Source organism: Myiozetetes cayanensis, unplaced genomic scaffold (genome assembly GCF_022539395.1).
Source record: "Myiozetetes cayanensis isolate MyiCay16 unplaced genomic scaffold, myiCay2020 scf5-8, whole genome shotgun sequence".
NCBI classification, from domain to species: domain Eukaryota; kingdom Metazoa; phylum Chordata; class Aves; order Passeriformes; family Tyrannidae; genus Myiozetetes; species Myiozetetes cayanensis.
The window spans coordinates 21,496,007-21,727,645 of record NW_026087742.1 but is presented as its reverse complement, the minus strand read 5'-3'; the positions used below and the strand labels follow the sequence as shown (position 1 = coordinate 21,727,645).

General features: G+C 43.6%; 8 protein-coding genes across 22 annotated transcripts; 3 read left to right on the top strand and 5 right to left on the bottom strand.

The window, feature by feature from the left end:
- The first annotated feature begins 31,083 nt into the window (after positions 1 to 31,083).
- Positions 31,084 to 50,236, top strand: DRD3 (dopamine receptor D3). Of its 4 annotated transcripts, XM_050333716.1 has the most exons (8): positions 31,084 to 31,155; positions 31,708 to 31,927; positions 38,183 to 38,471; positions 43,496 to 43,608; positions 44,822 to 44,964; positions 46,055 to 46,251; positions 47,108 to 47,453; positions 48,292 to 50,236. In XM_050333716.1, exons 3-8 carry the CDS (start codon positions 38,193 to 38,195, stop codon positions 48,486 to 48,488), a joined length of 1,275 nt encoding a protein of 424 aa, XP_050189673.1. In that variant the 5' UTR covers positions 31,084 to 31,155; positions 31,708 to 31,927; positions 38,183 to 38,192; the 3' UTR covers positions 48,489 to 50,236. The 4 variants fall into 4 exon arrangements, with proteins under 4 accessions (XP_050189673.1, XP_050189675.1, XP_050189671.1 ...); XM_050333718.1 differs by lacking the exons at positions 31,084 to 31,155; positions 31,708 to 31,927 and adding an exon at positions 36,063 to 36,346; XM_050333714.1 differs by lacking the exons at positions 31,084 to 31,155; positions 31,708 to 31,927 and adding an exon at positions 36,063 to 36,354.
- Positions 50,237 to 58,431: 8,195 nt separating this feature from the next.
- Positions 58,432 to 72,278, bottom strand: QTRT2 (queuine tRNA-ribosyltransferase accessory subunit 2). 3 transcript variants are annotated; one of them, XM_050332433.1, is made up of 9 exons: positions 70,911 to 71,917; positions 68,521 to 68,597; positions 67,739 to 67,816; positions 67,306 to 67,405; positions 66,377 to 66,586; positions 65,214 to 65,413; positions 62,457 to 62,608; positions 60,874 to 60,994; positions 58,432 to 59,812 (listed from the first exon to the last, which is right to left on the bottom strand). In XM_050332433.1, the coding sequence occupies exons 5-9, from the start codon at positions 66,554 to 66,556 to the stop codon at positions 59,551 to 59,553; spliced, it is 915 nt and encodes a 304-aa protein (XP_050188390.1). In that variant the 5' UTR covers positions 66,557 to 66,586; positions 67,306 to 67,405; positions 67,739 to 67,816; positions 68,521 to 68,597; positions 70,911 to 71,917; the 3' UTR covers positions 58,432 to 59,550. The 3 variants fall into 3 exon arrangements, with proteins under 3 accessions (XP_050188390.1, XP_050188388.1, XP_050188389.1); XM_050332431.1 differs by lacking the exons at positions 67,306 to 67,405; positions 67,739 to 67,816 and adding an exon at positions 72,035 to 72,278 and having other exon boundaries at positions 70,911 to 70,966; XM_050332432.1 differs by lacking the exon at positions 67,306 to 67,405.
- A 64-nt stretch (positions 72,279 to 72,342) lies between these two features.
- Positions 72,343 to 93,184, top strand: CCDC191 (coiled-coil domain containing 191). Its single transcript, XM_050332430.1, has 16 exons — positions 72,343 to 72,390; positions 74,487 to 74,616; positions 75,714 to 75,842; positions 76,377 to 76,555; positions 77,041 to 77,264; positions 78,054 to 78,210; positions 79,761 to 79,951; positions 80,683 to 80,932; positions 82,242 to 82,696; positions 83,205 to 83,299; positions 84,768 to 84,850; positions 87,120 to 87,221; positions 88,374 to 88,517; positions 89,705 to 89,857; positions 90,257 to 90,411; positions 91,899 to 93,184. Exons 1-16 carry the CDS (start codon positions 72,343 to 72,345, stop codon positions 92,029 to 92,031), a joined length of 2,628 nt encoding a protein of 875 aa, XP_050188387.1. The 3' UTR covers positions 92,032 to 93,184.
- A 3,059-nt stretch (positions 93,185 to 96,243) lies between these two features.
- On the bottom strand, positions 96,244 to 103,308 carry ZDHHC23 (zinc finger DHHC-type palmitoyltransferase 23). Its single transcript, XM_050333515.1, has 4 exons — positions 103,169 to 103,308; positions 102,294 to 102,980; positions 101,461 to 101,628; positions 96,244 to 100,800 (listed from the first exon to the last, which is right to left on the bottom strand). The coding sequence occupies exons 1-4, from the start codon at positions 103,273 to 103,275 to the stop codon at positions 100,533 to 100,535; spliced, it is 1,230 nt and encodes a 409-aa protein (XP_050189472.1). The 5' UTR covers positions 103,276 to 103,308; the 3' UTR covers positions 96,244 to 100,532.
- Positions 103,309 to 104,415: 1,107 nt separating this feature from the next.
- On the bottom strand, positions 104,416 to 157,620 carry GRAMD1C (GRAM domain containing 1C). Of its 8 annotated transcripts, none has more exons than XR_007630848.1 (19): positions 157,524 to 157,620; positions 155,996 to 156,124; positions 150,898 to 150,954; positions 139,054 to 139,138; positions 135,701 to 135,804; positions 133,812 to 133,907; positions 132,540 to 132,620; positions 126,350 to 126,468; positions 125,053 to 125,173; positions 120,988 to 121,147; positions 114,125 to 114,271; positions 113,216 to 113,334; positions 111,983 to 112,125; positions 110,138 to 110,241; positions 109,249 to 109,428; positions 107,734 to 107,750; positions 107,080 to 107,190; positions 106,151 to 106,256; positions 104,416 to 104,633 (listed from the first exon to the last, which is right to left on the bottom strand). XR_007630848.1 is itself a non-coding variant. In XM_050331868.1 (19 exons), exons 1-19 carry the CDS (start codon positions 157,599 to 157,601, stop codon positions 104,556 to 104,558), a joined length of 2,076 nt encoding a protein of 691 aa, XP_050187825.1. In that variant the 5' UTR covers positions 157,602 to 157,620; the 3' UTR covers positions 104,416 to 104,555. The 8 variants fall into 8 exon arrangements, 7 of the variants coding, with proteins under 7 accessions (XP_050187825.1, XP_050187826.1, XP_050187828.1 ...); XM_050331868.1 differs by having other exon boundaries at positions 107,693 to 107,750; XM_050331869.1 differs by having other exon boundaries at positions 107,693 to 107,750; positions 114,125 to 114,268.
- Positions 157,621 to 169,471: 11,851 nt separating this feature from the next.
- LOC126649154 (phospholipase A2-like) lies at positions 169,472 to 182,023 on the bottom strand. The gene is made up of 4 exons (XM_050333029.1): positions 181,796 to 182,023; positions 178,420 to 178,585; positions 172,786 to 172,892; positions 169,472 to 169,709 (listed from the first exon to the last, which is right to left on the bottom strand). Exons 1-4 carry the CDS (start codon positions 181,836 to 181,838, stop codon positions 169,546 to 169,548), a joined length of 480 nt encoding a protein of 159 aa, XP_050188986.1. The 5' UTR covers positions 181,839 to 182,023; the 3' UTR covers positions 169,472 to 169,545.
- A 20,665-nt stretch (positions 182,024 to 202,688) lies between these two features.
- CLDND1 (claudin domain containing 1) lies at positions 202,689 to 210,714 on the bottom strand. 3 transcript variants are annotated; one of them, XM_050332675.1, is made up of 6 exons: positions 210,672 to 210,714; positions 210,133 to 210,311; positions 205,823 to 206,121; positions 204,550 to 204,657; positions 204,043 to 204,180; positions 202,689 to 203,949 (listed from the first exon to the last, which is right to left on the bottom strand). In XM_050332675.1, exons 3-6 carry the CDS (start codon positions 206,109 to 206,111, stop codon positions 203,729 to 203,731), a joined length of 756 nt encoding a protein of 251 aa, XP_050188632.1. In that variant the 5' UTR covers positions 206,112 to 206,121; positions 210,133 to 210,311; positions 210,672 to 210,714; the 3' UTR covers positions 202,689 to 203,728. The 3 variants fall into 3 exon arrangements, with proteins under 3 accessions (XP_050188632.1, XP_050188633.1, XP_050188631.1); XM_050332676.1 differs by lacking the exon at positions 210,672 to 210,714 and adding an exon at positions 210,640 to 210,660; XM_050332674.1 differs by lacking the exon at positions 210,672 to 210,714 and adding an exon at positions 210,453 to 210,585.
- Positions 210,715 to 218,081: 7,367 nt separating this feature from the next.
- On the top strand, positions 218,082 to 219,188 carry GPR15 (G protein-coupled receptor 15). The gene has a single exon (XM_050332673.1). It carries the CDS (start codon positions 218,082 to 218,084, stop codon positions 219,186 to 219,188), a length of 1,107 nt encoding a protein of 368 aa, XP_050188630.1.
- The last annotated feature ends 12,451 nt before the right edge of the window (positions 219,189 to 231,639 follow it).

The window sequence follows — 231,639 nt, the reverse complement described above, 5'->3', positions numbered from 1 at the left end:
TCATAGGACATTCCTACTGGGTCTGAATTTTGTGTCAGTCCCACTGGATTTTAATTGTCACCACAGAGCTGTTGAAAATAATGTCACTAGAGAGGGATATGTCAACATCTAGATCCAGATAGCCCAGGGAAAGCTGATTGACACCCAAGCCTCATGGTTTTTTGTGTCCTTTCTGTATTCTCATCTTGCAAAACAGATATCCCAGGCAAGAAGTCTTGATTCAAAATTAGTGAGAAGGCAAACTTATGAGAACATGGGAATTTATGTTTGCTTTTCTAATTCAGGTACATCTCAGCTGACCTTCACTCCTCTGGTTGATATCACTTCTAAATGAAAATGTGCAAAGCCAAGTGGATGAGGGTTGTGGAGGAGGTATTCATTAGATCTCATTTCTCCTAACCGTGAAGACAGGAAGAAATGAGAGATGGTCACATCAATTACAAACTCTGCTTTCACCAAAAATGAGCAAATCCGTGTCTCTGCAAATAAATAGTTATTCTGGAGTGAGAAGAGAGGGAAGGAGTTACCTATGCCACATCTCGGGGTATTACAATCAGAACTTCAAGCATGGGAATCATCAAGTGCCAGCATTCCTTACAGACTCCTGCCATTTGCACTTATGTGGAGGCCACATTCTTATTCTTTCTACTTGCAGTTTAAAAGTTACGGTCTTCCAGCAGTGATTTCTAAGTCTGGCTTTTCTTTACTCTGTGTATACCCATTTGTAAGGGAAGGAGGAAACTATCTTCTCAATATTAATTATGCAGGTAACAAAACTAGATTACCCTACTGCATGAAGGATGGGCGTTGTCCCATTAAGCCAAACAGGTGCCATTTTCCAAATTAATTCCATTTAGCTGCTGCAACAGAGTGCTGATTCAGTGGTCCACATTTTCTGACCGTGCTCTTTGCCTTTTCCTTTGACTGAATGCTGAATCATACATGTTTTTTTAGAAAGTGTTCTCACTTGACTGAGAATGCCAGATCATTTAAATGGCTGCGTACCCATTCCACACTTGCCCTGCTAATCCTTTGTAAGGTTCAGTAATTCATTTAGCATAATTACTAGTTTAATGTGTTTCTTGATTTAACTTCTTTGTTGCCTTTTATTTTTCCTAATGCTTTTTTTAAACACCTCAATTCATTTTGCATGTTATACAGTTTACAGTTTATATTTTTAGGCTAAGAAGTGGTTTTACAAACAGGATGGTACCAAACAGGTAGATTATCCACACTAGAGATTGTACTTTTAGAACGCAGTGTGTACAGATACAATTGCCTAAAGGAAAGTGAAACTAACAAAATAATGAGCTGGTGAACACTATTTTAACATATCTTTTACATAAAAGACAGTCAGTCATTTGTGAATCCAGAAATCTTGCTTTTTATGAACATATATCCTTTCTTTTTCATTCTCTGAAGAAATACTAATCTTAAGAATTGTGATTTTCTAAGAAACTCGTTTCATATGTGCATATTTTCTGCTTTTTAAGGAGAGAGGAAACAGAAGGCGATATCAACTTTACAGTTTATAGATTCTTGTGGTGGCTGCTTTTCTTGAATGATATAAACATCAAGGAAAGACTGTCCAAATATTAGCTTTATTCTGGTGTATGGTTTTCATTATTACTTTCATTTTCCATCTCCTCCTTGGTTGACCAAGTAGACCTCCAGGGCTAATGCAGGCAATGGTCTCACGTTTCTGTGGTCAACAGCATTTATACTCAGCTCCTTTTTGCACTTCTCTTCTGCTTTATATAGCTTTTGAGGAACACAGCGGTTGAAGTAGGTAACACTGTCACCACAAGAGGGAGAACCTTGTACTAAGAGAATGTTGCTCTGTTCTACTGTGCCGGGACAGAAAGGGATTTTAAAGCTTTTCACTGCAAGGTTGAATGAGAGGAGAGTCCCCCACTTTGGGGATGCTTGCACCAAAGATAGGGGGCCTTCCAAGAGAAAGGAATGCTTGAACTCCATACAAGGGACTTGCTCTTCACCTGTGCCACTTAGAGGAAAAGACTGAATCCCCAGCATCTGCTGCTTTCTTTTTTTTTTTTTTTAAATGTATGAATAATTTGTAAAAAAAAATACAATTCCTATTTATTGGTGGAAGAAGTGTCTTTCTTTCCTTTATTAGAACCAGAACTACTTTTTCACAAGTATCTTCAGTGAGTTTGTCTTTCGGGGTGCCCTGTTTTCCTTTGTCCTAATGCCAGGATGTAGCTTGGTCTGCTGTCAGACTGATAGAGGTCCTTTAAGTCTGGAATTTATTCCCAGTTTCATATGTTCTGAACAATCAGTTCCCTAGATTCTTGCTCCACCGTTCAGGTTCAAAGAAATTCTTATAACGAAATGAAGCAGAAAATTGGTGATTTCCTATACACTCCACCCATAATGAGCTTTTGTTTGTCAAACATAATATAAATAGGCTGCTCAGTTCAGGCAGGATGACCTTTCTTGTCAGCATCAGTGAGATCTAGACTTTATCCTGAAAATTGATTGGACCAATACTCTGTGGGCCAAATTCTGCAGGCAGGACTCACATGCTCCTTTGTTGACTTCAGTCCATTTTCTCTGACAGGGAAAGCATATATAGTCCTAGTTTCATATACACCCTTTAAGATGCCACAGGATTGTTCCCCATAATTTAGAATGTTTCTACCCAAAGTTTGTACTCTTCATAAAACTGACTCAAGGTTTGATTTCACTCCACCAGGCAGATTTTGCCTGTGTTAAGGGCTCTGTGATAATATAGTCTCTTCTTGCTGGGAGACTTACTTAATTCACAAGAACTGTATAGAGCAGGAAGGTTGCTTCCATTTGAACAAAGCATGGAATTTTCTGCTTTATTTTGTTTTGTTCAGAGAATCCTAAATAACCTTGAGTCTTTCTTTGGGTTTGATTGATTGGTGATAGCATGTTTATCTTAAATAATTAAATAGTGAGCCACAACAGCTAGTGTAGATATATGGTTCACTGCAATACCTTTTCCCTAATTTACACTCTTGCTGTGTCCCTTTTCTATTGCCAGAACAATGTAAAATCATTTGGGTATTTGGCTATTTGGAGTTACTTGATTCCAGGTTTCTAACTGCTTTACTCAGAAGCCCTCTGGCCATACCTTTTCTGTTATGATGGTCACATATTCATGTGGGTAAAATAAAATTGTTTCTTTGTAAGATCTGATTATATAACCCCAAATTCAATTCAATACATGAAGCTGTTTGGTGAACCTTTTTTTTAATAAATGCTACTTCATTGGGTATGCAGGAGAATTTGTAGTGTGAACAGCATTTCAACAAACAGGTAGGACCTCCTCAAAGTACACACAGCTGAATAGCATGAAAATTCATTACTGCTGATTATCCTGGCTAAATTGGTGTTTAAAGACTTTACAAAAAAGCTGGCAAGTGTTATTCATTTTGTCTCATGTATGCTCAGGCATGGGATGCACCACTGTAGCTCTGCACCCTGAGAGAGTGGGTTTAGGTCCTTTCCCTTTGCCATGGCTAGGGATTCCATTGTGCTGTCTTTGTTTTTCATTAAAGCTTACTGGTAAAGATAAACTGCAAAAGTCTTTAAAGCCTGGCATTTTTCTGTTTTTGAGGTGGGTATTCAGGATCCCTGCACCTCTACTTAGTTTCCTTCTCTTAGGTTCTTTCCTTATGTCTGTGCATGTGAAACGCTTTTCTCCACTGGGATTAAACAGAGTGTATCTGCCTGCAGGCAAGGCTTGTATCTTTGCAAGAGAAAGAAAAAGGAGAAACCTGCTTCCTGGTTATAATTTGGTTTATCTTTTGGTATTTGCTTTTGTTTACATGCTGGGATGGGCTAACATCTTCAGTAAGGGACTGGGAGTGAGAGAAGTGGCAGAAGAAAAGAGGAAGCATGTGCTTAAGCCTAAATGAACCAGCATGCAGTATTCCTCTGTACACTGAGTAAGTACATTGAGATTAGTCTAACAGCAGCAGTATTGTCCTAGTGTGTTCCATTTTTCGTTCATTTTCCATTCTTGCTCTTCCCTGTGGCCTCTTACACTGTTTTAGTGGTTCCCCACACTCCTTTCTAGTACTTATGAGGGTTTGATGGAGGCTCTTGTGACTGTCCAAACTGAAATTATAACCTCCAAACCAGAGAATACCCCAAAGTCTTTGTTTTGTTTTCCCAAGTGTTACTTTAACAGGTGGCAAGCCCTTGGCAGATGTTTTATTTTGTTAAAAGACATAGATGGGCTAGGGGAGGTATGGGCTGATTGGGACTCAGTAACCTGCTTGCCTTTGTAATTAGTGAGCTTCATTTTGTTTTTCTTATGTGTCTTCATTTTAAGGTACTTAAGAGCTTAAATGCCTGTCATCAAAATTCCTGCTTTTCCCACCATAGCCCTAGGTGGGCCATGAAAGAAATACTTCACATATATCCTCAAGTATTTGCAGGGTGGAGGAGGGAGTTGTTCATGCACAGGTGTGCCTGCATGAGCAGGAGAGAACTGAAGTTAATGTTGATCAGTCCATTTGTTTTAGGGTGGCCACAGAAAGCTTCAAAAGTTGATTGCACTACAGAACCTTAGCTTGGGCACTGTTAAAATAGGGACTGTATATTTGGAACAGGGAAGCTTCTTAGTTTTTTTATCCACACTTACACATGCCCTTTGCAAGGTGTGCCCTTGCAAAGTTTGCATCCAACAACTTTGTGTAAAACCACTACTGACCTTTTTGCTGTATTCATTTAGTTTTCTCTTCTTTCTGCAGCCCTCCAACAATGGCTTGTCTCCTTTCTGATTTCTGTCATTTGACTTATTGTGTTTTCAATAAATGTCCTATCTGCTAATGAGATCTCCACATCTCATGTGAAGGAGAGAAAATGAGGCATGTGAAAGTGTGGCTGGGAGACTGCAAATCCCCCTTTATTTGGGGGCATTCGTATACTTTTACTGAGTGCTGATTTCTTGGGGGCTGGGTGGGGTGGGAGTCTGTGCTTTTTTGGTCTGGATAAGGCTTTTTATTTTTGCACTAAGTATGACTGCACTGCACTGCATTGCACTACTGAAATGTATTTACATGTGATGGGATTGGAAGGGGCCAATTAAGCAGGAAGGGAGAAGAGAAAGGGATAGGCACAGAAAACAGGATGTATCATAAACCTGACCAGGTTGAAAGAGAACTAGGGTAACCTTTATTTAAGCAACTAGTCAGACACTGAGACAGCTGTATTAGATACCTTCTCTTAAAATAAAAGTAAAGCACTATAATAGAAACTGAAGAGGCATCACAGGTTTCAGGGTGCTACAGATCTTTTCCCCCCTTTCTCTAGAGACTGTTCTTTGGGGCTGTGAGAAAGTTCAGAGAACTGCTCATTTGGTAAGGCTTCAACATAAAGATACCGATTCCTAGTTCAGATGTCAAAACTTGCATTGTCGGATAGAATCTCTTCAAGAGGTTTGACTGTGATTAGCATCCCTTCAGTATAAATATGATCTCTCAGCTCAAGAAGTGAAACCACAAAGCAGACTTACCAAAGGGGAAGGTCACTGGAAAAAAAAGCACGTCTTTCTGAGGCTGTTATGGGAACAGTGCAATAAACAGTCATCCTGAACACACAATTACAGGTGTTCCAGTCAAACCTTTGGGGTAAGAGGAAGCAGGAGGGATATTTGGGCAAGAAAGGGTGGTGTGGAATTCAGTACATAAATATTCCTGCTTAGGCAAAGATGCTGTCTAGCATTTTAAGATCTTCTCTCTGATTTGTCTTCTTAAATGGATAGTCTAGCATTGTGAAGGCTTTCAGCTGGAACCAAATGGAATCCTAAGTTTAAAAATACTGTTGCAGTCAAGATGCATGTTGGCCTATGCCTTGGTCATTAATTTTGTAACAAGCATAATATGAGAAAAACAGTAGTAATGTGCAGCAAGATTCATCTCTGCTGTAGCTCTTTGTGATCTATAAACTCTCAAAAGTTTGTGTTGAATCTCTTCAGTAAGACTGTAATAGCAACTTCAGCCAGATGGTAAAACAGGATCATGAAAAATGCTCTGTATAGCAACTGGGACAAGAATATAAAACATGAGCGCATCTGCTTTGGTCCTGTAGTGGAGGGGCCATCTGTCTAATGTACACAGAGGTTTCATGGACAAAAAAGGGGAGGTAGTCATCCAGTTGCTGAGGGAAGTCTAGAATAATTGGGGGACTAGAAATGTATTTATGGCCTGAATTTATCCTTAGATTTGAAGCTAAGATATTTTGGCTTCATTAGCACCGAGAAATGGGTAGTTCAGACCTTTCACAGAGCTGCACAATGCAAAGCAGATTGTTGATGATCAGTCTGTTGAGCTGCCTCATTTGAGAAAAGTATCAAGAACTAGAAGAGGAGTGGTACACAAGAGGCAGTGCTTGGTGGGAAGGAACAAGTCTTTCTGAAGCCAGGAGACACTTTGGAGTTAAGGATGTGTTTTTCTGGTGAGCTCTGAGATTTTCACTCTTAGATTTCAGCCATTCTGGTTTGAAAGGAATGGAAGAGAACAACTGGAGATATCCCCTGATATCTGTTAGATGAACTACTGAATGACTCTTCCCTTGAAAGCAAGCAGGACAGTGGAACATGCACTCTCTCTCTTTGCCATCTACAGGAACCCTTTAAGATGAAAACCACTGGAAGATCAACTTCCAGTAATGAGTCAGTAGATGTCCAACAAAAGCACAGTTCATTTGAGAGCCAGCATAATAGAGTGGCAGGAGAGCACCTTTGTTTTGTAAAGTGGCATTTGCTTCCATAAGAGTAGTGACAGCTACAGAGTCGTGATATGGGAGGAAATGAAATCAGTCTGCTGAAGTTAATTCACGTTATGAGCCAATACACCTGTTTGTTGTTTAGGTGAGTTTTATTTCCTTGTTTAAGGCAGCTGCATATATTGCTACTGTCAGAGTGGATTTGAATTGTCAAAGAGGAGTAGTGGACTGCTCCAGAAAAAAAGTGAAGCTGAGGGTTTACTGAGCCTGCTGTGTCCAGAGTGCCTTTCCTGCTGTGGTAAAATGAAGAACTTCTGTAGTTTGAGCTGTTCTGGCTGACTGATTGCTGCATATTCCTCCCTTGTGGTGTGACCTGATGGCAACCATATTTGGACAAGGAGAGGAACACTGCATGTTTGCAATGCTGTGATAAGATGTCATTTGCACTAGTTTTTTAAAAGTACTGCAACCTGAAGAAGTGTGCTTTAAGCCGTGCTCTGAATCCTGGTTTGAATTCAACCTGTTTAAACCTGATTCCAGCTGACTCAGTTTCAAAAAAACTAGTCTAGTCCATGTAAACAGGAATTAAAACCTTTTTTAAAAGCCAGATTCCAGTTTATGTTTCCACTCAGTTCAGTGTTCAAACTGACCAGTTCTTGGGCCTAAGTGTGACTGTATAGTTTTTAACGGCTTTTAAATCAGCTGTTCCTTTTTTCATGGTCAGTTTGAAACTAGTTTAACTGGAACTGCATTTAAATATAGCACAAACTCTTTTCTTTTTTTTTCAGCATGGTACTAAAGCCCCATGTAGACAGTGCTTGACTGAGAAACCAAGGATAACTTGAGGTTTATTTTAAGAAGCCAAAACATATGTTGCTGACTAGAGATGCCGCATAACCTAATGTCCTATTTTTTCTCCAGATGGAGAAACACTAACTTCCATAATTCCCCTCCATTTGTCATCCTGCTTCATTGTAGCACCTTTTCTCTTGAATGAAAAGCCCTTTGGCCAGTAGGCTAGATCCAAAACAGAAATTTCCTGTACTATTTGATCATCTTGTTTCTGTACTTTCCTTTCCTTGACAATGGCAAGCACTACTGAGGATCAGCTTGAGATTTTGCTGGGACTGTGGCGTAGTTATGGTTCAAGAAGATGCTAATGATATTTTCAACATTATGGTAATTTCAGAGCTTAGCCTTGAGGAAAAAGTTATGTTTCAGAAGTTCCACAGAAAAAAGAAAATACCAAGAATCAGGATGGAGCTTCAGTCACAGTGCTGTAGCCAAGTTTGTAGGGAATGCATTTCTGGTGGCTGGTGATGCTGACATTTACAAAGGCAATTCGAAAGCCATAGAGAATGCATGCTTTCTCATCCCTGCTGAACTAAGAGAATTTATACTAACAGAATGATCCCAGAGCAACCTGTCGGTGTTCACACTTCTTCCCTAATGGAGGAGACTAAGCAATCTGTCACATCACCTTAAACAGTCTGAATTTACTTCAAGACTGCTCCCAAATGGCCTGCCAGCCAGGTGCCCTCTCTCATTGATCCTAGTATCACACCTGGCTGGGAATTTGTCACATCAGCCAAGGTGACCAAGAGATAGCCTTGGCCCCAGCTAGGAGCCTTTTACCTTTTCTTTTCCTTTTGGTTTTCCATTGAACCAGGTGTGCATTTAGTGGTGAAGTAGATAACAGGTCAGCTGTTGCTCCAGATGACAAGAATGGCAAAGCCACATGGCAACTGAGCTACTGTTGTCCTCAAGGACGTTGGTAAAGGCAAAAGACCAGGCTCTGGTTGATAGTGTAGTTATAAACCTACAGCTTCTGCTGCTTGCCCCTCCAAACTTGTTTTGGTCAACTATGTTGTTGCCCTCAAATATGCTTTGTGTGTGAAAAGCTGAATGCAGTTGTTCTGTTGTCTGTCTTCTTTCTTCTGCATCATGGATGTGGCACCAACTTACTCTCACAACAAGCTTGAGTTTTGTTTTGCTGTTGTTATTAACATGTAATTCTACTGTAGACCAAAAAATACGAAAAGGAAAAAAATCAGTTTCAAGACATAAAAGACCAGTGAGTGAAAGGTGAAAAATTTAGGAAGTGAAGGTGTGAGAGGAGAAGCAGTGGTTAACTATGTTAAGTTAGAAATCTCAGAATAGCCTTATGTATTTCTTAACCAATGCTTACCAATCATCCAGTAGTGGGGTTAGATAGCTTTCTTGGTTCATTTGTACTTGTATCCTAATATATATATATTTTATTTTTGTTTCTTTGGTATTGCTGTTGCACATCATGTTGTCTTTTATAATGCCTGATTTTTATTGTATTGTACTTTATCAGTCTGTTTTGGTTTTGTTTCCTTTTGAAGGATGGGAAAAGTAATGTTTCCTTTTTGTTTTGAATTTTTGAGAAAAAATGCACTGGAAGTAAACACAAACACATTTTACCATTTGAAAAAAAAGGAAAACACACAGCCACGCAGTGGAAAAGGCTAAGAAAAAGCTCCCCTCTTCTTTCTTGTTATGGAAGCATCCTTTAAAAGATATGCTAGAAAGAAAACAAATATTCTCAGACAGAAGAAGAGAGAAGCGTCTTTGATCCTAGCTCTGCAATCTGGAGTATTTTAGCACAGTATTCTGCAGGGTTGGGCTCCTAAATGGCCGACAGTCATAAAATCCAGAACCACATGGGGCAAATTCATCCCTGGTGCAAGCAGATGTAATTGCATTGAAGTCAAAGGAGGTACCCAAAGGATGGATTTAGCCACATGCGTGCAAGATACAGCTGCCTTCCATATAGTACCTAAGTCCCCACTGCTAGATTTTATTGCTGTCAGAACAGTTGGTCTTTCGGCTGTGTTAATCGCATAAAATCCCTTGAACGTTTTTCAAGGTAGGCAAAACACTTTCCCACTGAAAAAAAATCAGTTCTGGATGCACCTTGGTGTGACACTTCTTGCCTACCAGCTTTCAGCTGTTACCCACTCCCAGACGTGAACTGATGTGATCTATCTCTGGCTTGTCTTTGCCAGAAAAATGGACTTGACTATTAAGCGTAGTAAAACTTTTGCATATTTAACTACTATGATCCAGAAATGGCCCTTGCACTTTTAAGGCATATGGAAACATCCTCTCTGTCTTTCAAAATGGCAGCAGTTCTTTTGTGAGTAAAACATCACGTGCGCAAATGCGTACGCACACCCACACACCCTGGGCTCCTCACCCCAAATTCTTCCCGGATCTTGCTGGCCTAGCAGTGTCCTGTCTCCATAGTGCCTGGTCATTTGAGTACAGCGGGGCAGAGACTCATGTTGAGATAAATGCAAAAAGCATACATTTTAAAAGACAGATGATTTTCCTGTTATGCCATTGTCTTTGAATCCCCATATCAGCTGATGGGTTTTCCTAGAAGCCTGACAGCTTTCAATCAGTTGTTGAAACATTGGCTTTCTCTGTTTTGTTTTCTAAGGAGGGAATGTGGGGTGGGGAGAATAATGAGGTGTTGTTTGTAACTTCACAGTCCTGATAGTTGGTTTTTATCTTCCATATTTTATGCAAAAACAGACATTATAAGTCAATAAATAATTGTGCCCTAGGTTGAAAGTTAAGTGTTCAGGAAAGGAAAAAAATGGTTGGCATTTTTCTACATTTTTGTGAAGACTCTTTTGGAAAGGAAGGGTACATATTTTTGTTGTGTAGTATTTTCTATTTTTGAATGCATTTTCTTGGTACAAGACTGTTTTGTGGAATTTTTTTTTCTTTTTGGTGAACACATTATTTAAAAAAAAAAGAAAAGAAAGAAAAAACTAATTGAAAAGTTTGCCCTTAAGGATATGCTGCAGTTTTGAGGTTTAACATTAAAAAAAAAAAAAAAACATTCAAGGCGTGTGTTAAAAGTTGGGGGATTGTATTGTTGGGAGTTTTTTTGTAATTGTTACAAGAAGAAGTTTGTAGCCACTGCTGTTTATTTTGTTTCAGATGAGTAAGTAAAGGGATTGTTCTTGTGTTATTCTTTTTTTTTTAAGAAAAAGTTATTTATGAAATGTCACAAACACTGGACTGTGAGTTTGTAGGGAAGTATTTTACCACCCTGTGTCTTCATAGAGCTGTTGATGATCCTCCTTCTCATTACTCTGCCTTATGATTTCCTGAGCAAATTTGGAGGGGGTGGTGGGAGGAGGAAAGAGAAACTAAATGCCTTTTTGAGTCAGAGACTCGGGGGAAAAACAGTGTTTTGGAATCCCAAAGCTGGACCATCAGCCCTGCTTCTTCTCCCATCTACCACAGAAATGAAAAAGACTTACAGTCACTGGAGGAGAAAGAAAAATTGTGGTACTGAGATGTGGCAGTGCACAAGGGGTTAAGTGACTGAGAGACATGATGATCATAATGACCTCTGTAAATGACATCTTGGTTTCTCAGTCAACAGCTCCCTTGGTTGCCCTCATCCTGCCAGTGGCTTTTGTGACCAACACAACCAACCCAACTGAAACCATGAGGATGACTTACACTTTCAGTCGCTGATCAAAGCCTTTTTTTGGCACCCCAACAGTGGGAGTGACCAGCGGGGAGCACTACTCAGTTTGATCACTGGACTGGATTTGAGGAGAAGTAGAGTCTGAGGGTGACCAAAGAGGTGTGCCGTGTTCTCCATGTTTGAAGAACAGGCTTAAAAGACTTAAAAGCAGTGCTCTGGGTACTTCTGGGACTGGAGAAAAGGGAAGGAGGAAGACACCAACAGCCATAACAAAAACTGGAGATATGTAACTGGGCTACATTCAAAACCAACCAGACTCTTTTCCTTCCTGGACAATAATGCAGCCAAATCTTGAGACTGTCAAGCAGACAGAAAGCTGAATGTGGCCTTCATTTCTCCTGCCTTTCCTTTTTATTCTCCCTCTTCCTTTACCCTGAGGTTTCTTCTCAGTGAGCACCTGCTCCACTGAGCACTTTTTTGCCCTCCACCTAAACTGCCCTTGCTTTCAAAATGTGGGTTCAGTCAGGACTGAGTAAAATCATGTGCCTTCTTTTCCCCTTTTGTAATTATACCAGCCTCCTTTCCTTCCCCAACTTACACATATGAGAGACACAGGAGGGGGCTCTTCAGAAGTGCTACTTGTCTATAGGTGTCCAGCAAAACAGTTAGGTGGTGGTGAAAGGAAGAGGAGCAAGGGAGATGCTATTAGCTCCTTTCCCTTTCCACACGTAGCAGGTCTTCCCAAGGAGACACCCTTCACCACCACCTCCTCAGACACTCCTCTCTCCTACAGTGCAGCTGTGGTGAGTATGGTGGGGTGGTTCTTCTCTCCCATTTCTATCCTGCCTTTGTGAAGCACTCAATTTCAATTCATGCCATTTGCAAGCAGTCACATTGACAAGACAAATGCAGTTTGTGGCCTTATTGAGATAACTTTTAAACCACTAAAAGAAAAAAAGGCAATTCATTTCCTGCCCAAGGTTTGTGTCACTTCTAAAAACCTAGTCCATAGCAGTTTAGACTCCTTTAATCTCAGTCCATTTTAATGATGGTGGCTAAACTGACTAGCCTAGAGCTTAAATGCTAGACCGTCTGGTCTCATGTTTTGTTTGCTATTCCCCTACTGTCTGCTTGCTTTTCTCATTTTCTACTATAGTCTCTGCTTTACAAGGCAGCCCTTGCCTTTGGTGGAAGGTGAGAGGAGCCAGTGAGATCCTGGCTCAGGGAAGGTAGTTCATGGATCGTTTTCAGCCTTGTAGCAGGAGAAGGATATACCAGCTACCACAGCAAATACATATTATGGTAGGCTGACTGCAGTGTTTTTAGGGCAAATAAACCCTACCCAGTTGCTGGAACGTGGCTTGTTCCCAGATCAAAACCATGGAGCAAAAAGAGTGCACTGGGACAGTGGAAAAGCAGCTTACAATCCACAGCTGCTTTTGGGCAAAGACAGGGACCCAACTGCTTCCCATCTTCTCTGCAGGCTTGCCCACTGCACAGTCAGTGTCCCTGACTCCATGGAGGAGCCAGATGTGCTGTAGAAGCTTTTCTGATTTTAAGAATCAGCGCAAAGCAGCCCCTGAGAGGTTTCTGTGTGTCAGGCAAGCACAAGGGTGGACACCTGCCCCTACTGTTTTTCTGCAGATCAGGAAGCTCCATGCAGACTTTCCTGGAGCTTGGCCTTTCAGAAATCCACCTGCAAAACCTGTAGCACCTGAGTGGTGGGAATGAAAAATCCCTCAATTTCTTCCATAAATGATCCAGTAAATGAAAATGTTGCAGATGGAGGATTGGAAATTTTTTCTTTAGGCTGGGCTCTAAAGCCAGGGAGGAGCAACAGGGGAACAGTGTATTTATTTCCCCCCTCCCAGTTAACAAGTCTGCATGTGTTCACATACATACAAGAGAAAGGGTGTAGTCCTACCCATCTTTGGTGCTGATGGACTTAAAGCATTTGTCCAAGGCCTACTTTTGACACAGAGAACATAGAAATAAACTCCTGTCACATGCAATATTTCCCCCCCTAAAAAAAGGGAGGGAGGAGGAGGAGAGCAGTGTGGGCAACCAGGATTGTTAGGGTTGGATTATTTTGCATCTTTTGTAAAACTGTAACTTCAACAGTGCCTTATTCCTAATAGATGCTGGCACTTGGGACACACACACACAGTGAAAGACAGAACTAGGGAGAGTCAGATGTATACATCCATAAGACAGAGGTCATTAATCACTGTAAAGAAAGCTGTATTGGGAATGACACAGCTGTGTCAGAATTGAAAACAGTTCAAGTATTCAACCTGCAAAGCAATTTTCCTTCCACCACCTCCTGCCTTCCCTCTCTGCCAGTGGTGCTGCCCAATAATAGCTGCCTACACTGAGGCCTGTCACTGCCCCATTTGCTTTTAGTGTTGTCAAGTCCAAGGAGTTTAGCATAGTCAAGCTTTCCACTGCAATCATGTTTTCCATGGGGTATGTGAATGCCAGTTATTTTGCTTTAAATGCACTTTAAATAAAAAAAATCAAATCAAAGCTCCAGACTGTTTCAAATACATAGGAGAAGATAGTGCATATGTATTTGAACCCAGTTGACTTTATCTCCAGTTAAAATGTACTCCATGCAGTGTGTATGTATAGAACAATGTGTATGCATACAAACACACACACGTCAACCTTAAATATCAACAGACTAACCTTTCTCCTTAAAAGCTCATGAAACCAGATGATACACAAACACAGCAGCAGCAGAGGAATTACGGTTGGGCTCTTGAAACAGATCACAAAAAACAAACACAACTACTTGGTCCTTTCTGTACATTCAATAATTACAGAAGGAATTGGGTTGTAACCAGAATAAAAAGGAACGGTGCTAAATGAATGAATGGGCAAAAAAAAAAAAAAAAAAAAAAAAGACAAAAAAAAAAACTCAGCCCAATAACACAGTTTGACTTTTATGCTAATTCTCACATTGGGTTGATTTGTTACCCTTTTTTTTTTTTTTTTTTTTTTGGTTTATATGAAAAAATTCCATCTAAACTAATCCACCACAATGATAACAAAAACAAAGTAAGCAAACAAAAATGCATCCTGGCCTGAGGAAGCTCTTGTTTATGGAGGATGTCAGAAGTCTCAAAACTCTCGGCCTTGCTCTCACGTACCACATGCTCAATCAGTCCTTTTTTTAAAATGTCTGAAACTGAAAGAAAAATTAAAAAAAAAAAAAAAAAAAAAAAAAAAAAAAACTTTTTTGAAGCACCTTATGTGGCTGCCCATTCCAGGAGTGGGAGCCGCCTTTTTTTCTTTGAGCACCTTACTGATGTGTTAATGCTATCTGCTGTCTTTTTGTTCCCGTGGGCCGAGTGGCTGGCTGTTGGCATGGGCACGGAGCGTGCAGGGATGGCTGGGTGGGGGCTGCAGTGCTGCACACGCATGTGGGCACCAGCCTTGCACATGGAGGGGGCATCCAGATGCATTCCCATTCCTCGCGGCGCTGCCTTGGACCCAGGTGGAAATTCGTTGCTAAATGGCGGAGGGGAGAGCACACGCTTCTTGTGTGCGGATCTGCAAGATAAAAATTGGACATTTTCTTCTTGGGGGACAGAAGAAATTCACAGCAGTCAACAGATGCTGAGTGAATGGGAAACTGCACCCAGGCCTAAATCCTGAGGTCTTTATGCAGGCAGCCGATGATGATGACCTCGGGCGCCGGCTTGCCGACATTGAGACTTGAGGATTTGGCACGGGAGTGGCATGGATGGGTCTCTGCAGGAGATGGGTCTCTGCAGGTGCTGAGACACGTTGCCGTGGTCATAACATGTCTGTTGGATGCCCACCCATCCACACCCCCCCCACCCCGAGCACGCACTGCTGCCTGCACACACACACACATACACACACACACCCCCGCTGTACAGGCATCTCTCGAGAAACATGGTTTGTGACGATGTGAAGAGCAGGTCAAAAGTTTTGAGGGGTTAAGTTCCTTTTTTTTCTCTCATTATACTCTGTAAATGGTATGTCAGTTATCAAAAACAAGCAAATAGAAAATTGTTAAAAAAAAAAAAAACCTTGCATACGCCTTTTCTATCAAGTGCTTTAAAATATAGAATAAATACACACATCCTGCCAGTTTTTTCTTACAGTGAGAGTATCCTTACCTGCCATTTAATATTAGCCTCGTATTTTTCTCACGTATATTTACCTGTGACTTGTATTTGTTATTTAAAACAGGAAAAAAAATAAAAAAAAGAAAATTAACTGTAGCGCTTCATTATACTATATTATTATTATTATTATTGTGACATTTTGGAATACTGTGAAGTTTTATCTCTTGCATATACTTTATACGGAAGTATTACGCCTTAAAAAAATACGGAAATAAATTTTACAAGGTTTCTGTTTTGTGTGGAAGAGTAATTGATGTTGCTAAGAATGATGTTTGTTTTTTGTTTTTTTTTTTTTAATGTTACCAGCACTTTTTTTGTAAGTTTCACTTTCTGAGGTATTGTACAAGTTCACACTGTTTGTGAAGTTTGAATATGAAGGAATAATTAAAAAAAAAAAGACAAAAGAATGTGGCAGGTGTCTTTGTGTGTTTCTTTTTCTATGGAGGACACGGAAAGTCGATGGCAAGTGTCCTGCGAATCCCTCTTAGCTCTGATGCAGCGTGGCATGAGTCACACCAGTGGCTGTGTGCAAGATCAGCCACAAACTTTCCCATGTCAGGATTACTGTCAAGTCTGAACATCAGTAGTATTTGATGTTAGGGCCAGATACCTGGAAGTCTGGGTTACTGGTGTCTGAGATACTGTTCAGAGATAAAATTAGTGAGTTCCCATTCTTCCAGTTTTAAGAACTCTGCACCAACTCTATCAAAGCAAGGCATTTCACTTGCTCAGCCCTTGTCAGCCCTCTCCAAATATCAGAAACATATTCTGCTAGTCAGTTCAGGCTCTGAAACAGCAAGGTGCTCCTTGGGAGCAGCAGGATCCACACTCACTCTAAAGTGTCTCATTTCTCCTAGATTTCCCCTTCTTGACAACAACTGGTCCTCAATCTTATAGTTTCCATATCTTTCTTTCCTCTCTTATTGCAACAAGTGCATTAGAAAAAACAAACAAAAAAACACACAAAAAAACCCCAAACTAAAAGCTACTAATTACTCTGTTGAACAGTGGCAAAGAACAACAGCTAATAGTTTGTGTGAGTTCGTGCTATTCACTAACAATCTGTCCTACAGATCCAAAGTTGGAATGGTCAAAATTCCCCAGTGGCTGTGTGCCACTGAGACATTGCTGAATGAAACAGGCACAGTGCTACACTTAAGCAGCTTTTTAAAGCAAACTTTTAAAATGGAGCCCATTTTGTTAACTATGATACCTTAAAAGTGACTGAAGATGTAAGTAGTTCTATCCTTTGGCTTTGTCCTCTCAGCCCTGCCATTTTCATAGTGGATGTCATTCATAACTTTCTATATCTTCACTGCAGTTTCCCCTCCATCCACCACTGAGTTGCAATATCTTAAGTTTCATTTAAAACATTTGGTTGCCAAGCCCCACCAAACTCATTCCTGGGTCACACTTGAGGCAGCAGTGCCATAGAAATGCAGAAAATGTTGCTGCAAGTTACAGCAGAAGTGATGTGTGATATGAAAAACAGGGCACAGACATTGCCAAGCTTGGGCTGCTGAGGCTGAGAATTAGTACTATTGTGCAAACCAGAACTGGAAATGCAGACCTAAACTGAGCTCCTGCTCACTGCCCATCAATGCTCCCACTTAACCAAAACCATATTGGATACAGAAAAGCCCCTATTTTCATTTCCAGGTCACATATTAGAGTTAGGTTTACTTTAGGATAACCAGCTTTGTGCTTGGAGCAGAGTGAGACCTGAAGGTGAGACTGTGGTACTGACTTTCAACTTTCTCCTTGTGAAAATTAGGACCATTTTGGCCTATTGTTTGCTGCTGCATGCACTGCGTGTGAAACAGTTACCTTCTTCATTTTCCACAATGGGATGAAGGGCAACTGTCCCCATGGAATCCTCTGACCCAAAAGTGGTAGAAAGGAAAGGATTCCCTCCAGGAGAAACCATGTTGGATAAACCACTCCATAAACAGCTATAAGAGGAGTTTTAGCATGGAACTGAAATGCCAGCCACCATTAGCAGAAAAGCCAAGCTATCTCATGCTTAACTCCTCACATCTCCCTCTGAGTCAGGAGGACAAATTCACAGGGATCAACTCTGGATACTGAGGTTTGCTGGGCCATGGGTGGCCCAAGCCACAGCCTTCTGTGGCACGTCCCCTGTGTGTGTCCCCAGCAAAGGCCATCCTAGGGAGGCTGAGACAGCAAGAACCCAGGCTCAGTCCTACCTCACCTCTTGGCTGTGAGGCTTTGCTGCCACTGTTTGTGACATGTGGTGGTCACTCGCCTTCTCTTCCACCCTGCATAGAGGAGCAAGCAGCCCTCTAACCCTTCAGGAGGGGCCTCCACCGCTCAACCTTTCAGTCATTCACACAACTCGCACTTCACTCATCTCCACCAAACCACTCCTTTTCCTTCATCTGCAACCCTATTCCGACCTCTGGTTCCGCTTTTACAGACCTCGGAGGAGCCAGAGAGGCCTAGATACAACTTATGCCAGGAAAAGTAATTGATCTCATGTCCACATGCTCTCCCCTCTCAGCCTCACCCTACTTCCTCTTCACCAAATCAGCCCATTTTTATTGCAGTGTTCCTGCTACTGATTAGTACCAGCATTTCAGGGAGTTTGGGAGATGCATTGGTGTGACCCATCTGAGAGCCTTACTGTCTCCTGAGGAGGTTTTGGGTGGGAACTCAGTGGGGGAGTAAGGAGGAGATGAGGAATAGAGGTGATGTGGGATGTGTGTCTATACCAACCCCATAGGCTGGAGTGCTCCTTAGAGGTGTCACACACTCAGTTGATGAGGTAGAAGCTCCTGTAGGAAACCTGTCAGCAGTCAAGGAAGAAATAAAGTCTCCCAAGCTGTACCCTCACCTGTGGTCTGTGAGGGAGAGGGTGGTCCCCTACGCTTCCTGTGGGACAGAGTGGATGCAGCTGTAAGGTATTCCAGCACACACACACAGACACACAAGATAAGCCTAAAATCAGATTCCTGACATGAGCCCCTCCTCAGAACTGCACCTGTAGTAGCTGGGAGTGGGGAAAATGAAATTGCCTAGAAATACACTTCTGGAAATATACTGCATGTCCTCAGTAAACATTTAAAAGAACATAGGGACATCTCACATGGACACACATGGCATGCACATGCAGATGTTCATTCCTACCATCACAGAGAGGTTTTCTTACCTTGAGCTCCCAGGGGACCCTGAGTCTTGGCCCCAGCTCAACCCTCTAGGAGGTTTGGACCTCAGGCCCCAAAATGAATTAGAAGATTCAGTTGAACACAAAAGAACAAAAACGGGGTGGGTTCGACATCCTCCTTCAGAGCTGCTAAGTCAGAAACTTCTGGCCAGAAGACATTTGTTTTAGTTTGAAACGCTCAACTGAGACCCTGCTGGCTAGGGAGGTTCTCCAGCTGCTTGCCAAGAGCTGGGACAGCAGATGCCACCCCAGGGAGAGCAGCCATGAGTCGTATTCAGACAGGGTCTGGTCGGGTTCCTTGGCCCATCGTAGGGTGCTGGAGGTGCACCAGTTGTCCCCCAGTACAGTAAGAACCACGTGGCTTCGTGGTCCCCTCACCTCACCTTGCATGGGTCCAACCTCAGTTAGAGGCAAGTGGCAAATATTAATAAGCCCTGCCTTGTTGAGTTATTTCATGCATAAAATAATCACAGATGGGCTGGGCCATGGCCACAGCTGTCCCTTACCTGCTGGGATGAAGTAGCAGCCTAAATCTACCAGCAGTGCACGTCCTCTCTCTCCAGACTGCAAGACTGGCAAAGGGAGTGCAGCATTATGTTCTTGAGCTAAACATGGTCCCAAGAGTGCTCCTTTCAGGGCTTTCCCCCAGTGTCCTCAGGGTCCTTGAAGCCATGAAACTGGGCAGTGGATCTTATTTGGAGCAGTAGCCTTCATTCTTAACACCTCCATTCCCCTCCTCTGCCTGGGACCAGACATTGCTGGACTGCACAAGACACTTGCAAATTTTGTGCCCAGACACACAACAAAATAGATGTATGGCTGAGTGTATTGGTCATGCAGGGCGTGTACATCAAGCCATATGACAAGGTAGGAGCCAAAACAGCAAACAACCCCCTCCAGAGTCACCATAACCAGTCAACAGCCTTTTCTAGACCACCAGCAGGGAGGTGAAGCTTCATTGTCAGCTGACATACATGGCTACAGTTCTGTCAAGATCAGTCTTAAGTTGTTGTTTTTTTCTGAATTTGTTTAATTCTGCAGACCTTTCACTTCACGAGTCAATGGCTAAATTGCCCACATAGGAAAAGAAATTATCCTCTTGATGTGCAATTGCTTATAACATTGAGAAAGAAATGCAAGACCCATATTTGGAGATTTGCGGCCTAAAGCTCAGACTACGGCACCACTCCAAAATCGAGATTTTCAGAAAGGTATATTTAAGGCTTCACATTCACATCTCTCAGAGTATGGAAAATGGAACATAATTTAAAAAAAAAAAAAAAAGAACAGGAACCTCAAGTTTTTTCAAGTCACTTTCTCACAGAACTAGAAATGCCTCCTGGTGCCAAAACAGGGATGAATAATCCCCATTTCCCATGAAAATGTGGGAGGTTCAAGTAATTTTTAACAAAACTGCAACTTTTGGTAAGTGCTGATAAAAAAAAAATAAATTACAGTCAAAATCCATTAAAAATAGCTTTGTTTCTTCAGAAGGGTTGCAGTCCTAATGTTTCAAGCGGATACCCATGGGATGCAGAACAGTTGCAAACAGTAGCTCTGATTTCCGAGGCCCACACAGATTTATGAAATGCTGTGAGGTCAGGTCTGTGGGGGCAGTTCTGTGTCTCTCACATGGCTCTGTTTCAAAGGGGGTGAAACATCTACACAGCTCCTCAGAGCTGAGTCCCTGACCCTTCTGAAAGCAGGATATAGCTGCTTTTGAAATATTGCCTTGCTTTGAAAGTATTTGCTTTCCTGCAGTTTTCCTTGGCTGACCCGTTCACTGGTGGGTCTGTGCACTGAAACCCAAGTCTGAAGCACAACGGGAGAATGAAATATTATTTCACATTTGAGAGACACAGGAAAGTGCCCTTATACAATTGTATGGAGAGAGACCAGAGGAATAGTGCCATCGTGGCCCCCATTGTACACATCTTGAGCATCAGAGATGCTCTTCATGGCCCTGGTGAAATGGGGTTGACTGTGCTTCAAGGCCTTGGCATAGGAGTTTCTTTTAGTAATCATCATTATCTCCCTCATCATCATCATCAATGACAGCTCTGCAACACTTACACAGACACTGTGCAATACACCTTGCAGACCAAGTCATTGTATCAGGAGGGAGGGAAGGCATAAATGTCATTAATCCAAGGAATTAGAAGTGTCTGTGGAAACTCAGCTGAACCAACAAAGCTCTCTGTTCCTACAAACCAGCAGACAAGGATCTCCCTACGCACATCAGTCCCAGTATGGGACTCAAACTCAAACATGGGTGGAGAAAAGTACTGGGCTCTCATGTCCCCTTCAGTGGCAGCCCTTGTGCCATTAGAAGGTCGTAGGCTACAATGATTTAGCACCCCTTTCACCCAGGGACTGTCCTTGTAGCACAGCACTGATGAACATCTCACCGATAGCGTGGCTGAGCCTTTCCCCACTGTTAAATTTTCTGGCTGTGTTACAGGGATTTCATGCCAGGCTTTTCTGCCCAAGCCAGAAGAAGTGCATGATAACAGCAGTGGCAGTATTACTGACCACAGTCCCATCTCTCTCATCTTGTCATATTAAAATAAGTAAGTGAAGAAGAATCCCACTACTTAGACAAATCCTATTTTCCATATAGCCACACTGTCCTTCATCAATCAGCCTGCTGAATGAGGCAGAGTCAGCTGTCTGGGAGAGACTAAAAACAAAGCAATCAAATGAAAGAAAGAAAACAAACAAGCAAACAACAGGAGCCCAATTTCCCTGGACAACAGCACAATCCTCTTTTTTCTTTTCTTGCATGATTTTGGAGGCCTGAAGCATTAAGGGAAGCACTGAGTGAGTGATAAAAGCAACTTGCCCCCACTGCAGATGAACGGTAGCATTGCAGACAAACACAAGAGTTCTCATTCCCTGTCTGAACCCCAGGAAAGCCATCATAACCCAGCAGCTTCCTAGGACCGTACTTGGACCATCATGAAGATGCTGATCACACACCAGCACAGACCCCTTGGCAAGAGCAACCAGGCCACACTGCCACAAAGCCACAAAAGTCAACAAGCAATAGCTCTCACAGTTCCCACTCCAGCAGGCATTGCTATTACAGAGAGAATTTAAGAGATTATTTTAAAGTTATTCACTAAAATAAGCATAAACGCTCACGCCACCAACCTACAGTCAGCTACATGTGTCTGCAAATGCATTTCTAGTTCCCAGTGTGGCAGCTGTAGGGTGGGAGACAACCCCTCCTGCATCCCCTCTGCTGGAAATAACCTGTAAGGACACCGCCCTGATGTTTTGTGGGGGAAGGAAGAGGGGAGAAGCATCTGCAAGCTCGTGGCTTTAGTGATGAGCGGAGAAGGAAAGTTTCTCAGCCCAACTGATCCTCATCCTCTGAAATTTAAGACGTGTACATCCCGTCTCACAAAGTGCTGGGTTTGTGGCACCTCTACAACCACCCCATCTCCCAACAGAGTGCAGGGCTGCAGCCCCATTAGTCCACTAGCACAGCTGTACCCACAGGAGCTAAACCTGCCCCAGGGATTTGAACAGCAGTGTCCTTGCCTTTACCTAAGTCCTAGCCTTAAGATAGATACAGAGCAAGCTGGCAAGACACCTCTAAAATTTTCAGCTACAACTTGTGCTTTCTTGAGTCTTAAAAGTCCCTCAAAGCCTCACAGACGAAAAGCTGTTAACACATCTCTGCTAAGTCAATCATACAGATGAGCCCTGAACACTTGAGGCACCACGTGCCCAAGACCTGTCTTTTGAGTCCTGCCTGGAGAGGCTTGCTAAGCCCACACCCACCCAGCACTGATCAACAGCAGCTTTACCCAAACTTTCAGGAAGTGAGCACTGCCTTAGAGGATGGGTTTGCCAATTGCCAGCTCTCCAGCATCAGTCAAATTATATTTTTTCTTCACTTCAGCTTTCAATGTACATCTCCTCTGATGAATCCACATCTGCCCCCCACCCCCATGCCAAACAGGCTGCAGGACAGATAGGGTAAAGCCTGGGTTTGTTTGGGGTGCCCAGGCACAGCCATGACAGGCGATCCTTTGGCCCTGCCAGCAAACACAGTTCTTGGTGCTCACGTCGCTCGCCGCCTCCATCCCCTGCTTTAACAGTGCACCAGAACTTCAGCTGCTCTTAATTTTCCTGCTCTTAACATTTTATCTCTTGCCTACCCAAACTCCTTTTAAAGCCAGGCAGGTTTGGCTCCAATGGGATTTACAATCCAGCATATTGAGGTCAATAGCTTGACTTCACAGCTGCTCACGGCTTTTGGGATGCAAAAACCTTCATGGCCTTCACCAGCACGGTGGCGTGACGGCTCAGGGCTGCAGGTCTCCCAAGTGCCCCTTGGCTCAGAAGTGCATTAGTGACCTAAGCTAACCATAAATACGAGCTGCAGAGTTTAAGATCTCATGCGCAAAAGGAACCTCAAGGCATTTAAATCCTGTTTCCTTCCTCCCATTACCCCAGGTTTTAGGTGACAACTATCTGAAACTATATATCTACCCACCCAGCTCTTTTCTTCAGACCTTTCTTTGGTCCATTTGCATCTGCTTACATGGGTTTTGGGAAGATATTTTAGTGCCTGTGATCCAAGCTTATTTGGGTTTATGTCTTTGGACAGTCTCCAAAGGACTTCATCCAAGGGACTTAATTAGTAACCATTAATAAAGCATGTAAACAGCTGCTTAGGAGAAAAACAGATCATAAACTCAAGTGTTTTAACAAGGCCATTAGTCTGCAATTATATGTGAGACAGACAAATGTTACCAAATCATCCTGCACCAGCCTTGGGTGATGTTTCAAAAAATACCAAAGAAATTTAGGTGCTGGTATCCTTCCAGGTTCCTGGCAGTGAGGCTGGTACTGCAGAGCTGCTGCTCTTGGTGCCTTCTGCACCTTCTCTCCCTTGGATGTCTGGGAGTTAGGATGCCTGCAGGGACCCAAGGGTGGCAAGCACACATATGTCGACTACATGCATGGTTCATAAGCTATGGGCCCTATGAGGCCTGATCTTGAAAGCATTTGTCTAAAATATATTACTACCTGAAAATGCTCTAGAGTGGACTTTTTGGGAAAGGCCACCAGGAAACACCTCTCCTTTCACATCTACTCTTGAACTATCCTCCAGCCAAAACACCTGAAGACCTGTACGGCCAACCTGTGGAAGTGATCTTAACGTTGCACACTGAATCCAGAGCTTTAATTCCACAGTTGCCCACTTGATGTATGTGCTGGTTGGAGGCCCGGTGAGAGCCAGCAGGTTTCTCTTCTAGCAAAAAAACAACAGGGCAGCAGCAAAGCCCTGTGAACTCCAGCCTGAGCAGCAAGCTCCACCTTGACTCTACTGGTGTGGCAAAGTCCAGCCCCACCCCAGATAGGACCAAAGCACCAGCACCTCTCCCTGACTGCACCAAGCACAGCTCAGCAGCTGTTGCATGGCAGCTTAATCCCATTTTCTCCCTTTGGATGAGCTTCTCCTGAACCTAATATGCATTTCATATCTTTCTCAAGTACATCTCCTGTGGTTTCTAAAAGTTCATGATAAAATGACCAGAGTAATTTCTCCCCTTTTCTGTCATTACAAATCCATGTCAGCAAATGACAGGAGACCATCCCTCACTCCTATGCATCAAAGCATATATTTCCTTTAGTGCAGATGTCCTTAGTGTTGTAAGTGCTTAGAATAATTTAAAGTTCTACTCTAATATGTTGAAATACTTTAGAATCTGTAGGGAAGCATACGGACAGCAAGAACTTTTATGGAAACATTTAGCACCCCAAGGAAGGCTTAGGCAAGGAGTTAATTACTATGGTTGGCCCGTACTGACAAGCACTGACCCAGTGAGGCAGGAACAGCTGGCAAGCAAGACAAGGAACGGCAGTTTAGTTTTCTCCAGTCCCTCTTAGAATGATGACCAGTCCTGCGCAGTGCTGCACTAAACTCTGGGCATGTAAAAGTTTGTTTGACTGGAAGAACATCTCATGTGAAGTTTCCATTGTGGAAAATAAGAAAAAAAAAAAAAAAAGAAAAAAAAAAAAAAAAAGAAAAAAAATAAACAACCCAAATGAAAAAAAACCCTCCAAACACCCAAGAAATAAAGCACTCAGGGTACATCCAGCAGCCTATTCTGGCCCACTGTAGGGACCCTTGCTTTAGCCCTGATGTGACAATCACAGTTTGGGCTGCAGGATGGCCTCCAAGTCCAGCTGTGCCCTGGGTCTCCTGCCTTGGTAGCACAGCCACAAGCGATGGTGCAAGAACTGCCTCACTAGTGCATGCCAGCACACACCACACCCCATGGAGTAGCTCTGACTCCCTTCCCAGCAGGTAAGACAAAATAAGACACAGTCATCTCTAATGAGGGACTGAAAAGATTAATGTTCTGCATTGAAAGAGAAAAGGTTGGAAAAATAACTAGTTCTCTTCTCTCACCGCATTTGGTATCTTGCCTGACTTTTTGGGCTATATTTATAATTAATGAATGCTGATGCTTTTTTCTGCATATCAGGAAGTTTCCTTCCTTTGACTAACATATTTGTCTTGTAAATGTGTAGCTCCTCAATGCAGATACACTATAGCTTAGTCCACATCTCACTCGGCACAGTAGCATAAACACAAGGCAAAGGGGTAAGAACTGATTCCTGTAAGCAGCAGGAGGAATCTGCTGAACCGAATTGTTGATGGTGCAGAGTTTGCCTCAGGAACATTAATACCAGCAGTGTGATTGTTTTCTGTGTTTCGATATCAGCACTGTTACATCCACATATTAAACCAGAGAAAGAATGGACTCTCAATTTTTCCTACAGTTGCAGACCGATTGCAATTACTGTGAGGATTACCTCTCCAAAGCAAAAACACACTGCTTTTAGCATTGGCAGAAGAAGCCCAGAGACCAGGCTCTGCTAATCAGAGGTAGCCCCTGCAGGAGGATCCCCTGGGACCCTATTGCCTGCAAGGTGGCTGCCCACACTCCATTACAGAGAGCTGTGAATCCATGGAGTGCACCGTGGCTTGGGGGGCTGGACCAGGAGGAGTCTGAGTCCTGACTGGAGATGGCCCAGAGTTACAGTGCAGAGGCTTCATCTGTTCTCCTGAGCATCTCTGTACAACCAAAAGCTTTCCGGGGGTGAACTCAAGGATAAAGTTTCAGTAGTTTAAAGTGAACCAGGAGGTAAGTAACAGATGGCAAAACACAGTTTATTTGTGGAGTTCTTCCTAGGACCAAAGAGGGACAATTAGCAATCTCCTTTGGGTGTTCATGTTTGAATCTTTCTGGACATTGATGGGAGATGGGCCTCATAACAGCAGGCCTTTGCTCTGGGCAGTGCAAACTTATGAGCCAGGAATGGAATAAACAGAGCAAATAACAGAGCCATAAAAGTATGAATAACTTCTCTGCTGCTCTCCTATGCCAGTCAGAGCATCAAGACAGACAAATGGCTTTTCATTGATCAGTGTAACAAAAGGCACTTGACTTCATATCATTTTGTGTTTCTCCTACGCCTAAGGTGTAAACACACAGAACTAGCATTTTTATTTCCTTATTTCTGCCTTTTGGAGTGAAAACATCATCACTCCACTCCAGAGGAGGAACTGAAATTTGACATGGGACTTGGGGTTGGAACTAGAGGATCCTTAATGTCCCTTCCAAGCATTCTATGATTTTATGACTGCCTGGGAGGGCTGGCTGATCTGCAGACTGCTAGGGAATGTCAAGTGGACAAGGCTGTGGGATGAGCAGAACCTAAAATACCCTTGAGGCACCTCATGTTACAGAGTGGGCCTGTTCAGCGAGCACCGAAAAAGCTGAAGTTATGTACACCGGAGACCAAACCACAGTGAAAGTCAGTAAGTAGCCAAACCAAAGCAGGAACATGCATCATGGCCTATGCTGGTTTTGGGTGGGGTAGAGTTAATTTTCTTCACAGTAGCTGTGAAGAGTGCGCTTTGGATTTGTGCTGGAGACAGCATTACTAATACAGAGATGTTTAGATTATTGCTGAGTAGCTCTTACACCGAGTCAAGGCCTTTTCTGCCTCTCACACCAAGGACTGGGCTGGGGGTGCAAAGAGGTTGGGAAGGGACACAGCCAGAACAGCTGACCCCAACTGACCACATGGATATTCCAGACCATACGTCATCACGTTTAACATATAAAGATGGGGGAAGAAGAAGAAGAAAAGGGGTCTGTTAGAAGTGACGGCATTCATCCTCCCAAGTCACAGTTACGTGTGATGGAACCCTGCTTTCCTGGGAATGGCTGAACACTTGCCTTCCCATGGGAAGTGGGGAATTAATGCCTTCTTTTTGCTTTTCTTGCATGGGCAGCTTTTGCTTTACCTATTAAACTGTCTTTATCTCAATGCATGAATTTTCTTGCTTTTGTTCTTCTGATTCTCTCCTCCATCCCACTGGGGAGAAGTGAGTGAATGGCTGTGTGGGATTTAGTTGCTGGCTAGGGTTAAACCACAACATGGCAGTGTAAAAAGACCCCTCATACTGTAATCCAGTGATGACCTCTTCAGAGCTGTGCATACAGAGGCCATTCCTGAGCATTAATGACATTCAGTGTCATTAATCTTCACTCATAAGAAGGTAGTTAGTGAAACTAGAAGAGAAAACCCTCAGTACTGACAAAAATTGTTTTTTAAACACCATAATTATCCTGTGTGACTCACTGCCACACCATTATCACTGCTACCAAGAAGTTAGATATAGATTTTTTGGAAAAAAAACACATGGTGTTTTTATGAGTCAGAAGACTGTACACAGCTGTGTTAGACAGGGAAGCCAGCGCAGGATACCTCTTTCTTTCCTTGGAACATCGGTCATGAGCAGGATTATGAAGCTCTTCTGCAGTTCTACATTTTCTTTGAGTCGTCCCCTCTGACTGAGCCACCAGGGTGCTCCACCCAAAAGGGCTGGAGTTTGTCTTAGTGCTGATGCCAGGATGCTGCAGTACCTCCAGCAGAGGCTGTTCCTGGGAGCGCAGCCCCACGTGGGGCCGTGGGTGCTCGGACACTCCCAGCATCCCAGCTTACAGCCACAGGCTGCAGCTTTGCTCACCACCAGCAGGACTGGGCTCCAAGAGGGAATGGGGAGATGCTGCTCCAGTGCCACCCACTGCTGTGGGGCACATCCAGCCTTGCCACTGGCAGGAGTGATGAAGACAGGGGATGTATCAAACTCAACTGAGCACTAACTACATGAAAAACCTCTTTTCAAGTACATTTGCAGAGCCAGTTGTGCATCCGTTCTCACTCTGGGCAGCAACACCTTGTCCCCTCACATCCCACAGACAGGCCTGTGGGCTGGCATCACTGCTCTGTCACTGGCACCCCATGTGCCCTGTGGCAGCCTCCTGTGCTCCCTACCTCCCTCAACAGCCCTTGCACTGGCAGGAGTCAAGTCTGCGACTCCAGCTGCAGTCATCCTGTGATGTAGGTCTTGCCTGTGTACAGGGAAATAGGTTCATCTTACTAGAGGTATGCCCAGCACTCAGCTTAGAAGGGTGTTCACCTCAGCCAGGTCTCCTAGATGCTGAAGTAATAAAAATATGCAGTCCAAGTAATAAAAAAATAATAAAAATCAGTACAAGTGATACAAGTAAGCAGAGCTCATGCACCCTCAGAGCACTCAGAGCACTCAGACCAAACCTGTTCATGAGATATTACCTGTATGAGCAACCTCAGGTCTGGGTTGGGGCACATTAGACCAATCCCTGTATGAGCAGAAAAGCTCCTGCAGCAATTCCCTGTCAAATTTTGAGCCTGTGCTCAAAACCACAGGAGATTACAATTTTAAGAGGTAGGGTTTCAACAAAGGCAAAACAGCATTGTATTCCCCTGTGTTCTACTTCTAATTTAACACTTTTGAAAACGTTCAGCAGGAATCAGGCCACTGGCATGGAAAATTGCTATGTGTAGCACAATTAAAAGGAGTGAAGCAGAAGGTCATTGAGCTGCCTTCTGAAGTAGTGTTGAGCAAGCGATCCTTAAGCATTGCTGCAGGAGTAGGACTGAAAGTATTACAGGCTTTCAGATGTTAAACAGAACATCTGTTCGTCAGATCTAGCAAGCCAAATGCTATGGGGTTTTGGCTTTGGGGCATTTTCCGTGGTGAGACATCACCCCACAAAACCACTTTGGTCCCTGTCACCAGCCACAATGAACCACTCTGTGGCTTCAAGGAGCCGTGGTGGCCCAGCTCCCACGGCACTCACAGTCCCGGGCCCACAGCACTTGCTCCACAATTCAGTCTGGGAGAAAAGGGTCCCAAAGTTTAAAACAGGTGCATGCAGGAACTCCTGATTTCTGCCTCTCAGAGGCTTGGCTTAATAGAAAAAAGTACATTAGCCTGCAGCTCCATAACACTTGTGCAACTGCAAGTGCCCTGCAGATGACTCTGATGGAGCTGTTGTTTGCATCTTCAGGAAAAAGCACTTAGAGCCAGGTTTTGAAACCTGAGCAGCATGCAAATAGCAGTGAGATAAGAAGATGCTGTTTAGAATTACACTTTAAACCTCGGCTCACCTTCTAATGCGCTTCAGGGATGCAGAGTAGAAAACCAGTGTAGCGGTTCTCACCATTTTCTGTCCCAGCAGACAGCCCAGAATAGAGGTTTGCATTGAAAAGTTCACAAGAAACCATAGGTAAATCAGAGTTCACTGAGGCAAGTAGATGAGTAAGACTCAGGGCAGGTATTTGAGGGGATGCAGAAGAGAAAGGGGAGGTCTGTGAGGCAGTATGACTTCAAGGCAGACAGAAAGCAGAGAGAGATTTCAGTTCACAGCCAGGGAAATGCATAAATGCTGCATCCACCCCAGCAATTTTCACTTGATATCATTTCATGGTGTGTCTGTATATAGCATTTGAAGTACCTCTGAAAGCTATAATGGAGAGTACCAGAATGCAGCCTAATTTCTTGGCTCACCGTTCAGGCTATAATTTTGTGGGCCTTGCCTCAGCACAGTGTTCCAGTGCTTTTAAATAAAAATGGTTCAGATAGTTTTAGCTTCACAGCTCTTTGAAGAAAACATGACTCGTGCAATCACACAATCATACAGTAGCAAAAATTTTGAGCCCAATGACCAAGTCTGACAAGGGGAGTAGGAGCAAGCCTAAAGAGGATGACACTATTCCAAGCCCCATGCAAACTAGCAGCATGAGGAGGAAAAAGGCAGCAGCCCAGGCTCCACTGCTGCCTACTCTCCCTGGTGTGCTGCTGTGCTTGCTTGGACAACTCTCCCACTCAGCCAGGGAGTAAAAGAGGAACAGACAGGATTACAGTGGTGGAAGGAAAGCAGGGGTCTCAAACTCATGGAAGGGCAGACCCTACTCCTCCCATTGCTCCTCTAACAACTAATTTCTGAAAAGAAGTAGAAATGGGATCTTCTGTGGCCTTTCTTAAAGTAGAAACTAAGTGTCCTGAAACATTCTTGCTCTACTCATGGGTCATGCCTCAGGGCTAGAAAGTCAAAATTTAGCAGAGGTAACACTCCTGTATGACAATTAAGTGTTTGGTATGTGTTGTGGGATACATGAGCATCTTAGTCAGTGGCAATTAGGATTGTCCAAGTCTATTTAGGAATCATGATGATCTCCCCAGTGAGCATCCTCCCTAGTGATATGGATTTTTGCCGCTCAGTCACACCATAGTCTGGAAAGGAGAGGCATCCAAAGCCACTGCCTCGTGAAAACATTGTGTGTGCATGCAGTCTCCTACCTCAAACAGGAAAAGAGGATTAAAAATGCCTGATGACTGTGAGACGAGCTTATGGCTGTGACCAGCAGTGAGAACACCTCAGACCTGTGGGCGCCAGACAGTCAGATTGGAGCAAGAGTCCCAGGTATAGGATAGAATGCCTCAATACTATTACTGATGATGCCAAGACCCAAAAGCCTTTCAGGACGGAGGAGGTGTGAGGGAAGAAGAGAGTTACAGGCACCACAGAAAGAGCTGATTCCACAGCAGACCTTTTCTAAGAAGGAATCCTGTTTGCTGAGGTTCCTCAGGCTGAGATGATGGGGAGAAATGGAAGAAGGAAGTGTATTGTCTTGAGAAGAGAAAGCAGCTTTAGCATTTGGCTTTGGCACATAGAACCCCTCCACCAGTTCAAACTGAACAACTGTCCACGCAACCAGTCTTGCCTCCAGCAGTGCTTGTTCCCTTCCAGCAATGCAGAGCTGTCCCATGCAGAAGAAACCCCCCCCCTTCCTGCCCCCAGACGTATCTCTGGCACATGCTAAACCATAACCAGTCTTTCTGAGATTTAGGGCCACTACAATAAATGACTTGACTGCCCCAGCTCCTGAAAGGCTGTGCCTCATGCGAGAGCCCCAGCAGCAGAGTTTGTCACAGACCAAACAGGTTCGTTTTCCAAGTAACAAAAGAGGGACAGAGTAAAGAGAGTCCTGCTGCTCCATGGCTTCTTTGCATGAAAATGTGAACAGGTTTCCCTAAAGAGTATAATGATATTTTTGAACACTGATGCCCTTTTTCTCACACAGGTATTTTTCCTCTTATCTCCTGCAACTGCTCCACTCCGATGAGCCCCTTGGGCTCCCTGTGCATATAGCATGAAGCTTGTGGGGAGACACCACAAGGTGAGGTATGTGTGATACCCTGACCCTCTCCACAACCCTTCCTCTGTCAGGCATCCCTTCAGAAGTCACCCTCTTCATTTTTAAAAGCTCCATCTGCTCTCCTCACAAGCAGCACCGATTGCCCAGTACTGGATGCAGAAGAAAACTAACTGTGGCAGGATCCATCCTTTCACTTACACACTGCAAAACATGTGTTCTAACATGACCAAATTATAATGAAAGGAAAACAGGATCAAAACAGTAATTTTAGAGAGGAGTTTGGCAGGATGCTGGCTTTATCCAATCATCCTGCTTTATGGGATGCAGTGCCTGAAGCCCCAGTTCTGCCTAATTAGAGAGAGCTCCTCTACACCAGATTATGCCTGAGGTGAAGCAGAAGAAGGACTTGGACCTGAAAGTCCCAGCTTAATACCTAAGCAGCGGATGAGAAAGACATTTGTTTTGCTACCACCTACCCTTGAAGTAATATTGTTTAGCTGTATAAAATCCATTGCAGATGTGATTTCCATGACGAACATTCCCCACAGGCTAAGCTCATATCTCTGTGTGCTGTGCAGGTTTGTGCCACCTCTTTCCAGACTGTCAGAAGAGGAAACAGGAAAGGTAAATGTTGAGCAGAAGGAAATCAATATCGGCAGGATCTGAATCTCCTGTGAATCTTATTTGACATGAGCTGTGGTAGCTTCTTCAAGGAATCTGTCCTGCTTCTGCAAGCTGTTATGCATCCATTATCCTGAAGCTAATTGAGTTCTTTTTTGGTCACCACCGTGAAAACAGGTGAGTTTTGTAAAAAATTTAAAGCTATCGAGGCCAAATAGGCATATCCTGCTTAGATGGTATGGGTATGAACTAGAGTTTTATCTGAAGTTTGCAGGTTGTGCCAGCCAGGAAAGTTCTGTTTACATTACAGCCATCAGGCAAGGTTGTTTTCATGGCAGCACAGGAAAACTCAGGTTGAGAAGGGTCCCCTAGAGCTGTCTAGTTCAGTATCCTGCTCCAAACAGGGACAACCATGAGGTCAGATTACGGTTGAAAAAGGTATTAAAAGCCCCCCTGGATGCAGACTATTTTAGCAATACTCACTGTCAGGAAGGCATCCTTACTCGCAAAATGAATGATGGAAGATTTATTCCACCTGAGTGGCACATTTTAGACACTGCACATCAAACACTGGCTGTAGTGACAGCAACTGAGGTGTGAAAGCACAGCAAATACCATTTGCAAACAATTCTTTAAGCTGCAGGAGCGGAGGGGACTAGCAACCCAGCCAGAGAGGGCGAGGTGAAGAGGAGCTTGGGAAGCAGAAGTAGTAGGGAAGGACAAATAGGCTAGGTGAAGCTACCAGAGGTTTAGGAACTGGATAGGATGCTGAGACTGTGAATACAAACCATAGGAAGAAACATGAGCGCAGACTAGGGAGAGACATAAGGGAACAGGAGTGCAGCAACACTCACTGGATTAACTTAGTACAGAGGAATGATGAGACTGATGGGCAAAGAAGTGGGGAAAATTAAGAGACAACACTGACAAGTTATTTGAAATCTTTACCGAAGAGTTTGTAGACATACAGGACTGAAAAGAAGAAGTAAAGAAGTTGGTGTTGGAGATGAAGGCAAAGAAACAGGTTGGAGGGGACTCAGAGGAAATGGACCAGGTTTAAGAACTATGGCCTCCCTCAGCTTTCTGCACATGCTGGAGCTGCAGAACCAGGAGTTTGAGCAGTGAAACATGCTGGCCCATTCTCTCATTTTGAGGTTCTCACAACTCACAACTGACCTGCTTCTCTGCCATGCTCCGGTGATACCATGTTGTCACACACAAGGTCTGCAACCTGTCCAGTGTTTAACTGGGGCAAATATATACCACATGCTTGATTTTGGGGACGGAGGAAGGAGAAGAGTTTATGAGAGAGACGTTGCACTACGCACTGTATTGAAGAAGTTGCACTATTAGAAAAAAAATCACGGCAAATTGCACCACAAGATTGCTTATGCGATTTTAATCCAACCCTACCTCTGTGTGTGGTACAATCTATTCTAGATTAAATGATCCCACAAATTATTATCTTGCTCCACAAGACCTCTTCTGCAGAGTAAACACAAGAAAGTCATTAAGTCCTTACCCCAAAAAGATTCCAATCTCAGGAAAACTATACAAGGGGGCATGAAGGGAGCCACGCCAGGAAGAAGACAGGGAGGGAGCACTGAGGAGAATGTGCTTCAATAGAGCAGCAACATTTCCAACTAGATTATCTTTGGACAAGAGAAGGTTCCAGGAACACCTTAGAGAAGCCTTCCTGTGCCTAAAGGGGCCTACAAGGAAAACAGAGAGAGACTTTTTGCAAGGGCACATAGCGACAGGACAAGGGGGAATGGCTTTAAACTGAAAGAGGGGAGGTTTAGAATAGATATTATGATATTAGGAAGAAATTCTTTACAGTGAGTGTGGTGAAGCACTGGAACAGGTTGCCCAGAAAAGCTGTGGATGTCTTGCCTCTTGAAGTACTCAAGGCCAGGTTGGAACTAGATGATCTTTAAGGTCCTTTCCAACCCAAACCAGTTTATGATTCTATGAGTCTCTGATTATTTCTTTTTATGGAGTCAGAGTAATATCAAGAAATTAGGTAAAAATAATTAAAGCAAGAAACAAGTTTCATGAGAGGGGATCCACTGACGCACAAGGCAAAGCAAAAAGGAAGGTTTCAGCACTGGAAGATAAAGATGTGAATCAGAACAGTAGTGCTTTTGTGGTTAAAGGAGTGAATTCCCCCTGCTGCACCCTGCTTATATTAGAGGAGGGCAAGGAAACATCTCTGAATTGATCAGTGGCTAGCTGCTACACTGAACAGATAACAGCAGTAAAGGCTGTTGCTGAGGTGCCTTGTGGTCCCATCATCCTGGAGCCGATGTGAGTACACTGATGGCCACAATCCTCTGGGAACTGCTATCAACCAAACCACATTTAAAAACTGCTGAAGTGAAGTTAAAATGCCTCCATCTCTTTGCTAGCCCCAGTGCGAGGAGTTGTGCTTACCGGCCATTCACACCCAGCCTGTGACTTGCACAGCCCTCACCACTAAGAACAAGCATTACAGTGTGTGCTTTCCCCTGTGGCTTTAACCGCACAAGTGTGGGTGTGTTGGACTCTTTTCAAGCTCACAGCTAAAAAACCTCCACTGAGCATAGGCAGGAGGGCTTCCCCCCTTCCTTGACTGCTCCAGGCACAGTTAGCAAATGCATTTCCCCAGAGGTGAGCAGTACAGTACAGATGACAGCAGTTCAACTGTGTGCATATAACATAAGCATGGTAAATGTAGTCCATGGCACACCATTTTGGAGCTCTCAAGGGAACAAAGGGGCTGTAGAGCCCTTCATGGGTCATTTGGTCTAATAGCCTAGCAGCTATATCCTCCAGCGAGGACACGTGTGAATGTGTTGCCCATAGGGACTAGGCAATGACTCATCACACTCATCCAGCGCCATTCACCAGACCTACCTTAGGGTCACAGCCTTAGTTAAAGGCATTGGTGCTGATTAGTCCCCATCAAATCCTATATGGGCTCTTCCACCATTCCCAACCAGGCTAAAGATAGCACACTCACACCCCTCACACCTGTTGGGTATGAGTGTTCTCTGCAGCACTCCTCTATCCTGCCACCCTTGCCCACAGAAAGATTAGCTTGGCTAGCTGCAATCAGGGGAGATAATCCAGGCAGCTGGAGTCCCAAGGCACACTTTCTTAAAATAAGTAAATTCTTAAAGATAAACTCTACTCTCCACAGTACCTTCTCTTTTACTTGCCCACCTACAAGTTAACCTGTAGCCACCCTAACCAGTGGGTACATAAAGGGAACAGCACTTTTCCTTCTCCCTCCTGGGACCACAACTCCTGCATGCACAGCCCTGCAGCCGAGCATCCTGCACCTTCATGACAACCTGCTGCATGCCCCACTTGCTGTGCCAGAGTGGGTGGTGGGCACAACTCAACCTCAGGAGACAAAAGGCCCACAGGGATCACTTGTACCCCACAGAGCTCTCCCAGTGCCCACAGTCGGAGGAGAACTGTGCCTCAGAGACTTGATCTCAGACCTCAGGGGAAGCCACATCTCAAAAACATGGGTTGCAGCCATGCTCTGGCCATGGTAGAGGTGGCGTGCTGTCCCTACTGGCAGTGGTCCCTGGACAAGGATACTTCCCAACATCACTCTCCTTTCCGATTACCTGCACTTTTTCATCTCAGTGTTTAAGGCAGTTTATTTAAAGATAGACAGACAGATAGACGGATGGATGGATGGATAGATAGATAGATAGATAGATAGATAGATAGATAGATAGATAATCTCCCCATTCTCAAAACCATCTCTGCTTTGATAATTTTTTTCAACTGTTTTTTAACTGACAACTTTCTATCCGCTGGGCGAGACATCTCCCCCCGCTCCGCCGCAGCACCGGCGTCTCGGCTTCCCAGCTCCCGCTTCGCCTCCGGCCCCTCAGCAAAGCACGCCGCTGGCTCCAAAATTCGCCCGGACCCGTTTCGCCAGGTCCCTCTGGGAGAAGGGCAGTCTCTGGGGGCAGCGCGGGGTCCCGGGGCAGGGGGCGGGCGGGAAGGAGGTGGCCAGCCCAGTCCCGCCCCGCAGCTCCGCAACGGGAAGGCGGCGGGAGGGAACGGGTCGGGCCGGGAGTCAACGGGACCGGGACCGGGACCGAGCCCTGCTGGGCGGCGGCGGTGCCACGGCCCGACGGGCCGGGGGTAAGTCCTGATTGCGGCCCCCCCGCTCCCCTCCCGCCCGGTGCCGGAGGTCCCCTTTCCTGCAGCCCCCTCCGCCTCCCTCTCGCCCCTCACTCCCCCCACCTCGGCTTTCCCCAGCCTCCCTCGCCCCCGCCGGACTCACGCAGCCCGGGGCCGGGGGCAGGACGGGGAGCGGCGCCGCTGCTGCGGAGCAGCACCCGCAGCTGGAGACGGACCCAAAAACGTCTGGACCCTACGCTCGGACACCGGACCCTTCCCTGCACCCTGTATCCCGCGCTTGGACCTGACATCCCGGCCAGGACCTACACCTGGACCCGTCCGAGGCAGAGACCCACGGAAGGAGCATCCCTCTTCCTCCCTTTCCTCTCCGTCTGCGTGTCCCCAAGGCTGCGACTCTTGTCCCCTGTTGCCCAGCGGTGGTGGGTGTCCTGCTACCCCCGTATGCAGGTATCCAGGTACGCTCGTACTTGCCTGGTTTGGCAGCACCCTGGCCCGGTGCAGACTGAGCAGGGCTGTAGGGCTGGGGGGCAGTTCAGGGATAGGCAAGGCTGGGGAGCTTGGTAGGGAAGACTGACCTCCAGGTGAGAGTTGGAAATAATGCTCAAGGATGTAAGGGGAAGACAGGGCAGATATCCCACAGATTAACTATGTAATGTGGTGCGTTAAGCCTTCTGGTTATATTATGCGTAATGTCTTATTTATTCCCTCTTGTGGCTTTGCTTATCAGTCAGCTGCTTAATGTTGGTTTTTTCCAGCACTACAGAACCAGCCTTTCCTGGCCCCTGACAATACAGAATTCCCAGAGCGGGAGCTGTGTCAGTGCAAGGGACACAACAAAATGAGTCCTATTTGGGGTGGCTGCAGCTCACCTGTTTTATGAACAAACAGTCCTGGACTCAGCTCATGCTACAAGAGATCCTTGTGATCCAGTGGAAGGCTTAACCTCTTTGTCAGGGGCAGGTGGAAGAAAGCAAAGGAGGGACAAGAGCACAAGCACTTTCAAACAAAACACAAGCCATAAGAGGTATCCTGAGGATACCACCGGACAGAGGGAAGTTCAGTTTCTATCTCTTTCAACCCTTGTCCTCTCCCAGCTAAAAAGCAGCAGGAGAGAGTGGCACCAGTTTCAAGGATGAGTATATCCCAAGGGACTGGAGCAATTTATACCTATTGCACAGCTACTCTTCCAGGAGTGTAGCTGTGTAGCAGCTATGCATCACAGATGCTGCTGTTCAAGGGGTGAGGAGAAACAGAGTCATATTTATACCACTGATATCGCAGTGTTTTGCCCTTGCCTTTCATACCTGTCACAATGATGATGAGTTCACCAACGGGAGCAGTAGCAAAGAAGAAAAAAATCAGATGCAAGCAATTAAATGTCACAGAACAACCTTGGGACAGCAGCCTTCACATTTCTGGAAAAATTCATTCTCCTAAATCAAGAAAGGGTAGGTTCCTAAGCACAGTCTTGAATCTATTGTAAGAAAAAGAAATGCAGAGTACCCTGCAAGCATCTTTCCATTATTTCATCCCAGACTTGAAGTTGGTTTGCTTTTTAGCACAGGAAGCACATCTCCCGGCCAGGCATGGAAAACACACAGCACAGTATGCATGAAATAGGAACAGCACTGACAGTCAAGCTTTGGCAAGGCAGGCAGGGTCTGGGACAGAAACAAGCTGCAGGAAAAGAGAAATTCTGGAGACTGTGCTGCTGGAGAGCTAGGGATCAAAAGGCTATGTGAGCATTGCAGGTGCAGCCTCTCTGCCAGGATGCCGAGCACTCAAGTGCATGAAGATATTGAAGATGTTTTTTTTATGAGGGAATGCAGAGGATACTTCCCAGAAAAAAAGATACAAGGTCCAAGCTTCTGCCTAAAGCCCTAGTTTGGGTAACTGCATTGGGTCTTCCTCAGCATTTCAAACCGTTGCCTTTCAGACTGCACTCTTGCCCAGCTGACTTGTACTGTGACTTTGGTGAATCTTAAAACAGTTGCCACATACCATACAGCTGCATTGGTTGGTAAGAAGCAGCTTTCTGGTGCACCCAGGAGGAGAAATCTTGCATTCTTCTCTTGGCTTAGATTCAGTGAAAAACAAAAGAGACCAAGCAAGTCTTTAAGCAAAGCTCTGCCTATATATGAGCATAAAAAATCCTCTATGGTTGGCTTGAAGTAGCATTCATAAAGGAAGTATGAAATTCATACACCACCCATAGAGGGTACTATTCTCCACAATTATTGTAGAGCTCTGATTTTCGGTCATCTCTCTCTTTTCTCTTTGCAGTGGCACCCCCATGGCCCTCTTCACAAGAACCAGTCATCCTAACACCACTGACCCCATTCCCTGTGGGACAAACAACACTACAGAGCCTGACCTGCCACACTCACATGCCTACTATGCCCTCTGCTACTGCATCTTGATTTTGGCCATCATCTTTGGGAATGTGCTGGTCTGCTTAGCTGTGCTGAGGGAACGCACCTTGCAAACCACAACAAACTACCTTGTGGTGAGCCTGGCAGTGGCAGATTTGCTGGTGGCTACTTTGGTGATGCCATGGATGGTGTACCTAGAGGTGAGTGCATCTTGGGAAAGATTAGCAGAATTTAACCACACCACTGCATGCATGATCACGTTCCTGACAAATTCAGTAGCAAAATTTAGACTAGCCTCTGTGGAGCAGTTCTGGAGCTGGCCTGCAGGATGTGTACAGCTTGAGTGTGTTACATCAAATGATGAAAAAGAAAGGAATAAGTGCATGTGTGTGTGTGTGGGAAGCCATCCCATTAGACTCTGCAATTTGATTGCAACTAAAAAATATTATTAAAAGTCGAATTTTATTAAAAGTCTAATTTTATTTCAGACTGGAATAGTCTATCAGCTCTAGGGCATTAAAATCTTTAATGAAATCACATTATGCTTTGCATTAGAAAAGGTTTGGCAATCACTCTTGCTGTGGACAGGGTGGGACTGAGGCACATCTGCAGAGCAGCCTCTGCCCCATGCAGTGCTGTGGTCACAATTTGTGAGCACAGCAGTAGGTCTGTTCCCTAGCTGTGTTTGTAGACCCATTCAAGACTAATTTTCATCTGTGGAGCTTGGATAATTGAAGTAGCTGATGTAAGAGTCATCCAAACAACAGGAAAAGAACCCATACCCATCCCAAACTACCACTCCTGGCACTGCGCAGTGCCTCCTAGAGAGCTGGGCTGCAGGACTCCAGCAAGACTAAGATTTTAAAAAACTGTCCAAAAAGCATCAAAGTTGTTTCGATATTTGCTGCTGTTTGTGGATCAGCGATGCTACTGATGAAGCAGAAATGGCATCATGCTTCAATACACTCTGATCCTGGAAATTGCCCAAAAATCAAAAAAAAATCATTGAGTCCCCAAAGCCATGTACAACATCTATTAATCTACCGAACATTTGCCAAACCAGGCGTTTGAGAAACTGGCCATTATTTATGGAGAAGCTAAAGGTGGATGAATGCCTCTTGTGAACACTGTGCTTTACACTCCATTGTTAGGGTTGTCTCTGGCCATGAAATATGTTATTTCACCAGTCATGCAGACCAGAACTGCCTCTTTCTGAGAAGTCTTTCAAGAAGGCTGTGACAAAGCAGCAATAGAAACATTTTATAGCCTCAAAATGCTCATCACCACCTAACGAAGTTTCTAGCACAAAAATGCTGTTCAGCAATGTGTCTACCAATGTTCTGGGGTCAATAGGTAGGTCTAATATACCAGTAGTCCTGCCCTGGTTCTTTACTGATCTCTGATGCTGCGGCAGCCACGACTGCTGAAGCTCACCAAGGTTTCTCAGACAGTGGCATTAAGGTATCCTGCCCACCAAAGTTTGATGGCATTAGACACCATCGTGCCTTCCAATCTTTGTATAAATGGAGGAGGACCTGTGCAGCATGGCTGGGAACATCCTTCCTAGTCTTCTCGCAACATCCAGTTCTACCTCGAAAGGGAAAGAAAGTTTCAGAAGGTGGCTGTCACAAGATCCAGTCTGTTCAGAATATGAGAGTAACACTGTCTCCTCCTTGCCTGTGTCTCTCACATCTGAGCAGCAAGACCTACAACCGCTCTTTGAGCTCAAGGACTGGACTGCTGTCAACAGGGGGGACAGACAGCTGAGTTACTGCAGCTCAGCAGTTTACCACCTGTCAGCAGTCCTGACCTCGTGCATGCTCTTCATTTCTCCCACTGTGCAAAACCATGAGCAGCCATTTCACAGCTGCTGGAGCTAACATCACCCCCAAGAAGCAGCTCTCCTAAACACAAAACCCTTCAGTGAGCATGCTTAGAGACACTGCTCCTTACATGCCAGTCATCGCCTGATGCAACTTGGTTGTCTACTTTCCCATCTGAATTGTAGAGATTCTTTTGTTTATTTTAAGAATTCAGGAAAGTGATGGACTGGCTTAAGTTTAAGAAAAATATCGTTGTTCATTCATAAACTGGAAAACTTCCTATAGAGTTGGGAAGGTAAAAATAATAACACCACAATTTTGTAGATAAAGCAGACTGGTTATCAAGAAAGATGAGGTGAGAACCTGACATGAATAGTCGGTAGGAGCTTTAGCATTTGGCAGAGCCAGGATTTCATCTGGACACTGTTCCCACTTCTGCTGCACAGTCACTGAGTGGTAATGAGAGATTGTATCAGCTCATCTCTCTGTGGTTTGTTCTCATCAGCTGTAAGAGAATAATATTTGACCATCCACCTCACCCAGGCAGATGTGAGGATTCATTCAATTAATACCTGGGGATGTCCTTTGAGACTCCTGGACAAAAGGCACTAGAGGGATAAAGAACAGGTACCCTGCCAGCACATGAAAACCAGAAATGCACACTAGCAAGTTCTGGCTGCTGTAGCAAAGATGAGTGGAACAGAGCAATAAAAGGAAGAGCAGAAATAGAATTTTAAAAATTATGAGCTGGGCCTGTAATACAAAGGCTTTTCTTCATTGTTAAATTCTGGAATAAATTCTGGGTTCACATGCCCCGTGGGTAAATATTAACTACTTCACTGACTTCAGCAAAGCTACTCCCCATTTTAGAAGCTGTGGCTGGTGGAAGTCAGAATGGGGTTTAAGACCAAACGTTTTTATCTGTTGAGTGTCCTCTTAACATAAGCAAGTGTGTTATGCAGATGGTGTGATCTGAATGCATTATCCTGAGAGGGCTCACTTCAGAGCCATTCCCACCAGCACCTTCTTCAGTTTTAATGGTTCACATTCTTGGGTTTAGCCCTTTTAATGTGCTCAAGACCTTGGAAACTCCCTCAGTTAAGTGTTTGCACATCTGCTGGTCTAGTAGCAGCTGGCTTTCGTGCAAACACCTGTCACTGACTCTTGGTGAAATATTCTTCAGACTCCACAGATCCCATAGAAACTGCATTGCTTTTTGCCTCAGACTGCAGAAACATCCTTTACTGGGTTCCACTGCAAAGGCTTCCTGAATTTATTTTTTTAATATATATATTTTGAAAGAATCTGAAACTAAAGTAAAACCAGTGGGGGGTTCTTTGGAAGCTAAACCTACCTATTAAAATCCCTAATTTCAGAGGGACAGTCTTCAGTTTGCATGTCTTGTAGCTCAACTAACTGCAGAAAAGCTCAGTGGGTTTGGTTTGGCTTTTTTTCCTTTGCTTACTTTTTTTTTTTTTAGAAGTAAACAAAGGAGCCCCACCAGTATCAGTGAACTGGAGAGGAAAGCACAGTTCCTTTCTGCATTCTGCAAGCCAATTCCCATTTCTCTCCCTGCCTTCATTCAGGGTCAGAGGGTCTAATGGAGGACTGCCTGGTTCAATACCTGACTTCTGAAATGTAGCAGCTGAATCCAGCAGAGAACACCCTAAAGACACAGCTCACCTCAGCAAGTTTCTGTGCCCATGTGTGGAAATGCTGCTACTATCAAAGCCATTTAAATTTCTCAGGATTATTTCTTAAACAATTCTCACTGAGTGAATTCTGTATTTATAGAAGTGCTTCTCTCTGCAGGGACATGCATCCTTCCTAGGCATCGACACTTGCTGCAGGGTTGATTCGCTGCCTTAGAAGCCAAGTCTACTTGTGGCACCCTCTGCAGCCTGATCTGGGGTGGGTGTTTTTGAGTGGGTCTTTAAAAACCTCCAAGGATGGATCCTGCACAGACTTACTAAGCAACCGCCTCCACTGTCTCACTGTCCTTGTGGTCAGAAAAGTTACCTTCATGACCAGTTTGCACCTTTCCTCCAGCTTATTCCTGTTTCCTCGTGTCCTCCCACCACACACTGCTGTGAAAAACCTGGCTACATCTTTTTAGTAACCTGCCTCCAACTTTCTCAATAACCTCCCACTAGGCACTAGAAGGCTGTTAGCCTCCCACCCCTCCAAGCCATCTCTTTTCCAGGCTGAACAAGTCCTGTTCCCTTAGCTAGTCCTCACAGGACAAGTGCTGCTCCAGCCCCTAAGGACTGTATGGGTTGACTTCACTGGATTCACTCCTGTTTATAAATATTTTTCCTCTACTGGGGCCTCAAAACCAGATGCAGTATTCCAGATGTTGTCTAAATGTAAGCAGAGAGACCAGGAACTAGTGCAAGTTTCTAATAGCTTCCCAGGATCCAGCTGAAATAGCAGAATCTATGGGGTTGCCGACTAAAATCCAGGCTCTCTACTGAGCATGGACTTTTCTCCCTGTTTCTCTCCTACCACCTTCCCCACTCAGAACAGCACTGGGTGTGTTTGCAGTTGGAGGCTAGGCTGCCTCCTTGTTCATATCCTACAAGGAGTGGGTGCTGAGACAGACCACCTTGCTCAGTCAGGCTGTCATCCCAGCCCCAAGGAGAGCAGGGCCACATGGTGCTTGGAGGATATAATTTTCAACCAAAAAGGTAACTGTCAAGAATTTGATGGCTGGTCCAAGAAAAAAAAAAAAAAACCAACAAAACCCATACTTTCCTCCATCACAAAGATTGGCTGCAGCTGAGCTTTCACAAATACACACTTCAGATTAAAAATTCAAAACAACCAGAACAACAGCTCAACATGGTAGCAACCCAAGACCCTTTTTCTGAATAGCCTATGAGGTTCTCACTCAGATCTAATAATCAAAATTTAACTGAGATAAGAATCCAAATAAGGTTTTAGAGAAGCCTAGGTCTCAGGTCTCTGTTTCATACATAAATGCATAAAATTTGCAGCACTTTTCCAGCTCGCTGCCTACAAAAGCACTCCGTCAGCTGAGAAACACTTTCAGCCCTTAGATTTTCTCAAATAATCCTCAATCAAGGGATATATACAGTGATACCAAATTTAAATCAATTTATCATGCTAGGCCTTGAGGGAAGGAATAGCTCCTGTTTTTTCACCCTGCCTCCCTCTGCAAGAGCAAATAAAGGAATTAAATTAAGGTGAGGATCATTTTCCATGACCTACTGCTGGGTGTTATATTGAACACAACATGGGTGCCTCAGTTTCCCTGTGCACATGACTGTGGACATGAATTTATCCAGCTATTGAGATACCTGAAGGAGAGCACCTCCTTACATGTAACTATCAGGGCTTGCTGCAGAACAAGGCTGACAGTTTTGTGGTTGCTGGTGCAGGTGACCGGAGGAGTCTGGACATTCAGCCGCATCTGTTGCGATATCTTCGTCACCATGGATGTGATGATGTGCACAGCCAGCATTTTAAACCTCTGTGCTATCAGCATCGACAGGTGAGAGACAACAACATCCAGGGATAGTCTGGGTAGGGGGGTCGACCCTGTACCCCAGTGTGGCAGGGACAAGGAAGTGGGGTGTGCATAGACAGCAGTTGTGTCTTCAGGACCACAAACCTCCCTGCAAGTCTGACCCTGCCGCTAGTGCTGATAATGTGGGTCTGCCCACTGTGAGCTAGAACAGGTCTGCACTGGAGGGCAGAGAGACACAGGCAATGAGACATCCCTGGTAGGCAGTCAACCACGTCCTTGTGCTTTTTGAAGGCAGGAACATCCAATTCCTATTGAGTCTCAAAGAGGGTTTCTCCTTCTGGAGATCTCACTTATGAAGTTTTAATAAAGAAAATCCTGCCATACACATAGGGAGAGGTGAAGATTATTGCTCTGTAATCTTCAACTTTGCTCTTGGTTTATGCATATTAAGACTGAGCCTATTTTAAGCAATGCTGAGGGTTGGGAGCCAAGATCTTGGTACATGTTGTGCTGTTAGGACCAAGGAGCGGGAGAAGGAAAAATACTGCATGCTGTACCTTTGTAATATGTGCTTCAAGGGTAATAATGCAAGACAGCTCTCAATGCTGGGTTGATCCAGTGTTCTTTCATGGGCGTCTTTATCCGCATTTCATTTTGGCTCTGTCTGCAAGCAACAGCCTTGCTATGCCAGGCTATCCTAAAGGTGAGACTCCTGGGCCTTCTAAATCCTAGGCTTGCTGAGCTGCATCCTCTGGGGCACCCCAGCAGCTGAAGGTCCTGGACACCTGTCCATGGGCAATCCCCTGTCAGTCAGGCTGACACCAGACAAGGCAGCTGAGACAAAGAGTTTAGTAGGTCATGGTTGTTCCAGAGCGTGTTCTTTCACAGCAGTGCACATATAAGTTTAGGGCTTTGAGGGATGTGGCTTTCCTGGGGTTTCTAGATCCATCTGGTATCCCAAACCTTGTAGCTTCAAATGCTGTCAGTTCTGCAGAGAGTTTCTTGCAGTGCTGCCAACTAACTCTTAATTTCTTCTATTCCTCCCCTCAATGCCCCACTTACCATTTCTGCAAACTGCTGATCCCATCATCTGATCTTCTCTTCTTTCCTCTTCCTTTTCTTCACCACATTCACCATCATGTTCCCTATGTTGCTTTCATTTCTTCTCCTAAAAACTTGGTCCTTTTCCACCCTCCATTCTTACCTCTCCTCTTCCTGGACCTGGTTCGGTCTGCAGATACACCGCAGTGGTGAAACCAGTTCAATACCAGTACAGCACTGGGCAGAGCTCCTGCAGGAGGGTCTCTCTCATGATCGTGATAGTCTGGATTCTGGCATTTGCAGTGTCATGCCCTCTCCTCTTTGGCTTCAATACTACAGGTAGGTGATGTCCTGGACAACAGCATGCAGGGAGGGGTTGGAAATGGAGCTGCCCTGTGTATCACCAGGTCATTTAATGTGGGCCCTGCAGACTTGCCAAGTTATAGGAAATTTTAGGGAACTGGAAAGCACACTATGAAGGGTGAGAAAAAAAATCTCCATGTGCTCTTGTCCACAAACTTGCCATTTGCTCAGAAAGACACTGACTATTGCTCTGAGGGCAGACTTACGTGCTCTACTACCAAATCAATGCCCATTAAGGTGTCCAGGTCTACAGATTCCCATCAAACAACCACTTGGAGCACACAGAGCAAATTTCCAAGCGTGTAGCACATACAACACACGCACACACACATCAGATTTAATTGCACCTTGCCCATATCTACAGGTCCAGACACACACTTTTAAGTCTGTTACAGGACCCATCTCTAAACAGCAAGGGTTGCATATTAGCACTGCTTGTGAGAAACCTCCTTCCCATCCAACTGGCTGTCTGCTTCCTCAACTAATCCCTTGAGGAGAGCAAACAATTTAACCTCCACCTTGGAAACAGGTTGGTCTTTTTCTTTTCCCTCAGATAGGGCTAGAACCTGTTCTCCCTGGAGGCAGAGGAGCAGCAGAACCTTCCTTCCCACTGAGCCATGAGCAGAAGTCCTCTGCTCCCCATCCATCCTCTCTGTAGTGCTTGAGGCAAGAAGGGGATGGGAGTGGGAAAAGCTGCTACTCCAGACAGACGGGAGGGAAGGCACATCTCTGCATCTAAACAGCTGAGAGGCTGTCAAGGAAATAGGAGAAAGGATAAAAGGAGATAGGATCCTATGAGAAAGGATGGGAATAGACATGAGAGAGGAGAACAGAGCTGTTGGCCAGAAAAGCAGGCAGATGCATGCTGGCTAATAATGCTAGATGGCCCTATATAGAGTTAATTTTAAGTATCAGTTAGGTGAATGGATAAGCCACAGCATAATCTGCACTCCTTGGACTACCTTTGTCCCACCTTTTGACTGTCTTTGCCAACACATCAGACCTTCCTTGTACTAAACTGAATCAGCTTAGCCACTCCTCTCTCTCTCTCTCTTCTCCTCCCCAGGGGATCCCAGTGTCTGTTCCATATCCAACCCTAGTTTCGTCATCTACTCCTCTTTGGTGTCCTTCTACCTCCCCTTCATGGTGACCCTGCTGCTCTATGTCCGGATTTACCTCGTGCTAAGACAAAGGCAAAAGAAGAGAACCCTCACCCGGCAGGGCAGCCACAGCGCCAGCACCAAATCGTGCTACGCACACAAAGTAAGATCCACATGAATGCAGTAGGAACTGCCAAAAAAGACAGGGAATGCATCATCTCTTCTCCTCAAAGGGTCAAAACACAGAACAGAAAGCATAAGGACATGACATGTTTTCATCCCATCCCTTGCTCATACACCATGATATTTGAGATGCAGAAGCTGCAGTTAAATCCATTTCAGCCCTCTAGAAAGAGGATACTCCCTTGTGTATTTCTGCCCTCTAGAACTGGCAACTAGAAAAGAGCACAGCCTACTTCAGTATTTCTTCAGAGCAGGGCTTTTGCAGCCGTGCATAAGTCTGGCTAATTTCTTCATTTATTGATTTTAATGTCTTCATTTATTGATTTTTGTTCTATGAAGCTTCATTTTCAGGGCTTCACAGGCTTTAATCCACATTATTAAAACAGAAAACCCTCTTCATCTGACAGACTTAAGAGGTCAAGATGCTCACAGTGCATGGAGCATTTGTTCCACTGACCTTTCTAGATGAAATATCTGCAACCATGGGAACCAGCACAACGGTTTGAAAGGAATTGCCTGGTCACGCATATTCACTCCTTTTACCCATTTTTGCACAGTGGAGCTACATTAAAAGGGTGGGGATATTGAGGGGAGCAGGGCCAACACAAAAATACAGATGAAAGGTTAGCAAGCCTTTCTGATCTTACTGTTTTTATATTTCTCCTTGGTGGGAGTTCTCAAGTGCTGGCTCACCCCTCAGGGCAGTCCAGAGGATGTGGTACAAACCTAAGAGACAAGTGGGGCTAAGGATGACTCCTACAGCTTTCTTCATCATCCTTTGACCCACTGAACAGTTTGGAGGGTTTCCAGTTCCTCTATGGCATCCTCTTTTGCAGGAACACATGGAGAGAAAAGCTTTGCCAAATGGATGCCAAGGCACCTTTCCCCCCTGTCTCCCACTGAAATGCACAGGCCAGGAGATGTCTACCAAAAGGAAGTTACTGACTGTCTTCAGCCTGCAGCGGTACCAGAGCTTCTGCCGTGAGGCATCCCTCACCAAGACACCAGGGACTACACAAAACAGCAGGCAGGAAGAGAGGAGAAAGTGTATGAAACCAGGAGTGGAGGTACAGAGGCTCAGCAATGGCAAAACCATCAGCTCTGTGAAGCTGGCACAGCAGCAGCCCCGACTGATCCAGCTCCGAGAGAGGAAGGCTACACAGATGCTAGCAATTGTCCTGGGTGAGTGAGAGCCACTCTGTCAGGTAGCATGCAAGGGGTGATGGTTTGGGACTTCCAGGAGCACAGAATCTCCTAATACAGTACTGAGATTAAAAAAAATGCAAGCCAGGCCTTGGCTTCAGCTGTCAGTGCTCTACAAACTCAGGAGAGACAGTGGTGGGACATCTAGGGATCTAGAGTACTGCTCCCAGATGTTGAAAGCCAAGTCTGTTAGTGTATTATTTGCTATGTTTTGTTACCCTTGTGTTTTAAATCCGTGGCCAACAAGCTCTGCTTGCAACAGCCAACACCTTTGCTTTCCCTTTTCCTTTATTTTACTATTATGAAGCTGGAACAATCCCAAGCTTCCATACATGCAGAAGCTATTAGGCTCAATTCCAGAAACGGAAACTGAAGCAAGAAGCTTCAGAGGAACCAGTTCATACAGCTGGAGAGAGAAGCCAGGTGACTGGTGCCCTAGTCACCTGCTATGGTCACCAGACTCACTGTTTCCCCTCATTAACTCAGTAGTAGCAGGGAAATAACTCAGCCCTAATTGTAACTGATTAAAGCAGCTGAGGCATCAGTCTTTCCCTGGAAGTGGTGGCCATCTGCTTTTGCCTGTCATCAGGTCAATTCTTAAACTCTATCCATCCATTCACAAAGCTGGTCCCAAGGAGCCCAAGCTTTTGCCAAGTCCCTCTGTGTCAGGAATAAATGTTGCCTTCAGTGTTTGTGAAATACAGACACATGCATGGAAATAGTAAGGGGATGGAGGGAGAGGGCACAAGTGCAGGCCCTTTTCCAAGTAGTTGCTCCTCTGAACTCATGATTGTTTTCTTCCTCTCTCTAAACCCAGGCACATTCATAGTTTGCTGGCTGCCCTTCTTCCTGATTCACATCCTCAATGCCCACTGCCCATCCTGCCATGTGCCTCCAAGGCTTTACAGTGCCAGCACTTGGCTTGGCTACGTCAACAGCGCCCTCAACCCCATCATCTACACAACCTTCAACACTGACTTCCGCAAAGCCTTCCTCAAGATCCTGTGCTGCTGACTGCGGGGCCGGCACCAGGCTGCACGGGTTTGCAGTAGACTCCTGGGCACAGGGCCCTTCCCTCCCTCTGCTTTACACACACACTGGAGAGGGATGTGCTCCCCTCGGCTGTGAGCAGTGGCGGTCAGCGTGACATGGCCATTTTTGACATCCAGGCACTTTCTGCACCAGAGTGAAGAGCAGGAATACGCCCCACACCTGCATGGCTGGCTTCCCACACCAAGCCTTGGCGCTGCTGCTTAAGGGAGTACAAGTTCTTCTTATTTCTGGGGAGGGAGGAAAGGGAAGAAGAAAAAGTGGTAAGCCAGTGAGTCCCTCAGCAGGGACAGTGGTGCTGAAAGGCAGACCTGGCTGGGCAGCAGTAGATCAGCCCCCACAGATCGGCTCCTGGGACCTGCCAGGCTCACAGAGCACACAGGACCCAAACGCAGATGGCATCTCTCATCTCTGTTGCCTACATGCTGAAAACACATTTGCCCTCCCACAGCTGTAGCCTCAGCCTCCAGAAGGCACCCAGCTCATGCATAGCAGTCCTAGTAAGAGGGCAGAACATGACCTCTTTGATAAGGATCCTGATCCCTTTGATCAGGAACCAAGAGCAAAAACTGGACAAGGAAATTTGGAAAAGGAGCACTGATGGAGAATTGACAACTTTCCTGTTGTTTCAGTCAAAAGGTTTGCCTATAAAACTGGGTCAGCCTAAGTGCTTGAGAAAATTGCTCTAGTTGCAAATGAAATCTTCCCTTGTGCTGCCAAGTTGTATTTTCTTTCTCCTTGCAAGGTAGAGAGGTGGCTGCCATCCCACTGGTAGGTCAGGTCGCCTGAGAAGGGCAGCATTATCCCACTCTCCCCTCTCTTCCTGACCCAAGGACCAGATAGATTGGCTGCTACTTAACTACCACACACCCCAGTGATCTACCAGGGCCACTAATTGAACAAGGCCTATCACAGCTCCAGTCATGCCCGCAGTAGATTCAAACCTGTTTTTTCAGCTGGGGGAGGTTGCATGCACCTCACCTCAAAACTTGTTCATGGTCTCTTTGGAACCAATCTTCACTTGTGCTCCTCTCCCTAACAGGAGCATTGCTAGATTAAGGGTTTGTACCACCTGGCTGCTGAAATAAATCCTGTTACAGCCCACACCTAGAAGAGAGCTGTTTCATAACATCCCTCCCAGTAAGAACAGGCAGGTGCCTCAGGATCAGCCCCAGGACTCTCCCTGCCTCCCCTTGCTAATGGTCTTGTCATCACATATGGCATCTGTATATCCCAGCACCCAGGAGCTGGACAAATACAGACCTGCCATGGTCTCCTTTCCCAGCAGCCATCTCCAGCAGTTACTGGATGAATGCTCTCCCTGTACAGACAAACCTGATGTGGGACAGACAGCCTCAACACACTTCTCTCATTTTCCCCCCCTTGCTCTACTGGATCAAGGCTTCAGCTCTCACTCCCAAGACTAGGCTTAGCTGTGCTGTTAGCCATACTCCTTTGACAGTTTTGGGCACAACTCTGTGCTGACCCTGCCTGTGTCAATGCCCTAGCTTCTCCATCTGGGAAGGGCTTCCTCTATTTCCTAATATAAAGGCAAAGCCATTGTCCTCTGCCTCTGAAGCACATAGCAGAGCTCTAGCTGCTGCTGTGTTTTATCTGGGTTTTGGGAGGAGGATCTTGTGGGCAAGCATGAGTCATTTACATGGGGAGATGCCCTCCATACTGCATTGTAACTGCGTAAATCCAATAAAACACAAGTGTAATTGCAAGTGTTGGTTCCTCTGTGGTGAACATACCCCCTTCCGTAAGCCTTTTCTCACCTGTAGGCCTCATAACACTTTCCTTGTAAAAAATTATCATCCACCTGGACACCCACAAGAGGTCTTTATTATTACTTGCACAGTGCTTGTGACTAGGCAAGAAATCAAGAGCCGCTGTAAGCACTCCCAACACGTGAATTCTGAAAATAAGTTCACTTAGTTTGCCAGCTAAGCCAGGCAGACATGCAGCAGTGCTGCTCCATCTGCTCAAAGACGCCGGACAGCACGGGAGGCACTTGGCACACAGGATGTTGGAGGTATCAGCTGAGTGAATCAACCTGTGGACAGATGGCCGCTCAAGTAACTCCCATTTGGAAGCTTCATAACAGAGATCACCAGAGACCAGTTTCAGGTGCTCTATACACACAGTTGTCAAAAGGAAGGAAACAAAAAGAAAGATCTTTTAAAGGATGAGTAGGTCCATTTCAAGCCCTGGCCTGGCATCTCTCAGGGGTCATATTTAGTTTGATTTTACTTGAATTTGAACCTATCCTTCAAGCAGTGATCCCCAAGGTGATTCCAAATAGAGGTAAGAACAGGAGGCGTGGCAGAAAACTAAGCAGTATTTTTTTATCCACACAGCTATAAAGGAAGAGGAAAAGTTCTATATCTAAACGTATGGTCCTTCCTTTAATAATTAAGATTTGAACTTTCAGATCACAAAACTGACTGCAACCTCTCAAACTATAACCTGCCATGGACCAAAAAAAAAAAAAAAAGAAGAAAAAAAGGCACCACAAACCCTTTACACAATTAAAAAAACTCAACTCCAAAACAAAACAATCTCTCTCTTGCTCCCTAAAGTGCTGCTATAAGTGATCCCCCAGAAAACTCCAAGGAACTGAAGCATTCAAAGGTGCAACAAGTTGATGCCCCTCTGTCCTCTCCAGCAAGCCAAAGGGACTGCTGAGGGCCCCCCCAGGACCTATGTTTCACACATCCCAATTCATTATTTACAGTAGAATAATCTGCATTTTCCTCTTTCAGCTCCTCAGTGCCTCCTCCTAACCTTTAATTTTCTACAATATTTTCCTCTTTTCTGTTTTGTTTCCCCTGGCTCCACGACTGGCTGAAAGAGGAGAGGTGAGCCATGACTCTTTGCTCTGCTGGAGAACCACAGGCGTTCTCCAGGGTTTCATTTACATACTGATATTCACATTAGAAGAGCCTTTGGGGAATGCAGAAACCTGCTCCCCTGCAAAGAGAGAGCTCAGAGACAGTCACAGGCTGTAAATAATTCCCAGTGTCAGGAGACCTGCTCTGACAGCACAGCTGGGCAGATGTGCAGGTGCAGCAAGGGGTCCTGCAGTGTCTGCTCACCTTCACTCTGCTTCACCAGGCAGCTGGCACAGGATACCTCAGGTCCCCTGTGCTGGCTGCTATTTGTAAACGAGCCAGCAGACAGAATAGCCAGGAAGCATTTCTACTGTAGCTAAGGAGAGTTAAGACCCTTTGGAGATGAAGGAGAGCTGGCAAAATCCACTGGGAAGAGCAGCCCCCTCTACAAGGTACAAGGCAACCATCCAAGTACTGCCTGTCTAGACGCATTTACAGCACGCCTGAGAAATGGACTGAAAAACACCATTTATCCCCTGCATCCACCTTCTCCAAGCTGAGTGTCCCAGTCCACAGAGCTATAGGCTCTGACTGAGCTGCAGGAGCACAGACAAATGAGCTACTGAGCCCATATATCCCCACAGGTTGCTTCTGCACACATACCTGGGGCTCCCCAGGGGTACACCTGTGATAGCTGTGCCACACCTTGCACGTGTTAGACTTCAGGTCTAGCAGCAAAACCACTGGTTACACAAGTTACTAAAACCTCAAATGGTACCAGGCACTGAACTGAAGCCATTCAGAGCCAGAAACAACAGCTCTTATGTTGAGTTTTATATTGTAAAAATGTAAACAGAAAGGAAACCATAAAACACTCTACCTTGTCAGAGGCAGCAGCAAGCATGGGGTCACGCAGGAGTCTTTAAGCAGGAAAGCACAAAGGCTTGTGGGGCAGAAGGTAAAACGATCTTCCACAAGAAAAGCTAGCTACTGGGAAGGCAAGGAAATTATAGAGGAGATGGGTTTCACCTGCTAGCACAGCCCAATGCTCTGCAGGTGACACTGCTCAACCAATATGCTCCAGTGTACCTTCCAGCAGCTGTTGAACATGTTGTTTCAGTAACCCCAGCTGCAGCCAGACATTAAAATCCACATCTGTCAGCATACAACAAAAGCAAAGCAAAGCAAAGCCTTGTGGAAAATCTCCTCCCCCAGGTGATCCTCCCTAGACTCCTTGGGAGATGGGCAGGCCAGATACTCAGCTGGACCCTGCTGTGGGGCTAAGCACAAGCAGCTTTCCCCTTGGGGAGAGAGTGGGGGGTACACCTGGAGTCTGCTTCTCTGAGGGGGATTGGAGTGACCTGGAATCCTCTGTCCACAGCTGGGCAGTTCCTCTGGAAGGGGCAGCCTTATGGAAGACAGAGCTTGGCTGAAGCTTATTGCTGTTACTGATGTGATGTTTTCTGAAGACTGTCTAATCAATGACAACATTTCAAGGAAGGCTCAAGAGGCTGCAGGCTGCTGATACAGTGACACTTAAAAAACTGCAAATGGGAATTGCGGACAACCCAGACGACATGGGTAGCATTCTGATTAGTTTCAGCCAAGCGTGTGATGGTTTGTTCATGAAGTGATGACACACTCTGGCAGCCTTCAGCTTGCAAACACTCCTGGCTGTGAGATGTCTCATATCCCCAAAAAGAATGGGCACATCAGTTCTTTCTCTGATCAGTGCAAGTACCCCAAATCTGCATTAGCTTTTGAGAGAACCACTGAAGTGAATGTTTCCTGTCTAACGGTAATAGTGAATTAACATGGTTGTCATCTCCTGGCAGTATTTTACCACCTGACCTGCTGCCTTAGGAGCAAAGGAAGGCTCACTCATTCAAGGTGTGAGGGATTCAAAACTGTATTTCTTCAAAGTCAGTGTCAGCTGCTCCATACCTCTTGCTGAATGACACTGAGCAGGATGTAGAAGAGAGATCCCAGACCAATACTGCTTTTCAGTCTCAAAAGCCACTGAACCAGATATGCTCTGTTACTCTCCAGTCAGTCAGTCTCAATACAAAGCAGTGACCTTTCTTGTTCTGCTTTCCCGGCATCACTCATGCCACTCTTCCTTGGCTTCATACTGCCTCAAGTGTCAGATCAGGAGCCCATCAGCTCTGATGCCAACCACACCTTTCTCCAACAGGGATATGCTTTCCCACAGGCACAGGCAGGGACCTCTCCTGAGCCTCCTTCATAATTCTGGCTACACATCAGTAAACCTCTTCCTGCCAGACACTGGTCTCATCTCATCCCTGAATGCCTCTGGAAATGTGAGGTAAAGAAAACCCCTAGAGCCAAAGAAGAAAACGAACATAATTAAAAATTAATTTCAGTGTAATAATTTAAGCATCTCAGTGAGACAAGCACTAGGCTGTTGCCTGTTTGGTGATGTGGGGAAGACCTTTCTGGTTCCCTGCCCTAGGGACTCTTGTCAGTTTTAATAAGTTTTACCCTGCAGTTGTGAACATGGCAAACTGAATAGCCCAAATAAAGACTACTTCTCACTGGGCACAAGCACATTTACTTAACATTTCTTTCTGCCACGCTATGCCATGGGAGAAGGGCTGTGGTGCAGGTGGACTGCTCACCTTGCTATGCCTCAGCTGACAGGCAGCAGTACTGCTGTCTCTCTGTGAGGGACTGGTCAAAGGAGATGAGCAGATGGTTAAGGCGACAGGATTTCCTCGAATATTTTTGATGGTACTGGCTGTGGGGAAGAAGGGAGCTACATACCAGTGTTGAGTCCAGCACTTAGTCCCCCTGTCAGCCTCAGGCCTGAAGGCCACAAGCATTACTCTGTAGCCTTTTGCCTTTGTGAGCAGTAGAGCAACCGTTGCTAAACTTCCTGAACAGCAACAGAATGCTTCTTCCTCCTCAAGACATGCACGAAACAAGGGATGTAAAAAGGCACATTCCAGTAGCTTCTGCAACTTGATGTTGGCAGTGCTACACATGGACATACTGCATAACTCCCACTCCTTTCCTTGCTGGCCTTGCCAAATCGTAATCATCCTGTTTGCCTATGCTCCTTCCTCCCAGATGCTCTATCTCCTGTTCCTTCCTTGAAGATCCTGCATCTCTTTGAAGGCTTCGGCTGCCTGCCAGTCTCTGTGTTCTCTCCCATCCCAGTTCACTCAGCTTTGTCTGAGGAAAGCATCTGGCTTTCCTAAGGGCTGGTTTCTTCAGCTGTTTTTCAGCACATGGTACCATTAAAGTTGTCATTACATTGTAGACAGTTCCATTCTGGTCTGGGAAGGGCAGTATAAAAAAGCTCAAGACAGATTTGCAGCCTCTGCTGACTTCCTGCAAGATGCTGGCTAATCACTACCTCCCCTGATTACCTCATCAAAAGGCAAACCAGATGTTCTCCTGTGGAAGGAAGAAGCAATGATCATAAAGCATTGCTACAAAGCCACCTTTGTGTCACGTGTTGCAACGCACGTCCAACAGCCTAGAAAGGCAGTCAGCTCAAGAGCCCAAAGTGTCACACACAGAGCACAGGAATGGGTCCAGGAACTCTAGCCAAGGATCTTGAAACCACTACTTTCTTTTGTGAAAATCTATGCTGGGCCATTACATGTAAGAGCTGTAGTTTTTAGATCTTTCTGTGATCACCAACCTGCAAATCAATCTGCTCTGCAAGGGCAGGCAGGTGAAATACACCTTGTCCTGTGGATCTGCGGGCATGAACCACAGCCATTGTCCTTCACAGCGCTATGGTCATCCCCTTGGACCACAAAATGCTTTACACTGTAGCAGAGGGAGAGGGAAGACAGAAAGCTGATTAATCCTGAACTGCCTAGCAGATCCAGATGCCTTTAGGTATAATTTCTTTACTGTTGGCACTGTCCCCACTACACAGCTTCCTAAATTTTCAGGCCGAACTTTGAAGTAATCAGATAACCCTTTTTCATTCAAACCTCCTTCTTAAAGAGTTCTACAAGATACTCAGACACACAAAGAGCTGCCAAACAGAGCAGGTTTTCTCCAAAGTTTTTGTAAGGATGGGGAGTAAGCAAAGCTAGGAGCTGGAGGAGCTATGTCAGACACATAGAGCATCCCACTTTGTTGCACATTCACCTGAGCAGTGTAATTAAATCATACAGTTGACAGATGTAGACATAACCAGGCAGTTCATCATCACCTCCCTGTGAGGCAGGGAAGGTATTGCCTTTCCAAGCCAATATGCCACTGGAGAGTGTCTGACAGACACCATCACACTGGCAACATCAACACAGAAGCACAAACATTTTGCTGCACCACTTTTGTGCCAGCACCAACTCTGACAGTCTAGATCCAATTTCTCAAAGGAATTTAAATTAATTCTCTTTTTCTTTGAAAAGTCCTGTCATGCCTCTGGAAAGTGCATATGAAAGGATGGTAACATGTGCTTGAACATCTTTAATAGTCTGAAGAAGTGAGTGCTGCATTACCAGAAAAGAGATGAGTCCCTATTGAATTATGTAGTACAAATAAAACCATTAAACTGGCCTGCACCATCATCTATTTTGTGTATGCCTTCCACATCACAGAGGAAACATCTCTGAAATTACTGAGAGGAAGGTTTAAACATTTTATTGGGGGCCTTTGTCTGCCAACTCAGGTTATGAATCAAAACCCAACAGGGTTCAGGATGAAAAAAAAATAACTACCCAATGCTTAAAAGCACCTCTGAAACACACCGGGAACTGATTTTTCTATGCATAAAAATACCATGATCTGAAAGTCCTCTGAACCTTAGAGATGTAGAAATAAATTGAACACCCTGCTGGAACACTTCCAGTCTTGGGCAGCTCCTGCAATCCTTCAGAACCACAGCAGAGCAAACCTAGGAACTGTCACACAAGGCTTGATATGTCTCTTGGACACCATGTCCTAATAATTTAGACGATAGACGGGGTGGGTGAATGTGTGTGTGGGAGAAATTACATACCTCAAGGAAAAAAGAAAACATTTTTGTGATAAACCAATTTGATGTTTTTTCCCTTAATATATTTTAAAGCATACCTTTGAAATTGCTAAAGAGTCTGCAATATTAAAATAGCTCTGAAAGGAGAAAGTCACCTGGCAGAATACTGATGAAATGGTCAAAAAAGCACAGCACTTGGCCTTTAACATGAGGCCCTGCCAGTTATTGTCATCAGCGTGAAAGATTTTTCTTTATCAAGGGGAAGGTTACACTAAAAGTTGCTAAGGGAAAGATTCTCAAGGGTCTAATCTTTTTGTAACGCACCATCTCTTTTGTATTCTGCTCTTCTTTTTTATATTCTGCCCTTTAGAGATGGATGGCACTCAAGGATGTTTTTGCAGCCTTCTGTGCTTAGTGAAGTTAATTTAGCAAAGACATTTTCCACTCCTTACTAATTTCAATTTTCACTTCCTCATGAAAAGTTTAGTTTTGTCATGCAGTTTTCTTCCCCACATTAGGGCAAGAATTCTGGTTTTGAAAGAAAATAGATCTCTGCTTGGAAATGAATAAAAAACTTTCTAAGTTGGCATGAAAAATGTTGCTGAATTTTTACAACATGAATGAAGAGGACTGACATTTTGAGAAGCTGTCTACATACAACACATTAAGGTTGCTCCAGACTTAGTGCAGTTTGTTACTGTGTTTGTTAGATAGTGAGTAGATGTAGTTGGCCAATTCTTGCACAAGAGAAAATGTGAAGCCAGGGCACACACAGGTACACACATAAAAGCTAAGCAGAGAACCATAACAGGAAAGCCTGATGGGTATGACTGGAAAAGGAACACAGCAGTAGAGAAAGACCAGAAGGCCAAGAGGAAGAACAGAAGGGTTATTGAGAATGTCACGTTACTGGCACTCAGCTTAGTGGGTCACTAAGATCGCAGTACAGCTACAGGTAGCTCCTGTGGATACCCAGGTTGGGAGACAAAGGGACATTAATGATTCACAGAGGTGGGGCAGGACAGGGAGAATGATCAATCACAAGTATCTCCCAGAAGATACAAAATGGCACTTCCCCGACTAGCAGTACCAACCTCAGAAGCATGCAGGAGTATGTGCGAGGAGGACACGACAGCTGGTATTCCTTATCTTCCCTGTCTTCACAGAGCATCCCTGACTGACCTTTTGGACACAAACATCTTGGTGCCTAAGTGCTGGCCTGACTGGGGCATTCTGGTGATTGAGTGTGCAGATAGAGCAGTATCAGTGAGTGAGAAAAAACCCTGGCCCCTCCCAAAAGGTTTAGCACTGACACTCGCAACTAGAAATAGACACTGCAGAGACCAGGTCCAAACACTACCATCATATCCTGCATTCCTCTTGAAAACAGCATGAACAATTTTTGTTTCATTAGAATTCCCTGCCCTTCAAGTTAAGCAGACCTTCTATCTCACGCTGTATATCCAGGATGCCATCTCCAAGTTTCCCAGAGCTGCATAAACTTTAACAACCAAAAGGTACTACTTGGAGTGAGGATGATGATACCTGCATTTTATGTCGTTTCTGTGGCTGAATCATTCTCTGTAATTCCTGTCTGAAGACAACATTTGCACCATTTGTTTAGGATCCTGTGGAACTGAAGTGTAGTTAGTGCAACACGGTGAATAAGACCAGAATGGTAGAAAGGACTCTGACAACCTTATGTAGCTGCCCAAAGAGACAGGGGAGCTAAAAACTCCTTACACTCTATGGTAAAGTCATTCTGATGGGAGATATTAAAATCTTAAAACATTAAAGAAATTGTGAAGAGTAAACTACAGATTAATCCTTAATTGCTTTAAGGCCAGCAATTTTAACAGTAATATTTTTTCAACCTTAATTAAGGTAGTAGAATTCTTATGGAGAGAGGGAATGGACAGGTGTCTTTAACACTTCTAGGTCTATTATGACACTCTTTTGAAGCAAATTATTTGGAACCCTGTTACATGACAGGATCCTACTCCTAGATACGTCTCTGTCCTCCATCAGACTGCTAGGTCAAGTTTCCAGGAGACAGCTTCTTGAGTTCAAGCTCTCTGGTACATCACCTCTGTCACACACCGAGGAGCCAGTGTAACAAATAATAGGTTTCTTTTATTGTTGCTTTGTAACATAAAATAATTAAATTCATGATTCCAAAATAAGGGGCATTTAAAAAAACTGAGTGAGAGGAATGTGACATAACTGTCATATTTTAAAACACAGAGCCACAAGAATGTTTTCTAAATGCCTTTTCCTGTGATACATTTCTTCCACAGCTTCATCTCACATAACACAGTTTTTGCTATGCGACCAGTGCTAGGGAAGTCGGAAAGAATGATAAATTCATTATCATCCGTGTGCTAACAAGGCAGAGAAATCTGGAATAACAGTACAAAATTTTAAACAAACAAACAAACAAAACAAAACAAAAACCAAAACCAAACCAAACAAACCAAAAAAAACCAACACCCCCCCCCAAATCTCTACAGCAGGACATGGATTAAACACTTCCTCTTCTTTCTGGCTTTAAGGTCACTGACTGGGACTCCTGAGACAGGGGTTTTCAAGGCCAGGCCGAGGTGCAGGGCTTCCTCCAGGCCCAGAGAACACTCTGCACTGAAGGCAGCCTGAGGGAGAAACACACAGCAGCACCTCCAGACAGCAGCACCTCTAGTCAGTTCTTTTCAAGGACATAGATGCTGGCAACGGCCACAAGGACAGTGTGTTAAACTGAGGTGGGACTTCTCATCAAGGAGCTACATGATAACCACACACTAGGTTTTTCCAGAAAGATAATTACTGTTGGGTATGGAGCAAGAGTCCCAAAACACTGCTGAGCCTCCAGGCAGCTTGATTAATTTTACGTATATGCCCTGCTTTATCTTCAGTCACAAGTTCAACTTTGTCCTTGCACATGGAAAACCAAAGGTGAGTATCTGAAAACAAAGCTATGCATACTGGTCTTGTGAGCTGTCCAAAGTTTTCCATACACCAAGAACATACCAAGCCAATTAACCAAAAGTGACATTTGGACAAGATCATCCTTCCCCACCAGGAAGTGAGATCTTCTTGAAATGTCTCCTTCAGTTCCCTCCAGGAAGAAAAAAGGCATTTTACTACGGACAGATCCAGGTGACCCTGCTGGAAGTCCGGCTTACACAGTTCCACTGGATAAGGGTGTAGCCTGCAATCTCCTATATCCTCTCTGAACTCACTGGCTCAGCTTCACATTTACTGGGCCTTGAAGTGCCTGCCTGAAGACAAGGTTTTTCAGTTGATCCAGTTTATTGTCTCTTAAGGCATCCCGTATGGCACTGAAGAAACCGAAGTAGTGCTGGAAGTTGTGCATCATGAGCAGGACACCAGCCAGCAGCTCATTGGTCACGAGGAGGTGATGGATGTAGGCACAAGTGTGCCTCTGACAACAGTAACAGGTGCATCCTTCCAGCAAAGGACCAAAGTCATCTTGGTATCTAAGGAAGAAGCGATGTTGGATAACATCAAAGGTTAGAAGACCCATTCAAGTTACAAAGAGTACCCAATTACTACCTGGCCTTTTGCAGGGACCTGAGCCCAGCTGCTCTAAGATTTGTTGACAACTAAGACCAGCACCACTGGCACAAAGGACTTCAAATATCATACATGGTTTGGGTTGGAAGGGACCTCACCTAGCAGGCCATCTAGCTCCAACACTGTGCCATTGGCAGGGACATCTTCCACTACACCAGGTTGCCCTAAGCCTCATCTTGCCAGAACTCACTTCGGAGCCAAAAGGCCACACATCTAAGTCAGGATAACTCTGACTACATCACAGCTAACAGCAGAGAGAGGCCCTATCTGTGCCTTTGCTGACAGAAAAGCTGCAGTGCAAGACACCTCTCACTAGCCATCACATCATTTATGAAGGAGAAAGCTATCAAAACTATGGATTTACTGATTTCTCTATTCAAAAAACAATACTCCCCTCTATGTGAGATGCTGGAGAGCAAAGCAACACAATTGTCTACTCAGACAGCCCAGAAGTACCTGTGGCAAACAGAAGGAAGGACCAGTGGCAACAGTGGTCAAAGTATTTGTGAAGTATCTAGAAATGTCAGAATTGCTCAGCAGCTGCCTAAATGGAGTCACAAAGTAGAGGGTCTCCACAGTTTAAATAAAATCTAGTATCTCGAGATACTAGAGACCCAAGTTAGATGTGGAAGACAAAAATGATCCCCAGACAAGCTTTGTAACATATGGTCTCTCAGCTGGGGCATAGTTATGACCACAGTATGTCTGCTGGATAAATGACCAGAAAGTCCCTGGCTTTAGGTCAGACAAGAGACAATGCTTTCTGACATACACTGTTGCCTGATAACAAGCTAGAATGCTCATCCAGCACTCTCCACTAAATGTCCAGAAGTACTGTCTTCAACAGCTTTATGTTTTATGAAGTCTCCCATCCAGCTGCTGACCACATGCAACCAAATACAGAAGTCAAAACTATCACGTTCAGTGATACAGCTGCAGGTACCCTCCTCACAAACTCACATACCTTTTGTCCTTCAGACATATCTCAAACGGTGTCATTTCTGGGTGAGCTTTGGAGATTTCTTCCTGGTTTTCTTCAGCACCATTCTTCTCCATGTCCTGGGCCCCATTTTGTGTTAAAACTCCTTGAAATAAAAATGCAACAGCCTTTCACAAACAGAGCAGGGGAAAAGGAAGGATAGCAACTTTAGACTAGGTATTTCTGCTACTCTCCTGCCACAAGTTTACACCTCTTTCCTATAGTAAGCAGCTATTTTCCTTAATTTGCCCTAGGTTAGTTAACTCAAATACACTTTTAGATGAGTAAGAGACAACTGAAAACTAATCTACTAAAACTAATCAAAAGTTAAAGCTGAAAACAACAGTATAACTTTGCTGCTCTACTGAGCTAAATTCTTAATAAAAAATAAGAACTTTTCATCTGAACTGCATGCTGAATAGAGTGCAATCATCTGAACAAATTGATTTTATTGAGATTTTATTAGAGTAGACAGGCAACTCATCTGCATTCGATCATTCTACTTTCCATGCTGTGATCGAGACTCAGGGATTTAGAGGCCTCTTTTTTTTTCTTTCTTTTTTTAATCAACTGGAATCAAAAGAGGCTGGTAGCACTAATTCAGGAGATGTAGATTCCACATCTGCCTTTTCTGCACCTATCTGAAAAATAAAGAATTATCCCATAACTTTGTAGGTTTGCAATTTTAAGTTTGTTCTTAAGGAGATGTATCTGAAAATACCAGTATTACTGTTTGCAAAATCTGTGTCTACCGACTTTAAAACAGACACAGAACAAAACCACTCTCCTTACCCAGAATCTTATGATTTAAGAATATGGCAAAATAAGACACCTTAACAAGATGAGGGTTAAAGAAATAGCAGCACCATAAGAAACAAAATGTTCTATTCTATTCAGATGGTTTTGAATTATCGAGGCATGAAAAGCCACTAGGTTTTACCCAAGAGAAAAAAACTTAAAATGTTTTCCTGCATTAAAAACATCTAATAGGCCAAAACAAAACAGCTGCTTGAAACACATTTGATAGATGCTTTAATGGGTGACATGCATGTTCCCATCTCACAGCATAATGAGGTAATGAGTTATGAACATCTCATTTTTGTTTTGAAATGTACTGATGAATGCAAGGGCAAAGAAAAAATGGGAAACTTCTGACAGCTAGAAAGAAAGAACTTCAAAAATATATTATTATTACAGATACATATTCAGTTAATTCTAGAATTTAAACATAATACATCTCCACTTAATAAGTCCAGCCTTCATTGCTAAAGGTAACAGAAAATTTCCCAAGGGTATCAAATTAAAACCTCTCTATTCAGTAGGTATTTAAGAAATATTTAATCATGTTTTGGCTAATCACACTTAGAGTCCTCAAGTTTTACTCAACAGGTTTCACACCAAAGTACCCCACCTTCAAAAGCAACACTTGACAGTGGAATACCGGTTTTTCCAGTGGTTACTGCACTTATTTCAGGAACAAAACACTCAAATAGAGATTCCTCCAAAATAAGAATTCTCATTGCCACAATGTGAACTGTAAAAATTATAATGACCATCAAGAAGCTTACCTGCTGCTTCAGGATCTGGAGGGCAGTCATAACTGAAAACCAAGGCACAGCCTCGCTCTGTCACTTGGAAAGGAAAGAAGCTCTCAAAAATGTCCACTCCCCTTTCAATGCACTCAAGCACCTCATCTGGTTTGCCCACACCATGAATGACTCTGTAAGAGACCCACAGGAAGACAAATCTACAATATTCTGAGTAGAAGCAAGAAGGTACCTGAAGACCTTCAGGTCACGTGCAGCCCATGTAGCTTATCTCTGCGACTGCTAACCAGAAGGCAAGTGGGGACAACAGTCACTGCTCAGAATCCTGTGTGTTTCCAGTTCTCCACCTCCAACCTAACCAGTACACAGCAGGCTTTTCATTATCTGCCATTTGGAAGACATAATAATCCCTCACTTATTGCGGAACAAACTCATTCTGTTCATTATGTTTGAAGTGATTTGGTTTCTTTCACATACACATAAATACACTTAGATTCAAAACATCTGTGCCATAGAAGAGATATTTTCCTTAGTCATGTTTGTGCCCCAGGGAACTACCAGTTTCCAGACACATGGACCCTTTTGTTTGTTAACTGTTTAAAAGACAGTCTGAAAAGGCTTGATCAAGAGCAGCAGAGACAGCAGTAGATGGCTGGTCAAAGATACAACTCCTTCAGGTGACAGACACATCATATTGCATTTGGAAAACGTGCCTGGAGGAGAATGCACTATTGAGAAATGTCATTAGAAAGAGAGCTTCCTTGCTTTAGTCTTCCCTCCTCTTTACACTCTACCTGCTCAAATGATTTCCCCAAAAACCTGGCTGTAACATCTCCTGAGACACAGCATTAAGAGCCAGGAAGAGCCGGGCTGGATTGCCATCAATGGTAATAGAGATCCTGCTGTTAGCCAAATTTAGTTGGCAGCTTTGCTGATGGTGGGTGAAGCTTAAGAGAGTAGAGCAGTGCCTGCTCTTCTGCAGGTGCATGGGCTGGGCTGACAGCAGTAGAAGTTAATGTAGGACAATGATCTAAACAGATAATTAGGAAAATACGCAGGGGCTGATAAATGAAGTCACAAGGTGCCATTTTTAGTCACTTTTCTAAGTACTCCAATTAAATTGATGAGCACAGAATAAGGATGGGAGAAGTTTACAGCATGAGTGTTTTATGTTTCAGGTTTCCATGGCAGGGAGAAAATGATGCGCAGGAGTCAGAACAGTAGGTCTGCACACATGATCAAAGCCCTTGCTGAAACTTCTCTCTGCTCAGTTAAGGACAAACATTTCTTCTTGCAAGGGTTCCATTGCTACTGGAAAGGAAAACAAATTTTACCAAGAGACTTCAGCATCTTTAGATACATAAAAGGACTCTTAAAAAGGACATTGATATGGTCACACAAAAAGCAGTCACTTCTTGAGTGGGGCACAGAAAGTGTTTGTCTTCTAGAGAATTTCATATTGAATTTCATATTGGGGTAGAACACAGCTGCGTAACTACTTCTCCAGCCAGAATGGCAAGGGTGATTCAGGAACAAGGACTGTCTGAAATTCACTTGAGGTACTTACAAGACCCCCTGGGGCTACCCAGCTTTCTTCCTACAGAGAGGTCAGAAACACTTGTCTTAACCAGACAAGCAAACTATTTGATAGATGAGGCAGATGCACTGGTAGCCAGTAAGGTTAGCTGAGCAGATTGGACTCTAATGCTCCCAGGGGATCTTTTAAGTGGCTCAACCAGACAGGATGGCAACAACACAGCAAGCTTTCTAATTGTCGGGAAAATTCAAACCCCAGGCACCATTAAGCAAGAACAAGCTGCAACACCAGACACGTGCTTTTGCATTTAATTTCCTTTTGAACACCATTAGGCCAGAGCAATGCTCAGCTAGCAGAGGGAAGCAGGAAAACAATGGGGCCTCAGTCACTCTCTTTAGGAAATCATTAAAAAAGCACTCATATTATTTCTGTTGCAGCTGCTCTTATAAGAGCAATGCAGCAAGCTCGACCCAATGCTAAGAAACCCCTCCACTTCTGAACCACTAGCAAGTATTAACATACATTTTTGGGAAGTCTTTAGTTACTATTACTCATTGGTACCAATGAAAAAAGCTGCCACCCCTGTCCTCTCTCTGCCATGAATGTGATGGGCAAAAATAACTACTCCAATACAAAATAAGCCCCACACTGTCCGAGAACAGAACACTGTTGTTTTAGGTGAGGCTGTATCACCTCTGGTAGTTCACAGGCTCAGTGTCTCAGGTATTAGGTCAGAGCTGGCTGCCAAAAGATCATGTAAACACTGGCTGGTTCTTTCAGCACCCCGCTCTGGAGCCATCCTCCAGCTGAGACCACAGAGGACTGGAAACATGACAGATTTTGATCTCATGAGATGAGGTCCCCTCATAAGATGAGGTCCCTGCATAATATCTTGATAATAACATTCTTGTTTGAGCTGAACTTCAAGTCAACCATGGCCTCAGATGATGAACGCAAGCACCCCGACATACCCTACCTGTAATTCTTCTAAAAACGTAAATATGACTAATGTGGAGAATATGCATATTCAGAGTGTGAGTACAGCTTGGTGCCAATTGCAGCTAAAAACTGAAACAAGGGTTGAAGCCTGCAGCCTGACAGTGGTAAAATTTATGCAGCCTGGCATGTGCAGAGCTGTGCAATACAGTGATTATTTCCTACAGGGATGCTGCACAGCAGCCTGTAGATGCTCCTCATAATAGAACAGATGGATTTCTTGGGATGTTGCCCACATGACTTACCTTGGTTTATCCTCTGGCAGCTCTGCTGTGACAGAAGCTATCAGTTTCAACTTGGTCTCCATGGCCATGGAACATCCCTGGAAGCCATCTAGCAGGAAGCCACCCACAGGCCGCTTGGCAGTCTCCCTGGCTGATCTGAGCCTCTCTTCCAAGATATCTCCACCTTCAATGGCCCCAAACATTACACTTCCTTGTAGCTCCTGTCCCAGGAAAAAGCTACAAATCTTAAGAGCATGCTCTACCAAAGACATGCAAGACATCTCACAGCCCAGACTTCAGATGCCAGCTACTTAAGTCCCACATTTCCAGGAACTTGCCAGAACCACAGTGTTTTATCCCATGTAATACTATTCCCCATGCAACACTGTGAAGTCCATGTGTGAGTGTAAGAAATGGGATTAGGGGAGACAAGATTCTGCTCCTTACTTTGACTCTAACTCACTAAGAATTCTGATGCCATTCTTCCCACCTCCCTATTACTGAAGGCAATAACCACACATCACCTTTGGACACAGCTTTTTATGGATGGCCCTTCAGCAATACATGTGTCAGTGCAGAATACAAAGCAGGTGCCATTATCTTGGCTGTCAGAACTCATCTCATAATGATCACACCAGATCTCACAATATTCCTTTTCAGGAGATACTGATATCAGCTCCTGTCACCCGTTTTCTTTCCCTTGTAGTGCACACTCAAATATATATCTCCTTTCACCAAAAGGGAGGAAAGTTCCAAAGCTGCTGGAAGACATGAAGCCCTGACTAATTCTATCAAGTCATTCCTCACTTGGAACTGAGGGGACTTCAGATCAAAAAGATAGGTTTTCTCAACCTGAATGAGAAGATCCCACTATTTGCCCATGCATATAGAAATAAGGTAAGTGAAAGAAATGCACTACAGTTCAAAACCAAGGGAGGAAAAAATTAGAAGTAGTTCTCCTCAACTAGTAGGGATGAGTATTTTAGTGCAGGAGACAATTTACTAAAAGCAGAAAGGAAAAATCACTATTGGTTATACCTTATCTAGGACTGTTACCTGGGCATTCTCTGACACATACATGTGACACGATTTCCTATTAAATCACATCCTGGTACTGGTCCAGGATGCAGCACAGACCAAAAAGCAGATGCAGTGCTACTGCCTCAGTATTTTAGGGACCTTACCGGTGATTTCTCTTGCAGCTCAAGACATACATCCAGGAAGGAAAGTGACCTATCCACAGACTTCTTTGCTCTTTTTCTACCAACTTCCCCAGAAATGGTGTCTCCATCAGAGAGGCACTGGAACCAGTCCGGCTGGATGGCCCGCTGTATGTCCATGAATTTGGAAGCTGTCATTTCCATGCGCCCTGAGCTTCCCCACAGGGAGACTGTCTGTCAAGGAAAAATAGGGAAGAATGTTAGTTGCGAAAAATAAGCAGATCCTAAGGGTGAAAGGAGGGGAGGAATTGGTCTGGTGAAATACCAGATACTGGAATGATAACTCATACCACATTTCAGCCTATTTTACAGAATCTGTAATTAACCTGTGAGTGCAGCTTGGCTGTATTTTGTTGTATTATTGTTAGACTTGCGACACTGCTGCTCCAAAATTTTAAAGGAGTTTTCAAGTAGTTAATTGGTCTCAAGCCCTTTAAAAGTCATCTCTTTTCATCTACAATTCTGTCAGTGCTTTTTTAAAAGAGGAAGTGTGTTCAGCTATCAGAAATAGCATATAGCATGAAGTGTTATGGGGACTTTTTGGGGCCTGAGGGTTTAAACACATTCTGCTAGCTTATGCCAGCCAGCCAGATTAAGCAGTGCAGTTCTCATGCATACTAATTTGCAAATTGAATTTGATCAGCTGACGCAAAAAATATGAGAAGAACAATTTTTTTGTTTGGTCTCCACAAAGACCCAAAAGGATTGTGGGGTAGTACACCACATGCCTGCTGCCTGTCCATCCATCCATCTCTCCTGATTACTTCTGGCCTTGTCAGCCAATTTCACTAAATTTGAGTAACAAAGACAGAAGTCTCCAAAGTAATAATATTTCTGTAAATTTCCCACTTGAAAAAAGGCAACTCCAAAGGAAGGAGATCCAGAATTAGTACCTGTAAAATAACGGGAAGACAGCAGCTGTATGTTGTTCTGAAACAGCATGTTGATCAGACAGTACCTGCTGCCTCTTATTGCGAGAGCATCGAGGAACAGCTGGTGAAGGCAGGCAGAGGAAAGTCAGAACTGTCTGAGCCAAAGGGCAGTGTGTAATCACATCTAGTTACCTTCATTCTGCTCTCGAGAGGAAAAAAGCAGCTTTAATAAATAAAATAGCCATGCAGCTTAGAGGACTGAGCATTATCCTGTGATTATTTAAATCCAGCCCATGCTAGACTTTCTGGCACAGTATCCAGAGCTTTCTGTCCCACTGCTTTCAAAAAGCTTTCATAAGCATTTGTCAGTACAGATTCAGCTGCAGAAGGCCTTGTAACAAGGTGACAAATATCTTCACCAGCTTATTGAAAAAAAAAAAAAGCTGAATCAAACCTGCAACATCCAGGTTCAGATTGCTGCTATCACCTCATAGCTGCACAGTGGTAGGACAACCTTCAGATAATTCCTTCCCTGAAAAAAGGCAGAACTCAGCCTGGTTCCCAGCAGCAAAGAATATACACTGATAGCTGAATGGTAGTAGTTATCCTCTATCATTCAGTCACCTTTCACCAAATGTGACCATACCCAAACAAGCCTTGAGACTGACTGGATCTGAGCAGGTGCCAGGAGTGGCCCCTCCAGGACAAAGCTGTGGCAGGTAGCGTGTGGATTGCATAGGGAATGTGTGTGTCTGTGGGATGGAACAGGAAAATGCCTGCAACACTATGTGCTCCTGGACTGCTGAGCAACTCTCCTGCAAAAATTCTAAGTTCTTCTCCTTTGTGGGTCTGTAGCAGACTAAATATACACACAGGGGTTCAGATTTATTGCTTATCAGCGGCATCACTGTAAGCTGGTACAGCAAATACACTAAAACAAAGGTATTTTCTTTTACTACCATATTAACCACAACAATATGGGAGGCCAGAGCTCTCCTTTCTATCTGAATTGCAACTTAACTGCTCAGGAATTGTTCAGGGAACATGTTGACAAGTAAGAACATATACAGCTTTATTTAGTTGGAGGTATGAGCATGTAAATGACATTCCTCTTTGTGCAAAGATTAGAAAAATAAATCTTGTGGCTGTCTGAGCACACCCACAGAGATGAAGGGACTGGTAGCTTTCTCTTGGGAATTTTAGGTGGACCCTTTCAAATCTTTACAGCTACTGTACCTTGTTGGTGTTGTAGCCAGATGGACAGGGACTGACTGGGTCATGAAGGGAGCAGTACAGCACAGCATCTGGCATACCTGGGAGCACAGAGACAGACATGGGGTAGAGTTTTCATGAACTAAAGCAAAGTTAATGCAAAGATGTGGTTTGTCAATTTGCAAAAGGGAACAGGGCATTCTCCCACACACAGATACATCCATTCTCACAAAGAAAATATCAATCACTTGATATCTCAGCATCAAAGAAGGCTGACTTCTTCCTCAGTTTTACTATCTGCAGGGACAAGAGTGCAGCATCAGTATAAACCATGAAATAATACCTTTTGGTTCTGCAACCTACATAGCTCTTTTGAGATTTATTTCTGTTTCTTCTTGATTAATACTTTACCTACTAAAATTGTCTAGACCAAACAGCTGACTCACTTGACCACTCAATTGATACACTGGGGACATCTGACATTTGACACAATCTAAACTGATCAACAACCTCAAGCCTAGAACTTTTAAGGAAGGAAATATAGAATCATAGAATGGTCTAGGTTGGAAGGGACCTTAAAGATCCTGTCCCATGGGCAGGTACACTTTCCACTAGACCAGGTTGCTTAAAGCCCCATCCAACCTGGCCTTGAATACTTCCAGGGATGGGGCAGCCACAGTTTCTTTGGGCAACCTCTTCCAGTGCCTCACCAACCTCATAGTAAAGAATAGAATACTGAGAGAACATATCAGCTACACAAATGAGAAATGTATCATCCCTGCCAGACTGGAGGCTTCAAATGTCAGAAAGCAGACAGTAGGTCTCAATGACAGTCTCCTCTTCACAGACAGTCACTGAAATTGGTAAAGCCTCTAAAAAGTGTCAGATAAAGAGATTCTTCAGTTTTCTGTGAAGGAGTAAGTTGCCCCAAAGCAGTCGAAGTTTACTGAGAGTTGGGTGCAAACTTCCTTTGCAAAGGCAAACCATAACTTTGTTTATATAATGAAATTTATGTCCCAAATTTTTATGCACTTAAGAAAAAAAAGCGCACGCTATCAACACAGAATTCTTTTTCTTGCAAAGTCTGCTATATTCCATACACAAAGAATTGTCTGTAAATTACACAAATTACAGACACATCATCACTTTCATAGGACCTAACCCCATACCCAGTGTAACTTGGGATACCCAGAAAAAGCATCCCAGAGAAACTTGTTGACTTGGCAGATCATCCTCCAGTCCTTTGAGCTGCCTCCCCAGACATAAATACAGGCTATAATACACATATTCACACAAGAGGCCAACCCTGCATTCACTGAGCATTCAGGGTCCCTTGCCACATGAGCCTGACACCAGTGATCTGAGCTGCACAATGCACGTGGTCAGGCCTTTACTGATCTGTTGTGACAACCAGAGGGAAAAAACAGGAGAGTCACAAACATAGGAACTGCTGCTTTACTCATTCTTATCACCAAGGTGTTAAGACAAAGATTCCATTCAGGAGCTGCTCCAAGGATGGAGTACAGGGACTGATGAACATCACAAAGGCCTATTGCAGTAGCCAAAGGATGTGGCAACATCTGGCTGTTTTCTGTATGACTATCCATAAGTAAAATTCAGTTAATTCTTAAAACTGACTCTTTAAGATGGAAAAGTGGAAGAGGAAGACAGGGAGAAAGTACAGTCCAAATGCTAAACAGACAGGAACAAAGAACAGGGGAAAATGAGCTTCTCCATCTGCTTCTTTAGTTCCTCAAAGCTCCCACAAATCCAACGTGGGTCCTTCCCCTAACATATTCTCAGAACAGAAACAGCTCAGAGATACAAGTGCCCACCAGCTGAGACTGATTTGATGTAGGTGCTTTACCTGTTCATTCTTCATACTTGTTGGAAATCTTGAGCTGAAATTAACTATTTTAAGGGAACCAAAAAAGCCAGGAAATGTATTTGAGCAGCTGTGTGGGGAAGGCCCTTTTCATGAAAATTTCTCATTCTCCTCATAAAAGAAGTCATACTCTGCACCTGGCAAGATTCATTTGCAGCAGTGACTAGGGGGCTACAGTGAAACCTCTCTCAGTTCTAGTCTCAACTTTTGGGCTAAGCCCACCCCAGTCAGTGCTGCAGCCTGCAAGGAGAAGGCTGGGTGCAGAAAAAGAGGGAGAAAAAGCAAAACTACTTATTTTTGTAGGCTGATTGAAGGATTTTTGGCCATACAATTGGCCAAAAGAATTTCTGGCCATACTAATGTCCACAGGCTATTTCAAGCCTTCCTTAGTGGCACTCTGAGTGAGAAAATGCCTAAATGTGGAAAGTCTGTACCTCCATCTTTCTGCCTACAGTACTGCCTGAATATGCTCTAGTGGGATCCACCTGCATTATCTCTCCAGACATACAAGCAAACACACACACTTTACCTATAAATTTTGCAGCTCCTTCTTTATACTCTTCCAGGACATCATGAATTTCTGCCCTGCAATCCAGATACAGAAACACATTAACTTAGCAGACAACTATCAAAAAAATCAGTGGTTTCATAACTAAGGCTTCTGTTTCCATACTTATGCATTATCTGAAACTGGATTGGTTAAGCGTTGATTTCTGCCATCCAGCTATCAGGCAGTAAGGCAGGGGGAGATGGAACTAAATTCCAGAGACACAGAGCTCAAGAATCATAGCCCACAACCCAGGGCACTCATAATTCTGTGTCAAACAGGCAGAGCTTTTACTTGCACTGCCCAGTGCCCACTGACTTGCTGGAGAACATGCAGCCCCAGTGTGACTTCTTGAGTAGCATCACTAATGTGCATCATTCAGCAAAGGCAGTACCAGGGAGGGGAGAGCTTCTAACAACCTTTATGATGATTATCTTCCCTTTCAGTTGCCACTTACCTAACTAGTTTTGAGAGTCAACTGCTGGTCCAATCTTACCTCAAATGTTTCCAGGATGGGGCATCTACTACCTCTTCTGGGCAACCTGTTCCAGTGTTTCATTGTTCTTATTGTAAAAAATTCCTCCTTTATATCTAGTCTACCCTCTTACAGTTTAAACTCATTACGGGGCAAGCCCTGCTAAAAAGTTTGTTCCTTATTTTCTTATAAGCTCCCTTTAGGTACTGGGAAGCTGATACTAAGGTCTCTCTGGAGTTTTCTCCTGGCTGAACAGCCCCAGCTTTTCTCAGCCTGTCGTCACAGGAGAGGTGCTCCAGCCCTCTGATCATCTTCGTGGCTTTCCTCTGGACTCAGTCCAACAGGTCCATGTCCTCCCAGTGTTGGGGACCCCACAGCTGGATGCAGTACTCCAGGTGGGGTCTCACCAGAGCAGAGCAGAGGGGAGAATCACCTCCCTCGACCTGCTGGCCGAGATGGGAAGACAGCTCTGAAGTTACTCCCGCGGGTTCGGCCTAAACACGCTAAAAGCCACGCGGCCCTCCAGCTCCCTCACCTTCGCCTTTCCCACCGCGTCCCTGCACCTCCCTTCCACGGGGAAGCAGCGGAGGGACCCCCCAGCTCGCACCCCCTCCATCCCCGCGGTACTCACATGGCGGGCAGGGGCAGCTGCGCCACGCCGGGCACGCCGCGCACCTCCCGCAGCGTGTCGTGGGTGAGGTGCGGCGCCGAGCCGGTCCGCGTGTACAGCAGGCAGCCCGGCAGCGCCAGCGCCCCGGACCCGCTCCTGCCCAGCCCCGACAGCGCGCCCAGCCGCCCGCAGCCCGCCCCGAGCAGCTGCAGCTGCATCTTCATCCTCGCTCCGGCAGCGCCCGGGGCCGCAGGCACCGCGGAGCTCCCTCCCCAGCGCGCCGGGCGTCATCAGCGGGCGCCGCGGGCCGGCACCGCCCTTCCGTTGCCATGGCCGGGCAGCGGCCGCCGCCGTCCCGCTGGCGGCGCCTCCCGGAGGTAACGGGGCACGGCGCGGGGGGAAGCGCCGGGGGCGGGACGGTCCCCTGGCATCCCGGCGTCAGGATCAGGGAGGAGGTTTCCCAAGCAGCGGCCGCGCGGTTTGCCGGCGGGGGTGGGGAAGCTCCGCGCAGGGCTGGAGCGAAGGGCGCCAAAGTTGGCCGCGTTTGAACCTCGGGTTCAGGAAGGGAGGCGGGTGGTTGGAACGCTGCTGTGTTTCTTATCCGCCTGCCGAGGTTTGGATCTGGTAGCGTGAACAGTGGTGGAGTCGAGGTGGAGTAACTTGCGCACTAACATTCAGTGTCAGGTTGGAAGGGGCTCTGAGCAGCCTGGGGTGGTTGAAGATCACAGAGTCATTAATGCTGAAAAAGATCTCTTAAGATCATCAAGTCCAACTATTAACCCAGCACCTCCGTGTTCACTAAACCATGTCCCCAGGTGCCACATCCGCACGGTTTTTGAACTCTTCCAGGGATGGTGGCTCAAGCACTTCCCTGAGCAGCTTGTTCCAGTGCCTGTTCCTGCCTTCTAGTGAAGAGATTTTTCCTAATATCCAGTCTAAATCTCCCATAGCACAACTTGAGGCTATTTCCCCTTATCCTGTCATTTGTTTCCTGGGAGAAGAGGCTGACCCCAACTGGCTACAACCTCCTTTCAGGTAGTTGTAGAGTGATAAGGTCCCCCTGAGCCTGCTTTTCTCCAGGCTAAACAATTTCAGCTCCTTCAGATGCTCCTCATAGGACTTACCCTCCAGATCCTTCATCAGCCTTGTTACCCTTCTCTAGGTATGCTCCAGCACCTCAATGCCTTCCTGAATTTAGGGGCCCAGAACTGGGACACAGGACTAGGAATGTGGCTTCCCCAGTGCTGAGTACAGAGGGACAGGCACTGCCCTGGTCCTGCTGCCCACATTATTTCTGACACAGGCCAGGATGGCACTGGCCTTCTTGCCCACCTGGGCACACTGCTGGCTCATGTTCAGCCATCCTGTCAAGCAGCACCCCCAGGTCCTTTTTCGCTGGGCTGCTTTCCAGCCACTCTTCCCCCAAGGCTGTAGCAATGCCTAGGGTGGTTGAGACTCAAGGGCAGGACCCAGCATTTGGCTGTGTTGACTGCATACCATTGGCCTCAGCCAGTCAATCCAGCCTGTCCAGACCCCTCTGCAGAGCCTTCCTACCCTCAAGTAGAGCAACACTCCCATCCAACTTGGTGTTATCAAAGATGTCCCTGCCCATGGCAGGAAGGTTGGACTAGATGACCTTTAAAAGTCCCTTCCAACCCAAACTCTATGCCAGAGTAAGGTGTCTTGTTGCCATGCAAAAAACTCATGAGTCAGCACACAGAATTGTGCTGTTGAGCAGTACTGCTGGTTGTATGGGCAAGTAATACAAGAGATTTACCCTAAAGCACCATATCCTACATCTACAACCACCTGACATCAGAAAAAGTGAAATTCTAGGGTGAACTTCCCTTTGTTTTGCTTTCTTCAGCACACCCATGCTCCCACCCTCAGCCTGCTTCTTATGGCAGGTAGGAGTGTGCATCTGCCTCCTCAGGCAGCATCCCAGGCCTCTGGCAACCACACAGAGGGAAGGAGTTCTGCAGAAGTACAGACTGTCCGGGGTACTGGTGTTGCACGTAAAACACAGTGACATGTCAGGACCATTTACATCTCAGAGAGATGAATATTGGACAGGAAGTATCACAGAGTATTTGCACAGTGGCCAGCCTGGCTATGACAAAAGGCTGGTATCAAATTTCATAGTTGCTGGTTGTTGGGGACTAGCTCGGCAAGTCTCCATCCAGTCTCCGGGGGCTGGGTGTTTGCATTCTCCCTATGTGTTCTCCAACCTCTATGATCGACATTAATTGCCAAATGAGTGTTTATTTAATGACTTCTAAGTCAAATTTATCCAGTCAATCGAGCAATCGGAGAAACATGTTTCAAAAGAAATCTATTTCGTATAAGAGCCGTGCTGTCTTACGTTGCATTCCCACTGATGTTTGCTCTCTCTGGAGGAGAAACATGGATATAGGAAGTGTCAAAATTAATCTGCAGCAATCCTTAGAAACGTTTTCCTTTCTTTAATTTAAAGAGAATGGACCAAGCTGTCTCTGAAGCTTTTTCCCATCAAAAGTCAAGCTATCCACAGGGGCCTTGGGGTCCTGTAACAAGTTTGGAAATCATGGAACAGCTGCAAGATCATGATGAGGCCCATGAGGAAGGTGAGATAAAATTCTGCTTGCCACAAGCTGTCTAAAATAAACTGTTCTTGATCCAGCCTTGTCGTTTTGGTGTGAACAGGCTCTTATAAATCTTGAGATCATAAGAAACAGTTCCTAGTAGGCTGTCTTTCATCTAATGGAGAAAGGCATAAGAAGGATCAGTTGCTGGAGTTCAAGGCAGATCTTAAATAGCATGCCTAAGAGAAGGATCAGCTCTTTCTCTCCTGGAGATATCAGGTCAGGACAAGGATAAATTCTGCCCTTAAAGGTGCACTGTATGATCAAATATGAGTTAGTGGGCTATAGGAAACCAGGTAAAATTACCTGACATATTTTTGATAGCAGGCCAGATGTGGAAATGGAGTTGCTCTGTGTAACTTTCACATCTATGAATAACTGTGGTTTTGCTTTGATTCCCATGCAACATTTTTCTCAAATATTCCTTTTGTAATGCCTGCAGCCACAACCTCAAGTTTGAAAATAAAGCTGTGATAGATTTAAAAAACAAAAAGGAGGGAAATTACTCCTTCTGAGTACAGGTAGTCCCAGGTGAAGCTTGCCACCTGACGGATTTGTAATCTAGACTCACCAGTTGGTCCTCGAGCTGTGGTACTTGCAAATGTTACCTTGTACACATGAAGCAAATGTTTGTCCAAACAGTGGTCCTTTTTATTTAAGGTATGACAAAGGTGGTTGTACATGAGGAAAATAGATCTAAGCATCTGCAAGTGCAGCAGTAAAACACTTGAAAGCTATCCAAGTTATGAATTAACCTCATGTGAATTCCATCTCCTTGATAAATGCTGTAATAATCACATGAGTGATCTAAATGTCCACAGAGTCCTGAAGGAAAAATGAAGTAGAGAAGAATTCATACATGATGTCTGACAGGCAAAAAGTTTGTCACCTTCTCTTCCTGTTCCTTTACAGATCAAGATGAGAGCAGAACTATTAGTCTTATTCCATTTTCTGTTGCAGATCAGCTTTCAGTCATTCTCAGCATGTGATATAACTATCCCAGAGATAGTCTTACTAGTTTACACTTATCCATGTATTTTTTAAGCAAGTGAAGTCATCAGTCTCTTTCTTCATGATAGCCCAAGAGCTGCTCAGTAACTGGATGAAGTCCAAACTGCAACTGGAGCTGAGTGATGGAGAAGATGAAGTTGATTCTGTCCTCCTGGAAGAGCCTTCTGCAGCCCCTCCGAAGTCTGAGCAGTTTGATGGTGAGAGCACTGCAAAGCAGTTCCTGCTTCCTCTCTGAGGATGTGCTGGGGAGGGGGGCCGGGTCTCCTCACTTGTAACACTGAGAGGTAATAGTTGTCTTGAGGCCAAGGTAGTGGACTTGGTAGAAATAAGATTACATGTGGTGATTTTCCTCCCCCAGTTATCACAGCAGCTTGCTGTAAGGCTGCACAGATTCACCTCATAAACATCCAGTGTCTCCCTTTGTAAAAGAATTTTTTTTTTCTTTTTTGAAGGGGTATTTTTGAGGCCTGTCAAGTTTATACAGCCGTTTGAGATGCTCAGAGGCAAGGCAGTGAAAAATGGATGAAACATTGTTACTGCTCTAGCCTGTTCAATGGGAGCCTGATTATGACTGGGGATAAATGGAGTGCAGTCAGTGTGTCCATGTTCATCAGAAGTGCATTCACAGTCTGGGGAAGTGATCCCTTTAATTACATTAGGCTTTGTGATCTGAGACACAGGGGTTTATTCATTTCAGACTAGCCTGAGATAATCTGAACTTCTCATTTCAGACTTGTGCAGCTATCTGGAACGTGAAATGGAAAGTTCTTCTGTCCAGAAATACGTACAGCATCTTTTGCAGAGTGAAGATGTGAACTGTGGGATAATGAAACATCTTAGACTTGAAGACATCAAAGAAAAACAAAAACTTGCAGATCCACGAATAGTCATGGAGCTCAGACACAAGCAGGTGAGCAGGCAAGGCAGCGCAGTTAAAAGGAATAAGATGGAAGGTTATAGGATTAGAGTAAATGCTCAGTGATACCTGCCGAGCATTCTCTCCCAGCCTGCAATAATCTCTGACTTGGAGGCAAATACCCAAGGATACTGTTCCACAGTTCAGCTGAAACATTACTGCATTTCCATGGGCATATTAGCTTGCACAGGCATCTTCCACTACATCGTTCAGGTTACCCCCTTCCTGAAGACTGACAGGAAAAGCTGCCACAGCAGTTAGTTCTGAGTTTGCTCCCATCAAGTAATATTGGTTTAACGTCACTCTCTGGAATGGATTGTTTTCTGGTCTGAGAGCAGCATCTCTCCAGTCAGTGCCAGCTACGGATAGGTTTGCTTGCTTCATGTGAAAGGTGGATCGTGACCCACCCTGTCAGTGTACAATGAGCTTCAAATTCTTCAGCCTTTGATGTTTGCTTTTGTCAATTTCCTCCTTCCCAGGTGAAAGAAAACCGACTGAGGCATCAGAAGGCATTAGAGCTTCAGAGACAAGAAGAGTCCCTGAAGAAAGCAATGCTGTCTGAGGCCAAGCTCCGAGCACAGGAGGAGGCCAGAAGGAAGGCCCTGAAGGCCAAGAAGGAGGAGGAAGAGATCCAGAGGGAAATGGTGAAGCTGCGAAAGGAAATGGCTGAGAAGAGGCTCACTGTGGCAGAAGCATGGAGAATGTAAGAAGGAGAGGGAGGCAGGGAAAGAATGAAGAACACTTGTCAGCTCCTTTTGTGTAAATGTAAGAGGAGTGGTGGTACCAAAGGAAACAGCTGTTATTCCTCTTGTCAAAAACCTCTCTCAAAACCTTTTAGTCCTTTGTTACCAACATCAGTGGCAGAATTTATCACAGTGGGAAGATGGGCTAAAGATACTGTTATCCTCCCCTCAGCCATTACCAGTATGTGCACTGAATCACAAAGCAGGAGTGTTTGCACCACTGTGTGTTCTCTCCATCAACTCCATGGCCACATCCAGCCTTGTTAGTGTCTAATGCAGCATGAAAGCCAGTACACAGAAAAAAATAAAAGAATAAAATAGTCTGTTCAAAGTCTAGCACTTGCAATACTTCCTCTGCTATGAGAGAATAAAGAGCATTCTTGGCTGAGAATTCTGCAGAGACATAATTTTTTTCCTTTTGCTGAGCTCGGATTGTCACAGAGATGTTAGTTTTAGGGATGCCATTTACTTACTTAGGCAGCCCTGAGATCCTAAATCTTCTCATATAAGTGCTTTAGTGAAATCTTTACTGAAATGCTTTACTGTTTTCTTCTGCCTGCTATATTTTGGAAATGCTCGAACTGTTTAATCCCTGGGACCCCAAACCATTACAGAGGCAGTTTTTAAGAAGGCCGAGTTAAATAATCAGCAACTTTCTAAGCTGTAGAGGTCTCTTAGGATTGGCCAAAAAGAGAATGTATTAGATTGTACATAATTGCATTAGTTCTGTATGTTTGTTCACTTTCCAGGGAGGGAAAGAAACAAGAGAAAATTCAGAAGCTGTCAATGCAGGAGGTACCTGTTACTGTGTCACCACCCCTGGTCCTGAGGAAAGAAGAGCAAGGAGTGGAGAAACAGAGAAAGGCTGAGGAGCTGCTGCACAGGATTCACACCAGTAAGCAGAGAGTGAGCATCACCTCTCTTTATCTGAGACTCTGCACTACCTGCCCTCGGCTACCGTTGGCAAAACTGAAGTTAAAAGTCCTGGTTTTCCCTTAAGGAAGGAATTAAAAGGGGAAAGTGGCAGAAAAGAGGCCTGGGAAGCATTTATTTTGTATGTGTAAAGGCATTTTAAAGATTGCCTTGGCAGACCCTGGTGCAGGAGCAGGGAGAAGAAAGAGAAGTGCTGCAGCCTGGGATGAGTTTTGAGTTGTGTCTCTGGCAGTTGAAGCATGTCAGCACATCTGCAGTAATGGGTTCCTCAGGGATCCACTCCCGCTGGGTGCAGTGGAATATTCTGTGTTATTGCAACAGCTCTTTTAATAATTCCCAGTAGGAACCTCTTTCTTTTACTTTCATTATTTTGATACCATGGTCAGCTCTCGGTTAATCACAGTGTATCAAGTACTTGCAATTAAAGACTGATCTCTTTGTACTGAATAATTTTATATGGGCAGTCTCAGCAAAGGGAATAAATTTTCTGAGTGCAGGTACGAATACTATCCATCACATAATGTTTTTAATTAATAGAACAGTCACCATCATTAATGTCTGCATATCTATATCTAGATTTCTTTTTAACAGAAGAATCCCATAGCTTTTATGGTGGTTATTCTCATGGCCCACTCCATCTGTGCCCATCTGCTGGATTTGAGCTTGGCTGCTGTTAAGCAGTACACAACCTCTCTCCAAGCACAGTCTAAGCTGTGAAGACAAGCCTGAATGAAACCACAGAACAGTTTAGGACTGGCATACTGTGAGAAGCCACAGTTTAGCTGAGCTAAGCAATCGTGACATTTTGATTACTTTCCCAAAGCAGAAAGAAGTAGCTAATGCACTGACTTTTTGTAAGTCTCCATTTGAAGATTTCAGGGAGTGAGAGGAACGCAGTTAACACAAGGCACTATGACAAAAGGGGAACAGCAGAGTCCACTTGGAGGATCAAAATGAACAGTGTCTGCAGTGACAGGGCTAGAATTATGGGGTAGATTAGATACCAAATTGCTGTTCTGTACAATGTAAATCACTCCCAAAGGCAGCAAGTCTAATTATATAGGGGAAAGTTTTGGCTTCCTACTGGAACAAGGATGAGCTGAGGCCATGCCATGTCTTGATTTTTGTCTAAGTTAAAAAAAAAATTAAAAAAGCAACACTTCTTCATAGAAGTATTCTTACCTGTAGCATCTTAGACATCTTCTAGATTTTGAAACATCTTCCCTGTCTCTAGAAATTCTATGTTCCTCACCCATTTTATTCCTTTACACTTGGTGAGCTAAGTGCATTTCACTCCAAAGCCACATGATATGACCTGTCTTTCGAGACCCTTTCTACATTTTGTAGAAGACCTGCACGTGCTCTGCATTGCTTTTCTATTACCCTCAAGGTAATTGTTGAAAGTGAGGATTCCAAAAAGAATCTCAAAAAGGAAAGTCAGATAAGGGGAAGGGCGGAGAGGATCACCATTTGTGTGACAGGCTGTATCTTGCTCATTGGTTTTCTGAAACTCTTCCATGCAGTGCCTGCAACAACATTTCTCTGCTTGGCTGAAAGTCATTCTGGAGCAGAGAATCAAAATGGGAAAAGCCAGAGCCCTTGCTGACTGGAGATGCCAACTGAAGGCCCTGAGAGCCTGGAGAAATTATACTTGGGCCCAAAAAGTAGAGCAGGCAACACAGCAATTGGAAGTTCGTCTCAAAGATCAAAACAGGTAGTGACCCTATACTGTAGAATTCCTCCTACTGCAGCAGTATTTGGGCAGAGCAGTGATCAGGGACTGTAAAAAGAGCTTGTCAGTTAGCCAGCAGGGGGGAAACAGCAGCTTTTGGAGAAAATTGCTACATTGCCTGCAGTCTGCCAGAGGCGTTGTGGCACAGATAAAAGGAGGACAGATATAAACAAGAGCTTTAGCACTTTCCAACAAGCCTGTGTCTCTTCTCTCTGGAGGTATTTTTCCTGGAAATCTCACCCTGGCTTGCTCTGAAATCTGGAGAGTATGAGTTGCCAAATTTATTCCTGATTAATATATTTACTTGCCCTTTCAGTAGTAGTATAGCAATGATCATTTTGGATAGTGCTTTTCATTAAGGAGGCTGTTGGATGAATTCCCTATCATCCAGAGAAAATTTTGCCATTGCAGGTGTCTGGCAGGCTTCGCTGGTGAGACACTATCGCTTCCTCTGTGCTGGCCAGGGAACGTGATACCTCTTTTGCAACTATCCTACAGCCCAGGATTGGCACAGGAATGGCAAAATGTGAACTAGGGAAACTTAATTCAAAATAGCAGGCATCCTTTCTGCCCTCCCACTCCTCCTTGGAGGAAGCCTGTACAGCTTCAGAGGGCATTCAGAGTTAAGCAGCAAAAAGGCTCAGGAAATTACGGGGCTTTGTGCCTGGGCAGAAGCCTCACTGCTCTCGTAACACAAGCTCTTTCTCATTCAGGAAGAACCAACTGGCTGCAGAGCATAACCAGCAACGGCTCCTGCGCTGCTGCTTCCTGGCCTGGCAGTGCTGGAGCCGGGCAGAGACGGAGAAGCGAGAGCTGCAGATCAAGAGGGAGGAGACAAAGAGAAAGATGGCACAGCTGCTGGAAGCCGTGTCACAGGGGAAGGGTGGTCTGCACAAGCCACTGGAGGTTAACCAGCCTGGGACAGCAGTAGTAATCCATCATCAAGATTTGCAGCAAGACAAGGTAAACCCTTCCCACGTAGTTTTGTCTGTTGGCATCCCAGGACTCTTACAAGGACTGCACTTCTTTTGTGCAGTCTGAAATAAAGAGCACGTTGTCCCAGAGTAAGGCTTCTTTCCCAGGGCAATCCCCAAATACCTGCCTACAGCTGTTCAGGAGAGAAGTCTCAAAATCAGAGGCAGATGTGAAGGGCAATGGATGAGCTTGAAAAATAATCTCTAGTGCTGCCAGAGAACAGCCCTTCATGTACTGTGAGTTGCAATGAGCATCCCACCCCCAGATCACTTTTACTGAGAGATTAGTTACGTCTTTGATGGCAGCTTAGACTTAAAAAGAGTAACTTGACTGCATGACAAGAGAGTTTTTTCATGCCAGTGGAGCTCTCTAGTATTTAAGCCTGGGGAAAAAAAAAAGGTTGTCACTGGCTGTTTTAGGATAATGCACATCACAAGCGGGTAGGAGAGGAGAATCAGAGGTTGCTTCCTTAAATTGTTGTTTCTCAGGTTGGATCCCGACCTTTCTTTCTGTCTCTAAAACTTGTACTACAGCAGTATCCCAATCTCAGCATGAGAGCTCACACACATATTTCAGGTGAAGCTTTTCATTTGCTTAAGTGTCAGCAAAAGTTTCCCTTCAGTGCTTATATTATCCTAGTAGGCCCATATTTTTCTTTTGATAAAATTTGTGCTGGAAGAATGGGACTGAATTTGGGGTTTGACCTCAGAACCAGAAAGCAGGCATTATATCTGACACTGCTTCATAACATGACCATGTCAGAAAAGGCTCAGCCTCATTCCCCACTGTGCATCTGTTTCATGGTATTATTTATCAAGGCTGGAGAAGAGGCATGAGGAAGCAGCACTGTGTAGACTTCTCTTGCATTTGAAAAGGGACCATTCAGTCACAGAGATGAGTTCAACAACTGTTTATCCTTTATTCTCCATCTGAGCACAGAGTGGAGACAACATAGTACAAAAAGGAGTGTGCTAATCCCCCAGAAATAAGCTGTCCTAAAATGTGCTCCCTAACAAAATATTCAGGATATATTCCTGCCAAAGCTCTTGCCTGATCAAGATTTCTTCCTCCCAGTGAAATGGCACATAGCTTCTTAACAGTTCTTTCCCACAGCCTCCCATTTTGTGCATAATGGGGCCCCTCTGGCCTGACTAGGAACTGAATAAAGATTGCATAGCTGAGATTACCCTGCTTCTCAGGCATCTCACTAGATTTGCATTTAAAAAACTGTGTAGTAAGGGCAGAAGAGTGCTTGGTTTTAATCAATGTCAAATTTTCCTCCTTTTTTTTCCCTCAGCCAACTAAAACTTGCCACATACAGAAAGAGCCTGATCAGACCAGAGACCACTCTTGTTGGGATGCTGTTCACACATCTCATTTCTGCAGAAAACACAAATTTGCCTGGGAGATTACTGTAAAACATGCAGCCTTGAGTGTCCAGGACCAGGCTGTGTGCAGGAATCAAATAGCCACTGCCCTACAACAGTTTCAGGCACGTGGTCCAAAGACATCTCCTGCTTATGGCAGCCGTTTTGAGCACCGTCATGCCTTCCAGCAACGTCTGATTGAGGAGCAGAGGCAGCAGCTTCAGAAACAGCAAGAGCTGATCCTTAAGCTGCAGGAAAATCAGAGGCTGAGCAGAGATAAGGAAGAGGCAGCACAAGCCACAGATGTAACCCAGCTGACTGACAATTCTGTTGCTCAAACCAGAGAGGAAAAACAATCCAGATGCAAGAATACAACCCCTTTGAGGTATGTGCCCTCAATAAATCAGGGTCACTTAGTCAGCATGTCTCATTCCCACTCAAGTTGAGCCAGAATGTACCAGCCACATTTCAGTCATACTCGTGCTATCTGCTCTTCCTCTCAGCTGTGTCTTAGCCTCAAGGATAGTATCAGGCTAGCCACAGTTCTCTGTCCTTCTCCCCTTTTTGCAATGGCTTGACACCCCATGTTCCATACGGGATCCACTTAGAAATAGCAACACCAATGTCACACATAGCAGCAGCAGGGATTTATTTTAGTTAGGAAAAATGAGAGCATCATCCTCAGTATTTCAGAGCATACAGCAGCCCTGGAACTCAGTTCCTTTACAAGGATGCATCATTAATCCCATTTCAAGCAGAAGAAAGTTGTATCAGGGATTCAGAATGAAAATGCAGCAAAATGGAGAACAGAAATTACAAGGCCATAGGTGGTAGGTGTGAGACATCATTTTACCACATTAATTGATAAATTTCTTAACTCTTTCCTTTCATAGTTCACCTGATTCTCATGGGCCAGAAAACACAGGGGTAGTGATGCAAGGCAGGAAGCCCTCCAGCCATCTGACCTCAGCTCATCCACTACTGAAAGGTATTGCTCTAGATAGCAAAAGCCATGTCAGACCACTTCTCTCAACAGTTTGTCTTGAAATGTCTCTCTTGCTTTGCCTCAGCTTTGCTGGTTGATGATAGTATAGAAGTAAAACTCAGCACTCTCTTTCCCAGCCTGACCAGTGCTGTGAGAGGGTGAGCTGCTTTTATGACTTGCTTTTATGCCCAAGTCATGTAAAACATGGGACACTGCAAGACCCTCACATCCACACTTAGTACACTGTTGTAGCAGTTACTCCAAACACTTGTGATCATTTCTGGTGTGACAAGACCCAGAGAGAGAAGCTCTACAGGTTTTCCCATCAGTCTCCCTTCATTATGCATCCAAGAGATGCTTAAACTCACCAGTTATTTTCATCTGACTTAGACAGAGGTGTTGAGATTTCAAAGGGAATTAAGTACCTATCCAAGGTTTTCTGAGACAACAGTAGCCAGGCTGAGGAAGGAGATCCAGATCCCTTCCTTTTGTGAGCTATCTCCCTTTCTCTGGCCACACTGGAACAGCATACACACGATAAACATACAACACTAGTTGTCATGGTCTGCATTAAAGGTTGTCTGGAAGTTTGGCATTAGAAGTTGCCTTTCTTTGCCTGTGTTGAGCTCCAGTGCTACCTAGTCCAAGCCATCACTCACTCTGATTTGCCTGAACTCTGTACACCTTAGAGACAGTAAGCATATTTTTCAGAGCCCTCAAGTGCTTTTGTTTAAAGATCCCCAAAACTTCAGTGAGTAAGTTACCACTGGATGCTTTTCCTTGGCAGAGGATCCTGGGACAACTGAAGGAGAAAAGGATGTGAGGAAAGCTATTCTGTTCAAAACACTTTGATGCTCCCAGTTACTGATTTCTCCAGCCTGTGCATTGTGACTGCAGAGGAAGCAAGCACAGGTTCCCAACTCCACTGTGTGTTCTGAGTGGTCACATCAGCACTGTAACAGCTTTGCTGATGGCCAGCAAGATCATTGCATTGCAATTTATCTCCCAAAAGAAGCATTAAGCAGTAGTTTCTCACTAGCGGGACCAAATACCCCTATGTCACTGTGACAAGGATGCTTTCTGTCACAAGCAGTTAGAGCTTACTGGAGACCTCATAGCAATTGCTGCTAAATCATGTGCCATGAGCCTCAGCCCTCAATCAGGAAAGACAGGGACAAACCCTTTGAACACAGCTTATTTCATAACTGAGCCTCATGGCTGTGACTGTCGACCAGGGAGGGTGGAGTGAATGTAATTGTGGGAGTCCGGAGTCATCTCATAAGCATTTAGAAGTTCCTTGTTCATGACACTGACAGCCGTAAGAGGCAGCAGAAAGCAAGTCCCTTTGCACGGGCAGTGCCAGGGCCATGGGGGCCTGGCAGTAGAGTGATGTGGTCATCCTTGAGCACCAAACTTCTGTCACTGTCCCATAGCTTATTTTCACTAAGCCTTATGTCCTCTGTTTCTTTAGGGATGGAGGAGAGAGCAATTCAGCGGGCAGAACAGAGGAGGAAACTAGAGGAAGCCAAACAAAGAAAAGCAGAGGAAAAACTGGTAAGGGAAGTGGAAAATGAAATACAGTGTCTTTCACACCATTCCAGTTACAAGAAGTCATAGAATCCTAGAATCAGCCAGGTTGGAAAGGACTTCTGAGATCATCAAGTCTGACCCCTGATCCACTACCATTGAGGTTACTAGACTATGGCACTAAGTGCCACATCCAGTCTCACCTTAAGAACCTCCAGGGACAGAGAATCCACCACTTCTGTGGGCAGCCCATTCCAATGCCTGATTACCCTCTCTGTAAAGAATTTCTTCCTAATATCCAACCTAAACCTCCCCTGGCAGAGCTTAAGACCATGCCCTCTTGTCTTAATGATAGTTGCTTGGGAGAAGAGACCGACCCCCACCTGGCTACAACCTCCTTTCAGGGAGCTGTAGAGAGTGATGAGGTCTCCCCTGAGCCTCCTCTTCTCCAGACTAAACAACCCCAGCTCCCTCAGCCTCTCCTCATAGGACTTGTGCTCCAGTCCCTTCACCAGCCTGGTTGCTCTTCTCTGGATCTGCTCCAGCACCTCAATATCCTTCCTGAACTGAGGGGCCCAGAGCTGAACACAATACTCAAGGTGTGGCCTCACCAGTGCTGAGTACAGGGGAAGGATCACTTCCCTGCTCCTGCTGACCACACTGTTCTTGATCCAGGCCAGGATGCCATTGGCCTTCTTGGCCACCTGGGCACACTGCTGGCTCATGTTCAGCTTCCTGTCAATCAGCACCCCCAGATCCCTTTCCACCTGGCTGCTCTCCAGCCACTCTGTGCCCAGCCTGTAGCGCTGCAGGGGTTGTTGTGGCCAAAGTGCAGGACCCGGCACTTGGCCTTGTTGAACTTCATCTCACTGGAATCAGCCCAACTCTCCAGCCCATCCAGGTCCCTCTGCAGAGCCCTCCTGCCTTCCAGCCGATTTAACCCCAGAGTTCGAATGCTGATTTAACCCCAGAGTCAGCAACCAAGAAAAGGCTCTTTATCCAAAGGAGGAGTTTTTTAATTTGTGAGAAAGCAGATATCTCTGTCACATATCTAAAGGAGTAGTTACTGCTGTTTTGCATATGGCAATGGATATGATGTATCATGAGCAGACACTTCAATGTTAAAGTTGCAATTCTAGAAGCAGCCTCCCTTACCAGCCCCAGTACTTTTTTCACACCTACCCATGACCATACCTTGTCTTTACTGAGAATGATAAGGTGAAAGTGCATGCAGAGATCCACTTGATGGGACCTGGCAGTGGTGGATTTCCCCTTACCTTTCCTGTCTGGTCAAGTGCAGCTTGAGGACAAGTAGTCTCTAGTAAAAATCATCTTTCTAGCAAATCTCTGCTGAAGAGAGAAGATACTGACAATGTTTGCATAGTTAATAAACAAATTCTGTGATACACATCCAATAAAGGAGCCTTCTTTGCTTCAGGGTATATAAGGTGTTACTGAAAACATTGCTTATAAGTTGCATTAGAATTAGAAAGCTTATAACTGGGGTCCTAAACCAGCCAGCATTTCCTCTTTCTCCAAGCAAGAGAAATTCACATACACAGGAGGCTGAAACGAGCCTTACAGAACACTTAACCGTAAAGTAGACAGACAACTTCAGGTTAGGTTTCATCAGCTGCAGGTGCCACAATTGTAGAGATCAGGAAGCAAGCACAGTCATGGTAATCCTGCATGATGGTTGGTTTGGATTTTAGGCCTTTGATGTGTACACCAAGAGCAGAAGCTTTGTGAAATGAGAGCAGAGTGGGGTTTGCAAGGGGAGTAGATAAATATTCAGAGAAGAATATTTTGCCAAATATAATAGTACTGAAGTAAAACAACTTTGATTTTCAGTGTTTGGGAAAAGAAATGCTTGGGTACCTGTAATGCTCCTTTGCATGTAGAAATGAAACTTGAGAACAGAGCCCAGGGATTCAGAACTGACTTTAGTGATCAAGTTATCAATGACTTGGTGTATGGTTTACATTTTTTTAGGGAAAGAGTGGACAAATACTATAACTTAGGACAAAGAAAAATAAAGATATATATAGGTAGTAGAAAGAGATATATATATACATATATATATATAGGTAGGTAGTAAAAAGAACAGTCACTCCTCCCTCTCCCTTCCGCAGTTCATTGTTGAGCACAGATCACGTCTAATAAGTGACAAAGTCTGCTTCCTTCTGAAGTTTCAGGTGCTGATCAATACTAGAGGAATACTAGGGAAGCTTAGAGGTCTGTGTTCACTGTAAAGGTCATATGAATCAAAGTAAATTTCACCTTTCTCCATTTTAAGGCCCAGCTGAAGGCTGAAGAGGAAGCACAACAGAGGAAGAAGGCTGAGGAAAAGGCAGCTCAGCGGGAAAAACGACGGGAGGAGAGAAGGCAGCAGAAGCTGGTGAACAAACACCTCACTTGTTTCTCTCTCTTTAGCAGGGATAAGGAAGAGCCATTACTAGTACTCAGTCAGCAGCCAGAGTAACGTGACGTGAAGGTCTTCATTAGTAGAGCAGAGTTCCACACAGAACTCAGAGAGGGTAGAGCACAGCACCTACTCCACAGACTCACCACCTTCCCCCTTTTTGGCAACGTTAGGGGATGGGCTGTGCACCAAACACTCTATGAAGTACTATCATGTCTGTCTCAAAAGCAGGACTAGAGGCCCCAGCAGGTGGACATTCTGTGCTGAGATACAGTCACATCAGCCTCCACAGGGGCAGCGTGTTCAGTCTCCTTTCAGACTACTCCTTTCACTTGTGTTCCCCCTCCAGTGTACACAATGATACTAGTCACAAATACACAATTTAAAAGTAAAAGAGCCTGACAGTTATATTAAGGTCAACTTTCCACCTGAAGAATAGAACCATCCTCTCACTGGGGCTAGCCTAAGAATAGCTGCACTTCATTACTGTTACTTGGAAATGAGCTGTCCTAATAACTCAAATAGCACATTTTAAATCCTATAGGAATTTGACCTGCAACTACTGTTCTGCTTGGAATGAGTGTTTAGAATGTTTGGCCTAAATCCCTAAGTATCAGTCAAAAGTTATATTATATAGTTAGACAATACCCACATTTTTCCCCTACTATTTGGGCTAGATTAAGTGGTAGAGTCCATGCATAAATTGTGAACATTTTTGGACACATTTTCTATCTAGTTTTATAAGCACAGAAAGCTGCACTCCCCAAGCTCGCTAAATCACCCTGCCCCACATGGAGGTGGTCCATAAAAGGAGGTTCCTGCTACATCAGCCCTCCTGGTAGCCACAGATGACATGTCTGCTACAGTATTACCAAACTGCAGTGCTGATATATGGTCCAAGGAAGGGTTCAGAAACACCATCATCTCCCAGGAGAATTTTCAAGACAGTTTGCTTTCAAACACAGGTTCTAGTACATGGGGTCATCTCTGGTCTGCACTCCTAAAGATGATGCAGATCCCCATTTCCTGTCAGGTCAGAACCTCCAGCTCCAATATGATAATCTGTTGGAATTGCTTAACGTCCTCTTCATCCTGAGGGAATTAAAACTACTGTTTTTTGTACTGCAGAAGGAACTGGAGAAGCAGAGGAGGCTGGAGAAAGAGCAGCAGCTCCAGGAAAAGGCTAAAGATCACTATGAGAAGGTCCTGCTCAGAAAGCTGGGAATAGTGCCATGGAAAAGGCTAAGGGAGCAAGCCAAGGAAAACCTGATGGTAAGTGCTGAGGATAAAGGAAATGACTGGTGCCACGGAAGGAAGGGAAAAAGTGCTGCTTCCTTGATGCAGCACTTAGCAGAAGCCTTAATAGGCTTTTAAGCCAGGTAGAGACAGAAAAAGCAAAAATTCTCCCTGCACACCCTATCCTATATTAGCTCTTTAAATCAGCCCATCTGACAATAATCATGAAAAGTCATCAAAAACCCACAAGGGGTGGCATCCTCATTTATAGCTGAATAAACAGGAACCAAAAGGACAGAGAAAGCAAAGCATTTCAGTCTATTGAGAAGTCATCTTTTGTTAGCCTCCACTTGTCTGCAGTACTAACTGCCATATGATTTGGTGCCAATAACACAGGGTAAGTTAGTGTGATATGGCCAAAAAATTAAATTGAAGTCATATGACATGAGCCTGTCAGTTCTCTTACTCCACAGCAAAACTAATCGGTAAGACACCACCAAGCCACTGTAGTTACAGTTGTTGACCCCAGCCTATCATCAGGGCTTTCTTTCCCTCTCTCTGGAGTTGCTGCTGGTGCAGAGTTGGCCATTGCTAGTGGCAGGACACTACAGGTGATGATCCAGCAATCTATTCTATCCTGTCCATATCCTTCAGTGCAGAACAGCTTCTGAGACCTTGATGCAAGTGAAACATTTCTGTATGGGACTGGATTGACGTGCCTTATCAGGGGCACACTAACACTCAACCATATCCTGAAGATTTTGCCAGAGCCCAGGGCTAAGCTGGCAAGCTTCCATTGAAGTCACTGGAACTGGAGCTACTCACAGTAGTTCACCAAATGCACACAGGCCTCCAACTGGGAAGAAGTAGATGGATACAAGCTGCTCCATATGTCCACCCTGCGGGTCAGCATTATGGACAGGGATGGCCTAAACTGCCACAGGTCCTGCCTCTTCTCCATTTACAATACATTAAACTGAGCATCTAATTCAAAAGGGTATTCTCTAGAAGTGACACAGCAGTGGCCTGATAGACTGGATTTGTTCCTTATGCTTACCCCAATTTGTGTGGGTCAGACATTGCCAGCTATCAGACATCTGCATTTTGGGGGCCCCAGAAAGCTGAGGTGATTTTCTAGTGCACCCAGTTTTCTGTAGCTTTATAATTACGTAGTCACTAGTCCAAGTAACCAGCTGCTTTCTGTCTCTGCTGTCTTCACTCAGGTGGCACAAAGGCACCACTGCTTGAGCCTGCAGAGGAAATGCCTGATGACCTGGCTTCAGGACACCCAGCAGAGTCTCATGGAGAAGATGTCTCAGGCTGAGGACTTCTATTCCCATATGTTACTGAGACAGGGCTTCAGGAACTGGCTAAAGGTTGGCCTGCACCACAGCAGAGAAATGATACTAAGAGAGCTGGCTGCTGCCAGAGTTTCCCCTCACCACACTCTCCTCTCACTTTACACACCTGTAGTACAACTTTTGCTGAGTTATACTGTCCCCATTCCAGCAACGTTATTCCCTTCTCCAGAGTCCTTCTTTCAGCTCTTTACTCTCCATCGTTCTCTTCCACCCAGAATTTTCTCCTACACACTACTCCTCCACCTTTGCGCTCTCTCACCCTGCTGATTTTCCTCCTCTCCTGTGTCCATGACCCTTCACTGCCACAGTCTCACCACTGCTCTGTCTCTGTTTATTGGGCCAAAGGTTAGGAGAGAGAGGGAGGGAAAAAAATAAAAAGCTATTCTTACCTGTTTCTCTGTCCTCCTTCCCCAGTACAAGGATTATCTCTCCACTCAGGAGGAGAGAGCGAATACCTTCCATGCAGTCTGCCTCAGGAGGAAGTACTTGCAAGCATGGCTTGATCTTATCATGGAGGAAAAAAGGACATTATGGGAGAAGCTAAAGATTGCTACTGAACACAGTAACAAGTAAGCATACACCCTCAGCTGCAGTTCTTTTTACTTAGGTGTAATATACCCTGTAGACTCATTTTAGGGATTACTTTTGACAGGTCAGTCATCTGCTCCCCAGGAGCACATGAAACAGGTTCTATACTGCTGGTATTTTGCTTCTGTAATATGGACAAACATCAGCAGAGGTTTATGCTAAGTTTCCATGCAGCCTGGAAAAGAAAATGTAGTGGTACCCTTCACAGGACTTTTAAATCTGCTGAAAAAGAATACAGTGAAAGCAGATAAGTAGCTGAAACTTTCTAAGCTGATTAGCAGATCTGGCCATGCAGCTTCTGCTAAAAGCTGCCTTAGGAAAATCTTTAAGTACAATTATAGCAAGCCAAATGATTGTGTAGGAATTACACAGTACTGTTTTGTCCACAGCAGATGATTTAGTTCACAAATCCAAAGTTGATCAACTATAAATCCTACTTAAGGAGTCTTTCGATTTGTGCTGTCGTCAGCCTGACTTGGCAGGGAGAACTAGAACAGACTACCAAAGTTCTACCAGTCATGACTGGAGTTGGACACACCCTTGTCCCATAAAATGCATTTTAACAGGACAAAAAAGCTGTTGTCAAAGTTCAGCAGAAAACTGAAGCATGTTCACCTGCCTCACTATGAAAGCATGTTAGCTGCATGCAGTCATGAATACGCTCTGTCTGTACATACAAACCAAACAGGATCTGCAACGACTTGGAGAAAAAATTAAATTAAAGCCACCTCTGATGTGGTAAAGCAAACCCGTTCTAGCTTGCTGTGTCAGTAAGATTTGAACAGTGCGTGATTTAACATTAACAAGCCAGCAAACTGGAGGAACCAGGAGAAATTCAGGCACAGGAAGAGAATGGGTTCATTCTACATATGACCTCCTATTAGGAGGTAATCACCTGTTGTTCCTCATTATCTCTTCCCCCACTCACTGGTAAAAGGCTGTTCAGACACTGTCATAGCAAACTGTTCTTTACACAGGACAGTTATTCCCTATCACCCGTATGGGAAGCCAGGGCAGGGCACCTTTGGTGGGGTGATTAAATTCAGATACAAATAGGAGTCCAGCTGCCTGTACTCTCAAAGGGTTGGTCTGGACTTAAATGAGCCTGCATTTTTCCTGAAGAAACTTCTTCCAGAGGCTCTGTTTATTCTTCTAGAAACACCTTTCCTCTTCAGAGTGTTAAGCAAACAGCAGCAAATGAATTCTGTCAGAGGGAGGAGCAAATTTCTTAGTGGAGAGGAGAAGAAAAGGGCAACACATTATTTTTCCCCAGCATGATTGACATATCAATGTAGTGATCTGCACGTAGATGCTTAACATGTCACAGCCCTGACTAACAGCAGAAGGACCATATCCCACAGCTATTTTAGGGGAGTTCCCCCCTCAAATAGAAGTCATCCTTTTATTACCTGTTAAGTACACATCTGCATATTGTCACTTTGTTCCTTGTGTCCCTGATTTCTTTAAGGAGACTTATACTGAATGCATTCAAGGCATGGAGGCAGTACCCACTGCTGATGAAAAAGGAAAGGGAGAGAGAAGAAAGGAGAAACCAGCTACGCAGGAGAGTAGCTGAAATTCTCCCCAACTTCCAAACGTGACAAAAGAGAGTCAAAGGAGATGGACGGGAGACGAACAACCAGTTCTGTTCAGTGCTGTCTCCCTGCTGACTGACACAAGTCCAAGGGGAAGGTCTGCCAAGTGACGGCCAAAGGAAGCTCCCCACAGTCACTGTTGTTGTAAACTAAGCATATATGGAAGCTTATCTGACAGCTTCACTTTGCACTTCACAGAGTCATTCCCCACGAGGTCCTCATGTGAAGCCTCTGTAGGGGTATCTCTGCTGGTGGCTGTGAAGCCTCGGTAACCAAAGCCTAGCACGGGGTGTGTTTGAAGCCAAGGCCATTTCCACACACAGAGCTGCAGCACTGACATGAGCCCTCCACCAAAGGAAGCACACAGGACTGAACTGCACACGTTTTCCTTAAGCAGTAACCTGGTGCTTTTCTGTTGCCAGTGACAGCTCGCTCAGAGAGCAGACAGACCTGACTGTCAGCTGATGCCCAACCACTGCTGCAAACTTGGCCACCCAGGGCACAATTTCTGGCTGTGCCAGAAAAGTGCCACACTGTGCCACAGAAGTTTGGATGGGAGGAGGAGAGGGAAGAGCTGTTTATGTAAACCATATTTGCTAGTGATCCAGATCATTGCATGGCATATGGATAATCTAAAACCTGGATTCTTCTTTGAGGGACTACCTTGCTGGCAGCACTGGTCAGTTCACAAGCACTGTGCTTTGACATGGTGATCCCAAGTTTATGAGCCTCATTATCTTGTCGTTTAAACACTTCCCAAACTGTTTAACTGTAGTATTTCAGGGTGTATTGTGCAAGTCTGTCTGGGATGTTTTACTTGATCCAGTACTTCAAAGAAAAAAAAGACAAAAATCCAAGAAAAAGGCAGATTGTATTTTTTATATAAGCTAAAGCTGAAATGATTAAAATTAAGGTTTCTTACTTAACCTGCAGCTTAATGCAGACAGGGTAATGCTGTTAAGGTACAGAATGTCTTAGCAACAGCATAAGGGCAGGAAGATGGAATCACTTTCCCCTCACAAGATAGGCAAAGCTCTCTCCAAAAGCATTTGGCAGTACCTTGAATAACACCAAGAAGGCAACAGTTTACTATTACGTTATATCAGATCATTTGTAAAACCCATCAGCACTGAAAATTTCCAATAAACCCAAATCTGAAATGAACACAACTGAGCTGGTAGTGCAGATTCTGTGTCAGAAGTTGGCTGAATGGCTCTAGACAGAAGTCCAGGATTGGGAACCTAGACCAGCACTAAGCACTGCAGATGAAGATGACCTGCACAGGACAAGTCAGGTGCCCAAGTGCATCAACAGGCTCCAGAGCTTTACCTTTGGGAATTTGTCCATGTGCAGAGCTCACAGGGATGTGGCCAGAAACCCTCCCTGCCCACAAAAGCCAGACTGTCAAGCAGGCTCTTGGTGCAGGTCTGAAAACAACTTTCACTCCCAGGTTCCCTCCCACATCCATCCTCTACAACACATGAACATTTCCATCTCCTAAAGGCTCTTTACAAACCTGACCGCCAGCAGGTCAGACGAGCACATTATCCAAGTGCAGGGAGCTGAAGGTGCCTGCGTGGAGTGTGGGCGAGTACAGACCATCTGGCTACATTAAAAGGCAGATTGTGAGAGGAAGCAGCAAGCTGAGAGAGGGCTGAATAACTTGTCTTGCAGGGAAGAACAGGCACTGCAGAAGGGTAGTGTTTTTTGCAGAGGACTGAGCCAAACAGGCAGGGAGAAGCAGAGCTGGGGGCTGAGCTACCCAAACAATGCCCCACTGGAGCCAGCAGCTACACCTGGTGCTAACAGCAGCACGCTGTGGCAGCACAGTGACATCAATCCAGTTTCTCTTGTACAAGCCTTGGAAGCCTCTGCCATGTAGAGCCTAACGAGCTCCTGGAATACCTCTGAACCAGCCCTTATGCTCCCACTTTACTTCTGGTCTTTTCCAAAGCTGAATTCCTCCTTAGTGAGGCTTGACAACAAACACAGCAGCCCACCCTCCATCCGGACTCACGGCATAAGCAGGATGGTGACCCAGAGGACAAAAGGCAAGGTCATATCTTTCCTCCACTGGAGGAGGGAAGGCAGCATTACAGCCAGTTAGAAACAGGACACACTGCAGCTGTAAGGGAGTATGAAACAGTAGAGTAGATGGACCCACACGCTGCCTGGTCTTGACTCCAGCAACAGGCTGAGCAGGGATTGAATCTACATCTCTCACAGCTAAAAGGGTGCCCCAAACTATTGGCTACTCAGGGGTGCATCCAGTCTTCTAAAACTGCAGATTCTTTCCCCAGCAATGCACATTTTGTCTTCAAGGCCCACAGCTTCCACTCATCTCAGTGCCCACTCGCCATCCATGAAAATAATGCTGATTACATGGAGCAGAGTTCCCCCCTAAGAACTTGAAGTACAGTCAACACTTTTGCAACTGGCCTTAGTCTCTAGTACTCTCACCTTTCAGGGTTTTCTTATATTCCTAGTAGCTTTGAAAGATTCTCCTGGCAAGATGTTCCCTGGTTGGACAGTTCCAGAAGCAAGAACAACCCTTTGCCCTTGCCTACTGCCAGTGTGAGCATGGAGCTGAAGCCTCAGTTGGATCCAGCTATGGAAGAGAGAAGATGTTGAGGGATCAGGCACATTCATGCTGAACATGGTCTGAATCAAAGGGGAGATAAGAAGCCACTTGACTTTCTCCATTCAATCCACACTTGGCTGAAACAACTCGTACCTCCTTGGAAGGCTGTGCCAGATGATGCCGTTGAGATACTGCACAGGATACCCCTAAAATCCCTGGCACAATGATAGTGTTTTGCAGACTGAAGCTCCAGGAGGAGGTTGACACATGAGGGAGTTTATCAGACCAAGGAAACAGCTTCAGCCAGCAGCTGTGCCAGAGCATTCCTCCTGCTCCAGCACTTGGATAGATGCAGATGTCAGTGCCTTAATGCTGGTCATCAGCCCACACTCTCACAGCTCAGGCACACTCCTGCCTGTCAGCTCCTTGCTTTTCTTAGCAAGAGAGGGAGGTGGCTGCAAAGCCAGACTTTCCTTCTGCACAGGGAGAGGGGAGGAAGATTTTCACTTTGATACAAAAGCAACTGCAGAACCTTGAAATAATTGCAAACTCCCCATCCTCTGCTGACACCTGCCCTCCAGAGTTTACACAGCTTCCAAAAAACCTTGACCACAGGTTCTTATTAAATCTGTATACCACTCTCTTCAAAGTCTCCCAGGTCCAGCTCAAACTGGATTTGGAACAGTGCCTGAAGTATTAACTTCCTCTGCTCCCCTCAGACAGAGGGAGACAATGAAGGGTCTGGGAAGGGTCCATGAACCATTGCAGTGCGATCCACAGCTCACATCTTTGCAGACCTGTTATGCATTGTGGACACCAGCCACAGCAGCACAGGAGCTGCCACTCCAGACATGGCCCTGCTCTGCAGGGACAACATGACAAGCCATGAGGGGAAAAAACTCATGAAAAAAGCTGGGAGAAACAGAAGTTTCACATGTCCTCATCAACAGCACTGGAGTTAAAGAAGCTGGGCACTGCTTGGGTGCCAGAAGTTTGACACTGCTGCACACACCACTCTCACCTAACTAAAATCCCAGGTCACTGCTAGTGCAAGGTCCTTGTTGTCAGCAAGCACAAAGTAATCTTCAAAGAGGAACAGCTGAACAGCAAAGAGAAGTGCTACACAGGCAAATCAAAGCAGAGCTCTGGAACAATCAAAGGCACCTGTGATTCTACTCATTAAAAGTCATCTTGCCTTTCAGCAGCTGTCCCAAGATACCAGCAGAATCAAAGGCTACATCTCTTCCCAGTATCTATATGGAGAATATCCATGTCATTTCCAAATACAGCTTAGAAAAGGGTTTAAAGTAAGAGATCGTTCATTTTGGGGGTTCTGGATTGGATAATGATAATGGATTGCTCACAGGATGAAAGATCCCCATTCAAATTCCTACTGCAGGGGAATATGCCTGGTTTCCAGCATGGTGAGAACTGCCAGCAGGTCTGTTTCATCCCAACACCAACAAACCCAAAGGTCAGCTTCTGCAGAACTGGAAGAACACCTGTTTCCTAACTTTTCCTTAGCCTGTTGCTCCCTTATTCCCAAGTCACAGCTAAATAGCCATGAGATGATAGCAGCTTTTGGTCATTTGTCTTGGCTGAGAGTGTGGGCATAAATCAACAGACCACTCCACAGATAATTTCCAATAATTTATTTTGAGTCATAACTGTATCCATTTGGAAACACTGAATATGATGCAAAATGGACAAACACATACACACACACACATCAGTCCTTTCAAAAAAAGCTCACAAATGTTTCACAGTTTCTTCCTCAAGCTTAGGTTAAAAAAAAGCCCCAAAACACCCCACTCTCCAGAGCCCATTGCTTCATATTAACATTAGAGGAGTTCCATAAAGACAAGATCTTGGGAGGCTGAATTCCCACATTTCAGAAAGAACCTCAACTGTCCGCAGAAAGATTTTTGCTATCCAAACATCCTGGTAGTGGGGAAAAAAAATCCTAGGTAACTGTAAAATTTTTCACTGAAAGGAATACATGAAAACACATCCATAATCACACACGCTTCCTGCCCTAATGAGGCAATATACATTCATATAGAAGGAAAAAACCAAGCACATTATTAAGACATTAGGCAGTGAGGCAGTATCCATTTTAACTTCAGAAGAAATTTTACAGCAAATGGTTTCATTAAGACACTTGAAAGCAACCTACTTTGAAAGGAAAAAAAAGCACCATCATAGCATGAAGGCTGAAATGTGATTAGGAGTCACAAGCAGCACCAGCTCGGGCTCACCAGTGACTTCTGTCATTTAAGGACAAGTTAAATGAAGAAACAGTCGATGTGGGGACCTGTGACTTGCCTACAAAAAACCACTATGCAGGAAGACACAGTTAAAGAGTGCCAAGTCACTGTTTACAGGGTGTATCTAACGGTGCACAGTTCTTACTATAGTCACCAAACAGTAGGGTGCTGGCATTTGGACACGGAGGGTTTAACACTACAACAGCAGCAACATCGGAACCCTGGCCCTTTAAAAGCTGCCTGGTCTGCCAAGTCCACACTATTTGTGAAACAACAAATGCCTCTTAAAAGGTCATGGTTAAAGCAGGATAAACTAATTTCCAGGTATGGGCTAGCTATTACCAAAATCCATCCCTGCTGCTGATCAGCTCTGGGTCCTCTCTTACACAGGGAAAACTTTTTGAGGGTCAGCAGGGTACGGTTTTCTGCACTGCCAGGCATGAAGTTTTACAGGTGAGACACTGGTCCTCCCCTCAAGAATGCCATACACATAACCCACAAGTCACTTGTCAAATGCAGGCTGTTCCCACTGCTCCAACCCCCAGGCAGCACAGATCTAGGCAGCTACTAACACAGTGAGACCCAGGACTGACTATGCCCAGATTTTAATATTTTTCTACCAGCAAGGTCACTAATAAGCTCAGCAAAAAGTTACTCAGAAAAAAAAAATTGTCCTTTAGTGCACCAGATCACAACAGTTTGCCCTTGCTATAACTGCAAAAGGGAGAGTTATCCTTCAGGGGTTTCCTGCTAATTCTCAGGGCTATTAAAAGGAGAGCTCCCAAGTATCCGTTCTTTTAAGATGCCTCTTAGATATATCCTGTTTATGCTTCCCATCTCTCAAGGCATTCACAAGGTAAATCCTCTCAGGAAGAAGAGGTAAACAAAAGTCATGCCCTTTAAGTCACCACTGCTATGCAGACTACAGCCATCTGAACTTCCTGTTCACTGGGGAATCAGCACTGCATTCTCCTCCTAGAAAAACCCCAGCCTTGCAGCCTTTTAAGTGTCCTGAATGGTTTCAGTTCCCCCTGGACTGAGTGAAAAAATAGAATTTACTTTAGCACTTAGCCCTCACTATACTTGAGAGGGCTTGACCAAGGGATGGAATGGTTACATTAGTCCCAGGTCTTTCATTCCTAATCTGCACTCCAAAATCCACGCTGCCTGGGAGAACAGCACAGAGAGTCTTGGTGCAAGCAGTTCAAGTGAAACCTCCCACTCTTATTAAGAGTTCACTAAGAGAAAAGGGACAAGGCTATACTGACACACAGGCTGCAGAGTAGCAAGGAACCTCTGCCTGTAGAAGGTGAGCACCACAGGGTCAGCGCTGCCAGGGAAATGATCTGCGATCTGCTCTGCTTCCTCCCAGCCAGGAGTAGTAGGACTCTGAGAAACCACTTATCTCAAACCTGCAAATGCTCCCAGAGCCTGGTCAGTTCATGGGCACATGACTGATTTCTGTGCACACAGGGACAGAGAAGTTGGCTGTCTCCACTGCAGGGCTTCATTTAGCCCAGAAGGTCATTCTGCCTTATATCCCCCAGCATCAGCAGGATGAAATCTAAGATCACAAACCTGCTGGCCCACAGCATCCTTGTCTCCAGGGTTGCCAAGCTCCAGTTCGTCTCAGGCCAAAATGCATACATGCCATGGAAACATTTACAGAAAATTCATGTGAAAACAAGTACTTTGTGTCAATTTGTACTCCTAGGGACAAGCTCCAACATCCAAACACGGTTGTAGAGGAACAGTCTCCACAGTCTACCTGGGTGTCTCTTTATTCACATTAGGGCCAGGGAAGCAGTCAGAAACCTCTTAGTGTATTTGGTTAGAGGCAGCAAGCAAGAGAGGTGTCCCTTTACCTACTTAAAAAGGACTGCTCACTGGATGAACAGGGGGCAAGAGGAAATAAGGGAAACTCAGTAAGTCAGTAACTCTGCACAGCCACATTCCAAGTGCAGCTGCTCATCCATTCAATCTGCTGGTTATGGAAAGTGCCACTTAGGGAAACCAAACAGTGCAAAGAGAGACACGGTCTTTACATTAAACTGGGACACATAATCAAGAGCACACACACCAAATACAGCAGGGATCTTGAGGGACACCCCCAGCCCTGCTTTCTTTTGGCACCATGTACCATCCATTCATTCTTTCATTCTTCAAAGCTAATGCACAGCAGCACACAGAGAATTTGCATCACTCTGCCAACATCCCCCAGCTGCCTGCCATGCAAGTGGAGTCAGGGGCAGGCATGATCTCTGCCTGCTGCACACACATCAAAAAACATCAGTAGCCAGGACAAGGCTTTTATCTCTGCTTCTGCACCTTAGTTCCAACATGGAACTCTTGTGCTGTGGTCCCCAGCTCCTCCAGCCAGGCCTTTCACTGCAGGGGATACAGCACGGATAAAGGGTTTAAAACAAAAAGTAATAATAAACTCCAGCCACAAAAAAATCAGAAACCATTTCCATCAAAACCTTGTTATTTCAGCTGAAGCTCAAATCAAGGCAATAATACAGTTCTAGAGTAATAAGGAACAAATGGCATTCTTGCAGAGCACATTCAACATGCTAACATTCACCTGTCAGTACAGGTCATCTATCCCCAAAACAGAGACCTCCAACACATCCTCTTCCTCTCCCTACATATGCAGAGGCTGATTTATTCCTTGGCTTCTTGGCTTGAGAAAACAGATCTACAATCAGGCAGCTTCACAGTAACTGGGCTGAGAGCAGATGGGATCACTATGTTATTAGCAACACAACTGACCAATACACCACCTACCAAAAACAGTTAGTAGAACTGCCTACTCTCCCACAGACTGCCTTCTCCCACGATGGAGGGGGATGGTAATTTCCATAAAGCTACAGTAACACCAGGCAGGCAGCACTCTTGTTTTGCCCTCAGAGTTCACTGTTACGTGTTGCTTCAAAACATCTCCTCCTTGGTATACTTACCTGCTGTCTCAAGTCACAATCCATAATCAGAGCAGAAACACTTCGAGGGAGATGAGCCAAGACTTCAAACTAGCACAGACCCAGCCCTACAGGAATGTAGCTCACAAAGGCACTTAATAGAAGCATGTACACAGCTGGATGGAATAAGAGATAGTAAAAATAAATAAATGCACCAGAGAGGAGAGCAATACCCAGTGACTGCCTAGACAGTCTCTTTTGGCCAAACAGCCTGGCTCCTGCAGGGGTCCATCTGTTATCTGTATCCAAAGTTCATCCTCCTGACATCTCCAAAGCGCTGCATGTTAAGTACAGACCAGGGATTCCTCAACCTTTGCAGGAACCAGTGCGTACTCTGAAGCCCAGCAGTGCATTCGTCTTGATGCCAGGGTTCACGCCTAATGAAAACTCAAGTTCTTACAAAATCTTGTGCTCTTCTTCCTGTTTCCCATGGTGGAAAGAGGCAGTAGGCTCCTTCTCTCCACGTTTGTGCATATGGCTTAGTACTTTGTGCATCCTATTGCTGGCTGACAGTACACAAAGAACCATTCTGCCTGGAAAAACCTCTGATGTTGTCAGTGGGGAGACAGGCAGCCCGTACACCAACCACGAAGGAAGGGTGTGCGGGGAAGGAGTCCCAGTGGAAGGGGCCGCTCCCCTGCTAAAAAGAGTCAGTCAACATCAGCTGCAGAAAGAGGGGTGTCACACGATGTCTTCGGCAGAGCGCTGTGGAGGAGAAGACCCCAGGCTCAGGAAATGGCCCCAGTTGCACAGGAAGCCCCTGTTATACTGGCCAGTGTCTATCACCAACCCACCCAGGAGTCTGCGACCAGTGTTGTCCCGCAGAGCCAGCCGAGCTTCCCTCTCGGTCACGTTGTAGCTGATGTTCAACAGCTGGATGAGGAGGATGTATCCCATGCCAGCTGTTACAATGGCACAGTACCATACACAGGTGAACGACAGAGCAGAGCTGGCAGCAGGGAAAAAGATGGGAAGGAAGCCATTTAGTTTTGGAGCAGCTGTTTTAGAGTGACTTTCCCTGGTAATCACTATCCTTTCAAATCCCTGTCTACATCTGCCACAGTGATCTCACTTTGCTGCTTTCATCAGATAATCCTTAAAGGCTTTCTCAAAATTAAAGCTTCAGGACTCACTTAATGAGAAATTTCAGTGCTACCAGAGCTACTCCTGCACGTTGCTACCTCACAGCCTAGCTCTTTACTCTTCCTGTTGTAAAGAACGCAAGGATGCTCACACTCAACAGGTCACGAGATGGAATACAAAGGAAGGTAAGAGTCACTTGTTCACCAGCCCTATGCTCTGCTCATCACTGGTAGTGCTGGTCTCTGAACTCATGTCCAACAGTTCTCAGCACCTTCCCTGCCAGACAAGGCATGTTGATGCCGACTATTCTAAACAGACAACTTGGAGGGACATTCACTTGATAAACAGAGAGAGCTCACTCCTCCCTGTTTAAGTCTCAGGCTGCCTACCTTGGCAAAACCAGTGATGCACCTTTGCTTTCCAGAGCTTTTCAGGGAGCACTTTTTGGTCAGGTTTGACGGCCAACAGGAGCTAAGCTGCCTGATCCAATCCTGTTCCCACCCCAGCTCTCTCCCAGACATCTCACCTGTAGTCAGAATAGGCCCCAGGGCAGTAGAACAATGCCACAAACGGAGTTCGTCCCCTACAGATGGTGTGCAGGGTCAGTGTAATCCCATACACAGAGGTGAGCATGAAGAAGGAGAGTGCAAGGATGAATGCTTGATGGTTCTGCTCCCCTACGCAGCTGTTAATCCTCCAAAAGGAAAGAAGAGATTACTTTGCTTAAAAAAGAAAAGAAACTGGCTTCTCTTTCTTCCTCCCTCCCCCAGATGTCAGAGAAACTAATTTCCAAGGTGTTTCCACACAACACAGGCTAAGAACTTTGAAATATGTTCAAAGAAGCTTTAGAGCTTTTTATAGAAAAGTTATAAGCACAAGTCAATAGACTGGCAGCAGATTGTTTGCCTCAAATTTTTAGCAAGTTTATCCTTTGCTGAGACACATCATACCCTACTGCTCCTTGTAGGGTATGATCATACCATCATACCCTTGGCTCCAGTGCTCCTTCCAGCACTGCCTGTACATAGGCAGTTTTGGATTCCTTTCCTCCAGGAGAGTACTAATAACCAAAAAAACAACCCAGAGTGATGAAAGCCAGTAGAAAAGTAAAGGCAATTCTGAAGTATGCTGTAGAAATTATTAGCTATCAGGTCAACCCACTTAGAATAAACAGTGCTTCTAACCGTTCTTTAAAAGGGGAAATACAAAAGCTTTTTATATTTAAAGAATGTTCCCAGGTCTTGCACACAGCAAAAGCAACCCCATTTGACAGAGACTGTAAAAAAAGAAGCTAACTTTAAAAAGGGGGGAACTCAGAGACAGAGAGAACACACGTAGCCTCAGCAGTGCAAAACCTACCAGACACAGTGATGGTCCAGCCTTCTTACACACCTGCCACAAAGCCGGCAGTGCCCTGCTCGGGCTGGCCTGACCAGCTGGCATTTGGTGCACCAGTCCTTTTTCACACCTTCTGGCTCATCAGCTGCCACCCTGGAATAGCCTTTGGCCTCCCCATTCACAGCTCGGCTGCTGGCAGCACCATGGAGCCCGCTGGAGCTCCCTCTAACATTCCTGTTGGGCAAGCCCTGGTGCGATGGCTTCTCATTGCCTGTCGGGATGGGAAGGTAGCCAGGGTCTTTCTTGGCTCGAGTCAGGGCTGCGAGCATAAGGATTAACCCGCAGGTGAGAGCGACCACTTGGGAATGCTGCACGTGGCCCCGGGGAACCACCTCCTGGAGGAACACATAATACATGTAGCCCAGGGAGAAGAGCCCCAGGCTCAAGAAGAAGAGGGTTCGCTCCTTCCTCCGGTGGGTGAGATAGTAGTACCAGAGCAGCACCACGGGCAGGGACGTCAGGACGAGGAGCCCCAGCAGGAAGTGCAGGGCGGCAACGTGGAGCAGCACGGGCAGCAGGACGAGCGGCGGTACGAGGCTCACGTTGATCTTCACGGCCCCCGAGAACCACGGGACCCGCAGCCGGTCCGCGATGGTGTCGGCGATGCTCTCCAGCGCTCCCGGGGGCAGGGATTTGCACGCCAGCCACCTACGGAGCGGGGAAGCACAGCGCCGGCTGGCACCGGGACACCGCGCTCCCCGTGCCCTTCCCCTGCCCTCCCTCCCGACAAGTTCCCCGGGAAGCGGGGCGCAGTCCCGCTGCCTTGAGGGCAGGGACAGCGCCGCGGGAAGGGATCCCGCAGCCGGGCGGCCCCCGGGGGGTCGCGGCGCCGGTACCTGTCGCAGCCCTCGTCCAGCTCCTGGCAGTCGCAGCAGCACGCCGCCAGGTGGCTGCGCCGGCCCCGCCGGTCCACGTACTCGCAGCAGCAGAGCGGCTCGTCCATCGCGCCCGCCCGGCCGCTCCCGGCGCCGCACGCGCCTCCCGCCCCACAGCGCCGCCGCAGGTGCCGCGCGCCCGCCGCGCCTCCGCCCTGCGCGGCCCCGCCCCCCCGGCAGCGCCCGCCCGCCATTGGCCGGGCGCGCCCGAGGTGTGCGGGGGGGCGGGGCCCGGCCAGGGAAAGGCCCAATGGCGGTACAGGGGGGCGGAGCCGCGCGTGACGCGGGGGCACCTGCCTTAAAGGGGCAGCGCAACAGGTGGCGGCCGGGGAGGGCGCGGGGGCACCGTGGGGGCCCCGCCCGGCCCGGCCCGGCCCGGCGGCTCCGCTCACAAGGCTGGGAAAGTTTCCCACCTCCCGCCCAATGGAGGGCTGTGGCCCCAGGACTCTGGGGGACCCACACACACAACCTACACCCGGCACCTCCCTGGGCTCGCCCCAGCGCCACACAGGCTGAGCACCACGCAGCCAGCGCTGTCCCACAACCACGGGCCAGCCCGCGGGCAGGCAGGCGTTCCACAGGCTTTGGGGCTTTCATATTCATCTTCTTCCCCTCAGCCTGCCTAGAAAAAGCAGGTTTCATCTGCTCCAAGGTGTTTAATCATCAGTGGGCACACCGCACTACAGAGCTGAAGCGCAGCCCTCGATGGAGGGAAAATACCGAGGGCTGAAATTTCTCTGGGAGAGCTGGAAACATATGGCAAAAGGCAGACTGCCAAAGCTTGCACTGTGCAAGAGATATCAAGCCTTTTCCTGTTAATTAATCTTAGGCATATTCATCCTTAGGATGATGAGTTGTTTTACAAGGTCCCCATGGCTAAAAAGAAAGCATATGAAGATCCAGTGGCTGAGGAACCACCACCATTCTTTTTCTCCAGAAGACTCTTCACTGGTGGTCATTTTCTAAGTCGACATAAAAAGATGTGATTTTCTGAAGACAAGCCCTTCTCTCTGCTGAGGGTGTTCTCCCTGCTCAGGAATTTGCAGATCCATTAACCAGCAGTACAACTGCCCTCATTCACTCACCACAGGATCCAAGAGCTCTGGGATCCAAGAGCTCTGCACTGCTCATAAGCAAGACTCCCCAGGGTAGAAGGCTGGCAGGACAGACAAAGCTGCCAAGCTATGGGAATGCAGAACCCAACTTACTTCTTCCACAAACCTTTATTCTGTACAGCTTTTGAGCCAAACAGTGAAGAGTCCAAAGGTGACAGTTATATTCACTACCCCACAAGTCCTCACACACACATCTCTTCTTCCCACATCTTGAACAAAAAGCTGAAGTGGTATTAACTCTCAGTCCTGCTGCTCTGTGTCCTGTTCAAGTGGTCAAAGCTTCTTTGGAGCATGGAAAGGGAAGTCTTCAGCTGTAAAGACACAACCATCACAACACCCCCCCCGCCAATTACTGAAGTTAATTTCCTGCATGGGTGAGTGGTATCAGGAAAATAATGTCTCCCTACTCCTTTTTTTTTTTCTCCCAAGACTTCATGTGATTTCCTCCTCCCTGTTTCCATAAACAGTTGGCTTACTGTGCTCTCTTAACAGCTATATCCTGTACAGTTTATAAATACTAACAGTCCAGGATGATAAAGTCTTAACACCTCACCAGACAACAGTGCATAAGATAAGCCACCCCACTCAGTTTTAGTCACAGATAATGTTCATAGCAAATACTAAGGAACATGGCAGCAAAACATGAATTTCCTTTTAATACCTGGCCCTCCTAATGCATTTTGGTGCACAAAATGTGTTTAGATTATTGACAACCCTCAGAAAACACAAGGTAACAGGCACTGTGTCAGAACTTCCAGGCAAAAAGTGTTATTTGGGATAAAAAAGGTGGTGAAATTCTCACTTTTCTTTTTTACACTGTGTGTTCAGAAGGTACTTAACACTTCTGAACTAGGAATTGTTTAGATAGCAAGGAGAGAAAATGAAAAGGGCACGGAAACCATGCTGTGATCAAAGTGGTTAATTAATAGATTAATGGCAATTCTGTGTGCAGAGACACCTCTAAACAAGGAATACAAAAATGGTTTCTTTTTCTACCCACTCTTAATGCATGGAAGAACACAGAGCAAACTGGTGATGGATAGAGGTACATGAGAACTCCCCTCGTAGCTTTCCTAATCTAATAATTTATTCCATCACGTTTTAAGGTTTAATAGAAGAACTTAAAATCAGAACATTCATGGGTTGCAAGTTAAAACTAAAGCATGAATTACTGTCCCTCACTGAGTTGAAATTTCAGCCAGGGATTTACCAGTCAGAGACTTCAGGACCAGAGAGACAACAGCATTCAGCAAGTTACTTGTAAAGAAGGATTAATTCTATAACTATGGAGCCTCTCAGAAACATTTGGTCTAAAGTTATTTATTTTTCACTGGAGATCAGGTGGGCCATTGATACCAAGGCTAAGTGAAGCTCTATCCAATATCTATAAGAGTAATGGGGAACAAAAGCCAGGATAAAGAAAGACACCCCATAATGAGGTGGGAAAATACTTAAGACATCTCAACATGAGTCTTAAAAAGCAAAGTGTTTTGAAACACTCCAGTCTTTGCTTTGTCATGATTCAGAACTGCATCAACACCTCTCATCAATACAGGTACTTGACAAGTTTTAAGAAAACTGACATTAATACTTATATCTTAGTCAAAACAAACAAACAAAAAACCCAAACCAAAACCCAACCAACCAAAAACATCAGAAAGGTAAGCACTGCCTACTTACTAAATTCAAGCCTAGGGCAAAACAGATCAAGGAATCACGAAAACTTTAGTTAGCACCAGAGGACATCAAACAAAAGGTATGATAGCATATGAGAGAAAACTTGAGTTGAGAAACAAGAACATCACCAGAGAAAGATTGTCAGACCTACCTGCTCAAGCATTTCAATTGAGTCTCTTAAGACTCCCTTTACATGTTGAACCTGTTCCTTGTCATACTGAGGGATCTCTTCTTTTGATACCATTTCTGGGGATATGCTGAAAAAGATTGAGATTACATCAGAAACATGAAACAGAACCCTGACACCTTTTAAAAACAACTGCTCTCTGCCACCCTTGCTCTGCCATTACTAAAACCACCCTTTTACAAAAGCCACACAAAAAGCTCCCTGCAGTAGAATTCCAATCCCTGCTGCCTTGAAGATATTGTTTCACACCTTTGTAGGCAACAGCCACCAAGCAAGAAATGTGCTCACATTACATCTACGACGAGTTCTCACACTTCAGTGAGCAAAATCTTTCTTATAAATAAAGTTGTTCTAATCACTTCTAAGATGGTCACTATGGGAGGTCACCACATCATTTCCAGACTCAGCATCAGGTTATGGTTTTTAACTTAATTGTTGATACTGTATTCAAGAGAGGAAGCAACATCTTCCCGGGTCCAAATACAAAAGGCATGCAACATGGAAGTTGGTGAGGGAGAGATTTACCAGGAGACTCACAGAAAGAAGCTAGCAAGTTAAATGTAGTCTTAAAGATTACATTTGAGATCATGCTGGTTCACACAGGATGAACACTTTGGTTCTGTGATATTCACAGAAGATGAGTCACAACAGGGTGATAAATGCGAACTAAGGTTAATGTTCCCCAAAACCCAGCTTGTCAAAGGAGAAACTTATTACTGCAAGATGCAGTCAGGCATGTCACTGGATCTCAACGCAGACCACAGAAGCACAGCTAGCCCCAGCAACTTATGAAAACTTGCCACTGAGTTTAATTGTCTGAAATTTATTTCTTTAGATCAGATTCTCATATAAGCTGAGGAAGAAAGCAAACAAAGATTGTTAATTCGACTTACTTCAAAGAGCTTTCTTCTTGAAGCTGGACATGATAGAGGGACTGAGCTGCATGCTCTATCTTTGACAGTTTGAGAAACAGTGTTATATTCAGCAAGACCAAGAGCAGCAAACTGTAAAGACAACAAAAATCCAAGTCGTGTAAGAATTTCAGTTGCGATGCTACAGAAGCAAGATCTAGGCTAAAAGCAGCTAAGGAAATAGAATCCTTCTGGAAGCAAGAAGTGTGGGGCAGAACTATACTGAAAACAGAGATCTATCCAAACAATTCTTAGGAGTTAATGTTAAGCTGTGTAATAGGAACAAATAGAAAGAGCAACAGTATCTCCTCTTGGAACTTTTAAAACTAAGAATTAGTAAATTCTAGACTTTTTTTTTAGTATGATCAGATCTAAGAAAATCTGGAAGGTAGAGTTTGGCAAATCAGCATTTTCATTCCAAGTGTCATTTCTAAGTCAATCCATTCCCCTCCTATACCCATGTGTTCCACTCAAATTAGGTTAAGATCTATTATGCTACATGCAGTGTTACCATGCAAAAGAGGAATAGACAAAAACAGATAAAGACTAAGATGAGCTTGAGTCAAGCCACATTTTAATGCAAGTGAGTACTTACAAGACACTCATTACTACAATGATGGTGGTGGTCCTACTTACTGCATCTCTTTTCCTTCCTATAGGGCATGGAAGAGAAGGAGGTTAAAAAGTACTGAAGAACATTCCTAAATGATGCCTGCAGATATATGTCAGTGCCCAGCACTTCACAGAGAATAGCTCAACAGCTTCTGATGGAAAAAAATAACAGATCATGTGGGTGCACAGGATCATCTCCAACATTCACCAAGGCATTTTTGCAGTCATCTCCAACAAGTCAAGCTGAACAGTCAGGCTCTCCCATCAGAATTCCCCCTACCCCAGTATGCTAGGGAGAACACAGCACTGGGTTATCTTCCCACTAAATGTAGACAGCCTGAGGCGGCTACAATCCATCCCTTATAACACGCCTTCACCACACGTACTGCTGGTCACACATGAGCAGAGACAGGCTGCAAAGTGGCTCTTTGCTGCTTGTTCTCATGCTCACATTAATCTTTCTGACAATCAGTGCCAATCAAGTTCTCCTGTGACCTGTCCCATCATTACTGGCTTGGTTTATCTATTGTCCTGAAGACAGCCTTTCAAAAGGCAATCTGCTATGCATCAGGCAACAGGGACCAGACATTTGGAGGGAGAGGAAGTGTGCATGTCCTCTCCAAACTGAGAAGCAATCACCTACCTCTGGGGGCAGACTAATCTTTAAATGTAATTACAGTTTCCTACATTCACACTTCCTGCTCTGGAGAAAAGGACATACATGAAAGTTGTAGTGTATACAGAGACAGACACGCTCATCTGAAAAGGTGGAGCAGCAGTAGCAAAATTAAGTAATCAAGAAGCAATTTCAGGTAGGTAAACAGTCCTTTACACATGCTGCTGATTCAAATATTCTCTCAGTGCTATACTCAGTGTTGCCTCCCCCTTCAGAGAAGTGCACTTGCTCCTACTTCATTGTTTACAATTCAACTTCTGTCATGGAATCCGCAATTCTCTGGTACACATTAGTGCATGGATGTTTCTGATCTCTCTAGGTATAGCTAATACTGTATGTGCTAGTGGCCAAGTCTGTCATGCCTTAGAGCAATGGAACTGCAAGAAGTGCTTCAGTGACCCAGAAAACACAAAAGTAGATGGGAAACAGACTTCTTAACATTAAAAATAAAATAAAAAAATGAGGTGACAGGCCAAGAAGCAATTGACAAAGTTTAATCAACTCATGACTTGGGTATGCTGTTATTTGAAGAAACAAAGCAATTTTTCTGAAACTGTGCAAGAGTCAGGTTAATTTTTTTTCTGATCCAGTCTCATTTTCAATCTTATGCACATTCAGAGCAGCATTTTAGGTTTTAAAACTGAAGGTGATATTAAGCTTAATTTCATGAGATAATCATGCTAAAAGTGACTATGCACACTCCAAATCTACTTTATGCAAACTTGAACATGTTAAAGTATTTGCTATCACACTGATTAGATAAAGACATGAGTAATATATACACAAGTACTACTCTTGCACTATTTTAAGAGTTGTGCTTCCTTCAACACACCTTTTGGAAAACACAATATAAAAATTCCTACCTATTATGCTGCCCTGGGACTCTACTCCCATGTCACCAGAGGAATGTTGGGAAGAGCGTTTGGGAAGTGATTCTGCCAGACCCCGGTGTAAAGTGCGTCGTCTTCGTCTCAGAGCAACTAATTTTCCAGAGTCTTCTATGGACTGATTAATTGCATATTCCTCCATTAGGAGATCTGATTCTGCAGTGGAAAAAACAAAGTTACTGAACTGTCAAAAGCAAAGCTGAAAAGCTTAGCACTGAAGACTTAAAGTGTGAGTTATGGAGAGCGGCAGTGAGAGTAACAAGTGCACCTTCTATTTACTAAATAAATTTAAAGCAGGTCTAACAAACTACACCTTGACCTGTACCACCTGTCCTCTTTTCTAGAGGGCACTTGGAACACTTTTCAGAGATGGGTGAATATTTAGCCTAGCCAGGATTGTTTAATGATATGCAAGACAGCAACCAGAAGAGCACTGCAAAACACTGTTAGACTGAGACTAGGAATTGTGTTAGACTGCAAGCCTGAAGCTGTGGCTGGTCAGGCTGTTAACAGACATATCCATGGAGTCTGCCAAGTGCCACTGCTTCTCTTTTCATGTGCACAATCAAGGAAATACTTAGAGATAAGCACATGTAGTTGAGAGTAACAGCTTTCCTGCTGCTCTTCATGTTTCCTTCAGAAAGCAATTACGACAAGGTATACAAGAGCTCCTTGTTAGCCACAAGGTTTCTTTCATACCCTGGAACTGGCAGATATATTGATGACAGGAAATTCTGTCTTCGAGACTTGCTTAGGTGTTGCCTTTTTTTCAATCCATTCTTTAAGGAACCAAGTTTGACAGATGTGAAAGCATACAGAGCAAAGGCAGCCTCCTTACTCCAGCACAAAGAAGAAAATGCCTCACCAAGTTGTTTGAAGTTTTCCTGTATTCCTCCCCATGTATTCTTCTCAATTACAGACTTGACAAGGCCCCAAGGCTGTTTTTTGTACTTCACTTCTGCAGAAACCCTAGTAAACAGAATGCAATAATGAAAGAGTGCTCTTCTAGGCAGCACAGTGATAACAAAAATCTCTTACCAGAAGTAGGCCTCTAACTTAGGTCTATTATCTGAAACACCAACTGGAACTGCCCTGGCTTTACACCTGGGAAGCACTTTCACTGAAGAAAGGCAAGCAATAGACAGTAGTAAAGACAACATCTCTAGCTAAAGCCTCACAATCTGAAGGTCCAAATTATGGGAAACATTTTGAATTGTTTTCCTTCAGACTCAGACTAGCAGACCATTTTTACCCACTGAATCATTCTCATTTTAGCATACATTAAAAATAAGATTCAGGCTTTCAGATCATAAAGTCCTGATTTTTACTTTGTATGTGTACACATACAAAGTAAAAATCAGGACTTCATGATCTGAAATTATTTTAAATATATATATATATTATTATATATTGCATGGGCACTTCAAAAGCAGCAAGTAAAATTCATTATCACCACTCACACATCAAGTGCTCAGACCCCACCCTGAGTAGACAGAAATTAAAATCTGTCTTTCTGTGAGCATGACAGAGGGGAAAGGGCATTCCTGGCTTCCATTCCCCAGGTCAAGTTAATCAATAACACTTCCACAATAAAAATGAACCAGAGCAGAATCCTTCAGAAGGATGCTTCTAGCAACTGAGTGAATCCCAAAGCTCTCCATAAAGGACAAAAATATAGCCTGTGACTTCAGTTTCAGTGAAGAACACTGACCATCCTAGAATACACTTTTTTCAACTTTTCAAATAATCTTCCAAATCAATGTAAGCCCACTGCATTTCTAGTCTAACAGAATAAAATCTTTCAAATAGAGTTTTTGAGCCATTTTAAACACAGTATAATAAGGCTAGCTGTAATATCACCATGTGCCTTCCATTCTATACATGCCTGCTCTGTGCACCATATTGAAACCTAGGTTTTTACTCTTACCCTAGGGTTGTCATGTGCCTCAGATAAAACAAATCTAGCTCTCAAAGAGGAAGTGATTCACTAAAAAAAAAAATCATCCAGAACAGTAGTTCAAGGACTTTTCTTCCATCCTCCTCCCAGTGGAGGGGGAGTCTTCAGTACTTTTATAGCCTGAAATAAGCCAGAACAGAATCCAGGCTTGCTTACCTTTCCTGCTGAAGTTTGAGATACAAGGTCTTACTAATGACTGCACAAGAACTACCAAGGATTACATAGTCAGAGAGCCATGCAAATGCACTGAACATGGAACTTGATCACTTCAAATGTTTTCAACAAATGAGAGAGGAACTCTCCTATCTAGGTATAGTTTAGTTGAGTACCCTCCCAGGAAAGCTGAGTATGTTCCATCTTTCCTACACCTTTTGGTGAAACCACCCTCCTCTGCAGGCCCTTAGCAAGGATATCTAGGAAACTCTGTAATAAAACATCTCCATTTGTTCCAACGGATCCCACTCACACAGCTGCACTCCAAAACCCACGGCTGGTCAGAACCCAGCTGGAGACGAGTTCTGTACCTCAGAGTCAACACGAGTTCATTTCTCACTGCATTAATGAGATCCAAATACAGCATACATGTGACAAGGAATAAACCAAGCTTATGTTTCAGAAGATATCTCCAACTTCAAGAGAAACCGACAATCTCTATGCTGCTGGTAGGCAGATTTTTTTAATAAGCACGCATCACCAACCTGTAAGACCTGTGCCTTGGTTTCTCCCCTCCCACTGTGCCCCACCCAGGCTCACCGCAATCGACACTTGTGACTGGACGTGCGGCTGATACAGTATCTGTTCACAGTGTAGAAATAATCGTGGTAGGGGACATCATGGGTCAGTACCTCAGCATCCACCTGGTAAGACTGACCTTTCTGGCTCTGCTTATGCAGGATCTATCATAAAAGAAAGTAAAAATTAGAAGGTATATTCATGGTACACAATTTTTTTCCCTCTTTCAGCCTGAGTTCCTTAGGCTAGATGATCAAGGAAGCCTGAAGAACCACCATAAAAATCAGTTAAGAGTGTCAAATATAGATGAGATGAGGAAAGAGAAGATGCCTCCTGCTAGAACCAGCCTAGGCAGCAGCAATACTCCTCCACTGCCACTTCAAGTACCAGATGCAAGGCTGGCCACTGACTCGTTACCACAGCTCTTCTGTTGAGACCTGCACCTTTCCCAAAGCAGAATTTCAGAATGGTTGAGATTGGAAAGCATCTCTGGTGGTCATCTTGTCCAGAAACTGTTCCCAGGCAGGGCCATCTAGAGCAAGTTGCCCAGGACCATGTCCAGGTAGTTTTCCAGTATCTCCAAGGAAGGAATGCCACAACCTTTGTGGACAACCTGTTCCACTACTCATGCACCCTCACAGGAAAAAAAAAGTGTTTCCTGATATTCAGAAGGAATCACCTGTGTTTCAGTTTGTATCCATCACCTTGATCCTGTCACTGGGCACCACTGAAAGCTGTGGCCTCTGGTGGTGGTGAAAGCCTGGCTCAGACTTCTTTGCACCTCTCTCCAGATACTTCTTTACATTGTAAGATCCCTCAAGCCTTCTCTTCTCCACCTGAATATTCCCAGCTCTCAGTTGTTTCTCTTATGAGATGCTCCAGTCCCTTCATCATCTTAGTGGCCCTTTCACTCTTCACCTCTCGTACTGGGAATCCCAGAAATGAACACTGAAAGCATTTACTTGCATTTTTTTGATCCCCCAATTCCTAAGAGGCGTTAATACTTTTCCCCACAAACTCTGTGGGAGTTTACAGCCATCTGCAAAGGTAGAAATCTGCTCTCTAATTTCATGACCATTTGCTCACTAATGTTGAGAGGGGCTGCAAGCCACCCTTAGAGATACCACATTTAAACCACAGATGCCCATTCAGCTCACTGAACTTTAATCTGTGGTCAGAACTCTGACAGACCATAGAGCTGACCTCTCCCTTGCTTTAAAGGGCACCAGACAGACACACACATACACACAGTACCTGCTTTTCAGTTGCAGTTGTGAACTTCCCACAAAGTGGATTGTTAATGGTTACAGTGTACGTCAAAGTCCTCAACTGATTGCCATTGGAATCTCTATTCCAAGGGGTTGATACAGCATCTAGATGAGAAGTTATGCAAAATCTCATATACAAGTTACCTAAAAGGCATTATCTCTGCCCAGTCACATCTTAACAGCTCAAGAACAGCAGTGGGGAGAAAGACAGAAAACTGGTTCCAAATAGTTGTGGTTTTCTTCAGGAAAGGGGAAATTGTAGCTCACTGATGAACAAAGGGAAAGCACTAAGTAGCTGAACCTGAGTCTACTCGAAGAGACTTGAAGGTATAGAAAAGTATATGCAATTAAATGAAAATATGTAATTTCCCATCTGCTTAAAGTTGATTCACTTAGCATTATCAAACGCTTTTGCCACTTCGCCTTCCAAGCTGACACTGAATAAATATTACCCTTTTTGACTTAATTTTCTGTTCTTATGATCTCAGTGAATAAAACTTACTCATCTAGAAAATTAAAGCCTTTGAGTATCATTTAAGAGGATGCAATCATTGTGCTAGCCATACAAATTTCACTATTTCTGGGACACAATGTAACGAGAAATACCCCACAGAATGCATCAACTTAATAGCCGACCCAAAATTCAGCCGTTAAGGTGCAGTTTTGCATTAAGGTACATTGAAATAAGGTTTTTACTCCAAAATATGACTGATCTACATATCTATGGGAGCAACAGTCTAGCTTTAAATATCCTCTCTCATAGTGAAACTTCAAAGCTTCAAAATTCTTTTAAAGCAAGAACAAATTTAAAATTCAACTTAGCCCTATTTAGCAATTCTTAACGGTCAAAATTTTCAGGGTAGTTTGTAACATAGAAGGCAGAAGAGTTTATTACCTACTATACTCCTGGAATTGAGAAACCTCTGCATGAAGTGAGAATTGGTGAAAAGGATTTCAAACATCTTGTCTGCAGTGATGTGGAAAACTCTGTTTATAAAAAGTCTCCCATAGAGTTCATTCTCAGAGACTGTCTCCTTCACTGCTAAGAAAGGCAGAGAGATCAGGTTAAGAACAGTATTATGAAGCACTTTCATATTATTCTAAGCTTTATTACAGCTCAAATCCTTCCCGAGCTTGCATCAACATTTGTTTCTCACTCTCAGAAACCCAGTAATGATAGTGGCACGTGATTTCGTAGGTTGGTTGCCTTAAGGAACAAAGTCCAGAGCTGATTTTCAAACACACACCACTACCACCACCCCCACCATTTCCCTGTGCAAATTCATAAATCAGCATCAAGAGGTCCCATCTCCTTAGTTTTGCCTTCAGTATTCTACTAATCCTACAAGAAACACTGGGGAAAGAAAAAGTTAACATAATCTTTATTAATACGTGTGCCTGTTGTACAAAGGACAAGCAAGCAGGAAAATGAAACCATAACAGTTTTCTTCTTAGTTGTGGCTAGTTTCAGAATTCTGCTTTCAACATTTGTAATGCTGGTAGTGTCCACAGCCTAAGACTCACAACCAGTTCCTCAAACCCTTCCTCCCTCCATACCTATTTAACAGGAACACAGGAGGTACCCGGCTCCATTCTGCAGTCCCAAAAATGCACCAAGGGGCTCAATTGCATCACCCATTTCAAAGCCACCAAGCACCCCAGTGGTGTTGTGTGGCTGCAGTACTGATCTTTGCTATTTCTGCTTCTTGGTGGTTGCTGGCATGACTCAGCTTTGTGGTTGTCTCAGCCACTCTTGCAAGAGATAAGGGACAGAATTATAATCCTGGAGGGCAAGCAGTCTCCTGGGCCAACCCCAACTCAATCTGCTTATACAGAATTACCAAAACCAAACAGGCCCCACCCCCCCTCGAAACACACACATTATTAAAACAAAACAAAAAAACAAACAAAAAAAAAAGCCCGAAAGCAAATCTTGCAGCAGACAGACAGTCAGGATGCCTAACCTTTCAACTGATACAAATGAGCACTCAGAGCTATGAAAGGTCAGTGCCAGCCACCAACACAAAGGTAGCCTGAATATCCAGCTATAGTTCACATACTGCCTACAAGCTACAGTTACAACACTTAAAACATTACTGCTTGGTAGAAGTCAGGATTGATAAACGCAAATGAAGCAGCTAAACACCACAGCAGTCCCCACCGAAACCCAATTCTGACTGAGTAGAATTCCTCTCCAGTGCTGCTTCTAGCCTGCTAAAAATCCCCATTACACATCTGCCTCAAAAAAAGTTCTTTTTGATCTAATCAGGTTTCAATGTAGGACCCCAAAAGTGAAGCATGAGTGCCATATTTTTGTGCTTGCACAAGAGATTGACTTCCTTCCCGTGCCATGTTCTGCTTATGCAATTGTAATTCTACACAATTAGAAGATGGGACAGAAAGCAAACACACATTTCAAGAGGCCTATTTAACCAGTCAATACGCAGTTATTATGTGCAGAATACAAATTCTGCTGTGCTGAAACATTCTGTGGGAAGCCAGAAATTCTGCCTGAGTTTTCAGCTTATGCTCACTATATTTCCTCTCCCAGCCAAATCTAACTCTAACAAAATGCAGGCCAAGTGAACTGTAAATTTGACCTCAGTTAACAAGATGAACATTACAGACCTCTCCTTTCAGAATACACCTACCACTTCCTCTCTTTCACTAAGCAGACAGGAAGCTTCAGATATTGGTGTTGACATCCCCTTTGCCTACTGTGCATCAGCTAACATGCGTGCAGTCAGATAGCAGGTAATTCAAACCTGGTTACTCCAGCTGGGCATTACTCAGCTGGACCTTGACATGCCCAAGGAATCTGCTACCACTTAAAAACCAAAAATACAAAGGCCCAGACACATGATCAAGTCACCATGCATCAGATAAGCTTTGTCAGCTGTTTGAATATGTCTTAGCAAATACATGATAATATAAGTTACCTCTGCCCCAGTGGGCCTTAGCTAAACAGCACAACTTCACAATCACCTGAAATGCCCGAGGACAGCTAATATTTTTCTGCTTATGCAAGGTAATTTGGTAAGCCACAGAGATTTTGATACGCACAAAGCCCATGCATTAATACCTTAGGGTGCAGACTTTGCTACTGAGCTATTCTATGCTTTGTCCATGAAGCCTGTCCTCCTTCTAGTGAGTCTTAAGCAAGAGCACAAGGAGATCTAAACAATCCTGTTAGTTGATTTACCTACACTCTATTTCTCTCTAGTCATGTCTTTAACAAGGAATAGTTAATGAAGTACCAAGTGCATCACAGTGTCTATCAAGAAATACATTTTTACCTTAATCCCTCTCAGTTCTTAGAACAAAGAAAGAAAAAAATTTAAAAATGTTGTTAGCACATAAAGCAGCATTTTCAGAAACTCCAATCTGAAACTGGTTTTATATATCAAGGCCCATCAGCTACTTTAGATGTTAGCACTCAAACAGCTGCTCTCCAGAAAGCCTGGAAATCTTTTATATGATGGGTCTGGAAGGTGCACGTATGTATAAATACTGCTCTGAGTTCCACTTTCACTCAGGTTTCTCAAAATTTATCTGTAGAAATCCTAGACAAAGCAGCAAGCACAGCCAGTAGCATAGCCAAGAATAAATGTACAATTTATATGCTTGCAATTCAAATAGACAGCTTTAACCACTTACCTCTGCTACAAATAAAGAAGCACGTTTGTCTACTGTTTTGTTTGTTTATACTCACACAGGTAAATTTGTATCTGCCTTTATTTATCTCTATACTAGAGTAACATCATGCATTTGACCTAAGACTGGCTTACAAATATTTTTTATGAACAAAATACTTTGTACAGGTATAGAGATATCAGTCTAACTCCTTCCCTCTTAATGCTGTTCTAACCCCTCAGCAGCATGCAATTATCAACACTAACTCTCTTAGCCTGAATACATTTATAGCTGAATTGGAGCTGTCTGATAAAAGAACATGAGGTTATTCTGACTTTAGGTAAGAATCCATAGGGACCCAAAAATCCAGAAGTAAATATATTACCCAGAGTGTCCTGGTTCAGCCTGAAGATAGCAAGTCTGTTCCCTCCCCCTCTATTGCCTTGCACTTTATAAGGTCATTTTCATCACTGCAAGGCAAGCTATGAAATAATGTTTGAATATAATACCATTATACAGCAGTGATTGCAGAGGTTTAAAAACATCTGCAGTACAAGAAGAGAGACAGAAAACGGTGGTGCGGGGGAAGTGGTCATCAACAACTAACTGCTGAAAGCTAAACACACATCACAAGCAAGTTAAGAAAGGTGAACTGCTAAGAGCAGAGGCTACCAAACAAATTAATAAGAAGACTGACTTCTCCACTCCACAGAGTTAGGGGAGGATCAGGGTTAAAAAAAAAAAAAAAAAAGTATGCAAATCTTGGCACTGTTCAGCATTTCTGTACCACTGGGGATGGAGGGAAAAAAATGCACACTGCATGAAGAACATATACAGGAAGGAGCCTTTAAGCAGATACACCTGAAATCAAGTTAATAAATGCAATTGCTAGAAGTGAACATGTTCCAGACATCATCTATTTAAAGACTGTATCAGCAGAATTAACCATTTTCAGAGAACTCTCCTATACTTAAAAAGACTAAGTACAAAATTAACTTGGGGAGGTACTGAGTAAGAACTGTCTCAGTGCTAGCTTTTTCCAGTTCACAAGATAAGAAAACCCCAATCTTATGCCTTTTGCCTTTACGCAACTCAAACATATAATCCCCAAACCAGCTGGGTAGACAGATAGATAGATATAGACACATATTCAAAAAATATGTCCTTTCAGTATTTTGATTAAAATGCCAACAAGATAACAGGGCTACTCTTCCTTACATGCACTGTGTATCCAAAATTTCATATCTTGAGGTGGGGGGAAACCAACGCAAGGCTGAATCAATTTCAACCATCCTGTATTTCAAATACTATGCCCCATATATCCCTGTCTGCAAGAAAGGTCATGCCACTGCTGTACCCATCTCACAGCACCACAATGCAGGCAGTTACACTCTCCTGCAGACCACACATTTAAGGTGGTTATTAGTACAAATAGAAAAAACACAGTAAGTCTGTCAAGTTATGCAAGGAGATCAGAAATTTATTATGCCCCTATATGAAGTTTTCCAACATAAAACATTGTTTTCCAATTTCCTGCTTTCCCTTTTTTCTTTGAAGTATTTCATGCAGCTGAACATTGCCAATGAAAGAAAGGGAAAATATTTCATGCAGCTGAACATTGCCAATGAAAGAAAGGGAAAAAAACCAAAAATACCCACCTTGCGTACAAAAGAGTCATTAGAGAAAATTTAAAAAAATCTCAGCCCTGTTTCGGAAACACGTATTCCATGCTTGAACTAAAATTTGTTTACTAACATGTACAATTAAGACCACAGATACTAATTTTTAGCTTAGCCAAAAGTTTGTCATGGCTCAAGAATTTATACTCCAATTTATGAAACCAGACAAAAGCACCAAGATGCAGGTCCATAGGCCAGTGGTGCCTAGCGGGATGCACACCCCACTTCTCCCAAGTAACGAGTGTGAGAACTGCTTAGGACAAGGGAGCTAGTGTTGGGAAGAACAAGAGTCTTGAGCTTGCCCCTCACCTTATTTGCCAGGACACCTCCATGGGCAGCCTGAGTATGAACCAGAGGACACAAGAGAAATTAATCGCATGGGTAAACCTTTGCCATGTAGGAAAGCTAGTTTCGTTTGCGTGAAGGAATTCACCTTGTAAGGGTATGGGGCAACTGCAACAGAAAACAGACAGAAACAGAAGAAAAAAATTCTAAGCATGAAGAACCTGAGAGAAAAGATTAATGTTGTGAGTCTAGAAAATCCTGCTCTGAATAAAAGACTAGTCTTGGGGGAGGGAGAAAAGCAGCATGAAGTCAGTTGTCTTTTTATTAAAGAGACATCTCCACTTTAATATGTTCTATTTATTCAACATCACTAATGCAGGGATGACAGGGAGTATCAGTACTGTTATCATTCAGGCAGCTAGCAGCATGAAAGACAACAGGACTGTTTTTCAGTCAGTTCCACTGGAGACCTTTCCCATAAAAAATAAAATCCAGAGACAGAAGAGAGATGCGGTACTAAGAAGACAGGAAAACTGCAAGATATCTAAAACATCCAAAGGCCAAAACTTTCTGCTGCTCTCAAAGATACACCTGTGAAGGAGTAAATTAATTTGTGAAGCTTGTTAAGTGTGTAGGAGTATGGCATAAACAGCATCCTGTTCAATTAGGTATATTCACAAAAATGATAAAACCTGACAAGCATCAAGTTGAATCTGAACTCAAGCAAACAGAAGGAGTATGGTGAGCAAAGGAAAATTAGCTGAATATAAAGTATATCCCCAGGCAAAAATCATTATTTGCAGGCAGCCAATTCAACCCATAACTTCGAAACCTTTCCTGGACTCCTCAATGATCCCAACATAAAGACCCCTGCAAACAACTTCAGTTGTCAACTCTGAAAGGATAAGATACAAAATTTCTCAGAAATTAAGAATCATCCTCAATTAATTGAACTGTTCTATTCCTGCCAACAAGTGATGAAATTAAGTTCTCTTCACATACAAAAGAAATATTCAGCTTCTACTGAGCACACTGCTACTGTTGAGCTTTTCCGTATTTCATTTGCACACCACCACATAACCTTGGAACCAGTACAGGTTTTACACACTTTGCTTTAAAGGCATTTACAGAGTCCGAGATTCAGGTATTTAACAGAACATCCACCACAACTTCAGTGATCTGCTTGAACAACCAGAGCCCTGTGGCACAGAAAAGTTCCCCATAGTAAGTGAAAAGCTCTCCTTAGAAAGTGAGAACTTGCAAGGGGCTACTGTGGGACCTCAGCACAAGTCTCACTATCACGCAGCCCAGGTAGAAACCATGCTCCAGCCTCTCTCCCAAGGACATAGCAAAAATTCTTTTCCCAAAACTATTATGCGAGATACTACTACAGTTTCACTCCTATGGTGAGAAGATCAAAAGAAACACGTAACAGTCAAGTTACAGTCTCTGTACTACTGTGGTATCCAAGTTTCTTCTCATCTTGTACTGGGTAATGAGGTATGAGTTCTGAGGATGGTATATTAGGATCCATTAAGATACTAATTGTTGGTACAGAAAGTGTAATCTGCTCCAAGATATTCATTAAGGTTTTCATTAAGTTTTCATCTTCAGATCCCATTCAGAACATGCACATATTCCCCTGAAAGCTGGGACGTTGTCTTGCTTGGACTTTCAGTGAGTTCCTCAGTTTACTCCATCAGTAACACTGAAGCCCATAAGCCTTCAGAAAGCATAAGTGTAAAGAAGAGGGATGGGGGAGATTTTCAGAAACTTAAGAACTGTTATGCCTGAAATGTTTTCCCTCAGTTTCCAAGAAGTGCAAACAAAACAAAACAAAAATCTTTTAAATATCCATGAGAACATAAAAAGTAAACTAATACCACTTCATTGTCAATAAATACTTTTTAGTTTAAGCTGTTAGCAACTCTCTATCCACCAAGAGAGAAAAATCAAAACCACAGTTTGTTTTCATTCTAAACACCCAGTAACATTTTTTTCTCCCCAAACACTAAGATACAAAGATGTTTTTGCTGCAATTCTGTGAAACAAATAAGCAAACAAGTTTCATAAGGTCAGAAAGTTCTCTAACTTGCTCCACAAGTGAGATGGAAAACTAAAGTCAGGTTGTCTTACAGATCCCAATTGTTATAAGATTTACCTTCTTCACTATCTGAGGCACTGCTTTTCTCTGGAAGATTTTCATTCTCATTAAGGTCCAAGGACTTTTCTAAAGACCTGCTCCTGACTAGCTTAACAGGTTTTCTTTCTGAAGATGGAAGAGGGCTCTTTATTTGCTTCTCAGCTGGGGAGTCCTCCACCTGAAAACACACAGAGGACAAAAAAAAAAAAATCAGTAACCACAGACCATTAAAAAAAAAAAAAAAAAAAAAGCCCATACCAAAACCCAAAAAGAAAGTTACTTTCAAAGAAGACAGCCATACAAAGGAAGCCACAAGTTCTATCTACTTGATCACAGCACAGTTAAGCACTAATTTCTCCCCTGTTCCTCTACCCCAGGCAACCTCCCTTCCTCTTTATTTAAATCTTTCACTAAATCCTGGTAAAAAGGAACAGTCTTACTTGTATGCGCTGCTGGTTTAGGCACCTTGTATGAGGTGCCTAAAAAGGGACAGTTTTCACCCCATCCAGTCCCCTGGCACCCACCTGCACAGTTTGGTCCCCTTCCCTATATCAACACAAATATAAATTATATATTATATATAATATAAATTCATTAACCTAACACAGATTTACTTTGTATTGATAAATTTCTTTTTTTTTTCCTGCCAGTTTAACAAGGGTCCAACACTCTGGAGGGGAAGCACAATGAAACACAGGCAGTGCCTTCCGCTTTCAGTAAGATTAGATTATCCCAATTACATCTTTGAAAGGTTCTTATTTCACAGGACTCCTTTACCCTTCGACAAAAAAAAAACCAACAAAACCAAAACCAAAAAACCCAAAATCTTTTAAAATACTGTCTAGAGCCATCCTACCTATAAAATGTTACTGCTCAGAAATAGAGCAATGGAGTATCATTTGCCATCTCCAAATCCCCCAGAATATCAGTCACTGAATCCACGATGCAGCTCTTTACCCTAAGCTGTAATAACTGTTGGCTACGCAGACGTGCCATTGCACACTTACACAAACCTTGTCCATACAATTTGATTGCAGATTTACTTCTTGTATCTCAAAATGAATGCCAACCAAAAAGCTAATCTACCAGCTTTGAATCATAGTTTTAATTCTAAAGCTCCCCACAAAGCCCCTGTGGAACACCTGGGATCAACAACAGTACAGCCTCCACATGCAGCAATACTGGGACCACAGTGAACATGATCAGGCCTCCTCAACTGAGTAGTTCTGATTTGTCTGCAATACCATTATCCCCTAAAAATTATTCAGCACTGACTCAAGAAGGGAAAAGCATCCGTTGTTTGAACAGTCATCATGTACTTCCCATATTTCTTGGCTTTTTTCAAAATAAAAACCATTTACTTTTTTTTGTGCAACTAAAGGCCATTAGCAAAAGGTGGGTGGGTGGAAAACAGGCATGAATCTGACTGCAGTATAAGCAGACAAAAATACTTCTTTCAAGGTTAAAATCAAAGAAAAGAAAAAAAAAGGAAAACTGAATCAGAAAAGCAGATCAATTAACAAATGCTGCTATTGAAAGGAGCTACCATGCCTGTAGTTATACTCAGTCAAACAACAGAATCTAGGACAGAACTAATATTTTTATGTCAAAATACTTTATCAATATAGATGAAAGTCAAAAAGGAGCTAGTGGTGATAGAAGAGTCTAAAACTTGACAACAGATTCAGCACAAATCCAAGGAACTCTCATAGCACTTTTATGTCAATTAGGGATCTGGTGAACAAGTGGAGCTCCCACTAGCAGCATAAGAGCAGCCTACTATGCTATGAGCAGAGCAGGGAAGTCAGGCTCAAGTCAGAAGACAAGCAATAGCTCCAACAAAAAAGCCTTTCATGATGTCAAAGAAGAGGACATTCATGCTGAGGCTTTTGGAATTACTGATTACCTTAAACACTATTTTCTTAGGGTTTTGGATGTTAGGGTATTGGGTTGGTTTGGTGGGGGTTTCTTTACAGTAAAGAGTAATGATTTTTAGATCTGTCTCTGGAATTAAAGATGTGTAATTTCTTCCCTATGTACATTTATCTCTTGAGCTAGTCCAGTACTGCTAAAATCTGTGCTAAGGCTTTTCTGGTTTTTAGCCTGTGAACAGCAAGCTCTGGGACTAGAAGGTCTCCCTACAAGGGGCAGAGGGAAGACGATGGTTGTAAACACAGGCAATAAGGTGGTGCCCACATTAAGATGTACTAGGAGAAGCAGATGAGCCATGACTGATGTTCCATACAGAGTTTCTTCAATCAACTATAGACAGCCATTAACAACATTTTTTCCAAGACGGGCCAAGTAGTACAGAGAACTCAGATTTTCCACTGAAGAGGGCTTTGGGACTTGCTTTGTCTATCAGAGCAGTAAAGGGGAGGTTAAGCCTATTTCCCTCCAGTCTTTGGAAGGTGATTAACTGTGCTTTGTGTCATCATTGCAATGGTTTTTGATAAATACATTCTAAGCGCTACTGCCTCCTCCTATTGCTCTTGTGGTTCTACAAAATATGCTGTAATCCTGGTGCTGTGGAGACAGTGTTGACATTCTTGAGAAATGCCAAGTGACACATAGAGCTGAACACAATCATTAGGCGTTTTAGTTACCCTGAAACAGTAAACTAAAGAGTTTAGTTACACATTTATCAAGATTGCACTTTTACATTATAATTAAAAGACTTTTTAAAGGCAGTTTATTCAAGGGAGAATCCTGGCCATTTTTCCTTGCTTACAGACCAAATCCCCAGGCATTCCTCCTTACCAAGCAGCCCAATCAGATTTAGCACTCACAGGAGACATTTCTGGGTGTGGCTTCTTTTCCAAACGTAGCAATTATTTTTAAATGGCTTGTTCTCGTGCAAATAAGACTTACAAGTCTAAACCAAGGCTACCTGTGTAGATTTTTAGTTATGCTAAAAATCAAAAATTCCAGCAGCATCCACAGTCCTCTCAGGCTTCCCCTACTTCCAAAAATGTCCTATATTGCCAAGATTTCAGTGAAGGATACCCATCATGCAATTAACTAAGCTTTTAACATTTGACAAACATCAGTATTGTTTGCTGGATATGAGTCTCTAGCCATTAACTTGGATTGTGGCAAAACTATTTAAAGCCTACTTAACCTCCAGATCAGTTTTAGCGAGTGATAAAAGCCAGATTTATATGGCAGTAAAAACCATTAAAATCATCTCCCTTCTTCCTTCCCCAAATTTCCCAAAGCAAAACCAGCAATTCAGTACCCAACCTTAGCGAAGCTTATAAAAAAATAATGCTTTAGTGATTCATTTGCTGTTTAAAGATCTTTTGGATATCTAATAACCAAGAGAAAACGTCTGTAACCTTTTAGGACAACAACTACACACAGGAGTCCCTGTAACTACGCTGGACACTGTACCCCTCTCAGATACTGCTACTAATGCACCTGCCATTCCAAACAGCCAAATACATTCACAAATTCATACAACATGAGTGAAACATTCATGCTTCTTCTGTTCTACTAACCCAAGGACTTACAGTAAAACTCATCTTTATAATAGCAAGTGCGGGGCTTTCCCCCTTTCTTCTAAAACATTTCCACAAATTTCAATAAAATAGGTGTCACATGTTCACAACAGCAGACTAACTGACCTTTGAAGGCAAGGAAAAAAACCTTCTTCCCCTCTAATAAACCTTATGTACAGGAGAGATATCTTTTTAAATGACAAACACCACAAGTAAGAAAGTACTGGAAGAGAAAAAGGTGTTACTTTCATAAAGCACTTGGATAAGAACACATATGGTCCCTAGGGAGGTAGATAAAAAAATCCAGGTAATTTTCTTTTTAAAGGAAACAGAAAAAACAGACCAGGGTATAAGCTTCAGTGTTCCAGCCAGGTTATGGAGTGAATTAGTGACAGGACAATGCTGAAACTCACACCAACAATGTTCTCTTATACAGAATTTTGTTCATTTTCAAATTAAAGAAACATTCTTGAATTCTCAAAGGCTTCTAAAGTTACAATCCCCATGCCTCCTATGCTTACAGATACACAAGCATATATGCCTATCAGTTACAAATAACAGGAAAAGCTGTGTCAGCACTTACTCCTGGCAACGTGTGTGTGTTGAGTGACTCTCCTTCTGCTTGAAGTGTGGGTTCACGAACTAAACTGATCATTTTAGGTAGTTTTTCATCCCTTTCTCCAGAATCATCACAAATGCTGGATCTGTCCAAAGCAAAAAGGAAAGAATCTTTGGAGATATAAGTGCTGAAAAATCTGAGAAAGCTTATGCGTGATTTTTGCATTCAAACCATGGCTGTTAAGCTAACATTACAAACTACCAACTCCTTTCTCCCTACATACAGCTCATTAATCTCTCAAACCATTTTCCTCATCCTAGCTACCTCTCAGAAGATTCAGCTTCTGATCATAAAGTTAATAAAACCAGGCACTGGCGAATCACAGAGAAAGTGAGTGCTGCACAGAAAGATGAAACAGAGAGAGCTTAGAACAAATTTGGAAAGAAAAATGTTTTAACCAAGTGTGATAAAATAGTTTTTTTACTGCATCCCTTATCCCAGAGCTGCAGAGTTGTGCCTTTTTTTACAGCCAACAAACAAACAAACCAAGAAAAACAACCAGAAAATATTCAATAGGACATCTTTTAAAGCTTGCAATGAACATAAATTTTTCTAAACAAACATACTCAGATAACGCAGAATTGAAAAGAGACAAGTTACATTGATCAGTTTTGTAGAATCATACTTATTTGCATAAAGTGCTGTTATTAATTGACACTGGCGGTTCATAACTTAATTCATATTTTAATTCATATTTAAAAATATGAAGACAAGTCTTTAAAAATCCACATTGTTACTACAATTATTCCATCTCATTATATTTACTATTATTCCAGTTTCCTAATTCAAGCTAAGGACAATACAATATTCAGCTAAGACCACAGACATCAGGAGAGCAAAGCAAAACAAGTGTTTCAGTCTCAATAGAGGAGGGAAAAAAGTATCTGAAAATCATATAGCTCCATTTCATTCAGCCTTTCCATATTGCACAATGGTAAAGAGGTCCTGACTAGACACCACTATGAAAAAAGTTGGTATTTCAGCTGTCCTATGCTGCTATCTGCCCAAGCAGATCCAGAGAGAACAAGGTCTTCCTACCTCCCTCCTTATGGGGCCTCCGCTGCGCTCTCAGTATTTTAGAAGACGAACACAGTTAAGTTTTTATGCATGCTCAGTCTATGCAGGTCAGATTTTTGCCTCCTTTTACTACAGGTTCAACCTTTCTGGTAAGGCTACAGCAGTACTTTGGCAAAAGATCTTCTACGAAAGAGGACAGTGCTTCTCCCCAAGTGTTTCAATAGGCTTTATAGCCTCTCCTTACCGAGACTGCCCGTTGTCCTCAGACGATGAGTGGAAGCTCTCCATCTCCTCACTGTTCAGACCCAGCTCAGAGCCATAGCTCTGGTGTACCAGCTGCCAGAATTCCTGCTTGGTTAGCCTCTGAAAGAAAGCGAGCTAGTCAAGAACCACAGTATGGGACTGGAGGTAAAAAAGCAACAAGTCTGAATTACGCCACAGCCTTTAACCTCAATTCTGAAAAGGACTGAAAGCATTTAGGTATCACATTCCAAGATTGGATTTCAGCATTTTGGGCAACTGTACTCCTGTCTACTCCATATTCCCAACCGACCACTGTTCAATCAGACATAAGACTGTCATTTGAAGAAAACACAACACTTGTAGCCACTACTTGCTTCTTTGTGTGTCACCAACAATTTCACAGACACCTTCAAGGTACCTCCCCTCTTGAATTTCACTTGGTACAGCACAAGATTAGTAACTACTAGACAGTCAAGGACTCCCTCTTTGATCCCAGACAAACTGCTTAACAGACCTGCCTGTTAACAGACCTTAACTTAACCTGCCTGTTTCCTGAGGATGTTCAGAGTACTTTACAAATTGTGAGAGGCTTCTGTTTCAGTCATTACAGTGGTGTCCACGTCAGCCAACTGCCCACTTTGCCAAGGTGGGACAGGAGGTCCTCACTTGGGACCACCAGCAGCCTCTTTATGAAAAACAGTTGATTTTGTTCAGGATGACCTTGACTCACTACTAGCTATCTTCTCTTTCTCTACAGTATCTCTGCCCTGCTCCATGAATTCCCATAGCTACTGGAACAGTTCTTTTAGATCCAAAGTTTGGAAGTGAAAGCAGTATGACACATTCATTTCTGCAAAGTAAGCAACAAGTTTCAAAGTCCACCTCAGCTGTAAAAGGGTATAGGGAGAAGAAGGGAAAAAAAAAAGAGAGAGAGAAAGAAAGAAAGGAAATAAGGTTCTGGTATTTAGCAGAGCTCAGAGAGCAATACTAGCAATCTTAAAAAACAGAGACACCACACTGGAAAGTGTGCCTCGGCCACAATCCATATTGATCAAGGGAACAGGACTGTGCTAATGAGGCAGTAACACAAGTACTGCTTACTATTTGCATGAAATGATGACATTAAATATCCATGCATTATTTAAAGGGCTTTTAAATGATCCTCTCCACCTCCTTGCTTCACCTGTAGAGTGTTACACTACCTGCAATTTTAGACAGACACGAAGGAGCTGACCCCCGGGCAGGAATGTAAATGCGCGGCCCCGCGGCTCTTCCCCCCGCCGTGTCCCGCACCGACACCAACCTGGCGCTTCCCTTGGGCAGCGCCGCTGCCGGCACAGCCCCGCTCCCGCCGGGAGCCGCCGCGCTCCCACTTCCTGCTGGGCGGCGGCACCGGGGCCGCCCCCGCTCCCGGAGCGGGGCCGGGGCAGCGCCTTCCCCGGCTGCTCCCGCCGGCCCGGGGCGGGACCCGGAGCTCCATCGCGGTCCCGCCGCCCCCGCGCCCCCGCTGCGGGACCCCCGCGCTGCATCGCATCTCCCGCCGAACCTCAGCGAAGCGTGCGAGGACCGGGGCAAGCCCGGTTCGGGAGATCAGGAGGGGATTTTCCCTCGTGTGTTTTCCAGCACAACAGGGTTTCAGGCTTTTCAGAAAGCAGCTGGCACAAGCACGCTATTGGCAGAGATCAGTTTCAAGGTATTTAATCCTACCGAGGGCAAAGTAAACATTAAAACACAAAACACACAGCCGTAAAGCAAGGGTCATAGCGGCTACTGCCAGCCTCCTTCCGCCACGGGGGTTTGCTCTACAGAGCAATGCTCTGCTAAAAACACGTGCATCAACATACAGCTGCCTTACTTTCAGCAGGCATGTTGTCTTTTAGAGCAATAAATTCATAACCATAAACAACTACCTACAGTTGCTTTCATTAAGTGGTCAAGAACAGGTGCAAGCATTACAAAAATATTTCAAATATATTACAAAAAAATTTCAGAATATGACTGAGGTATCTCTAGACAGCACGCACCTTTCAACCAGAAATCAAAGGACAGGGGGAAAAGCTTCCACTTCCATAGCCCAATACTGCCAGTGTTTTTATTTCCAGTCATAAGGAAATAACTAGGAAATAGTTAATGTCATCAATTAAATTCACTGGCATGTTCCGCAGCACTCTATGGGCAAATCAGACTGCCCTTGAACAGTGAGCTCAATAGTTTGAGGAAAGCAGAGAAGCTTTTCAGCTATGCATTTTAGGAATCTATAAAGCTGTTTCCTGTGGTTTTGTAAAGTCAATGCTACCAACTTCTGCTTCTAAAACAGGATTCTTGTGCTCTGCCCAATTATTCCTAGCTCAGCAGATATAATAAGTTCTTAATGGTCACAACCCAAGATCAAACCAGACTTGCTTTATTTTATCAGAAAGGATCAGTTCTGAAAGCAAAGAAGGGCATAAATTTTCTGGGTCAGACTTCTGCTTCTGAAAGGATGGTTTAGAGAAGCTCTGAAGCTTGAAAGGCTGAATCTAAACATGAATTACCCATTCAAGGTGATGGTCTATGCAGGGTTCTTCCTCAGTTCTCTTTGTGTACAAACACAAAGGCTACAAGAAGCAGCTGCAATACAATTTTGTCTTTTCAGCTGCAGCATAAAACATCAATACCTTGCTTCACACTCAACAAAGCAGTGTCATGGCACAAGCAATACTACAGAATACCACTGACAGAAGCAAAGCTGCTGATTTTTACCCCCTATCGACAAATGCAGAAATAAGAACAAGACATGCCATACAGACTGTCTCAAGAGACAGCCCACCATACACCACACTCCTGCCAGGTGACTCTGCTACAGAACTGTCTGACTGCTTGTTTGCAGAACAGGGGAGGAAAACAGCAAGCTTGCTCTTTAACTGCCCAAACATGAAGGTCAGAATCAAACCAAGCCCTCTTTGATCTCTAAAATAACCCCTGTTGCACACAAAGGTGCAAATAAACCTCTCTTTTCTCAACGTTCCCTGAGAAGCTGCTGAAGAAGGCAGAAGTGTTGTCCTGGAAGATGTCTGCCACAAGAAGCCCAATTGATCAGAAATTCTGGTCCCTTCTCACACCTCTAGACTTACCTGCTACAATGTCTCTGGAGACAGGTGCAAATCTCTACCCAGCATAGCATACAAAGAACAATAGGAAAGTAAATCCAACTCTAAGGAAGAGGACTCATGGGAATTGAGACCGATTAAGTTAAGATCTTGTTCCATTAGAAATAAGGAGTGCTGTGTTTGTTTGGGATTTGAATGACCTGTCTAATTATATTTTAATTTGTTCCTTCTCCCTTAAACTGGAGGGATATTTGACACCCACAAGCTTTAGGAAAATAAAGCAAAGGTATAAATGGCATTGCTCTAACTGTCAATAGCAGCCATAGTAAACTTGTTTTACCAATCTGGAAAGCCTATTGCAAAACAGGATTTTCAGCTGATTTTATAAACCGATGTATTATTGAAAGCTGCAGTGGATATGGAAGCAGCTATCTGTTTTATCAACACTGGTGTCATGTCTCTTCCAGACCTGCATTAATGATTCCTTATTTTCCATGATGCTGGATCATTTAAAAAACAATGGCAAGGTAAAAGCCTAAGAGACTCACTCTGCACACATTTTGAAATAGGGATGGAGAAAAAAAAAACCCAACAACAAAAGGTAGAATTTGGCTTGAAAGAAAAAAAAAATCTTTACATGAATATTTAAAGCATAAAAAGCCTAAGAAAGAACCATCTTAAGAGGAAGGTACCCACTGATTCCCATAAAGGCACAAGATGCACAGTACTGTATTCTGAGCAAGGTGTAAAGGAGAAGTTATGAGCTAGAGAATTACGACTCAGATAGAGGACTAGGAGTCCTGTCAGAACAGTGATGCAAAGTTGGGGAAGAGCATCTGGATGGATAAGTTTAGGCACAGAATAGCACGTTTGATGTTTTTCTTGCACAGTGCAAGCTACTTCTAGAAGAAAGGCAGACTTAACAAAGGACTACTTGTTCAACCACCTAGGACATGCAATACTTAAAGAGGTACAAGGCAGAACGGCCACAAGATGGAGATCTGGGAAAGGGCATGCTGACCCCACTGAGAAGTTCTGCAGGTGGTGAAAGCTTCAGGTGTATCAGGTAAAGCAGACAGGTCACTCTTCAGAGGTGAGACCTCATAACAGGAAATCTATGCCCAGGAAGTCTTGAAGAGGCCAGTGACTGAAAATTACCTCAGCATAGACATGATTTGAAGCAAATACAATTCCAGTCCCCTGGATCCAAATCCTGGAAATTGGGGATTATTCACCATCAGGTGGCGCAAACCAGCACTGTGACAGCTACAGAGTTATACTTCTGATTACAACAGAATTACTTTATTTCACAATTTAACATGCCAGGGCCTCAGACGCATGAGACATTTTTCAAATGTATGTTGTCCCTGCCATGGGGTGGTGAGGAGAAAGCAGTAAAACTGCTTGGATGTACCAAGGGCAGCCGTTCAGTAGACAGCTGTCACTGTAGTGGAATCAGTGGATCCAGCTCTAGCAACTTCAGTTTCTACTTTCAACTCCACAGTGCCCTCCTATAGCTCGATCTAGTAAAGAATCTTAAAGTAGGCTGACAGGTGACTCAAACACATTCTAGCAAAGAATCAGAAGTCATTACTACATTGCAGAAGTAGGAGCTCAACCTAACAGAAATCCTGCTTCAGTAACTAGTTCCAAACATACTCCATTAAAAAGCCCTTCATCTACCTCATGGCAATGTTCCATATCACAACCAAGAACCCCCATGCAGAAAACCTCACAACAGACTTACCTTTTAACATACTTCAGTGAGGATGCAAGCAAGCTAACAGCAAGATTTGATAGAAGGAATAAGGATAGTTCCCAAGCTACTCAAATGCACCGATGCCTAAAAACTGCTGACTTAATACATCTCATCTTACATGCAGTCCATGCCTCCTGCTTTCTTATCTATCCTTCAGTTAGTGCTCTGAAGTGAAAAGTCATTCCTTATGTGACACTCATTTCAGTGTCACAGAGTGGAAACACACAAGGAAAACTAATACTGAACAGCACAAAGCTTGTTCATCTGTTCCAGCCCCTTGGGTAGATTTGTGCACCTGAATGTCCATACATTCACCCTCCAGCATGACAAACTAATCAACCAAATAAGGTAATTGCTATTCCTGAAACTGCATAATAGAAGAAAGCAGGGTTACTTCCAGCTGCACATTCCAGTTAAAATATGACACAGTACATTGTGGCTGGATTCAAGACAAGATGGTTATGATGTTACAGTTAAATAATATTTTATTTGAGGGAAAAGAGAGTAGCAGGAAACATTAGCTTTGCCTTAAATCGCACTTCCTTATTATTTTCAGTTTTTGTTTGACTGAAAGTGTCTTTAGTCTGCCCTAAAATTAACCTAAAAAAAAAAAAAAAAAAAAAAGGTAGCTACAACCTAAAAGTAGTCCAACAGCTTTAAGCCTTTGGGAGCCATTGTAGCACAGTTATATGTGGATATTTCAGTGTGCAAATGCAACTGTGTTAAAATATCTAAACAATGAGAGCCATAAACAGGAAGAAATTGGTTCACAAAAATTATCTTTCTTACAGTGACATTCTGCAAAAGTGTCAGTCCATTTTTAGAAAGAAGATTAGCTTAAGTATCCACAAATTGCAATATAAATCAAATTGACCCGCATAGGTTGCCAAAATACACTTTCGTATCATACAGCCTGCCTTTGTTGCATTCATTCAAGGTCAGGGGAGTTGTAATGAAAAGGATGGCAAAGGTTCAGCTGACTTAATTGAGAAGGAGATTTTAGGCCCTTCTCTTTAAAAGTTTTCACTGAGAAAGCCTCTTGCTTTTGGATTACAAATTAATCATAGAAAATGTAAAGTAAGTGCATAGTAATTTAGTAACATATGCTTGAGCTGGTAGTGAAGAGAAGCATGCAACCTATACACTCCATCAACAGCAGAGTTTAAGTGGCAGTATGGGAAGGAAAGGATGAGAATTTTATCTGGGATGTAAAGTATAGGGAAAAAAAGGAGAACATCAGATTAGAATTCTGAGTCAGAACGGAAAAGCTAACTTCAAGTCTCTTATCCTCCAAAGACACATCTGCCCACATTAGAAAAAGTTACTGACAGGTACAAACTCACCTTATCCAGCAGCACATTCTGCCACAAACGGAAGATACTGAGGTAGCTTCTGTCTCTTGCACTGAATGATGTGAAGAAAAACTGCAGGAAAAACAAGGTGAAAAAAAAAAAAAAAGCTCATTTGTAGGTACTTTCAAGAATGCCAGAATGCTTCCTTGTATCTTGAATATCGTAATAGGTTTTCAGCAACAGCATGCCACTTTTCACATTCAGGAAATCTGGGGTGTATTCCTTACACTCCACACTTTTTATCACTTTCAGTAAGTAAGAATCAGATCCCCAATGCCCACACAGTATATAAAGACACTTGCTCTTCTGGGCATCTGACTACCCTTGGCATGAAGGAAGAGCTCTTTCTCAACTAATTACACACTTAAATCTGTTTCCCACTTCCACATAGGAGGTGAAGCAAATCAGAGATTCATTAATATGCCTGTTTCTTACAGGCCACAGCTCTTTCCATCCTTTTGCCACATATTCCTTTTACTAACATTTTCACATGAGATGATGTGAAATAAAAATAATTAAAATATGAGATCAAATTAGATGCATCATTTGCAGTATTAAAATCTTTCCCATTTGAAAGTTATTTTTTAGTAAAGAAGTCTGTCTTCCTTGTTGGTGAAAGTTAATATTGGATAAATTGAGAGGGAACGGCCAAATATGCAGAATCACAGTTCCTTCACAAAGAACAGCTCCACATTAACTGTGGAAAGCTATTCTCTGTATCCACCCAAGAATTATTATTTTCAAGGCATTTACAGAAGATCTATGTTGCACATAAGAAAATTCTGCATCGTGCTTTTCGGTTTTTCAAATACACACTCACAAACTTCATTTCCCAGCACATATAACTGCATGTTCTAGGGTAAATTTCTCCATAACTCAAAACCCATGACACCACAGTCCTTTTATTTTCAGCAGTTTTCTTTTGGGGGCACTTTAAATCCAGTGACTTCGATATTTTTCTGATATCAAGAATGGACATTCTGAATTTATGCCCTGAACTTATAGTTTTCAAATGGCTTTCCTTTCAGTCAGTGAGACAAAGCCTCTTCCTTCCTGGTTACTGCATCAACACTATGAAGGGATTCTGCAATCAAACTAAAGTTGAATTACTAAGCCAATATGCACAGGGACCAAATCACCAAGTCAGCCCCAATCACACTTAAACTTTGACAGGGAAGTTACTTATGCAAATATAAACTGGAACAAGTGCTCTGTCCTAGACATTATCATTTAACAAGAATATATTTTAAAACAACTTTTCACCTTCTCTCCTTTTGTTGCTATTTGTATGGCATTTGGAATGAGCCGAGCAGTCTTCTCCTTTGTCATGAAAGTGATATCCTTCAAGGCAATAGAAATCTAAGCAGAAGCAGATTTAATAAGACATATAAAAAATAATTGGTAAGGCTAAAAATTTGAAGTTAAAGAACATGCAAGAGGAAAGTTAACTAACCTTAAACCCTGGGATGCAATTTATTTGAGATCACAAAGGCAATTACTGTCTTCACTTGCTAAGCTTAACAGCAAGTATTCCAAAGTAGAAGCTAAGGTGACTTAAGAATAATCTCCTTTCATACTAGGACTAGAGAAGCAAGTGGTTCTTTCTTCTTTCTCTCCACTCCTCCAGCCATACTTCACAATCCCAACCAAATAAAAACCACAGATGTGAAAGCCAATCTCAATCAGCATGCTAGAATAAAGCAGGACAGTCTATTATCTGATCTCTCTTGTCTATGTCATCTCGCATAATTGTGCAATATATCCCATTTTCAGAGGTTTATTTGCAGTGCAGACACTGTAAGAAAATCTTCCTGCTTAGATGTGCTTGCCTTGTATATTAGTACTTGAAATTTAGAAGAGCATGGTCTGACTGGCTGCAACAAGGCATTTCCATTCAGCCTACCCTCTTCCCTTGAAGGTAAGGCTGTGCTGCCTTTCAGCTTGGGAAAAGGAAGAACCTACGTCTGGATTTGCTTTTTCCCCTGTGTGCAGGAGGTCCTCCACTTGTTCTCTCTCTTCATCAACACAACCTGCTAAGGAGGTCCCCAAACTAGACTCAACCACTGTAGCTGATGAGCTCAGGTTGCCTAAAGATTATCACTGAAGATGCCACTCTGCTAAACAGGCAGCCACAGCATACCAGGATGTATGCTGTTTTGGCTGAAAAGTCAGTCTTAAAAGAGTTTACATGTTCAAGGGTGTAATTTCAAAGGGTTTATTTTTAATTTATTTCAAGTCTCAAATAAGAAACATTCAATTATCAAATACATTTGATGAAATTAAGCTTGGTTTTCAGTTAAGTATTTCTACATACCCTCACTGTCCTAAGTATACCAGCTATTTGTTGTTTGTCCTGTGTATTTCAGAGCACTTAAATTTAAGAGAAGAACTTAAGCTATGAGCGTCTCACAGCTCACAGAACATTTTGACACAACCATACTGTGACACAACATTTTGACACAACCTCACCTACTAGCCAGGTTACCTTCCCTTTCTCATTCACTGCCTTATGAAAGTTCTGCAACAGATGCAACAACTACTTGAATGAAAAATTTTAACTCATTAAATTTTTATTTAATTTTTATAGAAATAGAGGGCCAACATATCACAAATACTGAATTTTGTCCATACTGTTCAAAAGCTACAGACCACAATATGAGAACTTGCAGAGATCATTTATCAATTCCCTTTTGCTGTTCTTAGATGCCGATATTTACATGTGGGACTAAATCAAATGAGGTTCAATGCTGCAGAGTTCTCAAATAGGGCAACACCATGCATTGTGTCATGCTTCTCATTTTACAGGAGAAGATTATGTGTTACATCCCTTTATAGGGTAACTCTCCTTGGTAAGGAGAGGCAAATTGTCACCCAGGAATGTAAAAGATCAGCTTTTGCATAATTCCTAAACTTCCTATGCTGAATGATTGACTGAGTAGGCTTACTTCAGCGTTAGGATATCTCCAGTGCTGTTCTAATTTTACAGAGCAATGCATCTGCATATTGACTCAGGGATGCAGGCTCTTTCTTTACAGCTTAAAGTCACTAGTATGAGATTGACTGGACAAACTTTGCTTGAGGGATTCTACCCCAATCTCCTGACAGCATAGGACAAAGAAAAGGTGGGATTCAAGAGTGCTAAGCGATCTTACTGTGGTCTCCCATCGGAAAATGTTGCTGTGGAAACAGAGCCAGTTTTCAGAGAGATATAAGCGCCCTTGCAGCAGGATATCCTTCTGGAGTGCACAGGCATAATCTGTGTAGAGAGAGCAAGAGCAAGGTACTCACTCACTGCAGCACAGTTGACCCAGACTTGTTAACTAGAATGAGATAGGAGTATTTCAACATAATAAAAAGCCATTTCTTTCACTCCTAAGAAGTCTACAAAGGCAGACTTGTACTGGGTTACATCCAGACCACTGTTCTGGGAACACCCAGAGTTAATGGAATATCTCCAAGGACAGCACTCCATATATCAACCCCTCTGTGTATTATCCTATGCTTTCAGAGAAGAGGTATCAGGCAAGACCAGGAACGACATGAGAAGTATTCATTACTGAAACTTCAAAGCACCTAAACAAAATACACAAACATTTTATAATATAACAGATTATACTGTCAACTCCTACATAACAGTAGTTCATATGTTGTAGTAAGATAATTTTCCACTAAACAGATCCTATCACAAGCTAAACCTATCTGCAGAGTGAGGCACTAAAAGGCATCTCGAGGCTATCCAGTTTTTCAGGTGGGGGATATTTCCAGAAACTGTCATTTTTATGATACTGTCTCTGACTGAAACATCCCTATTGAGAAAGAAGTTTCAGCTAGAATGCAATTACCCATCGTCAGATACCTGCTAATTAAGAAATAGAGCAGAGAATTTGGTTGCACTTTTTAAAAATCTCAGAGAGCTTTCACTATTTCAGAGCCTGAAGATTCAAACAAAAGGAATTTTCAGAAGTACTACTGCTAGATAATTAAGACAGACCTCTTCCTGAAGCTCCAAGCTAAAGAAGGCTATCTTATGTATAGAAAATACCCCTTATGTATAGAATGTAGGTATTCATGCAGGATATTAATGATTTTAACTTCAGAGGTATCAAATATCTTTATTATTTTGAAAAGCATCGTATCTGGTATTGTCCTAGCCAGAATTTTGATTTTGTGTACTACAAGATGAATACAATTCTTGTTCAAATATCGAGAGGTTCATGAGTCCCCAACATCCTAACTTCAAGCTAAGTCTGCATCTACAGAAGCTTTTATTATAATTTTTAAAGTTCCCTTGCGTTTTTCCCCTCAAATGATCAAGTGGAAATAAAGTTTCTTGCAATAAGAATGAGACATTTATACAAGCCCTTGGAGACATAACTGTAAACAGAATTACATAAACTTAAATCTAAACCATAAGTGCACGTTTGACAAAAAGTCAGATACCAAAATGCTAAGAGAGGAAGGCAGCAGGAGCTTGAGGTTAAGGACTTGAGGAAAGCATTGCTAAGAAGTTTGCATGGGAAGGATTCAGACCTATAAAGGTCATCACTGGGCAAGTGATGAGCAAACCCATCTGACCCACTTACACAAAAGAAAATATCAAAACAAAAGGGAGAGATTTCTCCTTCTAAGTTTTCAGAATCAGTAACTAAATATGCTGATTGTAAACAACATTTTCAGGAAAATTACAGCAGCATTCCTTTAAACTCTGATTTAGAAAGTCTAAGTAATTCCTTTCATTTTAAGAAAATATTTCCTGCAATCTTTGTATACTGTGCTCATTACAGTGGAATAGTTGCCTTTTTTTAACAGTTAAGTTAAGAACAAGAGCAGTTACAATTCTTTTAATGAACAGCAGCAAGTAGGGGCTTCTCTGAGCACTGTAAAGCCTGTAGTAAGTTTCTCTGCATGAGCAAAGGAAGAGCTCTTTGCTTGGAGGATGCAAAAAGTCATTCCAAAGAAGCACTGCTTTTTACAGGGTAAAAAAAAAATTATATAAAAGTAGAGACTTTGCTTCTGATGGAGCAGGTGCTAAATTGTTGAGATTAACCCATTACTAAATCTTTCTCTAAGTCCTAGGCAGTCTGTTCTTTGAAACTGTGCTTCTGAGATTGCTCCACGGCTTTCTGTATCAATCAAGTGTAAGGAGAAACATCAAAACAGTGCTTTGAAGTAATACCCATTTCTTCTGTTTTACTTTGGGCACTAAAGTATTTTAAAAATTCAGAAGGCATTTCAGAGGATAACTGCCTCCTTCTGAGGCTGAAAAAAGACACAGGGATTTAACTGTTTCAGAGCTGTTGCTTGCACTCTGCGAACGTACACTGACAGCCTCACAGTATTAATTTCCCTAAAGGTTGCATAAAACGAGAAATTAATTTTAAACAGACACAATGTCACTTTTTGTATAAAAATAACACACTAATCCTTGGACAGGGTATTTGATAAACAAATACAATGGAGGCAAGTGATAAAGGAGGGAATAAGGTGCATCACTGTATTCGAAAGAGATAGGGTTACATGTTTGCCTTCTATGGATTCTACAGTGGAGTGAATCAGGGAACTGGAGCTCAGAAGGAACATCTCTGTGTTGAGACGTTATGCACCATAGTTTGATATTCTTCTGACATCAGCTTCTTTCTTCTCCTATTCATCTGAAAAAGTCTTTTAAATTACAAACACCCACTGTGTCGCCCAGTCCCACAAGTCACATTAATCAAGGCGCCTAGGCAAGGGTGTTAGTTCCAGGGAGCAAGGAGAAAGCTTTTGCTAAGGAAGATCTACCTACTTAACACGGTCTCTGAAACATCCCTTAACTTTGTATCCAAGCTCCAAACCATTACAACTGCGGAATCATTCCCTCCTCCACCAACATCTACAGCAACTGACTGTCATAACTATTTGCCTCTTTAAAGTAAGAGAGAGACTCAGACACTCACAGTATAGAAAATAAAAGATTGTAACACTGCAAGAGGTACGCCAAGTCAGTCTGCCATACTGGAAAGAGCATAAAACAAGTTCAGCGCTCTCAGGATTAAATTCTACCTCTGCTTTTCTCACACTACCATCTCACAAGCCTGTCAGTGCATGTGTGCAAAGTTTATGTGCTCAGTGCTCACCCTGATCTTGCATAGTGATCTTTCTTTCCAACTTGTCCATTATCATATCTCCACTATGGGTTTTGTCTAAAAATCCACTAGAAGCAGCATCAGGAAAAGTCATTAAAAGGTTTCCATCCTGTATCTAGATGAAGTGGAGGATTCTGCACCCTCTCCTTCACTTCTCAACCCCCAAAATGAATCTGTCATTTTCCCAAAGCAGTCAGTACAGGAGAGGAGTATGGACCTGACTCTCCCTGAAGGTATCTGGTGCTATTTCAGAGACAGGAGAATAGAAAGTTATCAGCTGTTGTTAGAATTCACCATAAAAAAATCAAAACGCTTTGACACTTCTGCAATCCGGAGTTATCAGCCAGAAGACAAGGATTTTTGCTGTGATTATGTCTTACCTACTATGAGTCTCTCTGAGTCTGGCAGATGAGAAAACTGCCTCTTGAATTCTTCACTCCTATATTTGTAAGTGGAACTTGAGAGCTGCAACAAAGAACAGTAAAAGGTTATGCAAACAGATTTATTTTCAGCCTTCAACTGTCTTCATACTGGAAGGGTAATTTTATCTTGAAGAACAAATGAACATCAAAAGAGCAATAAAGAATAGGTGGTATCTAAATGTGATCATCGCTGTAACTTTATGCTTGCTTATGTAAGAGTATTTAGGACAGCACGGGCCAAACTATTCCCTGTATCAGGCCAGACGCCAATTACAAGGTATTACAGCTGTATGATGGCAATCTGCTGCACTCATAAGGAGATGAGAGCCCTTCTGGGACTAAATATTCTAGCACAGGCTAAATACAGAGGCAGCAAGGCCACAACACAGACATGACAGAGTAGATCAAGTCCTCATTTAGGTCACTAGCTAGACACAAGGACACAACCTAGAACACCAACATCTTACTTGGAGTACCATTTCAGGAACATTACAATGCACTGGATTTTTCTCCAGTTGGTATAACTAGACTTGCAGGACTAAAGCTAATAGTTTCTTCCAATAAGCACAAATAACAGCACCACCATCACTTCTTGATTTTCAGCTCTGTTCTACATCTCACCTCACATTCAAGGAGATCACTGTTTGTATGATTCGTTTGAGATTCAAATTGGGCAGCAAACTCACAGCAAAGGAGACTATTTTGATGGACTTTCAACTCCTTATTCTTATAAACAAGTGTTCCTGCTCCCATTCAAATAAAGAGCTTCAGCATGTTCTCCAGAAAATACTCTGCTGTGAAAGCCCTATTTTTCATTTTGCAGTTATAACAGGGTCATTTTTTTTTCTTGACAGATGTTGGACACTTATTTTAGAGGCTGTCCTAACCACCTAACTAAATGCTGTATAAGGCCATGACTCAGCTGGACTATAGCTGAAACAGGAAGAAATCACTTTCAAGTGTTAGTAAAACCAGGTATAAATATAATGAAAAGACCTCCTTTACACTTTTTTTTTTAAACTTTCTAAAGATCTTAAGCACATGGCTGCTATTCTCTCCTTGAGCAACTGTATTACTCCAGAACTTGACATTAACCATTAAATCCATCTCTGCCATAAAATTTGTTGCTATCTACTTTTAGCATGGGGGAAGAAAGGAGACAAGGAACCACTTCTTAGTGTATAACCTTGCAGGATGTTTACTACTTTTGACACACTCCTGTTGTATGTTAGTTGGTCTACCCTTTCATTATGTTTGTGCTTGTTGTCAAAACAATCCCAGAATAAAGACAGATTTATCAGGGTCTTTTAATAAACTAGAGCAAATTCTGCTCCCACCTCCTCAAGATTCTCATATTTTCACTCTTTTTTCCATAGAGGACATACCTGCTTCTTGCAGTTCAAGAGTTCCCTGAACACCACCCTAGACTCACAGATTATGATGGTGTGTCATCTACTTATACTCAAAAATCAAGCTCTTAAGCCACAACAACACATAAGTGCTACTTCAAGGTCAAATGTTTAAGTGCACCTGACACAGGAGAGAGCAAAGTTGTCCTGAGTCGGTTCAGCTTTAGAAAAAAAATTATGTTAATGTTTATTTTATTCATGATAATTAAAGGTAAGTCTTTATGTTTGATCACTGTTTGAGGAGGTATTTGCTGTCCACTAATATTCTGAGCATGTAATGCAAAAAGGCAGTGAGGGGTGGAGACAGAAAAGACATCCACCCCTCCCCTTCTGAGAAAAGTATACATGAAAGCTTTGAGTGTAGGTAAAGGGCAATATGTTTAACAGGTCATCTAAGCTGTATCCTGCCAGTTATATTTCAGTTGTTTCTGAGATTATAAAAACAACATGGAGAGCATGTAATCTACTGAAGTAGATAGGCTGTGGTTTCTTGGCCTTTTAACTGAAAAAGGTTGAAAGAACTTTTAACTGGTCATCCAAAACAGGCATCCAACAACTGCATTGCTTTGAAGAAACTGAGTTCTTTGCAATTACTCTGGAAAGAGACACAGAGAAAAGTGAGAAATTAACTCACATCTGTAAGGTTTCCCCCTGTAGTTCCAGAGACCCTATGGTTTACATTCAGTCATACCTCAGTTTACTGAAGTCTAGCTTGTGTTGAAAATGCCAGCATACAAGAACTGGTCTGCCATGAGAGCAAAAGAAAACTCACAATCTCCAAGTCTGATTTAGGAAACCATGATTTAGGAAACAATGCTTTTAAGGAGAAAAGTAGTTTCTCAAACAAAAAGGAATCAGAAGGAAAGTAGGAAGATCATAGTATCACAGACACATTTATATTAGTGCCTGAATCAGCCAGTTCAACAGCTCCAAGAATCCAAACTCAAGATACTGAGCTTTACTTAGGATTTTTTTTTTCCTAGAGCTTAAAACCTGCTATAGCTTCTGAGAAATCCTTGCTGGCATTTAGAAGTGTTGTCATGAGCGACAAACAAGAAAGCCTCTTATTAATTGTAGCTTTCTACTGAGGTCTTAGGCTATTTATGCAGAGCCTGCTCTGAATCCTTATCTAATCAGCAGGAAAAGAGAGAGTGAGCACACTGAAACTTTCTACCCTTATCTTTTCCCTACTTTGCATGAAAACAGGCTCACTTAGATCTGTAATTGTTACCTATTCAGTATATGGCTTGGTGATTAAGAGATCCCTCAATGGATTTGGGAAACAACAGGGACAATTTTAACACTACTGGCAATTTCAATTTCCCTGAAGTGAAGAAAATAAGACATTTCTATGAATACACCATCTCTTATAGTGAGTACTATAATGCCCAACATGTGGCTGCATTTGAAGCAGGTTGCCACATCTGGGTTACAAAATCTAGCATCAAATATTAAAAGAAGTAAGACATAAATCAGATTGTAGTATGACATTTAAGAAATGAAAACAGCAACTCATTTTTAACATATACGCATTTCTAGGTTTAATTATAAGTCATCAAACAAACACTTTGCCTGAGGATAATCTTAGGCATTTATGGTTATGTTATATTTAATCACCAAGGAAATTAAGTCCAGCCAACAATATATTAGCATTTTCCATCTGAAGCAAAAAAATATCCAGAAAACTATAAATAAGCATAAATGGAAAACCACCTTCAGTGACAACCAAAAAGTTTTACAGAAGACATTTATGTAAGAACCAAGTATTACTTGGATACAAATAACCAAGTGATTCTCATATGTCATTTAGAAAAGGAACAGTCCAACTACATGAAGTCATGTTCCAGAAAAAAATATGTAAACTTAAATAGGACTAAGCTGAGTTATTTATAAGATAGAAAAAAAACCAGCTTCCCTTCACATTTACATCTTCAAAGTGCAGCCACTGCAAACAATTTGAGCCTCTTAGCAAACTGCAGGGGAAAATTAAGCTATGCCTTCTCCCAGGAGTACAGCAAAAATCCTAATCATTATGAAAGTATTTGATTGCACAGATCACTAAGCATGTAAATAGTCAAATCAACCTCAGCGGAATGGTTTGCACAATTTTTAACAATCAACTAATGACAATAATAATTTTGAATTTACTTTGTTAGTGGTTTCCCTTTGTTTTGAGAAACCACAAAACCCAAGTCACCTGACAATTTGCATTCCATGGTTTTGACATGCAGCTATGAATACAAACAGCTGAGATCATACATAAGTTGACCTCACCAGCACAGCAACACAATTCTGATGTCACCTCATTTTAAGAGATGCACACAAGTCTCCCATTGAGCTTCAGTCTTGGTATCAGTTACTACCAAGTGCTTGGGGTCCCAGAATCTAATAAACCTACAAGGAAGCTGCCCCACCTACTCCCCTTTTATGCCCAGAAGCCTCACTTAATCATCAAAATATGGCCCAAGGAACACATGGCTTTGCTCCTCTGTAAATCCACATAAAGCATGTAAATCCATGCCACTCTCTCTAAACCCCACTTAAAGGCCACCTGACATGCTATCCCCCAAGGACAGAGGACCTTGATCAGTAATTTCCTATGGAGTTTCTAGATATGGTCAAAAACAAATCTGGAGATATTAGTAAGGTTAGGATGAAAGTCCATTATAATCCTATGCTAGTGCATTAAAACAAATATTAAACTATTCTGGCAAAAGCTCCTGCATTTCTACTGAAGAACACATTGTGTTCCTCCCTCTTCAAATTCATCTAAAACCCTTCTTTGCATCAGAACAAAGAAAAAGAAAGAAGCCTCCAGAAGAACACACAGTCAGAGAGGAGGTTTGATTTTGTACAAGACTACTTTATACTGGAAATATTCTTTAAACTTATCTGATTAAGGGGGGGGGGGGGAAATCAACCCAAAAGCAAACTAAGAAAAAAGCAAAACCAAAACATACCAACATCCCACTTTCAGTGAGACTAAAACCTCACTAGGTTGAGAGCCAAGTTAATAGTCCTGAACAAAAGCCTCATTGAGCAGTGTAAGGCAGGCAAACTTAGGACTTCATATACCCTAAAATAAATTCAGGCATGCTTACCTATAAACACAAGAACAACTCCCCTGGGACACTGAGATGGTGGTCGCCCTGCTGAGGCTACCTGTAAAAGGTGCCAAGTCTGACAAGCTTTTCCATCAGAGAAATGTGGACACCACTGCAGCCATTTCTTCAGTCTAGAAAAGGTCACTGTGACCATCCATCTAATCTTTATCACTCAAACCACAGCTCTCCTACTTTAAAACTAGAGCTGTGATGATCAAATTTCCCTTTGGCAAAGACTAATGTATGTATTTTACTTTTTTAAATTAAATGTCACTCCTAATGGAAAAATCCATTCTAGCTATGCATAGTTCTTCTACTAGTCTGTTACTTAATCTTGTCTTCACTTTGTGAATTATTTTTGAATTGTAAGCAAGTTACTCTGTATCTTCTTTTGAGGTAAGGATTAAGCCTCTCAAGTATAATAGCAAAAAGATTTTATTTTTTCAGACTTGTTCTTGTGGCTTTTCTGAATCCCCTCCTATTTTCAATGTCATTCTTGAAAGCTTAAATATAGCATTGCCACACAAACACACAAAGCTGACTCACATTTGCTTTTAGGCACAAAAATCACAGTGAAAGCATGACTACCAGTCTCCCTTATCTTTTTGCAGTTACAGGGCAGAGTTTTCCATTTCTTCTGAAAACAAGCACTAGGCTGTATGTTAGAAGTGTCAGACTTGTTCTGTATACCTTATCACATGTAAACAGTCTAGATCCACTCTGTTACAGTGATTTATTTTCACTAACCATTTCCTGACAGAATCACAGAAAAAAAAAACTGGGTTAGAAACAACTTTTAATCATCGAGTACTCAAAAGCGTTACAAGTAGTGACTTAGTCTTCTTTTCTTTCTCTTAAAGGACAAAAACATTAAACTCACAAAGAGAAAGAACCACTCACAGGATGTGAAGAGCAGCACCACATTACTTAGTGTGTTGTGTACACTGTACTGTACACTTTGGTTCACTTTTGTTGGGTTCGGGGTTTTTTTTGTTTTACTTTTTTAAATAAGGAGGTATTTGATCACACCTGCTTATCCACACAGTTGTATTTAATTCATAGGTCACGGGAGGCATGTCAACCAACTAAAAGGAAAAAAAAAAAAGAAACCAAGCAACTGTTGCCAGGGTTTGCTCAGCCACTGTACTCCTTAGGAGCCTGCTTTCCAGAAGTTCCCATGCTCTCAAGGAAATGTGAACAAGGTCATAGTCACAGTGGGAGGGGGAAGAGTTTAGGGAGCCAGGACTATTTTCATGACATTCATTATATGCTTTTTCCTTCACCCTTAACTCTGGGGAGGGGAGTCTCATAAGCACAGAGTCTCTGGCAGGCACAGGACTATGCATGAGGGTCATTACGTCCCTACTTCTGTGGCCCAGCCCCCTCTTATTTGTAGAGGCTGAAGGAGAAAGATTTCTTAGTGTCTAAGCAGAAAACAAACCAATGGCAGTTCTCCTTTACTGGCATCTGTGTGCAAGCAGAGTATAGCACTTTTGGTGAAACTATGTCCTTCTTCTGTTGGAAATACAGTATATAAAATTTCAACAAAGGGATATTAAAATACAGGTCACTGGCAAATACTCCAGCTACTGTATCTTCTAGGGATTCATTTGTTTGTTTGTTTGTTTGGGGGAATGAGGGGTGGGTTGCATTTTTTTTTAAGCCTATGAGATCCCATAAATAAGGCTAAAGACAGAGTCCCTACTCCCCCCAAATGTGTTACTATTAACTAGTTCTCACAGATGCACAGGCAGGCACACTGAAAATGTTTAACAGACTATTATTTACCACCAACACCAGTAGCTTACAAAAATCCACATAGAAAGACACTCCTCAGAACTATTTCATTACGGAGATCACCTGAAATATTGGATACCCACTTAAAAAACTTCTGACACCCAGTGTCATGAAACTGATTGAATTAGGGACTTCTGAAAGGAAGAGTCTTTATTTAATTTTCAAGACTAGGTATAATATGTCAAAAGCACTGTGTGCCACAAGAGTAATCCATCTGCCACCAGCTCCAGGGTGGACATCAGACTCACCGAGCCATCACTGACCTACCACATGGGGAAAGCCTGTTTTTCTGAAAAGCTGTTCTGGTCAACTACTGAGCAGGGAGACCAGATCACAACTGTTTCTCCATAGTGTGACATGAACTTGGCTGAACTGGAATCCTGCTCACAGAAGGCCTGGTCATTTCCTGCACCTCATCAGTCACATGGCCCTTCCAAGAGCAGGAAGGAAGGTCTCATACTTGGGCTTCACCTGTGTAAGTACAAATATCAACTCATGTTGGAGCACAGCTTGGAAAACAGCCTAGAAAATCCACAACCAAAGCTGTCACAATTACAATTTTGACAGACAAGAAAATTTAGCATCATATGAAATACTATGCTGCTAACATCACATTATATAATTATAACAAAAGTATCATTTTTGTGAAGAATTTTTAAATTTGGCATCCTTCCCAAGCAGAAAGAAAACTCAAAAGACTTAAAGAGTTGAATGATACAAAGGTATTTCTTCAAAGAACTTTTAATTGCATAACCAGTTAAAAATTACATTTTTAATGCTCTAAAACAAACAAACAAAACCAAAACCAAAATTAGAACAGACCTGGAAGAATTTTGTAACAGAGTATTTTAGTTTAGAACATGTGAGGAACTCTTCCAAGTTTCTCTTTCAAGATCCCACAAGAATTAGCTCAAGTTCACAAGGCATTACATTTCATTGAAATAGGGTTCAGCTGAAGCTATTCCAAACAAGGTGCTTCAGAAACAAGCTGATAAGTTTCTTATCAATTATAAGAAAGCCTCTTGTCATCAGCAGTATTATAGACTTTTTCCAGAAAAACAGAAGTTTGGATTGAGAATATTCCTTGTGTATTCCGGAGCAGTCATTTTGTAGTATTCATTATTTTCTTTCTGCAAATAAGTGTTCTAGAGCATTTTTCACCGTGGAGTCAATGTACTTTCCTAACAACCAATTTGGAGATAAAAATTGCAAGTTTGACACATACAGTGCAGAGCAAAGCATATGCTCCATTTCAGAATAAAACTGACTGAGGCATGAAGCTAATGTAAAGTCAGAAGACACACACACACCCTACACATACCTCCTCCTCTAGCTGCCTGCAGCCTGTTCCAAACCATGCAAATCCCTGGCCAAACCCTCTCCAGCTCCCCCTTCTCTCACCCACTTCCTCAGAGCTGGTGCTGGACACCATCCAGCAGAGCTAGCTAATGTTCTGCCAACCTCTACTCGCATGCCAGCTTGAAAAGCAGGCTGAAACACACCAGCCTTGCAGAACAGGCACACCAGTGCTGCAGCAAGTGGTCAAAGAAAACTTAAGAGGAGGGGGTCACACTTTAGAGCTGCCCAGCTCCCACCTAAAACCACCATCATCAAAATGGATTTTGGGAGACACACTGCAGTTGCATTGATCATTTCAAGTTGGCAAGGTCCCAAAGAGAATAGCAGAGAAAAGTACGATCACCAGGGAGACACCAGCTTGGAAAGGAGTACTCGATGTCCAATGCTCTTCTTCTCTGGATTGCTGAAGGCTAGTCCGTGAACCAGTCCCAGAGTACATCTACACCTGGTAATTTGGCATTGTCCCAACTCTACTCTCATACAAGACTCTGCTACTGTCCACTTTTTAAGTCAAGCCCTTGCTAAGAGGCCTTCTCAGTCTGAGCTCCAGAGCAGGAGAGGAAGGAGAGCAGGGCATGCTTCATGCATAGCCATTTTCCCCAAACAGGTGTGCTACCACCCACCCCTTCACCAGCTGCCCAGAGCTCAGTTCTTCACAGGCACTGTGAGGCAAGGGATACAGGGCTGATGTCTGACAGATGTCTGCCTGCTCTGGAAGGGGAACAGCAGACACATCTGTTCTCTCTTTAGGCTGTCTCTCCCTTTCCATCTGCCTTACCTAGGACCTGTCTGCCACATTTCTGCAACTAAGTACATGAAGTCAGGGTCTGGATGCCACTTGTGTCAGGGGCTGTTCTGGAAGCAAGGAAGACCACAGAGGGAACAGGAGGCTGTGCAGGAGCTTTATCCTGCACAGGCTGTGAGCCATTAGAGCAGTGAGGGGCTGTGGAGCCCCTCTTGGCTGCAAGGCACCATCCACATCCCCAGCTGCAAGACTGCATCCCTAGAAGTTATCACAACATACACAGAGTTTCAGAGCTACAGGAGAAGAGGCAGGTGAGTCTCTGTGCTGAATCCACCACACACACTGAAAGCCCGGTCTTCTACAAGCCCAATCCTCTCGGGCACAGAGCTGAACATAGCACTCATGATTCAAGAGCAGCAAAGAGATCACTCTCCTAGCACAGCCCTACTGAGGAAGCTGACAGAAGAAACAGAAAAATGCTTTTTCAAGGCACTTTAATCACCGGGATTTAAATCTGAAAGCCCGAAAGACGAAGATAATTGAACACAATAAGGCTATATTTACAGTCATTTTGCCAGCCCAGACTGCTTGCTAAGATAGGTAGCTGTCTCTGTGCACCTTGCTGGGTGGTGGCGCTTTGGATGGCCCGCAGTTCTGTTGCCAAGATCAGCTGCATATGCAAATAGCAGGAACTGGTTTCACCAGAAAAACGAGACAACTCTTCTGCCTTCCCAAAGCAGACAGGATACATCACAGGGAATCTGTGTGCTGAAAGAGCAGCAAGATATTGGGAAGCATATCTGTACTAAAAACACTCACTGACAATTTCTTTCCATCAGAAAGACAGTGGTAAGATTGAAAGTTGTCTCAGAAAAGTCCTGCCAGAGCCTGGGTATCAGCATGACTCAGGTCTCAGAAGTAGCATAAGCATGAAGTGATTTAAGCACATTTCCTGTTTATGAGATAACACCATCTGTAGCTGATTAAACACCTGAGTCTGGATGTTTGCAATTAGCAATAAGGCTCATTATTTCAGTTTCAAATATAATTATTTATATAACTGCTACCAAATACCTCTGAGTTTGGATGAAACAAACATTTAAGTTTTAAATAGGAAAGTTAAGTAAAAAGTTCAAGAGGTTTGGACACTTCCATTGATCAACATCTTCCTCAACAAAGAATTAGAAATTGAGGTGTTTTTAGCTTCCAAGAGGTGAGATGCTCCAATCTCAGATTTACTCAGCATCCTCACCAACACTATCCATAGCTGGTAATAACTCCTCTGAACCTGGTAGTAAAGTTATGCATGTAATGGCCATGCCAGAGACCATGTTTCATGCTACCCTCCCCTCCCCCAGGACACAAATACAAACCAAGTTCACAAGGCTCTTAAATACCTAACTCCTTTTCATTTTAGGGAAAAAATGTGGATCTGAATGTACTTCCTTGACTTTAAAGATGCACCATTCAAGCATTTTTTTGTTCTGTTTTAGTAATTTCATCCATTGCATGAAGATTTAACAAAAAAAAAAGAAAAAATAAACCAAAATACAACAACAGAAACCTATGATACATTGACTTCTAAAACAAGTTTAATACAAATAAACCAAGTATGTTTGGATGAACTCTGCAGTTAACATTATGTAACTGAAGTGAGTTTGTCACCCTCCCAGCACAAAGATATCCTTTAGCTCAAGACAATTTATCCGCTCCCCAATTTAATTTGGAGTCCTGAAACTATGTTGTCCAGGTTTCAGCAGCCATAATTGTACTAACTAATATGATGCAAGAGCAATTAAAAGCTCAGTCAAGATGATTTCCTTTTGGATAACAAAATTCATTCTTTTCTGAACAGCAGTTCCATCTGACTCATGTTTATTTCTACAGCATGTGTATGAAACAATTAGCCAATGTTAGTGTTTCAGAACATCTGTTCTCTCACCTGATCTTTCACTGCAGGCTGCCTAAGTAATAAACCCCTCAAACTGCTTGTCTTTAGACATATTTAATCCATTTAATAAACAGGGGAAAAAATCCAGATATTTTTCAGGGGAGAAAAAACCCACATACAAAAGAACTGTAAAATATGAATTTTGAACTCGTCTTCTTACCTGCAAAGTACTCCAAAGATTACTTAATACAGTAGTCAAATACAGAAGCAAAAGAATGGGCATTTCCCTCACTTTACCAGCAAGATGTGTATCACTATATCTGCATTTCTGATCTGTATTTAAGTTTAGTAACAGTACCCAAATATTGATCAAAAAGAATCACGAAGGAAAGAAACAGTCATCTTGGTAGGAATTCCTTTTGGTGCCATTTAGTTTTCAGCAACTCGTGAAAGGATACATAAATGCTTTGGATCAGGACTAGGGTAAAAACCTGAAGGAGCATATTAAGACACAAGAGTAGTTACATAGTTAAGGCAGTAGTGACTGTAGCCAATTACATAAACTACTTGCATATAAATTACTCTGGTCATCTCATTAAGTCTGCTAGTAGCCCTACTGTACTTGAAATTACATGAAAAATAGCACTTACCAAGCAACTGCCCCCAAACTGTTTTTCCTATGAAATATCTTATTTCAGCTCTTCCTTTTATGCCTTAGAAAAACATTGATTTTGCTCTTAGTCATTTCTATATCAAAAGCAGCTACCACATTTGATTGAACTGTTCTCAAAGACAAACCACACACAATTTTCCTTCAACTTAGAGCAAAATGCAAAGGGGCAGCTGTCAGGAGACCTGCATATCTGTATAAGATGATCAGAGCTACAAAAACACAATGGTTCACAGCCAAATGCCACCATACCTGAACAAGAAGTGATATGGGGTAGTAGGGTCCTGGGAGGTAGTAGATACAGCAGCAAACAGGAGGAGATGCTGAGAGGTTGAATGAACAGGCCAAAGTCCTGAATTACTTTATCTGTCATCCTCTAGAGGCTTTAGGGGGTTGCAGATACACAAATATCACAAGTATAGGCTTTACTGACTCAGCAAGCAGCTCCAATAAAAAATACTACTTAAAAAACCCTCATACTTGACATAATTTCTAAAATACTGCCAAGTGTCACCAAGGAATCTTGACATAACTCGATTAGTACATAACTGTCTCCTACATAGGATGACAAAATATAACTTCCAAAGTAATCATTAGCAGAAAAGCCATATACTTTTGTCTAGAACACTCTTACGCTTTTGGATAGGTAATTACATATCCCAAATAATCTAAGTGTCAAATATTTCAAATTTTGATTAACTCTTAAGCATGTCCCAGAGAATTTTCTTCTGTTAGTTACTTCAAATGACTTAAATGTATCACTAAACAATCACATCCTGTTTTGTTTACCTGTCCTCTCTCCCTCTCCTTAGATACAAGTGGCTCACCTGTAGCAGACCTGAACGAGACAGTTCTTCACCACTGCCTGTTTGCAGAAATACAAGCTGTAAACAAACCACAAAGACCAAAAAGAGAGTTTACTCCCATCTCCTAGAGCTGCCTTTTAAACCTTTCATTCTGCAGCTTAGGAACTGCCCCTTCATTAAAAGGATATCAATATTCAACCAACTCCATATGGATTTTCTGAACTATGTTGCATTTATAATGGTTTTGATCACAGTGACTTAGGAAAAAAAGTACATCACACAAATCTGAAGTATTTTCTTTCTGATCTATGAATATTATTCTTCAGGTTCTAAACTAATTCTTTACATGTGTGCAATAATAACCCATATTATACAGAGCTTCCCACTACTGCAGTTGGCAAAAGCTTATTTAGGGTACCACTGTCAGTCTTTGTTCAGGACAGGCTGAAACTTGATGACAGTCAGATCTACCCCAGCACTCAGTCTGGAGCTGCATCGACAGCAATAAAGAGATTCCCAGCATGACAAGAAGTGAGAAAAACCCATTAGGCCTAATCAGCCATGTTCAAGGGCTAGCCAGAACTGCAGCTTGTCTTTTCTTACCATGTTAAAACACTGCTGCTATATAATCAGTGCTATCACAGGGCTGAAAAAAGGATTCCAGACAGGTAAACAAAAAACACACCAATGGTACAGAAACAAAAGCTATTTATACTAAAGTTATGACATTAAAAAACTAAAAAAAAACACAAGCAAACAAAAAAACCCCAAAAAAAACACAAAAAACAACAACAACAACAAAATAAAACACACACACACAAAAAACCCCAAACACTAAAAAGCCTAACAAAAAGCCACACCAAAACCTAGCACTAATGTGATTAAAGTTTATATTCTCTTTGAAGACACAGGAGTTAACCAATTCTCATCCTCCTTAGCAGACTGTTTCATACCAGCAAATAAAAAGGAGGTTAAAAATCCTCCTCCAGCAGCATCAATAAACATTGATGTCTCTCCTTCACATTCCAAACATTTGATTTGAAGGCACAGATAAAAAGAAGCAACATATCAAATACACAACACCGGAGATGTAGCTGCTGTCAGAGGGCCTTAAATACCAGCCTGACAAAACATAGTTACCAATTCAACCAGCCAAGTAAACCATTCCAAGAGTGATGTGAGTCTTCAGAGAAAAGCAGAATGACCATTCAAACAACCATAAATACAAAAAATATCTCATTCAACCTTTACCAGTCTTGGACCACAAAGTACCTCAACTTGATTCTGTTCTTCAATAAGTTATCTTCCAAATTGTGACGTGTATCTGCATCCCTCCTGTGCAGGTTTGAGTCATACATGCTTATTGTATTCTTGACATACATACTGTCACATGCTCCCACAGATTAGCTCTTTCTCATAGAAGCCAATTTTATGTAACAATTCAAAATATTTTCCCAACCTTGTGCAACCTCATTTGCTCTTCTATTATGACAAGTAAAAGCTTATTTTCACTTTTCACTCTATCATTTGCTTCTATTGTCAGACTGCTTTGTACTGACCAACTCTTTAAACTGGAATTACATTGCAATTAATTGGCTTTTTTAAAGCCTCTATTATTTTCAATCCAACACCTCTTTGACACCTCACATATCCAAATTCTTAAACAAGCCTCCCAGATACAAGCAATTTAACTCTTTCCACCTACCTTTTCATTGCAACAGAAGGACTTACTTTTTTGTTCTTTATTTCCATAGGCATTCTTCTTATTGTAGACATACATGAACTTTCTTTGACTATTCATTAATATAAACTAGAGTCCCCAGACACAACACCCTCACTTTTGATGCAAAGATCCTTTTCATTAGCTTCCTCATTCATCTTTACTTTCTTCATTACAGTAGGAGAACACTTAAGACTTTCACAGGTTTTTTTCTTCCAAGGATATTAAATTGAATTATATTTCAGTATGAAGGGAGTAAAAAGGATAAAAAGATGAATTCATAATCTTGAGATAGGGCTTCCAGATGTAACTTAATTTCCAAATCATCTTTGACTTTCATCACTTCTATTGGCAGTTGCCAAAACTAGAATAATTTAATCAAATGGAGATAAAAGCTTTATGGCTTCCAGTAAAGGGGGAAAGTCCTCAAATTAATTTTGTAAGCAGTCTTTTTTCTTCCTCCAGTGACGTTACAGAAGTCCAGCTTTGTACACCTCCAGCTGGAAAAAAATCCAACAAAAAAAACCCACAAAAAACATCCACAACACACTATCAATCTCAAAAACAGCAGTTAGTAACACTCCCAGTTTAAGGTTACAATAAAAGAAAATTAATTATTTCTCAAAATTTTTCAGTATTATTCTGCACAGTAGGATTCTCTTCTTTTCTTCCCTCCCTTCTAATTTTTATGCTACCCTTTCTTCTCCCCACTCACCATAGCCAGGAAAGAGATTGTATCCCAGAGGCTGCCAACCCTATCTTGCTGCTAATTACATGTGCTCACAGCACCTACTGAGCATTCAGGATACCTGGCTTGACTTCCAGGGGCATGGCACAAGTGCCTACTCCCACTCAATCCATGAAAAATTGAAGTCAAACCAGTCAGGCTCTAACATCCACATTTCGCTTCCATCATCAGAGAAACAAGGGTACATCATACTCAGAAGAAATGAACCCTTGGAGTCAACCAAACTTGTCAGAAACGTGCAGCCTTTCAAAGCAAATAACCCAGGCAACAAAGCTGATCCCTGGATGCTACCACAGGCTAATCCTGCCGTTGTAGCAATTCCTTTCTTCTGCTGACTGAAGAGTAGGAACGAGCATAATAATCTACACCTGCCACAGGACACTAAGATCATCCTTTGTCAAGTGTCAGTGACACATGCTTTACACACTGCAACAAGCTACCTTCCATGCTATCACCTACACATTTACTATGACTCAGAATTTAGGGAGTTTTAACGATTTGTTTTTACAGTCAGCAGCTGATCATCAACCATGCAAGTTACTGAAATACATTTTCTGTCAAGAATAGGAGGACAGATGCCAATGACATAGCATTTTAATGAGAAGATCTTCATTTTGCCTTGAATTTATGACTTTTTGGCTCCTGTTACTTTTAAATTCAGACCCCTTGAGGCTGACAAAATAAGTGCCATAGCTTCCTATAACCAGACTGGTTATTTTTTAAAACTAATCAGTAACAGACAGTATGGTTAGAACACTCTAAGCCATAGCATTATCTTAAAGGAGGCGAGTATTTACACAATTACTTGGTTTTAACTGCAAGGTCATATTTGTAGAACCAGATAAACGCTAACATCAAACAAATACTGAGGTCTCGAAGTATAAATCATAGACGGAAAGCAATCATTTAATCATGCTGGAAAACACCTCATACAGCAGCTGGCACTGCACTGAAGAATTCCGCTCCCCTGAAGTTACAGGCACATATTACTACAGGAAGCAGAAAGTGGCACTGTGAGGACACACACTGTACAGGTTTAAAGCTCTGTTCAAACAAACTTCAGACATCCATCATGTACCTAAAACCCAAGAATGCAAAGCCGGTTATATGTGCAGTATATGCAGTTAATTTTCAATTGCCAAGCTTACCAAGGAAACACTAAGTTACTAACTGCAAGTCTAACAAACTGATCCCAAGACCCAAACAAGCTTATTCCTCACTACCACCTGCATTAATGGTTGTACACAAACCATCACGAGTTAGTTTACACAATCTAATCCGCCATCTAATGAGAGCATAACTGGCAGATCCAATGTCTGCACAGTGTGATTTACTATCAGTTCAAGTACAGAGATACAGTTGGGCACAGGAAGGACAGTTCTGTATCACCTTTGTCTTCATAGGAATAGTGGAGAAAATACTGAACAATCCAAGTGCTCACTGTCTAGCAACATGAGTCTACAACCTGCTGGGATTCATTAGGCCTGTCCCATTTCCACTGGCTCCAGACTACTATCGCTCAGTTTAAGAGTACACATATATTTGTAGGGAGTTTAGCCTAGGGCCTGAGATGCACAAACCGATGTTCTGACCATTAGGACATCCAATTAGTTTGAACAGAAGGCATGAAAACACATACAAGCTAGATTTATAAATAAGGAGTTTGGAAATCTGATCCCCCCAGTTCTGCCACAGATTCCTTATGGCCTTTGCCACTTACTTAATCTTTCACCTGCTGAGCACAATGAACACTCTGATGACCTCACCAGAAGAAGGACAAAGTAGTCCAGAGGATGATCCTGTACACAAACTGAAGCAAACCAGTTTACTGAGGACACCTGATACAGCACCTGAGTCAGACTGCCAGAGCTGTGAGGAAGGAACACAAGCATCTCACATGATCAGCTGTTACCCTCCCCGTGGCTGCATGCACAGGTGGTCCTCTTCCTTATCAAACAGCAGCAACTCCTCTACCAAACTAACAGCAAAACATATTTACCTTCTCTAAAGGCATTAAAAAAACCACCACCAAAAGCATGAGAAAAGTATTAAAATAAGCATTTATTATCACTCCCTTTGCTTTCAGTGAGGCATTTTCCTGGAGAGGAACAAAGTTAAACCCCTCATTTCTGCCCTTCTTATTCAAATGCCATTTGTACACAGAGCACAGGAAGCTTACTTACTCTTGTAGAAAAAAAATACATTTACTTGACTGAAAACAGACAGTAAGAAAGCACATCAGAAGAACCACCCAACAATGAGAATCAAAGTTCAGCCCTTATGGTGAAAAAGCATTAATAATGTTTTTTCTAAAGGCATAAAGAGACAGTGGGTACGTTAATGAACCATGCCAGGAACTGGGAGACAGGACTGGGCACAGAAGCCAGAAGTTCTGTTACTAATTTGATATGTGACATCAGGTAAACAACTTCACTCCCTCTCAGTCTCAGCTTACACTTTGGTAAGCCAGTAATGATAAAATTACCTACCTCACTACATGGGTGGAGAGTACTTTACTAATTCATGACTACAAAGTAACTTGAGAACAGTGGATATAAAGCTTGTACATATGCACACATACATAAATTAAAATATACATGTATTACAATTATAAATTAAAAACAAATTAGAAGAGAAATAAAACACATTACCCAAAAGCTCCAGTCAGCACTCCAGCTGTACTGAGCAGGACCCTGCATTTTCTCTGTGCACGAATTAAGAGCCTCCTCTGAATCAGCAAGTAGCTGGTTAATAAGACCATGATCCACTTCATGAACTTCCTGTGAACAAAGAAGCAAGGTATGTAATTCAGCAGTGGAGGAGAAAGGTGAAATAAGAAGACGGCTAATCTGTATATTAAACAAAATTGGCATGCTGGTCTCACCAAGGTGAGTGGCATTGAAACACTTCCCACTGACAACCTTTTGACTGACTTTTTTTTTTTCTGGAATATACTATATTTAATTATTACTTACATTTTTATCAAAGTATTCCATTTCCACAGCAGCCCCTCAACTTGCACATTGAAGCTGCACAGATACTTAGAACTGAAATAATATCAACATGAGACATCAGTGCGTAACATGCAGCACATCTCAGGAACCTGTGAGACCTCTCAAAACTTGAGAATGGTCATACAGCTGTAGCACTTTTACCAGAGGACTGATATATATTATTATAATAATGATACATCAAATATTTATACTTACACTATAAATTGTACATTTTGTTGTATATAAATACAAGCGCAACATTTCAGAGGCACATAGTTGGCCTCGTATCACTTAGAAAGATAGTAAGTAGCACTGTATTCTAATTCTGTAGCACTGTCTCTTGGTATCAGTATTCTTCGCTTTGAAGGTCAGTTTTACTTCATAAAGGCAAACGGAGCCACAAAAAGTCACTTGTCCCAACTCACCCAGCAAACGGTACCAAACCAGCCCAGGGCCCTAACCAGTAACACCGCCTGTACTACCGGATCCGCCGGGATGAGACAACGCTGAGTTTCGAGTCCAAACCGACCCAACCCCGAGCCGGTGATGGGACACACACGCCCCCCCAGCCAGCCCGGGCTGCGCACACCCGCTCAGCGCTGCCGGGGCTGCAGCCGAGCCCGCGGCCCAGGCAAGGAACACGCTCCGGGGCGGACAGCGTGGGGAGGCGAAGGCACGGACGCTCCGGGACATGTGGCTGAGAGCACGGCTGCCCCCCGGGGGGGTTTCCACGCAAACACCCGGGATGGCTACAACCTCCACCAGTTGCTACCCGCTCGCTCCCAACCCACCATAACGCCGCAGCTCCGCGGCCGCCTCCCCGCTGGGTGTCCCCCCGGCGGCTCCCGGGAGCCCAGACTCTCCCTGCGGAGACGCGGCGGGGCGCTCGCCGCCCCTCCTCACCGAGGGCCACCACTCCCTCCCCACGCAAAAAAAAAAAACCCACAAACAAAAAAACCCCCAAACAAACCAACCAAAAACTTCGGTGGAGAGGGGTGGGCGGCGGCGGCGGCGCTTCCCAGCGCTGCCTGCGGGGCCGCCCCGCCACCGCCCCTGCGGGGCCCTCCCGCGCCGCTCCCCGGGGGCAGGAGCGGGGCTGTCGCCCCCCGCACCTACCTGCGCGGCCCGGGGGGCGGCGGGGCCCGCCGGAGGAGCGGGCGGGGAGCGCGCAGAGCGCGGCGCTTACCATGGAAGGGGGCGAGGGCGGCGCGGCGCCCGCCGGCTGCCTCCTCCGCGGGGCGCACGGCGGGGCCGCGGCCGCCATTTAAAGGGGCCGGCGCCGGCCGCGCCGCCGGGCCGCGGCTGCAGGGGGTTGCCAAGGGCGAGCGGCAACGCCGCTCCGGGCAGCGGGGGCCGGCATGGGGGGCGGAGAGGGCGGCGGCGCCTCCCAGCCTGCCCCCGGCCGGCCCCGGCGACCCCTCTGCGCCTTCCACAAGAGTTAACTGGGAGCCGACGGAAAGTTTGAGGACTGTGGCAGGAAGAACTCCCGGCGGCGGGGGGTGCGGCGTTCAGTGCCTCCTTCCCCAGGGATTGCCCCGTGCGCGCAGCCCCGGCCGTGGGTTCAACAGCGCCAGGGCAGCAAAAGGGTTCCCAAATCCTAAATTCTTGGGATTCGACGGGAAACAGCACCGGGAGGCCACTCCAGAGGGACACGTAGGGGGAAAGGGGGAAGGCTGGCTGCGGGCTCAGCGGAGGATGAGGTGACAACGCGGGAGTGGTTCATCCCTGAAAACCCAGGGTCTCGTTTTTTAGTCTGCTGAGCAGCGCCAAGTGGTTTCTGCCCCAAGCTGTGAGCACACGGAGGTTTGGAAAGCTGGGGTCCATCTTAGCAATAAACGATGCCTCTCAAGTCAGGGGACCCAACCAGGGAGATGATGACTCGCAGATTTGTGCCCTCAGGTCACTTTTCAGGAGAAAGAAAAGCCCTGTGAGGTGCAAAGAAATCTCCACCTTGGTGGGTGGCTGCCTGGTAGATGATGAAAAGTGATGGATGGATGGATGGATGGATGGATGGATGGATGGATGGATGGATGGATGGATGGATGGATGGATGGATGACCAAGGGAAGGAGAGGGTAGAGCAGGCTGTTGTGACAGCACTGTTTCTCCCTGCTGTCCCCTTTCTCTCCACCAATTTCCCTGAAAGTGTGTGAAGGCTCTCCCAGAAAGGACATCTCAGGACCCTGTGATATCTGCCCTCTGATATCGCCCCCTGATACATTATCAGAGGTGCCAGTAGCTGATGTCCCCTCCCAGCTGTTGGCCCCGACACGACAGCTTTACTGCAAGAGACTGTGAGTTTCCAAAATTTTCAAGGAAGTGTGAAAAAGAAGGTGTGATTTGTTTCATTTTTGTTCCTTGGTTTCTTGATTTGGACCTCTAAAACTCAAAAAAAAAAAATTTTTTTCCCATGCTTTTCTCAACAACAATCTGTGTACCAAGTTTACATTTTATTTTGCCCAAAAATTGAGATTCTCTTAGGATAGGATTGGGTTATCTAAGTGGTAGAAACTCCATTTTCAACTACTGGCTACCAGCGACACTAAACCTCCTTTGTATTCCCTCGGTTAAAAGCTGACTGATCTGGCAGTTTTGCTCAGGCATAGACCTATTCAATGGAGGATTCACAAGAGAATTGCTATTACAGGATGAAATGAACATAGAAAACATTTGCAGGAACAATGGTAGAACATCCATCACAACACACTTGAAGGGTTTTTTTGAAGTACACCAAATACTTGGGTTTAAATCAGACACTGTTTAAATTGCCTTTGGTCCACCTCCATCTTCCCACACTGACTTCTCTGACACGCAGTCATGACCAGTACTCTAAGCTCGGTAACTTGGTCCCAATTCCTATTCATCTGTGAGATGCCTTTGACTCTACTGGTTATTCTCTCCTCAAACTCTTGACCGTTTCTGACTCCTCTAATTTTTTCCTTTCATGGATAATTTGGTTTTGCTCAGTAACGCTTTGGCAGTATTTCCTTCAGAAGACCCCCACAAACCTCCTTCCAGCTTTCTTTTGAAGTGCTTATGTTGCTCTGCACTTGATTCCAGTTCCCTTCTTAATACTCCACTTTGAAGTGATTCCTGCCCAGTGATCCTAGATCTTCCCACTCTTCCAAGCTATTTCAGAAAAGTATTTGCCCTCCAGGTTCCTTTAACTATACTCCCTCTAGCCTATCCTGCTCTTGCTGATACTACTGCTTTGGTGTCAGCACACCAACGGGTGACTACAGGAATGAATTGTTCCTCTTAACATTGTTTGGTCAACAAAGTTTTTCAAATCAGCTATGGGTCCTTTTTGCTTTCAAATGCAAAGAAAAGCAGAAATACTCATGCCTCTCTCAGCTGAATTGTGGTTTCTACGCAGGGAATTGAGTTTTTACTGGGTACTCAATTCCACTACCTGGAGAGTTTTACAGATACACAAGATCATTAGACAAAGTGTGCAGTAATCCCTAATCCTGTAGCTGAGGGAAGAGGTGTCAGCCAGCTACTGGGAGTGGCATGTGCTCCGTACAGGGGTACACTGCTGGAGGGGCTGGATGGTACAGGTAGGGTTTGGAGCTGCTGCAGCTCTTCCCACAAAGTCATACTCCATGTGTGCCTCATGTGAACCCAGACTCTGTTTCAGAGTACACCTTCTGGTTTTGGAGATAGGCCACCTGCTTCAGCAGTTTTCCCCTCCACCCAGGTGGCATGGATGAGCTCTACTTAAACAGTTTAAATAATCAACTTTTGATGAAAAAGGATTTGCTCTGCACTGAAAAGAATACTTTGGGGAATACATTTTACCTATAAACACCATGCGCACCTAATCACAAAAATATTGAATTCCTGAAACTTCCTTTTGTGGTGCATTAGGGTGATAGGGGTCCAGCTACTCAGAAAAATAATCCAATGCTCTTTCTCTTCTTGATTCCGCTTCCTTGGGAGGGCTTCAGCAGAAGAAAGGTCTCCTTTGGAGTATCTGGATACTCTGTATTCAACAAAGTTGTGGTTTGTACAAGGCTAAAGTGAAAAACAATGTATTATCTTTCCTCTGCTCTCAGAGCATTTTCGACATCATCTCAGAGGGAGCTCAGAACAGCCCCCGGGGAAGTCATTGTTGTCACTTCAAACGTGGCTGTCATCCAGGCAGCAGGCAGAGCACTGTGAGCTCAAAGCTGTGGTAACTTTAGTAAGTGTGACATTCACTGGGCAGAATGTGAGGTCCTGTTGCTACAATACACACATATTTTTTGCCCGTACGACCAGAGGGAGAGACAGTGAGGCCATATACTTCAGCAACTATGATCCAGCACATTGGGAAGCTCTATAGGTCTGCAGTGTCTTCATTCCTCTTCTTCTTGGTGGTGGGTGAGTACTAAACCTTAATTAGAAGAAACATAGCTTATTCCTAGAGTTTGGCTTGAGAGGCTCTCTTCTATTTTTCAGAAAGCAACTTTCCACTGAAGGTTTCCTCAGGTTGCAGGGAAACAGTATTTAGTGTTGTTCATTGCATTAAAACATACTTTTCTTTTTAGATACATTCCTATTTAGCTAATATAAATGTTCAGAAAGAGTGTATTTGCCTGTCTTTTTCAAGATGTGTATCATCATTGCTAGAAGTTTCTTTTCTATTTTGGTTCTCTGATGTATTAGCAACCAGTTATTGTCACAAGGTAGTTATTCACATCCATTTGTGAAGCCAACTTCAGTCCAGGGCAAAAGTCATACAAATTAAGAGTAGCAAAGTGCAGTCACTGATCACTTAATCATAGATGTCTGGAAGCTGGACATAGCTTTTAAAGCACCTTCATGGCACCAGCACGGTGTGAGTGTGAAGCTGAGCTCTAAAGCAAACAAAACCACCTGGAAAACAGTCATTTCAGCAGGAGAGGATTTTCTGTGGGTTGGGAATCAAACCCTATTTGCCCTCAACCTCTCCTCCAGCTACTGAGTGTGAACAAAGGAAAGGTAGCTTTCTGTGCTTACCTTCACCCACCATTTTTGTTCCCCCCTGTTGGCAGCTGGCAGAAGAAGGTTACAGGGCTGCTCGGGTTTACTCCAGGCAACAAAGTCAGTGAGTGGCTCCAGGACAGGCAGAGAGTGCAGTTATATTTTATTCTTTCCATTTGTCACCCACCTCCTCTAGCCTGCTTTGTGTATTTCTTACTCACAGGCCTGATATGGCTTTACATAGGAAAGTATTAACCTGCAGATTATGTAAAGGGGAGGCTGAGGGCTCAGTAGGTGCCCTATTAGTACTGCCAAATGTGGAGCACATTGCCACATTACAGGAAGTCCCAGAGAGCTTTCTCCCCTCATGGCTGAAAACTGGATGTGAACTAAGGACTTTATATGACAATGACCTATTAGATCATCTAATCATTTTTCCAGGTCAAGACAAGATTATCCATGCTGTATTTCTCTGTACTCTGTCTAGCTCAAGCGCTTTCACCAAAAAGCCTTGCATTCCTCTCCAGCCCTACAACCGGCATGACAAGGGACCTACACATCACTTTGCTAATGAAGCAATTGACTTAAAAAGAGCTTTGAAGCAGAGTCAACAAAGCATTTGGCATGGTATGCCCCCAGATGCCAATACGATATGAGCATTGTGTATTTGAATACCAGTGAACTAATATGTTCCAGTTTTGCAGCCTTAAAGAAGAAAAAGAAATAAATACAGAAAAACAGAGGCAATGCTGTGACCTTCTCAGTGAAACCCTCAAACAGAGCTGGGATGAAACAATACGGCCTATTCCTCTTGTGTTTTGATTTTCCTGATTGTCTTCAAGTTACATGATTTGTATTGAATCAAAGATTTGGGATAACACAGATGATAAGGCCAGTTATTTCATGACAGGAGATGCAAATAAAACTCATGATGAACAAAGGCAACATCAGAGCACATTGTTCCTGCTCAGTTATGTTCTCTGTCCACTAAGTGGCTTTGTAAAAATGATACCTTTTGCATCACTAAAAGGAATAAAAATTACAATTGTGTTACAGGGATGCATATGGCAAGGCTAGAATACTTGTAGTAAAGAAATTTTGTGGCCATTCCTTGAAAACAAGGTAGCACTAGCACACACTGCTTTAGTTAAAGCAGCCGGTGAAGATATGGTTAATGAACTGAGATTTTAAAAGATATATGAAACTCCTCAAATTCACTCAATAAATAACCAAATATATCACATCAGAATATTTGATGCACAAATATGTATGTAGTATGTGAAGCTACTATCACCTTTGTCAAGTATTTCAATTATACTCTGTATTTCATCAAAGTATATTGCCAAGATACTTCAGCTTTGTGACTCTTGCATCGATACACATATATAACTGAAGAGGGAAAATCTGGACTTCGGATTTCCCCAAGAAGCTCCAGCAGGTTCATTGGTAAGATTACATATGAACAGCAGGATAGTATCTCATCCAGTATCTTTAATAAGGACCACTAGTTTTAGGGGACCAGATTCAAAACTGTATTTGAATTCCTAATTCTCAGGCATTCAATTTTCATGGATTAATGTTCCAGTTAAAAGGCCAAAATTTTCACTTTGAGCTAAGAGCCAAAACAGCTTGTAAGGTTTTCCACATGCTTTGTTGTTGCCTGGTTTCATAGCCTGTTTATATTTCCTGTATTTTTGCATCCACGAGTTATCTCTTGTCTGATATTTACACTGTAAGCTTTTTATAAGGCACTCAGAACAACAGGGCCCTGCTGTCTGAAAGAAATCCTCTACTCCCAGAAGAGTCATAAATAATAATAACTAAGAATACAACTGTGATTTTGTGTACAAGCATGCCTGGAGGAGCCATTCAAGTAACTCCCAAACCGACTATCAAGGGGGTTGGTTTTCCATTGCCTTGAGACATTTGTCCCTGAGCAGGGAGCATCTATTGTCATTGTGAAGCTTTACCAGACCTAGACAATAGCATTTCACACTCTATGGATGGCAATGAAAGATCCAAGACAATGGAAAATCAAGACCTTCACTCTGCAATTGCCTCCAGTCCTTGAGAGGACACCAACTAGTTGGAAGGGAGACTATTTCACTTGAACAAAATAAAACAAAGGAAGAACCTTTTCCAAAAATTGGTCTGAACACTTTCTTGGCAAAAGCTGTTGGCTTATTTTTAGGTTTGTTTTCCCCTCTTTTTGAGACGGGAACTATTCTTCTCATCTTCTACACCCAGGTTATTGTTTCCAGAAATGGGATCCACTCTCCCTACTCGTGGCTAGAGGTTGTTTGATACTATGATTAGCACCTGAGTGCAGGAAGGCAGGCTTAAATATCTACTACAGTCATGCTCATATTTTTCTAGCAAAAGTTAACAGGACAATGATCTCTTCAGAGACAACAGCTGTCACCCTCAGTATCAGTACCTGCACAAAGCTGAGGTTCTGTCTCCCATACTGCTGATCAGATCTGCTGGGGGTTTGGTCTCTGGCAATGGAGGTTCTTCCCACAGTTTCAATTTCCACAGTCGGAAGTGCATGCCAAAACTTCTAAGAAGCTCACATTATGTTTTGGGATGCAGGTTGCTGCACTAGGATGCAAACTTATTCACCGTACTTGCCAGAACAAAATTGCCAGTGTGTGAGTGTATGTGCATTTTTTGCTTTGCCTCAAAACCAGTTGAGGCAGGAACATCAGGCCCTGATGCTTTTTGGGGTGGAAAGAAAGAATTTAGTGTTCCAGGTGGAAAACATGGCTGACTGGTCTAGTATGGCAGTAGGAAGGAACTGAGGTTCAGGAAAAGACTCATCTGTACACAAGAACTTAATCTAAGCAGGAATTAGGAAGAAAACCCCTGTCATCATAATAGTTACTGCCCTCAAGTGCTAATTCCAGGAGCCATTCTTTGTGCTGATTAAAGGTCAGGAGCAGCTGTAAGGTTTGTCATTCTATTACGCTCAACCATCCTCTTCTTTCTCTTTCCTGGTACAGATGTTGGTGTTACTGGTGGAAGTGCAAGCAAGGAGAATGCAGCAGCTGTAACTCACGTAACAGCACAGCCTTTGTTGACAACACTTGAGCCATGGAACCTTTTGGTGACTCAAACACCAGCCAAGGAGAAAGCCAAAGAGGGTGAAACTGTGGTCTTAAATTGCCATTTTAACAGTCCACGACGTCCCTCCCTGAGTGACCTGATGGTGAAGTGGTACAAAGAAGATGAAAAGGGGCAGATGGACCTGCTAGAAAACAATGTGACCATCTTGCCAAATAACTCCAGGGTCTTCATGACTGGAGACTTGTCCCGAGGGGATGCCTCCCTGGTTATCCTCAATGTGACAACCAGTGACCATGGAATTTATTTCTGTGAGGTTACACTTCCAGATGGGAAGGTGGCGACAGGAGATGGCACAAAGCTCAGGATCAGGAGAGCTCTGGGTATCATTTGATGTTATTGACTTCTTTTCTCCTTGCCTTTTCTCCAAAGCTCGTTTACACACTTGCAGTAAGGGAATTTGGCCTGTTTGTCCTCTAGCTGTAAGGGCCTGGTGTCATGGAGTGTAATTACTCTATAGCATTTCTCATTATTTTTGTGAGGCAAGCTAATTTGGATTGGCTTGTCTCTATAAACAGTCACACAGGTGTTATATAAGGAGGAGCATATACAACCAAAAGAAGAAGGAATAATTTTATCCATAAAAATTAAGTCAGTGCCAAGAATGAAACAGTCAGACGAGTTCCCTCATAATCACAGCTCTGGCAGAACCCCCATGAGCGACAGGTGTCAAGATACCATCTCAGGGAACAGCTCCAGACCTCTTTTTTCACATTATTTTTCTCCAACCCACTAACTTACATAGTCATTCCTTAACTCTGGATGACATAAGTAATCCCATAATAAACATGAGGATCATATTGTATAATTTCTGATTAGCTTTATTCACATTAAAATCAAAGTAGCATTAAAAGTGCCATGCTATGTCTTCTTAGTCTCTCAGATAGACACTAGGCATATTAAGTAAAGAGATAACTCGCTTTACCTTTATCAGCTGGAAATGTCAAACCATTTTCTATAGGCTAAACACATTGCAGTCCCAAAAAGTCAACACATCAGAAGGGTTATTATCTTATTATCTAATTACAAAAAAAAAAAAAAAGAAAAAATAGTGCCTTCTGTGTCAAGAGTAAATTATGCAAGTGCCATTTCCCCCTTATTAATTACCAAAGCTTCTAGCTCACCAAGATTCACTAAGCCTTTGCCCTTTTGAGCCTGATTTACTAATTTGTTTGAAACTATTCAGTTTAAACTGTTACATTAACAAGGCAAGAAAACTGTGCCCTTCTGCAAGGGCTCGGTTGTGTGTCTAATGGGCTCTTCTCTTGGCTTGATCTCATAGTCTCAGTAGCACAGGTTACCCTTGCAATGTCTACACCCTAGGTAGTATAATTGCTTTTGTGTGTTCCTGAGACTATGAAATATGTAATTTCAGCACTATGCCATCTCTGCCATGTAACAGTCCCAAAGAGCAACCAATTGAAGAAAGGATTTCAGAAGAGCTCTGTCCGCTCTCCTGTGCTGCCTCCTTTGGAGGCAGACAAGGAGACCGATGATTTTTTCAAAATTGTCAGAGTAATTTTTTTCCATTTGAAAATAAAGCATATGGTGTAAGTCCCGTTAATTCAGGGAGCAGCATCTTTTGCCATCCCATAGCACCTTGCTATTAAGGGAGATTCCTAGGGCAGTGGGGCTGTCCTGTCTCCAAAGCCCCAGAAAGCTGCTACACTGGAGTGAAAAAAATCAATACCTCTGTAGTGCAATACACTCTCTCCCATGTAGAAGCCCATGATTTCGTGTCAGACAAGACATCAGCATAATCAATATCACAGTAAGTAGCTTCCTTTTCACCCACAGCAGAAAACACACTGGCTGCATTGCATATACCTGTCTGGACCACACTTTGTGTTACTCTCTCTACCTTCCCTTCTCCTCCAGGCTTGTTTGGTATAGAAGAATCCATTGGAACAATCATTGGGGTTGTGGCAGCCGGGATTGGAGGCATAGTGGTTCTGATCATTGTTTTAACCCCCCAGCTGAGGAAGTGCATCCTCTGCATGAGACAAGAGTCTCGCCAAAGGTACCTTTTTTCAACTTACTTATAAACGAATTAACCATTTACTTACCTCTGGTCAGACGTGGGATCTGGATCAGGAAATAAGCAGTGTGCATAAAATGCTAATGGAGCCTGTTCTGTATTCCATCTTTTTCAAGTAGTTCTTTGTTCACGCTGTGTAGACCTTGATGCATGGGCCCTAAAGAGCTACTTATGAACAAAACAATAGGATCTTCTTTAATTGCCACTTTCGACAAAGAGTTGTTCAGTGAGATGCTGCTGCTTCTTTCAACAATGAGTCCTAGGACTCATTCATTCTTTTAGGTTTATGCTGAAGGAGGGTTCTTCCTCCTACCCACTTCATGCTTATGTCTGTGTTCTTGTAACGCTTGTGTACAGAAGGCCTATGATGGCTTAAGTAAGTGAGGTGTGGTTTGTAAAACCCAATTATCTCTTTTATTACATCAGCTGATCAAGTTGGGAAAACTAGAGGTTTTCATCACACATGAGCCATAGAAATGACCTAATAAGAGGCTGGTGTACCTGAAAGCTTACCTGTTTTTTTTCCAGTTCTGTCAACTAGTCTAATTTGAGGAGACTGACACAGAAGGCTGGATTTTGAAGCAAACCTAGTTCCCATTTTGTGCAACCCAAGGTGTGGTCTGCGTTTCAAATCGAGCTAGGCTGACCTTTTTGCGTTCAGTGAGGAGTTGTGTGATTTGTACCTCTTCTCCTGGCACTCAAAAGGTCTTGCTCGGCCTGCTGAAAAAAATCCCCTCCCGGAAAGGCTGAAGGAAGAGCTGCTCCTGCCATTCACTGGAGCGCTGCCGCCACCTGATGGACAGCGTGGCAGGGACAGGGACGCGCCAGGAGCTCTGCCTCCCTCAACGGGGAGGGTCTTCCACCCCACCCCTTACAAGGAAGCATACTTGCTACCTTAGGCTAATGCTGCCCACACAGCATCAGCCCTCTGCAAACCCTCTGCATGAAGAATTCACAACTTCTTTACTTGCCAGAAAGCCTTGGAGGAGTTTACTGTGTTGTACTGACTCTACATCGTTCACTCACTCTCTCCTTTCCTTCTTGCTCAGCATCGCTTGAGGTGCAACATTACAGGAGCTGCTGGAAGATGCAACGCCTGCAGGTGGAACAACTCCTGATGCCCTGTAAGCCAAAAAATGGACCTCTAGACAGAATAAAAACGTTTGCCTCTATCTGTTGTCTTTGGCATTTTAATTTTTGTTAGCCTGTTTCTTTTCCTGCAGCTTTGACAGTCACAGTGGCATATTCACCATCCTCCTGCGGCAAGGAGCAAAGCAGCCTTTTGTGAAGAAATTTGTATTCTCATCTGCCAAAACACCACTTAGTTTGCCCACATATGTGTGCATTTAAACTCTGATGAGGTACTTAGGGTCTTTCTGAGCTGTTATTTCTTATTTTAAAGGTGGTATTCAAAGTTTGTCAGCTGTGCTTCAGCAGAGACAGAAGGACCTACCCAGCTGCTTCCACCTACCCAAAAAATTAAAGTGTTGCTTCTGGGGTGTAGCTGTGGCTCCCATCTGCCCGTGCCTCCTGGTATAGAGGCTCTTGTCCCATTGCCCTGCTTCAGCCTCCAGGCTTGTAACAAAGGCAGAAAGAAGGCCCACTTGTACATAGCTACCCCCGATTGAAAGAATGGGATTTTGTTTTACTCTTGCCAGAAGGAAACTTAGTGTTTTGATATAAGCCTTCTAATACCCTTAAAAAAAAAAAAAAGTTCTTGACATGACTGATGTTCTCCACAGTCTCCCTCTCCTAACGTGACAGTAATTGATTCCCAGGCAGTCAGTGGCAGGGGGATGTACCAGTATAGGAGACTATCTTCTAAATGCATCAGAGAGCAGCATATCAGCTCTGAAGCACGTGTAACAGGTGAGGAGTATATTCTTTTGCAAGGTATGGCTGCACCTACTACTAAGGAGAAGTCAGAAACACTGGCCCTTGCAACACAGCTGAGAAGTGTCCCTAGTGCAATGAGGCAAGAGCATGAGGGATAAGACAGTTGGACTCTGAGCAACCTGATCTGACTAAAGGTGTCCCTGCTCATTGCAGGGAGATTGAAACTACATGATCTTTAAAGACCCCTTTCAACTCAAACTATCCTATGATTCTGTGATCTAAAAAAAAAAAAAAAAAAAAAGCCATTTGGTGACAATAATGTGTTCCCACTGCACTGCAGACCAAACCCTCTGTTTCTGCAAGGGACATGATCAGACCAGGATGTTGTCCTTCATTCAGCGTATGTTTTACCCTGGCACAGAATCACAGAATGGGTCAGGTTGGAAGGGACCACAGTGAGTCATCTGGTCCAGCCTCCCTGCTCAAGCAGGGTCATCCCATAGCACATTGCACAGGGTTTTGTCCAATTGGTTCTTGAATATCTCCAGTGAGGGGGACTCCACAAACTCTCCGGGCAACCTGTTCCAGTGTGGGGTCACCTACATGGTAAAGAAGTTCTTCCTCATATTTGGGTGGAAATTCCTGTGCATCAGTTTCTGCCCATTGCCTCTTGTCCAATTGCTTGGCACCAACAAGAAGAGCCTGGCTCCATCTTCCAGACACCCTCCCTCCAGATACTAATAGACATTGATGAGGTCCCCTCTCAGTCATACCTTCTCGACATTAAACAGGCCCATCTCTCTCAGCCTGTCCTCATAAGAGAGATGTTCCAGCCTCTTACTTATTTTTGTCACCTGTTGCTTCTCCAGCAGATGTCAGGGTAGTTAAAGTGCCCCACCAGAACTAGCACCTGTGACTGTGAGGTTGCTTCAAGCTGCCTGTGGAAGGTGCCTCATCCACTTCCTCCTCCTGACCAGGAGGCCTGTAGCAAACACCCACAACAATGTCACCCTTACTGGTCTGCCCCTTTACCCTAACCCAAAAGTCTTGCTCGTTATCCACCCAAAGAGAGAGCTCGATACATTCCAAGTGTTGCTTCACATAGAGGGCAACTCTACCACTGCACCTGCCTGGTCTGTCTCTCCTCCCCATAAACCCTGGCCTGATAAAAATTCTCTCACACCAATGTTAGCTCTGGAAATAGAAGAAAAATTTTATTCCAGCACCTTTTTATTCAAAGGGTTAGCAGAAAGGTTCTAAAAAGACTATTCTGGCCCCCCATATCTGACATGGCAGGTGGGATGAGTCTGTCCACATAAAAAATCTGGCCAGAGGACGAAGTGTGGGTTATATGGGGCTGCTCCCCAACACTTGGCTGCTTCTTGGTCACACAGGCACACCATTTTTTCACACTGGTCTGTCAGGTTATCTGCAAAAGAAAATGTGAGCAGAGGATGAGAGATTCTGTATCAGATGAAGGCAAGAAACAGTGTTAGGAGGAACAGTTCCCTGAAAAAGCAACTCTTAGGGATCAGAGGCTATGGCAGCAGGCCCAACATTTCATGTTGTGAGTAGATCTGACCTTCCCCTGTCCTCTGTCTGTCAACAGATCTGATGTTAACTGTGACCAAGAGCATCAGAAAGCAGCTAACTGTAAATTGGCAGTGGCTATAAAAATTTGCCCTGTACAGAGCACTCCCTGCTTCCAGAGCTCTGTGATCAATGGGGGCTTAATTCAGCAGTCAAAGCTAAAAAAGAAAATTATTTTATCTTAGCCTGAACTAAAAATACTCCACCTTTCCTCAGTCAGTAAATTTCCCTTCTAATTCTTCCTTCTGCAAAACAGACCGATTTTTGAAAGAAAAAAAAATGCTGCTTTGAAAGGAGGAGACTCCCAGAGGCAGAAACCTGAGGGCATAGAAGCACCCACTGGGCATTCTTCACTCATGTTCCATCAGCTGTTGTTACATCTCTCTCTGATCATGGAAGAGGAGCCAAGGAACTCTGCAGCAGGGCCAGGTACCTGAATTTTATGAGCCAGCAGCTAACAAAGCTGATCAAAGCCATACATGGAACACAGAGAATGCAACAATATGACCACATGACTAAGCAAGGACCATAAGGAATATCAAAGCCACTAGCTTAGATGGCTACATTGAAAATGACTGATTTTGAGTTAATGAACCCCATACCACCTCTAGGTGTCTTAAATACAGCCATTGGGCTAATATTATTTCAAAGCAAAGTGCCTTGTTTCTTTGAGGCTGCTACCATGGATTATCTAACACCCACAAAACCCCCCAGTATGCAAAGTTTAATATATAACTTCATGTAAAGTTTTGCTCCAAAACCAACTGCAACAAGTATAGAATTTTTTTCAGGTTACACTGGACTTTGCTGGATCAACCATGTATCTGATAAATAAATAAAGCCTGTGTTTCCTAAGCTGGTCTGAATAATCACACATTTACTGGTAAAAGTGTTTCAAGGATCCCACAAATTAGGTTTTTAGCACTAAGGCCACCTTTTTCTTAGCTACCAATCTTGCCTGGTATTCTCCTTGCCCCTCTGCTCCTTGAGTTCTTCCTGTGCTGTGCCAGCCACTGTCTGTCTAATGTGAGTACAAAAGCCTGGCTTTGCAGCATTTCTGTTAGAGCAGAATGATTTTTTTGATCAGCCTCCACAACTTACAGCCTTTTCTATATTTCAGGTGTTTATTGAATGGAATTTGCCTACCCACTATGGTATATAAGGACTGAGGAATATGGTTTTGCCAATTAGTTTCATGTCACAAAAAAACCCACTGAACAGTAGAAAAATGAGGAGAAATCCCAGGTAAAATGAGTTTCTATTTAATTTACATTAAAATATCGGTGTTTATATTACAGTGTCAGGCAAAAAGCATTTAATTCCTTTTACATTGAAATGACAGTGCAAACAGTTCTGCTTCTAAAGCCTCTGGACATCTTTACCCTGAGCCCAGCAAGTACACCTGGCAATTTAATTCTTCATCCCTTTTGTTTTAATGGAATGACATTACACCTTCACACCCCAGTAACACCTGCTGTGCTGTAGCTTGGGGTAGGAAATGTGCCTTCAGAACACATTTCTATAGTTCCTCCCCACGGGGTATGTCAGAGGAAGTGAAACCTGCTGAGGGCTTATGGAGAACAGTTGATGGATGCATCTCAGGTCTTGCCTGGAGATCAGTTAGGGAATTAATGACATTTGTTTAACTAATGCTTGTTAGCCAAGTCAGAGCAACTGCAGCCCAGTGCACTCCTATGGGACAGACTCTGCACATGTCTCATAGACTCAGTGATACATCTCATATACACAATTTGGATTGTTCCCTCACAGCAAAAAGAAACTGGATTTTTTTTTTTCCCCATTTAAAGATGACTAGCATAGAATACCAGTCAGTTATGGAAATATGGGCAAGCAGGAGGGAGAGCAGTTATACATTAAAGTGGCGCATTCCTTAGCCAGCACTTTGTATTAAATAAGTTGTTCTGGCACTTTGAAAAGAGGAACTGCAGATGTGCTGTGCCCCATTCCCATACCTGCTGGCATGTTTTCAGCTGCTGGCGAGGCTGAGGATTGCACCAATAGAATACAGTTTTCTGATAAGATAGAAATATCTTTTAATGTTCGTGCAAGTAGCTTTGATGATTGTGGAGACAAGTTTTAATCTCACGTGCTTCTTTTCAAACTTTCAAAGTGTTCTACAATGGATTTTGCCACCAGGGACTTCTTGAAGACTTAGAAATAGAAGTGACAAATACTAAGACTCAAGTCATCTGGTGGATGTCAAAACAAACTGTGCAAGGCACTGACAGGCTGTGATTGTGTAATTCAAACCTTCTTGACTGGGTACCAGCTGTAGAGCTGAGCACAGTTACACTTGCTGTATGCCTGCAGCACTCGAGAGCATTTGATTCTGCAAGCTTCAAAAATCCCCGCTGGAGCCCCACACGAGGCAGAGATACAGGCTGGCAACCTGTTTAACCTGCAGCTGTGCAAAATAGCATGGCTTTTCTCTAGCAGCACATAAAAGTACGTAAAACAGTGCTGCTGGAGGGAGGGCCAAAACTGCAATGGGAAGAGCATCCCCGTAGACCGTTGCACAGCTGTGGAAAGAGGTCGGCTAGGAGCAGGCACCGATTAATGCCATGAACAGAAAGTCTACAGTCTGCACCCCTGCCAAACTGAGATGGCTCGTGGACAACCCTACTCTCACTCTTCAGCCTGCAGAGCACTCAGGTTACCTGGAATGGGTGGTGCTGGGGCTCCAGCTTTCCTCCCAGCTCTAGCTGGGGACTCTTGGCAAGCCTATCAATCCAGGGATGGGCAGAGAGCTTGGTAGAGAGCAGACGTTTCCTAAAGCAGCTTTGAGAGCAGCTCAGCTCACACAGACCTGCCTCTGGGGCGCACAAAGCTCTTTGGTCAGCCTAGTGCCTGCAGAGGGAGCGAAACACACCCGACAGGCGCAAGCATTTCCTTACCGCACCGCACGGTGTTCTGCTCGCACGCCCAGCGGTAGCGCTGCACCTTGGGGCTGCAGCCTGCCTTCTCTGCCTTGTCGTAGCAGCAGTCGTGCGTGTGGCAGCACCTGGGAGAGAATGACAAGTAGAGTCTGGGTGTCCTCCTGCATCCTGCATGTTTGCATATACTCCGGGGCGGCTCAGCTCACACACAGCTCTCGACAGCAATGTTTGCCCCAAGCTGTCAATAAATCATCTGCTGATGAGCCAAGTATCCTGACATCTCTGAGAAGGTCAAAATATGGTAATCTCACTGAAAGGGAACTGAAGTGTTCCTACAAGGTGAGTGATTGTGGCTCACTAGCTTAGGCCCATCCCAGAATTTGGAGATAGGATGTTTTTTGCCTTCCTCAATATCACCAAGAAGTTTCATCTCTTCAGTTCCCCTGGACCTGCCCCATGCTCTTTGGCCTATCCGCTTTCTGAGGGCTGGCTACAAGTTCATCAGTCTCAATGGTGAAATTTGTATCAGCTAACTTCAGATCCTTCAATGCTCTCTATATGCATATCTGGGGCATAGTTCACATTTTCATGCTGCAGAGATCTAAGATAAGTGAAAAGCATTGCATTTGAAAGTGCAATTGCTTTTCACTGACCATAGAGGGGGATGAGGGTGAGTAGCTCAGCTGATGACATCTGTCCTACAGACTAGTAAGGTAGATAAATCTCACTGTCAATTACTTCAGAATTTATATAAAACTTGACCTCCCTTGAATTTTTTTCTGGTAGTTTAGGGACTCAAAATACACTGAGTAAAAATTCAGCACTTAAGGAGGTTCTCTGCTGAATAACAAAGGTTGTTTCAACAAAGATGCAAGGTCAGAGGCTGAAGGCCTATGGGAGTGATCTGTATTTCCAGAAGCCATCTCTGCAAGATTACGCTGACTCTACAGAGAAACCACTCTACTAAGTGGGAAGAATTGAGACAGGCTGGGTTTTGGGGTAAATGATGAGTGGACAGCTTTTAGAGAAGCTCTGGAGTTGTGGATGTGAATCAGTACAAGAGGTTGATGAGCTGAGTCAATAAAAGTCTGGGATCTATCATTTTTCCCCGTGAAAAAGCGGAAAAACACTGCAAGAAGGATTTCTTGTTCAAGAACTAGGGCTTCTTTAGGGACATGTTGGGAGCTGCCAGTACCTTACCCAAGAGCTTAGGAGCATCAGGAAGTTCGTTACCCTCTGCTGCAGGAGGATTTTTCTCTTTTAGAAATTGGTTTATGGATATGAGGGATGGTGGGCTCTGTGAGGTAATAAAGTCCAGGAAAAAAAAAAACCAAAACAAAACACAAAACAAAAAACACAAACAAACAAAAACCAAACAAAACACCCAAACCAACCAACCAAACAAGAACAAAAAACCCACCAATTTTTGAAGTGCAGAAAAAATTCACCACTGATGCAAATTCTAATAAAATCCCTGGAACCAGATCAGATGAATCATGTGAAAGAGACAACAGATCAAATTCAGCCTTCATGGTAACCCCTGTGATTTTATGGAGGCTGTATTTAGTCCATTCTGCTTTCCCTACTGACTGAGGTCTGAATTTAGTAGTTAAAAGTAGCAATTTCATCCCACAGATGAGTCTGCAAACTAAATGCCTTTTTTTCTCAACCTACGAAGATGAAACCTGTGTGAAGATTACAACCAGGCTGCTCACTGCATCGTGAAATCTAGAAATGCAAGTTAGCAGTAGCAGATGAGTATCTTCTTCCATGCCAGCTCCTCAAAGGACTTTGAAAAGGGACTAAGCCCTATGAGACATACATATCTAGAAGTTTTCCCATGAGGAATTGCAGCAATTGCTATAATTGAGAAGACCTTACCCAGCCTGTGGAACCAGTTCTGTTGGACAGGACGAGAGTAGCAGGCTGTGGGTCAGACCTTTGTTGGTCTGGTAACACTTGCCTCCTAGGCTTGTCCTGAAGAGGTTAGACATGAAAGGCTAAAGGAGGGAAGAATTTGCAGCCTTGTGGAAAGTGTGAAAGTCTTGGCTTTCTCCAACATTTGAGTCCATCTACAAGGTGTCATAAAATATGCACTAAGGCACTGAGCTGCAACTGGGGTATGTGTCATCGGCAGGATTTGCTGTAGCCCAAGGAATCCTGGCTAAGACCTGAAGCTTCAGCAAAGCTTAATCCATCCTCAGGGGATGACAGAGAGCAGAGCAGGCCCATCATCTCTGTCTCATTCATACATGGGACACAGCTCACAGGAGACCATGGTGGGGAGCCACAATCAGGCCTAGCTGAGGCAGAGTGCCAGCTGTAGAAATCACAGGGTTTGAGAGGTCTGGGGAGTGAACCAAAAAGCAAATTGGGAAAGTTGGTGTCAGGGATGGTAGTATGTGAAGAGGAAGAACAATGTGAAGGTAGATGGGCAAAGGAAGGTGTTAGGAGCCTCTGCCAAAGGAAAAGAAACTGCTCTTCATGGATAGCCAGAGGGAACAAACAGAAAAAGAGGTAGGAGAATTGGGAACAGATATTGTTGGAGGTAAAAGACGGTCTGTGAATCAGGCAAGGACAAGCAAACGAGCACTAGAGAGGTGAGCTAGCTAGCTGTGAGAACTCACTGCTCCTTATCTGGCTTGGCAAAATCAGGGAGAATTGCACAAATTTGCAGGACCACAGGATTTGGGACACAGTTCTGCTTCCACTTACAGCAGTTCCTCCTGATGATACCCATAGCTGCAGCAGGGTGACATGTAGCTTACACCAACTCAAAGCCAGAAGACTGGCATTCATGTTTTACAAACATCTGTTTCAGATGCAATGAGATGCCAGGGAGCAAAGACTGAGGAAGCCTTTTGTTGTCTTTTGCCACCTTCAGAGAGTCCCCTCCTGTCTGGAAATGCCCTTTGCTGCACCTGGGTCAGAGTGGTGTTAAGCTTTTAATAACCTGCTAACACCAACACAAACAGAGCCAGCCAACACCATGGCAGAGCACTGGTCAACTGGTATGGAAAACAAATACAACTGTGTCATCTAGATAGTAAACAACCTGTTCATCACCTCTGGGCTATGAGACAGCCCTAATGGCTACAGACAGCTCCGGCTGGTCCCCAGGGATCAGCTGGCCAGACCCCTGCTGTGGTAATGCCAATAAGGTAAGAATTTGTCACATTGTATTTGTCATGCTAACAGCCCCATCGTTGCTTTGTGGCTTTTTCTTTTGCTTTAACTTTGCAACAGGCGGGAAATCTTACTTCTTCCTATGAGTATGCCAGAACTTAAAGGTTGGACTCAATGGTTTTAGAAATCTTTTCCAACCTTAACGATCCTATGACTTAGATGAGTCATACATGCCACCCTGCCTTTCATGGCATTGGTGTTTTCAGGGACACGCTGAGCATCATCAGGTCCTGGTTTACAAAATACGTGCTGCAGCAACCCAGGGAACCAGAAGGGAGAAAAAAAAAAATCTATTGACTATGTGGAAGAGATGCCATTATGTCTTGAAGTGTGTAAGAGTGGGACAAAAGAGAAAAGGTAATTACTGACAACACCACATCAAAGTCAGTGCGTGGAATAAACCTTATAAAAGGATTACCCACTTAGTGGCTTTTTTTCTTTTCAAATAAAAGAGAGGTGCTTAGAAGCATTCTAGCCCTGTCTAGACAGATTGACCGAGTAGCTCACAAGAAAATGACTCCTTTTGTAAGGGTCTCAGTAATAAACCTAGAATGTCAAGGGGGTGAGTCATTTTAGACAAGGGGGTGAGTCATTTTAGACAGCGTTTGTCAGTCATGGCCAGTAGTTTTGCCACTCTGCTTCCTCCCTTTTTAGAATGGCAAATATGGAAAGTAACGTGATCACTTTCACAGGCATGGAGTCCTCAGCCACACTGATCTTTGCAGTAGTTCTCTGTTAACAGATATCAATATTTCTTTAACACAGAGAAAATATAATATTTTAGGGCTAAATCTAGTGGGGCATTGCTGGTTCTTCCCAGCTAAGAACCTAACTAAAACCTCCCAGTTTTTCTATTGCAGCCAAGCATTGCAACTAAGGAATAATAATGACTGTACTTAAAGGATCAAGCTTCCCTTTTACAAACTATCTTGTATTTTGAGGCATTTCCTGTTGCAAAGTCTCATTTTCTGCCTTTAGGATAAAATCCATATCCAATGGGATTCAAACAACATCAGAAACACTGGCTGCTGAACATGTAGCCATATTTTGCTCTCTGTTTTTCAGGAGTGCTGACTACTTGCATCTCCTGGAATCACATAAACGTGGAGGTCACTCAGCCTCTATGGAAAACAGCTTTTAGGTCCCTCTGCTCAGCCCTTCAATAAAAGCAGTACTCCAAATTAGTGAAGTCATGTTTTACTTTAAAGGCTTTATTATGAGAACTGGTAAAGGGTAACAGAAATAATTAAACACCTCACATCCACGGCTGTCGATGGTGATGTGCAGATCGAGAGATATTACTGAAAATTAAAAGAAACCTATAGAGCTGAAAGCTATGGCCCTTCGTAGGTAGTTACTCATCATTTGTGAGCCCCATAGTGACTGATCATAGATGAAATATTTCACAGGGAAAAAAAAAAAAAAAAGGACATGATGAGATGGTTTGGGGAGTGAAACATTGCTGCATTAATGAAGGCAGCTCTATTAATTTTAAGGGACAACTTCTTTTTCATGCTCACAGAGGAGTTGGTCTTTAACCTAGACATCTTTTCTTCTTTTTTTTTCCTCTCCCTTTTTCTGACCTGACAATTCAGCAGAATTCTGTAGCAGAGTGAAATGTCTCCAGCACCAAGGTATTCTGGCAAGCTCAGTTCCCTTCACAGTTGAAGGAAGTTGAAGACTGCTCTCACTGCTGCTAAAAGCAGGGCTTGCTTGTAAGTAACGCCTGGAGTGTTGACTAGGTAAAGATAGACTTGTGTGCTCTGTCTTTGGTATTTCAAACTGGACAAGATTGCAAATAACAGGTTCAGAGCACACAGGAGTCCACTATGCTCAAGCTTTACATGTATGCTAATCACACGAAAGAAACCTTTGATTGCAACACTTCCTAGACACATTGTTTGTAGCCTTAGGAATAACAAGCACAACATCTCCCCCCTCTAACGAAGAACGGGAAATAATACCATGCTCTCCCTTGCTGTTCTTCCCTGATTCAGTGTGAACTAACAGGTGATGAAGGTGACAGGTTTGATTGATTCCTCCTTGCAACAATTTGGATTTCTTCAAGAGGATAAACAGTGATATTCCCATTGCTGACATTTTAAAGATCTGGGTAAAATAACCCTCCAAATACCTTGGAACACTCTCTTTTTGTCAGGCAGAGTTTGCTCTCCATGAATACACATTCAGCTGTTTCAGGAAATTATATCCTGGTTTCTCCTTTACCTTCTACCCCACATAGTACAAGATCCCAAGAGCTTTGGGCTCATCCAGAAGGAGGTTAAACTCTCATTCAAATCCCAAGTGATATGTGGGTCCTTACCCACAAATCCCCAGTACTGTTCATATATACTAAGTTCCCTCTCCACAAGGCAGAAAATGAGTCCATAGAGTCACAGTAGTACAAACAGGGAAGGATGGGGAGATCTTCACTGCTTCTGGACACAGGGACGGTGTTTTTCTTACCAGTCTGTTTTATCTCTAGGCCAGCCTCGTCCTCCCAGTCCACAGTAGCATCCATAGCCAATGTATGCCAAGGGAGACCGTCCCGTGCCACACGATATAGCTCCAGCCAGTTCAATGATTCCTCGAGTGTGCAGTGAATGCGATTTTCCCAGAGGACCTTTCCAAACTGCAAAGACAGGACATGGCTACGCACAGGAATTAAACTCACTTGCCACTGATTTTCCTACAGTCCTTAAAGGGAAATGGCTCTGGTTTTAGTTAGCTGAGTCAGCCCTGACAATCTAACTAGCCATGACATTCAGCTGGTAAGGGGGACTCTGCAGGAAGCTTTGCCTGAAGCCTGGAATAACCAAGAGGTGATGCAGAAATACCCAAGCAGGCTACTTCTTCTAAGGGAACTCAGTTCAAACAAGACTTACTATTTCTGGTGCACTAGGCTGTGATTGCAGCTCTTCTGCACCCAGGAGTAGCGTGCCTGGTTTTGCACATCACAAAGCCCAAGCTGCTAAGTTTTGCAGGGCCTGTGCCAGCACCATGCAGAGCCAGCTGGGCTTCACTGCACTCCAGAGCTCCCAAACCTGGGAAAGTTTTCCAGCTATGATGTGGTCCCAAGTGGGACATGAAGCAGCAGAGTACAACCACGCAACCAGACCTAGCCTGGGCTCTCTGGAAAAAAAATGAGGTTTCTACGTTGCCCCAGATTTCTTACATTATCTGAGTTTCCCCTATTATCCAGGATGTTTTAACCCATCCTCTAGGTGGCAAAAAGCTGACAGTACTATTAGTTTGCATAAAGGGTAGCTACAAGTCCCTGAGCCTGTATAGTACATACTTTGTCATGAGCATGTACCATAGATACATGTGCATCTGTAGAGTGCCTACATTAGCCAAGAGCTATGTATGTATCACCTTTCTTTTGAGACTTTGGAAGTTCTGGCAACATTTGTATCAACTTCTGTTATTCAGGCTTGCCACATTAATTTGGGGGGGAAAAAAAGGATCTCTATGTCAGCTGAAGTGTCTGAATTACCACCCAAACCAGTCTGGGGATTTCTGAGTTACGACTTTTCAGTGTTGTGATTTCACATGTTAATTTGCAACTTTTTTGGAAACCACAGACTCTGCAGTACTGTTATGGAAACCAAGAGTACCCTGACCCTAATACTCAAACCGCTGTGGTGCTCAGCTGCAAATGCTGATGCTTATCATGCTAACAATAGTGACAAATAGCAGTATTTTATGCCTGGGTTTACTGTGAAGGACCAAGTGCACTTTGCGCCACTCTATCCTGAATCACAAAGCTACCCACCAGTAGAATCAAACCCCTCAGACAGACAGCCTAACCCATCTGCCCATCCCACCCATGCACAGCCACTCCAAAAAGAAACAGGGGGACTTCGTGGCACGCTTTGATGGAGAGGGAAGTGATGCCTGGGAGCTGGGAACTTGCCGCTGAAGTTGCTTTGCCACTTGCCCCTGGCTATTGCAGCACGCTTGACCTCTTCAAAGTGTTGTGCAAACACGGACTAATTAATCCCCTAAACCACCCAAGGACTCAATACTATTATTAAAACAGTTGCTTTCCTTTTAAAACCTAGCCTCTAATGCCCTTGCTTGGGCTTCTCCCCACATCTCCTGGGCTAGCTCGCCCTCCGAGCCCAATCCAAGTGCCAGTGAGAACAACGAGGGTCTCTCCTTATGAAGGACAAGGCAGGGCTTTGTTCCCTCTCCGAAGCCCGAGCCCCCAGCAGGAACTGGTCGTCCACTGCAAGAACCATCCTCCACTATTTTCATCACTATCCTCCACCATTTTCACCCTGGTGATCGCACCTCTGGCAAGGGGTTTCAGCACAGCCTCCCTCTGCTTCCTGGGGCATTCCTTGGGGATTAAATGCACATTCCTGAAAAAGTAACTGCTCTGCTCACCTAAACAGTACTTGAGTGTTCAGGTTTCGTGCTAAAAACACATTATATGAGTGTTATTCCAAACTAAAGAGACCATTTATTTTCCTTGTCTAAACAGCGGGGCTCTGCAGTTAGAAGGGGGCTCAAGCTCTCAGGGACCTCAGGGGAAATCATAAGCAATGAGCTGCTCTGGATTCGGGGAAATAAATCGTGCTTTTTTAACCTGTTGTAGTGTGCAGACCCTGAAAATGTTCCAATGGAGACAAAAACTTCTTTGTAGGCATTCTGGCCTCCTGATGAACAGTTTGAATTTTTCACAGCTATCTTTCACTGGCCTTTTAAGCCAGGACTGCTGGACTTGATCTGTTGGCCACTGGCTGAAAACAGTGTAAGGTAACTGTACCTCACCCAGAAGAAGAAAGGCCATTCTTCTTTTGGGGATATCTCTGAGGATCAAGGAACTGTAATTACAGTGCAGACCTGCTCATGAAAGTGGAGTGAAAGCCCCAAAGGAAATTGAGTCCAAAAGACTCAATTAATGTGCTTAGGGCTGCATGCTCTGCAAGAGACATCCAGGCAGCCTCTGATGTTCCTGTTCTTTGAAAGCTGTCTGGGTTTTGAGCCAGCAGCGAGTTGCTGCAGCTGAGAGGTCAGCCCCAGAAAGTACATTTTAATATTCAGGTGCACAGCTAATAACTTGACCAAGAACTGAAATTGCTTTTTCCATGCTGGGCAGCCAAGCCAACACAGCTAGGAAAGCCTTGAAAAACTCTGAGTCTCCACAGTAGCCTGCATCTAGCCACATCTTCCACTAGGAACATGTCCAGTCATTAGTTATACTACTAATGGAGCACCTTAGCTAAGAACATACCTGCAGAGAGGTGACCAGCGGTGGATCTGACAAATCAGACTTTCTATGTCCTGCTTACAGTGGTAGCCTTTAGATTAAAGTAGAGTTTTGCTTTTTGTTTTGAAACTCTACTGCAGGTATAACCTCAGACATGCCGGTTTACTGTTGCCTCTGTGTGTGGGGGCTTTATGTCATTTATGGCTTTTATAAACAAGCTTTTTAAAAAGTATTTTAAATTCAGATGAATTGAAAACTGCTTACTCCATGGTCACTGGTATAAAAAGAAGATATTTTTATGAAAAACGGACACTAAAAACTCTGTAGCAGAAAACTATTAAAAAAGAAAATGACCTGTGTTTATACAGCCCCAGCTATGCAAACCATAGCCAGGGCTGGAAAATGAGGCAGGCAGGCAGGTCACTTGCACAGCCCCTCACTGTAAAGTTGAAAATTGTCTAGAGATGCTGCTTTTTTTTTTTTTTTTTTTTTTCCCCCCCTCTCTTGGCCAGATCACACCGAGGTGCCTGCTGTGAAAAAGGCAAAGATGATGGCAAGGGGAGAGGCTGTCCCCAGACAGGGGGGAGGCATGGCAAGGCGGAGGGACCGAGAGGTGGTACTCACCTGCCTGAAGCAGCATCAGTATGAGCAGCCGGCGGGAGCCCATGGGCAGATCAGTTCCACGCTCGTGTTCTTCGGGGTTCAGCCGCCGGCACTCCGGGCAGCGCCTCGCCGTGCTGCCAAGTGAGCCGAGGTGTGGTTGTGCTAAACAATCCTCCCGGGCTGCTGCTCCGGGGTTTATATATACGTGGCTCTGCGCCCGTCTGAAGTGAAACACCCTCTTCTGCGATGTCCCTGAGCCCCAGCTCGGGTCCAGTCCGTCCCCGCAGAAGGCTCCTTGCTGCGTGGGGAGAGGGCGAGGGCTGGCTCTGTTTGCCCAGCATCACCTTTGGGAGGGAGGGGCTGCTGGAAGGGCATTAGGGTGGTAGTCTCGGGGACAGCCCAAGACACCAGGCACTAAGCCGGGCTCCTTCTTTAAGCTGTTTGCTTACAGACCCTGGTTAACCTCTGAGTAGCTGCGGAAAAGGGAAGCCTTCAACCGGGCTTTCTGTGGCTTGGGCTCACTGCTGTGGCATCCCCCTGGCAAGGATTTTTCTCTTTTTATAGATCACTTTCCAGGGTATTTTTTTTTAAATTACTTTATTTTAAGACTGATTATTTTTCATGTTTAAAAAAGAAGAGACAAAACTATAAAAATCCAACAGAAAGAATACTGTTAAGTGCAAGTACCCAATTATAAACTGACCAACAGAGCTAATTCTGCACCTCTCTGAGGGAAAAATACACTCTTGGCCTATTGCTGCACCTGACCAAACCCAATTGATTTCATAAAGTCCCATCAGTATGTGGGTGCCAGCCAGGTAGAAGACCAGGATCTGGGGCCAGTCCCACAGGGCCAGTCAAGCTCTGGTCACAGCAGACAGCTGGATTGGGAGGTGTCTTTCCCATCACACAGCCTCCACTTGTGCTGGGTCTCAGGCAATGTGGGCAGGAGGGATGTGCAGAGTTATTTTGCGTTTGGGCTTGAAACAGCTTTAAAACTCCCACCTTTCTTAGTTCAGCAGCCACCTGCCTTGTTAGGGTCTAAACATCTGCCCCTGCCCCGGTGTGGGCATGATGGGCAGGGTGGGCTGCTCTGCTGGGTGAGGAAGAGGAGGGGAAGGGGGCTGTTTGCTGCTTGCCCCTTCCCCTGCACTGCCCAGGACTATCTCAGCAGCACCCCTTGTCCGAGTTACCCATGGCAAAGCTGCGCTTCCATTCCTAACGGCATGGGTTTAAATTAAACATTTGCTTTCTAAATATTGGTACTCAAATCAAAGGTCATCAGCAAGTCGTTTATGGGGCTTCCTTCTGCTGAGACCTGCCCCAGTGCAGCTACTGGTACTCTTTGCCAAGCAAGTTTTCAGGATACAGTTTATACTGGGTACCTTTGATATAGGACAAACGAAACAGAAGAACTGAGTAAATCTCATGACAATTATGAGCCTGAAACTTCCTGCCTGCCACCACCCCAGTGATGGGCCATGTGCTGGCGGCAGGGGAGAGGGGAGGACAGCTCAAGCACACCAGTTGCTCCCTGCACTACCTCAGAGGGCCTTGGGAGGAGCTGCACAGCTTACTCTTCTGCCCTCGGAAGTTCCCTTCAGTAATTATTCATTTACTCAAGTAATAATGCCAAATCATACAGAATCACTGAATCATAGAATGGTTTGGGTTAGAAGGGACCTTAAAGATCATCAGTTCCAATGCCCCCTGCTATGGGCAGGGAGACCTTTCACTAGATCAGGTTGCTCCGAGCATCATCCAATCTGGTCTTCAGCACTTCCAGGGATGGGACATCCACAACTGCTCTGGGTAACCTGTTCCAGTGACTCACCACCCTCACCACACTTTCTTCCTGGTATCTAATCTAAACCTATGCATTTTCAGTTTAAAGCCATTCCCCCTCGTCCTGTCTCTACACCCTTGTAAAATGTCCCTCTCCATTGTAAAATGTCTCTCTTGTCAGCCCCCTTTAGGTATTGGAAGGTGACATAACGTCTCCCCATAACCCTCTCTCCTCCAGACTGAGCAGCCCTAAGTATCTCATCCTGTCTTCATAGAAGAGCTGTTCCACCAGACCTCTGATCATCTTCACTGTCCTCCCCTGGATTTGCTCCAACATTCTACATCCTTCTTATGATGGGACCCCATGTGGGGTCTCACCAGAGCAGAGTAGAGGAACAGAATCACCTCCCTTGACCTGCTGGCTGCGCTGCTTTTGATGCAGCCCAGGACATGTTTGGCTTTCTGGGTTGCATGTGCATGTTGATGGGTCATGTCAACTTCTTGTCCGCCAACACCCCCAAGTCCTTATCCTCAGGGTTTCCCTCCATCCATTCTCCACCCAGCCTGTATTTGTGCTTGCTGTGTATGTTAGCTGTTGTTGGCAAATGTTTAACCATAAGAACTAAGTTTGAGGAAGGAGGATGCTGGAGGGCAGTTGTGGTGTGATCAGTGGCTCTGTGTATACCAATCCTATGGAAGAACACAGGCTTTGAAACACCATGGGGGGCCTGGCTGAACAACATGCCCTCTTAGAGCAAGCTCCACCCCTGACAGGTGCCTGGCAGGCCCTATTCTTTAGTGGGGACCAAGAGAGAGTTGTGAGGAACCTCTACAGATGCTTTACAGGATTCCTTGGGTCCTCAAGCCTGGGAACTGCCTCCAAGGGCCGAAAATATCTGCTCTATGACTTGGATTTATCAGTCATTTGGATTTGAAACTGATATTTAATCGTTCTTTCAAAACCTTGATGAATTATAAACCTGATCAAGAAAAGACATTATAAAGTGTCAGATCACAAGTTAATTCTATTCTCCCCATTCTCACAGCCCCCCAAATAACAGACGAGTGTTTTGCCCCCCATTTAGCAACAAATAGGAAATAAAGAAATAGAGACTCCTTTCATAGCCAAATGCATTTGCAGTGTCTGAAGATTTCTGCAGGGTATTGGGGAAGGATGTCCAAATTCAGCCTTAAAGTGGGAAGCAGAATTAATGTATTGCTTCCTCATGATTGTTTCACACCACTGACTAATCAAGTTTGTTATTTATCCATGCAAGTACTTGTTACTGTTGCCTAAGTTAATGGGTATATTTATTAAACAGTATTAAGTGCTAATCATGTTCTTACTATGTTATGTCAAATGCACTGGGATCATGAGGGCATTTTTATTACTGTTTAGGGAAACAAAATGAATTCTCTGATCCCACCCTTCATATGCATTTTGCATGTTACCTCCTTGAGCTCCATTTCTCACTCAGTGACAACAGGTAGCACATGAGGCTGTTGGATATCATCATCATCAAACTCAGCTATGCAGATTACTGTCTGTCCAAAACTGCAGGTGCAATAAACTTACTTTGAGCCTCAGGTCACTTGTGTGGGGCAATCAGTCCATACTGTTGGAGGCCTATTTCTTCAGCTCTGTTGAAAACACAGTTCCCTTGGCGTGTAGCACCAAACCAGTTGGCCCTCAGGGATGATACTACTTCATGCTCTTGGACTTGTTGAAAGACAATATTAGGGAAAAGTCTTCTGTTGAAAGGGAGGAGAAATTTCTAAGGACTCCACAGTTTTTAACAAAGTTTACCTGACACAGTTCAAGATGTCAGATCTTCTTGTAGAAGCTGGGCTGTTCTTCCTCGAATGAAATACTCAGACACCAATGTAGATGTCACCACCAACCACAAGAAGAGGTCTCTGCTCAGTACCAGCAGAAAGAATGATGCTTTTGCTGCCCAGGCAAGGGTTTTTCCTATAAGAGGCAGGAGAGGCTTTCTTGCAATACTGGATCTGCCCTTCCAAAAGCTGGTCTGTGGGACTAAAGAAACTGAAGGATACAGAACAACTGTTTGGGTAGTCAGATTTAGAAGAGAAAATCAATTCTAAAGGGAAAAACCTCCATATTACCTATCAGGAGGAAGAAAAATAACTCTAAGACTGTCACATGATTTGTAGTGACATAACCAGCCACAGAGTTAACATAGCAATATAATAAGTAAACAGTCTTGTTTAACATTGACTTGCATGGAAGGTCTGCACATACTTTACTGCTGATACGGCCCAGTCAGACTTTGATGAGGAAAGACAACATTATTATTTCCAGTTTCTAAGCCTGCCCCAAAAGGAGTTTTAAAAGTGGCTTCTGGTTTGTGGATGTCCAGTATGTATCTCCTTGAGCTTCACTGCTTCTGGGTACCATTCTCATCTTGACGGTGGCATTTCTGAACAGTGAAACTGGATGCCTCCAGCCTGCAGCACCCTCTTAAAGTCAGTGCCTGCTTCTGTCAGTAGTCAGTCACACACACACTTCTCTCAGGTGGCAAAGGAGAAAGGCCACCTTTCTCAGACTTCCGCTGTCACAGATTTCTCCCAGTACCGTCTCAGAAGGTGCTGTCTCCTGAGCTGACTATGGGGGATCTTCCCCTCAGAAGTTGTTTCTACATATGATGTTCCTCTTCTGCACAATTTTTAGCACTTCCCCCCATGAAGGAGTGGACCCCATGGCTCATATGTTTAACTCTGCTGGAGGAAAGGAGGCAGAGCTGACGAAAGTCAGAAATGATGGATAGTTGAAACTGGGGGTAATGTGATATGCTGAGGGAGCACTAGCTTCTTCCTTATTAGCATTGCTGGATGTGGGGTAAACATTGTGGGCCAGGTGCTAGACAAGAGCCACACCATTCCAGCAGGCTGCCTTTCCATCCTCATGGCTGCTTCCATCCAGCCCTCATGAGGATCTGCCACCACTCAAGCTCTGTTCATTACACATGAAACCCAGAACTGCAACTCTTTCACACATCCCTGCCACAGGTCATGGAGAGAGGAGACGCAATCCACAGAAGGGAGATGGGGTGCATGTGTCCCCTTGCTCTGCAGTCACTTCAGATGGGGACAGGCCCTGGCTGCCTCCTTCTCTTGTCACTGGAAATGTCAAGGTTTTCTGACTTTAACAGTCTTCCCAAGTGTTAGTGACACTATCTCTTATGCTGAGGCCTTCAGAAGTGTCCATTCCCTAGTCTGTTCTGCCCCCTTTGCTGTAGAGCAACCAGCTGTCCTGCTGCCTGAGGGACAGGTGGAGAGGTTCTTCTGTCCTCCAGAAACTGCTGGGCTTTGATGGGCCTCACATAACCTGCTGCATCTGTCAGGACAATGGGGCCGTGGCTCCAAAAGGGTTTTCAAGACTGCAGTCAATGTCCCTTGGCCACAGATAGCCAGGAATCAGAAATGCAGCATGCCCTGGAAATGAGGAAACCTGCTGCCATCACCACCTGGGGGCACTGATGTCGATACAAACCAGGGAAAAATGCATCTCCTTGGAACCCCACTGAGCACTGCCTGTAGTGAAAAATAGGCATATACCATCAGCTGAGCACCCAGAGGCAGCTGGCTTTTATTTTAGAGCCCTGATGACATTTCCCACTTAAAGGAGAGGACGTATACCCGTATCACCAGGGTTAAAGAACACTTAAAATGGGAACAAGCTGAATAAAGGTGTCTTATTTAAATACTGACACCCTCTCAAGCTGCTTAGTCTGTGAGATCCACCAGGAGTTTTGGTTACTGTATCCAATAGGAGACCCAGAGAACACAGAAACACACACAAGGAGATGAACATAAACTCTGATATCCCAGACAAGTTCCTGAAATACCTCTGCATTCCCTGAAAAGGAACAGCCAACATAAATGTCTGTGTCCATTTAATAAGAACCCCTGTCAGAGGCAACCTTGAAAGACCCACGACACCAAGATTCACGATACTCATCCAGACTCTGAAGCCCTCTAAAATACTTGTTATGATGTGTCAGTGTTTTGAAGTCTGTTGTTTACAGTCACAGGCAGTCCTCAACAGAGCAAAATTACATTTTTCTTTTCTGGTTGTTAAGGTAATGTAAACAGAGGTGTGTTCATAGATCCTTCTGGGAGACAGAGGAAGGGATGGCCTGGGTGGAGAAGGCATAATGCAGATCAGGAGCACATAAAATCCTTATTTCACCTTTGCAAGTACATTTAAACCCTGACAACTCTAGACCACAATATATTCCTGTGCTGCCTAACTGTGTAATCTGCTATGCGTTGTCTGCTTTAGCTTCTCATTTCCCCATTGTTCAGGCTTTGTTTTCCTTTTTTTCCCAATGGCTGAAAGTTTTTCTTTCTTCTACACTTGCCATCTCACACCTCTCTCCTTTTGCCTTTTGTCCCAGCCTACCACTTTCACCTACCTGGAGCCCCTGGTGGTCTAGTGGTAAAGGCGCCGCGCTATCAACCGTGGAGACCCGGGTTCGATTCCCGGTCAGGGCCACTCCCGGGCAGGTGGGGCTCGTTAGCCCTTAAAGGCAACCCACCTACGTCCTAAGGACCTCGCTGCCACCGTCCAAGCTCGCTTGGCCCCGGCTGATGAACCTTAGGATTAAAGGGTGGGCTCAGTTCTGCGCACACTGTGTCTCACCTAAAAAATCCAATGCGCAGGCTGGAAGGTGGAAAGACCTTCCCCGGATCTTCGCTCGCGAAGACTGGCCATTAATAATTAATAATTTAATTAATACCACTTTCACCTACAACATCATAAACAGCTTGAAGACTCACACTGGTATTGTCTCAAGCCTCAGGTACCAACAGACACAGAAAAGTTTGGTGTTATTTTTTAATGGAAGGCTTCCATTCATAACAGCAGTTGGTCTTATTTAGTTCATGGAGCACTTGGGAGCTCTAAACTTTCCACTTTTAAGAAGATGGGCAACTAGAGACTTGAGGAAAAGAGGATATGAGTTACAACACCTCTGCTCCATTATCCAGAATGCTATATTAGAATGCACTGAGTGCACAGACTAACGTCTTTTATGTTTCATATCTGAGTATATAAAGAGAAAGCCAAGAATGGGCTAAATTTTAGGTGGTGTTTCTACTCCTACAGGAAATGTGAAATCATTCCCTGAACATACTACTACGATGATTCACCATCTGTTTTCCTGTAGCCTTTCTGTGAAGGCTGGCCATGAGCTCAAGGTCACTGTTATAGACATACTAGAAGAGACACTGGAGAACAAGGGATTAGCTGCTCTCTTTTCTTGACATGAACCAGTGCTGCATATGGCAAGTGAAACCATCACAGCAAGCTTTTAAGTGGTCCTAGAATCCCTCTGCTGTTCATCAGACCAGGGTTTCATTAACTCACACAGAGACATATGGTTAAGCTTATATTGATTAAAATACCCTAGAAACTCCTCTTTACTATTTCCACAATCAAAGTCTGAATTATCAAGTCCAAGTTCAAATGCTGCAGCTCACATGGTTAATATCCTTCCACAGGCCCTACAAAACCTCTCTCTTTCTAAACACATATACACACCTGCACCAACACTCACATTTGCTACTGCTACCTTATTTTGTTACATGACTCACCACCTCTTTGCTGCTGTGGAAATTGTTGTCTTCAGAGTTCCATACTCGGTATATTAAAAGGTTTGGAAAAAAAGAAGAAAAGGAAAAAACATCAGGACAGCGAAAAGAGCTCCACCCTTCAGGAGGAAGAGAGGAGATGGCTCTGCAATTTGTTCTGCTGGGATGGCAGAACTGAGCTGGCCACTGTGGTCACCTAGTTGGTTTGTGTTTCTTTCCCCTCTAACCAGCCCCTAGCTGAGGGCCCTCTGCCTGTATTACATCTACTCTTCAGGCTTTGTGCTTGCAGTGGATAAATTACCACATTTGCAGTCCCAGTGCCAGTCCTTTCCTCCCTTACATGACAAGGGTTTATCTGATCAAAGCCAATACCTTTTTGCCCTCACCCAGGTTAGGTGAGGGCTGGATGCTGCTGTGCTCTGAATGCTGAAGAACTTAGTGCCTCCTGCAACCAATATTCCTTGAGACACAGCAAGGAACTGCCAACACAGAAAGCTCCCAGCCCCAAAGAGACCTCCTCAATTCTCAGTAAAGCTGCCTCTTTTATATTCAGCATATAATCCTAATGAGGCATTTTGATTATGATTTCATGTAGTCTCTTGACAAGTATACTTTCAACCTTTACCTGGCTCTCTGGCCTGTTTCTCATACCAGTCATAGTACTTAACAATAAACCTAAGACCACACTGAAGGACACAGACAGTGTATTTATAATTTTAAGTACTAATATGTGATTAGAATGCTGTTGGTTGGGAGGAGGTGGAATGAGATAGCAGGCTGAGCCTGATGAAATGCCTTATCACTTCATGGATGTCAGTCATCACTTGAGGGTTCAGGAGTTCACCCAGTTCTCAGCACACCAAGAAACTGCCTGCAATAAGAATGTTTGTACAGCTAGCAGGAAAAAAATCTGCAATGATAAAGAACTGGATAAATTATTGTAGGCTGTCTGGCCTTCTATGCTGGGCAGCAAAACGTAGGTCAGCTCTGTATAGCCCTAGTTACAATGTCTGCGTTCTACTTCAGTGCATTTTCTCACAGTCAAGCCACTCACCCTTGTCACTTCGCTCCCTTGTACATTTGGAAGTTGTGTATTTTCGTTGTCTCTTTTTGCATCTTGTTCCCATCCATATATTCCACTGGACATCAAGTCCCTGATCTCTATCACAGTCATATTTTCACAGTAAGCAGCATCTGTCTCTGCCCAAAGGCATTCTTCTCATTCTGGACACTCTGATACATGTTGCAATCAGCTCCTGAACTCCCTGACATAAGACTTACTGAAGGTTTCAGTATCTTCATAAGTGATGCTATATTGAACACTCAATCCATAGTGATAGTTTGGGACACACGACAAGATGAGTCTTGTCTTTTCTCCAGTCAGAAGAGTGAGTGTGAACACTGGTCAAGTTCGTGCCACTTCTTTGCTTACTCTTAGTTTCTCCCTGGCTTCTGCCTGGAAATTAGCTCAGAGGGAACTCAGTGGATATTTACTCCTACTTCTACTGGACTGAGGACATAGATCCCTTTGGTTCTCAAATTCTGCTCTTGAGTAGGCAGCATATGAGGAGAGCTACAGACATGGGCTTTTTTGTGGGGACTCTTCCAGCCTTGTATCATAGACTCTTGAGATGAGCAGGTCTGCCATGCATGCTGTTGTACTTACTCCTCAAACATTTTAGTTTTGCTTGGTTGGCTGCTTCTAGGAGACACAAGAATAATTCAACCAGTTATTTTCACAGTCACACAAATTTTCCTGGTGGATGACATTCTAATATAACAGCTACTGTGCTGTGAGGGTTCATGTATTCCCTAAATCAGGTCCCCAGGAGCATTCTCAGCCCCTCTGTTCTGTTACTGATGTTCTTAACACAGGAAGGAGCATTCTATCCAAACTGCTGGTATTCGTTTTTGGTACCAAATTGTAAGAAAGTCATGGCTTTTATCCAAATCAGATGATATTTCTTTTGTTGCATGCATCTGGCAGTCAGCTCTTGAGGGTGTTTTGTTTAAATTGTTTGAATGTAGGCAAACATGCATCTTGGCTGAGTTTTCACAGAATCACACATTGGGTAAGATTGGAAGGGACCACCGTGGGTCACCTGGTCCAACCTCCCAGCTCAAGCAGGGTCATCCCAGAGCACATTGCACAGGACTGCATTCAGACAGGTCTTGAAAATCTTCAGTGAGGGAGATTCCACAACCTCTCTGATCAGTCTGTTCCAGTACATGGTCACCCTCACAGTAAAGCTCTTCCTCATATTCAGGTGGAAATTCCTGTGTATGAGGTTCTGCCCTTTGCCTCTTCTCCTCTTACTTGGCACCAACAAGAAGGACCTGGTTCCATCCTCCTGACACCCCCCTTCAGATACTTATAGACACTGACATTATATACATGTCTCTCCAGACTGAAGAGCCCAGGATTGGACACAGCACTCCAGATGCAGCCTCACTAGGGCTGAATAGAGAGGCAGGATCACCTACCTCAACCTTCTGGCAATGCTCTTCCTAATGTACCCCAGGATACCATTGGCCTTCTTGGCCACAAGAGCACTGATAACTCAAGGACAGCTTGTTGTCCACCAGAACCCCCAGGTCCTTCTCCTCAGAGCTGCTTTCCAGAGCTCAGCTCCCAGCCTGTACTGGTGCCTGAGGTTATTCTTCCCCAGGTGGAGGACCCTGCATTTGCCTTTGCTGAATTTCAGTTGGTTCCTCTCTGCCCATCTCTCGTGTTGGATCATGCTGAGGTCCTTCTGAAGGGAGGACCTCACAGCCCTCTGGGGTATCAGCCACTCCTCCCAGCTTTGTGTTGCCAGTGAACTTGCTGAGGGGGCATCTGCCCCTTCATCGAAGACATTGATGAATAACTGAAACAATACTTGGCCCAGTACTGAACCCGAGGGGACACCACTAGTGACCTCCAACTAGACCCCGTGCCATAGGGCACTGCCATTCAGCCAGTTCTCAATCCACCTCTTTGTCCACTCACCCACTCCACACTTCCTGAGTTTGTCTATGAGGATGTTGTGAGAGACAGTGTTGAAAGCCTCGCTGAAGTCGAGGTAGGCAATACCCCTGCTCTCCCCTCATCCACCCAGGTAGTTGCTTCATCATAGAAGGCAATTGGGTTGGTCAACCATGATTTACCTTTAGTGAATCCGTGCTGACTACTCCTGATCTCCTTCTCATCCATGTGAAGAGAGATGGCCTCCAGAACGAGCGCTCCATTACCATGCCAGGGATTGAGGCAAGACTGAGTGGTCAGTTGGTTACTCGGCTTTATGTACTTCAGGACAAGGATTCTGTCTATTTGCCTAACTTCTTCTCTTACTTTAGAAATACAGGTTATTGTAGTTGGTTTTTTTTTTTTTTCGAAAAGAACTCTGTAAAGCTCTGCTGGACTGAGTGACACAAGCAATCTAATTCTTGGAGTAACTTATCCGAAAGCTGGTGTTTGTTTTCTTTCCAAAACATTAAATTTTTCTGCAGCTTTGCTAGAGAAGAGCCAAAATTGCACGCAAGCTCTTTCAGTAGCAATTGTTTTGTCTGTAGATCTACTGAGGTCATCACTTGCCATTTGTTTAGCACGTTTAACTGTAAATAAATACATCCATCAATCAAAACATATTTCTCAGTAATCGCTATATCCCCTGATATTTTAACCTTTATATTTTCCTTGGCATTGCAGCTTGTCTTTCCCTGGCAGAGTGATAGTTAGTCCACTGTTTAGTTTAAATTTAGCTTGGCAAGTTTGCTATCCTCCCTTGCACAGCACTGAGCACGTCTTCACACATTTCAACCACTGCCAAATTATGTGTTTGGTGCTTTGTTTCCTGTTTGTACAGCAAGTATTTCTTCTGAGACTACTGCTGAAATAATTTTTGCTTATTGGCATTATGTTAATGCCAGATATGACCAAAATCTTCTTTTCTGAGTCATGGCATACTTTCTTTGAAAGAAAGTTTTTCTTTCATGTTCTTCTCTGCATACTTTTTCTGGCTACAGTTACTGTACTTGGCTAGTGAAAGAACATTTCTGAATCTGCATTGCTTATCACGTACACGTGGTGAGAGGTGTCAAACCTGACATTTTGCCATGTCTGTAGTATTGTACTTGTGCATTTACTTCAACTTGCATACTCAGGGCTCTGTTGTGTTCTTCGCTCAACTCTCTCTGTACCATCATACAGAGCCTGATATTAACAGGCTAATGGCAGGGTGCTTTGTGAAAAAAGTAGGGATTGGAAACGTTCAACTGGCGGCCACTTTCCCTTCGCCAATATTTTTGTGACTCTTCATAGGATAATGCCTCAAATGAGGTAATTGCGTCATCTTCAAAGCACTCTGACAATCGACAAAGCAACATAATCCTAGAGATTAAATGTGCTGGTGCAGTGATCTCTGGGGAGACAGTTCTCTTACTAAGATTTTCTTTGCCTCAAAACCAAACAAAACCTCAAAGCAAAGCAAACCACAATTAAAATCACAATGTGGTTTCAAAACAAATTCCCTATACCACTTACTCTAGGTGAGCAACAAAGTCTTGAAACTTTCCCCTTATTTTTCTATAAGATTTAAGGCAAGATTTTGAAACAAAATTAACATCTAACACTAAAATCCCAGTTTTTTATTTAAAGCCCTTAAATATGAGAACTGGTCATACCAGAGTTGAACTCATAGTGTTTCCTTCTAACTTCTGAATACGAGACCTACTCCATCAGCTTCATATACCCACAGAGCACAAAGTGCACAACACTGTCACACTGGGATGCTAGAAACTTCCATCAAATTTGATTATTTCCAACTGGACTGGCTCTTCTCTCCATGGGTTTATCTGCTGATGATTTTAATGTTCTCTTCTTGTTTGTTAAATTTTGTCACTATGAGAAGACTTGTGCAGCGTTGGATACCATGAGCTGGGAACAATCCAAAGAACTCATCTGGGAGAAGTGAGTTGCTTATTAGAAAGAATTTTCATTAAAATATAAAGACACAGAGAACAAAGTGGAGCTCAAAAATGAAGCACCTCTGTAAGACATCATGACTTCAGAGAGGGCAGAATTTATCGTTAGAAGAACAGTAGGATGAGAAATAAATGAATAGTTTGATGAAAAAAAAAAGTATTCCCTATTTGAAAGATAGTTCTGTCTTAGAAATCTGTGACGAGGAAGAGAAATCTATAAAAAGGAAGAAATCTTGCTTAACAAGCCTCATTTTGAGTGGTAAATTCCAAAGAAGTTTGTGGACAAACAGCTGATGAGTACTTCCTTGTGAACAAGCTCAAGAAGAATACAGATACAAATGTATCACTAATATGAAGCTGTCTGCTTTCCTGCAAGGCCAGAAGGAATATCAGCTTTATTACTTGCAGTTCAGACTTATTTTCCAAACTTTGCCTTTGTCAAGTTTTATGTCACCTCTAATTTCTGATGCTTTCCTTTGATCCCTTTCATTTCATCCTGACTCGGCATAAGAAACATCAGAAAGAAGACTCACTGCACATCAAACATCTGCCCTTATTCTGCTATTTATGACACATTTTTAATGTAACTCCATATGAACCACTTCATCAGTGTCTCAGAGACAGCAATTCTGAGCTACAAATAATGTGTGGTCTCATTTCACCCCTACAGGAAATGCAGTAAATGGGACAGAAATATGGTGAGATGTATCATGCAGAGTGAATCAGTGCTCTTTTGTTACACCAAGCAACAGACTTTCCTAAAATGCTGCACCGAGGTTCAAAACAATTACATAAGACTGTGCATTTTACAGACCAGATCTGCATGGCATCGCTCAGGTGTGTGGGGGATTTCAAGGCTACTCTTTTGTTTGTTCTAAATCCAAGAGATGCAAACCCCAGTGTGTTTCATTCAGGCCTTGCAATATCACCTAAAGAAGCCCAGATACCTAATAACTTGCCATTCATTGTATAACAGTAAAACCACTGATAAAAAAGAAGGGTAAGAGGACTCTGAACTGTAATCTAGACAAAGGACTGTTATTGCTTAGTAAGCACTCAGATGGCAATGCTGCCTTCAGTGGAGGCACTGAGAGAGTCCCTGTCCTCTATGAGGCTCCTTTATAGAAAACAGAAGCAGTACGTCAGCAACTCCATCTTGAACTGGCCAATAAATTCTAAAGGGGAAGGAAGGGCAATAATCATAAATACACAGACATCATAGTTTCCTCAGGTTTGTCTCACTGACAAACTAGATTAAATAAGCCCCAAACTAAATAGATCTCAAACAAATACCATAAACAAAAACTTTAGGAAAAACACCTATGTAAGTGACTTCTTGGAACACATCTTGAGCCAGTGTCTCAGGTAAAATAAGTACCTGGATCTTCACCATATTTCACAATACTCATTTGAGGGTTCATTCAATTACCAGGTTTGGTTATTTGTATTTCCTAAATAATTCTGCGACAGATTAAGACAAGACAGGCCCTCAGAAATGCTGTCTCTTGGTAACACTCAGTAGATGAGCCCTTGGAAAAATGTTTTCCTAAAGACAGCTTGAATCAGGAACAGTGTAGTGCTGAAGGGATGGATAATTATCTAGCCAGGACCAAGCAGATCACACCTAGACCTAGAATTCTTTTTTCTGTCCATCAGTTTAGTTCTCCTTTACTACAGACTAAGCTGGTTTCCTCTTGTCCTATCACCAGTGGATGTGGACAACTACCAGTCATGTTCTATATCAACTCCCTTTGTAAAAAAATGTCACTTGCCCTGCTCAAAGTGTCCTTCCTTTTACATAATGACTCTGTTGCTCCCTATCTTGTAGGTTATGGTTTCTAAAAATTCTAGAGGTGCCTTTCTCTCCTGTTGGGATATCCCCAGCTATCTACAACTTCAACACACACGGTCAAGAGAAAAACAATTATTTCCTGTATATTTTATGCATATCCCAGGTTATTACATTCCAGAATAGGAAACCTACAGAAAACATTACCTTTATCTGAAAATCAACTTCCTGAATCTTCACTATCAGTGATTTACTTTGTTCACTTGCTTCTCACTGCTTCAACTGACCCTCCTGATTTTCTGTCAGGTCAGAGACCTTGGAATCTGTGACATCTTTGTTGAAAATCTTCCTTTCCAATGAGAAGACAAAGGTGACTCCCATAATTTCTAGGAACCCTAGCAGTTAATTTAAGAATTACTGGCAATAAAGGAAAAGCCCAAGCTAAATATATAATACAGCCTCTGAAAAATGGGGGAAAAAAGTTCCCCACATACTGTCTTTACCTATAGATCAGAATCTTTGCACTGTGTATGACAGCACGGTTGCAGTTTTCTTTACTGCTTCATCAGTTGATTCCTATTTCCTTGCCAGCTTGTTGAACAAACAATGTCCATATATCAAGAAGTTATCAGCCCTCTACTGGCATCTCCTGGGGTGAAGATGACCTGGGGTAGGGAGCATAACAGAAGCAGACAGCCCACACTGTACCATGCAAATCTTCTACTGCAAATTAAGGTCTTATTTCTCATTGTGCAAACACTGGATGTAGAGAGTTTAAACTGCAAACTGAGCACCCAGCAGAACAGAGCCAACATCATCCAGGCCATGTTAAACAGGGTGCCAGTGCTTTAAAGGCACTCATGGCCGGAGCTGCGTGCCTTAACATGTTCCTCTGCCACAGCTTCCAGACACACCCAACGGGGCGTGTAATGGGGATATGGACAGATTTAAGGTCCTCTGAGTATGGCCCAAAGTACCTCTGAAGAGAGTAGCTAATTTATTGATTTATTGTGGTAAAAGAGGGATGAAAGAAAGAGAACTGAGTGGGGAGAATCAGTGCAGGAGCTGGGAGAAGAAAGCAAGGAGACACAGAAGGGGGACAGGTCTATCACCTGGATGATGACACTCCTGTCAGCTCACAAAGGCGACTGAAGGTAAAGCACACTTATCTGCTGCAGAACAGGTTTGACTTCCTCTCCCCATAACACCACACACTTCCTTGTGCTCCCTGCAGGGACAGCCCTGGCTGCCACAGCCTCACTTCAACCCCCAGCCCACAGGGGGATTCACAGATTTTGGTCCATTGTGTCCCTCACACAGTTGATGGAGTTGTCCGAGTGCTGTTCCCAGGCAGGTCTGCAGTGCCTCAAGCAGAATGGTGAAGCTGCTCCAGAACCTGGAACCCACTCTCAAGGGCTGCTCATTTCCCACTGCAGCCTGTCCTGCTCACCATCTCCTCACCTCCCAGTTCAGCACTGGGAAACTGGGGCGACTCTGCCAGCAGCGTCCCGCTGCTAACACCACTCGTGACATCCTCCTCATTTGTGATGGAACTCCAAGACCTTTAGAGAACCCGAGCAGTTCCAGCACTGGGCAGACACTGAGGCTTTACACCACCACAGCTGTTGTTCTGTGTGGAAGTAAACATCAAAATGCAAATCAAAGCTAGCTGGTTAAATGGGTCACTTCAGCACAGGACAAAAGGGATTTGTTTGCAAAAGAAACTACTGCAACAGCCCCGGAAAACGCTCAGAAAGCAGAGCTGATTTTGTAGTGAAGACAAACCGCACCCCTTTCTCAAATCAAAGCAATTTAATGAGGGCTGGAGAAATGAGTAAAGTCACCAGGACCACAAAATCACCCACATATGCAGTTTGTTTAAATTAGGGAATTAGCCGTGGATAAGTGAGGACAGTCCCATGCAGGGCTGAGACCCAGGAAGGATTTGGAGAGGCTGTGAAACCAGTTCTCCATCATCAGCTATCAAAATCACCTGTAGGTAGGAAGGCTCTGTCAGAGTTGAGACATCACAGAAAATTAGCACTGGCTCTGCATTGTCAATCCAGCAGACTCCTGATCTCACCCAACCAGTACTCCAAAACACACCAGCTTGGTGATTAACTGGTGGATTCAATCAACAATGAAATCAACATCACTGTAAGCACTTTGGGTGGTCAGCTTTGGTGCTCTCATATGTGTTTGTCCAAGGCAAATCCTCTGAAAATGAGGGATGTTCTCAGTGAATTTAAATGGAAACCCCTTAATGTAAAAAGGTATTGTCACAGGTCACTTGGCCAATGGTGTCAGCTACCTGGCTCTGTAGAAAAATCTCCCAAGAAATCAAATTAGCTAAAGGTACAAGCTGTACTTGGCCTCAGAGGAAGGAGAAAAAATCATAATTCACTGCAGTGCTGATTCTGTTGCTCAGTCCAAGAGCAAATATACTGATGGCACGTTGCAGTTGGACACTGCTGGGGAAGGCTCTAATCACACTTGTCTGACACGGAGCAAAGGACATTCAATACTAACAGAGTTAATGTAACTCCCCATGGCTGAGCTTCCACAGGCAGATATCCTCTTTGCAAACATCAGTCTAAAAAATATAATATTCTAAAACATTTTAATGTAAGAGACACTTAATGTAAGAGGCAAATGAAAGATGTGAGAAAGCTGGAAAAAACCACCTTAAGTTTTTTTTAGGAGAATTATGATTAAGTAATAATTAATTTTTATTAAAAAGGTTCTAGTTTTCCTGAAGATTTCCAATCATCACCTCAGAAAACCTCAGCCTAGAGAGATGCTTGGATCCTCTGCAGAAGTCACCTCCACCTTTGTCTGTACACAGAAGGCATGAAGCAGACACATCCTACACTCATTGCTCTAATCTGATCAATAAATAAAAACACTGTCCCCATGGTTGCTTTTAAAAGGACTGACTTTAGAAGGAAGGAGGAGACAGAGGAGTGGGATACATTAATACTTTCATATTTTTTTCAGTGCTCATCGTTTGTATAAAGGTTTGGCACGTATCAGTAGGCAGACACGTGCTTAATAAGTGTTGATTTTGCATAAGCCTGTTATTGCCATATCCAGATACCTACATAGTCTTCCAGTTACAGAGTATCCACCCTTCCACTGTCATATGTCTGAACTGCAACTTGAACAAAGGCTTCATTTTGCACTCTGTAGTCCTGAAAGCTGTAGTTTAAAAATACAGGGCAATATTCTACAGCAATAGAAGAGTTAGCAGTAAACACAAAAAGTTTTGATCCTTTCCTATTGGAAACCAGGTTATAAAGAAGTTCTATAGCACAAACTCTAGCTATTCCTGAGGAAATGGAGAAAAAAAAAAACCAGCTTCAAGATGTTATCCTCTCTGTTGAGACACACAATCCACCTGAGCAGGAAATACACACAGATGGGGTGGACAATCAGCCCCAGATGTACCGATGACAAGCTGCTGACATTTCAGAATTTCCCTTTCAATAGCAGGTGCTGGATGAATACATAGCAAGGCTGAAGAGTGGGAAAGAGCTTTTCTGAAGTCATTGCCTTGAATCACTGAACAACAGCACTGCAGGAGACTGACTTCGAGTTGTTACATAACTTGGTGCCAACAGTAAGTGACAAAGAACAGAAAAAAAACAAATAAAAAACACCCCAACAATGCAAACACCTTTCTCTAAAACCACTTCAGATCATTTGAGATCAGGAGAGATTCATTATTACCAAAGCAAGACTGCAACAGACGCGGCTGGGAAAGCCCACCTGGCCAGCACATGATCCAGAAGGAAAATCAGTTCAATAGTCATAGTTTCTGCTAGGTCGATTTAGAAGGGCCTCTTGAGTCACCCAGGACTCTCCTATCACTTGTACCCTTTTTGAAGTGGCAAACTGTCCTCTTTACACAACAAAGCAACTTTTGTTGTCTGCTCTTTGCTGCTTCTTTATTAAAGTAAGGAAATGGGATGGACCATTCTCCTGTTTTCAGTTCTCTCTCCTGTAATACAAGCAGGAATTGTCCTTACAGCCAAAATAATATAACCGCTCTTTGCAGCTTCATTGGCCAGTCCCTTCTCAGAATGGTTTGGAGCAGGGGGAGAGAACAGGGAAAACACTGACTTGAGTGAAATAATAAGAGTCTGCTACCTAAACTAAAAACTTTATTGCTCTGTGCAGCTTTCTGCTAGTCCTGCTTTCCCAGAAGTTTCACAGTGTCATCAGCAAAACCAACCCAAGCCTGTGAAGGACAGTGTCATATAAAGGCGTGTTTTGGGAGACAGAACCTTTATGAGCTTCTCATCAGCACAAGAGGAGAATTCACCCACTTTCTTATGCTGCCACTGTGATGGTGTTGTGAGTGGGGAGGAAGGCACCCGTGGTGAAAGAGCAGCACCTGGCCCTTGCTATGCTACTCAGTACTACGCAGGGAATTCATGCTGGAATCCTGGGAGCTTGCTCCCATTCAGTGCCAAGGTCCTCAGTTCTCACATTTAATCTGACTGGATTCCTCCTCCTCTTCACTTCTCCTTTTCCATTGATATGCCTTCTCTTCACTTTCACTGGCCCATACAAGTACGTTAGAGATGTGTGCCTTTTCCTCTGTGATTACAAACACACAAGAACATCCCTTTTTTTCACCTATTTTCATATAACTGTGTGTATCTGCCTCATGCCTAGTTTTATATGACAGTGTACATCTGCCTCATCCCTATCTCCAGCATTGAACCAGTATCAGTAAACATCGCACATGGTCAGAAAACAAAATACCAAGGAACACAAATCAGCCTTTGATCTCACCATTTTCTTCCACAGTTGGAGCACTTGTGTCTGCATTTGCACATATGTATGTGACCACAAACATATACACACAGCTCAAGATCCTCTTGAATGCAGCCTCTGAACGTGGCATGAGGCTCTGACAGTGTGAAGATACTGTACCATTGGGTCAAGAGCCCCCATTATCTGTTAGTGGGCTTAATCATCTCTTCTACAGAATCACTCCATCCTCGGTATCTCCTCTGACATCTCCTCTGTTGTTCTGTCCTCCAACACCATTTAGTGGACCCAAGCCAGCAGTCCAGGAACTCTTCTTGCTCCCTTTACATCTTGAGCAAAGCACATGGATACAAAGGAAGGTAGTGATACACAGACCCACCATCCCAGGCAACAGACCGGACCCCCTTTCTATGTGAAATGTGCCTCTCACCAAGATCCTCTCTGATGAAGAAATCTTTACATAGAGTGAAGCAGAAAAAAACCCTACCAAACCTGAAAGGTGACCCTCATTTTAGTTCATATGGTCCAAATTAAGGCTCAATAAAGTCTCTTTTCTTCATTTCTGGGCAGAGAAAACCAGGAACATTCATCTTAGGCACAGACACAAGTAAGTAATCTTGGTTTTGCTGATAATTAAAATGATCAAGAAAGCACTGACAGCATCTCTAACATTCCCTTTTCTCCCCATAATAATCCTTCTTTTGGAAACAAGAAAGTTTACATTTGAAAACTGAGATTTACACTTCAGAAAAATAAGCATCTGATACAAGGAGAGAGAGTGAGGGCACAGGATTCCCATTGCTCAGATCAATATCACACAATACGATTATTCTGCCAGCTCCTGAGAAAAAGACAAAACCCCACAAACTGTATTAGATAAAAACACCAGCAGTGTTTCCTCTCCAACTGCAGAATAACAACTCCAGTCCCTTTGACCCAAGCTGAGGTTTGCGTGCCCTTGTAATTCTGGCACATGAGGAACACAAGCAGTTAGCCCTTATCTAAGTCAGAGATAATTACACTGAAAAAGCACCATATCAGTACAGATCAGCAGCACAGATTTTCATTTACAGTCAGTTACAGCACAAAAGTATCTCATCCCCTCTCACACTGTTACACCTGGCTCAGATACGGCAGAGAGGGGAAGAAGCTGCTTAAGGAGGAAAAGTGAAAAATTACTCCAAACCAGGAGAAAGAGGATTATCTTGAATGGCCTGCCATTGCTTTTTCAGTTATCTTGGTTTTCACCACCATCCTTGTTTTACTTTGTAAAGATTCCAATGATGATAATAAAAAGAAGTAGGTTGATCCCTATCACACACTTCAGAAAAAAAACCCCAAAAAAAACCCCAACAAAAAGAAATGATACAAGCAGATATACCTGATCTTCAAGGAAATCACGACAAGGGCTGTTTGCTGACCCAACAAACACAGCCTGGGTAGAAACACCTACTGGGAAAAGAAGAAAAAAGGCACAAAACAAAACAGAAAAGCAGCTGTGAGATAAAAATGCCTGTATCTGTGTCACTGCCATCGAGGTGTCTCACAGAATCCTTGCCATCACAGACTTACTCATTTTGTCAGGATTTATTTCTCCTAACACATACTTCTTATATTAAGCATGGAGTAAGGAAACGAGGAGAGTTAAGGCCCTAGAATTAAACAGTTTAGTCTTGGAACACTGTTTTCTAGATATGATGTCACCCAGTCTGGCTAGAGTTGCAGTAATTTAGAAGAAATATGTGCAGTTGTGAACTAAATAGAATTTATGGGGTGTTGTGCCCCCCAAGTGATGAGCAGGAGAAAATTTAAAATTAACAGGAGCCCAAGAATTTAATTAAAAAAACCCAATCTAATATCTTTGTTTCTGGAGACATATCCCTTAAAACAGAGAGTTAGCTACACACTGGCTTTACTTTCCCCAGGCAAAATTCACTTTAGATCATTCCCTACCCTCCCATTAGATTCATGCAACGCTGAAAATTTCTGATTTTTTAGTTTTTATTATTTCATTTAAACATTAGGTTTTGGGCAAGATGGGAAAAGAGCAGCACCTTTTAAAAAAAACCTGTTGTGTGTTATATAGGACAAACAGGTGAGATTTAAAAAAAGTTAAGTTTATATATGTACATATACACACATACACTAAACCAAATTAAAACCAAGAAAACTTGTGAGGGGGTCGTCTTCAACAGGAGAGAAGAAAGCCTTATTTCACAGCAAGCAAAAGCACCACAAGTTAAGATTAGAGTGCACAGTCACACATAGTGCAGATACCAAACTAGCCTGGGTCCTGGCAGCAGTGTAGCTAGAGCAGCACAGAGCTCCACGAGGGCCATCTTATCCCACTCCTTGGCAGAAGCAAGTGCTGAGCCTGCACTCAGTAGGGTGTGCTGTGCAGGCACTCCCACAGCTGGCTGCTCTGCCTCCATCAGTTTTGGCGGACGCCACAAGATGTAGCAAACCAGTGAGAACAGGAGACCCAGAGCTAAGCTACAGACTGACTGAGCTACAGTATTTCCATAACGGAGGTTTCTGAGTACCGCCATTTCTCTTGGGTGCTCCCTTGTAGGTTCTGCCTGCTTGGGTCACACAGCAGACAGCTCCTGATTATTTATCATTTGTGCACTGAGGTGCCCATTCTTGCCTACCTGCACTTTTTCCTATTTCTCTTTCACCCCACACCACCACTTCTATTTCCTCCAGGCTGACAGGGTAATAAAATTAGGAAGGGGCATGTACACCTAACTAAGGGGAATTGTCAACAACCAAATGAAGCTTAAAAAATAATAACAATTCTTAAAAAAACCCAATTAAAAAACCTGTTCAAGTTCTGCAGACTTCTGGCAGAGTTTGGTCATTTAGCCCAGAGGTCTTTCGTCTTCAGGGCCCGCAGGCTAAATTGTCTCCACTGGCAAGAAGCATGCAGTACATGATAAAATTCTGACTAAAAGAAAAAAGTAGTACGGGGTTGGGAAGAGAGGAGGCTCTAACATGGAAACCCCAAAGCGTGGCAGCAGCACTTATGCTACCCGGTACGCTTTCAAGAGGGTGAACTCCTTCCTGTTGGTGCGAGCTGCCCAGATGAAAAGAGCAGCTGCCATGAACTGCAACGGTGCCGACACACAGGCGAGGCAGAAGGACCAGCCAAATTCACCCCTCACGTCATCAGGCAGAGGCAACTTCTTGTGGAGCAGCTCAATCCCAGCTACGTAGCAGCCAACGAGGCCCAGCGTACAGAGCCCTGGGGAAGGAAGCGGCAAAGCACAGTGAGCTCACCCCTGCAGTGCTCTGGTGGGCATAGTGAGCTTTGGGAGGAGGATGGCAGGACACCTACCTGCTAGGAAATGCAGGACTCCAGTGGCAATGGCTGGGTAAAGGCTGCGACAGGCACAGGCACAGAGCCCAATCAGAGCCCCAAAGCACATGAGGCCGATGCTGACAAAGGGCAGGAGAAACTGCAGTCGCCAGAGATCTGAAAGAAACACACAAGTTTGCTGAAGATGCGCTAGAAACTGATCTTCTCCCACCATCTTACATTACCTTCTACCCATGCTGCTTCTTCTTCACCAGATATTCTACATTCATAGCTAAAAAGGACCAAAGGCTCCACTGAAGTAGAAGGAACTTAATTTGTTAACTCCCAAATTCCTGTACTGCATTCATGGGCAAAGCCTTTGCTAACACATCTACATTTTCCTTTTAAACTTTGATCTACTGCCTGTGCTACTGTAAAAATAAATGCAGAGCAAGACACAGCAGCTTTCCTTACTAGTGACTGTATTTGAGAAACATCTTTTTTTTTATCCTACTTGTTTATCCGCCAGAAGTGAAAGACACTTACAAGTCCGATTCAAATCTGTGCCACTATTGTGATTTCCAGGCTCAATGTACTTTTCCATAAACTGATCAGAGAGGGAAAAACTGATGCAGTTTGTAGTCATGTCGTTTTCTGGGAGGGAAAAAAAGAAAAAGTTACCATTAGGTGTCTTCCCTTCCCTCTCCCCAACTCCTTTCAAATCCTCCTTTCCCAATCATTTGAGCTGGGAAGCTCTTGAAGAGTTCCACTGAGAGAAAAAAATTATGTCTCAAAACAGATCTGTAGATGCCTTACTATGACGTAGTTAGCATTCAAACATGCAGAATCTTCAGGCTTACCTGGGTTATCCACAGAACTGTTCCATGCTTGACAGATTGGGAAAGAAATGTGGCATATGATGCTCAACTATGCTGCCACATATTCTTGTGCTCAGAGTCCCTTAAATAAGCTGTGCTTATCTCCATGTGCAGAATGTAGTCTCATACTAAACATTTAATTAAAAAATGGGATAGAAAGAACTATTTAAAGAACAGGAAATATTTACTTCCTTACACTAAGTTTCTCTCTTTTTATGCCTCAGATTTTAAGAATACTATTGAGCAGGGCTGGTTTAAATGTCTTCCAAAATAAGTACTTTCATAAGAGGGGAAAAAAAAAAATTTCATGTTTTTCCTTCAGAAAATGTAGTTGAAGGTACATTTTTAAGAGGGTTCAAAATGAAGGGCTTCACATGCACACAATAAGTACACAAAATCTACTTTGAAGTAATTAAAATAATTGTTTACCACACCTATTTTCCCCCAACCATTGTGAAAAATATTACTAATATTTCAGTCTATATCCATTCATATCCAAAATGTGCTGATGCAATGGCAGGATATTTGTGACATGCAAATGAAGTGAATGACTAGCTAAAAGGAGTGAGTTCCTCCTTGACAAAGTAGTATCTTTATTCCATTGTTGGATCCCAGAATCTGTCCTAAAAAGACAGTGACTGATAAAGCAACTGTAACTGTATCCCCAGCTGGAGAGCTGATGCAAAATAAAAAAACAAGCTGTGTAAAACTAAATTTAGATCAAGTATCATGTGTCAAATCCAGAATCTGCAGTGCTGACAGGCACAGACCATCCTGCCTGTTGCTTCTTTAAAAATCTGGACTGTCTTTATTAAACAAACAAACAAAACATAAGTTAGAAATAAGCCTTCTGGAGGAACAAAGTGACACGAATACATTCTGAGGAAGTTAGCACATACCACCCCAGGCAAGCTAGGAAGTGTTAATTGCTCTGGAGATACCTGGTGGGCTGTACCAGTGAGAGTTTTTGGGTACAGTGATACACCTCCGCCACAGTCCAACCGTGCCGTTGCACCGGAAGAGCGCATCTGTGTAGGTCTTCTCATCTGCCTCTTTGCTGAAAAACTCCTCCCAGATGCTTCTACCAGCTTCACTAACATTCTCAGCTGGGGACAGGGTGTGGTACTCGTACCAGAAGTCGGTGCCAATGGAAGCTGCCATGTAGATGGTGGAGATGAGGCTGAGCACACAGGCGATCACCAGTGCTGTGGCAAACCGGTTATCCATCATGGCGCCCTTCCTGCGGCACGGGAAGAGAGGGACAAGTGAGCAATTCTTCTGATGGCACATATAAAGTTACCTTAGCAGGGTCAAACTCATCACATCATCCCTCTTTTATGCAACGTCCTGTAAGGATATCCATGTCTTCCTCTTCCAGTATGCTGGAATCAAAGGAACCCTGAGCAAATCTACAGTACTAGCCAGCACACATTGGATCTGCGAGTCAATGGATGGATAATATCCCAGGGAGCATGCTCTCCCTGCCACATTGCACTAGCGGCTCTCTGAAAGAGCAACTGACAGAGCAACACCAACTCTGTCCCCAAAGCAGATGGCACAGCTCGCTGCCATTTGTGATCCTGATTGTAAGGAACGTCAGAGAATCCATCCACAGTGTCCAGGCAGAAGACTTATCTTTCCTTAGGCGATTACCAAGGGTAAAAGTTATTTTTAGCCTGCCACCCCATACGGCTTTCACAGCTTGTGTTTACAGCAAAGATAAGAACCACAGGCATGCCAAAAAAGCTCTTCCAGACTGCTCACTAAAGCCAGCCATGCCAAAGTGCTGGAATGCCTTTAGAGAAGCAGAGAAACACATCTAGGGACTAGACACAGAACATGAAGGAAGCACTGAAAGACAAATTTGAAGTTATGGTAAATGGTGCACTAATGCTGCAATACATATTTGTGATATTTCTGAAGAACAGCAGCAATGCAGGAGGGTGCCCTGCTCCATGGGAACAAGGTGATAGAACTGAAAGACCTCCATACGCTCCCACAAGGACTTTGCTCTGCCTCCCTCTATTAGGGATCATTTATGCCCTCCTTTGCAGGGTTGTGTTCACAAATGGCACAGATTCGGGGTGAAAGGAGGCATGGGAAAATACAAATACCACACACTTATGACAATATTGTGACTTCAATGAGCAAGTGACTGGTAACACATAAAATGTTTTGTGGATAGTGCAATGCGCCAAAGGACTCCTCTCAGATGCCTGTTGTTCTCATGCATTTTCTGTGCTTGATTAAATTTATGGATTACTATGAATCAGGCTTGATGCACTAGCCAGAAGGGGGGGAAAAAAAAAATCAATGGAAGCTAACTCGGCAGCTAGGCCAGCAGCAGGAGCTACTATCTAATCAGCTCTTGTCCATTGCTTGCTCTACCTCCCTTCTCCCACATACTTTGATCAAAATATTTTGGTCTAGTCTCTTTGCAAGTGAATGAACCGCAACTGGAAACAGCAAGTGCCTTAAAAGTCAACATTCACAAGGAAAGACACCAGTGCTCAAGTCAGACCTACCAGTAAGAAATTCTGAACTAAGAAACAAGGTGCGAATTAAAGCAGGGAGTTAAGTTTCAAAGGCCTCGATGTTTGCTGTCAACAATACCATTCTTATTTCTTTTCCCTTCCATCTGCTCCTCTATTTATCTGAAAACGGCTAACAAGGAGGAGAAATTATGTGTACCCATGTCATTCCCTATGCTTCATTTCCATATTAAATGAGGCACACTCTTTGTAATATCCATCCTTGAACTGCATCCTTAGCAACAAGCACGAATAGAACTAATTTTTGGTGAACTGACAAGAAGCACCCATTTAAAATACTGCAAAGTTTGCATACCACAACTGCACTTAAATAATAATCCACAAACTGTGAACTTTTATAAGCTAACTTAAATACTGAGAGGGAGAACACATCGTATCCAGGCTTATTTATCTTAGAAAACATACAATCAAGCCCACACTTGGAAGCAAATTCTCTGTGCAATGTTTAATTCCTGGTTATGTACTTCCATTCTCTTCTGATATCCCAGCATGTAGCTCAAGGTACACAGGGCGTGGGGTAAGCAGGACAGGGAGAGAGCACTGTGCTGCGTAGCTCTGGCCTCGCCATTCACCCCCACTGAATTCACTGAGGGATCCCCTCCCCTTCACAAACATCTCATGAAGCAAACAGGCCATGTGGCACCTGCAGGGCCAAAGCTCCTGCCTAGCTGAGCTCAGAGAGCTGAGCAGATTCTCCAGGAACCCGCTCTCACAGCAAGCAGCAGAACAGGCTGACGAGCAGGCTGGTCTGGATTTTCCACTATATGGCTGTCACATTCACTGCAAGAGGGAACCTCCACAACAGACTCCTCTCCTTAGAAAAGGCTCTCTCTGCGTGGAAGGATCACAAGAACCTACAAGCTCCATCCTCAGAGTGGTGTCTAACAAAACAGAACGTAAGCAGGAAATTATTGGGCCACTGATCTGCTGTTAACTGCCTCTCAATATAAATGTTTATAATAACAAATGCTCAATAAATGCTTATAATAACAAAGCCCTATCAACTTTGTGCCTAACATACAGAAAGAAAACTGACTCAAAAATCTTACTTTCAGATACAAATCCCTGCTGCCAGGTGCAGAACACCAGTGCTGGAAATGCCCCTCCATCAGACCACCACTAAAACACAACCACACCCTTCTGACCAGCCTCCTGTGCGCTGGCATACTGCGGACTTGGCAGGGCCGATGCCAGTTGGCAACCAGGAACAGATCATAAGCAAAATGAAGGGGTAATCACCAAACAGTAAATTAAAGCACTGCCCAGTGTTCACTGTCCACTTGGTAAAAGGGATGTGGCAATCTACTGACGTTCAATCCCTGTAATGTAACTCCAGGCATAGGCAGAGAGCAGGTAATGGGGCTACAGACCCCAAAATCTAGCGTGTGGCTCTGTGTGGCATTTGTCCCAAAAAACACACGTGGATTTTCAGTATGGACAAGACAGTGCAAAGGCACCAGCACACCCCCAATTCCTTACAACAAAGGTCCCCTCAATGCTTCTGCCTGACACTTCAACTGTTTACAGAAAAGATTAAGAACTCCACAACACTTTAGGCAAATTTTGAACTAGTTTTTCCTGCCACGGTGTAGTAGACTTGACTACCCTGCCCATTCACTTTGTATATCCAATGCATCTTCATGGACTGCAGACGCATTCCCACTTAAACGAGGTGTCCTTTTAAAAGGCAGAACCCTCCGCCCAGCCCCAGGTAGGGCTCAATGGCAGTAGCAAAGCACTGTCAGTAAGAAATAAGTTACTGGACACGACCCTGAAGAAAGACACGGCACGTTTATAGGATTATGCCACACTCTGCAAACGTTCTGTACAGAACAACGTGTAGGAGGTGCTTCAGAATAAACTTGGTTACGAAAAAATAACATTACTACTGCCAAAGATGACATGAATTATAAAGGCATAAAGACTGACTACAAATAAAAATATTTTGTCTTTACAGGCTGTCAGCAAGACCCTTCATTGTTTTACAGGAGGTTTGCTCATACAGCACTGCCAGCACATTTTACTCCAACAGCAGAGGCTACTTCAAACAAGTCACGGCTGCAACTAAGCTATGCAATGAACCTAAGACAACACAAGGCAGCTGTAAACAGTCAGAAGTGCTTCCCATGATATTGTAACTATTAAAGAAGCTAGACGTAAAAATTGTAAAGCACCACCTCACAAAGAGAAGGCAAGGCCAAACTGGCAGCAACATTCAAAGCAATGACTGTGGATGAATGCACTTTGGGGAGGGGGAGAAACAAAGGGGGCAAGTCAGTAGAGCTGAAAGAGAAAAAACATGGAACAGAACAAAAACAAGTGTTCTGGCAAAAAATCAACTTAAGGCTGAAGAATGGACAGCCTTTGTAAGAAGTTACTGTACCATGGCAGAAGGGAATACAAAAACATGACGATTTTTATCTTGTTACTGCGGTCACTCCTTTCAGCCAACAGTGGGCTACCACATTTAAAAAACTCCTGTTACGTGACATCACCAAGGAGGGAGGCTGCAGTCACTGGCATACACTCAGGAAATATGCCTGCAATCTGACTGCTCTTTGGGGAAAGGGATTAGGGAGAAGGCCTACGAGAAGGTGTTAATGTGGTGAGAGGGCTGGCAACAGCACCGAACGGGATCATCCTTTTAATATTTAGGGCAACGGAAGGGTAGGAAAGATTGCTAACAAACACTTTTTTACCTTCGGCGGTCCTCAGGAGTCCGTCAGGACACACAGCTCCAATGATTCCAGGTCGCTTCAGAGGCACAGCGTTGTCTGTATCCTGTGGCCAGTGGAGAGCATGAAACGCAAACTTCCCTTCTGCCCCGACTGTGCCATTCATTCAGCTCCTTCCACGCCACCAGCTCACAACAAGTGATCTAGAAGCAAAGAGCACACCGAATGGTTGGAGACAATCATTTAACTCTGAAATTACTTCACGGATATCTCCCAGTGCTATTAAAGGAACAAATACGAAGAGGAGGGAAAACGACTTGCAAAGCCCTAGGGTTTTTCAGCACCTGCCGCACCAGGGCCAGCCCAGCCCAGCACCGTGGGCCGGGCCAGCCGGGCATCTCCACTGGGCGCGACCACCCCCGGGGGCTCGGGCCTCGCAGGCGACAGCCCCGCGCGGGGGGACGGCAGCCGCCGGCTGGCAGCCAACGCCAGGGAAGCGCCCCGATCCCCGACCCCTCTGCCCGGTCCCACCGCCGGGAGCAGCCCCGATCTGAAGCACCCACCGCCTGCCGCCGCCGCCGCCTCGCACCCCGGCCCGGCCCCGCTTCCGCCCGCCGCGCCCGCCCGCGCGGGGCACCCTGGGCCATGTAGTTCTGCCGCCCCCTTCCGGAGGCGCCGGGCGGCGGCTCCACCGCCTCCCCGGGCACCCCCTTCCCACGTCCAGACCCCTTCTCCCTGGAGAAATTCCTCCTCGGGTCCGTCCTAAACCGCTCCCGGCGCAGCCTGGGGCTGTGTCCTCTTGTTCTGTCGCTAGTTACCTGGGAGAAGAGGCCGATCCCCACCTGGCTACAACCTCCTTTCTATTTATTTCTATTTTGCTTGAGTGCTTGTAAAAAAAAGGAATGACTTGGGAAAACACGAAGTAAAGAGAAAAAAAAAAAAAATTGCAAAACTTTGTCAACACTGGCTCCACACCCCGAACTGGACATTTCCCTGGTACATGAACCCACCCTAATTACAAGAGGACCCTTAAAAGTGGTTGACAACTCCTCTGGCCGAGAGATCACCCCACCCAGTTCTGATTTTACAAACCACCAAACTAACTAACAAATACTCAGGAAAAACAGAAATATACCAGGTTTTCATGCCATTGAGGACCTTCTGGGGAATTATCTCGACCAACTCCTCTACCAGAACAGCGAGGAAGCATTTTTGCAGCAGCGTAAGAAGCTAGGATGGCAAAAGTGAAAGCAGTGATAAAAGAAACTTCTCTGACTTGGTGCAAAAAAAGATTTTTTAATTAAAAAAAAGTACTAGAAGTAATGTTATACTAAAGAAACCTCTGTCTATACACCTCACCTTTCCAGACCAAGGAACTGTCTCACCAAAACTTCATAATGTAACTGTCTGCAATGATGTATTTTGGGGTCTGACCGAGGTTTATTCTAGACTCTAAAATACTTACCATCTTTATCGAGGGCCTGGAAGAAAGCAGAGCATTGCTGATAAACCTCACAGATGACACAAGGCCTGAGGGAAGGGTAAATAATGACATGGAGAGGGCACTGGTACACAGTGACCTGATCATTTCGCAGCTGGGGCAAGCAAACATGCATTTCAATAAGGTCATCGATGAGCTCATTAATTTAAAAGCAAAGACTGGAGACTCACTGACATGAGACTTTATCCTGGGAAGCACAAAATGAAGAGGAAAAATGTTGGTGAATTACCACCTGCCAAGATGGTGCTGTGGCCAAAAAAACCCCAACTTTCCTGCAAACTCAGATACATAAACTGAGAAATAACAGGGAGGAAAGAAGTTTATCACATCTGGAGTTGCTGTTAGGTGCTGAAATACCATGTCTAGTTTTGACGTGTTGAGATAAACCTAATAAGGTATATCAAAAACACTGAAGAGTTGGAAAACCTCTCTCAGTGAAATATATCACAGGTCAGTCAATTTAATTTATAAAAGAAGAGTTTATTTAAGGAGTTAATTTATTGAACTAAGGAGTTGCAACACCATAAAATATACGTAATGGGAATAGGGAACAAAAAAATTAGTAACAGTTCTTTCTATATACCTGGCAAAATGATCAGAAGCAGGTCAGTTGAAGCTGGAAAATGTTAAAAGGAAAAAACCAAAATTTGTCTGTATTCTGAGCCATAGGATAAGTAGAATTGGAACCATTTACTGTAAATCATAGCAAATTATCTAACATTTAGATACAGGTTTTTCTCCTAAATGTCTATAGGTTTTTCTCCTAAAAGATCTAATTTTGTAAAAATGAGAATTAATTCTGGAAAATTTCGTAGCCATTGCTACTTTCGTTATTAGACTACAGTGGCCTCTTCTTTTTCATAATCTGCACTGATCAATATGAAGTGTGCAGCTGCTCAAAAGCATTCAGAGGGAAGAAATGTGTTTTCATTTTCATTTTATTTGTTTAAATTCAAATACTCCCACCAGATTTCACTTGGATTTTTTTTTCCCCTGGAAAAATACCCTCCCATATAGTATGAGTAACCCAAAAAAAGCATTACAAATGAATGCACAGGGTCATTCCTTGTCAACAACAATCTTTTTTCCTTTTCTCTTTTTTTCACACCACTTCAGTCTGCCTCAGCAGAACCACTGATTGATCAGTTTAGTTACAGAACAGGATCATTTGGGGAGGTTTTAAAAGTAAAAGTTTGTTTTACTGTGCAGAAACAGTGCCATTTGCACAGGAAAGCATGAAAGAAATAATGCTGAGGGCTACAGCTTAAATGTTGTTCCTGCTTTTTGTAAAAGTGAAGTTTCTTCAATAGCAGACCTGGATCATGTGCATTAGTAAGTTCTCAGGCAGAGACAGTTTAGCATCAGAGTGCTGCAAACAAACTCCCAGTATGTTGCAAAAAAAAAAAAAAAAGAAAGGTTTAGTACAAAATTTTTGTCATTTGACTTCTCATAGTCTAAGGAAATAAGCAAGTATTTGAAGGAGGTGGCACCATCTGTATTAAATGAAGCTGATATAGGATGAGAAGATTAAAAAACCCTTCATATATCACATTCACTTCAGGAGTTATCGATTCAGATCTGAAAAAGGTGTTCAGAAGTCTTTTTTCCAATACTACTCATTAATTTACAAGATATCGCCTCTCCCAACAAGTGTTCTCTTTGTAATAACAAAAAGGGCAGTTTTATTTTTTGTGTTTTAGGCACCATCTATGAGCATTTCACATAGCCAGAGGGAGCAGAAAATCCCATGGATTCATCTCAGACCTCCTTACACAGTTTTATCTGTTTCATTTCTCCCTTCTTTATTTTTCCTACTGTGGCACAGAACACAATAGGATAAGAAAATCCTACTGTAATTATAATTTTCACAGAGAGAAGACCTTCTAGATGTGCTCCTTCCAAATACCATGAATAGCACTGGTGCACTTTAATTATACTCATTTGTCCTTTACGTCCATGGTCTCCAAACCTTTTTATCATGCACCCCATCAGTGAAAACTTTGTGAGCAGGCACCCCTCTAATGTCTATATTTTTTTAGAATTATACAAATGTACTACTATACCAATAGATTATGTACTCTATAAAACATATACAAAAATATAAATTAAAAAAGGATGAGATAATAAATATTCAAAAATTAAGTGTACAAAAAAAATCTTCCTGCACTGCATTTTGTAGACCACTACTCTCAACATGAACTATTTCAACCTATCACAATACATTGTCCTGAATTAGTTCCACCCTCTCCTCTTTGTTGAGGGGTGAAACTTCAGTTGGTTGTCACTCACTGGTCACCTCTGAGCCTGCCTTCAAACAGTTATAGCATAGTAGGGCAGTTTCAGCCAATTTAGTGTGGGGTTTGGATTGTTTTTAAATTAGGTCTGCAAATCTCTGTTTCTTGCATATTTTTGAAGCACAATCATTTAGAAACTATTACACTTTCTTTTACAGCCAAATGAACCTCTGTCCTTCTCAGCATTTATCATCATTAATAATTTACAGATACACAGCTTATTTTATCTAGATGCCTGTGCTTGTATAAAAGGCCATGTACAAGCTGGAATAAGACCACATTTAAACTATCAGTAAGACCGAAAATGTAAAAGAAAGAAAAAAGAAACCACAAAAAACAAACTCGCACCTCTCTACCTGAAATGCTTCAATTGCAGAAATTTGTAAGGGGGAGGTGGTGCACGTAGCAAACTAAATCAACAACCCTGCATACTTCCTGTGCTGATAGTTCTGCTGTGCAGCTCTTACAGATTTTGTCACAAAAATAGGTGGCTGCCTGCCTATAATACAGGTATGGCAAGCACTACAGAACTGTGGTCAACAGCATGAAATCTTTTCTCATGCTACTGTTGGAAACACCTCAGCATTTCCTACGAGGAAGATTTAAGGAATGGTACAGATACTGCCACGACGAATTTCACAGGTGCATTTGAGAAAGGCAGGACCAGAGCAGACCAACGCTCCTTTCAAGCAGAACTGGCCAAATGCAGGGCCATGATCCCAGGAGCTCTGAGTGTCTGGTTACAGAAGCTTTAGGTTCACTCTCAGGTTCAAAAGTACTCAGCACCCAGCAGCTGCATTTTTTCAGAGCTGCATCAAGGGCTGGACAGGATGGGTATCCCAAATGGAAGAATATACACCCAAGCCAGTAGCTGATTTCTTCAATAGAGAATTTTGTTCAGGAAAAGGGTTTACATGCATCTGGCAAAGTCTGTGAGGAAAAAAATTCTGTGGAAATCTAGAAGAGTGAGGAGAGGATGGAGGCTTTCTCTTGCTTATAAAACATCTCACCACATCTCTCAGATCTTTGCACATTATGTGCTGAGCTTCCTGGAGAGTGTTATGAGGGGAATTTCTATGTACTCAGTATTTTTGAGAACTTGGCTCCACCTCAGGGAAGTGAGCTCTGGGAAGAGTAAGACCCTAGGTGATGCCCTCAGTGAATCAGTATCACATAAATCCCCCACAAGATGTTCAGACTACTGATAAATACACCTGCTCCTGCTCCACTTGGATAATTACAGATTGCTTAATTATTCATGACCATGCTTTAGGTTATCATTGCAAAGCTTCTGCCTAGGTAAGGAAGTGTTACTTGTGGAATATGGCAACACACAACAACATCCACAAGTCTGTTTAGAGCATTCAAGAAATACAGAGCAAATTCAAGAGAGCAGAGTTGGTCCCTGTTGGAAAATGTTTAGTATTTAATTTTTTGTTTTAGTGAGTAAGGCTATTACATTACAGGGAGACAACATAGTGAGGAATCACAAAGACAAAAATGCACAGGCATGAGCCTTTATAGTTCCATTAAGCTTTTTACAGTTACTCACTTTTTTGTTTGCTCTGGGATGGAGAGAGGAAGGGAATGAATTTCAAGGAGTAAGAAGTAGTGTGAGATGGAGGGAAGTTTGTGCCTCATTTCTAAAGCTTGTAACTGCATGTAAGCTGTTAGAATCTAACTGCAGAGTAAAATAACATATAGGTCCATCTTAAAGAAGCAGAACTATTATACTGCAGACTGTAGGGTTCAGCTGATCTTCTACTCTAGTACTAATGGAAAGAGAACGCCTCTATTTCCCAGGGCTCCTTGGAAGAAAAAGCCTGAAACACATTCCTTGAAGCAGAAATAAGCAAAACTCACCTCTGCACTGAATCCATCAAACATAATTTCTGTAAACTGCGAGCTACTTGGGCACTTTCACGAAGTCTTGTCTGAAAACTCGCTATATCTTTTGTAATCTTCAGATGGTGAGAAGATGAATTTTAGCCTGTGCTTTCTTACAGGTTTATGCTTACATCTGTCACATACAAATCACAATGTCCTCAACCCAACACAATTTAAAGAGTTCTATGAATTTTGTTCTGTGTTCCTTTCTCTCATCTTTGCCAGGGAAAGAACAACCTGGCACACAAATCCATGCTGTAACTGACCAGTGACAAGTAAGTCTCACCCAAAAAAAAAGACTTGCAGCAATCGTATCTGCTCACTTTCAGCACCACAGAAGAGACTTTTACATTTCCTTGAAAATAAGAATAGTCTTTTCAGGTGCAGGAGGTTACTATCCTAGAATAACAGTGAGGCATTTTACAAATCCATGGAATGTTATTTTTGCTCTCATTCATGAGTGGACTAAAAAAAGTAATTGCCTCCTACTTAGGAAGAGGACACAGTGATTTTTAACGTGAACGGTTATGCCCAAGTTGAGATGGCAAGATGTTTTTTAGCCTGTTCTTCCTTACAGGTTCACATTCACTTCTGTGGCATACAAATCAGTAATCTAATCTGTGGTGGTTTTATACACCTTGATCCTTTTTCAGAATTCGTGATGACTGAATCGCACTCACTAAGCAAATCCTTATACATTCCATTAAAAATAGTCACTAGTCCACTAGTGCCCTACTCGTAGAAAGGCAATTGTATATAACTACATCCTTATTAGACATCAGCACATATACTCAAGAGACAGTGCCCACCTAAATATCCTTCCATCCAGCAGCCAGCTGTTTAATAGCTGCTGGCTGCTTTTCCAGCTGCCTGGAGGTCTACCAGGCACCTGCTGCACAGGAGCACGTAACGTGAGCACTGAGACAGTGAATCTGAGTGCATCCAGAGTGCGCTGGAGGGACTGATTTGCTGCCCACACAGTCTACAGTTGTTCTTTGCCTGTGGAGACACACACAGATGTAATCTAAGTGCCCAGGGGTGGAGCCTGCACCAGTAGGCAATCTCCTCAAAGCTCTGAGAATCCTGAAGAAGCGCCTGGTCTGTGAAGGTGCAGGTGGGAGGGAGAGGAAGGAGAAAATCAATTTATCTGCAGAAGAGAGGAAGGATGATGATGACCAATAGTAGAGGTTTCAAATTAGTATGCACTGACAAATCTGTAATGAATTCAGTAGTTTAAAAAATGAGAATTTCCATCTGATTTATGCAATGCTGAAAGGGCTGTCTGTAAGGTAAGTCACAGCTGGAGCGATACGGATACTGCAAATGAAAGATGAAGGAAATCAGAGCTCTTTAAGGGAAGTGAGCACTGTATATAAGAACAGCTCAAGAGCCACGCAGCCTGTGCAGTCAGAAGCAGAAGGAACAAACCATTGCTCTGCAGTCCAGGACTGTGACTGATAAGGAAGTCTGTGAAGGGGATGGGAGCATCAAGTCAAGTTTCACATTGCAGAAGAATGTGTGACACTGTTCTCTAAGTTTCTAATACATTCATCAAGTCGGGTGTGGAGAGTCCATGTCTCGGGCAACTGGAGGGGCTGCAGGGCAGGAGGGGGGCACTGCCAGGGCAGCAAAGAGCCTGGGACTGATACAGAACAACCAACTACAGGGCAGAAAGGACATAGTAGTTTTAAGTGTTTCTCCTTGTGTATTTTCGTATGAGATAACTACTCTCAACAGAAAACAACAACCATAAATGAACAAGTAAAGTAAAAAACTCCAAGCCTCAGAAAAGTTGAACTTGCCCTGACAAGCAATTGATACAAAATGTTTTGAGTGTAGATAAAGAATGTGGCACCTGAATTCACTGTTCTCTGACTTCTTCTAAGCTGGTACAATCTCAAATCTCTGCAAGCTACCAATATCCTGTGCTAAAAAATAAAAAGTTCAGAATCTTGAAAACTACCTTCCCTCCCCCAAAAGAAAAAAAAGCAAAACCTGACCCGGGTTTGCTTTCACGGGCAAATGCAAAATGGAGATAGAATCAGTAAAATTAAACCTGATTTTTAAAAAAAGCTGCAAGTGTTTATTCTGAAGACAAAGTTTTGACTAATCAGAGACTGTTGTTGCTTATTTGTTGCCTACGCGGCTGGTTAAAAGCATATAAATTATCTCCCCACAAAACCACTATTCTCCTCCTCCCTCCCTCCACTCCTCCCCCCTCACTCGTTAAAATGTCTTTAAAGACCTTGAAGGGAAGGGCAGGGGAGCTCAGAGCCTCCCTCAGAGAGGGGATGAGAACAGCCTGGCCAGAAATGGAACTCACCCAGCTCTCGTCCGTGTCTCCAGTCACCTTGAGCTATGACTACTACTACGAGGACAACTGCCAGTATCAGCACCTGCAACATATGTCTACTTTCCTCCCTATCCTGTACACTGCTGTGTTCCTGGTGGGCATTGTTGGCAACTCAGTCCTGATTGTAGCCTTGGTCTTCAAGCGACGGGTCCAGAGGCTGATTGACGTCTTTATCATCAACCTCGCTGCGTCTGACTTCATTTTCCTCATCACGCTGCCGTTCTGGGTGGACAAGGAGGCATCGGATGGGAGCTGGAGGGTAGGATCTTTCCTCTGTAAAGCTAGTTCCTATGTCATCTCAGTCAACATGTACTGCAGCATCCTCCTCCTCACTTGTATGAGTGCTGACCGATACCTGGCTATCATGCACCCCTCTACTGCTAGACGGATCAGAACAAGATCCTATTCCAGAGCACTCTGCATCGGTGTCTGGTTGTTATCCTGCTGCTTGGGGATGCCAACCCTCTTGTCTAGAGAACTGAGGAAGCAATATGGAAAGACATACTGCACAGACAAAGCCATGACAGACGTCAAACAGATTTCATCGCTGATGCTTTTAATCCTGGCCTTCTTCTTCCCTCTGTTGAGTATCTTAACCTTTTACTGCTCTATCACCAAGAGACTCTGTGTGCATTATCAGAAGACTGGGAAACATGATAAGAAACTGAGAAAATCCATCAAGATCGTCTTCATTGTAGTGGCAGCTTTTGTTGTCTCCTGGGTTCCCTTCAATCTGTTCAAGCTCATGGCCATCCTTCTGGGACTCCTGAAGCAGTCTGACTGTTTTTCCAACATTGTTGCCCAACTGGGCATGCAGGTGAGCAGCCCTTTTGCTTTTGCCAATAGCTGTGCCAACCCTTTCATTTACTATTGCTTTGACAGCTACATCCGCAGAGCCATGCTCCAGTGCCTGTGCCCACGGGTGAAAATCAGCAGCAGCAGCAACAACTCTGATACTCTGGACACTCGCCTCAGCCACTCCTTATCCAATTTTGTGGCGGGGGAGTATGCTGCTAGGAAGAGGAAGCGCTCTGTGTCCCTCTGATTGGGAGATGGGACTGCGGAAGAAGGAACTTCTCTCTCCAAAGACAGCAGGAAAAGAAAAAGAGAAACGAGCAACACAGACAGAGGTGCAAGTGTAATGCAATCAGTACTTCAGGTGGATGGACTTAGCCTGGAACTCCAGTACAAGTGCTGCAAACTACAGAAAAGAATCATGTGGTTCAATCAAAGCCACTCCAAGAAAACTCTGAACTTAAATGTATATAGGTTTTTATTCTGTGCAAGAAAGACAAAATAAGTGTTTCTTTTTGGTTCCTAGCTTACCCACAAACATGTCACGATGTCTTCAAACTAATCTAATCAATTCTGGGTTTTTTTGAGTTTTCCTGAATTTAGAAATCCAATGTTTTAATGAATTTGTGTGTTTTCAATTCTTATAACTTAAGTCCTGTGCATTTTAACTCTCAGCTTCTTATTATGACATTAAATATTTAATTTTAATCAAAATAAATAAAGTGTCTATCCCCTGTGATTTCAGTAAAAAAAAAAAAAAAAAAAGAAAAGAAAAGATAACTTGAAGGCAAAGAAACCAGAAAACAAGCAAAAGAGGTCCTGCATTCAACCTTTCTCTTAAAGGAAAAAGATCATCAAAAGCACACTTGTGCTTTTTAAGACATTTTTGAGGACCTGACACAATTTTGGACTGCTTGGGTCAGAAGTAAAGAATCACTCCCTCCTACTAAGGAAAAAGACACAGTGAGTTCCAGGATGAACGATTATACTCGTGCAAACCTACTAAAAGGCTTCAAAGGGAAGACAGGTATACCAGCTAATGTAATTAATGAAAAGCAGAGAAATGAGTGAAGCCTGAAGTCCTGACTACTGTCTGGACAACAGGAAAAAAAAAAATTGGAGTCTGAATGATGGAAGGGGTCTGATGTAACTACAGCATGAGTACATTTACCATAGCTTTTCTTTTCACACCTCTGTATTTTCTAAACATCTGTAAATGAGAACGACTATTTTGAGTATTACAAATAAATCCTGGTATTTGCATTCTTTATTGATCCTTGCAGTTGAGCTGTGTCATGCACTCAGGGAAATGAAAGCAGATCTCACCCAGTGGCAGTGCAAACCTAGAAACCAAGGCATGGACATCTTGCCCAGCTCCCCAGCCAGTTCTGTACTGGACCCACTGGGTAACAGAGCAAGCCCTCACTGGAGCAGGTGGAGAGCTGGCACTACAGGGTCTGTGGAGGGAGAAGTATCTTTCAGCAATTGCTGGTGGCATTGTGCTCTCGGGCACATGGTAAGATACTGGGATATGTGCCTGGGCTATAAGGATGGGGGTATCACAGAAACACACCCTAGCTTTTTGCTCTCCCCTCCCTTCACTGCATGTGATTTTTTCTCCACCACTACCTCTTCTAAATGATTTTGGTTATCTTTCTCCACATAGCTGCCAAACTCCTTTCTCAGGCTTACAACTGGATGAAAAGCATCAACTGTGTTTTCAAACCTTCCAGTGTTTGAAAATCAGAACAGTGTCAGTTCAAATGTTAAAGTTATTTGCAGTGACCCTCAAAAACTACTGTCTCTTCTCAATCTCTTATCTTCTCTCTACTTTTGCTAGTGTATAACAAGGGACTTTTTTTTTTTTTTTTTTACAAAAGTAAGCCTAAGATTTGTATTTCAACTAAGCTATGATTTTTATTACAAAAATTCGCTAAGTCAGACTCATTCATTATTTCCTCAATCCCCGACCAAAGCTGTACAGTATCTTTGGAAGATATCTATCTATCTATCTGGAAGACTTTAGGTTGGATATTAGAAAGAAGTTCTTTACAGAGAGAGTGATGAGGCATTGGAATGGCCTGCCCAGAGAGGTGGTGAATTCACCATCCCTGGAGGTTTTTAAGATGAGGCTGGATGTGGCACTGAGTGCCATGATCCAGTAATCACACTGGGGTTGGATCAAGGGTTGGACTTGATGATCTCGGAGGTCTCTTCCAACCCAGTTAATTCTATGATTCTATTTAACTTGGTAGGCTTGAGTAATGTAACAGGATGCCTATTTTATGCATATTAAAAGAATTTACTGACTGTAAATTGGTTTGCTATGTGAAATGGAAAGGGTGCAATTCTGATACGACACCTGGGGAAGATCTTGGTAAGTAATTTGGATTATTGTGTTTGGTTTTTTTTTCTCCCTCTTCCATTATTTTAAAATAAATTCAGTGTGATTTCTGCTAAAGAATATGGTTTGGCTTTTTGTAATTGAACTTCTGCTTTCATTGTCATGAAAAAGTAGAAAAGCATTACGAGAAAATCTGTCAGCAGATCTGGATGGGAACATTCATCTGCCTATCCCACAAACATTTTCATGATTTCAGAGATGCTTTTGTACTGCCTTGGAATAAAATCAAGATCTTTTGAGGTTTTTAATGAAAAGAACTACACCACCAGCACCACCCTCAACAATATAGAGGTTGGTGCACTTTCATGAGAAGTGCGTAATCAAAACTGAAGTGCCTCTGCTTCTTGATATAAATCAGGACCCTGTTAGGTGCATCTCTTGGTCTCCATTCTGGCTTGAGTGAATCAGCATTTTTTCAGAAATAGGGTATTTCATCTCAACACAAAGAAAAATTGTATCCAGACCTGATGCTTACTTTAAATAGGCAAAGAATTTTTGCAACCTTAATTTCAGCAGCAGATGTGCTAACACTGACAACTGCACTGCATCTAAATGGTGCTTAGAATTGCAGAGAACTGAGGGAAAAGTCACACAGGGAATAGCTCCAGATCGAATATAAGCAGTGTCTTGGTTTTCAAAGAGGGTGAATTACAAAAAGAACATTTCCTGACTTTGCAAAGATGTTGCAATGATATGTTTGTTGACTGCTGCATAGGAATACTAGTGTCGTTTACAAAAGAAGGGAGTTTTTTTGGGTGCGTGCAAGGCATACAGTACAAAGAGATGTCAGCTCAGCGGCGGGGACACTTACATGTACTTTTAGCAGTTACACACTACTGGAATACTATTTTGTTATCCCTGTATGATCACTTACATTCATGGGGTCAGCAGGAACTTCTGAGTAGATTTACAAGCTGTGAGCACAATTCATTACATGTTCCAAAATTTCTAACAGAAACAGTTGGACTCAATGACCTTAAAAGTATTTTCAAACCTAAACAATTCTATGATTCTTCTCTTGTTTAAAAGACTCCACCCAGTTAAGAAGCACACTACATGGCAGGCGAAGAACAGAAAGCAGTGACCACAACCCTGCACTGGAAAATCCATCCTCTCGGACTATTTACCAAATATGCCAGCATTCTGCACATTGTCAGAGAAAGGGAGATCAGTTCAGGAATAGGAACAAAGAGCTACCTACATCCATCACTGATGGAAACATGCACTGACGCATTAAATGGCCTCAGAAGTAATTAAGATGCTACCGAATGAGTGTCACATATAGAGGTGGCTGGGTAGTCCTAGAAAAATCAGAAGGAGCCCATTTTACCTCATATAACATTTTAATATTGTACCACAAAGCCTGCAATTAATGCATTTCAGGTTTCAATAACAACTCGATCACCCGCTCACTTTGCAGATGTGGGTGTTCAATATCCTGCTGGAGTCTTGCTGTAAGTGTTAGGAGGCTTTGAAGTACTCCTGGAGGCTAGTAAAAGTCAGAGGGAGTTTGGCTACAAACATCTGGGCAGCTAAGATCTGAGTTCATAAAGAATGCAAAATATAGGAGATGAGAAAGCAACTGCATTGGAAACCAACAGCATTCAAGACGAAAGACAGTCTTCCACATGTGAGTTGGTAAAAAGTCCTGCCCAAGGCCAGGCTGTTGCGTGGATACTTACTTTTAAATATAAATTGAACTGCAGATTTTATTTTCCCAATTCACCTCACCTATATTTCTGTAACAGATTTCAGCAGCTTTGGAAATCGAGGCCACAGGTTATGGTTTCAGAGCACACAACATTATCAGTATGAATCACCTAAATAATGCATTGTGACCAAAATATATATTTTTCAACTTCAAAACAGTTTCCTTATTAGTAAGAGACCACATTCTTAGTCAGAAGCTCCCACTAAGTTAGTAAGTGAACATACTTCCTCTACTGTTTACTTTTCATATTTTCTAGACCTCAAGGGTTTTATAAGAGGCATCTCAACAGCAGGGCTCAAAAAAGAAGAGGCAAATGTTTCTCTTGAAATTTGGACTATATTTTGCTGCTTTGGGGACTAGAGCAGGACACAGAGAAAGCAAAGTAAGGATCTGTGCTGAATGAGAATGCGTCCCACAAAGTGGTTAGTAAATTCAGACGCTTTCCCTTGCAAATGCCTTGCTTCAGATCCTTTGCAAAGCACTGATATGCAGAAAGGGCTGAATGCTCTTTTGAAACAGCAGGTCTTTCAAAAATAAATGGATTCAATAATATCAGGAAATAACTGGATGCATCCAAAAGTCACTAGTGAATTCTAGAAAAAAACCACACACCTCTGTATTTTACACTGCCACAGAGATCCCAAAATCTGATGCCCTCTTTCGTTCTACACTGACAAAACTAGTTAATACGAACATAAGAGAACAGCTGTTCCCCAAAGGATGCCCTTTCTTTTACGCTCAATCTGAGGCAAAGAAAACCAGGTTGTGAAACTGTGTGGCATTCTGCTCAAAGAATGAAACTTGGTCAGTGGTTTTTATATCAATCCAAAATTTCAGTCTAGCTTTAAATCTGGTACGCAAAGTGTCCAGAAGTCAGACCTTAAATGAAAAGAGCATTTTTTTCTAGTGAGAAATACTGTGTATAAATAAATACACCACAAATGTTTGCCATCTATAGTACCACGCACCTGACTTGACCACTCACTTGACTTCCCTCTATGCACTGCCTGAACAACTGCGTGACCACAACCACCATTTCCCCTGTCACCCACTCCTCACCCTCCCTCCTCTGGGAACCACAGAAACATCTACCCATGCCTCACACAGAGCAAAACACTCAAACCATTAAAAAAAAAAAAATAGAGAGGAGAGAGATGCGTATCTGGTTTTGTCTATCTTTGAACTCGTGGGAGTTATCTGCCATAGGTATAATCACACCACCTAAAGAAGTGTTGCGCGTAAGAGGAAAAGCTTGACAGCTTTCAGGAAACACATGTTCTCCTCATAACCAACCAGGACGTTATGGATAAAGGGGTGCTAAGAAGCAAAGAAAGGGCGGAAGGACATTTAGAGCAGAGCTGCTGCATGGAAAAAGGACTAAATCTAACTAAAGAAGAGAATAAGCCCTGAACAACCCTTACAGCTTCCAGGACTAACATTTTGGCAACATGCTCCGATGGCTGAGGCACACACACTTCCGTAGCCACTTCAGAGACTGCAGCCATCCTGAGGCTATTAAAAATGTCTGAACCCCCTGCTAAGATGTGCATGCTCTTCTCCTGTGGCTGTGAGAAGGTGATAAACTGTAGTGTAAAAATGCAAAGGCTGAAGTGCCTGCTAAGAATGTAGAATACTATTGGGTTTTAACATAAAGTATCTCATGTTCATAGAAAGGACAAGTATGACATGCAACCTTCTTCCTTTTTAATTGAAAAAGGCAAACTTGTATTCTGACTTATGCTTTAACATAGGTGGTATTACCAGCAGAAGTGGAGAAGACTGCAGGCAATCACCAGGTTCACTAAGAGCAAACACATACAGGCTATCCTTGAAATATATCTGTCAAAAACCATAAGGGTAGGTGGTAATCCTTTATCCTGAAATCCACTGAAAATCATGAGGTGCCATGCAAATATATTCAGAGGTTCCTTTTAATTGCTTTTGAACTCGTAGGTTTACCCTTTAACCTCATGCTTTCTTTGCAACAAATCTTCATTTAAAAGGAAAGCTCAAAGGTTTTGAGGATATTAACCACCTATTAGAATCACCACGTAGTTCACTCATGGAATGGACATGCTCTCACATACCAGTTTAGATAATTCAAACACAGTTTTTTAATTTACTCAGTTATTTAAGTCAGGCCTGTGATTTACTTCATCAAGGGAATCGATCATAAATCCTGGTACCCTGTGGGAGCAAGTGCATGTTGACATGCCCAAAACACTTGTAACAGTGCCTGGTGTTCTTGTCTTTTTGTCTTTTGCTACAAGCATTTTTCTCTAGGTTGACAGATGACAGTTGCCTGCAGCATATTTCTAACATTGCACATGAGCTGGCAAAAATCACTGACCTACAGTGAGTCAATTAAGTAAAGAAATGTTTCTTTTCCTCTCCCATTCAGCCACCCAGTGCACCCTCCACAATAATATATGATGGAACCAAAGGTGCTTACAATTGAAGTGGAAAATTTTTAAACCTAACCACTAATAAGAAGCCCTCAGAAGAAGGACAGAGTTTCTATGGACAAAGGACATTTTTACAGATACAGTTAATCAGATGAATGACTATTTTGGATAAAACATTGTTCCTCAATAAGTAGTAGAGTATTACATGTCACATGTATATGTGTTGAATTTTATACAACAGATCTTTATTTTTCTGAGGTATCAAGAGTACTATTTGGAAAAATGGGTAACTCCAAATAAAAGTAGCATTTGCTCCCTCCAGCAATATCTAGTAGTTATTTTTACAAAATGCAGGACTTCTGTCGAGCCAGCCTTATTATTACCATACTAAAAGCTCCTTTGAAATCTAAAAATCACCACAAGCTTTTACCTGCCAAAAAAAAAAAAAAAAAAAAAAGGTCTTAAATCATTACTTAAATTGCTACAATAACTGTATGGACCTCCAGCTATTTTTGACACCCAAAAAGGAGAAACAGGAGACTTCCCGCTTTCATGCCAAGAAAAGTGTCTCAGAAACAAGGGAGACCTGAAATGCTGAATTAGCTACAGCAGCAGTTAAACTGACAAAAGTGCACTAAACTAAGGATATAACAGCCTGTGCTGTTAACAAGGTTTGACTTACGTGGGTTTCTTCGTTAAAAAAAAAAAACAACAAAAACAACAAACCAGAAGCACAAAACTTTGCATTTAACCGACCACAGCGGAAAACAGATGTCGGCTGTTTTACAGCTATGTGCTCTCCAGCCATCAAAGCCGATCTGAGCACGCCATTTCAAAGCAGTCGCTGCAGGGTATGTTACCTGAGAGAGTCCGAGGGAGCAATCCTTCACTGGCAGGAACTTTAACATCATCACCCCAGAGAAAGGCAAGAGACAACGGGGCCTTTGGAGAGAAGAGAAAATATTACAATTAGGAAAAAAATAACACTCTTGAAGTGGTTTTTCTGAGCAGTGAACTTGATCCAAACACTGGGTCAGTTACACATTTTCTCTCACACCTGCAGCTTTTGCCTCTCACGTGGATTCTGAGAATAAAGCAGCCTCCAACCCAACACCTGAACCCTTTTAACAAGGATGCTCCTGTTGGAGATAGGAAGCTGTGAAAATAAACAATCTTTGCTTCTCACTGTCATATATCACAGCTATACTTGTAAATATTTATTCTGTTAAGATCTTCAGTAATCAGTGCAGCTCGGGGTTGATAGCAACTGCTCTTATAAACCATTTCCAGATACACTCCTGTCATCGCAGCGAGCAGGTCAGTGCATCTCCCATGCGACATGGATGGTTCCTGATGCTGTGTTGCCATGTTATGGAACTGGGAAACTTTAATAAAGAAGTTTTTTCACAGCTACTGTCAAAAGAAGTAACTTGTACTTGTGATGCAATTTTCTAGGTTTTTGAATGGCTAAACCCAGAACTGCTTTAAGGAACATTTCACGAAGAAACACTTTTTAGAAGTGACCTAGTCCCGTATCATCCCCAAATCTAAATGTAAAGAAGTCTGCAACACTGGATCATCTAATTCGGCACACCATCACTCCCCCCAAAAAATTGGATGTGCAAAGCACAGCGTGATCACTACACACCCAAGCGAAAGGAACCCCCAGCTCCCTGGTGAGCAGGCAGGTAAGCGGGCAAACATGAGAAAAACTGCCTTTCTGCGTATTTGCGGAAACAACATTCAAACCCTCCCCACCCAACGCCGTCCCAGCTGCAGCCTCTCCACCCTAACTCGGCCTATGCCGAAACACCCTTCCCGGGTGTTCCACTGGGCCAACCGCCCAGCAGGTATCACTTTACCTGTCCCAGCCGCCCCAAAGAGTGGCTTTATGGCTGTAAAGCTGCTCCTCCCTTTCTCCAGCCACTTCTGCCCGACTCCCTTCTCCCCGAGCATCCCCTGCTGGGCTGGGGACCCCCTTGGCCTCTCTGCCCAGGCACCTCCCGCTGCCCGAGCCCAGCTGCGCTGCCGAGCGGGGCGGTGGCGATGTCGGGGCGGGGGATGCGGGAGCCGAGCCCGCGGCATCGCGTGCGAAGCGGCGGTGCCGCTCTGAGTCAGGGCTCGCCCTGCGGCGGGAACCGCGGGCGGGGAGCGAAAGGGAGAACGGCGCTGACTGATCTCTGCCTCCCGCCGGGGCCCGCCTGGCACGCAAGGCTTCCATCCCCCCGCCGAGCCCCCGAGGCGATGCTCCTGCTCCGCTGGCGGCGGCCCCGTCCCTCTGGAGGGAGCGCTGACCCTCAGCCACCTGCAGCATCCTTGTGCTGCCTTTGCTCGGTATCGGCTCCACGCACAGGCATCCCGTTGGTGATTTTGGCGTTTACTTTTAAGTAATCTGGAAAAGCCCCTTTGCCAAAAGTCCGTGGAAACCGCAGAGCCACCTGACAGACGGCCGTGTCAGCCCTGCGCCTCAGAGAACGCGCACCATCCTAGTCCGCTCCCTCACCTCGCTGTGCCTGCCCGCACAGCCGTCACCAGAGGGAAGAAAATACAATACCTGGAGATAGAAATGTCCGTGTGTGTAGGGGTGACTACCAGCCATTAGTTTCGGGTATTTTACATGACTTTTTTTTTTCAGTCCTCGTCTTCTCTCTTTGGAAGGAGAGAACACCCCACGCTGGGGTTTCCGCTGCTGAGGTACTTGGGATGTTTGCCGACAAGAGCAGCCGCTACTGCTTACAGCAGCGCAGAGCCCGAGGCATGCGTTCCTTAGCATTAATTAGGGATTCTAACAGGTGTTAAAGGTGAGGGGAACTAGGAAGTGTAAAAGCCATCGGCACTCTGAGCCACTGAAAATGGTGTGAAGTATTTACCATAATAAATACATTCAAAGAAAGGGCATTTTTGCAGAAATCAGGTTATTCACCCATCTCGGAACCTGACATTTCTTAAGATTTCTTTCCAATGCACTCAGTTGAACCCGTTACACCACAAGCTTTTCCAAAGCTGCAAAGTGAATGGTGATTACTCACAAAGAAAGTTCCTGTGACATGAATCTCGCTGAAATGAATGCTTCACTTACAAAGCCTCTCCAAGAATCTTGAAGCACTCAGTGAACTCTAACAGACATCACCTGGGAATTGATTTCTATATATATTTAAGAAAGAAATTACAGCCTGTTTATTCCGGCTGAAAAGTGAGAGCTGATATGAAATATTTGAAATTTGAGAGTAAAATATATGCCCCCCCTCATTACATGTCCTATGAATTTGCTGCAATATTCTTCTGGGGATAAAAAGCTTTTTTATTTTCCTACCCTGTCCCTGTCTGAATGCTGTCCCGGCTGCTTAGTTTCTGCCTTTAACGAATTCACCAAAGGGTGATGCCAATAACGTCAGAAGTGGTGGTGGGAGATTTTCTACTTTGCTCTTTGTAGGTTGCCCTACTTTGTAGATTGTACAGCAGATTAACCACCTGCAAGCTTTTCTTTTTACTTCTTTTCAAGCATACAAATGCAGAGATAACTAACTACATGATAAAGAGATTGAGTACAAACGAATATAGAGATCTGTGGGCTGATTCAGTTTTGACCATATTCTGAAATCAAACACCTAATGAGCATGCGGCTGGCTTGAATTTTCTGGAGCTTGCATTGCAGAAAAGCAAAAAGATACAATTAAGTGCATTTAACAAAATATCAAAATTTTGTTAAGTTTTAGCATGGAATTCACACCAGGTACTGCTTTGCTCCAGCTGTTCAATGGTACAATACAGAAATGCCTCTGGCTTGCTTGGCAAAGTCACACAACAGGCTCCAAATGCAATATGAGACTCCTATACTTTCCAAACTTTTTCCTACTCATTTTGGCAGTGCATACAGATAGATTGAAAAGGCTGAAACAACGATTTCCAGGACACCAAACCCTTAAGAGTACGTTCAGGCTCTTTCATGACTTTCACTCTTTCAGGAAGGAATACTTTGGAAATACCAGAAGAAAAAGCTCAATTCTGAGAAAACTCAGAAAACTATATTTCTTCTCTGGGCAAGAGGGAATTTAAACTGCAGGACTTCTCCTACAAGAGTTATATTTGTGGAAAAAAGAAAGACTGAGCAGACATATGCAAAACAAGCAGGTAGGAAATCATCCCAGTAGCAAAAAAGCTAAATGTCCTGGCGTTTTCACATGGTAAACGTTCTTATCAGCCCAAACTTCCGCTTTTCTAAATCTCCCTCTAAATACTGGTGCATTTACATAATACATATGCATGTGCACATTCATTCGTGGCCAGGGAAGCACAGACTGTCTAAGCAAAACAGACAGCAATAAAGAAACCTGCAAAAGAGATCTGCAGAAGTGGTAAAGCAACCGGAGATGGAAGAACTTGCTGCTGCATGGGGACACTGATTTCATTCTGATTGCACGTGGTATCAAGGAACTGCTGGGACAAAGGAAATGCAAAAGAAGGGCTTTTTATTCCAGACAGGTGGTTAAGTGCAAGATTATAGCTGATCTGACTGACAGTTAAAAGAGACAAAATAAATCAACAAAATAACAAACCCCAAAACAGAGGGGAATCATTTCTCCTGCATTACTGAGAGCGTACTAAATTGCTCCAACAGGACAATGGCCACAGCATGTTCAGTTTGTGCTGAAGCAAACTTCTCAGTAGCAAAGATTTTGGGAGATGAAATTCAGACTGGGGCAACAGGAAGCTCTGGAGAATCAAGTACTGCTGGCAGTAAGTCTCTATGATCATTGAGAAAGAAAGTGAACAGATTTTCAACGTCCAGCACTTCAGGCTGGGGAAAGAGCCTTGCTGTTAGCTTAGGGCATTCATCCCCCACCCCTACCAAAGTATAGGTAGTATTGAAGTAATAGGAGTATTGAAGCTCAAAAAATGGCAAAGCCTGCTCTTCTGAGGTGGTCAAATACTTCTGTAAAATGTGGAGACCAGATTAAAATAAAGGTCTGGAACTATGTTTGTGAGATCAGGGCAGTTCTCCCACTGATGCTAATGGAGACTGGCAGAAAGATACTGGATGAAATATAGCCTTCATCTGTTAATTAGCCTTCCCATTAATTAGTCTTTTGTCATTTATTTGAGTTCATTTCCATAGTCAAACCCATCAGGGGGATAAAGGATAGCCTTGGGAAAATACGTTCAGCTTTTAGCACAACTGCTGCTGATTCTTATACTTCTTTCCATCTCCTCTATTGCTTCTCCCATCTCCCTGTCACCACCATTCTCTTCCATTGCCTTCTTGCACGCTTCCATGGGAAGGGCCAAACACTGACATCTCCCAGTTCTTCCTTAGGCTTCTCTGCTTTTCCTGCTTTCCCTACTCAGTTGTTGATTACCTGATAATCTAGAAATAGTGTCAGGGAGCATCAAGAGCTGGGATGTTCTAAGAGTGAGGACAATTCAGGAGCCAGCAGAGACCACAGCATAGGTAGTGACATCCCCAGGCAGGGCACAGTCCCACTGTACCCAAGTGGAGGTGAGGTAGTACCTCTGACAGGGCCCTTCAGTCATACCAGGGAGTCTGCTCAGGACAGCAGGAGGCAGAGCTGGAGGCAAGGCTATGGCACAGATCCAAGGTCCACCCAATAAGCACGACCAAGGATGGAATAAGGCTACTACCTACAGTGTAGGTCCAACATCAACGCAAGAAAACCCACCAGTAAGCCAAGACAGGCAGGAGCAGCCACAGGTCTGGGTACCCAGAGCCTGACCTTAGATGGGGTTCCTGGGTCCATAGGCAGAGTGCATGGATGAGGGTCATTACTGCTGCTCTCAAGTCCTGACAAATACTTAAGGGTAATGCTGAAGCAGAGTAAAGTTTGGGCTTAAGACCCCTATGAGGGAAAAGTAAATGGAGATGGATCTAAAAAGACAGTCACATTGCAGTTATTAGGCAAATCTTATTTTGCCAGTTGTAGCAATGCTCTCCCTCCAAAGCAGTAGTTCTACCCATGTGCATGTGACTTCTAGCTCTCAGGGTAGCAGGGTTTCATTTTAGCCTCTGCCACAGTCTCACGCTGTCATTTCAGTCAAATTGCCTACTTGTTTCTGCTTGCTTAATGAGAAACTAGATGAATTTCTTTGTCCAGTGTGGGCATCTGAAATGATGCAGTTACACAGGGCTGACGAGGACCTGCCAGGTTTTCAAGTTATCTGAAAT

Coding starts and splice junctions, on each gene's coding strand:
- DRD3 (XM_050333714.1), top strand. Junction 43,609..44,821: donor TGTGCTATCAGCATCGACAG/GTGAGAGACAAC, acceptor TTCGGTCTGCAG/ATACACCGCAGTGGTGAAAC. Junction 46,252..47,107: donor AATCGTGCTACGCACACAAA/GTAAGATCCACA, acceptor CCTCTTTTGCAG/GAACACATGGAGAGAAAAGC.
- QTRT2 (XM_050332431.1), bottom strand. CDS start 72,237: ATGAAGATGCAGCTGCAGCTGCTCGGGGCGGGCTGCGGGCGGCTGGGC. Junction 65,414..66,376: donor AGCTGCAAGAGAAATCACCG/GTAAGGTCCCTA, acceptor TTCCTGGGACAG/GAGCTACAAGGAAGTGTAAT. Junction 62,609..65,213: donor CTGCCAGAGGATAAACCAAG/GTAAGTCATGTG, acceptor GGTCTCTTACAG/AGTCATTCATGGTGTGGGCA.
- CCDC191 (XM_050332430.1), top strand. CDS start 72,343: ATGGCCGGGCAGCGGCCGCCGCCGTCCCGCTGGCGGCGCCTCCCGGAG. Junction 78,211..79,760: donor TTCACACCAGTAAGCAGAGA/GTGAGCATCACC, acceptor TCTTCCATGCAG/TGCCTGCAACAACATTTCTC. Junction 80,933..82,241: donor AAGATTTGCAGCAAGACAAG/GTAAACCCTTCC, acceptor TTTTTCCCTCAG/CCAACTAAAACTTGCCACAT.
- ZDHHC23 (XM_050333515.1), bottom strand. CDS start 103,275: ATGGACGAGCCGCTCTGCTGCTGCGAGTACGTGGACCGGCGGGGCCGG. Junction 101,629..102,293: donor CTGGACCATCACTGTGTCTG/GTAGGTTTTGCA, acceptor TTCCTTTTGGAG/GATTAACAGCTGCGTAGGGG. Junction 100,801..101,460: donor GGGGCCTATTCTGACTACAG/GTGAGATGTCTG, acceptor CCCTGCTGCCAG/CTCTGCTCTGTCGTTCACCT.
- GRAMD1C (XM_050331868.1), bottom strand. CDS start 157,601: ATGGCGGCCGCGGCCCCGCCGTGCGCCCCGCGGAGGAGGCAGCCGGCG. Junction 107,751..109,248: donor GTCCCAGGGCAGCATAATAG/GTAGGAATTTTT, acceptor CATGCCCTATAG/GAAGGAAAAGAGATGCAGTA. Junction 106,257..107,079: donor CAAGAAGAAAGCTCTTTGAA/GTAAGTCGAATT, acceptor AATCTTTTTCAG/CATATCCCCAGAAATGGTAT.
- LOC126649154 (XM_050333029.1), bottom strand. CDS start 181,838: ATGGGCTCCCGCCGGCTGCTCATACTGATGCTGCTTCAGGCAG. Junction 178,586..181,795: donor ACTGATGCTGCTTCAGGCAG/GTGAGTACCACC, acceptor CTGTCTTTGCAG/TTTGGAAAGGTCCTCTGGGA. Junction 169,710..172,785: donor GCAGAACACCGTGCGGTGCG/GTAAGGAAATGC, acceptor TTTCTTTTGCAG/ATAACCTGACAGACCAGTGT.
- CLDND1 (XM_050332675.1), bottom strand. CDS start 206,111: ATGATGGATAACCGGTTTGCCACAGCACTGGTGATCGCCTGTGTGCTC. Junction 204,658..205,822: donor TCACTGGTACAGCCCACCAG/GTATCTCCAGAG, acceptor TTTCCCTCCCAG/AAAACGACATGACTACAAAC. Junction 204,181..204,549: donor CACAGATTTGAATCGGACTT/GTAAGTGTCTTT, acceptor TGTTTCTTTCAG/ATCTCTGGCGACTGCAGTTT.
- GPR15 (XM_050332673.1), top strand. CDS start 218,082: ATGAGAACAGCCTGGCCAGAAATGGAACTCACCCAGCTCTCGTCCGTG.